General features: G+C 49.2%; 6 protein-coding genes across 21 annotated transcripts in view; 3 read left to right on the forward strand and 3 right to left on the reverse strand.

Moving 5' to 3' along the window:
* Positions 1–1,116, reverse strand: part of LOC309596403 (LON peptidase N-terminal domain and RING finger protein 1-like) — a 15,631-nt gene extending 14,515 nt beyond the window's left edge. Inside the window, exon 1 of the mRNA XM_082324581.1 lies at positions 615–1,116. Coding sequence (XP_082180707.1) covers positions 615–1,005 — 391 coding nt within the window. The 5' untranslated portion in view covers positions 1,006–1,116. The remainder of the gene's footprint in view (positions 1–614) is intronic.
* Positions 1,117–19,147: 18,031 nt separating this feature from the next.
* On the reverse strand, positions 19,148–29,759 carry FAM114A2 (family with sequence similarity 114 member A2). Of its 8 annotated transcripts, none has more exons than XM_082324329.1 (15): positions 29,370–29,434; positions 28,161–28,314; positions 27,809–28,020; positions 27,492–27,591; positions 26,924–27,019; positions 26,525–26,637; positions 25,475–25,609; positions 25,150–25,308; positions 24,401–24,524; positions 23,345–23,424; positions 22,508–22,636; positions 22,150–22,289; positions 21,285–21,357; positions 20,649–20,702; positions 19,148–19,350 (listed from the first exon to the last, which is right to left on the reverse strand). In XM_082324329.1, the coding sequence occupies exons 3-15, from the start codon at positions 28,016–28,018 to the stop codon at positions 19,249–19,251; spliced, it is 1,515 nt and encodes a 504-aa protein (XP_082180455.1). In that variant the 5' UTR covers positions 28,019–28,020; positions 28,161–28,314; positions 29,370–29,434; the 3' UTR covers positions 19,148–19,248. The 8 variants fall into 8 exon arrangements, with proteins under 8 accessions (XP_082180455.1, XP_082180457.1, XP_082180456.1 ...); XM_082324331.1 differs by having other exon boundaries at positions 29,335–29,385; XM_082324330.1 differs by having other exon boundaries at positions 29,290–29,379.
* Positions 29,441–39,927, forward strand: MFAP3 (microfibril associated protein 3). Of its 3 annotated transcripts, none has more exons than XM_082324334.1 (3): positions 29,441–29,496; positions 34,017–34,478; positions 35,880–39,927. In XM_082324334.1, the coding sequence occupies exons 2-3, from the start codon at positions 34,199–34,201 to the stop codon at positions 36,623–36,625; spliced, it is 1,026 nt and encodes a 341-aa protein (XP_082180460.1). In that variant the 5' UTR covers positions 29,441–29,496; positions 34,017–34,198; the 3' UTR covers positions 36,626–39,927. The 3 variants fall into 3 exon arrangements, with proteins under 3 accessions (XP_082180460.1, XP_082180462.1, XP_082180461.1); XM_082324336.1 differs by lacking the exon at positions 29,441–29,496 and adding an exon at positions 29,797–30,246; XM_082324335.1 differs by lacking the exon at positions 29,441–29,496 and adding an exon at positions 31,903–33,492.
* A 49,402-nt stretch (positions 39,928–89,329) lies between these two features.
* On the forward strand, positions 89,330–175,160 carry GALNT10 (polypeptide N-acetylgalactosaminyltransferase 10; the record flags this gene model as incomplete). The annotated part of the gene is made up of 12 exons (XM_082323857.1): positions 89,330–89,485; positions 132,457–132,559; positions 133,427–133,565; positions 137,732–137,898; positions 157,267–157,452; positions 159,155–159,338; positions 160,232–160,349; positions 168,897–169,004; positions 170,839–171,060; positions 171,798–171,914; positions 174,045–174,194; positions 174,959–175,160. The coding sequence occupies 12 exons, from the start codon at positions 89,330–89,332 to the stop codon at positions 175,124–175,126; spliced, it is 1,818 nt and encodes a 605-aa protein (XP_082179983.1). The 3' UTR covers positions 175,127–175,160.
* Positions 175,161–186,094: 10,934 nt separating this feature from the next.
* SAP30L (SAP30 like) lies at positions 186,095–200,353 on the forward strand. Of its 7 annotated transcripts, none has more exons than XR_014229448.1 (6): positions 186,095–186,469; positions 188,380–188,502; positions 190,164–190,262; positions 192,239–197,046; positions 197,813–197,926; positions 200,189–200,353. XR_014229448.1 is itself a non-coding variant. In XM_082323846.1 (5 exons), the coding sequence occupies exons 1-4, from the start codon at positions 186,284–186,286 to the stop codon at positions 192,365–192,367; spliced, it is 537 nt and encodes a 178-aa protein (XP_082179972.1). In that variant the 5' UTR covers positions 186,095–186,283; the 3' UTR covers positions 192,368–192,412; positions 195,422–197,348. The 7 variants fall into 7 exon arrangements, 3 of the variants coding, with proteins under 3 accessions (XP_082179972.1, XP_082179973.1, XP_082179971.1); XR_014229449.1 differs by lacking the exon at positions 200,189–200,353 and adding an exon at positions 198,729–199,076; XR_014229450.1 differs by lacking the exons at positions 197,813–197,926; positions 200,189–200,353 and having other exon boundaries at positions 192,239–196,327; positions 196,785–197,348.
* A 7,350-nt stretch (positions 200,354–207,703) lies between these two features.
* HAND1 (heart and neural crest derivatives expressed 1) lies at positions 207,704–208,902 on the reverse strand (the record flags this gene model as incomplete). The annotated part of the gene is made up of 2 exons (XM_082323864.1): positions 207,704–207,805; positions 208,396–208,902. The coding sequence occupies 2 exons, from the start codon at positions 208,900–208,902 to the stop codon at positions 207,704–207,706; spliced, it is 609 nt and encodes a 202-aa protein (XP_082179990.1).
* Positions 208,903–246,386: the final 37,484 nt, after the last annotated feature.

Genomic DNA, 246,386 nt, shown 5'->3' on the forward strand with positions numbered 1-246,386 from the left:
GACACACGACACCCTGCCCTGCGCCGTAGGGCTGGCGCAGGAGCTCGGCCAAGGCTGTGTCCTCGCCAGGCTCTGGGGGTAAGGACGTGTCTGTCCCAGACTGGAAAAGTCCCAACCACTTTACATAATAGTCACCCCCGGGCAGAGCTCTTCCTCTGACACTGAAATATTGCCGGACGGCAAGATCTAAGAAGCTGTTTGCAGCTCTTTCCCCTCCAGCCACTCGCTAATGCCAGAAGCATGTGGCCGAGAGGACACAGGCCCGCTCATCCCTTGCGGCTGGGATGAGCAGCGGGGCTTGCCCGGCCACCCGCCCCCTCCCCTCACCCCGGGACACCTGCGGACATGGGAGAAATGCCCAGCACCTGGATCCCCCCTCCCCATCCCCACCAGCCCTGCCTTTCCGACGCTTCCAGCTTCCCAGGTGTCCCAGCTCTGGACCGTGCGAGCTCGGAGGGCACCGCGGTGCTGGGACAAAGTGACCCACGTTGGTACCCACCTGCTCCGACAGCACAGCCTGCGCATCCTCATCTCAGCGGTAGGGCTGGCCCCTCGCACCCAGCATCCGCACCCCCAGCCTGCCTCGCCAGCCCCTCGGGCCCGGTGATGCTTACCCAGCTCGACCCCTTTCTGAGCCATCCTCAGCGCTTCCCGCGTGTCCCCACGGGTGAGACAGTCCCGGACACGGGCTGCCAGCCAGGCCAGCCGGCTCTCCAGCTCCACGCATTTCTCCAGGAGGCCGCAGAGCACCACGTTGCACCTCGCCGACCCGACGCCCAGCAGCTTCAGCCTCTCCTGGCAGAGGGGGCAGCGGGAGGGCACGGCCCCCCCGAGGCACGACTTGCAGAACGAGTGACCGCAGGACACGGTCACCGGCTCCCAGAGGAGGAGGAGGCAGGAGGGGCAGCGCAGCATGTCCAGGTCCCCGCTCCCGGGGCCGAGGGGCTGCCGGTCGGGGCTCCCCCCCCGGGGTGGGGAGGACGGGCTGGGGGGGCCGCGGCTCATCGCAGCAGTTGCAGCCGACGAGGGGGAGCTGCCCCTAGGGCCAGCGGTGCCCGCACAGCCCGGTCGCCGCCGGGTCCCCGCGCGTTGCCCCGCTCCGCCCGGTTCAGCCCATCCTCCCGGCGGCTCCCGCCCCGCCCGGCCCGGCCCGGCCCGGCGGAGGGCTGCGGCTCCCGGCACGGCGCGTCCCGCCGGGGCAGGACCCCCGCTCCCGCCCCGAGCCGTAGCCGGCGGGGGGCGCCGGGGCCGGGGCCGCGGGGGCCGCCATTGGCTGCCGCCGTCGCCGCGCTGCGCCGCCCCGCCCCGCCCCGGCCGCGTTTCGTAACGGAGCCGGCGGCACCGGGGGCGCCGCGGGGCGGGGGCGGGGCCGGGCGGGACGGGGGTGCCCCGGCGTGGGGTCGGCACGGGCCGCGGGGTGCTGGGGGCTCCGGTACCCATCCCCCGGAGCCGGGCCGCGGGGTGCTGGGGGCTCCGGTACCCATCCCCCGGAGCCGGGCCGCGGGGTGCTGGGGGCTCCGGTACCGATCCCCCGGAGCCGGGCCGCGGGGGTGCTGGGGGCTCCGGTACCGATCCCCCGGAGCCGGGCCGCGGGGTGCTGGGGGCTCCGGTGCCGATCCCCCGGAGCCGGGCCGCGGGGTGCTGGGGGCTCCGGTACCCATCCCCCGGAGCCGGGCCGCGGGGGTGCTGGGGGCTCCGGTACCCATCCCCCGGAGCCGGGCCGCGGGGTGCTGGGGGGCTGCGGAGCAGCCGGGGTGCGGGGTACAAGTGACTGCCGGGGGTACAGGAGCGCGGGGGTGCCGGAGGGCTCTCCAGAGCGGCTGGGGCGCAGGGTCCCCAGGGGGTCTGGGGCGCTCTGAAGCAGGAGTAGGGTGCAAAAGTGGTGGGGGGTGTTTTGGGGTGCCCCGGAGTAGGGCCAGGGCACTCTGGAGCCAGCCCATGGTGCGGGCTGCCTGGAGGATCTGGGGTGCTGCGGAGCAGGGCAGGGGCACAAGTCCTGGGGGGCACAGGGCGCTCCGGGAGGGAGCCAGGAGCGTGGGGTGCTCCAGAGCGGCTGGGGCACAGGATACCCGTGCTGCTTGGGGGGCTCAGGAGCAGCCCAGGGCGCAGGGTGCCTGAGCTAGCTGAGGCTCGCCAGGGCTCAGGAGTCTGGGGGACACCACAGGCCCCTTTGCAGACCCGACCATGCAGACCCGGCACGGCAGGATGTTTTGGGGGAAAGGGGTGTCCCTCCAGTGTAGATGGGAAACTGCATCTCCCCCAGATGCTCTGAACCAGTTCAGACCCTTTTTGGGGAAGGCCTCCTTCCCACTCACGGACCCCCAGGATGGGCTCTGTGTCCCAAGGGAGATGCATCCCCCCGCCACACAGCCATACAGTGAGGAGGCAGCAGCTCTTGCACAGCAGGTGCTGGGAAAAACAGCTGAAATCTGGCAGCCCTGGAGCTTAGTAGATCAGACTTTATATAAGGATGATGCACATTCCCCAAGGGCTCTTTTGTGTGGTCCCAAAAACAAACCAAACCCATGCATGCAGGGGAAGGGATGCTCAGGGAGGGAGCTCACCAGTAGGATGCGAGTGCTGGTGAAACCCATGCCCCACTAAGGGAGTGGCTGGCAGAGGTTTGGGCCGTGGAGCAGGTTTTGTTTCAAAATGTATTGTGATCACATTAAACAGCTCATGGAGTGGTTTTAAAAGCTCAGCAACTGAAGTATTTTATGTAGGCTTGGAAGGCTTTGCTGCTTGCTCCGTTATCTGTGGAAGTGGTCCTTTCAAGACTGGAGAAATCTCAGGCCCTGTTTAGCAGCACAGCCCCGAACACCTCCTGAGCGTGGCATTAGGGACAGCAGTCACCCCGGGAGTGTCGGGGGGCTGTCAGGGACTCTGCCCCACAGGGGACATTTTCCATGTTCCCCATCCACAGGATCAGTCTTTGGGTGCCCTCCCAGGGTAACCTGCCACATCACTTCCCCCATCGCCATTTCTCAAATGGTCGAGGCTCATTCACGCCAGACGCTTTCCTCTCATGATTTAGTTCTCGCCATGGCAAGTTTTTCCACCAAAACCTGGATACTCACTAGAACAAAAGATTGCACCAGGGAGTCCTCACCAGTCTTACCTCCAGATTACCCCTCAAGAAGGACGCGTTCATGGCTCCTGACCTGTGAAATGAGGGTGACTTTAGCTACCGTGGCCAGCTTTGCAGCGATGTGCTTCAAGAGTGCTCCCGTAACCTGTTTGTGCGGCTCAGCTTGGGAGCAGCAGCCTCCGCCACGGGGAGCCAGCGGCGGGTGAGGAGCATAGCATCTTTCATCGCCCCAGCCAGCTCCTCCGGCAGACACCGGGCTGTTTCCTGGGGCCTGTCGTGTTCTTTTCCTCACCTCCTGATTCACTCCACAACCATTCTCACATGTGTGGGCTCTCCAGTGCCTTGTAAGCGGCGAGGACATGCCGCTGCCTTTGCATAATGCAGTTAAAAATCAATCAAGCACGACACGCAAGTCCATTGGAAACCAGGCTTCATTAGCACCTGCGTAAGAACAATTTGTTTTCTTCTTTCCATCCAGAGCTGAGCTGGTTCTGAACTCCAAATGCTTTCTTTTGGCACTGGTGTATTTGCGCTGACTCAGTACATAACTGCAAGAAAAAAAATTTTAAAAAAGCTTTAAACGCTTAATGCTAACCATTCTGCTGGCCAGATGAGGACTTCACATTTTGCATAATGCAGAACAGATCACACTATGTTTAGGAACTATTTCCAAAGCACAATAGGATTTATTTTATAATTTTTTCTTTCACTTTAAAGGTAGGAAACAGCCCAGGGTCAGTGCAGGGTGAGGAATTCCAGGTGTTCCTGCAGGAGAAACCAGCTCCTCCGGCTCCCAGCCACAAGCACCGCTTGTGCTCCGGCTCGAGTACAGCCTCACTAATGTGGTCCAGGCTGCTGAGGGGCTGACATGAGGATCAGGGATTTCACACCTGCTATGTTTGCTCCTTTTTAGTGCATAAATATTTGTTGCAAACGTTGACATTTGATTTTGACACATTGGGGATTAAGGAGTGGCTCAGAGGTGACAGCACCTACCCAGTAGTGCCTTTTTTTTGTGCAGAGAGAAGAGACCTGTGCGCTCCTTAGGGCATCTTCAAAGGCACCAGAAGCACTTGCTAAACGGGAATATGCACCAGGAATGTCATGACCCCTTTTACATACAGCCATCCCCGCTCTGCCCACCAACCTCCTCGGGCACGGATGAGGCTGTCACCGTCAGACCTGAAAGTCCTGTTGCACAGAGGTAAAACTAGTTTCCCTGTTTCAAAAGCACGAGAAGGAGGAAAGTGTCGGCATCCCAGCTGAGCAGGAGGAGTGTTGCCATCAGCAAGGGCCATGCGGGGCTGATGTGGCACAGATGTGTACGAGCCAGTGCAGCCTGCACAGGATCAGGTCCCAGGTTGTTTTTTCCTGCTTGGGTGATCAAGCAAAGAGCCAGGGCCAAATCCAGCCTCAGCATCTGTGCAGTCCCACTCCTGCCCCCATGGTTTACAGCACTCTTTCAGCAGCGCTGTGCCTGGATCCCAGCTTGTCTGCAAGCCTTGAGAGTTGATCTAAGGAATTATTTTTACACCTCGCTACATGCAAATAATATGCGGGGATTTATTTGCATGATACCCCTCCCAGCCTGTCAACAAACACATCAGCTTCCTGGAATTTTTGCTTTCTTTGCGTCATATTTCTAGACACAGGACGTTTCTCCATTTGCCCCACGCGGTTCAAAGCCGGTCGTGGTAAGTGAAGCAAAAGGAAGTGGAAGCAGGTGGTGTGGGAGCCTCTTCGTCTGCAGTCACGGCCCGTCTTTCATAACAAGCACCTTTTCTTTCAGGTCTCTGTGCAATAACGGGAGCTGCTCCGTGCCTGGTTTTCCTTGGGCAGAGGCAAGGAGCGTGCCACACTGCACCTTGATGTTTGGTATTCGAGGTCTGCACTGTGCTGACTAGGTGTTGGGCAGGGAGCAATCATCTAAATGACATGGTATTGTTCCTGGGTCCTGAAACTCTGCTGCTTCAGAGCTCAGAGAGGCCCTGACTCTCCGCGTAAGGAGGATCAGCTGTAAACAGGGTTGGGGAATTAAAGAAAACTTTAATATTTTCCCTTCTGAGTCATACAGGCTTTGCCTGAGGCATCATCATTCCTCGAGAAATGAGTGGACTATCAAATGGATTGGCAGGACGCAGAGCTGCGATGTAACGCTATCTCATTGCTCTTGTAACTGGGCTTATGCCTGAACTCCTGGAAACTGGAGAGTCACAGGGGGAGAGCCCAGATCCAGATCTGGCTCATTTTACTCTTTTGCCAAACATCTTGCCAAAGAGGTTGGCAGAACATTATCACTCAGTCTTAGAAGCAAGTCCCGTATAAAATGCATGGAGATGTCTTTTTCCATGGGCGGTCATGTACAAGCCACATACTCCTGAGAAGGGAGTACAGCTAAAAGCAAGGTCAGAATTGTCCTCATTATCGGGGGGAAGCCCTAGGATGGGTGACAAGACTGTGGTCTGCAGTGCAGGGTGCTATAAGTTTGCCTTGATGCATTGCAGTTTTTTCATTGGTGTTTCAAGGGCAGCTGAGGATCCTCCATCCGTAGGAGACCCCATGGAGGGATGGCTCGTTTAGCACCATCTAATCCTAGGGTGCATAAGGGCATGGATAACATAACCAAGTGGTTAGAGGAGGAGGAAAAGCCATAAGGAACCCACTCTCTGAGGATGTGACTCCACCTTTACATTGCAGCAAGCTCCACCACTTCCAAGGAGGTTGGTGTCCACAGGGAGCTGCATCTTAGCAGGCCAGACCTGGAGGTCTTTGTCTTCTGGATGGGGAGAGCTGATTTGTAATCAGTCATTACTACAGGGTCAGACAAAAGCTACCGGCTTCACAAGCTGCTGTGTGTCCACGTGCCTGACCTGGGATGAGTGGCCAGGGGTGACGCCGTGGTGGCCCATCACTGCAGCTCAGGGACTCGCCAGGCTGCCCTGCCCGGCTCATTCACCAGCCCGTGTGGCCTTGGCTCCTTGCCCCAGCAAGAAGCGAGTACGTGCCGCCTCTCTCATTTCTTCCTTCTTTTACTTTTCCTGTTTAGCTCCCACCCGCCTGACACAGATGCCAGCACCCAGCGCTGCCTTTTCACTTTGCCAAAGGAGGCTGCAAGTGGGGGTGGGTGGGCTCTGCAGATGGCAGAGCCTGGTCTGCAGTGATGCCTCTATCCTGCCCTGGTCAGGTCAGGTCCAGGGTCCAGCTTGTCCCACTCATCCAGTGCCTTAATGGGTGACAGGAGGGTGCTAACTGGCGGGGGAGCCCAGCTCTCCTTCACCAGGGCACCAACTGGGAGCGAATCTGCTGGTGCCAGCAGCATTGTCTGGGGCATCGCAGTGTGATGACGCAGGGCGAGCGTGGGCAAGCTGCGAGGTCCTGCAGCTGAGCATCCCCTCCATGAATTCTCCTTCCCCAGTGGCCAAGAGCTGCTGGGTGAGTGCTCGCCCCAGCCGCACTGCCCGGGGAGCTCAGATCTTTTCCCCTCTCTCTGCTCTTAGTGTTGGCTCCTGTACAGATGTTTTTCCAAATGAGCTTTTGTGTGTAGCTTTCTCATCCTCTGCCCTGGTCTTTATTCCTTCAGCTCCAGCATCTCCACCACCACTAGCCTGATAATTCAAGTGTCCTTCTTCATGAGGACAAAAGAGCTCTTGCAAAGTCAGTGGCTCAAAGTCCAGCTAAGACCCGTGTCTGACCATGGAGGAGAACAAAGCCCCTTGAAGACGCAGGGAGCAATGCAGGGGGCTGCTCAGAGTCTTCCTGCAGCCCCCCTTCCCCACAGCCAGCCGGTGGGAAGCCCTAAACACAGGCCCTGGGCTGGATTTCAGGCGGGATGAGCAGGGCTGTGTCTCTACCACAATTATAAATAGCTGCCTGCGGGCTCCCTGGCTGGCTGCAGCGGCGGTGGCCTGGGCAGAGCTTTCTGCTCAGGGAGCAGATGAGTATTTCTGGCTGTGCCTTTTTTTTTTCCACAGGCTGTTTCGCCTCCACCTCTCGCTGCACTTTAGACGGCAGGTGAATCGGGTTTGGGGAAGTGAGTCATCGCCCCACCGCCAGCGCGCCCTTTCATAACGCGCGGACGTCACCGCTTTTAAAGAGATCAAGTTGTTAGTACTCGGTGGAAGCTCTGTCACCCAGAAACCTGTCCTGGTGGATCTGCTGGAGCACACTGCAGGTTTTCCTTCACAAGAAGCCTGGCACTGTTTCTGTGTGGATTTTAGGAATGTATTGCAGGGAGGTTTGGGGAGTAAAGAGCCTGCTCTGCTCTTCTGAAAGAGCAAATGTGGGAGTCCTAGAAGGGTTTGCAGGGGAGAGAAGGGTGCTGTGGAAGTTGTGTACCCTTAGAGTCATTTTTATGAAAATGAATCCCAAGCACTTCAGTGAATAAAGCTCTGCTATAACTTTTAGCTGCTAATTAACATAGCAAAAAGTCTTAATTTACAGATATTCAGAATGAGGGGACAAGTTGCAGAAGGACGCAGCCCAGAGAGAGAGGAGTGAGTGTGAGTGCTCTGCAGGGAGCAGGAGCAGAAGCAGGGATTTGACCTTCCAAAACACCCTTCACTTGCAAGACTCAAGTTGTTTTGGTTTTGCTCTTCTTGTTATTCAGCACAAAAATAGAAGAGTCGTTTCATAGGAAACCTCTGCCTGACGCTCTGCAGAGTTTAGCAGATCATAAGCAGGGCTGCGGGAATCAGCTTTTCTGGGAAAGTCAGGATTTCTAACTGTTTCCATTTTTTAGCAGAATGAAAAAGCAGCTTGAATGTTTCCATGAAGAAGGTCACCTGGGAACAGAGGAAAGATTTCTTTTTGATCTTTACCTTAGAGAGGCTTGTTTCCCTAACAGGACACTTTATATAATAAAGCCCCCACATGCAAGATGAAAAATTTAATCGCAAAATAAAGGTCCAACCTCACTGTTCTGAAATTGTTGGCAGTTATAGAAAAGTGCCTTCATTTGGAGGCATCTCTGCATGAAATGGTATGGAAATCAGTTCTTTCTCCATACCTAAGCTCTCTTGGCATCTCTGCTGCTCCGAGGCCGCGGACGGCCGCGTGCCGTGCGGGGTCCCTGCGGGTTCCCCCAGGGGCTGTGGGCAGGGGCAGCACAACCCCTCCTGCTCCCCAAGGACCAGCCAAGGTTATTATATAAAAAGGAGTAAATGGGTGTAAACAAGACTTGCTTAAGTAACTCCACGGCTGCCAGTTTCTCTTGCTGGTCTTCTTTTCCTACTCCACCCCTCCAGAGCCTGACGTGATGGGCGGTCGACATGGCTCTGTCCACGCTCCTCTCCCAGCCGGCTGAAGGCACATCAGCTCCAGGCAGCCCCTAGTTGAAACTTGCAGATACTTTGAGCAAATGAGGTGGTTAAACACCTCGATGAAGTCAGACCTGATGCCTAGCAGCACTTGGGAAGCGGCTGGCTGTCACGTCTGTGGGCAAGCGTCCATCTCGGCACACCGAGGTCGTGCTGGGAGATGCGTCCCACAGGACAGCCACTGTCTCCCTGCGGCTAAGGGTCCTCAGCATCCCCAGAAGCCAAATGTTCCACCTGCTTTTTGCCTCCTCCACTAAGTGTTTTTAAAGCCTTAATCCACTTGGCTGGCATAAATGCTGGTGCTATATGCCCATTCGCGTCGCCTGGCTGCAAGCCAGGGCTGAGATGCAATGAGGACTTAGGGACGCCAGCTAATTTGAAATGGTTTTCACCCCTGCAGCTTTCTGGGGAAATTTGACTGGTTCAAATCAAGGCAGCACAGGGGCGCAGAGGGGAGCGAGCTCCATGCAGGACAGAGAACATCTCGGCTGCTGGAGGAGACGCCTGGGTATTCACAGAGCTGGTCCCTGCGTGCGTTTTGCTTTTTACTCTTGTGCCACAGGGATCTGGCTGCACATGTTATATTTTCACAGAGCTTAGAGCAGTGGCCTGAAGCAGGGACTGTAAAACGCAAACAGCAAAACGTTGCCTGGCTCGGCGCTCCCCATCACCCAGCAGCGCAGGGCGTACCCACGCTGGCTCCGAGGATGTGAAGGTGCTGGGATTTGGGCACCGTGAGGACACGTTGGTGGGGTCAGCTGCAGACAGCCACTTGCAAGCTTCACCCACTTTAGGAGCTGGGGCACAAGGTGCAGAGGACAATTTTAGGGCTTTTAGCTTGTTCGGTGAGATATCTGCCATCAGCCGCAAAGCAGAATCTCACTCCACGGAGATGCAACACCTCTCTGCTCCAACTGAGCACCTACAGGCATGCTTGATCTCAGAAAACAGTCTGGCACAGCATGCTTGAAAAGTTTCCAACCTTTAACTTAAAAAGCAAAGGCAGGGCCTCCCCTTTTCATGTCCAGATACAGAGGATTTATTCCAAGAGATTCTCATCCCATGGGAATATGGCCTCAGGAGACTGTAAAATGCTGCAGCTCCATATACTGTTTGGAAGTAGGTTGTGTCTTGTGCAAGAGTCCTATGTACTTGCAGGGCGGGGAAAGTAAAATATGTAAAATAACCCCACACAGGATTATTTTACATTAAGGCACCCTTCTTCACGCAGCAATAAGGCAGGCAGACTCAGCCTTTCCCTGCTGAAGCCCAACCAGCACGTTGAAACCCAGTTTGGCTTTTGGGGTTGTTTGTTTTTCCCGTCTTCGTGTTTCCCCTTTAATCTTTGTGCTGGATAATTAAGACAACATTCCTCAGCATCTTTCCTGCTGTTTGTTGTGAGAGCTGGCTACATTTGTTCCATGAAAACAACATCTAAAGCCACGTTCTGTGGTTTCAAGTAAAAATCCTCCACTGTGTTGATTCTTAAACTTGATTTTGTCTGAAATCAGCATTACTCAGGAAAATACCCTTAAAAATAGACCGCTTAAGGAAAACAAATCAAGGCAGCGACGCAGCGGGGAGAGCTTGTGCTCAAGTTTGCATTGAAGTTTTTATTGACAGTGAGACTTTTGGGCTCAGCCTAATACCGCCAGCAGCAGCGGGGTGCTGGCACTGCTCTTAAGGGCACAACCCCCTCCTCCGAGGTCCCTTTTGGCCGGAGGGGACGGAGCCCGCAGCCGCCCGGGCCGCCCGGCTGCGCCCCCCGCACCGCCGCTGCGCTCCCTCCCCGGCCGCGCTGCGGGCCCTTACAAAACAGCCCCGCGGTTATGAAACCCGGGAACCCTCTGTCACACGTCCCATCCCCGGTAGATGGCGGTGCCAGCTCATTTTTCCCAAGTTTTTTCCCTTTTTTTTTTTTTTTTTTTTTTTTTCCGCTCCCCCCTGGCGCTGCGCCCGGTTCCAGCCCCAGGCGGGCTCCAGGCTGCGCACACGCTCAGCCCCCGGCGCTGGGGGCAGCGCTGCGGAAAGGGAGGTTTGGGAGGGCTTTTTTTCGCCTCTAACTGCTTTTTGTATGTTTTTGATAAATTTGAAATCACAGTCAGTTGTAACAGCTCAGCACAGCCCCAGGGGTCTGGAGTTGCCTTTTGCGCAGCCTGTCTCTGCTTTGGCTGCTCCATCCCATAGGAAGCAGCGCGGGGGGGACAGGGAGGAATTGGTACTACCTAATTTTGGGGGACTCTGCAGAACCAGGCAGCCAGAGCCCCTGGATTTCTCTCCAGACTCTTTCATGGTCTTGAACAAAATCTGCCTGTGCTCACCCAGATCCCGGCTCCCCACCTATCGCCTTTCCTTGGCTGTTCCCTTCTTGGGAGGGACAGATACTGGGTAGGCAGCGTGACTGGATGAATAAATAGCATTTCTCTTTGGAGCCCGCAAACACCTTTATTTGGCTAAAAGTGGCCCGGGCCCCCTCCAGCGCGTGCTGCCGTTTGCATCCCCACCTCCTTGGCGTGCCCAGGGCACGCGCTGCCGCTCCAGCATGGAAAGGCTAATCTTTGTCTTCCTTCTCATCGTCCTTGTCACTGCCGTGGTCCTGGGACAGGAACAGAAAGAAAAGGGACACCATGTGAGGGGAGTGCTGGGTTTGTTTTCCATCCTCCAGTACCTGCAAGTATTCAATAGCCCCCACAACCAGCACCCACTCAGGGGTCTGCAGGTGCAAATCCCTTGGGGCAGCCAGGCCCCAACACGGAGTGTTGGTGTGGTTACCTCCTCCGAGTCGCTGTCGGAGCTGCTGCTGCTCCTCCTGTCCTCTTCCCCATCTCCCTGCAGGGGTGAAGAGAGAAGGACAAGCGTCACCCGGGACCCTGACACCCCGTTTGCTGCTCGAGTTGGAGCCTCGAGTCAGAGAGATGTCTGGTCTTGCGGGTATCTCGAGCCAGGCTTTGCAGCGCTGGTGCTGCTGTGGCCCCCTGCGTGCCCGTGGCCCCGCAGACACCTCCAGAGCCACGAGCAAGGATTCGGTGATGTGTGCAGTGCAGACAGCATCGCTGTCCACAGCAGCGTCTCACCTGGGTTGAAATAGGAGGACAAGGAGGGAGAACTAACTAGGAATACTGGGAGTAAAGAGAGAGCTTCTCTCAATGGAAAAGCCACACACGCAGTGTGACTTCTAGGCTGTGGACAGCATAGCTCCATTTGCCAGGGGTTTGGGGTTGCCAGGGGTCAGACACAGCTTTCCTTCACAGCCAGGATGTAAATCATTTGGGGCCGGTGCTTTCTAACACCCTACAAACCCTGGCTGCCACCCGTACCTGCCTGTGCCAAGCATCCTTCTCCACAGGGCTCAGTGGGAACCCGGGAGCTCCACATCGTTCACGTCCCCGCGCCGTGCTTGCCTACAGCCCTGCTCCGTAGCTGCCTGCCTCCCCCTGGGACACCGATCCTCCTCGCAGGAGCTGGCCCCATCCCACCGCATGCTGGGCAGCGGGTGCTCAGGGTGCTGGGTGCCCCACAGGCACTGCGCAGCCAGTGGCACAGCTGGTCCAGGGGGTCCCCAGCATGGCCCCCAGCATCAGATGCTTTGGGAAGTGCTGGGCTCACCCTGAGCACCGCGCTGGGGACTTTTGGGTTAGAAACCCTCTGGCAGATGGTTCAGCAGCTGATCTGCAGAAAAATCCATCATCCCCCTACCTTTTCCTCCTTCTTCCTCTTCTTCTTGTCCTTCTCTTTTTCTCCCTCAGTCTTTTCCTTCTCCTCTTCTTCCTTCTCTTCTTTCTTCTCTTCTTCCTTCTCCTTTTCCTTCTCCTTCTCTTCTGTCTCCTTATCTTCCCGTCCAAACCCTACAACAGGGCACAGAGGGAGGGTCTTTGCCAGCGTGCAGCGTCCAGCACACACAAACCCAGCAGGTCCCCCTGGGTTCACACCAAACACTCACATTTCAGGATTGTCGACATTTCACCGCAGCCAAAGGGCTCTGGGGCACGAGACCGTCACACCTACAGCACAGAGAGGACCTGAAGGAGCAACTGAAGGGTGCAGTAAGGTAAGATTTTCAGGGATGAAAACACCTTCCTGGACCCCACCATTCGGTTTTTTCTTCTCCATGGGAGAAGAGGCCCTGTGCACTTCCAACCCCACAAAACAGCAGGGAAAGGGGTAAGGCAGTCTGTGGCCTCCGGAAAAAAAAAGGATCCGACCTTGTGCCCACCCAGGCAGCACCCACTGCCCTCCGCCCGGGGAAGCGTGATGGAGGCAGACAGAGAAACCTCAGGGCAAATGTGCAGAGAGATGCCTTAAACCCACCACGAGTAGGTACAAATTACAGAAATATTTAAAATTAAATGAGGGTGAATCAATAGAAAGCGAGCATTGGGGCTCCCAGGAATCCACAGCAGAAAGGAGAGCTCCCCCGGGGACAGGGCGATGGCAGGGAGGGAGATGGAGGCAGCAGGGAGCAGAAGAGAAGCAGAGAGCAACGGCAAGAAAACTCTGACTATTGATCAGGTGCCTGGAAGGTGACAGATGAAAAGAAAAGAAAGAAAACAGCTTACTTTAAAAATAGCAGACCGAACAAAGTCCATGAAATACCCCCGGCAGGTCAAACCCTCCCTCTCGTAGACAAATGGCAAAACAGGGCAGGGGGAAGGCAGCAGGGGCGAGGGATTGGGTCCCTCCTGCTTGCAGGGAAGAGCAGGGTCGCTGCCACAGCAGCTAATTAGGAAACAGTTTCTCTTCCAGCCACTGATGGAGGGAGGCAGGATATTAATGCTTTCTTTTCATGCTTTTTTGGCCACAAAATGACATCATCTGGTTGGTATTTGGGCTTTTAAAAGAGCTGGTTGCAGCCTCTGAGCCGATAACATTGATTTGTGTTTTCCAAACAGGTTTTAACGCCCCCAGGATGGTGCAGGGCAGCGGGGTTTGGGGCAGCAAGAGGGGAGAGGCAGGTTGGACGGGGAGGGCAGGAGTGCGGGAGGTGGCTGATAAAAGGAGTAATCAGTGCAAAGTTAAAATCTAATTAATAACGAACAGTAATCTAATTCATCTCCGTAATTAAGAAGTGGAACAACTAATTGAAAATAATTACTTTTTAATCTGAAATCATTAAAAATAATCAAATGTTAACAAAAGAAAAGGCAGCCCCTGGGAAGGTACAGGAGAAGGTCTAGCTGATGCCCTGACCCCAGGTCCTGTGCACCAAAGCTGCTCCGCAGCTCCCGCGGTGTGTGCCCAGCCCCAAATCCGCAGGCGATGCCCCTGCCTTGTGCCTTCACTGCCGGGGGGCGAGCAGGTAGGAAAGGCACAAGGTCCACGGAGGTGAACCTCAAGCCTTGCACTAGGAGATGGGCAACGAGACCAAAGCCCAGCAGCCAGGGCTGGGAAGGGGTAGTGCTGCCCCAACGCACGCTAAGAAATGCCACCGTGGGGGTTACAATGCTTGAATTCCCCACCGCACCGCTAACCCTGTCCCTGGGGACCAACCCAGCCGATTTCCAAGAGCTGGGGTGCGCTCCCCCACCCCGGGACTCTGCCGTGCTCCCGTCCGGGCGATGCCACCCATAGCTCTGTGCGTGGTGGCTCAGATGATGGCTGCCAACGCTCAGCTCTTTTTCCCATCCCAGACCAGCAGATCCAGTTCTGCCTGTTCCTTAGGAGCCTTGGCCACCCCACGTTTCAGGCAGGCAGGTCTCCCTGCCCCAGATGAGCTGGTTCCCTAAAGCCCAGGCAGGCAAACCAGCAAAACGCAGCGACCGGCTCTATAGTCCCCACTGACAAGCTGCAATTGTTCTCCGTGGCCGAGCAAAGCGCAAGGTGCACGTGGATCAGACCTCTGCCTAACGAAGCAGCCTGCGTATTCATACCCCACCAGGTGCGATAGCCCGGGTGGCCTTACCCCCCAGGCACAACGGGCTTACAGGTCACAGTGTTTGTGCCCGCTCCTGTCTCACCCAGGGGACTGAAGTCCTTCCCGCAAGGCTCAGGCACGATGCCCCATTCCCGTCCCCAAGACGGCACGGAATGCGAGCCATCCCAGGGATGCTCCTGCTGCACCCTCTGCCCTCCCGCTCTGCTTCTCCAGCCTGTAAAAGTGATAAGAGACTCTGTAAATCCCCTCCATGACATGAGGGAGACAGAAAAGCACCTTACCTGGAGCTGAAAAAGGCAAGTGGCCTCCTCGATGCCTGGCTGGCAGCTACCAGGGACCTGGGTATTTGAGTGTTGCGGTCTCCTCCCCAGTCCCACTTTCAGAGCAGAAAAACTGGCTCTGCCACCCGCCACAGGCAGCACATGACACTGGAAACATGACCAGTCCCATTTGTACCTGCAAGAGCCTCACAGACATTGCCTCCAGTGTGGGCAGGAGCAGAAAAACCTCCTGACCCTTCGCAAGCAAGCCAGGGCAGCTCTGGAGACTGCAGACATCCATGGGGACCAGCCACGGGACCAGGGAGGGCACTGGGGACTCACTCTGGGAATGTGCTATGGTCACGAGCCTGTCTGAAGTAGAGAAGAGGGGATTTGGGGGTGTCCTTAAAACCACGGTGGGAGGAACCTCCAGCAGGTCCTTGCTCCCCTCTTGGTGGGAGGTGTCGGGCTGCTCCAGGAGGTCCAGGCAAGGCTGGACCAGGCAAAGCTCAGCACTCCCAGCCTCCTCTGATGCTTGTCCTTGCTGCTGGCTTTCACTCCGACATATCATTAAGTAAATACCTGTCAGCAGAGAGCAGTTACCAGCAGGTCTAAACACTTGCATAATATGCTTCCCCTCTAATGCAATGCCCTCGTTTCTAATAGCACCAATAGGGGATAATAACAGTAACAATAATGTCAAGACGGCCTTGTGTACCTGAAAGCTAATTTGTTTTCTCCACCTAATAAAAGGTATTACTTCTCCCGCAAGATTTACCCCATTGAAAGCCTTCAACTCTACGACAAAGTTGTTCCTGAAGTCATTTTACTTTAATTTACAGTAATTGCAGCATGCGTGAAGCCCCCTCCCACCAAGTGAGACTAACCCTGGGTAACTCCAGTGCAGCTGCTTGCTCCCTGCATAAGTCACTCATCCCAAAAACCTGGCCATGTCTGCCCCGGGCCTCCTCCACCCGGGCCTGCACCAGTCCCAAATGCAGAGCCAGAGTCCCCTCGGCATGTTTAGATCAGAAATAAGGGGTGGGTTTTAACAGCAAGAGTGGATAAACCCTGGTGCAGCTCAGCAAAGCCAGCGGCAGAGTCCCTGTTGCTGCCAATTTTACGATCAATAGTGGCGGTGCTTTCTAGCAGAGATGTTTCAGGTCACGCACAAATCATTCAGGGAACTCCCGGCAACCGGCACTCGGTGTTGGGCTAAACGACGGCAGCAGTCCCGCCTGTCCCAGCGTGATGCAGCCACCAGGTCAGGTACGGTGCGGGAGCTCGGTGGAGATGTGCGCAGGGAGCACAGCGCGGGACCCTGGGACACATCCAGGGAGGCTGTTTGGTGTCGGGACCGGCTGGCATCCCACCCCGCTCCTCTGAGCAGCTCCCGCCTCCTTACGAGGCTCCTGCCCCACAAACACCACGCTGACCTTATTTTTAACCAGTGACCTCATTGCTCGCTCCCTGCCAGCCCTGAACAGGCTCTCAGTACTCTGATGCGAGGAACCTAAGCCTGCAGCATCCTCCAGTTAGAGCAGCCCAGGGGACAGCCCTGCCATCGCTCCCTGGACACGGGGACACAAAGCATCACCCCAGGGAACCGGCTCTCGGGGACTGTCCCGGCCACGGGGCCAGGCTGCAGCCACCAGCATCTTACAGCACCGGGGTGGCTGCCTCCCCCCAGCAGGACAGCGGAGGGTCCCAGCCCACGAACGGCGCGGGCTCTGCTCTCACCCTGCAGCGGGCACAAAGCTGCCCTTGAAGGAAGGAAAGCAACCTGCCAGCCGAAACACCAGCGCACGGCCACCTCCGCGCTGCTGTCAAAGTGCAGAGCTGCGTGGGACCGGCGAAACTCCCAGAAAACATTAATTAGCACAGTGCTGGGCACTTATGTCCTCCATTTCTGTGCCAAGGAGCCTTTGGCTACAGAAGACCAGTCTCTCTGCTTAAATCACATCGTCGTAGACCGCTGTTTATTTAGGATCCAGTGTGCACACCTGGGAAGGAAATGCCAGACCTCTCCTCCTCCTCCTGCCATTTCTCCCCTTCCTGCCTCTGAGTCAGGCCATTTAATTTGTGCTGCGGGTGACCTGGGACAGCTGTCCCCTTGCTCGGGGCCACCAGTGGCAACATAGCTGCTGCTTCTTCCAAATGAGGACAACTGCTCATCCCGCCCGTGTCAGAGGTTTTGCTGCTGCTGAACGTGCGTGTTTTAATAATGAACGACGAGCGCCTGGGAAGCTGGTTGGGCAAGGGCTGGGAGCAAGTCCCGAAGCCCATCGGGAGGACCAAGACTTTTTTAGGTTTTAAACCTTTCCACAGCAGCTGCCAGGAAGCAGCTTTTACAGCTGCAAGTAACAGAATCTCTCCCAAGGAAAGAAAATAATTGTGGGAGGCTTTTTCCCCTCCAAGTCACTGCCAGCATCTGAGCTAACTCTTATCTATTCTCAGCCACCTCTCACCTCCCCAAACGCTACCAGAAGTGCTCAAATTACTGCCAGCTCTCATTAGGTTCATGCACAAGGCAAGGCAGAGCAATAAGACCTCCAGACAGTTGGATGCTGAATTCTGATGAATCCTTTGGGTAGGAAGATTTCAGCAACTGTGGAACTGTTTTTGTTGGCAATCTATTGCAGTCCTTGCACTGGCACACAAGTGAAGCTGGTGCGCGTTTGATTATTGGCTCCTATAATAAAATCCAGGTGGGCATATGACCGAAAGAATTACTGTCTGCATCTTCAAAAAAAAAAAAAATCACCTCATTTCCTTTAATTATTAAACTACTCTACACTAAAGCACTGGGGGTCAGTAAAATTTATCTGCAAGAAAAGCAGCTGCTGCTTCATAAAACCCCGTTATCTTTATTTCTCCTGCCATTTCTGTAAATTTTGGCTTGCGGCAGGAGCAGAGCTGCCATTTTGCACGGCTGCAGGAACTGGGAACTCGGCTGTGGGAGCTCTCGCTCCCCGGCCTGGGTTCAGAGCCCTCTTTCCTATGAGACGGCCCCCGGCCATGAGAAAAGCTCCAGCTGCCCTGGCCCCAAGAGCAGCACCCAGCCCTGCCCTGCAAACCACACTCGGGCCGAGAAGAAAAAATCCACAGTTCTCTTCTCATTTCGTTTGTGCCCACTGCTATCTTGATAGCTTTTAACTGAAACGGTTGTCAAAACAAATCCTTTCTTTAATAATGCTATCAACCAAAAGAAGAAAAAAAATACAGTTTATTGTAGTGCAGATTTTTACCCCAGACACACTCCTTTCAAGTCTAGTGTTCTTTAAGATGCAAAAAAAGGCTCTCCCTTTAGAGATCTGATCAGTCTAACCACGACTAAGGCAAGGCTTTTTCCATATATATAAAATCAGAGGAGCGTTAGCCAAAAGGTATTCTAATAATAAAAACACTTCTCTGCTGCACAAGTAGAGCAGAGGAATGTTAAGCCTTCAGTACTGCGGAAATGTGCAAGACCTGCTAAAACCCCAAGGATTTTCAAAATGGGATTTGAGCATCATTGTTACCAACGAGCAAGTAGAGAGGCAGGTGTGACACTCGGTCGCCTCTGGTTAGCTATTCTGGACTTCTCAAAGTTCCATTTTAGCTGTGCATTTCTGCTCTTGTGATTCCAACAGAGGCTGCTCCCCCCAATAGGCAGGCTCAAAAGCTAGAAATTGCAAAAAAGAACAAAAGCAGGGAACTTTCACAGCACAAAGAAACAGATACCATACGCGGAGCGGCTTCTGAGACAAATGAGGACTCCTGCTAACAGAACCAAATTGCTTCCTCTCCCCCTACTTTAATATACCTTCCAAGAAGAAGGAGCATCGCATTATAGTGTTTTTACACAGAAACAGAAGAAAAGCAGTATCTGAGTTTGTGAACAGTCTGTGGCTGACATGTCAAGCTGCACTGAAAAAGGCGAGTCCTCCTGCTGAATTCTCTCATTAAATTGCCCAAACACGAATCAATCCCTTTTAGCCAGATCTCATTTATTGCTATAAAGAAAAGTGCCCGCATTCTTAGGGCCAGATCAGCATTTTCCCAGTTCGTGCTGAAGCAAGCACTCTGCAAGGGAATGAGAAACAGCACCCTAGTGAGAGTCCCCGTCCCACATCCCTGAGTCATTAACAGACATCTTCAGGAAGCTGGGGCTTCTCTTCAGCAACAACGGCTTGATAAGGAATCCCCTCTGCTCTGTTCTTTCCAGCCTAGGAACTGCAAGGTTCATAATCATAAATATTTGCCTTTGCTTGCACCTCCTATCCAATATTCACTTCAACACCAATGCAGAGCTATCAGGAACCTAATTATGTCTCTCTGACTTAAAAATCACACCATGGTTTTAGCTAACTCTTCAACTGGCCAGCTGCTACTCTTTTCTCCAGCATTGTCTTCACAGTCCAGAGAGCTTCTCCAAAGAGCTTGTTAACACATACAGCAGAGGGATTTCAGTGAAAAGATAGAGACAGTCCATGAAAACAGAGAAGCAATCTGCACTTTAAGTCTGTCACGTTGTCCACCAGCCTGGACTATGCTAATCACATTTCACAATGTGCTGTAAGAGCTGTCATTGCCAGGCTGCATTTAATCACCGTTCTTGCAGCAGCAGCGATCAGAGTTAATCTTTTTCCCTTTAATAACAGCCATTACATCATTCTCCAGCATGGAAACTACGAAGTGGGAAGGTCAAAAAGTTCTTAATTAGAAGGATTTTTATTGCTGCGATGGTTCCGTTCTAGCCTCAATAAGAGAGATCTGCAGTACAGGCAGCAAGAGCTGGAAGGCATCTTGGATATATGAAGCACTGTTTGAAGCCTATGAAAACAAAAAAATCAAAATACACACATGAATAATTATACTACTAATCAGCTTTACAAACCACATACTCATTTCAAACAGCACTGATTAATGCACATAAACAGAAACCTAGTGCTTGTCAGATTTTTAAGGCTTCACTCTAGAAATCAATTTAATATTAAGTTTTTGAGGGGCTTTATGCCACTAGGCAAAAAAGCAACTGCCTTAAAAAACACCAAACAAGATCAAGTGCAGTCCAAATGTAAGATACTGTTTCCGATAATAGATGAGAAGAATTGTATTTCAAAGTGAAGCACAAGCATGTTGTGGGAGGAAGGAAGAACACACCGACAGGAAACACCCGTTTCCTACCACACCTCAGAAGTTTATAAGCATTGAGAACCAACTTAACAGCTGGGAAGCATTGGGACTCTTGCATGCTAATTTATGAGCTTGTCTAAGGTTTGCCTTTGGACATTTAAATTCTAGAAATCCAGACTGCTGAATTTAATATGCGTCTTCTGACCCATCATAACTGTCAGCTGAGACCATGTAAGGCTCACTCTTCACTAAGTAACTCACCTCTTGTGCAAATCTACAGACATTTATTAACACTTTTAAGTTATTAGATGGTGTCCTGGTTTCGGCTGGGATAGAGTTGACTTTCTTCCTAGTAGCTGCTGTAACACTGTGTTTTGGATTTAGGATGAGAATAATATTGATAACACACTGATGTTTTAGTTGTTGCTGAGCAGTGCTTACACCAGTCAAGGATGTTTCAGCTTCTCATACTGCCCTGCCAGCGGGGAGGCTGGAGGTGCACAAGAAGCTGGGAGGGGGCACAGCCAGGCCAGCTGCCCCAAACTGGCCAAAGGGCTATGCCACACCGTATGGCGTCATGCTGAACAAAAAACTGGGGGGAGTTGGCTGGAGGGAGTGCAGCCACTGCTCAGCAACTGGCTGGGCATCAGTCAGTGGGTGGGAAGCAATTGCATTGTGCATCACTTGTTCTGTATACGCTTTTATCATTATTATTATTTTCCCTTCCTTTTCTGTCCTATTAAATTGTCTTTATCCCAACCCATGAGTTTTACCTTTTTTCTGATTCTCTCCCCCATCCCAGTGTGGGGGGAGTGAGCGAACGGCTGTGTGGTGTTCAGCTGCCTGCCAGCTTAAACCACGACAGACAGGTAAGCAGAATCTTAGACCACGGGTTAGAGAACTTGGCACGCATCAGGATAAAGAAGTGGGAAAAAAAAAGCAGCATATGTATTTTTTAAATATTAGCTTAAAGTTTTAACTTTAGCATAACTGACCTCCAAAAACACTCCAGTGATTAAGGGATTAAGCACATCTGCTTTCTCTTTGACCTGCAGAGATCAGACATATATTATCCTGATTGAAAATTCGATCACATTTCTTCAAGCAAGATAAAGCTAAATCCTCAGTAAGTTTAAAATCACCGTCGCTCCCTTGACTATAGGAAAGCTAAGTCACAAGCTGCAGAGGACCTGCCCGGTAGCATGCAAATAAGAACAAAGTAACCCGCCTATGCCCAACACAAGTCGTATACTAATACACACATTCCATCTTCAAATGAACTGTGGACAACTGGAGAATTTAGAGATAATGATATTATCTTCAATAACACCTGAGTGTTTTGGAAAATCTGCAACAGGATCGCAAACCTTATTTTCTTCCGTCTCCTAAGTACTGTCAGCACCAATCCCCACCCCCTCTCTGCGCCAGGCTGAATGCAGCCGGAGGCATTCAGAAGCTGAGCATACATTCAGCTGCCACAGTCTGGGGAACAGTGACCTAGAAGATCATTTCACAGGGCAAAAAACTGCATATCTAAGTGTGCAAACACAAAAAGCGCTCTGTGGTGAAGATCCCAAGGTTGTAATCAACTAACCACATCTCATTCCTAAGAACGATGGTGTAACTCTTACCCCCGCAGTCGTTAAGCACGTAGTAAACTCTTTAGAGAAAGTTGACAGTTCTTTACACAGCACAATTGTCATTCTGTGGAAGAGCAGGAAAACCATGTAGTAAATACAGTCTACAAGAATAACTTTTTTTTAGCATTCCTATAAAACACAAATATCTTGTTTCCTATGCATATAAAGCTAAATTAAACCAAAATTGATATAGAGCATATAAACAGTGTATTAAAATCCAGGAGTTCCCCAAATAAATCAGGGAGGGAAAAGATGGAAAAATAAATAATTAAAGCTGAAGATCTGAAACAGCATTCAGTGGACAGACACATCCATTCAAGAAGGAACAGTACTAACTTGCCTTTTTTTTTTTCCTCCTTACTGACAAGCATCATTTTCTGAATTAGAAAGTACTGCATATTTCATACACTTGCCAAGTATGTCCCGACATAAAAGAAAAATCTTGTGTTATGCATTATTGGCAAGGCCAATCTACTAATTAGTTGCAGTAATTTTACAATATCACGTACCAAACATCCTAAATGATTAACAGAGAGGTAATTAAGAATCACTTTTATACAACTGCTTTGTCATATTTTAAGTGTCTATCTACTATACTAGCACAAGCTTAGGGCAAACGTTCTTCTTGGCTACATAAAAGCTTTCAAGTAGGGTTTCCTCTTGTCAAGAAATGTCTTTAAGCTGGGAAGAAAAAAAAAAAAAGATAGCTGAATTCTGCTTGAAAATAGTTTGCAACTTTGAACACATATGCAGAATTCCAGAGCCCTGCATCCCACAGATTTGCAAAGAATTATTAGACAGTTTAATCAGTGTGTAAGTAATTATATGCTACACATTTATTAAGAGATGAACTTACTGTGAAAGGGACCTGGCTCTGTCCGTGGCTGTCACCTCTTGTTTCTGACCACGGAGAAACAAAGCTGCAGTTTTGTGAAACATTTCAATGGAGCATGCTGTCAGTTCAGCCAGACTTCTTATGGCAAACGCATGAATATCCTGCAAGAGTTAAAAAGATTCCCCATACCATACAAAAACTAGCAGCTTTTATTATTTAAAACAAGTGAATCACACAACGTACTATCACTACACTGCCCTTTCAGGCCTCCAAATCGCACAGAAATAGAAACTCATAAACTCTGGGAATCACAACTGTAACTCAGCAGCCAGATAAACGCTCTGCGGTCAGATATTCTCTTCCTTCATTACTCGGTTACCTCTACTGATTTTTTAGCATCATGGTCACCATCTCTGGACTCGATTTCTTGGTCTTCTTCACTCTCTTTCTCTTCTTGAGGAAGACTACTGTTGAATTGTGCTATCCATTCATGAGCAGATGTCCTCACCTGTGTGAAGATGTGCCGTAGTATTTAATGACTCGAGTGAAGCCCCCCTGCACACTACAAAACATGGAGTATTGGATCTCTCTAGAGGAAGGAAACAGCTACGACTCCTGAGCTAGTGAGAAGAACCAGGACAAATGATCCTAGTGCCTTCAGGGCTTTGCAGAGGGTTGGCTGCACTGATGTAGTTGAGGGCAGTCATTTCTCTAGCACCGGGTGCTGGACTTTACCAGCAAGACCACGACTAACAGAGGTGCTTTAAAAACATGTCTGCAGAATGCTGCTGCCACTTGGTGGATCTGAAGGGTAGTGAAATGAAGGCAAGAAAGGCAATTCTACCTCATACCAACTTCTGAAGATAGTAAAACCAGCTGCTTTGTACCAGGAGGGCTTCAGTTCATGACTGTAGGTTGATTTCACTATGGTAGCTGAAGGTTTACTGCTCCCGGCTATCTTTGCCACCCCTTATTACTGCCCAGTGACAGGGCAAAGACACGCTGGTGTCTACTGATTCAGAGCCAAAGATGCTACAGAACATGATTTTGCCCCATAAAGTCAAAGGAAAAGGCCCATCTCTTTTGCCTACCATTGTCAAAGGATCTAAAACACAGCTTGTTTTTATGCATTTGACATTTTCACAAGCAAAGCAGGACCGAGAAGCAGTTCCTGTGGGGAATCTCTCCAGCTTTTAGAAGATGGGAAATAACTCACCATGATCAGTTTGTCCGGCTTTGAGGAAACACGCAATTCTGAAAACAACTCTGTTACTTCTTTTGTGAACTCCTCATCTCCTAAAAGACAGGAAAGGCTAAAGAATCCACACAAAGGACAGATACAGGAATAAGCAGCACTTCAATGCACAACTAGTTCTGCACAAGTCTGTCAACTGTTTCCTGTATTTCTCTTTGAGTCATCACCTCAGGCAAGAACGCATCAAACCTGGTCTTTTTAAATACAATTTATAAGTTCTGAAAAGGTGGAGACACCAGTGCCAGAAAGTCAGCTTTTGCTTTCACAATTCTGGTTTTGTAGCTAAGGTAATTTTTTTTACAGGCGGCATTTCATAATGCACTAACTCGCACATCACCTTGGAGAGTCTGAAATATCACTTAAAGCCTATGGTTCTCCTATTTTATACAGCAGGGCAGATGTTAACAGTGGGGGGAAGGCTGTGAGATCCATCATGTGCAAATATAAAAGATACATTAAATGTTAAATGATAGCAAGTGCAGGTGTGTAAGCCCTCCCTGATGAGCCATTTAGGTAAAAGCAATGCAAGAAATTTACATTTAAATCTGTGTAATCCTCAAGAATCAGATGGTTCTTGTGTATGGAGGCACTTCTGAGTCTTTTGATCTGTGTGGCTAACTCTCATTTAAAAAATAAATAAAGCGCCTTTTTGCTCTCCCACAGGCTGGACAACTCTATTCGCAGCCTTTCCCTCATGGTCAGGGAAACCCAGCAGCTCTTTGAATTTGCATCTTGGCTCAAGGTCAGTTGTATGAACTGACCAGGAGTCAAGCAACTCCAATCCTGCTCTGGCAAGAAATCGTTCCTGCTACAGAATTCATGCACAGCAGCTTTCCAGAGAGAAAGGGTATTGCTACCTGTCATGCTCCTGGCCACAGGCTTTAGGATTAAGCATCCAGCTAAAGAATAACTTAACTTTGGCATCATGCCCATTGCTAGTGATCAGGGCTGGCTGGTTCTACACCGAGAATTTCGTTGAGAACCAGCTTCTCCTCCCAGAACCTGGGGCTCTCTTACCCTTCTTTTCTTCCTCTTCTTCTTCAAAGAATTCAGGTAAAGAAAATGCTTCTTTGAGTTGTTCCATTTCCTCCTTCAGTGTGTCCAGCTCTTCTCCAGAGAGGGCGTTTAGAACCAATTTCACCTAGTTAGGGGCAGCACAGCCAAAGAGAGAATCATAAATCCAACAAGAAAAAGAAACAGGATGAAAGATAAAGCACTGGTTTACATCACATCTAAACCCATCACAGACTATGTTAATGAGAACGTGGTATTTTCCTACATGAAGGAGGAAAGGGAAAAAGACCTATTTGTGAAGCCCCATTAGGTAATAATGGATTCTTAAGGAGTTACTCAAATTTCTTTCCTAAAATAAAGTGAATGACTTCCCAAATTGCATGCCGATCTGCCCCCCTCCCTGCCCGAAGACAGAGAGGACAATCTCTGCTGTGCTTACAACACCCTCCTCTTCTCCACACCAAGACAGCAAACAAGTGGGTATGAGGAGAGAGTAGCTTGTGAGAAGCTGTGGAAGAGATGCAGGAACCGAGGGTAGCTGGGTAAAGAGCATGGCTCTAGGAGCTGAGGACAGGGCATAACGCTCCCAAGGTAAACACCGGATCATAATGCAGGGGTCAAAGTAAAGCTGTGTAAGCATTTCGTAGCAAGTTCTGAGCACTTGATTTTACATGTATATACATATATTTCTAATCATTTTTTCCCTGCTCAGCTGAACTCAAAATAGAAGGCAAATTGCTCAAGGCCATTACCTTTGATTCACTCTCTCTGGAAAGAATCTCTAAGGCCTCCAGATGCGAAAGACCCTGAAACTCATCAAACAGTAACCCATAATGGGCTTTCTTCTCTGTAGCCATGGTAACCTCAGTAGCTGTCTGCTGCTCTTCTTTCTCCTTTGCCTCTCGTAAGACCTGAAAAAGAAAAGCAGAGGACTCGGGTCAGTGCCAGCAGATACAGAATACAGGAGGAAGAAGGTTTTTGGTTCAATAGTAAAAATGGTTGCTTAATGACAGGACTGCAAAAGAAGGGAGAAGAAATGAGAGAAACCAATGAGGAGCTGATACGGAACTGCCATACCTGAGATAACGTAGAGTTTCTGTTCATTAGGCCCTTTGTTTTTTTGAATCCAGGGTCTCCCTCAGCTATTACATCCATTGTCTTTTTCCCGATGAATTCCAAGGCATCCAGACCTCCACTAATAACACTTTTTCCCTAGGAATCAGATTTTGGAAATGGAATTGGGGGATTTGTATCAGCAATGTTATGCCAGACACTCACAAAAAAGCCAGACTGGTCCTCATCACCCTAAAATTCAACCCTAATCGCCACAAAGAAAGCAGAAAGACATGGAAAGAGCCACAACACACTATCATCCAACAGTTTAATATAGCACTCAGACACCTGCAGCAATCTGATGGGAAATGCATTTTTATTTTGTGAGCAAGCTGGTTCTCAGCACGTTAAAGTATTTAGTTCTCATCCTTCCAATCAGAAAACATGAGAGCTGTGGGTTTTGGTTGCTAACTCTTGTTCAAGCCTTAAAAGCAGAAGCAAGCTTTCCATCTGCGGCTTTTTCAGATTCACGGGCAAATTGACAAGACAGCAGATCACAAAAGCAGTTTCTAAGGGTAATGGGTTCCTTTGAAGTGCATTTCTCATGGTCACAGGAGCAAGCTGATTTCCAAGCAATTTGGGCTAGTTTCACAGAAGTTTTTGAAGAGGAGAATGGATTTCATCTCTAGACAGTTCTGTGCAAATCAGTGGAAATATTCCAGGAATGAGTCTGACCCTGCATTTACCTGAATACTGTAAAGGAAGGGAGCAGAGATAACAGAGTACAGAGGTGACATGCATGGGAATGCACGCACCACACAGTCCACCATTAGATTTTTTTTGTTATGCATCAACATTTAATACAGAACTATCAAAATTCAAGACAACTTACACATTAAGTGCCAGTTAGAAGCAAGGCACGGGATAAAGGTTGTCTGAAGGTTGAAACAGTTTCTCACCATTCATCCCACAAAAGTCAAAATTGAAAGTTTCCTCTTATGATGTTTCAGATGAAAGGCAAAAACCCCAGTGCTCTCTTAAACCCATTGTCTCCTGCATTCCCAACTCACTCACTGTGCTTTGGACAGCAGTAGAGATGGTTGATAAAACTCCAAGAGCCCCAGCAATAGGAAAGGAACTGCCATCATCAACTGCATCTGTGCTGCTAGCACCCGGATTCGCACTTCCTGCATTAGAAGGCAGAAAATTAACTTCCTCTCTCCCAAAAAAAGATCCTGTCAGCTGCAGAGCAGAGAAAATCAACAAACACCAAGTGTCAGCCAGGAGCAGGGTTAGAATTGGGATTATTTTCCTACGTACTTTTCAGAGCTAACAGAAGTAAGCAATTGAGTAGTATTTTAGCCCAGAGATATCTACCTCAATATGCAAGATGCAGAGTAAGGTGATGTTATTTTGGGGCTGATTACATTATGAGAAACGTTTCAGTGTTGTTCTTATGCAGTAAAAACTGACCTCTTGTAGCATCTCTAGTCTCTGAAGAGATTTCACTAGGACTGGGGATCCCAAGGGTTGTTTCTGCTTTTTCTATGACATTTGAAATACCTTGACCTAGAGAAGATAGCAGTATTACTTTAACCATGAGATACAACAGAAATCAGAACAGGAACGGGATTAGGGCTGCATATGGGTTTTTTATTGTTCTGGATTCCTCCTGTTCAAGGCAATTTACCCAGCACTAAAACCTTCTACTATCCAGCTTGCTCACCAATGTAATGAACTCAGGTTTCATCTCAGCTTTTAAATCAAGTTGTAAATACCAGCTGAATAGCAGTTTAAAATACCAGCTGAAAGCTATGCAAACACCTTAAAAACTTGAAAGTAATTTTGGCTGTGCATAGCTCCTTAATCTCACTGTACCTTTTCGTACAAGTTTTCCCCATCACTTGAACAATTCTTTTGACGTTTTTCCAATAATTGCTGCTACAACAGAAATTCCCTCCTCTAGAACCAAGCTCAAAAGCACTAGCTTGAGACACAAAGCACGGTTAGAATAGTTATTGAACACCAGAAAGAGCCTTACCTACAGTAGCTACAGTAGCAGACGCAGTTGACAGAAGAGATTTCCCCCAGCTTCCCCAGTACCCCCATCCTGTCTGAACAGCAGCAGGAGAATCTGAGACCTTTAATGAAGAAAAGCAGAAGAGAGCGATGCAGGTATTGTAGTGAGGAGAGGAACACAAGCAGTCTGTGACGTGTAACTTTTGTGCAGCTTTTTCTTTTCAGATAAACAGCAATGTGAATTTTCAGAACAGGAGTGGGGCTTATGCTCAGAATTCTTCTGTGCTCAAAGCCATGAAACGTGAAGTCACATTATTCAGAGCTAGCACAGGAACATACCTTGCGGGTTTCAGCTGTGGGCTTTTCTGTGGCAGCAGGCTGGCTTGGGGGTTTGGGTTCAGGTCTTTTCCGAGTCATAGGCACAGGCTCAAGCTCTTGCTCTCTCTCTTCATTGCTCTCAGTGCAGCCAAGTTCCTCTGCTTTCTGTTCATTTTCATCTTTGTAAGAGGTTTCTTCTTTCAGATTTTCACTGCTGTCTTTCTCAGACATGACTATGAACATCCATAGAAAGCAAAGCAGATAAAATAATTACTCTCTTGCACACTTTGACATTAGTTCAAAAGCATCGCATTTGTGTTTTAAATAACTAGACACAACTAAGACAGAAATCCCTTCATGTTACCACACATACCCGAATGAACAGATTATGTTTTTAAGCAAGCGTGTACACCAAGTTATGTCTGACTGGAAGAAATGTCACACTTGGAAGTTTAAAGTCCCACAGAAACACGTGGCTTTATCTAACTGACACACCCTCTCCGCAGGAAACAGACAGGTTGCTAACTCTGAAAAGCAAACGAAAAATACAAAAGGTCCTCAGATAATTAAATCCATAACTCGCTTCACAAAAAAAAGCGAAAACAAACTGCTGGAGATGGCTGTTTTGAAGGGTGTCAGATACGAATGGGGATAGCTGTCAGAAAGCCGGGCAGGCAGGGAGGCAGCAACTGGTTCGCTTCTGTACTTAGGTCCTGAGCTTCGCCAGGGTGTTAACACCACCCTGAATTTGAAACGTGCTCCAGCTGCCAGAGCAACCGGCCCTGACGTTGCACATCGAGGATGACGGTGCCCGTGAACAGGGCTGCGTGCTGCGGCCTGCTGCGGGGGCAGAGGTTTCTCTCTCCTCCTGGCTTCGCTGGCAGCACTTCCCCAGCTCTGGGGCAGTAAGCTGAAGGCAGCAGCAGCAGGCAGGGCCACGCCGAGCACACCACAGCCCCCCAGCATCACTGTGGGGTGAAGCTGGGTCCCCAGAGAGGCGGCCGCTGATGCAACCGGGGCAGCTGCCCCCGGCCACGGGATTTTGTTGGCTGTAAGCGAAGGGGTAGGACAGCACTAGGGAAGGGGCTGCTCCAGGTGACGGCTGGGGACCCCCACCCCATCTCCCCCCACAGCAGCTAGCAGGGCCCCGCAGCCACCCCGGCACCCCGGGGCCTGGCCGGCCGCGGTCGGCGCCCACCGGTAGCCGGGGCGCCCCGCCGGGCCCGTCCCCACCCGGGCCCCCCCCGTGCTCCCCAGCCCTGGGCGGCCTCCCTGTGCCTCCGCTTCCCCGGGAGACCCCCGGGCTCCCACAACCCCCATGCGGGGCTGCCTGACCCACAGGGGACCCGCAGGTTCCCTACAGCCCCGCCATGGGACCCCTGCCCCGTGAGGGGACCCCCGCTGCCCACAGCCCGCGCCGGTACCGCCTGCCCCACAGGGGACCCCCAAAGCCCCCCTCCCCGCCCCACAGAAGGCCCCTTCGAGCCCCCTGTGCCCCTGACCCTCCGAAGGCCCGCTCCGCCGCCCCGGTGCCGGTGCTGCCTCACCCGCCGGGCCGGGCCGCCCCGCCAGCTCCACGTACCCCCCACCGGGCGGACCGTAACCATCGAGGCGAGGCGCAGAGCGGCACCCGCCGGCTGACCCCGGAAGCGCGGCCCAGCCCGGAAGGGCGCGCAGGGAAGCGGGTCCGGGCGGCGGCAGCGGCGGAGGTGCGCGGCGGGCAGGGGCCGGGGCCGGGGGCGCGGGGTGGGCTGGGCCGGGCCGGGCCCCGCCACCCTCCTCCCGGTGAGAGCGGTGAACCGCTACTTCACTGCGTTACCGCGACGTCAGGTTTTAACTTGGCGACGTCGGAGTCGGGGGAAACGGCGCAGCGGCGCGCAGGCCCTCCGCGCCCACCCCGCTGCTGCGGGAGGAGCCGGGGCCCGTGCCCGTGCCTCACCTCGCTGTTTTGGCATGGAAGGGGTGGCGGGGGCGAGGGGGCGGTCTTCTGGCGTGACGTCGGGACCCTGTGACGTCAGGCCGCGTGACGTCAGGCCGGCGTGGCCCAGGTTGCCTCTGCTGCAATGTGGGGAGCGTGGATGTCCGTCGTGTTTCCCGCGGCCTCCAGCAGCCCAGCTTGAGCGGGGTTTTTCCACGAGCGAGCGTGGGCGCCTGCGGGGCCGGGGGTGGTGGGCGCAGGGTGTCCGTTCTGGGGAGGTCTGTGCCCGGTCGCTTTTAGCTGACAGAGGAAAAAAATCTTGTCATGTGCGGCTGATCCTGCGTCCTTCGTGAGCGACCCTGCGGGTGCCACGCGTCAGGCAGCCGCGGGACCGCGTCCACGGCCAAGCACCGCGTCCCGTCACGCAGCCGCGCGCGGGGGAGATCGGCGCGGCTCCCCTGGAGATTTGCTCCTCCGCGTTGGTTTTTGAGCCGTGGGTGCAGCCACTGCCCCGCGGAGCCTTGGCTGGTGCCGGCAGCGGGTGAGCCCTCCCGGCGGCCTCTCCCGTGCTGGGGACACGGCCACCTCCTGTCCAGACCATGCTGTCTATTTTCACAAACTCCCCAGGAGTTAATGTCTTCGGGGCTCTGCCAAATGCGGCTCCCAGGTTTAAAGAGGGTCAGAGGGGGCTCACGGGGTGGTCACAGCAGCCTTATTTCTGCAAGACATCGCACTGCGAGTAGGAAGGCGTGCTCTGTGCAAACGCGATCCATTTAGATCTATTTAGCGCGCGTTATTGCCAATTAGCTTTGTGTAGATGCTAAAATACGTTTCCACGTTGTGTGCCAGAAGTGGCAGTCAGTTAGGGCAGCCTGTGGTCTGTCAGGTGTGTCTCGGTTTTATTGCTTCGCTTTTCTCCAGGTATGAAATGATGTTATGAGCAGTGAATGTAAAGCCATATAACTTGCAACCTCTTGGGCCCCAATTTTGCAGTGCCTTGTAAATGTGTGTAATTTTAAGTACTATCAGTACTTCCATTGACCTCAGTGGGACTACTTATAGTGCTCTGAGTTAAACACACATACATTTTTTCAGGATAAGAGCCAAAGATGACTCACACGAGTGTATGCATCACGGAATTTTATCTTTCCACTGCTATTTGTTGTTACAACTTACAGTTTAATGAAGGTTAAATATGTTGAGCTTAACTTCAGGTTCAGTTCCAAAATAGCCGGTTTCTATTCTGCACATTTCATCTTGCTTGGGCTTAATGCTTTCTTGAAGAATTGTGGTGTTGGCACTGTTCATGCTTTATCCTTTTTGGATCCTTTATCAGCTCCAGCAGCTGTTTTGCATAAGTGTGATGGTTGAAAAATATGGATTTTGCAAATCATTTTATTTTTCCCAGCATTCAGCAGTGAGAGATCATTGTCTGCTTAGCAATAATGGCTTTTCCAAAAGCGAAATGTGGCAAACAATTTCTAATAAATCAGACCTCGAAGAGATTAATAGTAAAATTCAATGACCCATCACCAATGTTTTATACATTATGCAAGCTCAGTACAAATATAGTGGAAACTATATGCAATTACTGAAGATAATTATCTTATTCTTATGAGGGAAAATGTTGCTGAGTATTTCTTGTGTTAAATAATTGACTGAGGTTCCTAATGTCATTTTAGGAGGAGTGTCACAGGCACTTGGAAATCTAACAATTTAAATTTAATAATTTAAAATGACAATAACACAGGCAAAGTACAGGAGGTACTGGAGTTATTCCCTAATAAATCTAAAGCATTATTAGCTGGGAGGTTATTGTTTTGGAAGGCTGGAAGTTATTCTATGGATTTGATCCAGTAATGAAGAGGAGGGTTTGTCTTCACTGCAGGGCTGTCCTCAGTTGTAACTGCATCAAATGGTGTGAAGTCAAGGCCCGGTGCATGCAAAAGCCATTAAGTGCGGTGCCATTTTTGGGTGACGGAAGGCGGCGGGGTCGCGGAGGGATGCATGTTGAAGATCTGTGACCACAGCACCTCACTTGCTAGCGCAAGCTGTGACAGACTCTCAAATGGCAATTCCAGCAATCCAAACCTCAGCGGTCCACAAACTACTAACAGTCCACAGCCTGCCTTTAAGAAATGTGCACAAGGTTACCAAAATAAGCAGGTCCGTTGTCAGCAGCCTTCTGAAGGCTCTGAAACACACTGAAAATACTAAGGATATAAAAAAAAAGAAGGTTAAACCCACTCCTTCAAACAGAAGAATAGTTGTTGATCAGCAGCAACCTTAGTATCGGGTTTTTTTCAGACCTGTGCAGTTGATGTGGCTGGGATGCTCTTCTCCAGAGGCAGCAGGACTCAGTAACGCTTTCCCTAAAGTGTAACTGGTGGAAAACAGGAACAAAAGAGGCCTTGGTACTGTTTTTAACTGTTTAGCTGTGGGAAAGTAGCTTCTTCAGCCCAGTGGTATAATTGAGTTCTCAGCACTGGTCTCATCTTAAATGAACGGACAAGAGGCATGATAGAAAACAGAGTGGGGCCAATAAAAAAAAAAAAGGAGGCAGATGAAGGGATTGCTGTTTACAGAGAAACAAGTGGAGGGCCTGTTTTCCAGTTTCTCGTGGAGGATTCAGTGGATGAGTTGGTTAGTCAAGCTTGAAGGAGAGTTGGACACAGCTGTCTTCTTTGCCTTCTTTGTTAAACTGGTTTTGGCAATAGCCGCAACAGAAATGGGTCAGATAACACAGTTCTCATCAGACGTCAAGTCTGGAATCTGGTTTGACCTTCGACAAATTAACTTTAACTGAAAAAAAATCCTAGTCTGGGTAGTATTATCAGCAAATTTTCACGTTCTTGAATATGCTTAATTTTTCTCTGCTGAAAAGACAATTAGTACAAATCACCTGTATTTATTTGTATTACATTATTTTTCATAAGTGAATGGATTTCTTTCTGCTTTAGGCAGTGTTAACTGGTGATTCTGGAAGGATGAGAAGTGTCTGCATTATTTATTAAGAAAATGTATTCCTTTGTATTGTGATATTTATGAAATTCAACTCTACTAGCATGTGTTATTGGTAGAAGAAAAGATGATAAATTTGAAGTCACACAGTCAATGGGATGAAGTGAAATATTCTTTAAGATAGCATTTTGGCTTCTGTACTCTGTTACTTGTTTTTTTAGGGCTCTGGAGCAGTCTAGATGGAATCATAACTTCAGGGAATGCATATTTGATGAGAAATTTTCTTGAATCAGGCTTTCAAGAAAATTGATTACAGATTTTCTCTTATTGGTGTCATCTCATTTTGTGTTGGTTGTATTCTGGCTTTTAAAAAAGGAAAATCCGTGTGTGCAAAGACCATAAAATTAAAGGCTATATCCTAATGTCTTAAAATATCTTTTGTGCACATTAATTTGAAGAGTGTGAATTCTGTCACTAGACAAAACAACTTTTCAAATCGCTATGAAATATGGGGCAGCATTTGGGTAGAGAAGATGATAAACAAGATAGGACTGCTGAGATGTAGCAGCATAAAGTAAAAGATTTTCAACAGGAGCTTATTGTAAAACAAGACGAAAAGAGGCAGAGTTAGAAAATACAGCAGCAGCAGCAGCAAGAGAGATTGCAAAAAAGGAAGTATGTTTAGACATCGGTGTCCTGATATTCAGAAAGGGCCTTCCTCTCTGTGGCTGTAGATAACTGCCAAGAGAATTTTCCCAAAGCAAGAAACTATAAGCATATTTTGTAGTGTTTAGCCATCTAACACCGGGTGTGCCTCTAAAATCAAGTAAGTAGACGTATAAATGCTAAAAATCAGATGTGTGTGTGCTTTGGTTTTTCTCTAGATGCTAAATGAAAGACTGGCTTTAGAAAACTAGGGCTTAAAAGCACTTTGATATTGGTGGGGAGGGAGGCAGAAATTATATCCTCTTTCTTGCTTTGCTTCCGCTATTAGGAAAGCACTTTTTCTTGGTTAACAAATGCAGAATCCACTTTCTGACCCTAAAGATAGTCATGCATTTCAAGTAGTCTGAACGATTTGTTCTTTTTTTAAAACCTTTTTCCCCTTAATGATTATTGTTCCTGAGATTATTTATTTGGATGGGAAGATGAACATCTAGAGGATTGAAGGTTGTGCTAATGCCTTCTTACCCTCGTTTCATTACTGTGTTCTGAGCAAAGCTCTGATTTGGAACCTCTCAGCTGACAGTTTATGTTATGCTAATCGAAATCTGTTTACTGGAAATGAAATTTGAATCGCCGTAAGCTTGCTATCATTAATAAACTTAATTCTTTTTTTTTTTTTTCCAGTTGGATTTCCAGTTTCCACTTCTAATATTGATGGTCTTGAAAGTGCATTTGGATCCAAGACATTTTCTGTCACTGAACAAATCAAGAGCCTCCTCTCCTATCTCAGAGCACTACAGACAGCTTAATATCATATGACATCATTTCTCCAAATTAAATGAAAAAAGAATTTTCTCTAACTTTCCATGAAGCTCAGCTATTGCCTGTTAATCTTGACTGTTGGCGCTGATCTTTCAATTGGATTTACGCTGGAAAATGTAGCTTTTAATGGGACAGTTGCTTTTGGGTCTTTCAATACATCACTTCATACAGTGTCTCAAGCTTTAGTAAGTTCTCCAGCACACCATGATATCATAGCCAAAGAGGGGACCAGTATTTTAATTGAATGTAAACTGAACATCAGCCGGTATGAATATATTCTTTGGTATAACTCCAGAGGACACCTGCTTGAACAGAAAGATGAAGGTGAGCTTTCCTGCTGGTTTCTATCATTCAGTATTCCCCTTTTGTACAGTATCTGAAAACCTCTGGGACTTTGTCATCATTTTCTCTTCCTATCCTCCCGTTTTTACAGTTGGGAGATAAGGAGAGAGCAAGACAAAGCCCTTTGCCCTCTGGCATGTGGCATGTGAATTATACCTGACTTCTTCTGTCCTAGCCCATCCAGCCAGCTGTGGTGCCCCACAGAATCATTTCGTTCAAGAGGCACTGCAGTATTCAATACAGAAGAAATCAGTTTGCATCCTACCAGATACTAATGGATGTTTTTTATTTATTATTGCTCTGGTTTGTATTATATTTTTCCAAACACATGAATTAAACACAATTTTTTGCAGCTTGTGACCTTTTCCAGCTGGCAATCAGTGATTTAATTTTGTTACAGGATTTTTTAAAGCATGGGGTAACTTATTACATTTATTGTCTGGTTTATGCACCAGTGAGACCATGGAAACTAACGCAATTTGTAATGGCCAATGATGAAATACATGCTATTTAACCCTCTTGTACAGAGGGAGGATATATTTTCCTAGCCTTTGGCTCTTATAGTTCTGTCCCTGTAGTTTTTAATTTTCAAAAAATAATGTCTTTTAGAGATGCATGTGGTTTTCTCTACTCTATTAGTATTAATGAAGGTCATTGAGCTAATTGATAGGATCTTCTCGGAGGCCATCTTTCTGCCTTAAGTATTCAGTAACCTCTTTGTAGTTAGAATGCCATCTGGATATTAGTTCAAAGTAGCGTAATTAGAAGAATGAGTTATGAAAACAGTTTTCGCCCTAAGTTATAAACGCATAGGAAATACTGTATAAAGCCAGCTTCTTTTATTGATTTTTTTTTTTACATGGGTTTTGTGTATCAGCACTGCATGCTCAGCAGAAAACTGTGTCTCAGGAAAATCCTGTGTTCTTTTGCCAGCAGAGCCATTTACAGACTCTGATGTTTTTCATGGGTCACTTGACTTTTGACTCCGAACATATGGAAAATTAAACTTTATAGAGGACAGTCTTTCAACATAGTGTTACATAGCGGGTGAGGAGCACTAGTTAAGAATTAGGTTCCCTGTCAGAGCTAGCAGTCCAAAAGCACACAAGAAACTGCAGATGAGAGAAAGCAGTAGAACCAGAGCGGCGAGTGCACAAAATAATTTACCATTAAGCAGTACGATTGGTACCTGGTTTATGGCTTTCTGTATCAGAAGCATGAAAGGGAAATTTCCATCCTTGGTGTACTGTTTGTATTCTTATGCTAGAAATGGAGTGCCTACGTCCAAGTTCTGTCTCCTGTTGATGGAGCAAACAGCATGTGTCTAATTTACCCAGTGATTTTTTGTTTCACTAGCTCAGTTTATTTCTTTTGAATCTCCAGGTGGACGTTGGAGGATTGCTGATAATTCCCTTAACATCACAAAGGTCAACTTTGCTGACCGGGGGCGATACACGTGTGCAGCTGTTAATCGTAATGACACCTTGTATTACACAGTCACCCTGAGGGTTATCTTCACCTCAGGAGACATGAGTATCTACTACATGATTGTGTGCCTCGTTGCCTTTGCAATCACCCTCATTTTAAACATAACCCGTCTGTGCATGATGAGCAGTCACCTTCGCAAAACAGAGAAGGCTATCAATGAGTTCTTCAGGACGGAAGGGGCTGAGAAGCTTCAGAAGGCTTTTGAGATAGCCAAGCGTATCCCTATCATTACATCTGCCAAAACACTAGAGTTGGCCAAAGTCACTCAGTTTAAGACCATGGAGTTTGCTCGGTACATTGAAGAGCTCGCCAGAAGCATTCCCCTTCCACCGCTGATCCTTAACTGCAGGGCATTCATGGAGGAGATCTTTGAGGCTGTGCGAGTTGACGATCCCGATGAAGTCGGTGAGGAGGAAAAACAGACCCAAGCCTGCAGTACCCAAGCTGCGATATACCCCATCAACCCAGAGATCAAGCGCAGCGATTCACCAGCCGGGGATTCAGACGATGGGTCCATGAATGAGCAAGGTCAAGAGATAGCCGTTCAGGTGTCCATCCACCCGCAGTCAGAAGTGCAGAGCATTGACACTGTTTCTCATGACAGCTGCCAGTTTGCGCCTTCTGAGGAAGGCGCCTGCTGAGTCCAGCGATCCACTGTTGTGAAAAAATCACAGGTGACCCTAGGATACTGCAAGAAAGGGGTCTGCAAACAAGCTGCCTCAGTCCCATATGCACAAGTTTTCCAAATTGCAAAGTGCCAGAACTACTGAAATCTGTATTTTCTGTCAGTGTTGATCTAACGATTTCAAGTCTGTTAGAGAAGGCCATTTGGAGTATTGTGCAGTGGCTTTTCTTTTTAAAGCAAGCTTGCTATACTTAAAATATTTACGAAACAGGAATTCTTTGTCCTTGGCTCCTTGATCGCTTCTGATACTTCTGTCTTAGAAGTGGCCAAGCTGAGCAGTACAACTTGCAATAAGATCTTTTCCTTTGTGAACTCTTTCTTCCTTCACAAAGTGAGCCGGAATTCCTTTGAGTCAGTGTTGTTGTCCTGATGAATTGAGTTGTGTGCTCTTTTTAAATTGCCTCTTGGTGCGTGTAGCCCATCAGAACCATGGTGAGCTTGAACAAATCTGTTTTGTGTCGTGTGCTTCTATGTTGCTATCAAAATGTACTGTATTTAGGAAAAAGAATAGTACCAGGATCTGCTGCTGGATTAAATGAATTGTTGTAGTTTCAAAGCAGCTTAGAGAACAACCAGGGGGTCTCAGTTTTCCATGCATCTGCAGAAAACTTGTGCGTACTCCAGCAAATTGCTGTTAAAGAGCTTGTTGCTTAAACTTGGTGCTGATTGCCAAAGCGCCTTACCCTGGTTCTGTCTTACAGAGTGGAGCAGTGACAGCGCTGCTGGCGCTGTCTTTCTTTTGACTTTGCTGATTTCACTCACTATAGAAAATCCAAAGTTTTATATTGTATTTGACATTGTTGTGAGAAAAGAATGACAGTAATCACATAGTGGCATAATTTAAAAATGAATTCATCTACAGATCAAGTGTCTCAGGCACTTCTTTCTGAACAACGTTATAATAAAGAAGGTGAAAAGTAGCGACACTCACTTTGCTCTGGCTAGTACTTCTAGAAAGCAGTGGAAGAGAGAGTGGTTAGCGGAGGGGCTGGCTGAGCTGTTTGCCAGCCCCTGGTTACAGGAGCGGAGTAACTCGCTGAACGTGCCCCGTCTCATCCGCTGAAGAGGAGTGGCAGAAGGGAGAGGTGCAGGTGCTGACAGATGTACACACATAAGTACTCCACCAAGGATCTCCCACATGGCTTCCTCAGCTGTGGAGATCCAGCCTCGAGGAATCAGAGTGCAGACAAGGACGTAGTTTCTTCTTTCACTCTTTGGTGCTGATATTTTTTCTCCTTAACATTTGTAAGTTGTATCACTTAAATAGCATTTTATATCCTGTTGAGATTTAGTAGATGTAAGGCTTGTAAGCACTCCACAAATTAATTTCTTACAACTACTGGAAGCATATTGCCATATAATTTTAACAACTTGGCAACAGGAGCACCATTTAATTTCCCACAACTCTTTTTTCTTTCCTTATTATTACAGAAATGTCAGTTGAACAAGTGATTCTGGACGGCTGCTCAGGATTCTTAAGAGGATTTGACATTACATTTACATGAGTAGAGATGGAAAACAAGCAGGCACAGTGGTAATAACAGGGTGGGGCCGTCTGTTGCAATGCATGCTCGTAACAAAGGGTCTGAACAAATTATATTTATCGTATCATATCAGAAAATGGGAAACTGAAACATCTATTACCATTTTAAACTACCTTCTGGGGAAAGTTCTGCAGTCAGCCACCAGTAAATGCAGTCTAGTTGGCTTTGGCGTGTCAGATAAGAGTGGTGTTTGTCAGGAAGGAAGAAAATTGCCAGCCTTGGTTATAGTAGCATTCTCACCGGCTTGGTACCATTTTCAAGACTGTAGCAAATGTTATCTGCTTCAGGGGAATAAAGCCTGCTGTAGACACAATAGCTACTGCCCTCAGCAGTAACTTCTTCTTAGCTTCCATAGTTTGATGGCACTTTATGTCCAGATGAAAAGTTTGTATAGTTTTGTGTAACCTGTCTGGTTTCTTTTTGGAGTTATCAGTGTTAAAAGATACTCTTGTGGATAAACGCCTGGTTCGCTTAGAAGCCCTGCTAAGGTGCTGCTGGCTTCACTTCTGTACTACAATGAGTTCTGCAGGTTTGTTGCACAGGCACGAGTGGAGATTTGGGGGTTTGCACCATTTTGGATGTCCTAGTTGAACGAAGAGAAGGCCACAAGAGAGGATGATCTGTTTTAATCTCCTCTGTGCCACAGGCCGTCGGGGTTGTACCTGCACCTGCCTTTTTTCCCCATAAACAGCTCTCCATGCTTCTGTGAAACTGTTGCATTATATGCAGCAGTAGCAGCTTGGACATTTTGCCTCGAACTACGTACGCGATGTAGAGGTGCAGCTACAAAATCAAAGCTCCATTTCGCTGCTTCCTAAGAAGCAGTTATGCAGTTGTGACTGACAGATGTCTCATCAGAAGTGGCAACTTACAGGCAGCAGAATGACACTAGAGGTGTGTCAGATGGGTGTCAGGAGAACAGTTTCTGATTAATTCAATCTGTTCTTTGATTTTTGTACTTTACTTACATAGCTCTGAGTTCTTACTAAGCAGAGTTACTTGGTGTCTTCCTGTGCCCCATTGCTGGTGGAGAGGAAGGAAGGATCACACATAAAGGTCCTCAGAAATGCAGTTGCAGTGTCAATTGCTGGATAGTAAAGCTAAGAGTTTTGCTGAATTATTACAGTATTTTGCTCGCTAAATTAATTTCATTCCTGGGAAGGAGGCTGTTCTGTAAGGATTTCAGCATATCAGGAGTACTTATTAAATGTAGGAACTGATCCTACTCCCACTGAATTCAATTAGAGCAGATTTGAAGCTCTAGTGTATTTTACAAATGATATTACAGGATTTTTATGCATCTGAAAGCAAGGATGATGGTGATGTTATACTGTAAAGGTAATTTCCAGAGAACGAAACCTGACACTGGTTTCCAAACAACTTGTGAACTATTCTTGTTATCCCGAGTAGATGTGTGCACTTAAATTTGTTTGATGCGTCTCATTGAACATTAACATTGAAAGATGATGTAAACGTCAGTGTTTCTCTTTACTTTTTGTAGGACAAGGAGAGTCTACAGTGGATTCCTTGCTTTAAACTAAATTCTTTGACAATCACAAGGCTATTTTTCTCTTCTTTGTGACTTGGTTTTATTTTAAATAATGTTAAATCTACTTGTTATCCAAGAGTACCTAAAACTAACTTTGTAGTGTTTATTTGTATGACTTGGATTGTAATGTAACCGTTTAATGTAACCACATAGGATTTCATACTTTCATAAAATGATAGATTTGCAAAATAAATTAAAAACAAAAGCCTCGTTTTGTTGGAGTTTTCTCTTTTATCAGTAAGGGGTGCTGAGTAGCTGCCTATCCGAGGTTAAATAGCAGCTGGATTCAGCCAAGCAGAATGTTGTTAGCCAGCCTGACAAAGGCTGCTGGGATATTCAGTCATCTGATCGACCGCTCCTGCTATGACATCTTTGGGTCTGTCATTTTTTTAGGTCTCCCAGTCCCCAGCAGCGTCTGTAAGAATTGTTACCAGCTGCACAAACACGTGGTTACAGCCGTGAAGCGGTTTCAGGAAGGCCCGTGCATTCTCCTCGATTTCACTTCTGCAAGGGCGATGGTGAAGTGCAGTGACCTTCAGCCACAAACCTGTATTTTCTGTTCCTACCTTTTTCACGGGATTGTGTTATTCTATATTGTAATCACCTCTTTTTTTTTTTTAATCCTCCTCAAAATCCAGTATATTTGGACACAACTTGCCTCCTAAAAGGCAACACAGCACAAATGTGGAATATCTAAAGCCTTCAAGTGACAAAGTCTGTGTCGCTGTTTTTCCAGTGAGTTGCTGAGATGGCATAAAGAGATTTCCTCTCCTGCGCCAAGGGAAGGATGTGGGCTGCTCTCAGTCTGCATCCCTCGAGCTGGAGGAGATGTAGGTCTGCCTTTACCCTTGCTCTTTGCTAGCCAGCAGTTTATTAAATTACACGGGGAAGGAAAAACATCCCCTGGAGTGCTGTGCTAAGCATGCCGAGAGTGGGAAGGAGGGGGCCATCCCACCTCATTTTGGTGGCCAGGCTTGGGTTCCTGATCCCTTCGCAATCAATTCAGAGTATTAATTTTATTAATTTTTATTTTTATTATTGTTTGTCCTGTGCCAGGGGATGATCCCAAGCCCCTAAGCAAGGTGCTTACCTACCACCACTGGTTACACTGGGAAGCCGTATTTCCCATGTGAGCGTCTGATATTGCACGATAATGGATGTCTTCGTATGGGCACGTCGTGCAGCTCTGGGTGCCAGTCAGGAGCACAGAGTAAAAGTGCCCCTAATTAAGTTTAAACTGCAAATCCCCCCGCCCCAAACACCAACAATGCAGCTTGCTGAGAAACCCTCTGATACAGTCAGTGGGGCTGTGCAAGCGTGAATGAGAGCAGACTTCACCCACATGGTTTTTAAAGAATAGTCTCTGGTTGCCAGTCTCTCCACAAGGCAGATAATAGAATTAAAGCTGAATCTCAGGGATTTTCCCATGAGAATCAGCTGCTTAAAGGAAGAATTATTGGACCCATACTCCTCAGGCTAGGTCAACGTTCAGTCAGCATCTGCTTTCTATCTCCATGTTACGAGATACGCATGAATGATAACAGTTCAGTTTCTTAAAGCTCCTGTAACCTGACTCTTCATGATTCTATCCACAGCGAACAAATTCATCTCCATGAATTTAAAGCACTTTTGCATTTGGATAACAACAGCTCATTGAAAAAGGAGCTGCATTAAGGATGACTGTACTTTAATTTTAGGTGTGCTCCTTAAAAAATACAATTTTTCTTAATGTTGCAGCACTCCTGTCTCATGAGTCAAGTCTCCTGCCGCAGACACGCAGTGGAGACACCACCACGTCGTTCAACTCAGGCAAGTTCCAGCTTTATCGACTTCCATTCAGCCAGGTCATTTCACACCAGCTGGGTCTCTCTCCTCTTCATTTTTTTTATTGTATAGCAGCTCATTCAGATGCCTCCAAATACTGCCAGCTTTTTTGCATGTGGAAGGGAGAATTACACCATCGCTGCAGAAAAAAAAAATGTTTTGCTAGATGTTCAAATATCCAAAAAGCCCAAAAAGCTGGAAAGTTGCACTTTATCCCGGGTAAGACAGTGCCTGTTCTTTGGTCATGCCTGGCTGCCAATGATGGTAATAATACCGAGCAATTAGGCCTTTCATTTTCATTAGGCTAATTAATTGTTTGCACAGTGCCCTGAATATGGAATCATTTTCCTTTGGAAAGAATAAAAGGATTAGAATGGCTTCATCCCAAGATGCTCAGAACGTATTTTATTTATTTTATGGGAGAAAAATCCTCTCGCGCCCCAAATGCAAACCATATACTTGAGTGTTAATGCCTGCGCCGGGACGTTTCCATCAGCAGAGAGGCACACAGATTATACATATGTCCATCCATCTGCCTCCACGCTCCATATGGTACCCGGGGTTTCTGCTGCATGTCAATGAGTCCGCAAAGAGGCTGAAGTCGTCGTGGTGTGTGTGCTGCCGGGTTCCTATGGATGTCAGCCGTTGTCAGGCGCTGGGAGAGCGATGGAGGCAGCCCCTCGGAGATCAGCTGTCCACGGCACAGACGTGTGCCGAAGGCGGCACCGCTAGAATTACGAGCGCTGTGTTGCGATAGCACTCGGAGGGCAGAGCACTGGGGTGGATAAACGTACTGAAGACTGTCTCAAGAGGTTTATAGTTTAAATAAATCAAAGGCAAAGAAAACCTGGGCTAGGATTTCATGAAGAAGGGTACCCTGTGGATACAATATTGCAGAGGCTATTGCTAGCTCTGGGTGTTTTATGTTTGTCCTATTCAGCACCTCTTGGTGCTACCATATTATTAAATATATATTTCATATTAAATCGTCCCAAGTGTAATACAAGCTTGCAGAAAGCCGTTTCAGTGGAAAGTCAGGGGATATATTCAGCCTTAAGTTTAAGGGAGAGGCTGCCATCACACAAACTTCCAGTAAAGTAGTTGGAGGTAGCTAACCGGAGTTCCCCTTGCCTTTCCTTCTTGCTGCCTCTGCTGCAAGGCCTGTTATGGGCCATCTGCAAGACATGAAAGTGAAAATTGTGTCCTGTGCTACTTTCTCTTCCTCTAAATAAAGATCAGGGCACTGAGAACAGCCCTGGGTTCGAAGGGAGTCTGAGAGGCCACCCAGAACATGCTCGCAGCCGCAGATGTCCACCCCGTCTTAGAAACAGCCGCTGGCAGAGATGTCACATCTCCCAGGCAATCTTTTACCCTGCTAAACTATCCTGACTACTGGAAAGGTTTCTCTAATATCTGCCCCCAAGCATCTCTAAATTCATCACCCGTCACGTCCTTTCCATGCCTACTGCTGCTAGACCTGCAGCGCAGATCGGGGCCACCCCAAACAAGCAGGAAAGGAATTGGGTGCTGCCATAAGGCAGGGCCGTACTCGGCTTTATGTGCCTGCTGGGTCTGGTGAGGTCAATCTGTGTCCAGGCCAAGCCTGCAGAATTTAATTGAAAGTCGCACTCCTTTTGTTTATTTAATGCCTGGACGTCTGAGTGTTGCTTCTTGGGCTTTGGACCTTCCTGCTGTCTAACAGTGCTGGGTCATGCAAATGTCCCTGACATTAGTGCTGGCAGCCAACAGTTCCTGCCCCTGTTCACGTCAAATGAGTAAATCCAGTATTTTGGGTGCAGGATTCTTGCGATGGCTTCATATATGTATGTGGTAAGGGATGGAAAGCAGCTACTGCAAAGAACACAAGCATGTCCCACCATTGCCTCAAGAGCTTTTCAGCATTTCACTCACTTTCCCTCCTTGGTGCCTTCTCTTCACTTTCCTTCATGGTAAATATTCTGAGTATCTATCTCGCCTGGTCAATGGGACAATCCCAAGTTTTCATTTTCCTTTCATTTTTTTCTTTTGTCAGTATTTCTGAAGCTTAACTCTCCTAAATAATGGCTAGGGAGGCAGACAATGGACCAGAACAGACATGAAGGAGTTTGGACAACTGTCCTAAATTAGAGGATGGGTTTGCTTTGGAAATCCTATGTGCATCACACTCTGTTATAGAGAGTTGGCTTTAACAGCAAATCTCTTGCAGCAGGGTGTCACTTCACTTCCATACATTACTTGAAATGCTTTATTAATTTGATGACCTCGTGGGCTCTCGGAAAAAGCCATTTATCAGTGTTTTGAGGAAAGAGAACTCCTCTGAGCTAGAGGGACTGTTTTGTTGCTCAGATTTATTGCTTGGCTGACTTAATTCACCATTCGAACACGATGATTTTTAGCTGCTGGGCAGTGGCCCTTTCAATATTGAAACTAATTAGCTGCTAGAACTCTTCTTAGTAAGGCTGTTTTCTTACTCTTTTTTTCTTTTTAATCCACAGAAATAAAGCAAACATGATCCTTGAAACACAGGTTGCATGGATACGGTATCAACACAGACACAGCACCGTGCTGAACGACTTTGTGTTACAAAGCAAGCAAGGCTGCCGGCTGTCCCTGCTGTCGCCGTGACACTATGCAAAGGTAAGATGAGAAAAGAAACAACATCTGAAGACAGAAGAAAGGAGGGATACCAGAATCACGACAAAGCGAGAGCTCACAGAACAGCAAGAGAGGTCTCCAATGTACAGCTAGGGATCCACAGCCATCAGAGATCTGAGCTATGGACCTTGCTGGCAGGTCAAGGTCAATGCCTACGCGGCTGGGGAGTCCTTGCACCTCTCTCCCCTTCCTTCATCCCCGCCGCTGCTGTTTCAGCCTGTACTTCTGAAAGAACCGTGTACTTCATAGCTCGGATAGATCATAGGGACCGCAGTGCCTGCTGTCAGGACCTCGTCAAAACCTTGCGTGGGAGGAGAAGGAAGGGAAGGGGGGGTCGCTGGCTGCTGGGGCGCATCCAGCTGCAGGAAGTTAAGCTACTGGTTGTTATCGCATCAGGGAATTCTGCTCATCAAAATATTTTCTGGGAAAAGTTTATAACGTCAGCAATGTTTCATAGTCATGTCTACGGAAGGCATAAACAGGTCTAGAAGCTCAAGTGCAGATAAATTCAGTGTCTGTTGTACTCCTCCCTACAGTGTTTTTGTAAAGCACTGCTGCCCTGCTCCTTGCTCCGAGTCCATAGGTGCGAATGAAATATAAATCACAGCTGTTAACTGAAAGCAGGGAATCCCTCACTGGCTCCAGCGAGCTCCCCATCTGTCTTTGTTCCTGACAGTTTGATTACCTTTATCATCATCTTTAAATGCAGAGCTGCAAATACCATTAGTGGTCATAAAGAACGGCAATTCTTCCTGACATGCCTCAACCACAGCGTCCTCCTCGACTGGCAGCAAGGAGCACAGGCCAGCCGTCTTTTCCCCGAGAGTTTGGGCTGGGGGGAAGAAGACAATCCAGCCGATTGTCTTCTTCCCTGCATTTCATTTCAGATGTCTCCAGGATTTCCAGCCGCCTTCTGAAGCTTCACGGTCTAGTTGCTCATCCCTGGAGCACAGGGGTATAGAGGAGCAACCCTGGGTGTGTGATCAAGGCAATCTTATGCCACTCGACTTGCTCTGAACAAAGGGCAAGTGCAGAGGACCAGCTGCATCTGGGAGAGAAGAGACCTCTGCTTCCCATGGGTGCTGGTGGAGATCAGCTGGCCTGGGCCAACTAGGGGGAAGCTCCAAAAGGATCATGAGGTTTTCTGTCTGCTAGTTCACTAGGAGAAGTAAGAGGACAGTTGGTGAAGGTTTGTCATGGAGGGGCGTTATTCAACGAGAAAACATTGAATAGAGAAAACGTTGAATAAGAGAAAACAGAATTTGGTGGTTGGGAGAGTCCAAAATAGCATCTTGGGATATGTTGCACCCATCAGCTGCCCCACCTCCCAGCTCTCAGCCAGAGCATGTTCCAGCATCCCCTGGCCTGGGAAGGTGACCTTAGAGGCAGGACAGGACAGTCAGGGTGTGAGGGGGACAGTGCTGAGGGCTGAGCATGATCCTGAGGATGTATCATGCATGGGGCCAACGGGACAGGCCAATTCTCTTCTGTCCCCGACATTTCTCTGTGCGCCAGTGAAGCCACCCCTGGACAGAAGCACACATCTGGTCCACGTGTCTTAGCATTTGCCAGCCATCCCTGCTGATCTCGCCTTGCCTGCGAGCACCTGCACTTTGCTTCCCATCAAACTGTCCTTGAAGAGACGCAGCAAAGTGGAGGGCGTATCTTTGCTGCTGCTCTCATCTCGGCAGCCCAAGGCTTTCGGTTTGTTTAGCTGAAAGGGGGCCTGGGTCAAGGTTTTTACGTGCCAAGCTGAATCCAGACAGCAAGAACACACAGGTGAGCTCAGAGCCCGGATTTGGACTGGCAGTGGCACTGGCAGGAGGGGCAGTACCACGCCAGGGACCAGGGCAACTTGGCCAGAGAAGGGGGATGCTGGTGGTGGATGGGATGGGAACCCATGGGGTCCCGTTTGTGCAGCCCCAGCTGGTTGTTGGGTGGTGGGGGCACATCACAGCCAGCCAGCAGGCCCCGAGGCAGGGCCGGGAAGGAGCTCCTTGCCTGGAGCCCCACACAGGCCCCAAGGCGTCTCTGGTACCGCTAGAGGCAGCTCTTGTTTTGAGCATGGAGAAAGCAGCCGGGTGCTCACAGGCACCGAGCTGCAGCCCAGGGACTACGCTGCAGGCAGGAGGGATGGGGCTGCTCCTGCCTGCCCTGAGCAATGGCCCTTCCTCCACCGATGACCCGCAGCCCCTCGCCACAACCCACCCGAGGTCCGACAGCCCATTCACCAGTGGCTTTTCCCCATGGTGGCAAATACAATGTGTTAAAGCCTGGGTGGGCAAGGGGACTCCCAGCGCTGTGCCGGCCAACCTGAACCTGGGCAAGAAGGGGTTGTAGGGGGCACGGGAGGCTCAGGGGGCTGAAGCCGGCACCTGGGAGCAGCGATGGCTGAGGGAGGAGGCTGGAGCGAGAGCTATGTGTCCCCCTGTCCTGCCTGCACCCGGGCCACCGCCCCGGAGGGAGAGATTCCCTGCCACTGGCATCCTGCAGCAGGAGGGCGGGAGATAAAAGCCAGCGAGGAAACGATTTGGTTTGTCCTTCTTTCTCTGTAGATTAACAGATCCAGCTCTGACTGAGGGATTTAGTGATTACAGTGACATAATTGCATGGGGGAAACATTTCCTAGCAATTACTTGTGTCCGGCTTGGCTGGCTGGGTGTTTCCCTTCACACCGTGAATGGTGGGGACAGCCCTCGTGCGGCACGCTGCCCTGGCACTCAGGGACACAGCTGGCCCCAGGGAAGGGCAGTCACAGCCTGGGTGGCACACAGGGCTGCACCCGTGCTCCGGCCAGGCCTTCAGGACAAGCCCTGCCGGCTGGATGCTGCCTGCAGTTGTGCTCCTGCCTGCTGCGTGCCTTGGGGAGCCCTGGAGAGGCTGGATCCACTCGCCCACCCTCCACTTGGCGCAGGCAGCGCAGGCAGCCAGGCAAGCCCTCGGTAGCCGAGGAGGTCCTCGGCAGCCACCCGCCCCCCTCTGTCGCACTGGGGCTCAGCCTGGGTGATTTCCAGCATTGCTCTTTTCATTTCAGTGCAGCAGGAGAAGAGGCTTACGGTCGCCTTAAAGGAATAAACGACGCATAAAAATATTTGATCAATTAAGCCGAACGATTTGGCAAGCGCAGGCTCCCGCTGTACCCATCCTCCTCACAATTGCCTCATTATCCAGCCCTAAATCAAGCTGTCACGGCTTTTTTTGGCTTGGGGGGAGAAGAGGGAGCTGCTTTCCAGTGTTCACCTCCAAAACAGAAAACCTTCTCCCGGCGCGGGGAGCGGGGCAGTGAGTCACCAAGAGCATCCCCCCCGCCCGCCTTCCCCCGCCGCCCCCTCGCCGCTCGCTCCCGATCTGCCTGCGCTGCTGCTCCTCATTAATTTGATTGCGGAGCGGAGAGCAGAGACGTGATCGCAGCGGCCGGAGCAAGGGTTGCATTAGCCGGCATGGGCTGATGCGGAGGCTGGGGGGCTCCTTGCCGGCTCTGCCTGGGAACGGAGGTGCCTTTTTGGTGCCATCCCCACAGCCACTGGCTCGGTCACTCGCTGCTGTCCCAGGAAGGGGACACGTCTCATCAGCAGGGCAGGAAGGTCTGGAGGTGGCCCAGGGAGGGCGTCTCCACTCTCCTGAGGTGCCAAAATGAAGAGGGGTTGGATCCTGCTTGCTTCTGTCCATACCACATGTGACAAGTGGCTGGAGACCCTCCTCTTGCCTTAGCTGGGACAAGGGGCCCCTGGAGCCCCATACCGACGGACACACCTGCACTGTAGTATCAGATCGGCCTCTTTTCACTGGGAAACCACGAGGGAATTGCACCAAGAGGCTTTTGATATAAGCAGGTCCCGGAGGGACTCTGTGTGGGTGTGTGAGCCCCAGACACCAGGCATGGAGTCTTTCACTGTTCATTAGTCAAGACAGAAGCAAAATCTGTCTCTCTGGGAGCCTCAGTGTTTCACAGGCGCTGGGTAAATTGCCTGAGGACCTGTTTCTTGCATCCTTAGGATAACGGAGCATCCATTGCCCTGCATGCAGGGAATCCCCTCCCCAGGTGGAAGGGTTCACCCTCCCTTGGGAAGGGTCTCCCTCACCTTCTGTCCTGCCTCGGCTGTGCCCTGGATGCTGCGCCAGGTCTGTCTGACTCTCCAAAGACCAAGTCTGCTAAATGAATTTGGAGCCAGACCCATCGATTCACTCTGCTGGGAGAGTGAAACAGCTGCAGACTCATCTGTTCAAGGGAGCAGAGCCAGGCAGCCAGAGCATCCCTGCTACACTGGCCCCCTCTGCAGCAGAGACAGCCCAAACGAGACCCTTCCACCCAAGAAAACCTTCAATCCAAGAAGAAAAATAGGGGACTGTGTGGTATAAACACAGATCCTTGCATACAAAACTGCTCTGGCTGGAGTTAACCAAAAATGTGTGGTTTTCCTCCTGCCAGCACGGCCCCAGCAGGCAGGGCAGGGCAGGGATGCTGGCTCCGGCAGGCAGGCTGGGACCCTGCCCATCCTCGGGACCTGCTGCGCTGCTGGGGCCACCGACAGATCAGCTCGGCGCTGGGTAGCTGATGCCAGAGCGACAGCTCACATGGGTGGTGTGTTCAATCCACACTGTTTAGTTTCTGTGCCTTTTTAATACTGTCAAAACACGAGACGCTCCCGCTGCTTTCGCAGCCTTGCTAATTGGCTGCAAAGAGCAGATTGCTGTTCAAATTGCAGCTACTTTTGAACTTTGGACTTGCCTTTAAAATCCAATGCCTACTAGGTTCCCCCCGCCCTGCCTTCCAAACATGGCTTTGCTCCGGCTCGCAGAGCTGCTGAGCAGCACAAGCAGCAACCCGCTCCCGCAGCCCTCCTTGGAGGACTGAAGGCAGGTCGCACACCCCGCAGGGATCCCACAAGGGATTTTCTGCTCCTGTGCTGGTCGCCCTGGGCTCCCCCAGCCTCTGGGACCTCTGGAAACAGAGGACTGGCAAGCCCATGCCAACCCATCACCTGGAGCCTGCAAGTGAGACCCTCCCTGGGGAGCATCTCCTGGGCTGAACCTCCAGCAGATGCTGCGGCATCTCCAGTTCTTCCTGCACCATCCTCGTGCTCTGCCTTCTCCCCGCTCCAGTGGCTGTTTATTCCCCCTGCCAAGCCTCTTTGATCTCGTAGGTGCAGGATAACGCCCCGCGTTGGGTGCTGAGTGAAGCACCTGCATGAGTCACAGCCATAACTGCGCTCTCTGCCTCTCCTCCACCCACGCCCCAGCTCAGTCACCTCTGCAATTCGGGTTTTTTCAGTCTGTTTTCCAGCTCTGCCGAAGCCGGTAACAGTTTGAGCGGCACAGCGGGGCTGGAGCCTTCCTGACGGCACACGCCTGGTGGGCTCTGGTTTTCCTTAGATGAGGCCAAACGAGAGCTCTGGAAAAGCCTGACTGAATCCAGCAGCAGCCAGAGAAGGGCTGGTGAGCTGGGACATCTCCAAGCTCAAACTGCAATCTCCTCCAGGGAAACTGGGAAAATCACGTTACAAGACTGGCCCAGGCCCTTGGCAGAAGCGGAGCAAGGAGGAATGGGGCAGCTGGGCAAAACCCCCTGACCCCTCTCTGGTCACCCCCCAGCCCGTGCTAATGAAAACCCAGGCGATGTCCAGGTGTGCAATGCCGGGGGGACCCGTAAGCTGAAGGCCAGCAGGGAGGACAAGCCCACGGGGATGGTGCCTGCACTAACACACACACACAGCCATGAAGTGCTTGCCAAGACCCTGTTGCTCAGGAAAACAGCCTGAGGCTCGCAAGGAGCTACTTGCCAGAGCAGAAAGGGTTCATCTCCAGCACATCCTTCGCTCAACAGATGTGTTTCAGGTCCTGTTAAGCTGTGAAGAGACTGGCCAAGATTCCTTGATGGGTGCAGATGGGCTCGGCTCCATTAGCCATCATTAACTAGCCAAAATGCACTGACCGTCGTGAGCCACAAAACCAACCTGCTGCTGGGCAGGAGGCACGGCCGGAGGCAGCCGCAGCCGGATCCAGCGCTGGAGGCTGCTGGGCACAGGGGAGGAGAAGCTGGACTTGCATGAAAAATCATGGCGAAAGCACACTCAATGGGAGCAGTTGGAGCAACAATTCGGGGTTTCTACATTGCTTGATAATTTCAGATCACAGATGGAAATATCCAAGAGAAGCATCTCATAAATCACACAGTCTGTGGTTTTTCCCTTTTTCCCTGCTGTGTTATGATGGAAAATTGCAGCTGGTGTTTCCAAAAGCCATGAAATACCATGCAGGCCCTGGCAAGTTCACGTCCAGCTGAAGCAAACTCCACTCCAGCTTGCAGCTTGCCTTCAAAAAGGTCACCAAACCAAAGAGGTGCGTTTTGCTGAGTGTAATTTGCACCTTTCCCCAGCTCCTTTGGCTGCTCTGACGCCTTTCGCATCAGCGTTAATTCAGCGTTGTTCTCATGCCAGCCTTGCACCCCTTGAACACAACTGCAACCAGTGGATTTCTGATAGGAAATATGGAAAAGGGCGTGGGTAGGCAGCTGTGAGAGAAACAAAAAGGGATTCTTTTTATATGATTCTACAATAAAAAGAGAAAAGACAGGGACTTTGCTAAAAGTTACCATGCTGTACCCAGCAAGAGAAGATGCTTGGGCCCAGAAGATGATCTCTGCTGCTGCCTCCCTCCGTGGCTGGGCGAAAGCACGTCGAGCGCTGCGGCAAAGACACCTCACAGCACTTGGTGCCGTGGCTCTGCCTTCACAACCACATTCTCCGTCTGTGCTCACTCTCAGCAGCGCAGCAGTAAATCGTCACTGCTGTTTCCCCAATGCTGCCCCGGCTGCCCTCGCCCCCTCCCCGTGCCCAGGGGCTGCCCCACTTTACCCGCAGGGCTTGGGGCGAGCATCGTGCCATCGCCTGGGAGCAGCAGCATCTTCGTGCTGCAGCCCAGGACACGCTGGGGTCCAGGATGTGTCCCCCGCTTACCCTGGAGCTATGCTAATGGGTTCCTATTTTAATTACATGGAAGTCTAAACGTGCTGCAGGGTCTGGGTAATTCTGCACAGCACAGAGGAAGGTCTGTTCATCACCTGGCAGCTTATTTTTTTGCATAATAAAGGTAAAATGACACCAGGGACGTGTGTCTTTTACTGTCCGACGTCAGCCGCCTGCAGGTCCGGGGAGCCATGAGCGGGAGGGGAGGGGGAGGGAAGGCAGGCAAAATAAACAGATAAATCCCTGGAACATATGGCTTGTGCTTGGTATCTTTACGCATGAGGCACCCCACTTAATAAAAGTTTAGGATGGAAAAGCCAAATAAAATTGATAATCTGCTCAGGGAGGGTGATTCAGATGAAGTAAGCACATTACAAGGGGGTGACTGATTTACAGTTTTCTTCTATTTGCAGTTTTATGACTATTACAGTTATTCTTGTGAATATAATTCATTACCGTGCTATTATTCCCAGAAGTGAAAATCAAAGGTTTATCAGCCGACACCAGCAAGCATGAAATACTGCCCCAACGCGCAGCTCTACGCTGGAATCAAAGCCTCAAACCAACCGAGGAGGCAGGAGCCAAGCGCTCGCCCATCCCCAGGCCCCCTCCCAGGGTGCAGGCAGGGGCAGGCAGCTCAAAGCCAGCAGCATCTCCCAGCTGGGCAGGGAGGAGGCGATGAACCATACCGGCATCTGCACAGCCGGGATCTCATCCTCCAAAAGATGACAGGCACAGGAGTGGGAAAGTGAGGCCGGCCCGGTTATTTGGAAAAAAGTAATACAGGCGTGTGTGTCGGCGGGCAGCCCTGGGTCGGGCAGGCAGGGGAGAGCTATGGGAGCCGGGTACCAAAGTGGGGGTCAGGCACGTTGCCTCTGCCGGGGCCACGGCGCAACCCCAGGCGTGGGTTTGGGCACCGCGTCTCGCTGCGCTGCAGGTGCCGGTGGGGCAGGGTGATGGGCTCGAAACCAAGAGAGCGTGACCTGGAGCCAGAAAGAATGAGTTCAGGGGAGGGTTTTATTTTGACTAACAGCTATAGCTGGCAGAAATGAACCAAACCAGGGTTTTATCCATCCTAAAAAGCAATGAAGAGAGGACTGAAATGTACTTTATGTTGCTGCTCAGGGGGTACCTGATCCTATAGCCCATGTTTAACACAAAAGCCGTTGTTCCTGTGGCGAGGTTTCTCCGGTGGCAGCCGAAGCCCAGCCCCAGCCAGCGGCTGGTGCAGCTGGTGCAGCCCCACAGCACAGCCCTCCCTGGCTGCATCCTGAGGGCTTTCAGGCTTTGTCACTCCTGTGGGCCAGCCTCGGCTGTGAAAAACAAGACAAATCTCTTCCAGCCTCCTTTTGCTCCTCTTTTCAACAAGTTTTTGTCTGAAGAGCCACCCTTTGCTTTCCCCTGTTTGGCTCCACAATGGATCCTCATCGCAAAGGCTTCTTTGCAGCACTCCAGATACTCCTGCCGTCCTGCTCCAATGCTGATAGGTATCAGCTCTTGATTAAAAAAAAACTCCAGAAGACAATGGCAAAGAGAGCCCTGCACAGCACGGAGACCCTGCAATAACCCCTGTGAATGCGGAGAGGAGAGGAGAGGAGAGGAGAGGAGAGGAGAGGAGAGGAGAGGAGAGGAGAGGAGAGGAGAGGAGAGGAGAGGAGAGGGAGCCCAAGATCAGCACGTCTGGGCCAGACCATGGGCCCCTTCAGCCCAGCATCCAGACGCTGGTCCTGGCTATGAGTAGATGTGGTGGAGAGAGCAGGAGGGATCAGGCAACTTGAGGGCCACTTCCCTGGCGTCCACCCATCGAGGTCCCAGAGCTTGTCTTGGTGCTTAATAGCTCTTGATGGATTCTTTTTCTTCCTAGAATTTGTCTAATCACTTCCTGAAGCCTTGCAAAGTTTTGGCATTCGCAGTATCTTCTGGTAATAAGTCTCCAGCTGAAGGGCGCGCTGCGGGAGGAGGTTTGTGTGCTTTCAAAGCTTCGGTCCGTGGTGCTGGGATCTAAGTCATATATGAGAATGGAAATACAAACGCAGAGGCAAAGAGTTTACTCCTCATCACTACAAAGTGCCACAGTGGGAGCAGAGTCTCTGAAGTCTCAATCGCTTAAAAGGAAATAAAACTGTCACCAGCTGCATTGTCAGAGTCTGTCCTCAGCCCTCTGCTCTCTCCGGGGCCCTAGAAATGGCACATCCCAGAGCAGCTGAAAACAAGCCACCAGGACAAGCCATAATTGCTATTTAACAGCTTTAGATCAGGAAAAAAACCCCAAAACCCACACTTAAACAAATGTGCCCATTGCAGTGGAGCAAGCTGAGCCTCTGCCAGCATTCAAAGTGAAGCACATCAAGTGCTCTGTTGAGAAGGGGCAGTTCGGTGGAGCCAACAGCGGCGATAGGGAGATGTGCCTGAACTAGCAAAGGCTCAGCCTAATGACAGCCCCTCGGACTGGCAGTGCCAGCTCAGGCCACTCGTCCCCGTTCCACCGCCACGGCCAGGCGCCAGGCTGGGGCTGTCCTTGGCTTCCCCAGCACCGCCAGCACGGCAGCTTCCAGGCAGCGTTTCCTACAGCAAGCAGCTCCAACTGGACATGCGCAAAATAAATCCTATTAAACTGCAAATGGCATGAAGTAAACGCAAATCACCTGCAGCAATAACCATGTAGTTTCCCTGCCAGAGGCTGGAGACAGGGTGCAGTGGGGCCTTGAAAGTGCCCAGCGAGGACACAGCTCCAGACTGAGCTAATGGCACATGTGCGGCCGAGAGACTTTAGCATCACGGTTAATTGTGATGAGCAATAAAATTCCAGCTGGGGATGAAGGTCCCAGCGCCTGCCAATTAGTCCTGGCATCCTGAAGACAGACTGTAATGGGATTATTGAACCAGTCCTATTATGCACTAAAGGGTTCGGGGAACCTCGCCACCGTGCCGCTGCCGAGCTGATGAGAGCGATGTGCACACCAGCACATGCCGGGAAGGGCTGTGTGGGGAGCCGGGATCCAGGCTGGGATCCAGATGGGAACCAGGCACCCACCCACCCTTCCCACAAAAAATAAGCACTTTTCTCACTCCCTGGCTAAAGCACTCATCGTGCCAAAGGTGTTTGAGTCAACAAGCGAGTGGTAAAGCTGGGCAGTGACCAAGATTTTGCTGTTTAAGATAAAAATGGATTTGTTTTTTCTCCTAAAAGACAAATCCAAAGAAGCTGCATCAGCCCCAGCCGAGAGTATTTAAAAGGCAGCGCTGATGCAAGAAGCTGTTCACTTGGCCATATTACTATAATGGCAGGTATTTGCAATTCGGAGCTTTTTCCTTGGCAGCCCTGATGAGATTTTGTGTTTATAACACCGCAATTAAGGGCGGGAGGATGGGCTCAGCCTGCCAAAGGAGCCGCTGCTTTCTCCGGCTCATGGGTGACATTGGGAGCCGGCAAGTTGATCGCGGCAGACGATGGAGGGAGCATCCTGCAGACTCCTCATCTCAGCAGCTGCCGAAAATACGTGACCCTCTTGCTCTGCTTGCTGCAAACGCTGCTGGAAGGATCTCTCTTTGCTGGGGGAGCGACCAAAGCTGCTATTTAGATGACAGCAATGCTGGCAAACCCTGGCCATGGAAAGGTGCAGACATTTGTCTTGTGGATGCTGCACTCTCTCCTCTCCCATGCCTGCCAGGAGGGTGCCCATGGCAGTAGGCAGCTCAGAGGCAGGGACCATGCCCAGGTGTGTGCCCACACCACAGCCCGTGCGGTGCCATCCTGGCTCCTTCCTGGAGCTCTGAAGCCATTAATCATCCCCGAGAGCTGAGGTCCCTCAGCTGTCACACAGTGCCCATGGCCGCTGTCCCCCTTGGTGCCCATCACTCACTGCTTTTGGCTGCATGGCCAAAAAGTGGCTTCATTTACCTCAATAGGTGTTTATTTATCTCAGTAAAGTAATCTTGTGCTAACAAAGGTCATCTCCTGCTCATGGCTCACTCCAAAACTTCTCCCTCTCTGACACAAGGACCTGGACTTCGAAGGGCTCTCCCGACTCCTTGATGGAGGGACCTGGGAGCTTTCTGCTGGGGCTCCAGCCCCTCCGCTCGTCCCCGTCCCCCCTCGGCAGCGCTGCTCCGGTGGGACTCGGGGGTCAGGAGCCCCGGCAAGCCGAGGACAGTGCCTGTCTCAGGGGAGGACCGCAGCCACGGCAAGTTCGCAGGCAGATGACAGAATTGAATCAGATGCCGTTTATTAGGCAATAAAGGGGCAGACTAAACAGAAAACGAGTGAGGTGGGAGAGGGTGGCTTCTGGGCTGTGTCTGCAGGAAGCATTAGCAGGACGTGGTTTACGGGGATGAAAATCCATCTGATTATTAGGGCAACATTTAGTGCCCGTGGCTGCAGGAGAGGAAATGCTGTTGCTTTACCCTCTGCTCAGTGCTGTGCAGAGCCAGGACTCGTCGAGCCGTGCCCAAGGGCTGCAGCAACGTGGAGGAGCACAGCCGTCACGGCCGAGGCTGTGTCCCGGTCCAGGGAAAGGTCAGCAAAGGTCCTGCTGCCAGAGCAAGGCCACTCTGTCTGCACTGGGCTGCAGCCAGTTGTTCCCAACAAAGCATTAAGAGAGTCTGAATTTTATCTCCAGTCCACAAGGAGCTTTGCTTTTCTGCCTGGGAGCGTGGTGCAAGGTGCCTCGAGGTGAGGATTCATTTCACCTTTATCATCCTGGGCAGATGCCCCGAGGCTTCTGGGAGGGCTCAGCCAAGATGACGTGCACATCTCAGAGCCCAGGGAGGTGCAGGGAAATGCCCCGGGAGCCACCTGTGACCCACGACCTGCCCTGCTGTCCCCACGAGGCCAAGTGACATGGACAGCCCACAGCCATGCTCCAAACTGACTCTGAATCTATCATTTCCAGTGCATTAGTTTCTACTCATTATTGATCACCTTGTAACACGCTAGGACTGTGCCGCGCTCCACCAGCCATGAGTTATGGCCCATCAATATCTGGCCACAGTCAATGATGTGCCCTTAGGAGCCACCCTCCCGGAGAGGAGAGGAGAGGAGAGGAGAGGAGAGAGGAGAGGGCTCCCCACGCTCCCACTCTGCGTGCTGCAGCCCAGGGCAGCAGCCATCAGGTTGCAAACCCTAATGTGGCCATTCAAAGTACTTGCCTGTTCCTAACAGAGAGTAATATGCCAATCACAGAGGTAATCACTACAGCAAACTCTGCTATAGGTAGATCACAGCCCTTTGCTCCTGTGCTCCTAAGGTATTTGGGAGCCAGACAAGAGAGGAAGACCAGGGGATATCGGTTGTTTCTGTTTTTAAAGACTTTAGGGTCAGTAGCCAGGATTTATCCTGAGTTAGAGGTGAGCACCAGTGCAGTGTGTTCGGTTTGCTCGGGGCTGATTTCCCACCGGTGGGATCCAGACCCATGTGCCAGAGCCGCTTCTCAGCCCACGTTTGTGTCCCAGCACCTCTTCCCATGCCGGCATTACCCCGGCTGCGCAAGTGTCTGCTGGGAGACCCTGAGCTCTATCTAGAACAGGACTAAAAAGCACACAAGAACCTCTGGAGCTCCTTTTGTATATTGGTGCCACGACCTCCTCCCAAGGACATGTTTGAGTTATTTAATCTGCAAATTGTCCTGAAGTCCCCAAGGCAGGAGAAGGCTCCAGCCAGGCAGAGGCAGGAGCAGGAGTTTTGCTGGGAGCAGCGGCTGCAGGGCAGGGGCGTAGCGAGCTATGAGCAAGTGCCAGGCTGGTCATGATGAGCATCCGCATAAAACCCACTGCTCAGTTATCCCATGGGTGAAGCAGGGGCTTATGACATGTGGGAGCACCCTCCAGACCCCCCTTGGCACCAGGCAGCTGCCTCCAGCCCTGCTCACCCACCCCAGCGCCCTGCGGGGTCTCAGCAGCCTTTGCACCCGCTGCCTAATGAAACATGCAGGCAGCAAGGGGAGAGGAGGGAGGCTTGGTGCTGGAGGATCTCCCAAAAGCAAACAGTACTTTGATTTATTAAAAATTAGATGCTCAAGGGCTCAGCTCACACTTGGGACTCAGCTACAAGAGCCACACGCGTGCTGCAAGTGAGTGGGCACCCGCGGCAGGGGAACACGCCGTCAGGCCAGTCTCTGCAGATACTGGAGGTAGGAGAAATATCAGAGGGGCTTTGCTCCTCGTGTTGCAGGCCCCTCGGCAGCACTGCGGCATCGGCTGCTTTGGAGACGCTGGGAGGGAGGGAGCATTGATCTCTTCCATGCTGACAGTTGCTGTGACCAGTCGCAGCAATTAGAGCATCCCTGAGGAGGACGCGGAGCCGCGGCCACAGAGCCCTAACGACAGCGGCAGAGGCAAGACAGGAGGACTTGGTCCAGGTCATGGCAGGGATGTTGCACACTCACAGCTTCCTGCCCAGGGCATCTGAAGTGTGCTGGGGAGCAGCCTGCGCCGAGAGCCCCAGGGCTGTCACTTGTGTCCCACGGCACCATGATGGCTCCTCACCCCGAGGAGAGCACACCAGGGTGTCCCCAACCCGCTAACGGGGTCCCTGTGCCGGGGAGAGGGAGGGAGAGCTGGCGGCCTTCCCTGAGACAGGCAAGAGAGGAGTTGAGGCTGGGCTCAGGACAAGGGCAAGATCAAATTGCTCAAGCAAGCCGTGAGCAGCAGCGTTTCCCCCCACTGAATTCCCCCTCACCTGGCTTTGCCTTTCCTCTTACACTTTTTCCTACCCTGAAGGACTTTCTGCACACAGCAGGGAGCTTTTCCCAAAAGCCTCACCTTGAAATATTGTGGTTTCGATCCTCCCGACATGTCAAGACACCACCTCCCTGCCACCCCCTGCTAATTGCAAGATAAATCTGGAGTTGAAGAGGGATGACATGCGATGTTTGAGTGCACGAGGGAGCGAAGGGATGCCAAACGTGGACAGCCAGAACAGGGACGCCCCGTAAGACAAGGGGCTTGCACTGAGGTCCCCAGAAAGTATTGGGAATTGCAAAGTTTGCTGCACAGACCCACTGGTTTGAGAGGGGTGATGAGTTTCTTTACGTTACAAGAGCTGTCATACCTTCACAGGACCTGCCGCAAGCTGAGACACGAGGGAGAGGACAAGGAGGGCTGGCTCTCCTCGCTCTGGGACAAGGACGCCCCTGTAAAGCTGCTCCTCCTGGCAGGGCTCACACCCAGCTCAGCAGCTGGTCTGTCAACGGGTAAAACTGCTTTTGCCTCGAGCAGCTCCTCAGCTCTGGACACCTGAGCTCATCCTCCAAGGCAGCAGAAATCCTCCAGCATGGGACACCATGCTGATGGCTCAGCCGCATGCACCAGCTTCCTATAGGTTATATTAATAATCTTTGTTGTAGGTAATTTTTGTTTTTATGAGCTGCAGACTCAGAACTGCTAGTTTCTTGCCTTCGTCAAAAACCAGAGCAGCTCTACATATGCATTAAAAGCCAGCACACACGATTTATCTCAAACCAGCTGAACTTCTTGTTCTGGTATATTATCTGCCAGCAGCTGCCCTGGGAGGCATTACGTGGCATGTCTCCGCGCAGAGCCCCAGTCCATCAGAGCCTTGGTGGTTTAGATCATGTTTCCTCAATAAGACATAAGTTGTTGGGAAAAAAGAGCAAACACGCTGCAGAAATGACAGGGAGCCTGTGAGCACATATGGAGAAAAGGCAAAGCAAGTTTTGGGTTTCCCATCCACGCTCTCTTGAGTGTCCTATTAAATTTGCAAACCAACCAGAGGCAGAACGATCCAAAGCCCAGCTGTTCCACAGCCGTGCAGCGGGAATTGCTCTCGGCCCCATGCTGTAGTTTGTCAAACGACATTTTCATCTTTCGAGGCTCTTAATTAGCCCCTTCATCATTCGCCAAAACCCTCTTTGGTTTTGCAGCCTGCACGTTAGGATGGGGTGACCCTGGCTGCAGGATCGCAGTGTCCCGGATGATGCTGCCCTGTTCCCACAGGGCTGCTCCTGTTTCCTCTATAACCTCTATGGAAATACACAGCAGCACTTCCCTCCAGTCCCCCAATATTTTTTCCAAGTCATTTATTTCTAAGAAACTTAGAAACAGGCTTAAAACTCTTCCTTTTTGGCTCCATTACTATAAAGCACTGATGCTATAAACAAATGGCAACAGCCTCAGACCTCTGGACAGAGGCTTCTCCTTTGGGGGTGACCCCTCCCGAGCCAGGCTGCTCCCCCAAAAGAGCGTGGGGCACCCGTAGAGCTCCGGGGGGGCTCAGAGGGGGTTGCATTGTAACCACAGCCCCTGCCAGCCTGTGCAAGAGGGGGGACGGTGATGTCCCCTTCCCACTAATCTCCAAGCAGGGAGGGAAAGCGCAGGGATGAAGCAGGACCTAAAGTGTCGCGGGGTTCCTAAGCGACTCAGAGGAGTCGCAGCCAAACAGCAAAACAGCACTCCCTTTATTGATTTATTTATAGAGAATGAGATATTAATGCAAGACCTGTTGTTTGAACTGGTTTCTTCTCGCCGTGCCGAGAGAGAAGCGCTGCTGTGCCCGGGTGTGTGTGCGTGCGTGCGTGCAGGCGTGTGCAGAGTGCGAATCCCTGCCCGGTCCCCTCCTCGCTCCATCTGTTCCTTCGGATGATTCGCTTCGACTTCTCAACTTCTGTTTCCCTTTCCCCACCCTGAGCAGGGAGCGGCTGGCAATTAAAATATTAGCAGGGGGGAAACATTTCATAATGCACATGATTATTCCTTAGTCCAAGGAATTTTAATTAGCTGAAAATACAGAAGAAGTTTTGCAGGTCGGACCCTGCAGCCTGGCGGCGAGACCTCGCTGGCTGCCTTCTCCTGCCCACAACGTGCCTTGGATGGTCCGTTATTGCTCGGTCAGAGCTTGTGCCTCCAGATTTTCCTGCAGCTTTATTATTATTTTTATGCCTTGAGTTTTATAATATACAGGCTTTACAGCAGGGTGTTTTTTGTGATGTTTTTTTATCTTGGTTTTGGTTTTTGCTCAGTAGCATAACGAGATGATGGGATTTATGGGCCACTCTGGGTTTTCTGTTACAGCTTTTCTTAGCAAGATCATCACTTTTGTCACTACCCTTGCTGGCCTTTCTCTCTGGCTTTGGTGGTCCCCAAGAGACACAGCCCACATTAGTCTCCAGCTGGTGTTCGAGCAACCCAAGCAGTGATCACACAGGAGCTGTTGTAGCTAAATAAAAGTTTCAAGAACAGCAGGGTTTTAAAAGTCTTCTGAGAGATTTCTGCTGTCATCCATTAACACCAGCTCAGGCAAAGCCCTGCTTACAGGGGACAGCGGCAAAAAGCATCCTCGGTTGGAAGGCTAAGGACTAACACAGCAGTCTTGAATGACCGGTTGGGGACTGAGAAAGCAGCTGAGTGCTGCAGCAAAGCCAGGAGCTATAAACTGGCAAAGGGATAAAAAGAACTGGGGTGTTATTTCTTAATGATGCCAAACTCAGGACCCAGGTGGGGAAGGTGTGACCCAGCTCCAGTTATGCCCAAGCTGCTCTGGGAGGAGCTGCCCCATGGCCAAGGAAGCAAAGGCTCTGCCTTTGCCCCGTGAATTTGGGGCTGTGATTTTGGGGGCAGCGGCCGTGAAGGCTGAGGAATCCCCAGAGGCCAGCGGGGATGAACCCTCCTGCGGTTTGGTGATGAAGGGAGAGCAAAGAGCATCCTTCAGCTGAGATCGTGGTGAGAATTTGGGAAAACACCCGCCAGGCAGCCAGCAGCCTTTGCAGGCTGATTCCTGATCCAGCCCCATCTCAGAAGCAGGGCACTCAAAACACAGCATCGACCGTGTTTTATTTTAAGTGGGCTAATGAGATTCACTCGTTAAAAACCCCGTCAGCCTGCCCACCCACCCAGCAAGAGTGTGAGGATAAAGAGCCAGCAAAAATCATCTCCCCCTTGATTTTGTAGAGTTAACATTTGAGTCTTGTGATTTCCTTTAGCCGGAGCCCCAGAGCGGGCACTCAAGGGCCAGGGGATGCCAGCGCCACAGGCTTGCTCCTTCAGCATCTCTCAAGGAAGGACAAGGGCCAACAGCTGCCTTTTCACACCCTCATCTCTGACAATTTGCAGAGATGAGGACATTTCAATGCTTTTGCATACACTTTGCAAATATTGCCCCACATGTTTAGCCAAATACTGGATTTTTTCCCCTCAAGAGAAAAATCCCAGTTGCAATGTGGTCCACGACAGTGCTAAGACAAGGGCAGAGACTGGAGGTGTCCCTTACAAGGGTGCATTTCCTAGACCTGTGCTTTAGCTTAGCAATTACAAGATCATTATCCTGCAAGTCCTTCCCTGGAAAAGACTACAGAGGAATGACTGGGGGTTTTACACCGCTGGCACAGCCACCTGGCAGGCAGCGTGCGGGCACGGCCAAGCCCGTATAGGATGGGGCTGCTTTGCCCCAGCTCTGCTCTCTCCAGCGGCACGTCTCGCACCAACATCCCTCTCCTTGCCACTCAAAAAAAAATAAAGAAAGGAGGAATTTATAGAGGATCCAACTGCCTCAGCGTAGAAAGCCTTTCCCATAGCAGGAGCTCTCCTCCCCTCCTCCCTGCAGCAGTCGGGGCATGGCAGGGCTGAATCTGCCCTCTGGCAGGATGGGAAATTGCTCATTGGGCAGTGTAAATATTTCAGCAGCGTTATCTTCCATGTTTAAGTGCCTTGTCCACTCCCAAGGACTCATCGCTAATTCCCCAGGGTCCCATGCAGAAACAAAACCGATGCAAAACAATGCAGCCAAATTGTCGCCAGTCTTCAAGGAAAAGGCAAAAAAAAGTGAGCTTGTTCATGCTTTACGTTCATGCTTTTACATGCTTTAGCTTCACAGCTAGGCTGTGAATCGCTCGACTCTGCACGGAGCTGGGGCCAAGCTGGGGCAAACCGCAGCGAGCACAAGCCAGGATGAAGTGACCGGCTGAGCAGCACTTTGCTCCGAAGCCAGCTCTGGAGGCACGGCCGGGGTGGTGTGTTCAGACCCTTGATCTTTGCATCTCCAGAGAGCTGGACCTTTGTGGAGATTATAGACCCAGGTCCCTGGGCACGGTCACCATGACTCTCATGGCTATCCATCATCAGAAGCTGTCCAGGCTGGCAGCAGGGCAAAGCATTGCCCATGCACTGACCTCCAGGGCTTCCCAGTGGCCAACGGGCTGTTAGAAACCACTGCAGGGACACACATGGCCTTAGTGGGCTGGAGACACTTGCCCACAGCCCCTGGGCAAGGGTAAAACAAAAGAGCTCAGCCTGGAGCAGAGGAGGTTGAGGGGAGATGCTGGGATGTGCATCCCAGCTCCAAGGGCAGGGTAGGTGGAAGGGATTAAGAGCCAGGGAGACAAATATCGATCAGAAATGGCATTGGTAGAGCTGGTCCTGCCCCAGAGCTAAGAGGGGTGATCTCTAGTGATCCCTTCCTATGAAATCTGCCTGTGGAAAAGAAAAATAACTATACTCATCCAAGATTCACTGGCAACATATAACCTACATCAACAAGGCACTATCACCGCATTAGCAAAGCCTCCCTCCCCGGCATTGGAACCAGTTAGGCCAGCAAGACGTTATCCCATGATACTTGGGAACGAGATGAGAAATCTTGTATGGTTTCCCTGCAAGGGACAAAGCAAATAAGGCTGGTTTCTTTGGCAGAGCCACAATAAATGTCAGAGGAGGAGGGGGCCAGGCTTTGCCGGCACTGGGCGATGCGGGGCGGCAGTGGAGCCGTGGATGCTGATGGAGCGTGGCTGAGGCCGTCTCCTCCTCACGCTGGGCGTCTGCAGGACCCAGCTGCTGCAGGACCAGAGCCAGGCTGGGCTGGTGCAATGCAACCCAAACCCAATCTGTTAATCAGAGAGAAATGATATCAGCAAAATGACATTTCCAGCTTTAGCAGAGAGAGTGTACTCGACAGGAGGAGTTAGCAGAGAGATGAGATGCTCAAAGGGGTGCTTGCTATCAGCAATCAAAAAAAAAGGGGGCAACTAAAAGAAACAGGGGCAAGGACGTGGGATAAAAGCAGAGCTGCAGACACTGGTAAAAGAAATCTTTGGTGGAGGCACAGCTCAGCATTCGTCTTTCCCAAACTGCTGGTGGACTCAGGCTGACCTGGGCATCTCTATCCTTCGTCCCACAGGAGACTGATAGCAGCTCCAGGAGGAACAACGCCTGTCCTCAGCAGCCTGTGGTCAAAATAATAATAAAAAAAAGGAGGCAGAATGCAATCGAAGCCCAGGAGAGTGAGGTGAATTTAAAACCAGGTAGGAATTTCCCAGGAGACCAGTTTGCCGGCTGAAAATGCCACTCTCATAAAAATGAAAATTTTTCCTTTGGGAAAATTTCAAGATTGATGAAAAATTATGAGTTTCCTCTGGGAGAAGGGGCGGGAGAACCGGAGACATTCACCTAGTCCCATTTCTGCTTTCAGGGAGAAAACAAAATTAATGGGCACCGGTTGAGCAGTCACGCGTTGAGCTGAGAAACCCCACTGAGCTCTCCTAAAGCTTTTTCCACGCGCTCTGAATGTCTCCTCCCATGAAAAAAAAATCTAATATTACATTTTGCCCCAATTCAGGTCAAAAAATGGCTTCAAAATCACATTCTCGAGCATGGGATGGGAATTTCCAGCTGGCAGTGGCTACCTTGCATCAGCAAAACCTGTGCTCTCTGCAGCATGCTCTGCCCAGCCTGTCCCAGTGTCACCAGTTTAATTAGCTGCCATTCCCAGTGCCTGCAGCTCAGCTTAACCTCACATGAATAAACCCCGCTGTGCTGGCCAAGCTGGAATCCTGCTTGCACCAGTGAGAAATCAGTGCCTTTCTCCCCAATTTTTTACCCAAGACTTCATGCCTGGCAGAAATTAAAACTCAGAAGATGGCCCCAGGTGGATTCACACCTGCCTCAGCCACTCAATCTTGTCTTTTATCTAAGAAGGAAAATAGGAAAAAAGGGACCTATGGGAAATGAATCCTCCACTGAGCCTTGATGCGCGGCTTTCCAGGCTGCTGGTGTCTGGGAGTGGGATTAATGCCCATCATGGGCGCTCATGGGGGTGAAGAGCATCCTCACCAGACACAGGAGGGTGCAGAGAGGGGTGGCAAGGGCCACGTGGGGGTAGAAAACACCGAGATGGGCTGGGAAAAACGGGCTTTAGGCTCAAAAAGAGCAGGTTGTAACAAAGCTATAATGGGAAAAGTGATGGCAAGGAGGTGTCAGTTCTTCATCCTCTGCTGGTTAGGACAAGGTGGGATGGACTGAAACAGCAGCAAGAACATTTGGGGTTAGACATCAGGGAAACCTTTTAAGGACGGCAATGAAACGTGGGGTGGGTGGGTCGGGGAGAAGACAGACACGCTGTCAGCGTGAAGAACAGACCAGGTGTGTGTCTCTCTGAAGAGATGCAGGCAGAGCTGGTCCTGCCTGCATGCCAGGCTCTGGGCTAGACAAATTGCTGAGGTTTCTGCTGCTCCATTTTCCGCTGGTCCAGCCCAGGGCCTGCCCCTGCCTGTCTCCCCGGGGGGATCAGTTTACAGCCACTTTTTGTCACTTTACCACTGGTTTTCCCAAACAATAGCAGCACCCACCGAAGGCTTGGGCACCCAGGTGGGAGCCCATGGAGGGAACTGGATTTACTGAGCTGCAAACCTGCGCATCCCCATGTGAGCCGAGGGGGCTGGCAGCACACACAGCCGGATGCCGCGAGTGGGGACAAGGACATCGACTTGCAAATTTTGCATGGGCTCAGGCAGCAGAGGGGACTTCGAAAATACCTCAGAGAGTTTTGATGAAGCAAGGTTCTTTTTGTTTGGCTCCATCAACCAGATCAGGAATCTGCAACTGGTATCTCAAAGCACTAAAGTGATCCGTTTCCCTTTGGATACATGATCAGGGACTTCTCCAAAAATACAGTAGAAAATGGCCAGGATATTTTCTTCCAAGAAGAGGAGCAGCACCAGTGGGCAGGACTGCATCTACCAGGCTGACCTGCATTTCCCTGCACTCCACAACTGTGTCCTGCTCCTTCTCCCATGGCTCAGCCACCGCCTAAACCTGCTCCATCCATGCCAAAACCACCTCCCCACGGCAATGAGCAGCGGCGCGCTCAGGGACAGGGTTTCATCTCGCTCTCGGGGTAGAGGAGGGGAGCGGGAGGGATGTGCAGGAGGGAGTCACCCTGCCGCTACAGAGTTTACCAGCCTTTTATGGTGCCTGATTTTTGTCATCTGCAAAGCTATCAGCTGAAAACGTCAAATTAGTGCTGTTAGTCCACTGCACGGCTCTTATCTGTGTCTCTCAGGATGGAAGACACTTCAAGATGATTATTGTTCCCCACTGCTCCTGAAATGAAATCGGCCCTCCCGGAGTGCTAAAAGGGAACCGAGAAATTGTTTGCCTGAATTTGCATGAAAAGCCTTGGAGACGTAATGAAAGGGGGTGACAGGCCAGTGTCACCTTCTGCCAGCTAAACGACAGAAGAAAAATTTTCTTTTGCATTTCTGCTTCATTTTAAGGCCTTGATTCCCTCTTCTGCCCCTTTCCCCCACCTGCCCCCGAGCTCCCAAGCCCTGCGCATCCCCCCAACCTGTGACTGCCATGGGGACCACCTGCTTTGGATCCTGGATGATATTTTGGCTCCTGAGGAAGGATGGTCTATCCCTCTCAGAGACATGGACCCTATTCCCGGCACCACAACAGTGTCTGTGTGCCCAGGAACCAGCTCTCCCAGCTTTGCCCCAGGGGCAAAGTGCGGTCCCCCTGCTCTGGGACATCCCATCCCGCTGTAGCTTTTCCCCAGTTTAGGAAGTCCTGTACACTGGAATGGGGTGCAGTGACACAAATTCATGTCCCAGCCACACCATCATTGCAGCTTGATATTTTCCTTTTGATCCGCTCACTTGGCTGCAAGTAAGCAAGGCTAATGGGGTCTCACAGGACAGACGGACGGCTGTGTGCTTACCAGGCTCCTCCTGATTGCCAGGGGATCGTCAACCCAAACCTGCAACACCCTGTATGGGGCAGGAGCTTAATGACAGGGCTTTGCTAGTGAAAAACCCACAGCTTCAAGACAGGCACTGCTGGGGTTTGGCTGGGGAGAGGTTCCTTACTGGGCTGACTGCAACGCTTCGGCAGCCAGCTCCTGCAGTGCCCAAATGAGACTCCAAATCCAAGCCCTGCTTCACCCAAGCATGCCTGCGTGTGTGTGTGCTTCCCCGCGCTGGGCAGCAGGCAGGCTGTGCAGGCAGCTGGCTCGGGGCGAGCTGCAGCCAGCTTCCAGCAGTGAATTTGCTCATAAGTCGTATTTTGTGAAACTGCTAATTCCCACCAGCCTTGTGGTGTTTGCTGCCTTCCTCCAGCGCTGGTTATCCCCGGCTCATGACTTTCCTTCAGAAAGGGAGCACCTTTCTAGATTTCACGCTTGCGGAGAAGGCCTGGAAATCACGTCGCAAACAAGCCTAAAAGGTCAGAAACCTAAAGGCAAATACTGAAATCACAACAAATGGGATTAAAACATAGAAGCTCATGATCTGTTTCATTTGAGTCTGAGAGAGGAGACAAGATGCTCTGCCTCACTTCAGTGGAGCAGTGCTGGGCCACCTCCTCCCTGGCGACTGTGGATGCTGCTTTTGGAGAGTCCAGCCCCATCAGGTCCTCTGTTCCCAAAAAACTTCATCCCACGTGGGTCTTCCCTCTCCTGCCTCTCCAAAGGGCTGCTCAAGCACCAGCACAAGTGCTCTGCATGGGTGCAAATGCCTCCAGCTGGACGTACAGGGACCTTAACCCACTTTGTTTCTCTTTTAATCCATACACAAGGAAACATCCCAGAGGCAGGACCAGCTTCTGCTGGGATCACTTCCTCAGTCTCTACTTTTCTCCCTAAGCTGATTCCTGCATTTGTCCTTGCGCAGCATCTTCTGGTGCCAATTACCCAGCGCAGGGCTCACAGATCGCGGCCCATCTAATAAGAAAAGGCTGTTCCCCTGCGCCAATGCCGGTGATGAAGGGCAAGGGGAGGGAGAGCGAAAGGGTTAGTGAGCTGTGCAAGCACCCACTGTGTCAGAGAGGGAGGTTCAAAGAGGCAGTAACTCATTGCCTGGAGATTTCTTCCCCTCTCATTATCGGGGGGGGAGGCAGATGTAAGCCCCTGCTCAGCAGATGGGTGGAAACAGCCGTTTCAAAGATGGAGACTCCGGCAGCAAGCCCCGAAACCCACCCCGGGGCAATGCCGGGGGCGGAGGTGCTTCATGAGCAATTAGCTCCTGCTTGCCCGATCGGTCCCGCGGGACCCGCTCCCTTGCCACACCACCACGGCCTCAAAACTCACTTTCTTCTTGATCAGTAAATTGGTCCCAACCAGGCACAGCCTCGGGGCCGCTGGAGCCACTGTCACCCGGCTGAACCGAGCAGATGTCCTCGGGTTCACATGGCAAATGAAAAAAACCCAAGTTTTGGGCACTGTGGTTTAATTAGTGCAGCGGGAGATGGGGTTGGGAGATCAGCCCAGGTAACGAGCACAGGTGGGGAGGGATGCGTGTGTGATGCTCTGCCTGTTGCAATTCATTTTCTCTGTTTTAATGGCAGGCTCAGGGGAAGGCAGGAGAGCCAGGCACCGCTGCCAGCTGCAGCAGGGCTTTTGGGGGCAATGCGACAGTATGGCACATGGAGGATGCAAATCTGCCCTGCCACGGAGCTGTGTGCAGAGCGTTTAATCCCAACACCTCGCTGGCTGTGGCTCTGCGAGGGACCCAGCTGGGTCTGCCAGACCACAAACATTCCCATTTCCCCATCACCCTGTCCGGCTGGTATTTTGGCCTCAACCTCCACATTGGTTTGAGGAGCTCTGGAAGGGCTTTAGAGCACAGCAGCAGCCCCTCGGCCCGGAGGCACTTTTGCAGAGCTGGCCTATGGATGCGTTGTGGCAGCGAGAGGGATGGGTGAGCACTCGGATTGCAATGCGCCATTCCTGGGGAAGGAATTTCTGTCCACAGCGGGGCTCTGGGTGATGAAACACGATGGAGCAGCCAGCACGTGCTGGGGCATCCCTGTGGGAGGAAAGCCAATACGGGGCTCCCACCATGGGGATCCTGGGGGACAACGCCATGTCCATCACTCTCCCACACCCTGACACATCTGCCCCAGCTCCAGCAGAGCAGCACCAGCCCCTTTCCCAGCTGGACATCTCCTGTGTGCAACATGGGCAGCATCCGCAGCAGACACAAGATCCCACGGGGTGTTTCCTCCAGGTCTCTGCCTGCTTTTGACTCCCTGCAACAGCTTCTGCCTCCCCTCACGGGGACCAGGAGCCCACGGCCCATCTGTGCCGGCAGCATCCCGCCCCACGCAGGGTCTCAGGCAGGCTGCGGAGCATCTGCACGCGGGAGAAAATACAACCGGAGTCACACGAGTGTCTTCACGCTGCTGCTTGGAGAAACCGTGCTGACACATTCTCCCTCTTCCCTATTTTTCCCACCTCCAGCACCGCAGTGGGAGTTTTCTTGCTGCTTCACCTCCCACAGCCAAGCGAGGGTGGGATGTTGTGTAACGTGCGCCCTCAGGAAGGGAAACTGAGTCACGGCGTGGGGGGTCGGGGTCTGTCCCCCCGCTTTGCTGGAGGGGGACAAGGGAGGGCAGCGAGCGAGCCTGGCCCAGCCGGGGCTACGTGGCCAGAGGAGCCCCCTCCGAACCGAACCGGGGCTCGGGTGCAGCGGGGTGCCTCCCTGCAGCAGACCTCGTTGCCATGGCGGGGAATAAACCTGCCTGGAGCGAGAGAGAGGAGAATGTGTAAACAGCCATCGCATCCCTGGGAAGGCTCGTAAGCTGCGCCTGGCTGTAAGGGGAGAAAATCAGATCAAAAAATATATGGCTGGGAATTAGGAGGGAGCTTTCGGAGTCAAACAGAGGGACCAAAAAGCCTGGCTACAGAGTCAGAGAAGGAAACGATTAAAGCTCTCGTGGTTTGGTGGTGAAATGAAAGCTGCAATTACAACAGGAAAATGTAATTATAGCCAAGGAAGACTAGATAGAGGTCGTTATGTTATGGAAGCTGTGAAATGTTAAGAATGCAAAAAGCAAGATGAAAATGCCAGGGAAAAACTGTGCCTGGAAGGGCTAAGGGCAATAAGAAAGGAGTTTTTAAAATTATCTTTGTATTATTACAGACAAATGCTTAATAGAGATGGCAAAATTGCTAATGATGATACATAACAGGCAGAAACAGGCAGCAAATATTTCTGTTTGGTATTTGGAAATGAGCAGGCAGCTATATTTGTCTCACGTCGGGCTGCTGAAGCACTTTCTAGTTCATTAATGATGTGGTCTTATTAAATATCATCTGCCAGGAATAAACACTGGAGAAGCGGCAGGCCGGGGTGCCTCGGCTCCGTGCCCTGCCCGAGCCGCGATCACGGGTCCTGGAGTGAAGCCCAGAGCCGGGGATGCTGCAGGAGGTAAAGGGGGGGTAAAGGTGAGCTGGCTTGTGGAGAGGGGATGTGGGATAACCCAGATCAGTGCTGCTGGCTCAGCCTGGCTTTAATCCTAGGCAAAATAAAAGAGAAGCTGGTGTAAGATTCAATTAATAAAGAATTAAAGGATAGAAATCTAATTAATGCCAGTCCACATGTTTTATGGAAAACAATATCTTGTCAAACAAAGCTGATTCATTCCGTGATGGGGTGATGAGCCGGGTTAGCAGAGGTGACCATGCGCTGCACCAGCACACGCTTTGCGTGGCCCTGGCTCTGACCTGGAGGGTGTCCTGGTCCCCCAAAACTGATGCAATGCCTGTTAGCAAAGGGCACGTGGCCGGGATGAAATCTGGGCTACCAGCACCTCAGGGACCCTCGCCCTGCACAGCCCCGGCTCACCTGGGCTCCTGGCCCCGCTGGCAGCCTGGGGCTGTGGCATGAACACGGTGACACGCACAGGGACCGCTGCTCTGCCAGCCCGTAAGCTCTTAAGGGCTGGAGATTCCCGTGTTAACTGAGGCAGAAGAAGACCCTTGGCAGCTGCCTCAGCCGGCAGGAGGGACGCTTGCTGTCCCCCTTGACAATGTGTGAGCCAAAATGACCTCCGCTCGCCTCCTGCTCTTTGCATAGTCAGCCCACCAGCTTGTTTTCCCCTTCTTCTTTTCTTCATTATCCCCTTATTGCTTTCGCCTTGATTTCTTTTTTCCCCTTTGGTTTAATCAGTAGCTTCTTGGGGTCAGATTTTGGAGGCAAACTAAATACTGCAGGCGCCTGTCCCAGGGGAAGGGGCTGTGTGTGCATCAAGGCCAGAAGGATGCTTCCCCACACTTGCTGGGGTGCGCAGGAGGATTTTGGGGGCCAGAGGGGAGTGCTCCCTCTCTGCATGTGGAGCTGGGGTGCAAATGGGTGCTGTCTTCAGGGATGAGGGCTGTGACACTGGTGGCAGAGGATGTCTATCCGCGAGCAGCCGCTCTCCCTGACCCGCCAGCGCACACACAGCCAAATTACAGATGAGGCACAGCGAAGGGGACGGGCATCTGTGCCATGTCCAGTAGTGCCACACACATCTGGTAATCTGCCCAGAAAGGTAATCCTGTAGCTGGGCTGCTCCCTCACTCCCAGCACAGCGTGAAGGTGCACGGGGCGCTGGTGGGCACTGGGTGGGCATCGCTCCCACACCTCCTCCATGGGCAGGGGGTTTACCAGGAACTGCACATTTCTGGCATGCTGCACATCACTCCGCTTTCACTCCAGAGGAGGAATGATCCTTACAGGAAAATACAAAGATGTGCTACACCAGCTGGTCCCAATGCAGCTGGCGCGTCACCTTGAGGTGTAGCACCGGCAGGGGACTGCGAGAGCTGCTTGCAGGGCAGTGCAGGCTAGAAAAGTCCCTTTATCAATGGGAAGGGAATGGAGAGAATAGCTTCTGTTCAAGGCACGTGAGCGGAGGAAAAGAGAGAAACATCGCAGCGGTCCCAGCACATGTGGGAGCACCCTGGTGCCATGAGTCCGACCGGCTGCGAGCTCCTGCAAGGCCCCGTCCCCGCACGGCTGTCCCCTCCCTGGGGACCGTGTCCCCAGGTGGGGAGCACAGAGGTCCATCTGTGTTGGTTTTATCTGCGCTCCAAGGCTCAGCCCGTTTGAACCTCATTGCGATTCCACGTCCTTGTGGCGTCTCCTGACACTGGATCATTTACAATGCCCAGGAGGCAAATACAATGACTCATTATTATTAGTTAATGAAGCATCCAAGCACTAAACCCACAGTCTGCCGAACGGATAAAAAGCTCAGGCTGAATCCGATTTACAACGCATCTCGCTGGCTCCTCTGGCAGCGATGGAGCTGCCGCCGGCAGCCCCCCGGCCCCTTCCCCACCGCTGCGGATGCAGGCAGCAGCCAGGCACTGGCAGGGAGCGGGGCTGGGAGCATCCATCCCGCTGCCAGAGCTGGCAAGCGATGCTGGCTGTTCCCACTGAGTCACCTCGCAGACCAGAGACCACCAGTAAGGCACGGGTATCTCCCCTCTTGCAGTGTCATGGACTTGCACGGGCAAAGCCCTGACACAGCACTGGCTTCGAAGCCACTACCTTCAAAGCCACTGGCCCTGGGGCACGAAGAACCCTGCTCTGCATTTTGAGCCTGAACCAAGGGAGCCGGCAGCGGGATAGGGGCAGGGGGAGGCACAAAGGACACGGCGTGCCCTTGGCCAGCAGCACGGATAAAGCAGAATCTCCCAGGCTCCATCTCCCTTCCCAGAAGGATAAATATTTGATAACAAATTACTTTGAAGATAATCCACTTAATCCTTTGCCGTGTCTCCAGGTTTCACTGTAATTAAAGTGTGATTAATTTTCTAAAGAAAAGCTAAAACCCTATGCCTCTACTTGCCCCCTCTCCCCAGGCTGCAAGGGATGGGCTCAGCCCTGTGACAGAGAAGATGGGGTCCTGCCGAGCCCGCTGCCGGTGGCCGAGCAAAGCCCAGAATTGGACCCGCACACATCCTGCATGGCTCAAACCCCCAAGCTTGGAGCAAGGACGTGAAAGCCAGACATGCCTCAGGCACTCGGAGGGGCTGACACAGGCATGCAGCCCCCGTGACCTGCTTACCCAGATGTGTCCCTGGACCGGTGAGGGGCTTTTGATCCCTTGTCATCTCCCCCCAAATTCTTCCCCCAGACCCTCACCTCCCTTAGCCCTTGTCCCCTGCCCAGAGCATCTGATGTCCCACTGGTGTCCCAGTCTTAGGGCTGGGGTCTGCAGAGCTGATAGCATGCCCACCCCATGCTCTTCTGCATCTCCCAAGGGCTGGTGCAGCTCCATACTGGGAGTTTCAGACACTCAGCCCTTTAACCCCCACCTTCATAGAGGCAAAAATGTATTCTAGTGGTTTTGCTCGTGGTGGGGAGCTGTCGGTGCAGAGCCGGGGTGGGCCAGGGAGCGGTGCAGAGGGGAGGTGCGTGGGCTGTGCCCCACTGATGGAGCGGGATCACCTTTCCATTCCCCAAGTGCCAAAACCAGGGTTGATTCAGTTGATCAAAAATAGAGTGTGAGGGGAGGTGTGAAAGCCAGCAAAGAAAAAGGAAAAAGGGAGAAAAAGAAAGAAAACTCAACCAACCTGACTAAGGCAATCTGCATCCGCCTCTGCCTCCCCCGAGGTCCCGGAGCCTGGGGAGCGGGGACCCGGCTCGTGTCGGGGTATTTCAGAGCTGAGCGATGCCTCCAGGGAGCCGTGCTGACATCTCCCCAAAGGTCCCAGCCATGGCAGCGCTGGTCCCCACGGGGCTGGTGGCAGCTCTGACCCGGTGTCACACCTCGCAGTGCACCAGGAGGGGAGGCGAGGGGTGGGATGGGGGTGCTGGCAGCAGGTGACGCCGTTGGAAGTGGAGGGCAGGACCCTCCCTCTGCTCCTCACTTCCCAGCACGGCTGTAGGGGACTCAGACACTCGAAGACACCACGAGGTGCATCTCTCATTCCCAGCTGTGTCCCTTGTCCTGGAGCTGTTTGCAGCAAAACCAGGTTGGATTTTCCAGCATTTTGCTGGTCAGTGTTTTGCGGAGCGACCCAGGAAGCCCCAGCTTCCCTACGGACCATCGCTGCCCCAGATTCGGGCAGTGTCCCTGGGGCAGCACGGGCTGAGCTTGCCCCAGCCCCACGTGCGCTCTGTGGTCCTGCTGTCCTCTCCACCGGGGTGGAGCGGAGGAGAGGCCAAAGGCAGCCCTGGCTGCTGGCACTTAAATATTCCCCTTCCCTCGCAGCGGAGCAGCTTTCCCGGCCAACACTGGGAGGATGGACCTTGCTGCATGCAACTCTGACTCTTGGTCCTGCATGACCGGTGTCACCACCTTGCTGTCCCCAGGGAATTTTCCAGGAACGAGCCAATTCCTTTGCACCCAGGTTTTGAGGCTGGACACCCTGAAGAGTTCCCAGCTCCAGCACAGGCCAAGAGGAGACAGCCGAGCAGCCAGGGTGGTAAAGCCGCAGGGGGGTTTTGATGGGAGCTGCCCCTGTTTGGGGACATCACAGCACATTGCAGGCACAAAGCTACCTCCCTTGGTGCCAGGCAAGCTGAGCTGTCCGTGCCACCCAGGGGAACGTTAATTTGCTTTGCCCACATCTAACAAGGATGGGAATCCTGGGTAAAATTAACACCGTGCCTTCACTGCACCACTCCTGGCAAGGCTTTCCTTATTATCTGTCCCAGGATAGTTGTGTCTTCAGGTCAGCCCTGTTAAGAGAAGCTTTGGAGGTCGGGACCATTCATCGTAGAGTAAAACCCTGCTGAGTGCAGGGAGCGTGGGAGAGCGGCAAAGAGCCGCACTTATCAGATAGTTCAGCCCAGATTCAGTTCTAAGGATGCAGATGAAGCTGCATTATTCAGAATATCAGGTTTTGCTATTGAATCCCAATAGCTGGCCAGCACTTTTGAAGCATCAAACAGAGCAGGCACCTCGCTGCAAGTCGGGATGCTGCCCTGGAGCCAATTCTGCAGCAGGCACGTATGCACGGGCATGAAAGTTTGCTGAAGAGAGGGAGCCAGTTGGTGAAGGCTGCCAAATTGTCAATGAAAAAAGACTTATGCTGCTGAAGGATCAGTTATTCAACAGAGATGGCAGCTTCATTGCTGGGATGAATCAAAGAGCCACGTCTGCCCGTGGCGGGGGGACTCTCTGCCCGCGCCGCCGGCAGAGGCTGTGCAGCCGTCGGGGTACGTGCTGCTGGAAGCTGTCAGCGTGATGCTGTGCTCGAAGAGCAGGGAGTTTTTCCAATAAAATACCACTAGCTTTTGCATCATGAGGTCCGGGGTTTTCATTAAATTGTAATGTTAAGGAATAAAATTCAGCACATTCCTGGTTTTTCTCTTGCAGGTATCTTGCAGCACAGTGCAGTCTGCAAGGTAAGCGAGCTCTGCTCTGTGTACTTTGCTTTTGCTGTACCCCAGGGTAGCCCTGAGGAAGGAAAGCAACAGTTGCTTTCATAAACCTTCCTCCCTTCATCTTTCCTCCTCCTCTTCCCCCCACTGAATTCAGTTTCCCAGACAAAACCAGGCAAAGAAACTCCCGTGATGGTCACCGACCGAGCCCGCTCCCTTCACCTGGCTCCAGTAAGCAGCTGCATTTAGGAGCATCCTGATGGGCTTTCTGTATTTCTCCCCCCCCTTACAGCACCTGGATGAGCTGTACTGTGAAAGACCAGGGGAAAAGGGGCTGAAATCACCATCTGCCTCAAGCAGCACCTCCAAAAGCCGCTGGGCAGCGCAGGAACCCCAAAGGCCCTTCCCTGGCTCCGTGCCCTGGCCGGCAGTGACACGCAGGGGACAGGCTGAGCATCCCTGCTGTCCCCTGAGCCCCGGGATGCCCCCGAGGGCTGTGACCACACTGAGGCTGGTGGGGGTCCAGCCGGGACAATGCCAGCAGGCAAGGTTTTTATTTATTTCCCTTGAAAACATCTCCTTAACTGGCACTTAACATTATGCTTAAGTGACAACGAATTACACATTTTATTTAAGAGCAGGCACAAGGAACAGTGTAATTCCCTATAGACTAATGGTGCATTTCTCCTCACAGACAGCCAATTAAATATTTAATCAGCACAATAGCCGGTTAAGTATTGTATATGGGCATAAATACAACCCAATACATTTCCACGCCACATTAAGCTGAAGCTTGTAGGCACTTGTCTCCCCGGCATCAGGCATGACAGCTCGGTCAATGCATCCTTCGAAAGCAGATTCTATTTATTTTCTGTCGTATTAAGTAGGCATCATTTCTACCCTGTCCCAGCCAAGTATATTAACTGTTCAGCAGCACCATATGAATAATCTGCATCAAATTGTGGATTAGGGGAAGATTGCCTCCTTCCTGCTCAGCAGCTATCTGTGAGCTGACTGCAAATTTCCACGAATAATTTCTCTTTGGGTCGCATCCTGGAGCTGCAGCAGCGGCTGGAGGGCCATTGCTCCAGAATGCTTTAGAAGAGCTAGAAGATTCAGCAATTAAAGACACCAGCTAGAGAAAAAGGGGAAAGAAAAGAATTCTGCTTCTCCTCATTTAATGGAGAGTGCTGAGGTTAAAAAGACGTTAAAAATCAGGTTTTCAGACAGGGCATGCCACAGGGAGGGAGGGATGGGGCTTACGGCACCCTCCAGGGACGCACCGCAGCACTCAGCACGGGCTGTGGCTGGGGGTTTTCCCATGGGCAAGCGGAGCCGGCCCCAGAGAAGGGCAGCGCTGGATCCATGCGTGCAGGGCTGTGCCCAGTGCGGTGTACAGAGAGAGAAACATTCATCCCGTTTTCCAACCATCTAGGAGACGCATTCATTCCACGAGTGTCTTCTTTCGGGCTTGATTTCTATTCAGTTTTCTTTCAGTCTCCACTTCCCAAGCTCTCATCGGCTCAATTATAACTGTAAGAATAAATCTATTTACGGTGCATTGTTGCAAAATGAATCAATAAACCCGAAGCAAACACGAGGGCAAATCCTCAACCACTCGAGCAGGCGGCTTTGTGTCAGCTGCAGTGGGTGCTGCCTCCTGCACCCGCCCTGCGTTTCTCAGGTAAGTGGTGTTTGCAAACGCCAGGGTCCTTCCCGGTACTGAAAGTTAAGCATGATGGATTATTGACAGCTGATTTTCTTTTCTGACTTCTGAGCAACTTCAGATACGAGTCAAAACCCTCCTCTCAGTTCTGCAAGCCATGGTGACTGGTGCCAGTAAAGTAACGAGAGGAATATGAGCCCCTGCTTGCCGAGATAAGCTACTCTTGGAAAAGGGCTCTTTGCTTGACTTCAAGACAAGCACATAACACAGGGCATGCTTCGATACAGCACCTAAACACAGCAGAGACTGAGCAAGCACGGGATGTAGTGTTTGGACAGCACCTTCCCTGCTCAAGGCAATTCTAGGGCTTTGCGAAGCACTGAGCTAGCAGAACGCAGGTGGGGGAAGCCCGTGCCAACCCGCCCCGCGCTAGGATGGAGCTCCCAAACACCAGGGACCATTTAACTAGAGGGGCACCAGGGTAAAGCCTGCAAAATGTCGCTGTACAAAGGCTTTTCAAGGTTTGCAAGCCACCCTTTGGAGAGCTAGAGACTGTGAAAGCGTGGTGGTGTGCAGGGAAAGATCTAACTATGGGAGGGACACCAGGTTTTGGTTAATTTTATCTATCTTAGAATAGTTTCTATAGAAATCTGTTACATTGCGTAAAGGTTTTGGGAAAGCGAAGGCTGTGTGGCTCGCTGGAGACCAATGAGCAGACTGGGCACCCCAGCACCATCCTGGCCCCATGACCAGTGCTGATGGGCCTGGCTGGGCTGAGCAGGTTCACGCCTTCCCAGTGAGCTGTGGTGGCCAGCCGGGGCCGTGATAACGGGCTTCATGACCTCACAGTGCTTTAATCTAACATGTTATTGCATCCTCGGCCAGGCTATGAGCACGCTTGTGCCGATGATGTCATCTCGGTTGAAGCACAGTGAGGCTTTAAGCCCCATGAATGCCCTCAGTTATGTGCCTGTTGCCTTAATTACAACCTGAATTTCATCAAAGGTTAATTTGATCCTAGACATGGGGAGTGATAGAGCCAGGAATCTGCCTCCAAGTACCCCCAGCCACCCCCATCAGCTTCCTACTAATAAATCTCCTCCCATTAGGAAACCACAGGCAAGTGCTAAGGGTGATTTCCACTTTTCTCTCTCTGTTGCTCTTACTTCAACCCCTGCAACAGCTGCCAGGCGCCATAAATCACTGAGCACAATCCTGGAGCTGGGGATCACTGTCTTCTAAAACAAATATCTTCCAGATTTTGTAGTGCCTGATGTTGGTTACAAACTGTTGATTGTTGGGTTCTTCCTCCTCTCTTCCATTTATTTCCCAGCGCTGCGTCTCTGTTACTCCTTGTCTGCTATATATCTCCCATTTATTGTTATTTCTTTCCCCCCTTTGTTTTAATAACTCTTTTACTGTGGATTCTTGTAAAAACAGCTGCTCTAGCCAGTAAAAAAAATTAGAATATCTGGAAACAGATGCCCTGGCATTGCTTCAGCTGTAATCTGCTAGATTTATAATTCCTCTTCAGTTCAATATTGATTCAGAATAAAGCAACTCAAAACACACTGGCAGCTCACAGTTTTTTGTAGTCTTCTTCTATCTTTCTTATTCTTTGTCATGACATTTCTTTTCTTTTCATCCACAGAACTAAAATGTACGGAGGAACAAACCAATGCAAGCCAACGAGAGACACCCAGGTGCCTGCAGAGCAGAGGGTCTCTGTCTGGGGAAGCCCGAAGGAATGTTGCCAGGTGCTTTTTTATTGTTATAATTTCTTTCCTCTTGTCCAGCATTATCTACCTCCTCTCAGCATCCCCCCTTAAGTCACTCCCCTGTGTTTCAGGGACTTACAGAGTCCCCGGGGCTCACACGGGGCACGGTACCTGCTGTAGGATGCAGTTGTGGCCATCCCCCTCGGGTTCTGGGTGCAGGAGCCCCGGGGCCGGGCACCACAGCTCCTTCTCAGCCCGTCTGCTGCTGAATGGCTGCACAGGTGTTAGCAAGTCCCTTGACACCATGTAGAAATGGAAAAGATATAATTTCCCTTTGCTAAAGTGCCTCAAGAGCCCTCAAAGACAGGCAGAAGAAAGCTATTAGCACGCTTACTTCAGGTCTATAAAAAACAGCCTATTTAGGATGCATATATTAAATATACAGCTTATATTCCTACCGGCAAGCACAGGCACCAGAAGTCCCTGAAGCCTGCCTGTAAGTGGCTCAAGGGCCACACCATCCATCCACCAGCGTACAGATTTCTTCTGACTTACTCCGTGCCGATGAGACTGTACCTATGTGCAGAGCAGAAGGCTTGTTTGGAGCGTAAAAGAGGAATCTGCTCCTTTGAACATTTTCCCGCATGCCAGACAGTGCCATCTCTCTCTTACATCTCAGTTTCTCTCAGGGCTATTTAGTTTGAATGGTTGAGACTATTTATGCCTGACTCTTCCCTTCCAAGCCCAGTCCCCCCTTGCTTCCTCCTGACAAAGGCTCTGCCAGCCCTACAACCTGTGTCTTCCCGGCAGAGCTCTCATTTGGGTACCGTAAATTAGCCTATTGATTTCTTCTTCAGCAGGGGAGGTAGCCTGGGCTCTCTTTAGCTTGCAAAACCTCAGGTGGTCTCCAGTTACCACACCTCACCCAGATACGGTACCGTCCGTACTTTGCAAGCTCAGCGTAGCCCTTTGGGTTCCCCCTCGGGCTCCCCCCGGGTTCTCCCTGCCCCTCCGGCTGCGTTCACCTCCCAGGAGACGGGACCAGCTGAAGGGCAGCACACGAAGCCCAGCAGCCACATGTCTCTGTGCTTACCTAAAGCCAGGCACTAAGAGGCACAAATTTAGGAAGTAAAAGTAAAGGAACTGTCCTATGATCCAGTGAGAAACATCACTTCTAGCAGAGCTGCACTGCTGCAGGGCATTTCATTTGGGAAAACAAGCTCCAGCCCTCCCAACCAACAGCCAGGCTGGCTGTCTCAGTTGGGCAAGAAGTTCACCAATTCTCCTGGCTCTGCCATGTTTCAGCCTGGGGCTGGGAAACCCTCAAGTGATCATGTACATCGCTGCGCCTGGGATGGTGGAGATGCTCCTAGAGACACTCCCAAAGGCTCTACATCAGCAGAAAAGCTGCTCTCTGTGCTGTCTGCCCGTGCACTGGGGTGTCCTGTCCTCCCCAACACAGGACACCATGGCGGGGTGGGTGGTTTTTCAAGCAGGCAGGAGGGATGGGAAGGTGCATGGTTTTAGCAAGCTCAAAAGCCATCCTTGGCATGATGGTCCAACCTGGAATATGTGCTACTCAGGGGAAAATGTCACAGACAGGGGTGGCTTTCTGTACTGAGAGTCCCCGCAGTCCCCAGCTGGACGTCAGGCAGAGCCTGCTGTAACCAGGCAGCCGATGTCTCCCACTCTCTGCCCCGTTTGCAGCCCAGCAGAGCACACAGGAGATCCTGGAAAGCCATCAGAGAACAGCAAGAGTGAAATAACTGAGTTTTTCCCCTAAAGCACCTTGGGGGGCAGAGGTGGTTGTAGGTCTGGGGCTGCACCAGCACATCAGCCCATCGGTTGTGTGACACCGGGAATGACTCCTGGCTCTGTGCTCAGCTCTCAACAACAGCAGTGGGTTTTGCAGCTTCAGTGTATCACATTTTCTTTGCCATCCCCTCCTTCCCATAGGAACAGCTCCAGGATTGAGCCCATATGCGAGGTCTGAGGTCTGCCAGGCTCAGAGCTGGGGGGAGAGCTGGGGCCCGTCACCTGCCTGAGGTTTGTCACAGCGTCCTTGAAACCTGCTTGTGCAAAATGACTGGGGTTTAACAAATTGGCAGTCTCTGGGAGGAAAAAAAAATAATGTTCTGTTGAAGCATTTCCAACCAGCTCTGTGGTCACCGTATTTTTCTTTCAAGAACCGATGCGTTGGCAGAGAAGCACATCCCATGCGAGGTCCTCCAGGGTGGCCCCTCTCTCCTGCGTCTCTCCCTCCTCTCTGACTCATTTCCATCGTTATTCCCTGCTGCGGTCCGTCACCATTGCTCTGGCAGTTAGTTACTTCAACAGTCAGCATTTCCAGCAATGTGCAAGTGGGCAGCCTTTCCTACACGGTCCCTGATGCCGGTGGCAGGGACCGGCTCCATCCCAGCCCGGCGAGGGAAAGGGTCCCATGGGGACTGGGGCGGTGTGGGGAGGGCTCTCCCACCGCGGCAGCCGCCGTGCCAGGAGCTGGCAGACCCGCTGCCAACCGACCTGGTGTTGTCCTAATTTGGTTATTTGTCGGCTGCTTTCAGGGTGCTGGAGGACGATGTATTCAGCCAGGACACGCAATGGGCTCGTGACGGAGATTCATTAGGCTTGTTGCATACCCAGTTAGACACAGTTACGAGAGCAAGTGGCTCTGACACAGGTCTCTAGCAAGATTTGCAGTCGCGCTGCTCTTTCTCAGTCTGTCTTTATTTATTTCTGGGAGGGAAGAGGGAGCTGGACATGACAGTGGCTGGAGAAACAGCCCATGTAAGTCCATAGGATAGTCCACGTTGCTGTAATCCCTGTGTGAGGAGCAGGGACACATGATTTGCCAGCTGAGAGCAACTCTTCTCCGGTGCTGGACACATTTACTGTGTGTTCGTGAGGTCCTGCTTTGTCGATAGCGGGTAAAACACCCTCCACAAGAAGGAAGGGCAGATATCTCCAGCTCTGCGTCAGTGGGAGCAAGCAGTGCTGGGCTCTGCCAGGAGCTGGCGGGGACCCAGGGCAGCTCTCGAACCTTGATAAATCACAGCAATTCCTCTCCCCTTCTCGGACTGCCCAGCAGCAAAGCAAGATGCTGCTCTCTGAACTCTGGTTCACCCGGTTCCTCCCTCGCTCGCTCTCCCGGGCAAACCCACGCGTCAGCTCCAGGCTGAAATCTGGGACTCCCAGAACTGACCTTTTTTTTTCAAGTTTCCAACAAATTAAGCAAGCAAGCAAGCACCAGATCTGCAGCTGGGCATGCTGGGGCACAGCAGACCGTGAATGCCTCCCCTTTGCCTCTACTTTGGTAATAGGTAAAAAACCCCTGATACCACCCCTCCGACCCAGGCCCGCCGTGATGGTGACCACACAGCTCAGGCCAAGGGACTTTTGTGGCTGTTATTTCCCCTCTGCTGCCTCTCTGTGATACGGACAGGGCTCAGCCTCAGGTCTCCCTGGGAGGATGAATTTTCCTGACTCCTCTGAAGCTTTTAGGTGTGTTTCCCAGGAGGGAGAGTCTGGGGGAACCCCATGGGAAGTGCTTTGTCTTGCGGTGTTATATACTGCAAGATGACGCTTATTAGCACACTCGAAGAAGCTGCCAGTTATCTTTCATCCTGCTGTATCCTCTGGGAATAAGGCAGAAACCTCCGTACAGTGCCTTGCTCAATAGGCTCGAGTCTTAACCATGGTGTCCTTTGGGCTGCTGAATTACAAATTAACCATGGGGCTGCTCAATTACGAATCCTCGGCAATAGCCACAGCGATGTGATACGACAGCCATAGCCTGGGATGTCTCTAGTGTCTCATGTCGGCCCTGCAGACTCACCTTCTAAGCAAGACAGGTATGGGACACACGGAGTTTTGCTTCCCAGGCTTCCTCCAAAGGCAGCATCGTCCCTCCTCCCTTCAAACCCCAGCCCAACGCTGGGGCCTCCATGTCCTCCTCCCTGCAGAAGGAGCCTGGGGAGCGCAGGCAGATTGCCAGCACTGACAGCTTGTCACAACGAGTTTTCCTGATGGCTCCAGGTTAATCACCGCATGCCTGCAGCCACTTAAGGTTGTTCTTCGCTGCCCCAGGAGACCGGTGACCGGCTGGGCTGCCTCACAGGGCAGGAGGAGAGGAAGGAGGAGGAGGAGGGTGGGAGGGATGGACTGCAGACTGCAGGGGGAGGAGAAGAAAGGACCTTTGGGACCTTCAGGATGAGGGCAGCATTCTGCAGGCTGAGCTTCAGCTCTCGGAGTGCAAACGTCTGGCCCAAGCGAGGCACTGCAGCATCTTCTGTAGTCAAAGAAGGGAAAAACACCTCCAAAGGAGTGTTTGCCTGTTAGAAACGCCTGTCAGGACAGGGCCTTCTGGAGAGACGACTGCCTCTTCATTGACCTCTGGAAAGGCCATATGTACTTCCATATATTAGAGTTAAAGAATAATGGGATTTCAGTTGAACTACAAGCTTCAGCTGATGGGAGGGGAGCTGTACAATCCCTTACACAATGTCTCTGTGCGTCTCGGAGGTCAGAAGTGTTAGCAGACTCTGAAGCAATCAGTGATATTGACAGAAAGAACCCTGGGGACACGGCAGGAGAAAGGAAACGGCAGGGTATCCAAACCTCCAGCTTTATGCTATGATTTCATCTCTAAAAGATAAAAACCTGGGAAAATACACCAAGCGGCTGAGCAACTCCATCACTGACTGCAGCCACACAGCAGCCTGGAGCTGTGAAGCTCCTTGAAGATGCAGAGGGCAATTGTCTTTGAGACACAGCAGAAGTGCTGAGCTGACCTGGCACAACTCATCCCGTGGGCCTGAGCAGTGGCACAGAGCTCTCGGCTCTCCCGGTGCATCACCACGGGTCAGCACCGCAACGCCAGCGGGCGCCTGCCCTCCCAATCTCATCCTCTTGTCCCATCCCACATCACATCTGCCTGCTTTTCTGCTTCTCAAATGCTGTTTTTTCCACCCTTCTTTTTAGAGACGGAAAATGAAGGACAAAGGACCTGGTTTCCTTCTGGCTCTTGAACACAAGAGCCCTTGGAGAGGACCTATTTTAAGAAAGAAGAACCTTCCCCCTGCTGGAAAAGCGGTTCAGCAAGGGCAGGCTCAGCGCCGTGCCCTCCAGTTGGGTACTTGAGACACCTGCTAGCAGCCACTTCAGCCGCCAAATGCTCATCCGGCAGTGGCAGAAATCAAAGTCTGCAAGATGTGCTCCAGCAGGATTCATGGGGAAGGTGGGGAGATTTGTGTCCTGGGGAGAAGCCCCCACTGCACACCCCCTGCACTGGCTCACCGCTCGGGTGGCAGCAATGCCACCTTCTGCCAGGGGTGGGCACCCCATGGGCGATGGGCAAGGGCACCTGCTGGGTGGCTCGGACCCCCTCCAAGGCTAAACGTCTCATGCTTTCAATCCACGGGGCTGAAGAAGCAGGAGGTTCTGATGAGAAGGGCTGCCCAGGCTCCCCTCGCTGATGGCAGTCATTTTTTTGTCAGTATGAAAAATCCTGAAGTTGACTTTATGTCAGATGCAGAAGGCAGGGCAGGATCCCGCAGAGGCCATTCGGCACATCTTGCTCTGTGCTTAGCCTCAGGCTTGTGCTCCGGTGACATGTCTCACCTTTGAAAGCCCCGGCGTGTCCACTCCTGGTAGGTCATTCCCTGCCTTTTTGATTCTCCACTTGGGAAGGTGCTTCTTGACATCTGTTCTGAATTTGTTTCTCCTCTGTTTACATTTTGCCGCCCTTGCTCCTCTCCCTTTGTTGGGGCTGAGTGCAGTAACTCGAGATGATATTATCTGTATCACTTAAGTTTTAATGTACTTCACTTAAATTTTCTCATAACCAGCTTTACTTTTCCCTTTCTCCTGGCTATCTTCAGCACTACATATTTTAGTGCTGGGTTAAGCATCTTTATCCTTCTTTCCCCTTTCCATAAGGTTATCTTTTAATGGTGTAAGCAGAGTTTATCACACTTAGCGAATAACCTGTTAAAGGATAGTTGAGCACATAAGTGTTCTTGATCCACTGCAGATCCACCCCTAAGAAGACCTTAGACCAAAGCAATGCTCCTCATATCCCAGAGTGCATCCAGCAAGCTGCCAGAAGAGCAGACCTCTCCTCCAGGTTCAGCTCAATAATGCACAAACTACCCATGTTCATAGGAAAGCTGCAAACCTCCCGCAAAATCAGCTCTATGTTGCTCTCATATATGGAGAATCTGCTTTAAGTTCCTCCTTGCTAAAACCATGTGAGCCCATGGCGAGCACATTTGGAAAGCTGGTACCTCTTCCAAGCACTAACGGCTGCTACGGGAAACAGTCAGAAAAGTGAGGCTGAAGGCTAAGACGTTCAAAGCTGCCTTAATTATTAGAGCGTGAGCTTCCAAATCCCTCGAGAAGAGCAGAAAACATTGGCCTCAAAATTCACGGTGTGCTCAGAGAAGTGGGAGCCAGGGAGTTTTGGGGACATCTTGACTGCAGTCTGCCTGGCTGGCTCTGCCAGACTTGGAATCAGTCCGATTCATTGCAGCAGCTCTGAATTCAGAGCAGAGGGAGCAGACAAGGCTCATTGCCTATTCCAGCCAGAAAGACTGCAACAACAGTTGCGGTTTTCTTTTCTTTTTAAATAACGTTACTTGAGTAGATGGCCAGCAATAGACCCTCTGTCTCCTCATCCCCAAACCGAGCCCCGCTGATAATTAAGCACAAACTATCAGGGCTGCTTTGGGAAAACAGTGCTAGAACTAAAGCAGCCTGACGTGGTTTTGTGCAAGGCTTTGCCTGGAGAATCAGGATCCTTGCTGACCAGGAAAGCCCGGAGGGGAGAACTGGGACCCTTCAGTCACTACAAAGTGCAGCAAGGGCTTTTTATCCTCAACTACTAATGGTCCTGCTGGCTGGGCAGCCTGGCCCAGAGGTGGGCAAAGGATTCAAGCTACTCCTGGGGAAAAGCACATTCCCAGGCAAAGCAAATCTCTGGATATGTTGGTGCAACTGTTTGCAATGTGGAATGCATCAGGCTCACATCCCTCCTTGCTTCACGCTCTGTTCCAGTATTTATCCTCCCAGCAAGCCATCACCGCCTCGTCTCCAGGACTGTGCTTCAACTTAGACATCAGCAATTTCCCCTGCCACAGGCGATCAGTGAAATTACGCACCTGATTTAAGGCCAGAGAAGTTAAGAGAGTGCTACACTCCAGGAATCTCTTCCAACAGCTGGGTTGTTTTGCACCTCGCCAGGCCACAGACAGACCCAGCTTCTCCTTCCACTTTGCACCAGGTTGGAGGAGCAACCGCTGGCAATGGCATCGCTTTCCAAGCAAGACCCTGAGCGTCCTCCACCAGCATCCAGCTTCAGCTGCTTTCTCCTGCCCCACACTGCTGGGCTCTGTTTGTCCAAACTAAATGCAGGCAGATTTCCCTGTTGACCATGGGGATTTTGCTTGCTCAGGTGGATCGGCTGGGAATATCAGCATTTTTATTTTATTTATTTTTCTGCTAAAAGCTGTGCATAGGTTTGTCCTATGCAGATGAACCCCCAGGTCAGTCACGCCACAGATAACTCCCTACCTTGCTTCCCAGCCAGGGGACGAGGATTCATGGATGTTGGTGCTGTCTCTCCATCCCCGAGAGGGACGGGGAGAGGGCTGGATGCCCTCCTGCAGTGCCAGGGCTTGCAATTTCTTTTTAAAAGCATATAATCATCCTCACTTCTGTGGGCTATTCAAGCATTTGCATTGTTTCACAGCATCTCGAGTGCTGGCTGGAAGCAGCTCCAGGATTCAGGGGAGCCCATCAGGATCGCGGCGGGGGCCATGCTGGCAGGCACCCCCCCAGGGAGCAGCAGAGGAGGGCTGTGCTCCTGCCAACAGGTGAGTGGGTTCCCGGGCATTGCCTTTTATCGGGAAATAAAAAGGGGGGGAAACCCCCAACAAATCAGTTCTGTTTGCATGAGATTTGGGCTGGAAGGATGAAGAAAGGCCGTGGGAAAAAAAAAAGTCCTGTTGTGACACAGCCACAGCTGAGATTCATTCATTTTTAATTTTTTTTTTCTTTTCTCCTCCTGGTTAAAAACAAGATTTGCAGAAAAGAGAAAGCATCACCCAGTGTACAAACATCTATCCAAAAACCCACCCAAAGGATAAGTGGAGGAGTTGACTTTCCCTACGGGTGCAGCCGTCTGACACAGGGCACAGTGCGGACACAGAGACCCGGACTGGAGTTTCCCACTCCATCCCCCGTAGTGGCAACGTGTACCTGCAGCATCCGTGAACACGAGAAAAAAAACCCTAACAGGCTCTTGCGTGGTATTTTGGTCCCCATTTCCCCCTCGCTATTAGAGGCAGATATGCCATCCCTCTGGCAGTATTTTCTCCCTCTAACCCGTGCCATTAGCCTGGCAGAGCAGCTGGAGGCACAGAAAGCCAGGTCTTGTCTCACTCATGCCCGCTCAGCAGGAGAGAGGGGATCCCATAACCGTTCAGCTCTCTTGCAGGGATGCAGAGGACCCACTGCTTTCCGTTACCCACCCCCGTAGGATTCCCAAGGTCAGAATCCAGCCCTTCACATGAGTCCGTCCTTGCCCTGAGGAGCTGCAGCCAGAGGAGACCAGAAAGCAGGAGAGCACTAATTCCCTGTGTCTTCGCCATCTCGTTTCCATGCTGTCATGCCATCTGTGGGCTTTATCCCAGGAACTCCTGTCACATCCACTCCCGTTAGCATTTTGCAATGCTCTCTTGCCCTCTCCCAGCATCTGCTGACCAAGTCCCTCTGGGCACCCCTGCTCCTCATCCTTCATGCAAGGCTTCATCATGCCGCTACCCGCTTTTGCTGCCCTCTGCCCTGCAGCATCTCAACACACGAGCTGCAAACCGGGCAACCCAGCTCGCTAGCAAAGAGAGCTTCCAAACGGGGATTGAGCTGCCATTAATTTATCCTATATTTGTTTTGAAAAGATGCCTTGGGAAGGTACACCATTTCCCTTTCCAGTTAGAGGCTTAACAGCCACAGGCTTTCTTCTTTCTCAGAAACATAACTCCATGTTTATTTTGCATGTACCTAATTAATCCCTAAGGCATTGTATCCAACTGGCCAAAATCAGAGCTCCATCTCCACCAAAACACTTCAGGAGAAAGAGAAGAAGAAGAAATGCTGGACCTTTAACAGAAGAAACACATCTACTTATTTGGGACCGAGGCAGCTCATAGGGTATAAATGATTTTACTTGGTAACCCCAGCAGAAAATTCACTGTCTTAAAGTGGGAAGGGAAGACCTGGAGCATCCACTTCCAGCATGACCACTGAGGAGCAGCCAGACTTCAGTTCCTACAAGGCTCTTCAGAGGGTTTGATTGTTCAGGATGCTCTCAAATACAAAATACTGATCTACCCACAGCACCGGCCATATTCTGTTCCCAGTTAAAACTTGTGCAACTCTGCTGAAGTCAATTTATGAGGCAAACATTTAATTTAGCAAGCAGGCTCACAATCCTAAATTTAAACATATGTCAAGCCAGCTAGTAGCTTTGTTTTAATTAACTCTCAAACTTTGTGCCTGTCATTTCTTTATATAAATGAGGATGTTCTGCCAAGGGCAGACTGTAATCCTGTGTGCATACCTACAAAACCACCTGCTATTTCACAACCACTTTTCAAAGAGCTCTTGCAGAGGCAGGGGGATGTGGATGTTATTACAAGGGTCCATATGGCAGTACGATGGCACTGCAGTATTAAATCAGAGGTATTGTAGCTTTCCAGCCTAGATTCTCACAGTACCAGGTAACGTATATGTAGCTTTATTGTTGCACAATTTTAGTGGCTATGCATTATTCAACAGCGGCCAAAGTCTCTGCTCTGCCGGAGGTGATTCAGTGATGATAAAGGGAATACGTTTTGCTCTAAAGGCAGGAGCAAAGGGATTTTGTTGGTCAGTATCTTCTCCACCCACACAGGAACAATGGAAGCATTTACATTTCTAGTAAAGAAATCAGCTGGTGACAAATTCTCATCGATAATTAAAATGAAAGTACAATCTGCCTTAACATGTAGTTAGACTTAGGAACTGTAACCTGCTCTCTAAATTAAATGCTTTCATTGATAATTTGGGTCTCACAGCAGGCACTGAAATCTGCTGGAAGATGCCATCTAGTGGGTTATGGAAGTTTATTTAAGTTTAAATCCACTTGCTGGTGTGGGGCGAGGGTGGCAAGAACTGCAAATGCTGGGGTGTGTAATGGTTTTTGTAGACTTTGTTGTTGTTCTAGGAAATAAAAATTTCCCTGCAGGGGTTTACGTTGGAAGAGACCTAATATTTATTTTGCCGGTCCCCCCAGCAGGGCACTGGATTGTCACAGCTTTGCTGTTGACATCAGCCGAGCCGCACGGCTGTTCTGCTGGCAGAGCGTCTTCCTAATCACGAGGGCTGTTTGCTCTTCGTTTAAGAAACGAATCCACTCCTCAGTTTTGGAAAAGCTGTACTGCCGTCGTTTTCTTCTTAAAAAACCGCACCATCCCGTGCCTATAAATTATCTAGTTTATCGCATAGTTGAAGCCACTTAATTGGTACCCGAATGAACAGCATTCCTTTTTAACGGGAGCCATCCCTGGGGAATTGATTTGGAGCAATCCCGTGGGTGCATCAGGCCGGCCGACGGGCTGACGGCGTCTCCATCCCCGGAGCGCCGTGGACAGCAGCCTCGTCCCCAGCTGCCGTGTGCCCGTGGGGCGAGCTGCAGCCCTTTGGGGAGCACCCGCTCCCCTGTGGGGAGCCCAGCCCAAGCCCTGGGCCCCGCTTACCCCCGGGGGCCGATTCCTTCTCCCCATTCCCTCCCTCCGGTCTCCTCCGGTGCCGGCCCCATCCCAACGTGCTCCCCGCCTTCCAAACCGCTTATATTTTGTAGGGAGAACATCACCCATCACCCATCACCCATCACCCATCACCCATCACCCGGCGCCCGGCGCCCGGCGCCCGGCGCCCGCCCACCCCCAGCCCGGCCGCCCCCTGCCGCAGGGGCACCGCCGCCGGGCTGCTCATCGCGGGGCCTCCCCGGAGCGATTAACCGCCTCGGCTTCCCCCGCCGACGGCCGGTTGGGAGCCCGCGGCGCCCACCCAAGCACCCACCGGTGCCGTAATTAGAGACTCATTAAGGGAGAGTCGGGGGGGGGGGGGGGGGGGGGCGCGGGCTCGGCGGGGCGGGGCCGCCCCCCCCGGCGGCGGCGGTGGGCGGGGCCGCCGAGGCCACGCCTCCCCGCGCGCGGAGCAGAGCGGAAGTGCCGGAGTTGCCGCCCGCCGTTGCCGCCGCCGCGCGCGCGGGGGAAAGTTGTGCTCCCTCAGGGCGGCGGCGGGGGCGGCCGGGCCGGGCCGCGCTCCCTCCTCCCCCCGCTCTCCTCCGTCTCCTCGTCCCCGGCGGCGGCTCCGATGCGGCGGAAGCAGAAGCGGCTGCTGCAGGCGGTGGGGCTGGCGCTGGCCGCCCTCGTCTTCTTGCCCAACGTGGGGCTCTGGTCCCTCTACCGCGAACGGCAGCTGGAGGGCGGCGGGGCGGCCGGCGGGGAGGGGGCCGCCGCCGCCGCCGCCGTGGGGCCGCCGGGGGCAGCGGTCGGCGAAGCGCCGGTGAGTGGTGGCGGTGGGCGGATGGGGGGCACGGGGTGTGGGGGCTGAGCCGCCCCGTCGTGTGCGCGGCGGGGGAGGCGGGAGCCGGTGGGTGAGGGACGCGGGGCGGGGGCGGCTCCCGCGGGAGCAGCCGCCTTCGCTGAGGGCAGCAGGGTTCGCGTAGGGGACGGGTGCCTCCTCCTCCCGTGTCACCCGAGGGAAGCCCCGGCGGCGGGGCGAGGAGCGGCAGCCGCCCCGTTACAGAGGAGGGGGCGAGGGAGAGGAGTGCGGGGGGGGGGGCCCTGCCCCTGAGGAAGGGGCCGCTTTTCTCTAGCATATGGCTGGCTCGGAGGGGGAGCGCCAGTACTTTCTTGGCAGTTCACAGATGCGGGAACCGGAGGGTCTGCTTGCCTTTTTTGGCTGAGCTTGGTAAGGGAATAAAGCGAGGTCTTAGCTCCTTGCTCCAAGGAGTAAGGAAGAGAAGCTTGTCCCATCCTTGGAAAGGAAAGGACAGTAATTCTGTCTCCCAAGGGTGCGCCTTCTGTGCCATTTCTCTCCACCTGCCTTGGAAAGGTACAGGGAACGGACATCCATCAGTCACCTCCGGGTTCCCGCAGAGCTTAAGGCAAGGGCTAGCAGAAGGTACCAGGTGGAGCTTGAACATTATGGCTGTGCACAGATTCTCCTTTGGGAAAAGAGGAGTGGGTAACCCTTCCTGAGAGAGGCAGAGGATGCCTGCTGGATACGTGGCCTGACGGTATCGCAGCACATGACTGCATTCCTTTCTTGTCCCACTGGTGTAGTAGTAAATTTAACAGACAAACCCTTCTGCTTAGTGTGCGAGACAGGAAGGCTAGATCACCCAAATTAGACGTTTGGAAGCTCAGTTTAGCTGCGTTTACTTTTGGCTACGTAATTGCTTTATCCCCTTCTGGCTTTGGCTTTGTATCATTAAGAATGATTAGGACTTGAAAGCTTGAAATGTCACTGTGTAACTATCAGTTCAGCTGCCACTCTACAAGGCTCTGCTTGTTCAAAACCACTTAAAACTCTTAGTTATCTAAATCTTTCCCTCCTTGGAGACTTGCTGCTATGACTGCACCGTAAAGGTGGAGAAACCTACTGTGGCAATTTCTGTTCTGAGTGAGAGAAGGCTCTCAAAGACAGGTGTAGTCAAACTGAGGCTGAGCTTTTCCTTCCCAGAAGAAATGTTTGTTTGTTTTTTTTTCAAATTCAAGCATTTAGTGCAAGTCTAGGTATAACCATGGCCATATCCTTGTAATGTCCCATGGTGGCAGGGAAAGGGGTCAGCTGTTACCTGCCATAACACATAAATTTGTAGCAGATCCCCAAACCTGCACAGAAATCCCTTTAACATACACAGTGATCAATAAGTGCCTGGAGTTCCTGATGTTACTGCCTTATGCTTCCGTTTCTGTTGGATGCAGGGAATCTATTTTGCATGACTGATAAAAATCAAGCCCTGTAGCCCACTGCTCCATAGCTTCACATGGTATGGTGTTATGGCGAAATGAAGACCGTTGTAAAATCGTGTGTCTTCCAGAGGTTACGGGGAGAAAGCTGGTAATTATTCTTAGGAGGCTTCCAAGTTCCTTGTTGGAGGTAGCAATTAATTCTGGTTAAATCTATAAGGGGTGAAAAAACAGTGACAAGCTGACTTTTTATCTTTGGTCTTCCAAAATTGTCCTTGTACTGTGGGCTTTAGGTAGCTGTAAGTCAGGCAGTTCCTATGGTGCAGTACATCACTGATGATTTCTGTGTATGTTCAATGTTCTCGGTATTTAGATATCCCGTATTGCCCGTGTTGTACAGAACGTTGACTCCATTTTTCTTTATGTCTGTTTAAAGTATGGCAGCTGTCAGTAAATTGAGATCTGCTTTTGTTTTGATGGTGTGTTGGGCTAGGCAGGAAACGTCTTTGCAGCTTACAGGAGAATTCGCAATAAAACCTCTCTGCACTTGTGTAAATCAGAGTTACTGGGTTTTAGGCTGAAGGCTTCATCTTCCAGTCTAATTAACGTGGAGTTATGGGCTGCAGCGAGTCTGTGAGTGAAGATATACTTGTATATCTATTGCCTATTTTTTTGAAGGATTGGGCCCTGAAATGATAGCTCCTGTTACGCTGAGCAAAGAAAAACATACCCTGAAGGACAACTGGCTGTCTTGGTAAAAATAATTTCAGATGAAGCAGAATAAAGACAAACCAAATGTTTGGTTGGGTTTTTTTTACTGTTGTCATAGAGTTCTCTGCCAGCTGACTGCAGAGTTTTTTGGGCATCCTCAGATTCAGTGCTTACAGCCTCTCTTCCTTGGTCCTGACAAGTATTCATGGTTTTTGTACTTACTAATCAACTTCCAGCTTGTAAACGAATATGCTGTTTGTCTGCTTGCTCATGAAGCCCTTCGGAAGAGCTGATTTCTTAATACCAAAACTCTAGATGATAGGAGGCTATATCATAAAAAATTATATTCATAGCAGTCAGAAAAGATTTTGTTCTGTTTCTGGCTTTAATTTGCCTTTTTGTGCAGGCTAATCTTTGAACTGAGGACATTTCGGATGTGATACAGAATTGAGCTTTTCAATGAAATCTCTGTCCAGGCTCATTCTTTCTCTTTAAATGGTGTCTGCTGTTTCAGTCAGTAATTTTATCTTTCATAGTAACAGCAAAAGGGGGAAAAAGGTTTTAAGAAACAGCTGAATTAAAGCTATAAAGCCATTCCTAGAACATAGAGTTGTGATGTTAAAATTTTGAAGTTCAAAACAGGCTAGCAGTTTGTTCTGTTGTCTTATCTTGCGCTGCATGTTACCTTCAAAATGGCAATGTATCAGTGTAGGTGATTTTTGCCTTATTTGATCTTTCTAGTGCCTGAAACAAACGTGTCAGAAAATTAAGCAATCAGCAGCCATGTAAATATATTCTAGGAAAGATTATGCTAAATGCTTTCTGCAGAAGTGCCTAGGCAGCTAATTGCTTCTGTATTTACATGTTCAGGGGAAACATTATGGTGGCTGAAAATAATGTATTGCTTTAATAAGGTGGATTAGGTCTGTGTTCTTTCCTTATGCCTTTGGGTTTGTTCTTCTGCAGCTCTGTTGGGTGCTTCTTGCTCTGCAGAGAGGGGATGGCCTTAAGTCATCAAGGTCTTGGCCTCAAGGTCGTGCTGCAGATCTCTTTAGAAAAGCTGATGCATTGAGTTACTCTTCACTACACAGCTGCACGCTCAGAAGCGTCCGTTATCCGTGTGTATGTACAGTCGCTCGGCAGATGATATGAACTAGGAAGTCCTTTTTTCATGGTGCACTTAACAGGCTTGGGTGGTGTCGTGGCTTTAAATGGAGATGATGGTATTGAGGTACTGAAGTGTTTCTGGTGACAGCAAAAGTATTAGCTTAGTAACTGCTTCATCCATGTACCTTTTCTGCTCACCCGTATGTGTATATCAGTATGCTCATGTAATGCAGATGACTTGTGTGTCTTTTAATCTTCTTTTTTCTTAACAAGTGTTCAATAGGTAAAAACATATGATCTGTAGGTGTGGGAGTAGGAAAAAGAAGAGAACTGCAGCTATTCCTTTCGTCTTGTGAATCTCTGCTGTCTGCCTCAGAGGCTGTTGGACATCCTCAGCTGAAATGTTCAACCGATGTGTAGTCCTGCAGTACGTAAAACACAGATGAGTTAGTTTGTGGGCTAGTGGTTGATGCTTGGGCTAATGCAAGTATTTATGTGACTTCTGATGCTCTGCAGAGATACTACTCTGTAGCCGGCTGGAGATCCGCACTCTGCGTGATACCTGCTGTTATGGGAATGTGGCATTTGAACTCGGAGAGATACTGAGCTTGAAAGTCTCTTTCTTTGAATTGCTGGCTAAAAGCATTGTAGCAAATTAGCTGCCTTTCATTGCATGCATTTTTTATCTGATATGATGCATGCTTTATGGAGTCACCCTGTAGCTTGTTGTAGTAGTAATTTGTGCTCTATAAATTCACTCGCGAGCATGATGGAAGTATATAAATCACATAGGTGATTGTGTGGTGCCCTCTGCTGCCAGCCGGCTGAAGTGGGATGTAGGTAGCCTGCTGGTAGGTTGTGAATGAGAAACCAACTGCAAACTTGTGATTGAAAAATGGTTTGCGAGAATGGTCCTCTTGGAAAGTTTGGGGTCGTTAAGCTTAATTGCACTAAAGGCAAAGTTTAAGTTTCCAGCCAGTATTGCTGAAAATGTAGCTCTAATGATGAGCTGAGTGGGGAGCGATGCTGTGCTGCTTCCAGACTGCTGCTGCTCGTGTCCTCCTCAGCAGGGGAAGATGATCGGCTTTGCCATTCTGACCTGGGGGCAGCTATGAAGCTGTCAAGGACTGTCAGCTTCACATTGCGGATGGCGAAAGCTAATGAGGAAGCGGGTGGCTTGGCAGACTCTGTGCTGCCAAGGCCGGGGAGGGAAAGAAAGGGCTTGGGAAAAGTGAGAGGAAAACCTTTCTGCTCTCTGCCAGCCAGAGATAAATAGAAAAAACAACTTACCATGCTTCCTAGGCAGATTTCTTTGGCCCTTAGACTGGCTGTGCCCTCGACCTTGCTACTGCCATTGAATGCTGGGGCTGGGTTCCTTGCAGGCCTCTTAGAGACTGCCGTGTTGGCAGTCATATTTGCTAGTCACTCATCAGCTAATATAAAAGCAAACTTTGAAAAGCTTATTTTGGTAAGCATAGTGTGAGACAATTGACATCTAAGGACTGAAATGCAAGTGCTAGAGCTGAACAAGCCTGTTTTAATATGAGTGACTGGTTTCCAGTGTGGGCTGCTCTAAAGTTGATCACTTCAGTGCATTTGTGAAACAAGCAGGTTTTCCTGGACTAGGTAAGTGTAGACCGCACTTCTGATTAGCAAAGTGAGCTGAAGTGAACATGAAGTGGCTAAACCATCTCACAGCTGAGAAGTGCAAAGTAAAATTTGGAAAATATGTTTATTAAGAAACTGGAGCTTTCAGTGGTCATCACTCAGGGTTTCATTATTCCTTCTGGTGACCTTCGCTGTAACAGCAACACAGAGCTGAATGAACAAATGGGCTGTATTCTAGGTCTCCTATGCTGTGTGAAAATAAAAGGTTTATTATACGTGCTGTTCTTTAGGGGAGGTTATCTCTATCGTGGAGCAGGTGCTCCTCTTATTGGACAAGTGGTTCTGTGTTTCACCATTCAAACATGCTCCATATGCAGTTCTTAATAGCTGCAATGGTTACCTTTCTTCATGGAAGGAGGATTTCAGCAGGAAAACTTTTTGGCTCCTGGCATCTGGACTACTTTTTAGGTCACCAGTGAAAACCATAATCATACAGTGATCTCCAGAGGTGTGTGTTTTTTCTGTATGAATATGGATCAAATCATGAGAGACGGCAAGATCTAAGAGCAACTATAGTTACAAATTTCCTGGCAGATAACTGCCATGCATTTGACTAAGTGGACTGATAAACTAATGGAAAGTTTCTTACCACCAGTGAGCAGTGTTGGTGAAATTGGACAGAACAGTGCTATCAAACAGACTTTCAATTATATAGTATCATCTTCCACTCCCTGTTCAAATACAGTTACAGGCGTCACTATAAAAAGATAAAGAACTGCAGTTAACCTTCCTGTCGCTCTTGTATTAGCTTCCTTGTGGAGCCAACAGTAACCGTACTTATATTGGGTAAGAACAGATCCTGTCTAACTTTAAACTTTGAGATTGTTATCCAGGTGTAAAAGCAATCTGCACGCTGCTCCTGTTTCTTTGCAACCTTTTCCTACCCCAGGTGACCCAGGCAGGTAGCTTTCAGCTTCCTTTTGCAAGGTAAAGAGCTGATGGGGTGCGCTAGGAGTTTGTAGGAGGTATTCCGCTGTGGGCTTGAAATATCACTAGCAAAAAAAAAATGGCACTGCAGAAATTTGTTTTGATCCACTGTGAAAGCAGGCGTTTCAACCTGCTAGCTTGGTATCATGGTGACTTCAGCAGAGCTGTCGGCGTAGGCTTTTATGGAGCGCACCTTAGCTGGAGCGCACGGTGCTGAGTTTCATGGTACTTCAGGATGGTGTGAATGCTTATGTAAACAAAGCTGCTGCGATATTTACCGTCGGAGGACTCTGTCTCTCGCTATTGTCCCTCATTCTTCATGGTTTCCATCCTGTTAATTCTGTAGAGTAACCTCGAAGTTACGCTGCTTTAAATTGTTTGATAGTAGCACAAATAACGCACGATACTGTGTAGACACAGGGAGAGAGGTGGCTTCAGTGACTTTGTGCATATGAAATGTTTTAATAGTAATAGGTACTCTCAGGTTAAGTGACCTGAGTGTATGTGTAGATTTTCTTCTGGATCACCTTTACTAGAAAACTGGAAAGGAATTTTTCCATAGCTGAATGGATTAAAAACTGGCTATTCTGATGGGATACACTGCGATGGCAATGAGAAATTAATGATTAATTAATTATTTGAATCATTCATTTAAATGTTACTTAAATCGGACTGAAGTAGTTTGGGTTAAAGCTAAATAAGTACTTTTTGTTAACTTTGTATCTCTCTGTTCCTATTCTGGAATCAAATCGGGACCAGCCTTTCTGCCCTACCTTTGCACTTTGGCTTAACCTGAGCTCCTGTCCCTGGACAGAACGGTTTGGGTCAGTCCTAGTGCACTTTGGCCACCCATGTATTCCTTCTAGATAGAGCTTGGCCTGGGATTCCTCTGCTTCTAGAGAGAAGTATAAATACACTCTGACTTGACTTCAGGTCCCAGATTGTTTGCAAAACCGACAGCTGTTGGTGGGGATTTTTAGCAGTTAACAGAAAGTGTGAATCTGTTTATCAGATTTCACAGGCTCCTGAACAAATCCTGATGCCCGAGTCACTTTCGGGAGTATAACAGCGTGATGCTTTATTTCCAAATCCAGGGATAATAGCCCCCCCCTTTCTAACTTTAAATTTTTATGTTCTACTTTTGGACTGCCTTTCGTCTTGTTTGCAGTGAATAAACTTTGAAATTCTCCATTATCTCTTTAAGAGTCTACTTGTGGCTTTACCTGCAGATCTAGCATGCTGCTCATGACTTCTTACAACCCAGTGTTACTGGTCCTGCTTTATTCAACGTGAAGCACAGCCTCTCAGTGGTAATGGTATCTTTCCTATCAGTGTAACCCACACTCGTGGTATTTCCTGCATTTTGTGTTACCCTAGCTAGATGATGGATAGGTAACAAGAATGGGAGTGTTTATCTACACAGCTTTGTTAAGAATATAAGCAGTACTGGATATCAAATTATGGCTGACTTGTCAGACTGTGCCTCTTTTGTTAGATTTAAAGGGTCTGGCAAACGATTGGAGAAAGCTACAGATAAGTAAATCAATATGTAGCACAATAAGTTGCCAGACAGCCCCTCCTTTTCAAATGCCTGGGTAGAAGAGTAACTTCTGCTGTGTCTGAGATCTGCTGGCAGCTCTGCATCCAAAGTCCTGTGCACCCCCTAAAATAACAGAAATATGTCACTAGACATGTCTCCTTATTGTTCATAAACTTGATAAAGCTTTAAATCGCATCTTCAAAGAAGGGAGGCCTACCATTTCTTGGTTCTTAAGTTTGCTTTTCTGTCTAAATAATTAGCTCTTTTCTCTGCCCTTTTGCAGTTCCTCCATTTTCTCTAATCTTAGCTCCAGGGTTAAAAGAGAGCTCTCTAGAGCATATGCCTATAATTAAGGCTTTTTAACCACAGTTACAGTGGCGTATAAGCAGTGTGCCAGTGCTGCCGATACCCAGGGAAGAAACTTGCTTCAGTAGGAAAGCTGTTGATGTTGTTGTAACAGAACTCTGCTATCCTAGTCATGGAGTTCCCTCTGATGATGCTTCGTGCCTTCCCACTTTGATAAGTTATCTTTCTAAGGTTGACGACCATTAATGGCATATCTTCTGTAGCTCACAAGAATAAAAATATTTAATTTATTCTGCCTGTCACTTTCTTGGAAACACAGGCTGCCAGCTATTGCAAGTAGTGTCTCTCATGGGTACATTCAGAAAGCTCGAGGAAATGTCATCCAGCTCGTTTCTAAGGTCTGACTTCCTTGGGTCTTACTGCAACTCTGTCCAGGCATCTGAACTAGAACATAGCTTTCATTATCTGTACCGATGGCTGGTGGCGTTCAGCAGACTGACCTCTTTTGGAGGTCACGATACAAACACATGAACATATTGCCACCAACGCGAGTTGGGGATGAAATTCCTGACTTAGTCTAGGTGCTCTCGGAGATCTTACAACTACAGGGGACAAGAGCACACTTAGAGGCAACTACGAAATGGCAGCTGATGGCTTAAAATTTGCACCCTACAAACCTTGGTTTATATTACTATATCCTTTGCTTTTCTGTATTACTGAGTCAAACTGAAATGAAAAGCAGTTTAAACATATGTAGTGTTTAAAATGGAAACCCTATTTTAAGTGAGTTGGTGTAACTCCTGTGGGTATTATGATTCTTTCTTTGAAACAGAAATCAAAGGAAGGGGAAGCGGATGGAGTCAGTGAAGGCTTGACTGCGTAGCGCCGCCCAGCCTGGTGGAGAAGTTCACTCTTAATGTTTATTCGGTGACTGTGTCTTCCAGTCTCAACTCCTTATTAATTTTTCAGCTGTAATACTTTTTTTTTCTTTCCCAATTAGCACAACAAGTAGCAGAAAGCAGCTTCTAAAAACTGTCTTTCAAAATAGCGAATGCTGGCATCCTCCCCTGTTAAGCTGAGCATTGCCTCTCCAGCGAGGTAACTAATTTCTCTTCAAAGTCTCTCCCCTCAAGACTAATATGTATTTCTTGCGTGTATGTCGTGTGTCGGTGATGTAGCAGTGACCTGACATGTTTCCCTGATGTAGCTTTCAGATAGAGAACTTGGCCTGTTCTGTGTGGTTGCAGTTCACAAGGTGACTGCTGAAGTCAAACTTCCAAAAGGCATTTCAGAGTATTTTTTTAAATGCACAGAAACTGCAGCTGTTTACTGAAATAATGACCAACCAAGCGGTTAAATTTCAAACAAATGTTGAAGGGTGTTTTTCCAGGTACAAATATTTGTACTTGTGTCTTAAACTTGGATGTCTGTAAATGAACTTTGTCTTCCTGCTGTAGAGCTGTTGGGTTGTAAAGAGAAAGGATTTGCAGAATAACAGTAAATCAGTCTGTCTCCTGCAAGAACTTTCTGGATGAATGAAATCTATCCCCTTGTTTGACTCCGATCCCTTTCCAAAAATCTAATTAGAGTGATGTTTTGTCTTTCTTAGTCAAAGTCTTGTGATGTTTTAAGGATTTATCAGATCTTATCTGGAAACACTGTCAGCTGTCCCTCCTACATGCAGAGCTGCTTTGCTTCTGCCCTCTTGAGCAACTGTTTTTACAAGATTAAGTTGTTATGAAAAGTTCTGCTCTGCTTGATCTCTAAAGCCTGAAATCCTTTGCTTGCAGCGATGTGAGCAAGCTAAGGTGACTTTACCAAAGAAAGTCATCCTCTTCTCCATCTTTGCTTATGGTTATTTGGAAGATCTAACATTTAAAACCTCTAGTAGCCAGTCTTGTTTTTTTCTCAGTGGAAGGTCATGTAAGCTTGTCTTTGTATAAATTACCTTTACTTGTGTTCACGTTCATTTGGGAAGTCACTTTTACCTACTTCATGATACTAGCAACAAATCGATTTTTCTCCATGATGGAAAAGTAGGTTTTTTTTCTTTCTTGAGCTTACCTAACATTTCTCAGCCTTCAGATGAAGTCCAAAGAAGAAATTTTCACAGGGACTAGTAAGCATGAGCTGTTGCTTAATAAATAAAACAGGTGAAACAGAGTTTGAGTGTTCTTAATGTTTAGACCAAAGTTTTCAAAGATGTATTAGAGTGTGATGTTCCTTTGAAAAATAAGAGTCTTAGTGACTTTGATCTAGAGTGTGGTACAAAAATAACCATGTAACCAGGTCTGGCATCCCGCAACTTTTTTGGTTTTCTCTTTTTTTTTTTTATAGTATTATTTTTGAAAGATCGAGCAGCTCCTTCACTTCTGCTCAGACTGACTTTAATCTTAACTCTGCTTCCTTGAAAGTGGCTCTCTTCAGAGACTGTACTTTCAGCTCAGATAAGTAAAAGCAAAATATATTCTCTCACTAAAGAAAATCAGAACCCCAAGAGCTAGATAAATACAGACATAACTATGTTGTAAAGGGCTTCAGTTAGGAAAGTAAGTTATTTTCTGTAACATTACAGAAGGTCACTTAAATTTAGCCCAGCTGTCAGTTCATGTTAGCCACTATGTAACAGGATTATTCTGGATCTCAAAAAGAAGTGAACCCTGTGATTATCTTCTGTCTTCTCAGTGATCTTCCAGGTGGCCTGCTGCCAGGGTTTAGTGTGTGATAGCCAAGTAATAAGGAATAACCCTTTCTTTCCACTCCTGCATGTGTTAGTTTTGCTGATCCACCAAATACACTCTGGACTACCATTTCTCTTTGATTCTCAGGCTGCAGCTTACTGTATTGGAAGTATCTAAAACTCCTATTGATGTTTTGCTGTTGCATGCTGCCTAATTTTTTTTGTGACTGTTTTGGAATCTGATTCAAGGTACTAATTTAGCCTGGGGGGAAAAAAAAAAATCTACCTTGAAAAAAAACTAGCATCTGTTCCCAGGTCTTGTTCACAGCAGTGAAGAAGTTATATTGGTACAATTAAAGTGTTTGGAATGAGACTTCTCAAAATTATTTTGCTTGCCTGGTTCTGAGGGCATGGAAGTAAGCTGCAAAAACATCTGCAAAGTATAGGAAGATCTGGGATTGTGATACAGAAACTGGCAGAAGTGTATTTGGGTATACATACAGAGGACTATTCAAGTTATCACTGTTGCCATTTTCCTGCTATTGCTGCTGATTCTTTGAAAGTGTGGTTCTTTCCCCATTCTGCCCCAGATTGTTTCCCATCTTCAGACGCAGGTTGCGTGCTCCACGAATGGGGATGTTGAAGATTGGAAAAGTCTTAGCTGCAAGGTGCAAAGGTTCTGCTTGTGTTGTCCTTGATTTTTGATTGCTGTGTAGTATCTGCGTATAAAAGACAATAGGTTTTCTTTCACCATAGTTGCATATTTTCTGCAAGTGGGAACTTGGGCCAGCTGATTACAGAAGAAGAGTCCTTGGCAAAGCTATTACAAACTAACAAGAAAGCGTCTCGAACCTCAGTCTGTGCCAAGACCCTTTTCCTTGCATTTTAGCCAAAGCTGTTATCAGCATAGAATAATACTGGTTACCATGGGTGAAAGGCCTAAGCTCTGGAAACAAGTGATGTCTTGTGGCTTTCCAAGTGCTGATACTTTTATAATAAAAGGCTGCTCATAGTAGAAACGCATCTGAGAAGCTGTGAATTGATGCACGTGAGCAGAGAGCACTGGCATTGCCGATAAATTAGTTGGGAAGTGCCAGTCGTGTAAAAGAACTCAAATGTTGGCTTAACCCAAAAACGTTAAATGAAATATAAAACTACATATTTTCTCTCTGGATATTTGAAAACAATAACAAGCCATCTGAAAACTTATTTTTTAAAATTATTTCTAGAGGGTATGAGTTTTCAAGCCTAACGCAGTGAAGTCTATTTTTATAGTCCTTGAAAACAAAACCTGACAGACCGTATTTGCCAGCGCTTACATTGCTCTGGTGACAGTGCTTCTTTCTAAAGCACGCCAGAGGAAATGCTCGGTGCCGGAGCATATGTCAGTGATTAGTGGGACCAGCGCTGCAGGATGAAGTTGGAGAAATGTGGTTGTGTGTAGAAAAAGCTGAATGGACAGAACATGAGAAATGTAGTGGTTTATGGATTGGTTTTACAGTAGGAATGGAAAATAGTTATTTTTAGGGTTATCTGTATGTAACTGACGTGCTGTCTTCCCAATCAGTTGAGGTTTAACTGAGACAACCGGTGCCTTTCTCTGTATGTTTCCCTCAATTTCTTCTTCATTTAGAAAACTCTTTGCTCTTTGACACTATCACTGTTTATATAATACAAGTATTTGCATGCTTTGTTTATGCCAGAGTGAACTGAAAGCCCTAGGAAGTGAGAGACTTTGGCACCCAACTCTTTTTGTGGATTTAGGCCTAAGTGGATTTAAGGGCTCAGGGCAGAGATCCTCAGAAACCAGCCGATCCTCTCCAGACCTGACGTCCTGGGTCCAGAGTTCTTGCCAGTCAAGCCCCTGGGGTGCATGCTCACATTTTGTTTCTGAGTGGCTCCTGCCGCCTCCTTCTCCTTCCTGAAGCCCAGCTGCCGTCCGTGGCATTGACCACTCCTTGTCAAGGACGCTGAGTTCAGAGCACAGCTCTCAGACCTGAGTTGTGCACGAGCTCTGTGGGACTTGGGGTACTTGCATTCGAACCCCTGGGGAGGAGAGGAGAAGAGGACTCTGCCCTGCTGCCCTTCCACAAGGATCATTGATGGCTTTTACTCAAGAGTAGAAGTGCAGTAGCTACAGCGCTCAATTGACTTTGCCTCCCTGCTTTGACCGTGCAAAATAACCAATAACCCCTGCTCTGTGTTTGAGAGGAACAGTTCGGGCATCAACGCATGCAAACAGGTATGAGTGTTTTGATTCTTATGCAATATAGAGGCTGCCTTGTACATAAGGGCCATGTACCTAAGACCTGGAGAAATCAGAGGTCAGAAGCCTGTCTTAGCCAGTTGTTTTGAATTTGATCCTGAAGGTGCTTACAGACCTTACTTAAGGACACAGACCCCACTGTGGGAACAGTGAAGCTGGAAGCTGAGCTGCAAGATGCACAGCATTGCAATATCAAAGTTTCTTGTGGATTTAGCTCTGCAACATCATAGATATAGTCATCACTCAAGTGCTGTAAAAGATCTTCTCCTGCCTTACCCTATTCTTCATGTCTTGTCAGTTATGTTGGAGTACACCCAAAATTTTTCTATTCAATATAAATGGGAGTGAAATGAAAATGCCCTGCTCCCTTTATTACAATTGATGTCTGTATTTGAACTTTGCCAATATTTGTTTATGAAAACTGCTTGTTTTCCCCTCTGAAATCTTTGTCAGAGCAGCTCAATAGAACTCGGATTAAGGGAGTCAGAAGAGGTTAGAGAATCCCTGAAAACTAGAACAAGAATGTATTAGACTGCTGCATAGCATTACCCTGCTAGTACCAAAATTAGACTGCTACTTTTTGTAAAGTAGACATTTGGCTATTAATATTTAAAGAAATAACACAAGAAGCCAAGTTATTTCCAATTAAATCCAAGTTATGAAATAATTGTCTTGAGCTCACTACAGCTGTGACTTACCTGTCTTCTGCTTTTTTTGTGTAGAATTTTTCCTCACATTTAAGAGTTTTTAAAGCTATTTTAGGTCTGGTTTTTGCTAGCCTGTAAAGTTCTTGCTTTTGAGTAACTCTTGAGATAATTAGAAAAACAGAATTAAATTCTTTGGGCCCTTTAGGGAAAAGTGATGGCTTCATGAGGATTTATTTGTATTTCTGTAGCACGCAGGAGGCCCAGTCAGAAATCTGCAAGGAGAAAGTAAAACACCCAAAGGAAGACTGCTTCCCATAAAGTAACATCAACTGAAAGTATATTTATTTTCCTTCCCTAAAGTTGGTCTATAGAAAATGCCTTAAAAATTAGATTGTCTGCTGGTACTTGTACAAAAAAAGGCAGCTTCTCAGCAGTGCAGTAATTTGGTTTTATACTGTGTCACAAGTACTGCGCAGCTTTCTGAAAGAGACAGCTGGGTTTTCACTGATGACTGAATCTAGTGGTTAAAGATCTTGGGCATTTTGGACCAGGTTGGACCTGTTGGAGCGAGTCCAGAGGAGGCCACAAAGATGATGAGAGGGCTGGAGCACCTCTCCTATGAAGAGAGGCTGAGAGAGTTGGGGTTGTTCAGCCTGGAGAAGAGAAGGCTGCGGGGAGACCTTATAGCAGCCTTCAGTACCTGAAGGGGGCCTACAAGAAAGCTGGAGAGGGACTTTTTGCAAGGGCCTGTAGTGATAGGACAAGGGGTGATGGCTTTAAGCTGAAAGAGGGTAGATTTAGATTAGATAGAAGGAAGAAATTCTTCACTCTGAGGGTGGTGAGGCGCTGGCACAGGTTGCCCAGAGAAGCTGTGGCTGCCCCATCCCTGGAAGTGCTCAAGGCCAGGTTGGATGGGGCTTTGAGCAAGCTGGGCTAGGGGAAGGTGTCCCTGCCCATGGCAGGGGGGTTGGAACCAGGTGGTCTTTAAGGTCCCTCCCAACCCAAACCATTCTATGATTCTATGATTTTCAGTCTTCTGATGTGTCGTGTCTCTCTAGGTTTTGTAATTGCTTCATACTTGAACCTGCTGGCTCAGGCATGAGATTTCTGGATCCAGTTTCTTCTTCCTTAGCTCGTCAGAGCTGTGAAAGGATCTGACTTTGAAACCTCGGTTATTTTTAATCTCTTTTTAATTCCTTACAACTGTTAAAGGTCTAAACTTTTGAGAGGAGCACCAGCTTACCTCATTTGTGAGTCACACCTTCACAATACCAGGGTGTCTTTGGCAAAATGTTTTCAAGCTCATTGAAGTTGGATCCATTAGTAATGGGTTCACGTGGGCTTTTGGCTGCATCTCCAGGTACAGTCTGGTTTTTTTAGCAGAAATATACGTATATGGCTCTTTGCAAGGCTGCTATTTCTGGGTAACAAAGGAAAGGCAATGGCTCTGACTGGAAGATCGGCAGTGAGGCACGGTGTTCATCCCTCCTCTTCTGGTGGAAGCTTATGAAAAACTGTGTATCTTGCTCGTGAAGTGTCGTGATGCACTGTTAAAGTAAACTTGTGTGCAGACTCCAGCGATCTCCTCCGTTCAGGAGGTGGAAAAGAATACCAAAGAAAACTTTTCTTCCATCCTATTTATAAACCTTATCAGCTTAACATGAGTGAGCTTGGGCATGTGTTCAGTGCTGCTGGGTTATGCAGTTAGGAGTCTGTTCTGGCTTCCTAAATGAGAACAATGTGTAACATCACCATTCAGTGTGTTCTTGGTTCTGTGCTGTGTGCAGTCAGCAAAAAGGGTCAAGAATTAAATAAAGAGGAGATCGGTTCATGCACCTGGATCTTGTTTGAAATCAAAGAATACAAAGCTTCTAAAGCCTCTAAAAACTCTCAGCGGCTCCTCAAAAGAGGAAGCCAGTTGGCAGACAAGACCCTGAAAGCTACTTGGTTATAAAGTACTCTTAAAATTTAATGAAATATAATCCAACATTTTAATTGCATGTCTGGGCTTATGAATTTAATGTTGACTTTAGCAATTCTGCTTAGTACCTAAACTCTGTGTAACAATGAATCTCCTCCAAAAGATCTTATCTTAAGAAATACTAATACTTGGGAAAAGCAGGGAGGGAGGGGCAGCAGTTGCAAAGATATCCCCTGGTTTCTTGAAGCTCCTCAAGTTTTAAGGGTCTTTTGTGGTTCAACGAAATCTTGGCTTTAGCTTACATTATGAAAATTTTCTCCTTACTAGTCTGCAGAATGGCTTGGACAACCTACAACAAGTATGCAAGACATTACTGTGATCTGCAGCCAAAATGGTGGGAGCATTAAACAATGCTTTTTAGCAAGGGAGCTGCAGAACAGCTTCCCAAAGGGATTTATTGTAGCTCAACCAGTAGCCACAAATGCTGGCTTGTGTCACTGGAGAGCTGAAATGTTTGAGAAATGGCACCGTTTGCAGCAGGAGTTAGTCAAGAGTTACTTTAGGTACATCCCTGCCACGTAATGCTGCCCCATCACTTCAGTCAGTCCTGCAATATTACAGGTTTTTGCTTCTTTGCTGTTGGCTTCTGCTTACCAGCTCTGCCTTAGCTGAGAGATGAGAGTAAGAGAACACAAGGAATGCTGCTGAGCCTTTCATCCTCTGACTGCACACGAGATCTTTGTAATTCATCTGTTTGGGGTTGAAAGGGTAGGTGGGGGAGGTTGCGTTATGCCTTGGATAGTCAAACTGTTACACGTTTTTCTCTTACACCTTTGGTGTAAAGCTGTGTGCCCAGTCTGAAATGGGATGCTACTTTAGTGATTCTTGCTCTTCATGGTGGCTTACAATCAAGCCCAACGTAGGCCAGTAAGAACTGATGTAGCCCTTGGCAGTTGCATATCCACTGCCCGCAGGAGAGTCACCGACTGTGTCCCTTTCCAGCTCCATAGGCTGATGTGGGAATGAGACTGAATGCACTTCTCTGGAGCAGTGGGCATCAAGAAGAAGAGGAAGTAAACGTCCATTTTTTCATCTTGTCCTCAGACAACATCCTATCCCAAACCCAGCTGGCAGAATGGGCTGCATTGGGCAAAACGCTTGGCACTGACTGTAGCAAGGCTGGCGGTTTTGTAGTACTAGACAGCTGGCATCCCGTGGATCTGACACAGTGCTTGACATAACTATTAATCTATGTTAACGGGATTGCTTGAGTGGCCTTTGTTTTTCGTTGTGGAGTCAGCAAGGTGGATGCTTCAAGTCTGCAGGACTGAATATGCGCTCCCAAGGCACCCACCCAGCTCAAAGGTGGGAACCGCGCTCTGGCGCAGCGGGTTAATGTGCGGCTGGCACAGGGAGTGCTTGCACGAAAGCAGCAGTCTTGGAGGTGACGGATTGTGAGTTCTCTCTTGCTTTCACGTGTCAGAATAGCTCTGGTGTCTCTAGTGGTCTATGGCTTGAGATTGAAAGAAAGTGTCATGTAAACGCTTTTGTGTATGTATAACAGAAACTGTAAATGTTAAGGTGTTTTGGTATCTTGCAGTGTAATGCACTATCTAGAAACAGTGATGTCGGTTGGTTGGGCAGCTTTCAGAAAGAGAGAAAGGTGTCTCTGCTGTGGCTTTTGCTGCTCCATCTTTGAGTTTCTATTGCTAGAAGGAGACTTGCTGTACTTCGGAAAGGTTATAGTTGAGAGAAGTTACAAAACAGCACCCCAGCAGAGTGTAATCTCTTGGGAACTGCAGGTGCTTGGTAGACATTTCAAGGCATAAGCCTTCTCTAAAGAGTAAAGGAAAGTTCATTGGTATCCAGACAAAGACCCTTTGGCTGTCTGGACGTAGATGTTGCCTGCTGCTTGCCTGTGGGTGAGGAAGAGCTGTCTGAGCTGTGGATATAAGGTGCTATGCAACATATTTTAGTAGCACTTAAGCTCCCTTGACCTAATTCGCTTGCTTTTTACTGGAGCACTGATTAGCAGTGGCTTGCTAGTGTAAAAGTAAGCAGCAGTTAATTCTTGTAAGTCAAGTCCTGTATGACTGTGATTTGGGTAATGCCGTCTTTTTGGAAAAAACATGGCAAATGCCTTGAATAAATGTGATAAAGGGTAGGCAGGGGTGATCCTGGTGCCAAATACTGACACGACAAACAGGCAGATTGCGTGTTAGGACTGGAATGGTGCTGGCTACTTCTGACTGCTGCTTTCCTTCTCCAAGTCACGACTGGTCTCAGCTCTTAGCCACAGCAAGCTTCCTTGGAGGCCTTAACACATTCCACAGGATTCCAGATTGTTCTGAAAATGCTTTCTAAATGCTGTCTTAATTAAAGATTTCTTTAAGTCAGAATTAAGTTATTAAAATGTTCCAGGCATTTTCTAGAAGTCTTTGCAAGCTGACTGTACATTCCTTTCAGAGTTGATCTACTGCCTGTTATGGGTTACAAAGTAATATTGTGCTGCTTGTGGGTTACAGATAAGTTCAATAAATGTATGATTTTTTATTTTTTTTTTCCCCAGCAGTTTTCCTATTTGTGAACTGACGCTGCCATTGAGTCACTCTTTAGGGTTTTGCATTTGTGTAGTTGTGGTCCTTTAGCAGTAATGGAAAAAAATGTCTAGTGTTCCTGGGAGGGCACTTCCAAAATCCCTGGGTATGGCAGACTAGATAGCGCTGCATAAGACAAGAGACCAACAGCCATCTAAAATGCTTTTGTTTTGTTTTGCAGAACCTGTGACTGCTTCTAAAATACCGGGTGATCATACATGATAGGATTTGTACTTTACAGAAAAATTGCGTTGTGTGGAGCTGTTGGCAGCTCACACACCTGTGGTGCTACAAGTATTTAATACGCTGCTTAGGTGATTTGAAGATAACAAGTGCTTAAGAGATATGCCTTTAAAGACAAGTTGCACTGTCCCGGGCCTGTCCCTACCAAGATCTGTGAGAAGAGGTGGTTTTCTGCCATTAAAATAGTGATTGGAGCCTCAAACCTAAACCGTGTCATGACTTTTTTTAGATACGTGTACCAACATGGATTGAGTGCTTCTGTTGGACTGTGGTGGTGTTTTGGGTTTTTAATTAGGGTTTTAAGATTTTAAAGGCACACTCCAACTAGCTGTATTCTATGTATCTAACCGAAAAGGTTGTGTGTTGGAGGGAGGTGAATTTCTGTAACAGTAAAGCAGAGTTCTTAGCTTAAAAGATGTGTTTGTAAGAGAGCTCTGGATCTGCTCTCTTTCCAAATCCATGTTCTGCACAGATTATGTTCTTCCTTGCATTTTACAAGTAGTTCGGAGGAGCTAGTGGCTTCAGTAGAGTGGTCACCTTTTCCTGGTGACTGCAGTTAACTTCTGCAGAAGATGCTATTCAGTCTCCCCTTAACCAGCGTTAGGAAGACTTGGCTGCTGGTTTGAAGATGAAGTCAGCGCAGAGGTGTCTTTCTGAGCTTGCAGTCGGCCTTTGACATTTTGCTGCTCAGTTCTATAAAGTTGCAAAAGGTTTAAAGAAATAAAATCAGAACCTTGTCAGTTTAGGTTGCTTCTGCTGGGGCCCACAAGCAGCTGTGAAACTGTTTATCAAGTTGATGATCGGCTTGTGACTGGAAATTGCAAGAGCATGTCAGACTAGAACTCAGCCTGAAAACAAATGCATGGCTATAGAGAGCACTATTGTCATGTACATCATACCCCCCCCTTTTTTTTTTTACAATAAGTGAAATGTTAATTGTTTTCTATTTGCTTTGCAATCTTTTGATGTATCAAAAGCTGTGTAATTAACCTTATTAAAGGTTCTGCAGTGGGAATGGATGACTGTCTCCGTATTTGCTGTGCAATTACTGTTAAGTAACAGGAAAGCCCGCTAAGCGGTCAGTCAGCAAAAGCATTACTGGGAAACTACGTGGCTACTGAGCACTTAAAAGCTGAAGATGAATTTTGAAGTGTTTTGTGTTCTGAAGGAAGGATGGGAGGCAGTTCTTACAAACTTTGCACTGAGATCAGAGACTAAGCAGTGAAGGCAATAAGTGACTGCATTAATCTATGGGGTTGAGAAAAACATTTCTTTCCTAAGAGAACAAAGTATGACAGGGCTGTTTATCTCCCTTAAGTTTCCCAGGAGATGTGAACCCAAAATATGTTGTGCTCAGCCTCTTCTATCACCGTACTAGATAATTTCTTTATAAAATGTCTTACCCAGAGAGGTCAGTTTTCTAGCGCAAACCTTGCTCCTCTGTTTTTGAAAGCATTTTGCAGATTTGCCTTGTTTGAGAGAGGTGCTTCCTCCAGAGCAGCACGGGTAAAGAGAGGGGTAGAGCTGCCTGCATTGAAAAGGCAGGGCAGTGACATAGTTGTGTGACAGTTGCTTCTCTCTGACCCACAAAACAACATATATTGGGGTTGGTTGGGGAAGGTTTACACAGTTTTGGACTGCTTCACTGCAATTTGACACACAAGTTAATGTGTTCATTCAGAGGATTTCCACTTGCAGTATATCATTCTCCCAGTTCTCTCTGGATCTGGACGGTGGACTGTCCTCAGGCTCTTTGCTCACAGACCACGAGGTTGTACTGAACGTTTGCTATTTGTGTTGTTAGACACGCTTGCTTGTCTGTTGGGCAAGTTATTTCAGTTGGCTTCAACCTTTCCGTACAGGAATGCCTGTTTGGGCCATTGGAACAGCTGAAATAGCTGGTTTTCCAGAATGTTATGCTCGAGTTGTCTCTAAAGCCAAAGCCGTGGAAGGCTTTTTAATACTGTAATTTGGCATGAGCAAATGCAAAGTTAAGCAAAGCGTGCTGAGCTGGTGGCCATTGAAGGCTTGTATAGAAGCACTCCCTAAAGGAAGGGAGAGGCTTTCCAGAGGGTTGTGTTGTTATCAGCTGGTTGTGTGCACAGCAGTGCAACTTCCCCTGTGTCGTAGTGCTGGGAGTGAGTCCACAGCCCTGTAAGGCCCAGCTATACCTGTGGTGCAAGTTACCGTGCTTTTCTGTGTACCCCATATCTGTGCTTATTTATATAGCTCAAGAACCTTTGGAGCAGGAAAACACTATCACCTTATTTGAATGGTTTTCATTCAGAGGGAATGGAAGATGTGGGTCAAAACTGAGTTTCTGACTGGATTAAAATCCCTGCTCTCATTCACTTCATTTGAAGCAGTAAGCCACTGCTTATTTGAGATGGAGTTTAAATTTAAAAACCACAATGTAAGTTACTTGGGAAGGGATGTAATTTTGCGTACCCGTAATGGTGATAACTTGGATAAAACAATCACAGGAAACTTATTTCTGGGGGAGAAGTGAAGGGAGGTGTTCTGGGCATGGCACTTTTATGATAACTTCTGGAGCTTATGCCTCTTACCAGGAAGATTTTGGATGTTTGGTGCAATCAAAACCAGCTGGATTGTGGGAATTTGAAGGTTTTTTTTAAAAAGCCCAAGAAGTCCAATTAGTAGAATTCGATTCATAGGAGTTTAAAAATTAATGGTAAGTTACCTTATAAAATATAGATCACTTGAGACTAAACTAAGAGCAGGCATATGGTTTTGATTTTTTTTTTTTTTCCTTCAAACACTGGCACGGTACTGAGGCCAGACAACTTTATTTTCCTGATGCATTATAACCAGCTGCAGATGTTTTAGACATTATCGCTTCTAAACGGGCTTTGACAAATGTCTCCTGGAAGCCAGCAGCTCTAAATATTACATGCATTGTATTCTGAGGAAATGTTGAAAATAAAAGTTTTAGGAATTAAACATTCAGTGTCTTGATTCACAAGAAAATTTACTTTCTGCCCTTGTCAGGGGATTTGCTAGCTGAAAACATTCTTTTGCAAGACGTGCACAGGTGTTAGTCAGGACACAGAGACTGCAACAAATACTGCCCTGGATGGTTTTGCATGGTATGTTATTTACTGGCCCTCTATCGCTAATGCTGGAAGGTGGACACTTGCTTGAAAGGGTACTTCAACATATATCTAAATGCTGAACTGAAATTTGTAACAGGTATGCAACTTTTCAGCGTTGAGGCAAAAAAAAAATTGAAGGATGTATTTGAACATATGGAAATGTGTTTTGTGCACCAGGGACAATGGCAGGGCCCTCTACTACAGAAACTTCTGTGATATTTCAATTACTCTGTTCAGGATTAAAGTACAGGACTTTAAATAAAGATCTTTCCATGCTTTTTTTCTTTGCTGTATAGCTTTGAATTTTGCCCAGAAGGGCATCTTCATGTGTATACGGGGTACAAAATGTTGCTTGTATGTTCAAATGTATGGCTTTGGCGTGGAGAGGGACTGTATGATTATTGACTTGGGAATTGCATCACGTGTCCTTGACTTTCAAAATTCGGACAGCTTGGTTCATCACCACATAAACCATTCACTCATTTTTTCCATACCTTGAGAGACATTAGGAAAATTGCTGTGCTGTGCTGTAGACACCTCATTAAAATGTGCTTCAGTACGCAGCACCCCGAGTTCTCAGTCTGGTCAGCGCAGGAGGAGAGAAAGGAGGCGTCCTGAGAGGATGGGCTGAGTGCCTAAAGCCTGAATGCTCAGAACTGGGTAGTGGAAGTACCCCGAGGCAGGGATGTGCCAAAGAGGCAATGTGTCCGATAAGGATTGTTTGTGTGTTAGCAGTTCATCGAGTAATGGTGGTCCTAATTGTTTCAAGGAGTTGAGGGTTTTGCCGAAAATCTTTATAGAGAGTTTTAAAGGGAAATGGGGATTGCTTAGGTGTCATTAGTACCTTTTGTGCAAGGATTTTTTTGGTAAAAAGGTATTTCTGAACCAGGTAAGTACCTTTATATATAAAGGTTAAGGATGTATCTAATTTGTCCCAAACAGGGTAAGCAAAGGGAATCTCCTTGCCCACCTGTGTTACCCCTAGAGAGCCTTTCTCCAGCTTTGGGCCAGTTTAAATATAAGCCAGCTTGTGCTCGCTGAAATCCCTAGAGTCTGCCTGGCACTGGGGAGCAATTCCAGGAGAAGATTAGAGATGGCAAGCATCAGTGGGTAACTACTTGAGCAGAGACCTGCCTGCTTTGCTTGAAGGGACATGGCACATTGCCCTGCAGCGGGGAGCCAAATCAAGCAAATGCAAGTCTAATGATTTGGATTTTGCTACTTCACATTAGTGTTTAAAACTGCTTAGATATAATCCTCCTAGCAAATCTCTCCATGCTTTGAGATGGCGAACATTCACTGCTGCACACTGATTTTTAAGTATGAACTGGTTATACTGAATTCTTGTGCAGCTGAACAAAGGCTCTCACTGATGCCTGGCAAAGAGGAGAAGTTTTCATGTTTGGTTCTGTTTGTACAGGAGCATAAAATGGTTCTTTGTATCGATGGGCTATAACAAATGAAACATTCAGCCAAAAGTTTGGATTTGATACTTCCCAGTTGTGTGGTGACTCTGGAAAATGTGTATGTGAAATACTGGGGGGGGGGGGGGCGGGGATTCTGCTAAGTTGCTGTAGAGCTACTGGTTGCACATGTTTAGTTGGACATGTTTTCTTGTCTTACAAGTGTCTTATGACCTTTGGAAGAAGGGGCAGGCAACACAGAAGGACTACAAGGATGTTGTGAGGTTATGCAGGGTGCAAATTCGAAGGGCCAAAGCCCAGCTAGAACTCCAGTTGACTGGAGGTTAGCAAATGTGATGCCCATCTACAGGAAGGGTCGGAAGGAGGATCCGGGGAACTCCAGGCCTGTCAGCCTGACCTCAGTGCCAGGGAAGGTTATGGAGCAGATCATCCTGAGTGCCATCACACAGTACATGCGGGACAACTAGGTGATAAGGCCCAGTTAGCATGGATTTATGAAGGGCAGGTCCTGCTTGACTAACCTGATCTCCTTCTATGACAAGGTGGTCCACTTAGTGGATGAGGGAAAGGCTGTGGATGTTGCCTACCTGGACTTTAGTAAAGCCTTTGACGCCGTTTCCCGCAGCATTCTCCTGGAGAAACTGGCTGCTCATGGCTTGGACAGGCGTACTCTTTGCTGGGTAAAAAAACGGCTGGATGGCCAGGCCCAAAGAGCTGTGGTGAATGGAGTTAAATCCAGTTGGCGGCCGGTCACCAGTGGTGTTCCCCAGGGCTCAGTACTGGGGCCGGTTCTGTTTAATATCTGTATCAATGATCTGGACAAGGGGATCCAGTGCACCCTCAGTAAGTTTGCAGATGACACCAACTTGGGTGGAAGTGTTGATCTGCTGGAGGGTAGGAAGGCCCTACAGAGGGACCTGGCCAGGCTGGATCGATGGGCTCAGGTGAACTGTATGAGGTTCAACAAGGCTCAGTGCAGGGTCCTGCACTTGGGTCACAACAACCCCATGCAACGCTGCAGGCTGGGGGAGGAGTGGCTGGAGAGCTGCCTGGCAGAAAAGGACCTGGGGTGTTGGTTGACAGCCGCCTGAACATGAGCCAGCAGTGTGCTCAGGTGGCCAAGAAGGCCAATAGCATCCTGGCTTCTATCAGGAATAGTGTGGCCAGCAGGACCAGGGAGGTGATGGTCCCCCTGTGCTGGGCACTGGTGAGGCCACCCCTCGAGCGCTGTGCTCAGCGCTGGGCCCCGCACCCCAAGGCGGCCATGGAGGGGCTGGAGCGTGGCCAGAGCAGGGCAGCGAGGCTGGGGCAGGGGCTGGAGCACAAGGCTGGGGAGGAGCGGCTGGGGGAGCTGGGGGGGCTCAGCCTGGAGGAGAGGAGGCTGAGGGGAGCCCTCATCGCTCTCTGCAACGGCCTGACAGGAGGCTGGAGCCGGGGGGGGTCGGTCTCTTCTCCCCAGGAACAAGCGATGGGACGAGAGGGAACGGCCTCAAGCTGCGCCAGGGGAGGTTTAGGCTGGATATTAGGAAAAATTTCGTCACCAAAAGGGCAGTCAGGCCCTGGCCCAGGCTGCCCAGGGCAGTGGTTGAGTCCCCATCCTTGGAGGTATTTAAAAGCCGGGGAGATGTGGTGCTTAGGGACGTGGTTTAGTGGTGGGTTTGGCAATGCCAGGTTAATGGTTGGACTTGGTGATCTTAAAGGTCTTTTCCAAACTAAACGACTCTATGATTCTAAATTATTAAGAAAGTTTACATTGAAGATTGCTGTTCATAGTATGAATCTTTTCTAAGTGGTTGCTCACCTGAGCCACACAGTAGTGTTTTCCCCAGTCACCCAGGATGTTTCCCCTCCCTCTAGAGCTTGCTCTGTTTTCTTGCCATGACTTCATCAGAAAAATCTGAAAGGTAGTACGTGCCCCTCAGCTGCAGCTGTCTTAACGTACTTAATGCTCAGAGGTGCCTTCTCTGCACTGTGTATGGAGCCCAAAGTCCTCACATTTCTGATTAAAAGACAAGCCACAGTTCATTTTCCAAAACAGCAATCAAAAGCATGCAGTATTTTTATGCAGTGTTTGGAAGATTGATCTGAATACTCTGAAATCTGTAGTAGCTATGAACTTTGGCTTGCATCTTCTTGTAAGGAACAGAAAATGATCCTACCTTTAATGGAAACTAGCAGAAAGTTGGCTTCTATTTAACTTAAAGGAATTTGGGGTGGTTTCTCTTCCCTGTGGTCTAAGTGGAATGTCTTGGCTTGTCCGAAACAACCGCTGCTTTTTGAAAATGCATTTAAAGGGATTTTGGAGGTTCGAGTATTTGATTTTCCCACATCACCACCGCGTACTATAGTTTCTTCATACTTTCCCTTCTTGGATGAAATGTTTAGTTTACTGTAGTGAGAGCTGCTACGTAAATTGTTCCAGTCAGAATACTTCTTACTGAGGATGGAGGATTAAGTGATGAAGGCTTTTAACTACATGAGCATTGGGGTTTTTTGCATGCAGTGATCTTTCTGAAGCTTGCAAAGAAGATTGCTTAAATAGAACGGTGTTGCTGTGGAGTCGTTGTTTAATCGGGATCTTCTTTGGCTGTCACTGAGATTAAAATGTTCATATGGGCTTGATGTAGTTCTGAAAACTAAAGCAAGTGCCTGGTTAAAGTTTTATATAGGGAAGGTGGTTTAAATGGCAGCAACCAATTAAATTCAGCTGCCTGGAGATGTTAAAACTGGGTGTACTAAGCAGCCAAAAATGTGTTGAATTTCCCACCTACTAATAAGCATTTATTGATTCCTTTAAGGCTGGCACTGAGGTTTCCCTTCTGTTTTTACATAAGCAGCTTTCTACTTTGAAAGGTTTTTAGCCTCTTTGGTTCAATAAGCCTTGAAAGTTGGGGGAAAGTGGAGATTGATACATGTTCCTGTGTGTGGGAGTAAGAAAGTGTGAATTTGACTTTGTAAGTGGTAGAGATAGCAAGAAGAATAGTAAATTAATTGCCAAATATGCTCTCCTGCCTGATGAATAACGACCCAGTAACTGAACAGTGTGTGTTAAGGAGGGATTTGACACGAGTTGTCTCAGTGATAGAGGCAATTTGATGATCTTGCCCCAATTTTGCAGCTCGCTTCCCCCTCTGTTGTGCTGGTACAGCTCTGAATGGGGACCTACTGTAAACTAGATCGATGAGATGAGCTGGATTTGAAACAAGAAAAAAGCCTTTTAACCGAGCTTTGTTCCCAAAGATGATGAGTATAGAATAGCAGTGTAATTCAGCAAACTGTTCTTGCTGAGCTGTGTGGAGGAAAGAGACTGTTGGTCTCACCTGCTCAAAGAATTTGCAAGGATTGACTTCAGACCACGGACAAAAGTGTCAGGATTTATCAATCCAAGATTAGTTTTACTTGAAAGTACATAGCAGCCTTGATTTTGTTTTGTTACATGAGTTGGAAAGTAATTCCACTAAATTGCATGTAATAAGAACCTTACTTTTGGCAAGATTCACATCTCATCGTCACAGTAAGTGTTATGGTCCTTCCTCCTCCTAATGTAATTTGTGAAAATCCAGTCCTACGTAGGCTGCCTCTGAGCAGCTGTCCTAAATGGGATTACTGAAATGTTGACATTTATCTGAGCTTTTTACTTCTATAATTCATAATAGCCAACTGCTCTGGCTTATGCTTTTTAGGACGGTGAACTTGTCTTGCCTCTGCGCAGTGGTAAATTTATGGAAATGCATAAATATTTCCTAGTCTGGGAGTGTCATATGGACACTTAAATCTTGAAGTCTCTTTGCTTGTTACTTCAAGTTTCAAGAGATGTTCTTAGAAGTAAAAAGGACTAGTTCACTTAACGTGTGGCACCTAGAGTATTTTATAACATGAGGTATGGGAAAATAGGTCTAGTTGAAGGCATCTGTGAAATTATACTGAGAGAGAAGTAAAAGCTTGAGGAGAGGTGGAAGTATTTTGTTGCTCTATGCATGTTGAAGTGAATTTAGATGCATCTGAAAGACCACTCTATTGCTATGCAATACCAAGGCTGACTTTTAGTATGTGTTAGATATGAATTATGAAGTGATCTGAGTCCATATTCAGTGTGCATCTCTTAATAGCATAAAATTATTCAAAGTTGAGTTGTTTCCTAGCATTAAATGCCTGGCATATTTATGATTCTCTTGCCTTTCTAGCAAAGGTGGTAACTTTCATATGTAGCATTTTCCTTGCATTCTATATTGCCTTAAAATATGTAACTTGTCTCCCAGCAGTCTTGCATGTGCTGACATCCAAAACTAGAATTGTATGTATTTAATGGATTTAGTTTGGGATTCAGGCTAACATTCTTGGGCAAAAAAAAAGCTTGACGTGTAGCATCATGTTCCATGATCTCATGGGGAGAGATTGCTCACAGGTTTAGGTGTGGCTGACTTTTGGTTTGGGCTAAATAATCTGCCTACTTTTTACTGCTAGTTTTGGTAAACAGCATGGTGGTTTTTGTTTTTTCTTGAAGCTTGACAACCAGCCTTCCTCTTGCAGTTCCACTTTTACTTAAAAAGCAGTCTTTCTTACCACAGCCTTTATCTTCCATGCATCTTTTCCCTAAGAGTAGCACTACAGAGATGATGTTTTCCACAACAAGTTAATTGATTAAATGTTATGACAAATTACAGCTACTTGAAAGCAGTTGCTATTGTCTTTAATTTTACAGTGTCGAGTTACTCTGGTTTAAGTAAATGCCCAAACTCTCCATCTCCCTTTTGTAGAGGTCATTGTACGTGGCTCACCTGTAAACGTATCATCCCCGTGTGTCCTCTCCTTTATGGAGGGGAGAACAGATGTTGCTACCTATGGAAAGATGCTTCAGGCACTTGCTGCAGGAGATGGGCACCAGGCTGTCAAAGCAATCTTTATGGGCAGGTCGGTCTTTCACAAGGAGATGTGTTTACAGAGCATGAAATTAACATTTTTGCACAGAGGCAAATAATTGCTTACAATGGAGACTTTAGTAGCAGATTTGAAGCTTGAATGATTATTAGTAAGGTCAGATGGAGCACATAGTGATGTCCACCTCCTGAGCAAAGTCATTCAGAACTTTTTAGCCATTCGTTTATGCTGAAAGGTTTTAAGGTGTTCTAATGTTCATGCCTTGAGCTTGTCACTTTTGATAAGACCTTGTAATAGACTGTGTTGCTGTATCTGTTTATGTGGTATGGTTCCTTCAAAATCTTTCTTGAATGGAAAACTATTTTTTTGACTTGCAGAAATAGGGGAGGAAACACACACCCACCCCCCTTCCCATTATCTTAGCCTTGAATTATTATCTAGTAGTACTCTGGCAGGGTTTTTTAAGAGACTTTGCAGGAGGTGTCTGTGAAACAGGCCTTCGTCGCGAACAAAAGGGATCTCTGAAACCTTTCTGTGGCCAGGAGATGGGTCTAAAGGGCCACTAGGTCTCAGGTAGTGTTGGCTGTCCTGCGCTGCTCAGGTCAATGCTCTCACTCATCGGGTCAGGACTTTTTCTTGAGCAGCGATGAAAACCTGTTTCCAAAGAATAGGTATTGGCAAAATTAATCAGATTGATTCTTCACTTATGACACAGATCAAGTCTTGAACTTCAGTCTTCTATGGTAATAAGACCAGTTCATTATCACTAATTGCATCTCTTCATTCCCGATTTCCTCAGCCTGCTTACTCCCTCAAGGTGACTTCCCCACTCAATAGATGTGCGTGTCTGACAGAACGTTTAAAAACCACTGAGCTTGAAGTAGATGAACTTTTTGTAAAAGAAATTCTCTTCCATTGCAATTAACCACGTCACAGAACTTAGTAAGTCTGACTAATGCTAAATGTAAGCGTCCAGTCAAACTTCAAAGTGAAGGCAGCTTTTCCTCTCTGCACACCACAGTTGTAAATGGTGCTTAAGGCTTGGAGCGCTCCATTTTCAAAACGTCCATGCTTCAGGAAGAGAGAAATAAAAATGTAACCAACATCACAAAGGCTGTTCTGAAAACCTTTTTAAAGTCCTGCATGTTACATCCGTGATCTTCCCATTGCTTTTCTGTAGGACATGATTCTTCAGAGGCAGCGGGACTTCTTGCTTTGTTCACATTGTGCTGAACAGCCCTAACCATAACCCCGTTCAGTGGAGTTATCCTTGTCTGTCCTGAAAGCCAGTGAATGTGGCTCCTAAAAGGAACATGCAAGCATCTCCTGAATACTCCCCAGAACTGACCTTGTGTTCTGGGAACATCCAAAATCTAGGATACAGGATATGTCTCGCTCCCTGCTCTCATTAAGAGAAGGCTTTAAAATAGTTTAAGCTACTTCTATACAAGACTGAACAGAGATTCACCTTCAAAACTTTCACCCAAACAAGTGAAATGGAGTTCAGTGTTTCTGCGTACTTTGTGTAAGCTGTGCAATAGCGCTGTTTTGCCAGCACTGCTTTTGCCGTGAGGTGTCACACCATAAATTTTCAGAGGACACGAGAGAGAGCATGCATACAATGAATTACTCGGATGCTCTGTAGCAAGACCTGCTAATAGCCTACCCTCTTTGAAATAGCCCTAGCAGTGTGAACTTTTTTTTTTGCCTGTGTAATAAGACTTGGTAGAACAAACACCTAAGCAAATGTGAGGAGTTTGTATCGGTCATTCTCTGCTGTATCTTATGTACAGCCATGCGTTTTATTTCTTTATTGATTCTTCTTTTTTGTTGATGCTTAAACAGTATTATTTCAATATGAAGTGAGACTCATAAAAATACTAGATATAGCATGTTCGAGTCAAATTGGGTACTACTTTATTCTGGTACAACAAGCTACAAAACCTCTATTTCGGAGAATGTCCTGCCATACAGCAATTTTTCTGAGTCCTGTGGAGCTTCATTATAGCGAGGTCAGCCTATGCGCCATAGAGAAGAGAATTTATATTTTATCATAAGGCTAATTCTATGCTCTTGTAATGACCCTGAAGGACAGTAAATGCTCCAAATAATTCAGTTTCTTTGGAATATAGTTCTACTGTGCTATAGGAGCTAGAGTAGATGTAGGAAAATAGAAAATGTTGTGGTACATTTTAATGTGATTCCTACTGGATGCTTGTGAGACTCTTCAGCTCCCATAGCCCTCGCTTATTTTAAGCCTCCAGAAAGCAGACGGTGAAGATTTTTGGAATTCGATGTTTTCAGTCTACTCTCAAGGGAGAGACCTCCCTTAAGACCCTTGCGGTAAAATGAGACTCCTCAAAGTCAAATTGCCTCTTGGCCCTAGATGGAACATATTCATTTCTCATGTAGTTAAAAAGTCTCTTCCATAATTTCATGTGTTGTGCTTTTAATTTCATGTCTTTCCATTTTCTGCTTTGCAGCAGTGTGGAAAAGTGTGAGGACTATTTGTAATACTTGCCCTTCCTTTCTGCCCAGTCATCTCTGCCCTAGTCAGCACCCATTATTTTGCATTTTTCTGTGTATGATATTTCTGTAAATATCTCAGGATGAAACTTGCTTTTTTTTTTCCCCAAACAGTAGAAGACAGATTCATACAGTCGGTGATCTGTCATCACCCAGAAATGATGATAAAACAACTGCTGAACAGCTGTATAAGAAGTCACTCAAGTCTTGCGTTTATACAGTTAATACCTTCCTTACTCACCCTTTGAATTGTATCCCAAATTTTTTGATGTTTTTCTGTTGTCAGGACCACTTTTGAATTTTAATCCTGTTCTCCACTTAACTGGCAACATCAGCAGATTTAACAAGCACGCTTTTCATTCCAGTACTGAAATCAATAGATAATTTTACAGGGTCTAGAAAGATTCTGGCAAAGATTGTTTTGACATGACCTGAATGTTTGCATCAAAATGTGTAAGTTTTTATTAGATTTGAATGAATTCCAATTTGGATATTAGCAATAACAAGACTCGGGATATGCAGATTTGCGTCACTGAGTGATGCATCTCTTCTCTCTCCTGTCTGCCCAGTTGTTACCTCTCTCAGAGAGAAGCTGCTTGTTTCTTAGTTTTTAATCCTGACACTGCTGTAGTTAGTAGCAGTTTGTCACTCTTAAGGTGACACCTAAAAGTGATTTGTTGCCCTTTAGGCATGTGCAATGTTTTGGTATCTGCATTCCCAGCCCTGCTTTTCCTCAGTTCCCCAGAAGTATTTGTTGTCTTGCAGTTATTGGAAATCTCATCCGTCTTCCACAGGCACTCGGAGATAATGGCCCTGAGACTGTCAACCAGCTTCTGCCCTGACCCAACCAATTTATCTTACCAGTTTCTATTGTTTCCCTGTTGGACCCTAACCAGCCTTAGTGTGCACTCTTGCTACGCTGGCACTATGAGCATTCGGGTGGTTTTTTGCCATATTACAACTTGCAGCTGCCCATGTCAAGTGGTGATCGCTGCTAGAGAGCATCTCTAGGAGGGACCAGTGTACCTACGCAGGATCTAGCCTCTAGATTCAGCATTTCAGTGTAGATTACTTGATCCTTTCCTGGCCTTGGGTCGGCCTCGTCTCAGCCCAGGGTGGAGGCATGGGCAATTAAAAGCCTTGGGATGGCATAAAGATGTGTGATGTTCACAATTTCATGCTGTATTTGAAAGGGGTAGAGGCAGACCTCTTGAGGAGGTTGCTTAGGAGAGAAGTATTAAACCCGGGAAGTGTGATCAGATGGCACGTACGGTACGCACGAGTACTGCAGGGAGTTCTGCCAATGCTTTCCTTGCGGAGGGAGGAGTGGCAAAAGTGTGGTAGACGCTCTCTTGCTGGGTACGCGTACTTGGCACTTCAGCTTTTAACTGGTGAGAAGTCTCTATCCGTTATTGTAAACGCAATTTATTTTTAGGGTGCCCAGAACTTTCCATGGGATAACCTTCCCCATATGGTTCATGGTGGGGTTTTAGTCCTTAATCGTGTGATGTGCATGTTCTGCAAGTCATCTTTGCAACCCATCACTGGTGGCTTGGTTTCCTAGAAGAGGTTAAAGACTGAAGTTGGGATTTTTGTGCTTGGCTTTTTGTTCCCAGTGGAATAATGTGGCTTCCGCCTGGTCTCAAGGAGCGGCTCGTGCTTCCTGATGAGGAGAACTGCTTACAGGGTCATCGTAACGGTACAAGGGTCTTCTACAGCTATTGCCCAGCTGCTCCGCACTGCAGCGTGCAGCAGGACTCCTCCTCACCGTCGTGGGCAGTAATTCTGTGTGCTGCCTTCTGTACAAGGAGAATCTGGAGATGCAAACAAAGCACAAATACATCAAATGAACTGACAGCGTAAACAAGGGGAAACTGGAGGTAGCATGGCTCAAATGTTTTTGAGTAACTGGGTAATAGCAGTAAGTCTGATTCTGAGAGGAGTGTGATTAATCCTGGCATAGATCTGTGCACTTGCTGTTGCTGGCTGCAACGTACGACTTGTCTGAGCAGCAGCTAAATAACTTCTTGGGAAGAAGAGGCGTGTTAAATGTTGCTTTTTAGTGCTGATGTTTTCAGTTTAACATAACACTGTCAAGAAGCATCAAGTCTGCCAGGAAGTTGGTAGAGAATTTACTTTAAAATCCTTAAAATAGCTAAAAGGAAAATAGTGGTATTCTGTTGCTGAAAACCAGAAAAATATGATTTTGCTGCATTGCTGCTAACAAAAAGCTGTGCTGAGACCGATGGTAACAGTGCGACCCAGGAAGCAAAGCAAAAGGTAGGCTCCTTCAGAGCACCACCTGAAGTAATAGTAAATGTTTAATTGAAAACAATGATTTTTTTTTTTTTTCCTAAACCAAAGCTGTCAGGGTGATTGTTACGGGTACTGTTGGTTGCCCAGTGACTGGAAGACAAAGCGAGCAGCGTCAGCACTGAAGGTACGGAGTGAAGAGAGTGGAAACTAAAATAGAAAAATGCTTGTGATTCTCTTTGGAGTTAGCAGGAACTATTTTGTTCAAGTGATGTTTAATTATTACGTGAGCGTGGTATTGTTCCTGGTAGCAGGGGATAACTGGAGGGGAAGTACTCTGAAAATACCTGTAAGCCTCGTGATGCCTTAAGTTCTCCCTAGGATCCTGTTGGCCTGGGTCTTTATTCAGCAGGGGAGGTGCAGGGGGGTCCTGTGTCACCCAGCCACCCACATTTCCAGGAACAGTTTGTTGTTGAACTGCAACTGTGACCGGCTGAGCAAGACGAGCCGGCGCAGCGTGGCTGGGGATTATTTCCAGTACTAGCAGGTGAATGCTGCTGGTAGATGATTTGACATTCTCTCGTTTTTACGTCTGACTTTTCAGCAGATAACATCGTCGTTCTCCGTCAGATTGTGCCTCCTTTCAAATTTCTGAGAGGAGATATTTCTAAAATTTTATGTGTAACTCCTAAGGATGGATAAGGGCTCAAGAAGAAAGCTAAAATACAGACTTTTTTCCAGTATTTTTCAGAATTCATTAGGGAAAAAGCAATTTTTAAGCTTGCTCTGCAGCTTGCTATGGGAAGCACTCTGTCTGCTGACATAAAACACAAATCTCGGTACCTGGCACACAACTAAATGGGAATTATGGTTCTTATTCCAGTTCTTGAGTCATATCTGTCACATAGCTTTCATATGGATTGTATATAGTTTTCAGTAGCAGTAAATGTGGAGGGGTGTTTTACCTTTTGGAGCATTTCAGAATAGTGGTGTTATTAGCCTTTCTAAAGCCAGTATACTCCACATGCTGACAAATCTTTGCCCCTCACCAGGGCATCAAAGTTCTGTAATGTGCCCTTGAATAAGTTTGGCATCAGCCCAATTTCCATGAAGAAAGGTAAATACCTGATCTGTGCTGTCAGCTGTTCCAAAGACTGCTGTAGCTCTGCTTACGGATAATTCACGGTGCTCTGCCTGCTTTTCCAGGCAAAACCCAGATCACTTCTGTTGACTATTATGAACGATAACTTGTCACGCTTTCAGACTGCCCTGCTCGTCTTACCTCAGAAAACACGTTATAATGCAGGCTCTTGTCTTACTTGTGCTGTTCTCTATCACAAAGTGCAAGGCATCCTGGTAGTATAGTTTGCACATTGGAATGTCCCAAAATTGAGTGATTTCTTCTTGATTCTTCAGTATTACAGAAAATATTTAGACTCTGGGTGTCTAGAGGGTAGGTTTTGTCCTGTCCTCACTCCAAAGATTGTTGGAGCATTAGCAGTCATCTCCTATTTTCTACCAGCTTATACCAGGAGTTAAACCAGAGTTTCCCAACAGCCCAGTGCCCATCCAGGTAGATTCCATTTGATGAAAGGCATAAATTGTCATAGTTCTTTCATCATTCAAATATTTACAAATGCTGTAGTATTTTTTATAAACTGAACAAAGTCAAATTTGCAGTCACGTGTTTACCAGGTCCACCTATATGCAAGCACCGAGCTTAGTTGTAATCTTGTATTGGTTGTCTGAGCGCTGTGAATTTCCCTTCTGCGTAGTATTTCTGTGTTGAGGGTATATGGGATGTTCTTTGTGGTGTATCTTTAACGAGATTTCTGAATTTCTGCTAGTATGATATATGGTGCAATTGTCTGCTAGTATTCAAAATATTTGAAGTTGTGTTCAGCTGAACAATCATTGACTGGCTTAACATTCCTGTAATCTGATCAAGAGTTCATAGCTCGAGTACAGGGAATTCATGGAAATGATGGAATTAATAGGTTTTGTATCCTGCATTTTTATTAAATCTTAATGCAGATTATTCAAGTATTTCTGGATATGCAGCATAATCTGTAAATCTAACTGGTAAATCAAATTTCTGAAACAGTGCTCCAAAGTATGTCCTGATAGGAAACCACTGAAGCATGTGTGCTGTTTGCTGCTGTTAAGTGGATATATGCAGACATCTGGAGGGTTCTGCTTCATGTGTCCGTTTCTCAAATTGATCTCCAAACCAGCCTGTTCACTCTTCTTTCTGTGAATATCAGGCTTCTTTTATTTAAGACAGCTTCAGATAGCACTAAATGCTGTAGAAAAATATATATATCTCTGGATTTAATCCTCGTAGCTTCTGCCAGGAGTTGTGGCCAAAAAACAGTTCTTGGACACGCAATAAAATACAACATGTATGTTGGTTCCTTGGGAGAGCTCACCTAGTTTTAAGTTTCCAGAAAGCATGTAAGGCAGAAAGGGAAGGTGGGAGGGGTGGGAAGTCTTTAATCTCATTTGGAATGGCAGTTCAGAGATGACTTTTGTCTACATCTTCATACTTCACGTATTTGCTGTCAAAACCCCTCCTCGCTGTCGTACCGAGGCAGGGCGAGTAACGGGTTGTGTCTCCCATCTCGACTGGAGGGTAGCTCAGGGGGTGACATCGTGATTGGGAACTTTGTAATGTGTTGCTGTATGTTAAAGTAAGGTCAAAGAAATGTGCTTATTCCTTGAGGGGGAAAACGAGGAGGTTTCTGATGCAACTAAATGCCTGCAGGAGCTTATTCCACAGTTTTCAGCAGATCCTCGAGACATGCTACTATGTGGGAAATGGAGCATTTCTGTAGATGGGAAGGGCTGTAAGCATTTTAGTGAACAGAAAAGATAAGAAAGCTGTTGTAGGCAAATTAAAGCAACGAGTCCTGCTCTGAAGTCGAAAACTAGGCCAGCTGGGTTTCTGACAGCTGAAAGAAAAGCCCGAGACTGAAACCGCTGTGCTGTCACAAGGTGTGCTGAAACCCGGGCAAGACATCGCTGCTTGGCGCTCTGCGCTGACTTTGGAAAAGCACTGTGCATTTGAAGGCCTGGATTGAATTGGTCAAATAGTAAGTTTAGAACAGAAAACACTGCAAGAGCATAATATTATTTCTAAAGGTAAGTGAAGAACAAAGTGTAAAGTGTTTGGTAGAGATAGATGACTAAGCTGGATGTCATATCACTGTCCTCAGCTGATGTCGTTATACTTTAATCAGCTGATGAAGCAGGACTTTTTGCTAGATAAAATTTTGTTTGTGCTAAGGGATTTTCAGCAATTGAGGTTGAATAAAACTTGTTAACTGAAGGAATTTAAAAGGGGGGGGAGAAGTTTCAGTTCTAGCAAGTACTGTTCTTGCACATGATACAAAAAGCTTTCTGCGTTAAGAAGTACAGAGTCAGCTAAAACTGAGTAATGCTTAAGCAGTAGGCTGTCCTGTCCACCAAGGAGCTGCATGCCTGGCGTCCCGCAAGGAACATATTTCTTTAATAGCTCTGCAATCAGCTAGCGAGTGTCCCTGGGTATTCTGCAGAAAAGGCTCTGCTCTGGGTCTGTATGCACTGATCCGTTCAGCTGGTTCTGGTCCAGCTGTGGTTTAATTAGCTGACACGGGGTCCGGACTGATCCAGGAGTGCCCGCAGGATTTGCGGCTCTACTTTCTGAAGGAAGCAGGCAACTTATGTCCATACCCCAAACTGTGGCTTTCTCAAAGAAAAGCACAAAACTGAACATGTGGATTTCAGTGTTACTGGTGTTTCAGGTGGGAGAGAAGAGGGCGATGGCCAAATGGTAGCATCGTGGCATTGTGCAGGAAACTTTTAGGTCTGGTTTGAACCTGATGCTTGGATCTGAGGCGCAACACAGCTGTGAAAACGTGCTTGGCTTTTTTGTCTTTGAAAGCACTTAATTATTCCACATGATGTGCTGCCATTTAGTCCTGCATTGCCTTTTAATAGTTCCTGAAATGGTGAAGGTATGGATTATGTTAATGTAGCTTTTAAATTTTTGATGGCCTGAAATAGCTTCAAAAATTAACCTTTGAAAACACTTGGGTAGATCACTGCGACAGGCTTTTAGCAGCTTGCTTTTCCTAGTAGCATGCTCTCTCCTGTTCCAGTAAATGAAGAGATTTGACTGACCAAGGTTTTGCTCAGCTTCTTGACCTAGGACGAATGCCTCCAGCTGATGTTGGAGATATTTTTATTTTTCATTAGATCATCTGAAATGCTCAGCTGTTTTCATGCCAGTACAAAGGATGGATGCTGTTTGTGCTGCGTGGGTGTTGTACCAATTTGTTGTTCAACACATGCTAATAGATCTCTGACAAGCTAAAAAAGAGTTTTATTACTTTATGGTGCAGTAAGACTTGATATCAATTTATTTATGAAAGGGTTACCGACATTTAGCATGGATGGTCCCACGATCATTAAAACCTGGGCTTCTTGCTGCAGTGAGAGGGAGAATTCTTCCTGGTTTCTGCCAGACCTGGCTTCTCGCCCTTCTCCTGCCTTCTGAAACCCCTCATGTACTCCAGGTTTTGGAAGACTGAAGAGAAGCTGGCTCTAGATGTTTCTTATTTCTGCTTTGCTGCGGCACAGATCATGGCAACTAGGTTGTACCCAAAGTGCCTGCTCTTGAGTCTTCCACTGAGTCCACCTAATAAATAGAGGAATGGTTTCTGTTTGCTCTGTCTTTTCCTGTTGTTTTTCTGGATTGTTTCGTCATCTTCTGCACCTTAATGTAGGATATAAATGGAAGCCATGCTTGCTGAGATGCTGGGATTAACGAAGAGACCTAGGATGGAACAGATGCTCCCTTTTAACATTGTCTCCAAAGATCATAGCTTCTTGGGTCTGATCATAGCTCCTAGGTTAAAAAAAAAAAGTTTGAACAGGGTTTGAGACCTGTACAGCATTATGATTAGTGTATGCACTCCAGCAAATCTTTTTTTTCCTCATGTACAGAAAACTCTTGGCTTACATCTCCATCCACCCTTCTTTTATTCTGGCTGGAGCCAGGCACACTAAATAGTGATTAAACAAAAGATTAAAATTCCATTTTTGTGCATTTGGCGTTTGAATGCTGATCAATTGCTTTGGCGGCATGTTAAGTAACAGCATGGTAGACAACAGAAGGGGCTTATTTACAGCAATCTGTCTAAATCCATTTTCAATGTATTGCTTAATATGCCTTTCTACTTTAACTCATTTTCAGTTTTTAAAAAACGAAGGATGGAAAGAGGCAGGAGATTAGTTTAAGATATTGCTGGAGAAGTAATCACTCCTTAGTGGTCAACAACTTTCAATTCTTAAGGAAAAGAAAATGTGCTTGAGCTGAAATAGAACTTACGGGCTTGCTGTGGGAGTTAATGGATAAAATTCAATGTCTTGTGCACTTACATAGTTTGACTAGATGATCGTAATGAACCCTTCATGCTTTGAAATCTCCTTTTTACATTGCCGTTTACAACTGACCATTTCAAAAAAGAAGAGGCTTTTGCAGAATGAGAAGCTAAGGTAGAGCAAAACAGAAAATTGCAAAGGCTATAGCCTTGCTGATCTGTTTTATAGGGACAGAAATCCAGATCCGTAATGCCAATTTACCCTGACCATGCAGCATTGGTAACTGCAAGGTTCAAACAATGGTCACTGTATTCCACAGTTAAAATGCAGGTAAGGGGGGATGTGCTGGTGGGGTTTGGACAAAAATGTCATACCTCCTGCTGTGCAGTTAGAATTAATGAGAAATTAGGATAAAAGTGAAAATTGACATGAAATACAGCATTACGGGTAAGACATAGCTCCCTGTGAATGAGATGCTTGTTTAATAGTTAAAGCAAAAGTTAGTCCTGGGAAACTTGCTGTGTTTTGCAGATTGCTTAGATATCATAGTCTAGAGCGTCTGTTGAAGGGGTATCATCAAGCTATGTAATTTGCATAATTGAGTCAAATCCTATCCAGCATCCCTGAAGGAAACCACTAAAAAAAGCAACATTCTGGTCCCTGTATGCTGTGTCTGGATTTCTAGAGCTCAGACATCTTTTATAAAGAGAAAAAAAAAAGGGGGGGGGGGGGGGGCTGAACAAAAGGAGCTTGCAAAATAACATCAATGTCAGCAACTTGCCCATTTTCACAATGAGAGAGACTTTGAGCGCGTCTGTGCGCATCTTCCCTCTGCCCACGATGGTGTGCTGCCCGCAGCTTTACACACTGCTCCGCTAATAGCGATGACATGAGCATAAAAATTGCAGTCGAGGGGGGGAAGGCAATGCTTTATCGTTCACACTGACTTTTTTTGGTAGTCTGCTGAAACCAAGCTGGTCTTGAAAGTGTGATTCTTAACAAGAAATACGATGCTAATCAGGCTGCTGCAGCTACACCTTCCCTTCAGGGCTATGTGAATCGCAGGTGCTGGCAAGGTCACAGAGGCAAAGACACTGATATTCATTTTCTAGCACTGAAATTCACTTCAAAATTAATGTTCAGACATTGTTGACAGAACTTGTCAGTGACTCACAGCAGACTTTTCAGATACGGTGTTTTAGTAGCGACCTGCAAAACCAATGTAAGCGTTATATGTTTGCTTGCGAGGGATGCAGTTAGAAATATTCTAACCTCTTAACATTTACCCAAGTTGAATTAAATTTAATGGAGCATTTCTGGATTGGATTGACTAATGTAACTTCTCTGCCCAAGGCCAAAAAAGCTTCAGAATGCAGCATGTCTGTCATGACCATCTGCAGCTATGTCTACCCTTCAAGATTTTAAAAGCCACTTAAAGAGAGGTATGTCGATCCAACAGAGATTAATGTTGTGTTTATCTTGTGTGAATCACATTTGGCTTTAGTTGTACAGGGCAGTAACATCATGAGCACTGCAGGCAGAGGAACAGATAATGAGTCACCCTACACAGTCCTCATTCTACTTTGCTGGTGCTGACAGGAAAAAAAGTCGGTCCTTGTAAGTCTCCAAGACTGAGAGCTGTACAAAGCCTGTTCCTCAGGACTTAAGGATCGATAACTCTTATTCCGTGGGCCTCCAAAGTCCAACACTACAGTTTGGAAAGGTCTGAATAACTGATGCGTGTACGCCATAGTCTCCCCTCTTGCTTAATTCAAAGTTTACCAAATTACCGATGTTTTTCACTTGACATGTGTGGCCTTGACAGGGTTTGGCTTAGCCCAGCTCAAAGAAGTTTTCCTCTGTAAATTTATTTGGGACTGAGAGAAGTAATACATCTATCTACTAGACTTTCTGCTGTCCACCTGCCTGATTTGGGCTCTGTACATAATACAGTGGCAGTCTCTGTGATTTCTTCTTTTTTTCCTTTTTTTAACAGCGCTTGAGGATGGAGCGCTACTGCCTGCTTTCACTCAGTATCGCAGTGTTTAAGTTGCTTACGTCGGGTTGTTGCGTGCTCTGACGGTATTTAAATGCACGTTGCTGACCTTTCTGAAGAATGGCTTGAAGCTGTGCAGAAAATGTACTTCCCTGTTCACGTTATCCGATGTTGAGCATACAAACACAAGGGTAACTCCAGCCCAGAGCCTGGGCATGCTCACCCTGAGCAGGGATGGCTGGAACTGCTTTTTAATGGCTTTTAGGTCGCTGCTTGGCCTGATGAGCGTTGGCTGCTTTGGTGGTACAGCTTTGTAATGGCGTGAGATGCCCCTCCTGAAACAGCCGATAGCCCAGTGGTGTGGCTTCCCTCCGGAGGGTGCTGGAGGTGTTGGTGTGAATCCTTTGGGGTATACTTTGAACTTGTCTCCCATCTCCTGAGAGCTGTTGTGGAGGGCAGCTCAAGATCCATCCTGTTAGTGTATGTCAAGAGGAGAGCAATCCCCACAGGCACCTGCAGCAGTGGACGGGTATTTTCTAAGGGACGTTTTCAGAGTAGAGCTCAGAGGGAAAGGGGGTGCCTCTGCAATTCTAGTTTAAGTTGCCTGAGTCCCAATAAGAGGTGGGATTTAAAACACTCTTACCAGTGCCGTGTTAGGCAGCTTGGATGACTTTTTGCTGGTGGATCTCTTTTTTTTTTTTTTTTTTTTTTTTCCTTTTTCTTTTTTCCTCCTCTCTTTCTCCAGGCTGCCTCACTTCCCCTGGTCACGTCACAGGGGTTTGGCATAGGGTGCTGGGTTACCCCATGTGCACAGTGGGTGCTGTGAGGCTCAGAGTCATGCTGTGTGTTTCTCCTTTTAGATCAAGTCCCTGGACACTCTTACAGTGCTCTCCTCTTCAGCGGTGGGTGGGATTTCTAGAGTAACTATTGATAAGGGGTTTACAGCTGTTGAATCGCAGCAAATGCCAAAGGGATAGTGGCGTTGTAAACGATTCTCCTGGTGCGCTCATTCAGTCCAGAGTGCTATAAACGAGACAAAAGAGACTTAAAATATCGAGCTTTCAGACTTGCCAGTTGTTCCTGTGCCCAGTATGACACTTGTGCACAAGTCTAGTGCTCAAAGCTGGCAAAACTCTCCTGCCAAGGAGGTGCTCTGGTCTGCGAGAGCTTTCCAGGACTTTTCCTGGCAGAGTAGTATCCTGGAGAGGAAACTGGCCGGTGAGCAGGCCTGGCAAAGCAGGGACCTTGCAAAACAGAGGCAAAAATCTCAGAGAACAGTAGTGTGCTCTGTGGGTTATTTAGTGGAGATGATCAGGAGGGTGGCATGTTGTCTGAAAAATTAGAAACCACTGTGGTAGCCAGACAAGTAGATGTGCTGGATTGTTGCAGTAGCACAGGGTGGCTGCTTCATGGTGCTGAAAACTTGATCCATTTTACACCAAAAATAACCAAGCTGCTGCTTCTACTGTCTGTCTGTCACACAGCTGTCAGCCAGACCTGCTCACAGTAGCTGGCACGAGCTAGCAGAAGTCAGGGCAAGGGGTGATGGCTTTAAGCTGAAAGAGGGTAGATTTAGATTAGATAGAAGGAAGAAATTCTTCACTCTGAGGGTGGTGAGGCGCTGGCACAGGTTGCCCAGAGAAGCTGTGGCTGCCCCATCCCTGGAAGTGCTCAAGGCCAGGTTGGATGGGGCTTTGAGCAAGCTGGGCTAGGGGAAGGTGTCCCTGCCCATGGCAGGGGGGTTGGAACCAGGTGATCTTTAAGGTCCCTTCCAACCCAAACCATTCTATGATTGAAAGGACCTAGATGGATTTAAAATCTCTTATGTGGAGGGAAAAAAAAAGTTCTAGTAGTTCACAGGCCAGCTTTTAATCCAATTGAGCTCTATTACTTTTAGACCACTGGTTTATTACCCTTTGGCATGATAATACAAGCAGCACAACTCAAGGTTTTCACGCAGTTCCTTTGCTAGGGGTTACCCCCCATAACGGAGCAGGCGGAGCAGCGCATGTGCCTGCGTTCACCCGCTCTAGTTCACTTTGGCATCTTAGCTGAAACCTGTCTTCACTGATGGTTTTGTAAGCTAACGCACAGGGCTCCCTTCCTGCTGACTGGTGTGGAAGAGGGGTGATGCAAGGGGGATAATCTGCAAAACCTTCACAGCAAGGTTCACCAGAGCTCATCTATCAGGCTCCAGGGAGGTGAACTGCATCAGGCTGAAGTCTAGGGCCTTGGAATAACAAAGAAAATGTCCGAGTGTCCTATTTTCCCAAGACAAATCTAGGCATGAAAATGAAGAGTTTGTAATTTAACTAGTCAGGCAAATGATGCCTGTGTCCCAGATGCCAAAGATGCCTGATAACCCTGCAAGGTTACTATGCCAACCGTTGCTTTTTGGTGGGTGGGTGGTTTGATTGACCCATTAGTGAGACTTTAAACCTCTTGCCCTCCAAGGAGGGAAGCTTTTTTTCTTTCCTGGAAGTTCTAGCCTGTGGAGTTCTCTCTGCAGGTCATGAGGAATTCAAAGGAAAAAAAAACATCTAAGTTCTTTGTGTAACTACTTCTGCAGTAATGATGCTACAAATGATTGCATTTATACTCTACCAGCATATTACCACATAATTGAAAACTCATTCTCAGAGATGATGTTCTCTTCTTGACCATAAAACCTACTTAAATATATTTTTTATATATATTTGTATATTCCCCTTGGATTTTGGGGATGTCAGTATTTGAGATGTATCATGGTTTTCTTTCCACACACCATAGTCTTTTTGATCCTGAATTCACCCCGTCTTTCATTTGCTAACTTGTTCCGACAGCATCCATTGCTTTTGAATTTCAGGAACAACATCATGAAAAGAGGAGCTCTAATTGGGTTTAATGCAGGCTCATGCCTTGTGTAAAATTTGCTTTTACGTTGAGCAGCAAGAGTCTTAATAAATGACCTTTTAAATCTTATTTTTATTTTATTCAGGTATACTAGTGTGCTCATTAATAATGATCCTGAAATAGGTCCCCCATTACAGCTTTATTGTTAATTAAATAGGATGTGAGATGTATTGGATGTTTTCAAAATGAAAATGGGAGGTTTTAATAGATTCCCTGATTAAGAATACCGGTCTGCATACATGATGGTGCCCTGAAAAAAAATATCACTTAACAGCTATAGATAAGTACTATTCTGAGGCCAGCAAAACTTGCTTCCTCCCTCACCCCTTTCAGGGTAAAAACTACTCGCTTGTGATGGTCTTACCTTAAGGAAGATGTTCAATCTCCTCTTACAGGAAGGGGAGGCTGTTAAGGAAAGGTTTCACATGTTGTGTATTTAATATATCCAATCTTTTGTTTAAAAGGCATCATACGTGAGGCAAAAGAAAGACCCTTACTTTGGTGATGGACAAAGGAAAAAGGACTGGCATAACAAAGAAGCTATAAGGAGGGACTCTGAGCGTGTAGGTATGTAAGATTACTATTAAAATGTTTTAATACAGATTGTAATTTAGTTTGAATTTATTTGGTAGGCTGAGTGCAGAACAGCATGTTCAGCTTCAGGGTCAGGATGATGTTCTTGACATGACGCAACAGTTACTGTGTGTTAATCCCAGGTAAAGCCTTTCCCCCCCCCAACTCCACCATAACCATTTTGAGGTGAAAATATGTTGGTAACATCTTGGTATTTTTAGGATAGGTGCAGTATTGATTTTTAAAAAACTTACCAAAAAATGCGTGCCTGTACCTCTCCCAAAAATGGGAGATCCAGAAAGGAGGAAGAGGGATAAGAAAAACGTTATCGTTTATAACATTCATGCAAGTTTTATTCCATAGTTCTGCGTTTTGCCTTGCATCACATAAAAGGGCCCATTTTGAACGTCACAGCTTTACACTGGTGTGTCTGCAAGGGCTCTGGCTCCTCTGTGCAAGAGCTCAGGTTGTTAAATATACATACCCATCTGTGCTGAAAAAAGCAACAGTGATAAGGTATTCAAACCATATGTATTCTTCCTGCAGGGAAACAAAAAACATTCTATAGATCCTCCACAGCGTTGCCATAGCCTCTTCATCTGTTTCTGATGTTGGAAGGAAGACTTTTATCTTCTATGATTTGCACAGCTGAGTGGTTTGTAACAAAACTGCGTATCAGATAAAATTGTTAGGTTGACATGGTTGACCCAGTGCTGAATATGACATAGAGCACAAAACTAATGAAGGAATTTTCAAAGGGCTATAAGATGGCTGCTCTTCTTTTGATATATGGATTAGTTTCTGGACAGTTGTGCACCAATTAGTAGTAATGATGCGTGTTTACTTTCTGTCTGTCTATAGGAAATGGAGAACAGGGAAAACCTTACCCAATGACTGATGCAGAGCGAGTGGACCAGGCATACAGGGAAAATGGCTTTAATATCTTTGTGAGTGATAAAATTTCTCTGAATCGTTCCCTTCCAGACATCAGACATCCAAAGTGAGTATATAGTTTGCATTTCTACGAGTGAAAGTTTACAAGCCCTAAATTACCACATCTGCAGGAGTGTGCTCTTTTTTATTATGGACTCTTGTACCTTTGTTCATCAAATACAGTCCTTTCGCATCTGGGTCCTGCTGTCTCCTTAATAAAGGGCAGTGTATAGTAATTGCAACGGGATATAGAAGAGACCAAATCTGGGGGGAAAAAAAATTCCCTTTTGATTCCAAAAGACTTAAAATTACCAAAAACTTGCAGCCCTGTGCAGAAGAGATCTTGAACTTAACCCGGAGGTGGGTACTTCCTTCACCTCTCACAGCTTGACAGTTCAGTTCCTGAGCCTACTGATAGAGCCAGCGACTTTTAGCAACTAATAAGGTGAATCTCTTTCTTTCTGTAGTGGAAGCTGATGGGAATGTCTGACTCAGTTAACAAGTGCCCTAAGTGTAGTCAGGTGATGACTTTGTCACTAAACGCTCTGTCCAGTTCTTATGTTGGCCAGTAGCTGGAAACAACCATGAAATGCTCAGGAGCAGAGCAAGACTTGAGTAACTCCACCCAACTATGTATGACGAGTTTTATCAGAAATCCTTCCGATTTATGGATTAGCTTTAGACATCTTCTTCATAAAAACCTCATCAGGGTTTACGAGTAGAAACTAGTTCCAATTGAATGCTGACTTTTGAGTTCATCTATTTTTGGACATTATCCCTTAGGATGGTGTCAAACTGGATTTTGTGCAAGCCAGAAGGGGTTTTTCATTAGCAAAAGTGCTTCAGTTAGGACTTAACCCGTGTTTATACAAAGCTGAGAGGTTTTTAAATACTGTTTGTGCAGTTCTTGATCTGAAAGCATTGTTAGGCATTTGAATGGAAGCTTGTTTTGTGTAAAGCTGTTTTTATCACAATTTAGTGAATCTGAATTCAACATCTACTTTATTCATGAGATATAATTTCTAGAAATCGGGTTTTATAATTTGTTAGCTGCACATTTGAGAGATTACCTCTTCAGCTGTCACAGCAAACTAATCAAATACACTGGCTTGACACCCTTTCTCAATATATACTCATAAACCGGAGTAGTGAGTATAGCTCCATAAATATTTTACGCATGCAGCTGAAATGTTTAAACGTAGAGATAAATCAGGTAACTGAAGATGGTGGTTGATCAGCCCATACTCAAGTTCTAGGAAATACAGTTTGAGTTTGGTAACCTAAATTATACTTGGCGTCCATTTACAGGGGCTGCCATGGGCTCTGAGAATTTAAATATCAGACAATGCTAGTGTTGCCTCATCTGAGGATTTAATATATTACCTCGCATTCCCCATTGTTTCCCAAAGTTGCTGACTCCTCGTTGCTAATTCTGCTACTTAAACTTTTTTAAAATGTGAAACTTCTAACTGCAGTCCCCAGTTAAAATTAATAAGTGAAGTGTCTGGGTCACCAACAACTTAAGCTGTGATTAATGATGCCGCTGCAGCTGGTTTGCTTGTTGCTTGATGCATCCTTTCCCCCAGCGTAGTGAGTTATAATTGTGGAGGTCTCAAGGAGAGGATAAACAGCGTGTGTATAATGGATGCTAGGATTAGCTGAGCAGGGAGTGGGGTTACGTATAACGGAGATTTGCAGTAAAGGAATTCATGACTGAAAAGGTCTGTTGTGCATTCCCTGTGCCCATTAAAAAAGACATACTTGAAACGGTATGGTCTGTGTTATTTGGGAGGTTGATGAGGGCAATTTATAATGAAGTTAGGCTGAGACAAAGTCTATAAAGAGCATTCTAGAAAGAAGGGAGCTGTGTTTTAGAGCACTTACTTTACCTAGCCTTCTACATATGGTAAGAGATAATACAGACTTTGTCGTTTGGAGATGTGCCTGCAGACAGCGGGGCGTCTAAGGAGGTGAACTGGGGAAAAATGCGGCATCTCTCCTGTCCTGAGCTTTGGGGCCACAACTGGGATTCTCGCCAGCAGCTGGCCTGGGTGGGGAAGGACAAAGAAGCAGCCAATGTGTTTGCTCACTTCTGAGATGGTTTGTTTGGACCTTTGTATACCCAATAGTTTGTCACCTCTGCTTTTTGTTAATCGTGGGAATCAAGGGGCTGGGGGAGGGCATGTACCGGATCTACCCGGTGCACACATATAATTGTTTGTTTCAACAATCATGTCTTCCCCTGCTAACATTTCCTTTAAGTGCTTCTGGGTTTTTTAATATTAAATACTAATTTTGCAGGTTTTGTAAAGCAATTGTAGATGTGGTAGCTGGAGGGAAACAATTTCTCTCCATGGTTAATGGTTAAACTTAATAGCTAAAGTTTTCCACTCGTTAAAGCCAGTCAGAAAATGAGAATTCCAGTTTAAGAAGAGTTAGAAGAGATTCGGAGGCTCCTGTTTCACATTGGAGCGGAGTTATAGCTAGTAGCTATCTCGGAAGAAGGTTACGATTGCAATGCCAAGGGCTGGATGAAAGCAGTCCATGCAGCTTTATTTTGCATCTTGCATCTGTGCATTGCAGCTATAGCCTGCAAGCTCTTGGCAGCACCCCAAGGCAATTCATTAGACCCAGAATAAGCTACTGTCCTTTCACACAGGCACCAGAGTAACTTCCTGTAACCGCAGATTTATTGAGCTTGTATAACATAGGTGCATCCTTCTCCATTCCCTGGGAAAGGTACCAGGAAAAAGCTGCCACTGCCGGAGCTGCTTTCGTTCCCACCTGCCCTTCTGGGGAGAGCAGGGCGGGAGTTGCTGCGTGCATGCACGCACTGCATTGTGAAAGCCTCGCCGAGCGCCTGGCAGGAGAGGGTCTGCACATCGGCTCTGGTGCAGGCCGTGCGGGAGGTCCAGTCTTGTGGCAGGGCAGGGAGTGGAGTAGGACCTCCCTCCCCGGTAGTGGAAAGAGGGCAGCCTGCCCTGCTGGCAGCGTCATGAATATATTCTAAAAATCTCTATTCGCATAACCACCTCTGTTTTGCACTGGACACATGGGGTTCTAGGAACATAGTAGATTTTTTGTCCCCTAGTGAACAGCTACTGGGTACTTTTAACCTACAATTGTTCGCTGTATGGCCTTAGATGTTACCTGTTTAACAAGGTTCAAATTCCACTTAGGGCCACACCTGCAGGAAAATAAACACTGCACTTACTGCTACAGTTTGAATTTTCTTCATGAAGCTGCCTTCAAAACACCCCCGCAAGGCAAAAGAGCGTTACCCCTGTTTCAAAATTAAGATGATTAATGATTAATGCTGTGGGGAAATACCCCAAATTCAAGGGGTCCATATGGGGTCTCTGCAGACCTGACTCTCCAGCTTTATTCAAGTTTTGCAGTGCTTGTGTTCAAAGCGCAGCCTTCTTCACTTCTGTCTGCAGAACTGATCCCAGGTGTCAAACTAGACCTGCTGAAAAATGGGGAAGACAAGATTGATTGTTTAGAAAAGTATGATTTGAGTTATTGTCCATCATGACAAAGGAAGCCTTTGGTAGAGGTTGGAGGTTGATCTGTTACCGAGAGAGGTGGGTTTCTTTATTGAACAGTTTTTACCATGCAATTATCCTCTCTTCTGTATTATTCACAATGTCTTGAACTTCTGGGGCTGTTTAGGGAAGGTGCTGTCACACAAAATCCTTACTTCCTGCATATTTTGTTTAAAAAAATTTGGGTGACAGTTATACATGTGATTAGAGTGATTTGCGTCTCTGAAAACTGGGAATAAGTGAGCTAAACCAATGTACTGATAATGCCTAGAAGAGATACATTCAAGTTCTGAAACAACTTTGTAGAAATTCCTCTTCCTAGTGATCTTTGAGGTATAAGGACAGGAAAACAAGTATTTTAGACTTTTGTATCTTAAGCTATAACTGGAGTTTCCTTTAAAAGCAGCTTCAGCCCCTAATGGATCCCTCTGATGTTGTGTTACTAAGTGTCACTGGCCATTAACAGTCCCCACTTCATAGGGATTTTTTTTTTTTCCCCCCCAGACTAGATCAGGTCAACACTGGCTTGATAAGGCCTAAAAGTTGGCGGGGGGCGGGGGGGGGGGGGGTTCAGGCACTTTGCATCAATTTCAGGAGTGAAGAATGAACTAAGTTACTTGCTGGTAATTAACATGGAAGTGCTGGTGGGTTTTGGCACGGCCTTTTGACTTACTCTATCTGTATCCAGCTGCAAGAATAAGCTGTACCTGGAGAAGCTTCCCAACACTAGCGTGATAATACCATTCCACAACGAAGGATGGTCCTCTCTCCTCCGGACGGTGCACAGTGTCCTAAACCGCTCCCCTCCTGAGCTGATAGCAGAGATAGTGCTGGTGGATGACTTCAGCGACAGAGGTATGGCAATATGTATATAACATCTCCACCTATGCTTACCTACCGAAGGGGTCAATGAACTTGCAAATATGTGTATAATGACTTGAGGTTTTTTTACTTGGCAACAGCAGAGCTCACGTGAACCTTGCTCCAGTACATTTTAAAGGCCAAAAGTCTAGCAAAAACCTCACGTTCCATCTTCAGTTTGTGCTGGTTTAGCTGCTGACGGCATGGGCTGTCCTGCATTTTGGATAATGTGAATAAACAGGGAAGCTGGTTTTAATATTCTGCTAAGGGCCTGTGTAGCCCTCAACTTTTAACCCCAGGGTTAAATGTTCGACGCTTGGAATAAAAAAAAAAAAGGGGGGGGGGGGGAGTAGCTCACTCCTCACATTCTGCATTTTTTTTTCCTGGACACAGAAAATGGTAAAAGAAGCCTCGATAAAAGGTTTCCATCTTGGTCTGCCTATGATTTGGCTTACTTTTCTCCTGAATTTTGTGCTCCTGAAAAGTAAATCTGCAACATCCAAAACTTTGACTGCTCTCACTTGCTGACTTGCTTGCAACTGTGCTCCTTACTTTGTACTGTGTTGCCAGGAGTAGTCATTGGGGATTGGGTTTAAGTGCTACATGCAAAGGCACGTAGTCACTGGCGTAACACATCACCACAAATGGAACAACCACTTGTGATTGCAGCAACAATGTGTAGATGTAGTTGTTGAATTTACTTGTTCTGTAGCAGAAAGGCAAGGGATCTTTTTCTCTGAACCGTTTAAGTGCTACGTGGTATATAAATTAAACTAGAGTTTACTTTGTCTTGCAGTTCGCACCCTTGCTATGGTGGAAAAGGCAATCAAGTGAAGGAGGAATGAATGCCTCTATCACGTAGACATTGCATAGCTAGAAAGATCGCAGGGGAAGTTCTCTGAAGTAGCTGGTGTTCTCCTGTGTTGAAGAGGACATGGTGACTTCAAGGTGTTATGATCAGATCTAGCAACTCTATTTTCTCCTTTAAAATTACTAAAGCTATTTAGCTTTATCGGCTGCAGAGTTTGAGTCCTGCCACTGAAATTACTCAATTTGGGGGAAAAGAGCTCTCTACACAGATACTAAAGGATACGCCTCCAAAAATCTGACACGTAGGAAGCTCCTAAAATGAGCTTGGAAACAAGCTCGTGAGTATTTAATGTTCTGACCTATGCTGACTTTCAAGTAAGCACTATCCAACAGCTATAGTATTTGTTCTAAAGTATGTCTCTAATTAGTTTGCAAGCAAGGCATGCTGGTTTGAACAAATCAATGTTATATGAAATAAGTATTTCTTTAAAGGATTTTCAGATTAAGCTGGGGAGGGGAAAAAAAACCAACCACCCTCCCAACAAGGTCTCTTTATTGCTACTCAGTCTAGAAGCAAATTAGACAAGCTCATGCTGTAACCACAGCTGAATTGTACAAACAAGTTTCTTTTGAGAGAAGTGGAAGTAATGAAATCTGGTTTCCTGTGGATCCATTTTCCTTGTTCTCTCGATGTGCCTTTCTCACCAGGCGAAAGAGAGCACTTCTGGCTCTCGCACCCCTGCTCCTCGTCAGTCTGTACACGTGCCGTTTGTCCAGCTCGCTCTTTCTCTGATCATCCTGCCTCTGATAAGATGCAAGCTCTTCTCCATCAGTCATCCATCTTTCATACAAAGATTGCAAGAAGTAGCTGAGATTAATCCGTGTGCTGTATCTATTTATAGATGGATATAAAAGACTACTGGTGTTGGACAGTGAGCTAAATTGTCAAGGGAAGAGAACGACACACAGGCAAAGAGAGTGCTAATTTTTTTTTTCCTCATTAACCCAGTGTTTTCCTGCTAGCTCAGTTGATCTATGCATGTTGGGACAATTACTGGTTAGGATGAAACATTTTTTCCTTCACTGCTGTCAGCTCTGTATCTGCACTGTAGTGTTTCCTGCTGGCTGCTGCTCCTTTTCCAGCAGTCAGCATTCTTCCTTAACCACACTGGGCTTGGCTTCCACATCCCTCCCTGGGTTTAAATAGATCCTTAGTCTTCAGGAGGCTGTTAAGGCCTAAACATGTGATCTTGACGTGAAAGGCTGCTGGTTACAAATGTCTGGTTTTAATTTATCCATTGTATGTATTTAGAAAAAAAAAAAGAAAAAACCAACACATGCTAACCCAGTACCTGAGAACTGATAATTTAACACATCAAACTGAACTGCAGGAAGGAGTGAAGGTTCTAGGAAAACTTTCACTTCGCATGTTGTATGTTTGAAAAGGGCACATTCATGGATGTGGACTGTTAGGCCATTGCTCTGGTTATCTGTTTCTCATTATTAAATTGAGCAGGTGATAAAATCCCTGTGTCCGAGCTGATGATCATCACCGCTGTGCCACGGAACCAGCGAGCAGTAAAAAGAATGAGGAGAGATTTCTTGATTTGCTTTGAAAATCATAAATAATTAGTCCTCTGCATTTTCTGCAAGGTGGAATGCTGTGCTTCTGTTTCAAATGCTGGCCCCACAAATTTGTAATAGCATCTTTCTTCTAAAATTATAGAATCACTGTTGGATGTAGTGATAGTAGAGGCCACATTTGAGATCAGAGAGGCATAGTATGAACAGTAAATGTCAGCTTCTTCCCCAAAGTGATCAGTAAATAGTCATCATAAACTCCAGTGAAAAGCAAAAGATGAAAAGGATAATCGCTCAATAAAAATCTATTATTAATTTTTTTATCGAGAGGTTACCCTGACAAGATAAAATATCAGATATACTCTGCTGTACCTCATGATGGCCTTTTGCTTGAGGGTTGTCTAAACAGACCTCTAGCACTTTAATAACTCTTTAAAACTAACCTTCAAGAACTTGGCTTTCCCTGGCAAGGAGACTATATTCCTCTTGCCAGCATTTCTTGTGTACTGACCTGTGTTGGGGTCAAACGGCCCGGGCTTTGCCAAGCTGCCCTTGAGGTTCTGTTAGCGTTGCGCTCTTGTTTGGCTATCGCACTGGTTTCTGTAGGCGGTGATGTTAGTGCCAATCCGTCAGCGTCTTTCATCTCTCATACACGGGAATCTTTGCTTCACACGCAGTAAAGAGGACTTTGCTAAAAATAGAAATAGTACGGATGGAAACCTGGCTACTGCACGCATCAGTGTGTTTTCTGACAGGTGTTACTTTCATATGTTTTTCGTCTGTTTTTAAGCTTGGGAGTAAGGAATTTTTGGTGTGACTAGGAAGAGGGTTGAGAAGTTGGCTAACAAAGTGATAGGAGAGCGAAGACAGATTTCTGGGTTAGTTGGTGGCTGCTGTGGCCTGCAGCATACCTGAGAGGCAGCTGTGTTGCTTTGCATTATTGGAGCTCTCGGACAGATGAATCATCATCTGGAAGTGTCAACAGCCATTTATTTCTTAATTTGTTCAAGAGAGACAATTTTGTGACCTTTAACAATAACCATTTTTCAACCAAAAAAGGCTGTCCTGATGACAGCAAATCTTAACAGCGAGCAGCAAAAGCTTTATGAGTCGTGTTTTTGAAATGTTTCCTTTGCTTTGTATCTGAAAAATAGCAATGTGCTCGAACAACTTGCTGTCTGGAATTTTTTTTTTTGCGTGCCTGTAGTATAATGCAAATGATCAAAATCTAGCCTTACTTCAAACAAATTTAGTGCCGGATTCCACATCAGCCACAGTGCTCTGGGAAAGGCTGCCTGTCGGTGGGGTCGGTCTCACGCGGTACGGCGGTAGCATCCAGTTTGCCTTGAGCTGTGCTCCACGTTGTCACCTCCAGCAGCTGTGTTTGCTGACACTGGGATCTCTCTTTCTGCGGATTCCCTTGTTAGGTTGAGTTAAGCTTAAAAGAGGCTGCTTTCCAGCATGTGCCATTGGTCACAACAGAGTAAATATTGTGGGGCTATTTTCTACTTTCTCTAATAGTAGTCTCTAGTATCAACATAGCATTCCCAGGAAGACCATGATAGCTTATCCATTTTTCCCCACAGATGTAGTTGGGATGTCTGTGACATAAGGACTTTCTTCTCCTGACCGTAAGCATTTCAAAACAATTGTAGGGATTTAATGTGCAGAAGAACATAGGCTCTGTTGAAGAGGGAGGCACCCATTCAGCAGACTTGGAGAATAAGAATTAACCAGCCCGGTGTTGTGTGCCTCTTCCTGCGTGCTACTGAGAACTGCTAAGGACCCACGGGCTGACCTCCTCGGATTAACCTCAGCTATTTCAGGGTGGTCCAAAATAACGCCTACCCTTCTGGGTAAGCGGAAATCAGAATGCAATACATGTGAATTACGACTTTAGAATTCCTGATCATAAAAACGCTTAGCTGTGGCAGTCCTGTGTGGATTTGTGGCTTCACTTTTAATTTCTATAGCTATTCTTTAGTTCTGATCTCAGTTAAATTAAGCCTTTTCATATGCTGGCTTGCAGGGTACTAATTATATCCCTCTGAGCTTGTTGTTACCAGAATGGCCCTAAGTAAACTAAAATGCTTTTTTCATGTATATCAGTTTTCTCCTGGGGACTGTCAGATGTGAAATTTGTTTGCTTTTTGATTGTTTAATTACAATGCTGCTGAGTGGTAAGTGGGTTCCATTATATCATAGGAATGGGAGGAGGGGAAGAGAATTTGAAATGCGGGTCAGTTTGTAACACTGCAGGTTTTTGTATCGGCTCTGATGGCATTTTACTATTGATAGCAGGCAACGAATAACAGACAGGCAGTTCATGATTCTTCAGGGTCTGCTTCAGTCCCTAGACCTACAATCTGCGTTGATTGTGGTTGTGAGTTGCTGTGGTTGTGAGAAATCGAGCCCTTCATCTCTAGTGTCTGCCTTGTACGAAAGGGATTGTTGGTCTCCATCTAATTCTTGTAGCTTGTGGACACCTCTGCTGTATAAGCTGTCTCTAAATTTGCATGAACAAACATAAAGCCGTCCTCTGTCTCTCACTAGATAAATAAACAGCCTTAAGCCGAAGGAACAGAGGGCAGAGGATGGCACGTTTTCTCTTTGCAGGATGCTTGTCTAAATGTTCTTTGCTTTTCACTGATACACACTTGGTAGCTCTGTACAGCAGTGGAACATCAACTATATACTACTACCGGGTGAAAGGCAGAAGTCAAACTCTCCCTCTTCTGTCTGTTTCGGAGAAAGGATCTCTTTCAGGTTGAGGGTGGACTGGAACATGTACAGAATTGCAAATAGTTGAGGTTGGAAAGGATGTCTGGAGATCATTAAACCCAACCTCTCTGCTCAGCTACAGCAGGTTTCTCGAAATCTTATTCACTCAAGTTTTGAAAATCTCCAAGGATGGAGACTTCATAATGTCTCTGGGGAACCTGTTCTGCTGTTCAGTCACTCTTAGGGTGACTTAATTTAAAAAAAAAAAAAAAAAAAAAATAAAATTCTGATGTTTAAGCAGTATTTCCTGTGCTTCAATTTGTGCCCAAGGACTCCCAGGTCCTCTGCTGCAAAGCTCCTTTCCAGCTGCTGGGTCAGTACAGGTGCCTGGGGTTACCCCTCCCCAGGCGCAGGAATTTGCGTTTCCCTTTGCTGAACTTCACCAGGTTGCTGTTGGCCCGTTTCTCTCGCCTGTCAGAGTCCCTCGGAGCGGCACGCCAGCCGTGCCTCCCAGGCCTGTGTCACCTGCCCACCTTCTGAGGGTGCACGCAGTCCCATCATCCAGGTCTTGAATGAAGATGTGCAATGGTATTAGCCCCGATATTGGCCCCTGGGGCGCACAGCTAGCGACAGTCCCGGCCTCCAGCTTGGCTTTGTGCTGCTGATTACCACCCTTGGAGCCTACCTAGTTTTCTGTCCACCTCGCTGCTTATCTAGCCCAGATTTCATCAGTTTGCCCATAAGGATGTTACGGGGAGGCAGTGCTGAAAGTCAAGGTGCCTTTTATAGGTAAGAAAAACTTAAGAATGAGGGAATCCAAACGTATTAGAATAGTAGACCTAATAAACTGCACAAGGATCCTGCATGCCCCAGTGCCCTAGTTCCCTTGTCGAGTCACCAAAAGGTATAGCTATCTAGGGAACACTAATACCTCTAAAACTAATTTTTTGCATTTGTGTGTTCATCTGGAACAAGATGGCATCCTGTATTTTTCAGCCCTTCCTTTAATGTAAAGCATGGTAGGGTTTTTACCTTTTCACCCTTTGCAGCAATCAAAAATTTTATATTATTCAAGACATTGTAAACTTACTGTGTGCTAGACAGCTGTGACTTAATTGCTGAATGTCATTTAAAAGAAACATCGTGCCATGTACTCAGGGCTGGCTATGTGCAGAGAGGAAAATGTACATGCCACACAGGTGGTTCAGAAGCGCTTTGGGTATATCTTGTTTTATGGCTTAGCTTGACAGAAATCAGTGATCGTGGCTAAGTACTTAAATTTCATATAAAAGTCACGTTTCAGCATTCAATTTGCATATTGACTGACAGCCTGTTCTTACTCATTTTAAGACTACTTTTGTATAAATGACAGTGTTTTAGAACAAGTGTTGTCCCTTGTTGAAGAATGGGAACCGCAGCATCAGTCATCTCTAAAGCATGCGTTACATGCAAAGCACTGTGTTGATACAGTAATAATGTTGAATGTGGCAGCACTGAAAATACTGCAGTCTCCAAACATCAGGATTGTTCTGGAAGCGTTGACCCAGCTGGGCTGTCTGCCTTACAGCATTGTATGTCTGTACAGCGGCAATACATGAAGGCTTAACATCCTTCTTACAGTAACCAGTCAAAATCCACACCTGTGACTGGGAGGCAGTAACATTTTCAGCTGAAGTACTTGAATATATTTAACCCAATACGACAACGACGTTTGCAAAGTCAACCTTCTGGCTTTTAGATTGAACATGGTATATTTTAGGATGTGGTTATCTGAGAGGCATGCGTACTTGGCTATATTTGATTTCGAGGAGGAAATTTTATTATAAGCAAGGTGTATGGGAATCTCATTTTCCCTTGGGGGGTCATTAGGGAGGTTCCAGATTTCAGCTTCATCTTTCTTCCAAGACTACCCTGTTTCCTTGAGCCTTATTTTAATTCGGGCAAATCATATCTATTTAGGAGTCCTGAAAATATGTATTTGTTCGGCCACTTTTAAATTTTTCCTATTCTTTCCCCACATTCACTCATTTTTTTCTTAGTTTTATGTTTTCAGCAGGACTTTGCGCAATAAGAATTCGAGCGGCTTTTTGACGTTCGGGAGACAGCAAAGCACTGTGAGCCCGGACTCTGGCATGTGGCCGCTGCTCATCTTTGAAAGGCAGCAAGAGGCCTGTAGGCCTTTTAGTAAAGCAGCCCAAGGAGCGTTCCCCCAAGCAATGCCATCTCAGCCCTTGGTTTTGACCAACGTTTTCTCTTTCGCTTGCCCTCTCCCCTCGTGCAGGGCCAGTCATATTCCTTCGCTTTGCACCGTTGTGCAGTCTCCACACCATCCTGTAGCTTGCTCGGAAGTTCACTGGCAGGGGAGTCTCGGACCCCATCTGTTTACCGAGTGTCAGAGGGAGCTACAGCCAAATCCCTTTTTTCCCCTTTAAAGATAAATCCCTGTGACTTTTAAAATCTCTCTTTATATTGCAGTACGTGCAATTCTGGAGGTAGCCATATGGGATAATCTGAATGGAAAAACAAATGTGGGTAAGGCTACGTGGCTGAACCACACGCAGCATAATTTGGGGCCTGAAGGGCAGAAGGGACTCAGTAGTGTACTGAAGGGAGAAGGCAAGGGGTAACGAATGCGTCATTTGGTGCAGCATCAGGTATGTAGCAAGTAGAACTCTGTTCCATTAACCACATCTGCCAGGACTTAATTGAAAAAAGTCATGTTCTTCATATCTGAAATAGGAAAGGTTTAATACTTGAATTCTTTTTGATCTTTAAATGGAACAGTGAAGGATTTATGCAGCTAAAGAGATTATCTTTTCATCTTTAGGCACATGCATTGTAAAAGTAATTTTTTTTCTCTTAAATGCGCTAAAGTGCAGCTGGTTAGTACATCTCGGAATATGGAGTGACTGTGCTTAGGACAAAGTGGTGACAGTCTTTCTTACTGAATTTTGAATATGGTTGTTTTAAAGCTTTTTACCTTAACGTATTTAGAAAAAGAAAAAGCCAAACTATTCTCAGGCAACTATGCTTTTCCACGTTTTCTTAAATGTTGCTTTCAAGGTCTCCTGTAGAAGTTGCGGTAACTATTGTCTCAAACAACTGAATAAAAAAAAAATTATTTTTGTAAATTAAGTCACAGAATAAAGAGGTTTTTTCCTTGCTGTTAGAATTCATTGTGGTCTATCTCAGGTCTGTTTAGACTCTCACATAACAGCTTTGAAGTAACTGTCAGTGAGATCTCCTTTTGGGTGAGTGGGAGAAGGTTGGTTCTTATAGGTGGAGAGACTTGGAAGTCTGAGAAAACAAATATTCTCTTCACTTTCATTAGAATAAAATTCTCTGTCATGAAACATTCATTTTGGTATTGGTATCTCATTAAATCTCAGGCTCTTGATGATGCTCAGTTGGTGGGCCTGCTCATTTGTCTTCTGGTTTAACGCTACCAGATGCATAAAGTCACAGTGAGTTCTCAGGCTACGGTCAAGTTCTAAGACATTCACTATTAAAATGCTTCTGATGGCAGCCGATACCGATGTCATTTTTCCATGTAGAAAGTGACTTGACTTTGGTGAATATCACTGATGCTGGTCGTGGCACAAACATTAAAGCGAAACAGGGTTCGAAGTCATTGAAGTGGTTGTGACCCACAGCCTAGATGTGATGTTTGTCACCCAGACTCTGGTGTGACTGACAGGTAGCACAGCACAGCAGAGCATTTATACTGGTGTAGGAGGGAATTTGTGAACTCACCAATACTCTGTTCCGTAGTGAGCACCGAATGGAGTGGAGCAATAAAATAAAACCTTGTGCAGATGTCCAATTTTAGTTTATGAAAAGAGAGTAATTTGTTGTTCTCCATTTCTGGCCGAGGCTTGTGGAGGTGGGATACTTTAGATGACTGTTAGTGACAGAGCTTGCTTTGGATCCATAGTGAAATGTGGGTGGGATTCACTGTTTTCCTTTTTTTACTATTCATTTTTAATGTGTCTTTAAACACCATTTCTGTACTTGTGTATACCCTTCGTAAAGGGATATTGAAAACCTGCATTGTTCATTAAGCAATGGCTGGAGAGTATTAAAAATATATTCTCTAGTGTTTTAAGGGACCTGAGGGCCCATTGTAGTTGTTTTATTTCAGCTTTTTTTGTGACAGCCTAAAATAACTAACCAGTTTACTTCTCATCATCTTGTATTTATTACTTTAAGATCAGTTGCTATGGCTGAAGGATTCTTCTAGAAAGGAGATGAGGTGGCTTAAAAAGGTCCAGTTTACTGTGACCTCTTTCTAAGCTAATTATTGTGTAGTGAAGGATGTCTGGCAAGCTAAAGTTTAGAAAAAATAAATAATTGAGGAGCAGAGTTTCCATTACAGCTCATTAAATAAATCTAACTGCATTGCTTGCTACTAAGAAACCCTATGCGTGTAGCTTCTATTAGTGGAAGCTTGCAGGAAAACAGCTTTTATTTTATTCTCCTCACCTTGAAGTACATGTCCTCACCTGCTAGGAGTCAAAATCTAGATATCTGCCAGCTGCAGTGCAAATCAGTGTTTTAATGCTTTACAGCTGCTTCTCTATAGAAGTTAATTAGAAATGTGATTCAAATACCCTCTGCCAGTACTCATATATGATGTCTATTATTGGTAATTATAGTTTCTGCTATTTAGGCATGCATTTTGGGTGGTACTGACAAAAGAGCTGTCCTACATACGGACTTTGATAAAGGTGGAAACTTTTTCACTTTGAGAAAACTGGAAGGTAATGCTGCTGCAATTTAAAAATAACAGTGGATAATGTAAAACACATTCGTTTTCTATATAGTTTTAATAGCAGTGATACTTTCTCAGAAAAGAAATGCCATGCTCATTCTCTCAATATAGCATCTATTCATAAATGTCGTGAGGACCACCGTTGCCTGTTACCCATAAGCTAAGTATGTGTTGATGTCTCCATCACAACATGGTAGTTCACCATGCTGAATGGTGGAAGCCAAGGCTCAAGATTTAAAAGCAGGGTACCTTCATCAGCTATCAGTACTACGCTCTCCCCTCTGTTACCCAGCTAAAATGAATGTGTCAGGTGAGAATCACACTGTCCATGAGATGTTTTAGTTTTGGTGTCAGCACAGCAGTGAACAGTCCTGGATTTGTGCTTCTGCATTCAATAAATTTATTGACCTTTCGGGCAGATGTCAGTAACTTACTGTAATAGTTGCATTTCTTGCCAATAAAGTAAATAAGAGCATTGGGCACTGATGGCAAAGAGGTCTAGGAGAAAAAAGTGTGAGTTTGTAAAATATACTTCTGACAGGCCAGGGTTTGTTACTACAAGTCAAATGTGTCTGTATTTTTCCGCCGGCTGTATTGGTACTTTTCTCACTTGCCAAATACTTCATTTTCTGTTCTCTGACATACAGACTACAAGACAAACATGTTTTTGCTTTGTCATTCATGGTTATTAATGTATGAGCATTATTGTAGGAATGAAGGATTATCGGTTAGTTTTCCAATATTCCGTTTGGCTGCAACCCCAAAGCAAAAATTTCATAGGTCTGTGCTATTAATTTTAGGCTTCATAGTTGTTCTTCCTCACTTAGACGCTTGAGATGAAAGCCTTTGGGACTCCAAAGGGATGCATTCCTACCAAATCAAAGCAATTTTCAAGTGGGTTATATCTTGGACATAATGGTGTATTCCCTAACAAGACAAAAGTCCGGAGTAGAATTTTCTGTTAATTCTTGTGCTCTTTCTGGAATCTTTCCTTTTTTGTTGTTTTGCACAGAGCCAATACTTTCAGGCCAAGAAGTTCTTTGTACATGAATACTGCTGATAAAGGCAAAGCTGTATCTCTGAGGACTGGTTTGTTTTGGGTGGGTTTTTTTTATTTTTTTTGCCTTTTTTTCCCCAGCAAAATTCAGTGACTTTTAGGGCTTTAATCTCACAGCTTTGATATGTTCCAAAATGTTTCGGCGTGAAATGTCTTAACACTTCATCTGCCTACATCTCTCCAACTGATGGCAAGTTTTGTTCTTGCTGTCAGTCATAGGCTTGAGGTTCGCGTCACGATGTCCTATCCAGGACACCGCTATCAACAGTGAATGTGTACGGACGTGCTCACCAGACGCAGACGCAGGTAACCCCTCCAGCACAGCAGCTTGTTCTGACTCGGTCCCTGGGCACCCGCTCTCTTCTGAAGCCTGCGGGTTGCAGAAGAGTCGCGTTCAATTGGGTTTGTTCTGTCCTGTGAGCAAACTTCTGAAACGCTTTTGCACCCTTGCTTGTCTCTCCAGCGCTGAGAAAGCAGTTGATGATGTAGATTAAAGGCAATTAAAGACTAATCTGATCTCTCACAATTTTTAACTCTAGTACAGAAAGTGGAGTATAAATTTGCAGGATCCTGAACCGGTGTGTGGTGTGTATATTAGCCTCGGACTGCTGGAAGTGGTGATGCCATTGGTATGGTGGCTTGTCTTAATGTTTTTCAGTGTTTTCACCTCCCCACGCAGTGTTTATCAATTTAGTAGAAGTGTGTTAGCATTGAGCAGGAGTGCGGACGTTGCCTTGGTTAAACAACTGGATAATCAAAACCACTTATTTGGCCTTAAGATGAGGGCACTGATTCCCTGGGTTGAAGGCAGTATTTGGGCCAGTAATGCCCTTCCTGCTAGTCACCATGGCTACATCAAACTTGAGCTGAATATTAAGTGTGCTACAAGGAGCTCACTCCTGTTTCAGCTGCCACAAAGGCGACGTAGGCCAAAAACTGCAGCGATCTAGTTTGTATGTCAGCAAAACAGGCTCTCTGATGTTAAAAGCAATCAACAAGGAAATGACTGAGAGTCACAAAATCACCTCTTTAGATCAAATACAGTCAACTGAAGAGGGAAAAACCTAAGTGGGTGCTTTAATCTTGATACATATTTAATGAAATGGGAAGGGAGAAGAGTAAACTAGAATGACTGTTCCCCCTGGGAAAGATGGGTTATGGCATAGGAGGAAAAACTGATATTGTGGGTTGACCAGGGAGTCAGTACTGATGCATACACCACAGGCTGGCTTCGCTGCTCCTAATGAACAAAAGGTGCTTAAACCTTGCAGCATGAAGGAAGGATGAGTAAATGGATTTTTCTGGACTCCCTCAGGAAGGAACAGTTGGAATAGACTTCCTTTACAAATGAAACTTTCCTGAGAGCTTAAGAGGTTATGCTGTAGCTAAGATGATTATTCCCTGTGTATTTCCCTGCTTGGAAATGCAGCCTACTAAACTTTCCCTAGGGTCTGGGTGTATTTATATGCTAATGCCAGCAAATGTGAATTTTCTCATTTTAAGATTATACCTTTGTCTCTGTGTTCAGTACTAGTATCTCATGAAGCCATAGCTGAGCAGGGTTTGGATGTCTGCTGTCGGGTGGAGGAAGCTATGAGAAAGTTCCCTTTGCAAATTAAGGAAGGAATTGATGATACAGGCAAGGCAGCAGAATTTTATGCACTTGAGTTTATCGAAGCACACAGCCCAGGCTCACACAAGTGGTCTTTGCCCCGGCAGCTTGCAGTCTGGCTTATTTCTTAGGTCCCATACTTCCATTTTTATGCACTTTATTGTACCTAAAATGGAAGCTCGGTTTTGAAACATTTAGAAAAATAACAAAGTCAATAAGATTTCCAGAAACCTAATTCTTTTCATCTTTGTTATAATCTACACAGTTATGACTGCTGTATTAGCAGTGGGGTGGTACACTCGGCTATTGTCCCACGCACAGGAAACCCTTTTTTCCCTCCAGTTTTCATTGGTAAAGATGTGCTGAGACCCAGCACTGATGCAGAATGGGCACTGGAAACTGCCCCCCCCCCCTTTGAGTCTACCACAGAACTGTAATCAGTGAAGCAACAGATACTAATTTTCTCCCTTCCCCAGCCGCCTCTTCTTTGTAAGAAGATTCAGCTTGGAAGGCTGTGATCAGCTTAATCAGTTTCCTATTATTGGGACTGGTGTTCGTAGTACCATTTATTAAATCAGTTTATTATCCTCCCAACCAACTTCAGTGATCAGAGGGTGAAAACATTGGAAGAAAATTAAAACTAGTGTAAGTGCTGCCTGTTTGGATAACAGCACATTTTGCTATTTAAAAAGATTACTCATCTGCACCAAAACAGGGAGAGAAGTTAATTTCAATGATGTAGAGCTTTCTATTTCAGGGAGGCCTGGCTTGCACATTGTGATAGATCCAGGAGAAGTATAATTCATTCTTAAATTGTTAAACAGCGCGTTAGGGCCAAGTATCTAAGTAAAGATGAATGGATTCATTTGTAATCTTAAACAAGCATGTCTGCATGTGGGAGGGTAGGGACGGGAGGCTGGGATAACCTGTAAACAAATGCCAGATGAACAGTTGCGCTTCAGGTTTTGGTGGTTGGAAACTAGCCAAAATAACCTGCAGGGAAGGGAAACCAGCCCTGTCTGCTTAAAAGGGAATTCTGCAGATCCTCCAGCCCTCTCCTCCTGTGCCATGTGCCCTTCAGCAGGAGGGGGAAAGTTCCCGAATGTCCAGAGTGCAGTGGCTTTCCCATCTTCATAAGATCTTCAACCTTCTGTGTGTAAACCGAAGCAAAGCCCCTTGGCAGGAGGCAGGATACTGTAGGGCAGAGGGACCTTTGGTTTCACTGGTGGCACCTGAGTAACGCAGGAAGGCGTCTGTGAATGTTTCTGATTTCTGCAGTGCTGCTCGTTCTGGACTGGGTTGATGGTACTCATACGAGCAAAGGCACTAAAGTTGCAGATGTGCTGTACAGTGTAAAATTCAGAAACCAAAGCTGGTAGGGTGTAAAGTAACATATGAACCACGAAACGTTGCTCTAGGAGGACAGGGGAAATGTTTTCTTCCTAATTCTTTCTCTGGACATAAATCTGTATCATAGTTTCAAGTCCTGACTGGTGCTTAAAATGAGTTAATTTTTTTTCTATCCCAAGATCACAAATGTTGGTACTCCCTTCCCTGCCAAATACGGCAGAGATGTTATAGGGACATATATAAAAGACTTTATGCCAACCGTGTTATTGCCAAGCAAACTGTATTGAGTCCTAAAACCCTTACCCCATCCTCCTCTGCAGAGGGCAGTTTGAGTGAAAGTGCTTGCAGCTCCTTTGAGTTTCACATCTGTGAAAATAAAGATTTCATGGGATGGGACCAAAAAAATCTGCTATCTTTTCAGCCCTGGGATCAATTAATGACCCTGACAGCTCAAAAGCCTGAGCAATGACCACATTATTCAAAACGTTCAACTTGAATCCTTCAAAGTGCAGAAAGCAAATGTGTGTTGCGCACCCCTCGGTTGCAGCTGCCCACGATTCACTGCAGTCAGAGGCGGAGGTCATCTTCATCATCTGAGCTCTGGAGAGTCCCAAAGTGCCACCAGAACATGAGTCTGCTCTAAAGGAGCCCGGTGACTTCCTCAAAACAAGAAGCCCATCTTTGCATCTCAGGAGAGAATGACCTGAGGCATGAGGTCCATGTCTTTTAAGCAGCATCTCCTGCTTAAAAACAAAACGACCTCTCAAGTTCTCAGCAGGCCTGATGCAACTGCTTTTCTTAACTCACCCAACCTACTGGGAAGCAGCCTAGCACGTGCGTCCAGTTTGCCTAGTGAGGGAGGTACGCACCAGTCACGCGTACGGTGGGTTTTGTAGGTGTCTGTGGGGAAGGCAACAACCCCATACGCACTACCTCTAAGGGGGTGCTTCAGGTCTTGGTGTGTGATTCGGGGGAGGCAAAAGGACACAAACCAGGCCAGGCTTCATCTGTGAGCTGTGACTGCAGCGGCCTGCTGCTGCCTGCAAAACTGAGCTGTGTGAGCTGAAGGCAGTGGGGTTCCTTTGTACTGCAGAGCAGCTCTCGAGGGGAATAGCTGTTGAACGTAAAGCATGCAGGCAAGACGTTATTTTAAAACGTGTTAGAAACTTGAGAATTGCTGTACCGCTTCCATTGATTTCTGTGGGAAAATGACTTTAGTCGGAGCCAAATCAATTCAAAACAGGCTACAAACCTATTGATGGTTTTGTACAAGCCTCTGAAAACACGGCTGAGCCGATGGGATGTGAAAGAGATGGGGAGGATCCAGACACTGCTGAGTGGAGGGAGGCTGTCTGGTTTGCCGTGAGGGGATGCAGGGAGGTAACTTCTGCTTTGGCTTGAACAGTTGAATCCCATGGACCCTGCGACTGCAGTGCTATTTAAGCTGTTCTGGTCCTGCAGATCCATGTCCAAGTTGCCTTGTGTCTCGCATATTTGCCTCTTTAAGCTGTAAAAAAAAGTAGTCCTTGGGCTCAGCTGTCCTCCTCTGGCTTCTGCATGTTTGGTTTTGAAGTGGTAACGTTTTTTAGGTGCCTGTTCAAGTGGCAGGCGTGAGGTGGCTGGAGTGAAAACTCAGCTGGACGTAAGAAATCCCCATCTTGGAAAGTCCTCGCCATGCTACAAGTGGGCACCAGACTAACGGCATCTGAGGGCAGCTCTGCTTGGATGGTGAGGCCAGAAGGAAGAAGTGCAGTAAGACCACCACAGGAATTTGACCTAGGAAAAAAAGTCTTATTTTGGAAAGCTTTGAGACTTCAGCAGGCCTGCTAGTGAAGCTTCTCCTCTATCTTTGCACAGTTTTATTTACAGCTCAAAATAAAGCAAGCAGTAGTTCTTGACTGCTACTGTTAGTGTATATACTGTATATCAAGTTTATTGCAAAGTCTGTTAGCAAGCAACCAGCCCAGTTTTTAATCTGCAGATAATCTTACTCTCATTTATATGTTTGGGCTGTATTACTTTGCTCAGAGTAGTCGCGGCCGTTGGAATCCATCCAGTTCACCTAACAACTTTCATTAAAGAAAATTGCCCTTGTAATAAAAATTACTCAGTGTGACAAGATTCCATAATATATTTTTTAAAGCCTCATAAAATTTTGTAGCAGTTAATGCCACTTGTTTGTTTTTTTGAGATTTTCTTTTAAAAGCGAAAATTGACTTAATTGTGACAATATTTGTAATAGAGTGAAATAAATATTTTCTGTCTGGGTGTGTGGAGGCCAGGCTGGGGGGCAGGAATAGTGCAGGGATAAGGAAATAAGAAAACTTTGTCTTTGAAAAGTACATTTGGCTGTGTTTTGTACATTGTTTGTGAGATTGTTTGGAAGTCTGTGACTCTCTAGTAAGGGAAAGTAGATACAATAAAGTCTGCTCACTTGCAGTTCGTGATACGTAAGCCTTAACCTTACAAAACACAGCGAGCAAGCATGGATTTTTCTGCAGCAATTGGGAACAGCTTGTCCCTCCTGGCCACAAGGGCAGCACTTGGTGCGTGTGTCCCCTGCATCCGTGAGAATAGGCGGGTGCTGATGGGATACCTGCAGCTTCTCCTTGCTTCTTCCAGCCATCAGAGACATAAGAAATGTCTCGCACATCAGGAATCTTCTCACTAATGTGGCGTAGAGCAGCCTACTTGCTGCAAACATGAAATTCTTTGGTATTTTTTTACTATGGAAACGTAGTAAAGAAGTGCTAAAGAACCAAACCCAGCATTTGGGGATGGAATGGGAAGTTTGTGGATTGGAGTTCCTGCTGCCTCTTTGCAGAGTACTCGCCTGAGAAAACTCTGTGGCTCCTATGCCTTCTTTTCTTCTGTTACACTATAAAAATGGGGAAATCTCTCAGTTCTTAACTGCTTGTTCATTAATAGATATAAATCAACCTGTCTTCAGCTAGTCTGTAGCAGAGCAGCCATCATCATCACTACAAATATGGCCAAGTCCAGTGGTTTTTGTTCACTTGCTGGTGTGTGTCTTTCTGCGTGAGACCAGCGTTTCTTGGTAGCAGGCTCCGCTGCGCCGTGCTCATACCCCTGGGGGGATCGGTTTGGCTGCCTTCAGGTGTCACCACAGACGAAATTGCACAACAAACTGGGACTGTTCAGAAAGTATATGATGCCAAAATGTAAAATGACCAGCATACAGGTGGAAAACAAACCTCTGGGATCTTTCACCATCTTATTTTCTCATTTCTATCAAAATAAAGAGTTGTAGAAAGTCTATTTTCCTTTGTTTTGGAGCTTGAATTTTTAAGACTTTCCAGTGCTTTGTAGCTCTAGTTTAGATAATGTGAATATTGTGGGGTCTGCTCTTGCAAGTGCTACTGTGTCTGTGGCTACTGTTAGGGGAATCGGACCCAGGGCTTCTGTGTGATGGTTACCTCCTTCATTATAATGAGCCCTGGCAGCCACACTCATGTTTATCTTGCCTTGGGTGGGTTAACTGAGGTGTACCTCCTGGCTTGGGCTTAGCTGATTTATGCTTGAAGTGAGGATTGTTTTTTCTCTTTTCTGATGAACTAAACTTTTGTGATAAACTAACAATGGCAAGGGATGAGCTGTGATGTTAAAGAACAGTGGGGATGGCTTTTCTATTTTTTTTCCTTTTTTTTTTTTTTCTTTTTTTGGCTTTTTAAGTCTACCCACTGCTTCAGGAGGAAGGCAGCTGCACTAATAATGTATCTAGTCTCTATGGAAGGCCCTTATTTGAAAAATCTGTAATTGAGTGGACAAAATTTCTGGTTGCTTGAGAGGATCTATTCAGAAAAGATTTGAAAAGGATGAGGGAAAAGCGTGCTAGACAGCAAGATGTACTAAAGGCTCTATTGAGCAGGGAAACCTATGTAGATATTGTGGAACAATTAGACTTGTCAGGAAAAACATAAAATGCATTTGTGAGCAAAAAATCCTGGGGAATGTTAAAGCAAGCTTTGAAAAAGGCAAAGAGCTTGTTAGGAATACCTCAAAAGCAAAGAAGTTGGTTAAGGTGATCTTTGAAGGAAGGCAGGTGATGATTGCTTCAAAGAGAAGGTGTAGAACATGTGTTAGTCATAGGGGTTTTGCCCATTTTTTTCCTCCAGTAGCTAAAACCCTAAAGCCTAATTGCTGGGTCAGCACCATGTGGGAGACCTCATAACTTCGTTAAGTTTATTTGCCCCTTTGCTCTTTTTAGAGAGCTGTTCCAGTACCCGGCTTCCCTGGTGCCCTGTTCGGGGGCACTTTCACACCGTCTGCCTGTTCAGCCCTTACCTTTCATGCCTGCTTTGGAAGTCAAGGCAAATAAACGTGCGAGGTTATTTGTATTTGAATGATTGCCTCTATTCAAGTTTTGTTGTGTGAGATTTTAAGATCGGTTAATTGCTTAGATTTGACAAACTAGCTTTTGCCTAGCAAGACTTGTTTCCTTGATAGTCGCTGATGGCAGCGGATAGTATGGTGCATTAATGACCAGTCCCTGGCGCACTGTGGATGGGGTTTGCTGTCAAGTAAGTCAAAACTTCAAATGCCTAAAGATGAACCCATTAGTGATTAGGCCAGCGTCAGCTCTTAGCCTATTTTTAGGTTTTTCTTTGGTCCTTCACTCTTTGATGTAAAGACAGCTGTGTGCCCCTCACTCTTTATGTAGACCAAGCTTTTTATTTCCACATCTAAACAAGCTGTCCATTGTTTTGATCACTCAGTAATCTTTTTCTGCAGCTCTCTTGTTTGAATTCTTGCTAATCGTGGTGACTACAAGTGTCTGTGCTAATTCAGATGTGGCTCCAGTCCATATTCAGTAGCATAAATATTTCTATATTTAAATGCAAATATCTCCTCTGATAAGCATTTAACATAGCCATCCAAATATATACAGTGGCTAGGCCCGCCTTGCCGGCTTGGAGGGATGTCTGACTAGGCTTTTTGCTGTTTTTTATTTATGCATGAGTGGATGTTGTGTGTTTTGAAGAAACCAAACAGAACTTAAATGCATTGAGTGGAGTTTACTTCTGAAAGTAAATTGTCCTGTGTCTTTTCTAAGCTACATTGGTTTTCCACAAAAGCGTCCGAGAATCCTTGCTCTGATAAAGTTCTCTCAGAGGTCTGCCAGCTGCCTTTTTATTTTTTATTCATTTTCCTCTTTCTTTGTTGTATTCTTTCTCATCCTGCACTCCGCCATCTTCTCCTAGTTCCTCTTTTTTTTTTTAATTGCTTCTAAGGTGTTGGAACATAACTCAAAAGTCTGAGTTAAGCAGTTATGTTTAAACCCTGGATTTAAAAGGAATTATTATTTCTTCCTTTTTCCTGTTATTGCATTTGTTGACTGTTCAGGACATTACTTCCAAAGACATCTCCTTCTGGTAAAGCAGGAGCTGTATTTTTAAGAAATTAATTGTTACAGTCTTTAAATTTCTCATTTTCATACAGAACACCTGAAGAAACGCTTGGAAGATTATATGGCCCAGTTCCCAAATGTAAGAATCCTCCGAACCAAAAAGAGAGAAGGGCTGATAAGAACTCGAATGCTGGGGGCCTCTGTGGCTATAGGGGATGTCATCACCTTCTTGGATTCGCATTGCGAGGCCAACGTGAACTGGCTGCCACCTCTGTTAGGTAAGCGTGTGGTGCTGTACGTGCCTGGAGGCTGAACTGCTAAAGAGCTGGCAACAGTTGTTGGCGTTGAATTTGTTTTATTTCCACCTGCTACTTTCTCTTCGTGCTGTAAGTGGACAAAAGGAAGATTAAATGTCTTAAAAGGGAAAACAAACAAACCAAAAAAACAACCAACCACAAGACTCAGGTGAATTGTTGGCAACTTGTAGCCTTTAATACAATAATTTTTTTCTGTTCTAGAGTCCTGCACTGTACAATAACCCTATCATATGCTTTGCTTAATTAAAGAGCAGAGATCGTATTCTTCTGTTTCCTACTAAATGAAATGTTAAATAATTTACAGCTTAGAAGAGTAAACTATCACGTGGCCATTATACATGATAGTAAACTATCACATCATTACTCTTAGAAGAGTAAACTATCACAGGGCCATTCAGCAGCTTGCAGAGAGGAATGGCTTTATGATACAGAAAAGATCTTTATGTACAATTTTTAAGTAGCTTTTAGGGTTTTTTTTCTGCTATATAACTATATTTAACTTCATAGTCTGCAAGCCTGTGGAAAGTACTTCTTTTGAATGACAGCTACTGGTATGTACTTGTAGAAGACCATGTGCAGTCCTTTCCAAGGCAGTGCTTCTTCTTTAAGGAGGCATCAGTTCTACGATGTCAGTTCTTTTCAAGGATGACTAATTGAAAGGACAGTACCTTTCTGGTACCTGTGTGCCTCTGGCCAGTACCAAACTCCTTTACAACCCTATTGCAAGTGGCCTGTCAGAGCTCTGAGGTGTGACTTTGTCAAATAAACTGTGGCAACAATAGTCAAGTAGAGGTGTAGGAAGAACTGGTCGGATTTGTCAGCAGGATTGTTGGATGGTAATACTGTTGCTTTCACTGCAGTTTGTGTCTGGCGACGGTGTAAAGCATTTGCAGCTTCATAAGTCCCGGGGAGGGAGGACAGAATTAGCTGAAATGCCATTTAAATGAGAACATGTAGAGTATGCTTTAATTTTAAAGCATAGAAAGGAGTTCTGTTAGACGTGCATTGGAAGCTGAAACATCATTTGTCGCCTCTGCTCTGAAAGTTAACTTCCAACAAGAGACCGTCTCAGTAATAAAGTATTTAAGAAGTTCCAGATGTTTATGCAGGAATTAATCCTGTCTTGTATTATTTGGTTGGAAGAAAAGGTTGAGGGAGGAGGTACACTTGCATTTCTCGAGCCTGCTGAGAATAGTTATGCCATTAGTCTGAATCGCTTCCTGCCAGATTCTGGCATAGCAATTAAAGCTGCTGGTACAAGGGGTTATTGCCCTGGCTTTGAATCAGTGCAGAAAGGGTTCACATCCCAGTCACTTGCTAAAGTGAGGACTGCTCACTGCGTGCAAGACTGCCTGTTTTTAGCCTGGCTGTTTATGTATCTTTAGCGGTGTGGCTGTGTCTTTCTGTTCTGCTTCTGGGTGATGGTCACTGTAGCATGAGTGCCTGGTGCTTGTATCTCAATAGTTCTAGCTTGAAGGTTTCAATTATTGCAGAAATACCAGATAAATTGATATAAATTGGAGCATCTGCCTTATAAGAGAATGAACAGGAAGAAAGCTGTGTCGTTCTTGGACAACTTCATATTTTGATGCTCTTTTCTGTAATTTCGTGGTCAAAGGAACCAACCAGTGCAGGCTTTCTAACATGTTTCTCCAATCTTCAGATCGCATTGCCCGAAACCGCAAGACTATCGTTTGCCCTATGATTGATGTTATTGATCATGACCACTTTGGATATGAGACTCAGGCTGGAGACGCAATGCGAGGTGCATTTGACTGGGAGATGTATTACAAGAGGATCCCTATTCCTCCTGAGTTACAGAAACCTGATCCCAGTGATCCCTTTGAGTAAGTTACTGAAATGCAGTGTGCTAAGAGCTGGCTAACAAAGTAACGCCCTGTTACAGGGTTGGTTTACACCTCCATGTAGTAAAAGTCAGAAGCTGGTGTTAAGCTACTTGCTTTTTGGCAGCTGTTTGCTTTGTTGGTTTAAAAGAAATGCATTGTGTAGTAGCTGTGAACACTCTCCTTTTCATTGCTATTTTTTGCCACCCTAATTCCCACAGAAGTTAACATTTCATTTAAAACTGTAATGTGTAACATTTAATGTGGTCATTTATTACTGAGGTCTTTCAAACATAACTTAGTATCCCTAATGCTCTGCCAAAAACAACAAACCAATGGCGGCTTATATGTCATTCCCAGGTGGGGGAAGAAGAAAACCTAGCAGAATAATTACAGCAATTTTGATGATTGCAGTGCATTGCAGAAGTAAATCTGTGATCAAGTTATGTTCTGCTGTTGCTGTGCTTGCCAACACTGAGACAGTTCTGCTGTCCTTGATACTTCTGCAGTGTTCCAAAAAAACCCCAACAGAACCCTTTTTGAGGTCAAGCTCAATGACTTGATCGTACCACTGAGAGAGCACCAGGTGTGCAGCGTATGGGTCCCTCTGGGAGAGGTTGTATCCCGTCACGTAACGGTGAACTCTTCTGCCTGTTTGGAGGAGCGGCGTTGACTGGTTCTGAAGGGAGCCTAGTCTGGTCCTCCTCATTTGCAAGCGGGAAATTAGTAGATAATGCAAAAACAACTGTTTGATGCTCTGACAGGGCTACAAAGGCACCTGGAACACCAGCTGGTGAAAACAATATTTGTCAACTCTTGCTTTGTTTTTTAAATGTTTAGCTAGAGATCTGTATCTTTGAATGTGTTTGTAATATGGAGTCTGGTTTTTCCTTAAGGTCTCCTGTAATGGCTGGAGGACTGTTTGCAGTCGATAGAAAGTGGTTCTGGGAGCTGGGAGGGTATGATGCAGGTCTGGAGATATGGGGAGGAGAGCAGTATGAAATATCCTTTAAGGTGAGCTATGTTCTCTGGAAATTACTTTTGTTTTGAAAAGTAAGAATTGTTCTGAGGCGCAGAATGTGAATGATCTATCTTGTCCTTGCTTTTGTGTGTGACTAAAGGTGAAAGAGCTGGGAGTAGTAAGATAGTAGACAAAGAAACAGCGATGATGCGACCAGTCCTTTGTGAGGGCCAGTTTTGGAGCATGATTACTGGGGTGTCCCCCGTTCTGTGGTCGCAGCTTCAGACGCATGTGCTCTTCCCAGCAAGGGTGAGTCAGCTTGCCTGGAGCTCGCTCTGACTGTTAGGCTTCTTAGTACTCACCCTGGCAAGAAGATGAAATACTCTCCTTGAGGATTCAGGCAGCTCAGTGTTTGCCCAGTTAAGTACCTCAGTCCTGAGCCTGAGTTCCCAGAGATGAGAGTAACTTACTGTCTATAGTCAATCCATCTGACTCCTGGCTGCAAGGAACCGAGACTATTAATTACCCTGTAAGAAATCCTTGACAATTGGAATAATAACGCTGTTGCTGGCAATGACTTCAGGTCATTATCTGCCTGGCTTGGGGACAATTCTGTTGCTTACTGATTGACCAAGCTGTTCAGTTGAAGGCTTTAAAATAAGAGTTAGCCAGCTGACCAGAAATGCATGCTAATAGTAACGAGTCACTGTGACCCACGAAGACCGCTGGTACCTGTGTTATCTTGGAACGCGGCACTCTGAAATCCATTCTAGGAAACCCGCTGGAATGTCCCAGACCACCAAAGGCAGGTGGCTATTCTTCTCTTCAGTGGTGGGAATCTTTTCCACAGCCTTGAGCAAATCGAGTGAAGATTTCTACGTTGAACTCTGTTTGGGCCACCGTGTGGTTTCTGTTTCAGAGGTTGAATATATAATCTTATAGGTGTCTGAATGCCGCTGGGCTAAGCTAGTTGGCCTCAGCATGAGGCTAGAAGATGGTAGTGATGCTAACATAGTGCACAATTTAGCTTTGGCGTTAAAATTCCTCATCTCTGTCCCCGACAAACAAGTCATGGCTGTTCTCTCACAAAATAGATTTCTAATTCTTGATGCCGCTATGCAATTCAAGGGCATATCAACCTATATTCAGCAAGCCCTATTACCGTACGTACATACCGTCTACTACTGTACAGCAAACAGTGCAAGGAAAGACATTGTTTTCAAGACAATGTCTTTTCTTCCATTGTTTGCTCACAAAAACCCCTAAGTAATAAAGTCACATCGGAGTCCCTTGTCCTCCGTAACGGCAGCAGGAAGGGCGGGGGGCATCTCCGTAATGGAGATGCCATTACGGCGAGAGCCATTTATTCTTTGCGTTGCATGTAATGAAGTTGTGTAACAATGTCGTTCTCTGCAGGAGGGGCGGTGGCAGTATTCAGCCTCTGTTCCTTGGCTCTTTTTGAAAATGCTGGTTTCCACGAGTGATGACAGTGGCTGGGCAAGCCCTTTGTCTCGAATGCCACAGCAGACAGTCACACCGCTTGATCCGCAGGAAATAAGACTACTTCATTCATCTGTTTGCTTATCCTCTCTGAAACACACTGTGTTTTATTTCAGTCCAGAGATGGTAATTTATGGAGGGATAAATTTGCTTTAATTAATCTCTGCAAAGACCCCCTTTTTTCTTTCATTGTGCAACAGAAAAATGAAGTTTTAACTGAAAGAGGCTCAGTGTATTTTCAGAAATTAAGATAAATTGATACATTCATCTGTGGCTGATAGATTTAATAATTCTGCTGGAATTGCAAGAATAGAAGGCTTGTTCATAGAATTTATGAAGCTATGACATTTCCTGGCGAGCTTAGAGCTAAGTTTTTACCTTTAGAAGCAGACTGAGATTTTGTAGTTAAAGGAGCACTGTCAAATAATTTAAAGCTCTGGGTTTAAACGTGGGGTACCTGCTTTTACATTATTTATTGCCTGATGGGAATTCAGATTCTAAGTGTGCCAAATTTACAGCTCGGCTTTAACGAAGTATCCGTTCCTGTGCCTGGGAGTTGTGGTTGCAGGTACTCTTTTGTACTGCTGGTCTTTGATCCATCGCAGCAGATCTGGCCTTCTCGAGCCTCACCAGGAGCAGATTTCCCGCCCCCCCCCCCCCCCCCCCCCTTCAGTATATTCTTTTTTGGCCATGGATAGACTGTGCTTTACAGTTTTTTGCCTTTACTTTAAAATCCAGGGCTGTGTTGCTGAGAGACTGGAAATAAACAAGTTTATTTAGGAGCCTCTTGCCTTTCTGTTTTGAGATCATATGTGTTTCTGTCATCAGCTGGCTCTGCTTCCTTCTGAGAAGAAACTTTCAGGCTGAAGGCAAGCCAACAGAGAAACCACCAGTGTTTAGCACCTCAGAAAACATTTAGCCGGAGGATGGATCAAACTCTGTTAATAGAAGCCTTGCTCCTTGGATGAAATGTGTATACCAAACATCACTAGAAAACATAGCATGGTGGGGGGACAAAAAAATTTAGGAACTTTAAATTAGAAACAAACTTTCTAACCCTAACTGCTGGTTTGCAGTTTTCTGGGTCTTCTCAATCCCTTAAAACAGAAATTTCTAGATTAGAAATGAAGGAGTTGATCTATCCATTCCATATTCAAGCAGAAAACACGCACCTCTTCCTTCTCTTGACCTGTGTATATCCAGAACAGCTCAGTGCCTATAACCCAGTATTTGTACAGGTCAAGCGTCTTCCTATTTCAGGTCATCATCAGACGCAACAGCAAGATTGCAGTCTTGAATTTTAGTTGCTGGCATTACACCTGCTCAGATGAGCCTCATTTTCTCATGAACCTGGTTTGCAGAATGCTCCAGGCAAACTGCTCTGTGGGGTGAGAGCTGTTCTCCTCCGTCTCGGTGGATTACCAGATGCTGACCTTTGAGTACGTTCTTGTGTTTCGGAGAAAGGGAAACAAGCATGCTCAGCTGTTTCTGTGCGGCACGTGTTCCCTTTCCTTTCTGCTGCCCTGACTCTACAGCCCTAGTTTCTCTGTTCAGTGGACTTTCTCGAAGGCTCTTTTTTTGCTTTTTGGGAGTCACTTCTATACCTCTCTGCTTTATAGTTTTTCCTAGTCCTTTGTATCTTTCTGCAATGCTTGAAAGTTCAATTCAAGTATTCGAAATTGAATACTTCACCCAAAGTGACAATGTGTCTTTCCTCTTCTGAACACAACTTAATAGCTCTGATTTTCTGAATGCTCCTGCATTCTCAACAAATACCTACATTCTGCTGCCTACATAACCACTTCATTTTCTTAGAGATTGATGTGTTTCGTTCGGAGTGGTATATATGAAGCATTTAAACTGTTCCTTTCTGCAAATGCTACTTTGTACAGCACTTATCTACACTCAGTTTTATTTTTATTTCATGTTGCCTCTTTTCCAGTATTTTTGTGGCTTCTCTTCTGTTTGGCTTATGTAATCTTCAGTAAACTGCTTCACGCCTCTCTTCCATAAATACATAGTCTCTGTTTTTTTGGGTATGGGGAAACAGAAGAGGAAAAAGTGATGTCTCTGACTTGTATAGGCATAAATATACTTTGTACCTCGGACCCTGAGTGAGGTGGTTCTCAGTCCTTTAATTGCAGATTGTACTCCAGGAGCAAAGAAGGAGAATCTGGAATGTCCCTCACTAGGTGATAGATCGTGTAAGTTTTAGAAATATTTGTCTTGTAATTTAGAGATTTTAAAGCCTTCATAACATTCAAAGGGCTTGGTGCGAGCAAGCCATATGGACAGTAGCCCTGAAAAGAACAACGAAGGGGAGACAAAAGAGATGGGCAGTACTCATGGTCTTCTCTCCTTGCTTCAGCAATAGGGAACATCCACTGCACTTATTCTGGTGATCATAGATCCTTTTCCCAAAGCATCAACAGGGATTGCTTCTCCTGATTTCCATAGCATAAAACATGTTGCGTGTTTTCCAACACATCCGAGTGCTCCATAGCTTCTGTTCGCGAATCGAATGCATGCATCTCCTTTGCCCCGTGTCAGCAGCACATTTCTGATTCACGCTTTGCCACTGGCCTCCTGGCAGGTGCGTAGTTAGGGCGCAGCTGCCAAGGGATCCCTACTGACAGCATTTCTAGTTGTATTGCTGAAGTTAGTGCTGATTGTGAGCCTCCGCTGCTTATTCCAGGCACATACTCACACCACTTTCCAGCAGCTCACGTTTGCCCACACTGAAACAGGCCGGGCATTCTGCTGCTTTTTTTTGTGTAGGTTTTTTTTAAGCCAGCACATGCTGCTTAATTCTAATGCTCTCAGCTGCACTACAGGGTGGCTTCTTTCTCCCTTCCTAGCTGGTGATGCAGAGATCAGTTTCAGACCATTGAATTGAATTTTTGGCCTCTGTTCACCCTATGCGCTTGGTTCAGGTTCCAGAACGGCGTCCTACCAAGCAGCAGTAGGAAAATGGACCCCCCCACACTCTGAAACGTGATTATTGGGAAGTGCTATCGTTACTGTAAAATGCTCCAGATGGTGGGGAGGGGCCATGCTGGGGTACGTTGTGTGAGAGAAGGCATTGTGCAAACACACAGATCCCAGCGCCTTTTGAGCTACCTTAATCTTTTATAGAGCAGTAAGTCCCAGCTGCAACAGCAGCTGATGCTTACAATGCAGAGGATTATGATTTTCCTGAATTACTGGTTGCCCTTGCTTTCATCCTCTCACCTATCTTGTTATGCAGAGATCCCCCTTGACTTATCCACTGTGTCCTTTTCTTCCCACCTTTCAGTGTGTGCTCTGACAACCAGCCGGCTTCTCTCCGCTGGTCCATCCCATGGTCTTTAGTTCTGCTGTGGCTTGCAGAAGCAGCTCTCTTTTCAAGGCTTGACTCTTTCCTTTGTGGCTTTTTCCTCTCTTGGGAAGCATTGGCTCATCGTGGTACAGTCTTTGGAAACCGTAAACCTTGTATACGCAGATAATTTGTGTTCGCACACCAACTGGAGTATTGTATTGTGTGTTTGAGAGGAGAGGTTCAGCTGTCTTACGTGACATTGTTTTCTGAAATAGCAGAAAGGGAATTGGATCAGCATAACATTCCCATGTAGAGAATAAGTGGCATATTACCTTGTGCTTTCAGAGCACACTAGCTGAGTCAAAGGCTCTCAAGTCAGTTTATGAATATGGAGTTACAGCTTTCCAGGCCACTGAGAAGATGGAAGTAACATCACCAGTGGTGTTATTTTACTTCTCTTGTATATGGTTTTATTATTAGGGTGAGATTGTGGCCTTAGAAAAATCTGTTGCAGTATGCCCGCTGACCTTAGCATAGCCAGGTTTTCTCTTAATTCCAGCAGATCTGTCAGCTGCTAGATTCCTAGCTCAAAATGTAGATTGGTAAAATTCTGCCTGAGGAGGAGGAGAAATCTCTTGTTCTCTCGTAATGAGATCTGATTAGATCGTTGCATAAAGCGCTGCCTGCCTGACCATCTTTAATTCTTGTTCTTACGGCATTCTAGTAAATAGCTGATTGAAATTAAGCGTTTCGAGTTCAGGCTCTGATGTTGACTGCCGTGTCAGCCAGGGAGATGAGGCACCACCTCACCCTTCTGCAAAACAACCTGAAGGAGCTGGCTCCCCGGCCGAAGGAGAGCGCAGTGAGGGGCAGTCAGCGTCACCGTGAAGGCACAAGGTGCTGCCCCACAGAACAGCGCTGTGTTTTTAGCAGTGGAAGTTCTGGCGTGTCATGCCTGTGAACTGTACCCTAGTTTAAAAACAACCGAACATCGCTAACTGACTGGAAGCGTTCTCTCAGCTAGCACGCAGCTATTTTGGGTTTGCTTCACTTGCAGTTATTCTTTGACAGACCCGTGGATGTGATTCCCCTGACCTTTAACTCTAGCTCTCTAATGCTTTTGTTAGCTGTGTTTTACCAATGCATGTCACGCTCCTTCCCTCTCCCCCTTCTTCCAGTTTTATAGATAAGGACTGGTAATTGTCTTTATGGAGGTTGTAATGAGTTCTGTCACCACACAAAGCAGCTCACTAATAAAATAAATCAAAGCAGCAATGAATGAATGGAAAGCATGCTTTTAAAATTAGATTTGTACTGCAAGTGCCACACTGTCACTTGCAGCATGAGACAATGTTAAAAAGGCACTGAGTTGGCAAAGTGCTTTGAAAGGGTCACTGAGCTCTGCTAGCAGAATTAGGAAGCTTTCCATTGCCTCCATGCAGCACTGGTAATTGCAGCGTCATTTGGGAGTAAATATTTTAAAGCATGATTAGGAAAAGAGCACGTAAAACTGATCACTAGTTGTTACTTGTTCAGTAACTCAGTTAAGTAGCTTTTCTTATCATTACATGTGTTTATGCAATGTTGTCTTCTGTGCCTGCAGTCTTGTACCAGCTTGGAGCTCTCGGCCCAGCGTATCACCGGTTCTGTCTAGCTTCCCATAGCCCCCGCCTCTCCAACGTACCGTTCGGTAGATAAGTGCTGTCTGTATGATGGCTTCCCAAGATCTGCAGTGCAAGGACAGCGCTCTCCTCTCTAGCTGCATACTGACTGCAGGGGTCCATTTCTCACGTTAGGTAGGGAAGTCGTGTTGATGTGTATTCACGGTGGCCTGACCGAAAGCCTTTCCTTAGAGATCAAGGGCAGGTAAGGCCTCCTGTGGGCAGGCAGCAAAGATAACAAGCTGCTGTTTTCATTCAGGCTTTTGTTACACTAAAATGCAGCTGCTTGCGAATCGACAGGGCTTTCGTGGTGCAGCGGGCAGTGCGCAGGGCGAGAGTGCGGGTTGTTGAGGGGGGTGTGTGTGTCTGTGCAACTGGGCTCTAGGCTTCCTCAGCTGTTCATGCAGTTTTTTATGGCTCCCAGATCTGTTGCAGCTCTTACAGCCTTGCACAAACTATTTCTGTCGTAGAAACACAAAACATCCTCAAATTCTTGTTTTCTCAGTCTACCTGTTAATTTCCTAGCAGAGAAATCACACCGTGGCCCTCTGCAGCAAAAAGCACAGCAGCTACAGAATAAAAAGCATTTCTAATTCCACTAGAAACTTCACAGAAGCTGAGTGCTAGTTTCTTTTTTTCATCTTCATCTCTTCTGTAGCAGCCTCTCAAGACACAGCAGGGACAAAAGGAATGAAATTCTGTAGAAGGAGTGTTTGTCAACTTTCTTCTCGTCTCTCTCACCATAACGACGTGTAATTAAGTACCTTGAACTTTAAAAGTTGCCTGTGAAAAATATTCCTCTAACTGAGAGCAAGCAACCTCCATTAAGTTATACGCAGTCAGCAAATGACTGTAATTATTAGGGCCAGCAGACAGAGCTGAAACTCCAGAGGACTTTAGTGTCAGAGCTAATAATTATGCAGCAGCCTTGGCCAAATATTTCTCTTCCAAGCTAAGTATTTAATATTGTCACTGTAGAATATTAATGGAATTGCCTGCTATGTGTGAAGCTGTTGACTAAGCTCATTGTACAGTGAACTGCGGTGGCTCAAATTAGCCACAGTGAATGGAGAGATCAAGAACACTGCACCAGCCTGCAGCACCAGCTGACCTTCTTAAATACTGCTGCCTTCGGGGCATTAACGTAAGATCTGGGGACACAATGAAGGGCAAGACAGTGTTGTGCTTCAAGAATTCAGAAAGTCATTTGTTTTGCATACTGAAGGATACTTCTTCTTTAAGTATCGATTAGATATCTCTGGGAAGCACATATGAATATATTTCTTAAACCTAATAAAGTAGATTGGCTGGTTCAGAAAAAAAATCTCCTTTGGTTTCACGTGGACAAAGTGATTACATCCATGCTATAAATAAGGAATAGAAGAAAGTTGTTGCAGAGTGTTGGCGCAGAGTGAAATCTTTCCAGATGGGGAAAGAAACTTCTGGGCCTAATCTAGACATTAACCCGGCACCAAGGTAGTCGTCTTCAAGTAGCAGTGTGTTCCAGTGACTTTCTGAGGGCTTTTTTAAAGCTAATTATGTTTTCAGCAGGCAGGGATTTCTACTTAATTGTAAGGCTGCAAAAGCAATGAGTGCATGTCAGCAATGAAACCATGTGAGAGCAGTGATAACCACGGGGAAAAGTAGCAGTTTTGTCTGGTTTCTGGCACTTGAACGGGCTCGTGAATTCCCTGGAGTGTTTTGCGTAACCCATGACCTGTACTGCAGAGCTGCCCTCCCTTTTACAGCAACATTACACACCCTGCACCCAGGTCTTACATGGCAGTCCAGTTTAGCTACTGTGCTTACTATTGATGTAATAACCTGTAGCGATGTAAAGTGTGCTGTGTGCTGCTCTCTGGGTGCTTGGATTTTTTTTTTTCTGCAAGAATGCAAAATTGAACTGTTCAGCCATTGGGCTTGGTAGCACTTGTGCTAAATCAAGGCTTGCCGCATGGCTCTAAGCGGATAGTTATAGGATTTGAGACTAAGTCAAGGAGGGGAGGGTATTTCGGAGAGAGTGTACTTTAAAGTAAAATGTCTGGGTTAAGCTTTTTCATGACTTGAAAGTCTTTCTTTTCTTTCTTCTTCATTTTTTTCCATATAACCAAGAGTGAATCTGTATCTCTGCTGTTCCACAGGTATGGATGTGTGGGGGTCGCATGGAGGACATCCCTTGCTCTAGAGTTGGTCATATCTACAGAAAATATGTTCCATACAAGGTTCCAACAGGAGTCAGCCTGGCGAGAGTAAGTGGCAATGGCATTCCCCATGACAGATGTCTGACTGAAATGTGACCGTGCTGTTGTCTCCTCTCACCCCACGATGGGAGGCAAATGTAGGCTTTGTAGTCCAGAAATTGTACTTGTTCAGTCGTCAAATGGGGCAGTTTTGCAGCGGTGGATGTGTAGCACAAAGAGAAGAGAGCCTAGGGGAGCTGCAGACTCGTGTGCGGACAGCTGCCGTGCTCCAGACGTCAGCCATTGCTAGGTGTTGGGAAGGGACTTTGCGATCAGGCGCTGGCTATGGAATCGCCAATAAAAGCAAGATATGGCTTTATTTGTATAATCCTTCAGTCGTTTTATAGCTGTGCTCTCCAAGAGCAGCAGGCTTCAATGTGGTGATTGTGTTTTGGTGATTGAAAGACCTCTCAACTTCAAGCATCACAGACGGCTGAATGGGCAAGCTGTAATTTTCCACGATGGAACGTTCTGTGCCATCTTATTTCTTAATCTAGTGTGGCCCAAAGAGGAAAGAGCTGTTGCCTATCATGCACTAGCTTTCTCCAGTTAATTTCCAAATTGAGAAGGGATTGTATTGCCCTCTGGTGGGGGAAAAAAAATCAGAGGAGCAGGAAGGCTGCAAAACTAAAAAACACAAAAAAGTATCCTGCTGTTCTGCAGTCTTATGGCTTGCACAGTGTTAAAATGTTTCCCAGTTTAATAGCATCGCCCTAGTTATAGATTTGGATTTATTACTCAGCCCAGCAATGACCTGTCAGAGCGATAGAGTGCTCTCCTGTCTGTGCCATCTCTTCAGGAAGGAGCTATATTTCTTTTGATTCAGTATTTGGCTCTTGCATACTCCCGCAGTGCTGGAAGGAGATGGCGGACAGGTGTAGGAAAGGCTGTTTCTTGGCATCTAAGGTCGTACAGTCACCTTGAGATGAACACCTGCTCTTGTTGTGGATAGGCTGCATTTGGGGCAGGGTCAGCACGCTGCTCCTTCTTAACGTCCTAATGTTTTTGGTAATAAATGGCAAGGTGGGCAGTGCTGCTGGGTCACTGAAGTCATGACTGCGCGTGGCGCGTCACTGTGTGGCACCAAGAACGTACCTGACGTTGCCAGAGAACAGTCCAAGGTCCAACAGCCTCTTGAGTGTGTTGTGGCAAGCAGCAGGGTCGGTATCTCGAGAGGGCGGTGTTCGTTGCTGTCTTGGAATTACACAGTGCATTAAGCTTTACAGCGATACGTGACATATACTGCTGCCAGCAAGTAAAGCCTTTGCTTCTATTCTGAAGCATCATCACCTGAAAGTTCCATATTCCTGCGGTATCTCAGTTTCTCTTAAACAGCTTTTTACCCAAGAAAATGGGAAAATAGTGGTAAGAAAGAATATTGTGAACTGAAGCTTTCCAGAAGGGAGTACTGCAAATCCCGTTCCTAGGTGGATATAAAAGATGCAATAAGAAGGATTTCAGAAAGCAGCTTTTTGTCAGGGACCTTTGAATGTCCAGTGGTATTTACCAGCATCATTTTCTGACTAGCTTCTTTACAGAAAAAAAGGAAAAAAAACCCGACTTTTGATTAATGTTGTTTTTCTTAGCCACAAGGAACTAGATATAATGGCCAAGTGCCAGGATTCTGTTTTGACCTCAGCTGAAAATATCTTTCTAAAAGTCCCTTGGAACGAGAGAATAATAAAAATAATCTTCGTCCTGAAGCTGGAGAGAAAGAGTGGATGTGAATGAAAATCCTTTCTGAGCAAAAACAGGAGAGCTGTTCTGAATGCTAATGTCGGTAGCTTGTGCAGAGTGTTCTCAGTTTCCCTCTCATTTTCACACGCGGCTGTTACCCACACAGAACTTGAAGCGGGTGGCTGAGGTGTGGATGGACGAATATGCAGAGTACATATACCAGCGCAGACCAGAGTACCGGCATCTCTCTGCAGGGGACGTCGCAGCTCAGAAGGAACTTCGCAACAACCTCAACTGCAAAAGCTTCAAGTGGTTCATGAACGAGGTCGCGTGGGACTTGCCAAAGTTTTACCCACCGGTGGAGCCTCCAGCAGCTGCTTGGGGAGAGGCAAGTTTGTGCTCTGAAATCTGCAGCGGGCAAACAGGCTGTGGTTTGGTTTTTTAAAGTTGCCTTACCCGTGTGCTCCAGTACCGGTTTGCTGTGAGTAAGGTGGCAAGCGAGTGTTTAAGGGTCCTGCTTGATATGTTTCAAAGACCAGAACTCCTCTACCATTACATTGGCCTGATCAAAGAAGGCAGTTAGGTGCTGTTTCTATTAGTGCTCAGCTACAAAGAGAATAGAGGCTTGGCTTGTTCTGCGTGTTGCGTATTTAGTAGAAGGCAGAACATGCCAACAGGGAGGACTAGAGAGAGGCGGCAGCTGAGCAATAGTAGGAATCTTGTATTTCCAAAGGGCTACACAGCTGTGTTGAGCTACTCTGCTCCTTAGCTTTCCCATCTGAAAGCCAGGAAAACCATCCCTGTTTTCGAAAGTCAGCTGTGTTCTGGGAAAAGAATCACCCCAGGAGTGAAGTCGTGGGTTGGTACACACGACAGCATAGGGCTCTGCAGGCCTGCAGCTAATGGGGTTTGCTGTGTCCTGGGGTTATTGTACAGCTGGCGATGGGTCCCGTTTTGAGTTCCTGGGCTTTCTTCCAGCTGTTACCTGCCAGCTCAGAGATGTAGTTAAGTGAGGAATCTTAAAACTGTCTTCATACAAATACTGCCACTATTTGAGGCAATTTAAGTCTTCTTTCCTATCACTTGGTAAGAGTAGGAGATTCAGTGACTAATTTACTATTTCAGATACGCAACATAGGAACTGGACTGTGTGTGGATACTAAGCATGGAGCCCTGGGATCCCCACTGAGGCTGGAAAACTGCGTGAAGGACAGAGGAGAGGCAGCATGGAACAACGTGCAGGTAACAATCCCTCTGATAAATCAACAGCCTCTAAATAAATTCGTGGAGGAAGAAGTTATAAGAACAAATGTTTGAGAAGGAAGGCGATTGCAGAACTCTGAAGGGTGAATAGAGGGTGCTGCACACCCCAAGGCTCACGTGCTCATTATACTTGACGGGCTTGTAGCAGGATGTGGCTTGTGCTTGTGGTGGGTTTGGAGCCTGACAGACTTTGTGCAGAGCTTTTACCTCTGCTTTGAAGTCCTCAGAGTGAACAAAAGAAAGCACAAGAAAACAATATGCCAAAATAATAAAAGAAACCAGTAACAAGGCAGCTGTAATATGTAACAAAGTGAATATTAACTTCAACGGTTGTGCTGAAAGAAGTGATAGAGGAGCATCATGCATATTAATGAACCTGCAGGAGCATTCAATAACTGCTTACTATCATCCTTCTGACAGGAGGCAAATGCATTATAAACACCCAACCGTTGCTGGAGAGAGATGAAACCGGCCAGGCTATAGATTCACCCTCTCAACATATAAGGTGCCAGAAACGACAGCTTTATTGTAACAGAAGGGAAGGAAATATTAGTTTGTCTAAACTGTAGCAGCTGAGCTGAGAAAAGATCAAGAAAACAATGCCTCTATTACGGAGCCATGCATAACTCTTCAGGGGAATGGCTTCAGTAGTAGGAGACAGAGGGCTGTTGCATATCAATTTTGATGCATGAAAACTAGAAACAAAACCAATTTACTCGGGCACAGTCCAAGACTAAGCTTCTGTTGTGTCAGGAGGATCTTGAACAATTAGTGTTGGCTTATGTTTAGGAGGAGAATGTGTTTTGAATTTCTGTGTAGCATTGAGCCTAAATGATTGTGGTAATTTCTCCCCCAAGAGAGGTTTAAAAGAGAGACAGAAACGAAAGTAGCTTCTTTGTGCAAAAGTTTTTGGCCACGCTGCTTCAAATAGTAGCACCCTGCTCACTACTGGTCTTTCTTACTGCCCCATGAGATGGCTCTGAAGAGAGGACCATTCCTCCAGCTGGCTCCAAAAGGAGCCCCCAGAACAGCCCTTCCCCTCGGGGACTGAGAGAGAGGTGTGCTGGCTAGTAGCCCTGCAGAACCACCTTGGCTAGTGCTGGTCACAGAGGAGACTTGCACCCTTGCCAGAGATGCTGTCCTTGTCAAAGCCGAAAGCAAAAGCTTAACAGCAGTGCCTGTCTTTAAATAAGGTTATCTTTTGTGGGATTCAGTCCTACGATGCTTGAAACATGTCATAAGCCAAGCCACTATCATCAGGCTGAAGCTGCAGCTTGACCATGCCACTGTCTCAAGCCCTGGCCAAAAGCAAATGCCACAGGGGCAGAGCATGCGTGTGGTGGCACTTCCCCGACTGTTCTCCTATGGCCCAGTCCCTGTGGCTCAGGGATTTCCAGGCCACGTGTGCTGGCATCCAGCAACTTTCATCAAGGCCGCAGCATTGCCGGGCATGGATAGGTTGTGCCTAGTTACTAGAGCGAAAACCTTTTCTCTTCTTTTCTGTAGAATCCCTCCTTTCATTTCACCCAAAAGTGCTGAGAGATCATGGCAGGGTCAGTAGAAGAGAGCACCAGGAAGCCTTACCCCAGTGATCGCCCTTCTGCCCCTCCGGTGGGGTGGGGTGGGCGGCTGCGGGCCTCCTGGGCTCTTGTCCCAGGACAAGGGGACAGACTCTTCTCAAGGTGACTGCAGGCTGCCTGCGCAGATGCGGGTATTTACTGCCAGCTTTAACTCGGAGCTCCTGTAGCTCTCTGCCTTTTTTGCTAGCTGTGAAGTGCTGTAATTGGTCAGCTGCTCACTTAATCCGTGATGTATGTCTGCATTGCAGAGACATTCAAGGCTGCTATTAGTACCCAAGCTAACTAGCATGGCTGTTTGCAGCAGCACAGTCTCATTTAGCATGCTGTGTGGCAGTCCGCGGGGTAGCTGTTACAGACTCCTCTAGTCAGCAGTCCCTGTCCCCAGAGGTGGGAGCAGTTTTCCTCTAGAAGATACCGTCTTTTCCCCGAAGCCGTCCCCACCCCGTGGGCAAAGAAGGGAACATGGTTCTGCTGGTGAAAGCACCGTGCCCAGTCCCAGCCATCCTGAGGGTCCTGTTTGTCCTGGCAGGTGTTCACGTTCAGCTGGAGAGAAGACATCCGTCCTGGGGATCCTCAGCATACCAAGAAGTTTTGTTTTGATGCCATTTCCCACAGCAGCCCTGTGACCCTCTATGACTGTCATGGAATGAAGGGGAACCAGCTCTGGAGATACCGGAAAGTGAGTGTGTGTGTACGCGGGTATGCGTATTCTCATTTAAGGTGTCAAATTGCCTGTAGGCGCTTCAGTTTCCTTAAAATGTGACCACTCGTGTTTTATTCCTTCTCTTCATGTAGCTGCGATAAGAGAATCTGCAGACAGTCTGTTGTCATTGTGCCATTAATTGCCCTTGATTAGAAAGAGGTGACTCCCCTGTTCCACTGGTTAGAAGTGGTGAGGACCACTTCTCCAGGGCTCGCTAAGCAGAAGGACGCTCTCCTTGCAGTCCTGTCCACAGCTGGCAGCGAGACGATGCAACGCCCTTGCAAAACCTGTTTGCAGAGAGGTGTGCTGTGTTTAGTGGTTTGTTCGGAATAGTAGATGATCATGCCAAAAGTAGGTAAGGATTTATTCATCCTCCTACTAAGCAACCTTTTGTGGCCAACAGGTAAGTGAATTCTTGACTGAGCGCCCTATCCTAGTCCTCGCCACCTGCACGCACCGTGCGTGCGGTGCCTGCCGCAGGATGTGAGCCTGTGGGCTGGAGAGCCTGGCTTCAGGCATAGCTTCAGAGCTTCCCAGCGCAGACGGGAGGGCTGGGCTGGATACTCTCGCAAGGGGTGGGAATGGACCCTGGCACTTGCCAAGCAGTTAAGTGTGGAACAACTTCAGGTACATCCGAGTGACAAAACAGCTTGCCTTGGTTTTTAAGACTTCTTTCTGCTGGTTTTGAAACAGCTTCGCGTCTCTGCACAGCAACCTCACGTCAAATTTCTCTTCTCCAGGACAAGACCCTCTACCATCCAGTAAGCAGCAGCTGTATGGACTGCAGTGAGAGTGACCGAAAGATCTTTATGAATAGCTGCAATCCTTCATCTCCAACGCAGCAGTGGATATTTGAACATACAAACTCAACCGTCTTGGAAAAATTTAACAGAAATCTTGATCTTTAAGAGACTGAGAAAATATATATATTTTACAATTATAGTTTTTACTGGGGAGGGTTACAAAAAATTTTTTTAAGAATACTTTTTTTTAAACAGTTAATGAAGGTAAAAGGGAGAATCTCAGGAGAAGGTTAACTAGCAGGCCAGTCTTTATTGTGAAGATGCTGCATCCTTCTCTTCTGGGGATGGTGAAATTTTAAAGGCTTTGCCAGAGCCACTTCTGTGCTGAGACTGAACAGAAACTCTGTTTTTAGAGGAGTCTGAATGTGATTCAAACTGCTTGCCTTTTTTTTTTTTTTTTTTTTGCTTTGTTTTGCTTTGTTTTATTTCCCACCTGGGTCTGGTGTTAAATGATTTTGTTATCTGGGACCCTGCAGGACTTTTTGTAGCTGCTATAGTACCCACTGAAGCGTTCCCAAATAGGTGTTTTATCTTCCAAAGTCAATCTAAGTAAAATCTTGAACACAAGATTTAATCCTCCGACATCATAGAAATCAGGAAAAAAAAAAAAGGCCATCAAAACGTAAAATGAAAGGAATTTTTTTTTTGCCCTGAACCAAAATATATTTCAAACAGGTTGAGTATTATTACTTTCCAAACCATAGCTCTGATAAAGGAATGAGCTCTAGTGGAAGTGCAGCCAAGTGTTGGGAATATCGCTGTAGTTATTAGCAATGAGGAATCTGGGTTTCTGCTCCATTCACTTTGCAGTCAGTTTGTCACTCACTGTTGAATCTTCAAGGTGAAAGATTAGCAGAGGGTTTGTAAGGAAGCACAGTTCTTACAAGTGGAGATTTTTGCTAAGAGCCTTTGGGTATCAGGTTCCAAATTTGCCTCTTATTCAGATCTTTTTAGCACGGACACATCTAGGGTTTCTCAGAGTTAAATCTACTACAAGAAGGCAACTTCCATTTTTCCTTTAGAGATTTGAGGGCTAACTTAATTTACAGTTGGTGTGAGCAGATTAATTCAGGATAATTAAGTCAGGGCTGAGATTAGCCATTGGTCTTTATTCATTTGTTCTTCAGTCTGTAGTTTCTTGCAGTCATGAGTTCTGTGCTCAGTAGTGTTCTAGCCTTGTGGGAATGTGCTATTAATCTCTCCTCCTTTCCCAACATCCACAGCACTGTACAGTTTACTGTGACTGGAAACCTGTTTGCTTAAGCAGAGATGTGGGACTGATGGGCCAATGTCACTCGTAGCCTGTCCCTTGTGTAGTCAGTTAGCAGTGCAGGGTATCGCCCTTCTGCTTTGGGTGCAGGATCTGCCAGACACTGAACCAGAATTGTCTCATCCCAGGAGCTGGGAAAAAGTACTGACGCTAAAGGATGAATGGAGGACCATAGGTTTCAAGTCTACCTGAAGCAAGTGTTTAAAAAAAACCCATGCTGGTTTAAAATTAAGTTGTTGCAAAAACAGATTTCATGGTTCAGCCCACTTAGTCTTATACCGAAGGCAGCAGTGGCATTTTCTAGTGAAAGCTGTGAATGACGGTGCAGTTAACCTTTTGCAAAGATGCTGCGTAAATCAATAAAACTAGCCCTTTTCCAGTAATCGCCCGGCTCCGCGGTTTGTCCAGCTGAGGAGGCAGTGTGCAGCCAGCTCTGAAAGGCTGGAACGCTCAGGGTAGGAGCGGGGCACCCCTCCGGGACTCGTGGTAAGCACGGTGAATGGACTGCTCCTCCTTGGAGGGGCAGGGAAGCTCTGCTCTGGGGTATTTTCTCTCCTGTAAAGGCAAGGAGATTTTTGCCTTGTGTCAAGAAACAAGCAGGCTGGCTCCCTCTGCAGAGCTCCAGAAGGAAGAAGCCCTTTCTGATGTTGCCAATTGTAGGATCATTGCCCATGTTTCAGATGTCCGTGAGGCTGTGTAGTGCTGTGTCCGTCAGCTGGGAGCAGACTAGGATACAACTAGCTGCCTCTCAAGCTCTCAAGTCTGATGTATTGACTCTGAAACTAAACATCATTTCCACCTCTCTCATCCTCGCAGCTGAGGCCATGTCTGACCTGTTCTGCCAACTTACCTGTGCAGTCACAAAGCAAGGGAAACGCGGGCGCTGCGTCGCAGCTGGGACCGGGCTTGCCAAAGGTGTTGGTGTCTAACGTTTTGGGAGTGAAGAAAGAAAAAAAGCCCTCGGCTTTCCTTGTGACAGTTTTGCAGCAGTATTGCTGTGGAAGCGAGACCAGTGTCAAACAGAGTTGACATCTTATGTTCTCGGTAACTACAATATGTCCGTCATTAGGATCCCTTTTCATTTCTATGGGAGACAGAGCCACTTTCCAGTGCTTTGTGTCTGACTGTTGCTTTCCTTAAGTTATTAATGCTCTCATTAGTCTCGTAGTGCTGACTGTGGATCGCTAGATGGCCTGCCTCGATGTCTTTATGAATGTTTTAATACCTGTGGAACAAGAAGCTGCTTGTCCATGAACAGTGCTAGATTTTTATAATTGGGACACAATCAGCAACTGATATAAATGGACTGTTAGGTCATTCCGCTTGCAGCTTGCAACTTTGTGTGTCTTAGTTTTCTAATGAGAGGGTTAGCTTCTGTTTCTAAAATGCATGGCTTGCTTCGTACTTGGGCTCACCTTGTGAAGAGAGCCCTAGCTGCTTGGCTTGCTGGACGCTTGCTTCAGAGAGAACTGCAGTAACGAACAGGTCTTTTACCACTTAATGATCTTAATTTGGAGAGAAAGGACAGCTCTTAGTAGTATGCACCAAAAGATTAGGTAATTGTTGAGGCAATTCCTGTTTGACAACCAACCACCAGTACATGGGAACTGGAGCTTTAGTGTGAGTGGTCCTACGGGGCCCTTCTCAGCACGGTTGATCCGATCTGTTTTCCGAAGTTTGGGATCTGAGTGTGATAAGTGCCCCACAAATCCTGTACGCTTCTCACTGGCTCACTGGGCTTTGAGCTATTAATTTATTTACATCAATTATACTTTTCAATACCCTAGAGGCTTTGCTGACTAATGAGAAGACTTAATATAGCCAACCATCCACTGATTGAGAACTAGAAGCTGTATTTCATCATCTACATCTTTAATTGAGCCTTTGCTGGGCAATCTGGTTAATTATTCCAATTACTTTTGGTTATTTGTAACAAAAATTGCTAAAGCATGAATACATAAGCAAATCTTCACATCTGCATGCAAGTCAAGACTGGAGATTAAACACCAGTGATTATCTAATGCAAAATAAACGTTTTCATATTTTTTTCCCCCAAAATATTCAAACAACCCTTCTCTCCAAGGCTGCATAAATTCTGCTGCTTTTAAGTATCAGAATCCCAGACAACAGGGGGATCCCTGGATGTATGCTATGTCGCGTAATAATACCTTGATTTGCTCTTGAATCTCTTGTTGATTTATACTGGTGCTAATCTCTAAGGGCCTACAAACAGAGTAGTAGGTTTGGGGCTCTTACGTCTGCAAGATGTCTTTTTTCATGCCTGGGAAATTAATTTTCTTTTCCACACCATAATAGAAGAATGTGTGGGCCTTACTGAAAGGGGAATACAGCGTCGTTAAAATAAAGATGTGCCTTTTTAAATGTAAATGTACAGCAAATGCTTAAACTTGAACCATTTCCTAGTGCCTTGCTGGACAAGAGAGAAGAGGGGAAGGGGTTGGGAGATAAGGATGTCAGAGAAAGCTTGACTCCTGCAGATTTTGTGTTTGTGTGTGTGTTTTGAAATGTCTGACTTCAAGTGCAAAATTTGTGTGAACAACACTAATTCGGAAGCTCCTGGGTTTCCTCTGTTAAATCGATACCATTAATGACTCTGGGGGATTTGTCACTCCTAATAGGAAGACTCGGAAAGGACGGCAGCGTCCTCTTGGCGCACTGTAGCGACTAAAGCTTGACCGGAGGATGTCTTGGTGAGCTGTTGGATGTTTCACCTCGTGGTGAAGGCTCATGCATTTCACCGGCATGCAAGATCCTGCATTTTATTTTCTAAGTGTCCAAATCAGGAATCACAAATAGTCCCCAAGGGATATAAAATCTGTAGCAGAGGTGTCTTTCAGAAAGTTGATGCCTTCCATCACTGGGAAGATTTTTAAAGGATGCGTTCAAATCCCTAATACAGAAGTAGCAAGAAAGCAATTTCTCAGCTTAACTTTCTTCCTGGTTTGTTTTACAGTAGTCTGTGCACAGGGCTTTGCTTTCCTTTACTGGAGAGGTCCAGTCAGCAAACTTTCCTCCTCCCTGCTGCCCTGAGACATCAACGTACCAAAAGTCAAACGGGCACCACCAGCATTGCAAGAACACAGTGCTCTCGTAGCTGCTGTAGGGTCGTTATAGAAGCTGTGCTGGCTTGCGTCACCGAGGGGAGCGGAGGGAGGTCTCCAAAAAGTCATACTGAGCAATCGCGTAACTGCTGGGTAAAAAGGGAGAAGCTTTGATTTTAAATTGTCCTTCGAGATAACGGGCAGACACTTGAACGGGTTTGACTGGAGAGAACAGCCAGCCTCTAGCAGTCAGCCTGTCACGCTTTCAATCGAAAGAGCCCTGGTAAAGTTGTGTCTGAAACAGTCTGGCTCTGCAAGCACGAGGGATTCAAGTGTACCTTGCATCCCACATCTGCTCCCAGCTCCCGTGGTTCCTGTTCCTACTCACCTGCTCTTCTGACCGCTTGCAACAAAGGAGCTTGGTGGTGCCTAAGTCGGTCCTTATCTGGCAAGCGGCAATCTGGGTTTCCATTTTAACAATCATTTAGCATGGAAAGCTTCCTAAATAGTCAGCAAACCAGCGCCAAAATGGTGAGTAGCTTTAGAATAATGTCAGAGTCTGTGGGGGTAGGATTAAAAGGTCTTTCACGGGATACGTAGCCAAAGGGGAGCTGGGCTGGGAGTCGGGAGCACTGGGTCCGCTACCAGTGGCCTGGTACTTGATCTTAAGCAAGGAAAGTCTGCGTGCTGCCATTTCCCAGCCTGTGTAAGATTTAGCTTTAAGTGCTTTATTTGCTGACCTAATGAGAGTTGAGTCCGTATTTTAAAACAAGCTGCAAGTCCTCACCTGGTTCGAGTGGAGGGGAGAGATGCAATGCGTAGGGAATGGGAAAGCTGAGCTCTGAAATTTCCATCAGCATTCAACACACAGTTGTCAATTCATTTCATATTCCTCATTAACCAGAGTGATTTGTTCACAATATAAATTTAAAGTGTAACTGAAATAAACTCACCGCCTGCTCCGATTGCTCCTTTGTAGTGTCACGCTTTAACTTGAGGATCTGCGTATGAAACTAGGCAACGACAGATTATGGAAATCCTGATAAAAACCCTATGTCTGTTTTTTGACTCTGCCTCTGCTAGCTGGGTGTGCTCCTTCAGTCACTGCATTTGAGCTTTCTTGATGCTTCTGTATGACCCAAAAGGCTTCAGTGATTCCAGCAGATGTGAAGGATTTGGGAGTTTTATATAAAGCCACTGGATCTATGTGGTCTTAAATCTACTAGTTCAACTCTAGGGAAAAAAGTCCTAATCCCGATCAGTGAGCACGCAAATGTGAACTTCAGCCACAAAACAAGATAAAAACTGATCAAGCTAATAGGTGAAAACGTTAGCCCTTATGATAACAATAACAAATAGCTTTAGCCTCTAGGGTGGAGAAGGGAATTGGTTTCAAAATGCATTCTCCAGGATCTCGGTGATAAGGTCTAAGTTTGTCTGTTCCTTGTACTGCATGCATTTTGTCTGTAAAACTGGATGGTGCCTCTTGAATCAGTGTATATTTATTTCTGTGCATATTAGGACCAACAGCCTAATATCTGGGGGTGGTAAAGGACTTGTAGCACTTTAATGTAGTAGCTTTCATAAATTGGGAATCATTGATAGAATGCCTAGTGTTTTTAAAGTTGAATGGACTTCCTTTTATAATATATTTAAAATAAATTTTTAATGTGTTTTCTGAAACTGTGTATGCAGAAATGACTGTCCCTGCCTGTTTTGCTCCAGTGATTGATTTCCCTTCTCTCTGCTTCTTACGAGAATGAGTTTAGTTACCCAGGTCTGGCCTTTCCTCAGCGGAGGCTTCCTGCCGTGTCACGCGCTGCTCTCCTCCAGCCCCTTTGGGAAACGGCCTCCCCAGCTGCCCTTTGAGGTGCTGGGTGTAAATTGTAGCGTTTGCTGTCTTTATCCACAAGCAGCCGACGTGCTCACGCCTGCGTTGGCCGTCGGTGGTGGGTTCAGGCCGCTGGGGGCCGCAGAGGTGCCTGCGGGCAGGAGCTGTGGACTCCCGTCCGCCCCTCACAGCTGCTCCCAGCCAGCTCTGAAAGCAATGGGGACGACCCGCCGTGCCCCAAAATTCCAGCCCGTCAGGGGACCCTGCAGCACTTCACCTCAGAGGAGTTTAACGAAGAGCGGCAGCCACGAGGGGAGGAGACGCGTGAGGAGAAATGTAAGGAGATGGTGGACAAAGCTGGAGGAGATGTGGAGGGAGACGGGTCCGTGCCCAGGGGTGCAATCCTGGCAGGACCGTGGCCGTGGGGATGGCTTGTGCCGAGGTAGGACACCCCCGAGGGATAGTGGCCGTGGACAGTCCTTGTGGGTAGGGCACACTGGGAAGCACAGAGGAGCGGAGAAAGCCCAGCACGGAGAAGTGAAGACAAACGTTTACAGGCTTGACCCTGACCTGCACCACCCGTCACCTCGCGGAACGTGTTGGGAGAGACTGCGTGTGAGCAGTGGCAAAGGGGAGGTGAAACCGGGAACGGTGGAGGACAGGCCTTGGGATGAAACTTAGCCAAAGGAAGGAGGAGGAAAGGTGTTTACTTCAGTGTGCGTTTTCTTTTTTCTCAGTACCCAAAGCAGTGATTAGAAGTTTGTGTTAATTGGCAACTAAGTAAAATTCCCCAGGTTGCTACTGTTGCGGATGAGGCAGCGTTGGCGCATCACCTGCGGCAGTGGCTGCGGCCGGCTTTGCCCAGGGAGGCGTGGGTGCAGTTGGCTGCTGCTCCGTGGGTGCTTCAGAAGGGGGGCTGGGGTGGGACTCCCGGGCGCTCTTGTCCCCCTGACCAAACCCCGCGGCGCTCTCGTGCGTGGATGGTGACCCTCGGCAGTCCTCCGTGGAGCAGGGGCCTTGCTGTCCTCTCAAGAACAGAGCCTTGCGGGTGAGGCCCTTCGAGAGGTGACACCCGGGCAGCAGCCACCACGGCTGGGACACTTCCCTCCCGGAACCGGCCGCGTGTTCAAAGCAACACAAAAAGCTTTTCTCAAGGGCAGTTTGTGTGTTACTGCTGAGATACGTGGCCGCGAGAATAAAAAAAATCACCCAAGCCCATACATGCATCTTGTCTGAACCTGTTCCCGTGGTTTGAGGGAGCTCGGCATCGCACAGCTCGTGCCCAGCTGAGGGCAGGATGAAGCTGTCGCTCTCCTTTCTCTGCGTGTCTGCCCTGCGAGCAACCGCCGGGAGATCCATCCTACGCCTTGGTTTCCAGGGAGAGTTTTAACCGCTCGCTGCCCTTCTTGTGTTCTGGTCTTCGGGCGGGGAGAGCAGCCTTTCAGCCCAAGGCAAGGTGGGTTTATAGGTGTTGCTGATGGCCCTATCCCATGTTCCCATTTAGGACCCTCAGCACTTTCTACTGTCACCACTTCATTTCTTTCTTCCGTGGCCTTCCCAAGACTCCTTTTTACTTAACTCCATGGGGTGAAAAACAGTGAAATAAATGGAGGGGAGACAAATAATAGCATGTGTGAAAATCAGCATGTGTGAAGGAATGGAAAGGCTCTTTCTTGGGGGACCAGCAGGTACCTGCAAGGCACGCTCCTCAGGGAGGACTGTGCCGTGGTTCTTGGCCACGGGAACATCTCCCAGGGGGAGCATGTGCCAAAAGCTGTGACAGTTTAAGCATTTTAGCAGGTTCGATACGTGCCACCCGAGACGAACGCTGAGGAGAGTGGGAGTCTGGCGGAAGGCGCTAGGGCAGAGTCTCCACTGGCCCCCAAGGTACGGAAAATGGAAATGGTCTGATTCCTGACTGGAGGTGTAAACAAATTAAAAAGGGCTTCTTCCCAGGACACTTTGGCAGCACAGACCTTTTGGAGAGTAGCACTTCTGTCCCAAGAACCCCGAACGGCTCCATTAAAACACTAAGTTCCAGGTGACAGCTACATCGCAGACTTCTCTTCAGAGGGTAGTGCTGCTCCGGCTGAGATTTAAAGGCCTGTGCAGGTTCCCCTAATTTGATTAGAGGGCTGGCTTGGATGGGCAGGCTATTACCGCTTCAAAGGCACTAAAGCTGCCTGGGTGCTGATGGGTTTATGAAACATTGTTTCTCACTTCATTGCAGCTCCCACAAAGAATTATTAGATCGGGTTAGTGATAGTTACCTAATAAAGAATGTCTCTATGAGGCAGTTTATTTCATAGCAAGCTAGTTCCGGACTAGCAGACTATGAAATCTTGAGGTTCCCATGAGGATAAATATGCTGAAATAAACTGCAATTATATGAACACCTTTATGCACCTTTTTTTTTTTTTTTTTAAACTGAAAAAAGGTGTCATTGCGTGAGCCTGAGCTGGAGGTACTTAGCGTTGAATTAGCAAACAGACAGTGACAAAAGCAGGGATTTATTTTTTTTCCTCTTAGGAGGCATTGCAAAACAACTTAAAATCTTTTCATTTGCGTGGGACAAAAGTTTGCAGCCAAAGATGAAACACAATTCGATGGTAAGTACCAACCTGTTCTGGCACTGAGGGTGCCTGTTTCTCCAGCCGCTCCCAGCTCCCCATAGGGAGCACCGGCAGAATCTCCTCCTCACGGGAACAGGACGAAGTCCTGCCTGTTACGATCATGTTCCCTTCTATCTGCTTGCTTGCTGCTGTTATCATCTGTCCCTACAGTCTGTGCTTTCAGCTTCCCGAATGTCCTTCTGCAAGATTTCCTCAGCCTGCCGTTTGGTTTTTGTTTGTAATGTTAAGATAAACCTAGACAGCTTGCTATCGGGAGCTCCGAGATCACTGTCAGCCTTCTGGTGCTTTCCCTTTCCCAAAACCAAGGGAATATCTGTATGGTTTTTGCCGGGAGGGTATTACTCCAGGCAGGCGGATCCCAGGCAGTTTGGCCAGGGGCTTTTATAAGCGGCAGCATCTTGCTTTTTTAAATCTCTTTGCTCTTCGCTAACTGCTTGTTGGTCTGCGGGTAAAGTCATTTGTTTCCACCGCCTTCCCGTCGGAGCAGCTGGCTTCTGGGAGCCGTGTCCCCGGGAGAGCGCACTGTGGTTCTCCAGTAGTCACGCGGGCAAACAGGAATTAGCGATTCCCTGAGTGCAGCAGCAATAAAAACTAAGACGAGAGGAGGAAGAGCGTGAAGTCCTTGCCCTCCAGATTTATTCTGAGACATGTTTGGTATTGCAAGGACTGCCTGGAACGTATTTTAGCGTTTCTCGGTCTTCTTGTGGGGAGCAGGCAGAACAGGCTGCAAGACGCCTGTGTCAGTGTTACCGTGCAGCAGGCTGATCTGATAACCGAGGGCTTGGAGGAGTCTCTTGCAAAGGTACTTTGTGTGTGTGATTCAGCACGGTTCATCCCGTGCTAACACACATCGTTCCACGTCTGGGATTTCAGACTTTGAAGTAATTTTAGTCTATAGAACCTTTTTTCTGTTTGTGCAAAAAGTCTTTTCTTCAGGAAGATGAAATCCTTTTCCATTTACAGCTGCCCACGCGCCTTTGACAATAGCGTATGCTGTCTGGTGTTACAGAGGTGACAGCATTTCCAGAAGTAATATCTTTTCTCTACAGATCAGTAGGAATTTCTTTCTTTTTTTTCCTCCCCCCCCCTCCCGCCCCAAATTTTACCCTTCTTTTTTTTTTTTTTCTGAAGATGAAAGGAATGCAAAGTCAGATTGCTTTGGGAAACACTTCTCCAGGTCCAATCTTTTCACTATCCCTGCCTTGTAATTAGTAAAAAATCCGTCTTCTTTAATAATATTTCAGCCAGGAGCTCCTACCCGCACGCCATCAGGAGCCTTACGTGCTGATGTAGCCAAGGACAGGCATTTGCGGAGCGTGTCGCCATGAGTTATGTGCAAGGGACGGGGCGAGAGCCGCCGGTTGGGGCTGGCCCTTTGCTTGCTTTCGCGCTGGTACTGGAGCGATGCTGGTTCAGCTTTGGGCGGTTGGAGAGACCCGGCTTCGGAGCCCGTGGTCCGGAGGCTGAGGCGGGCGAGTGCCGCGGCCGGAGGCTTGTGTTTGGCTATGCCCTGGGGGCAAAGGAAGCCCCCAAGGCCGGCGGGGCCGGGGACGCTCCCCGCCGCCTCCCCGAGGGACGAGGCCGGGCACCCGCTCCGGCAGCGCCCGCCCGGGGCCGAGGGAGGCGCCGCGTTTCCTCAGAGCTCCTCACGGGAGGAGAGCGGCCGCCCTGCGGGGCGGCTGAGGGGCAGCCGAGGGGCGGCTGAGGAGCGGCGGGGGCGGCTGAGGGGCAGCCGAGGGGCGGCTGAGGAGCGGCGGGGGGGATGAGGGGCAGCCGAGGGGCGGCTGAGGAGCGGCGGGGGGGATGAGGGGAAGCCGGGGCGGCCGAGGGGCGGCTGAGGAGAAGCCGAGGGGCGGCCGGGCCTCGCCGCTCCCCGCCACGGTCGCGGAGGGAACGGACACTGCGGTGCCCTGGCAACGGCGCGCGGCCCCCCCGCCCCGCGCCGCGCCGCGCTCGCGCGCCTCTCTCCCGGCGACCTTCCGGCTGCCGTGCGAACGCGGAGGCGGGCCGGGGCCGGGTGGTGGAGACAGACTGGCGGCGCCTCCCACCAATAGACGCGCGGAGCGGCGGCGGGGCGCCCCGCCCCGCGAGCCGCGCTGCCCAACCAGCGCCCCGTCTGCTAGGCGGGGGGCGGGACTTCCGCTGCCGGGGAGGCGGTTTTGTGTGTGTGTGAGCGGTGCGAGCGGGGTCCCGGCTCCCCCGCGGGCGGCGGCGCTTGGGGGGCCCGGCCCGGCCTCCGCGGCCACCGCTGAGGGGCGGCGGCGGGCGGCCCTCCCGCCCTCCCGGCGGCGCGGCTCGGCCCCTTCCGCCGGCGCTGAGGGGGGTCCCCCCTTGAGGGGGCCCCTGCAAGAGTGGGGGGGCCCCCGCGGGAGCGGCGGGGTCCCCCCGAGGGCCCGGCGGCGGCGGCTGTGGCTGTTTCCCCGGTTCTCGGCTCCCCGGGCGGGGTGAGGGGCGGGCAGGTGGGCGATGAATGGTTTCAGCACCGAGGAGGACAGCCGGGATGGGCCTCCCGCCGCCCCCTTTTACGGCCAGAGCTGCTGCCTCATCGACGACGGGGACCGCTGCGTGCGCCCCGCCGGCAACGCGTCCTTCAGCAAGAGGATCCAGAAGAGCATCTCGCAGAAGAAGCTGAAGCTGGACATCGATAAAAGTGTGAGTTGCGGCCTCCGCCGGTCCTGCCCGCCGAGCCCCGCTCCCTCCCCAGCCCCCGAGGGGCCGGCCCGGTCGCGCCGTGCCGTCCGCAGCCCGGCACCGCACTGCGGGCCCTCCCTGGGAGGCCGCGCTCCGTGCGCCTCGGGCGGCGGAAAGTTGCTCGTCCGCCCGGCAACTTGAGCTTTGCCACGGCCCTGGGGGGTTCCCTGAACCCCTGCAAGCTGTGGGGAGGCGGGGTGCGAGGTGCCGTGGTTTGTGTTGCAGACCCGGCTGCTCTGGACCCCGCTTTCCCATCTTCAGCGTTACTACGCCAGGGTAGGAGAAGAACGCGCCTGGGTAAAGATACGGCTTCCCCTCACGGCACTGATTATGTCGTGAGGCTTAATGAAGCAGCACTAAAACCGTGTTTGGGAGGAAAGCTCTGCTGCGGTGGGGAGCCGATGATGTTCAGGGGGAGCAAAGGAGCCGTCTTTGCTTCGGAGGCAATAGTGCTATCTTAATTTCAGTTTTGTATTGAAAACCCCTGACGCTGCTAGGTGAAATCAACAACATGGGTTACTATTTCAGTTAGACATCGCTGACGTTACTTTTTTTAATTGGTAAGAATTCGTGTTCTAGTGAAACAGATTACTTGAAAACGAACTCTTGCATCTAACTCGAAAGGCGAGGTGTGCAGCCTCTTCAGCAGGGCACTTGCACGCTTGTTCGCTGGTCGGCACTAAACAGCCCAATTTGCTGCTGACCGCTTAAAAACATGAAGTGACAGCTGTCAGCTCAAGATAGAAACGGGTCGTTTGCCGAGTAACGAAATAGGTAGAGCAGAGCAGCCCGTCAAGATTACAGAAGGAGTTTCTCAGAAGTGACTCAGTTAACAGAATTCTGCTCTGTGTGCTTTTCTTACCTGACCTTTAAAGATTAAAACCATTAAAAACAAAAAAATTTGAAGTTTTGAGTCAGTCTGTTTGGCAGCTTCCTCAGTTGGTTAGATCCCTTTTGCACAGCCGAAATACATCGTGTCACGGGAAGAGAGTGACTCAATTTGAAATATAATCTTATTCTTAAAAACCAGAGTATTTCTCCTGGTTGTAATCCTCAGCAGACTTGTCTAGTGGTGTAGTCATTTCTTTCGTTTTAGAAATAGTTCTTTGTTGACGGATGTAAGGCTTTAGAAATAAAAAGAGGAAATCAGACTAGCGAACTGAAAACGAAGGGAAAGTACGAAGCGGGCTGCATAAAGTGATTTTGAATGTAGGGTGTTTGTGTCATCTGAAGACGTTTTTGCCTTACAGGTACCAAATAATTTTGATCGTTTGTGGTCCTTTGTTGTATATATGCTAGTTCTAGTGAGATAATACCTGTTAAAAAGAGGTTTCCATGGCAGGATAAGCTATAGGAAAGAGATTTTTGCTTTTGGTTTGCTTGTTTTAATTGAGGTAATTGGCCAACTTTTTATTTGATCTAGATTTTGAAACACTTGTATTAATAATCTCATGTACTATTTAAACCAGAAAGCTTACAAGAGTGGAACAGAATGATGTTTTTCTTGGGAGTTACCTGGTAGTAAGTCCTGAAGCAAATGCACTTCCTCCAGACAATTACTTATTTTTTTCCTGACACGTGATTGCAACCATAAAAAAGAAATACATTATCTGCAGAGATTCAGGTTCAGCTGGAGCTCTTAAGTCCTTTATTTTCCTTGACTTTAGTCTTTGCAATGTAAATGATCTCTGACTCAAGAGTGCGATATCAGTCCTGGAGTTTAAGATTAGAAATTCCTTAATGTCCTGAGGCAGGCAGCCATGCCAGTCGTGAGGGATGCACCCTCTGATACTGGTGTCTGAGTGGCTGCTGGTGAATGCTGTTTCTGCAGTACCTGTTTTGATTGCCTTTTCACCACTTCTCCTTCTTAGGTGAGACATCTGTACATTTGTGATTTTCACAAGAACTTCATTCAAAGTGTCCGAAACAAAAGAAAGAGGAAGACAAGTGATGATGGAGGCGACTCTCCTGAGCATGAAACGGATGTCCCGGAGGTTAGTAGGTGCCAAGTGGGTTTACCAATTTTGAGCATGTTGAATTTTGACTTGGATGTTTTCATGTATCGGGAAATACTTAAATTTTAAATTGTAACTCCACTGAAACTGCTATGGAGTTACTCTCATTTTTCAGGAAGACTTTTTTCTGATGTGTAACATCCTAGTTTTCTTCTTCATCCCTGTATGAGTTCTTTGCTTATGTAAAGTTTTCTATAAAAAGAGGTGTGATAAGGTAACTGCACAGCTTCATGTATGTACTGCTTCCAAACAGAGAGCTGTTAAAACAGTATTTGATACTAATTCTTTTATTAGTTATTTTCAGTGATGACTGAGGCCCTGATATCGTTCTTTTGTCACCTAGCCTGCATTGTTTTGCAAATACGCTAGGTCAGTTTCTCTGTGTTTGGGTATATAATATCCAGGGATATTAAGCTTCTCCAGACCTTCGCATGTATGGTAGTTTTGGCACTATTTAAAACTGCCTTCAAATAACTCGTAACATCTTTTTATTTTCAGGAAATAGGCCTGGGTTGTTTTGTTTTGGTGGGGTTTTTTTGGTTTTTTTGGTTTTTTTTTTTTCCTTCTGTTCTACAGAACTCTAGAATAATCTCTTCTCTGTGCCATTGTGTTCTGTATTTGCTTTGGTGATGTTTCTGGTACTGTTGACGCTGCAAAAAGTTGTGCAGAGGTGATGTTTGTGGAGGAGCTGAGCTCTGGCCACATCAGCAGAGCCCTCTGCTGGAGATACCACCCGTATTGGCAAAAAGCATTTTATTTCTGAAAAAAAGCCACCAAGAATCGTTTTGCCAGCAGAGCTGTGTCTTGACTGCAAAGCTGTGTGGAGGTGTTGAAAGAGTAGCCAATTTTTTGTTTGTTTTTTTTAAGGATATCTGACCTTTTGTTGTAGCTGTTTGTGTTTCCACTCTACGAGGTTCTCCATCAAAACTTTCCTTTGCAGGCTTTACGTTAGTTGCCAGGATGATTGGGGAAGACCCAGCTGGCATCTAAAAATGTTAGTGCTGTAGAGCATGCAGGGTATTTGGTGGTTAAAAACTGAGGGATGCACATCACCTAACCGAACAGGGAGCTCTGCAGCGTGTCAGTTTTAACGTCATTTTCTTCTTGGTTTTCAGCAGAGATTCCTTTTGTCTTTGAAACATGGCATTTCCCACATGATCTTCATCTTCCTTCCTGTAACCTCCCCCACCACCGCCCTTGCTTTTGAACTGTGCGCTTCCCATTTAAGTATTTGAATTTCATTTCTTCTCTGTACTCTGTTTTATGTCACAAGCCATTTGTTCAGTCCCTGCTAAATTGATATTTCATGTGTGAGTTTTTCAAACCTTATGGGAACAAAAGGTTCCCCTTTGCTTGGAGGTTGCAGAGGTGTAATTGAGAGCAGAAATTGGCCAGCAATTCTGTTGACAGCATGTGAACCAGAACAAAATTTTGTATTTCCCTGAGGCTATTTTGGTCCTTTAGCATTAACAAATACAAAATATACTTAGATTTGTCAGTAAGGCAAGTCGATGTGGTTCTGAATGCAGGCGAGGAGCAGTCCTGTTAAGGAAGAAATAGTTGGTTTTAGATAAAACTACATTTCTGCCTAATAGAAGCTAAAGGTAGTGCTCATGCCGCCTTCTCTGCATCACTTTCAGGTTGACTTGTTCCAGCTCCAAGTGAACACTCTGCGACGTTACAAGAGACATTATAAGTTGCAGACTAGGCCTGGACTCAACAAGGCTCAGCTAGCCGAAGTAAGTGACGACAGAGGTAGTATCACCTCTGTTATTAAAAAACCTCTTTATCTCCTCTGCTGAAGCGCACGTTTCTCGGACGCTGATACCTGTAGTGACTCTGATACCTGTAGTGACTCTCTCGCTAGTATGTACCGCGTGCTCTGCGAAAGGTTTCAGGGGAGGACGCCAACAGAAAGCTGCATGCTTTCTTTCACCTGAGACAGTCATGGAATACAGGGAAGCTGGCTCTTGAAAGCATGTTTTAGTAACTTGCTTTTCTCTGCTTCCTTTCCCTCCTTGTTCATAGTCACAATCACCTTTAGGGAACAGAAACAACCTGGTTTCCAGTGGCTTAGGTGTTAACTGAAGATGGCTGTTGTACTGAAGTCACCTTAAGACCTTAACCGCCCCGTTAGTTTTTCTTTCCTCACAGACACTTGAACTGGTTGGAATTGCTTCTTATTAAAGGCAAAATCACTGACCATGACTTCAGATTCCTTTTTTCCCCTCCCTTGTCCTGCTGCCTCATGATTCGGTGTTCAGTCAATAAAAGGCTCTTTCCTTAAGGGCCTCTCTACTGCTGCTTTCTCGCCATATGGGGTACTTGTTAAGAAAACTCTCTGTAACTCTTTGTTATTTGGGCTAGTTGTGCTTGGTGTGCATCTGCTCTGCTCACTTTCCTGACTTGATCTGAAGGCATTCTGTGGGAAGAGTCTTCTCTAAACTTGAAAAAAACTGTAGCAGTTACTGAATGGTAACAAGGTTGTTTTTGTAAGCTGAGGCTTTCACAACTGCCTGCCCAAAACTGTCTGGTTTGCTTTTGCTTTAAAGAACAACAATCGGCAGACCAAAAAAGACAGCAAGATACTGTCTTGCTCTCTTTCAAAGTCAACTAGGGAATGAATACACAGAATATAGAGAATGTATAGTGTAGTGCATGTAGGAGTAAGGTGAGCGAAGCAGGGTGGGTGTATGTCCTCATTAGTAGTTCTGATTTGTCATGTTCTAACTAACCAGTTCATAGTCTCTCAGCTACCTCCTGCCGTGAAGGACTACTTAGGCAGTTTACCATGAATGTGCCCAGGAGGAAAAAAAAAAAAAAAAAACAAACTACTATGCAAGCGGAAAATAAAGGGAGCCTAACTTAAAGTTGTCACACACTTCCCAGATTTCCTGTGAAGTCTGAGCAGCTTTGACCCTACGCTGGATCCTCGTCCAGCTCCCATGCTTGAATCACTGCTGCCTGAGGCTCTTAGACTCCTGCTGCTACCCCACCGTAAGGAAAACTCAAACTTCCATAAATCTTCTTGGAGTGACTTATTGCTCAGCCTGCATCAACATCCAGTTCTGGAGCTGTGTTGGGTACCAAAAAAGAGCTTCTTCCATATGAGGAGCAGATCTCATCCAGCTCCAACATGTTTTCTACATTCATTTTCTGAGGAAAAAGCAGCTAATGGTTCAGGGCTTATGCTAGTGTCAGAGAGGGGTAGCCCTAACCAAATCCTAACCCTCCCATTGCAAATCCCCTGGTGTTCCTTCCAGTGAAAACTTATCCAGTGCGTTTTCCTTTGGACTCTAAAACTTTGCTACATCTGATTCACACAGCAAAGCGTTTCAGTATTTCTGACACTCTCCTTTAAAATACTGAGATGCAGGGAAAACCTGCTCTCCAAATAATCTCGGCATGAAATGCCGCTTAGGAGAGGCTATGCTGCTTTGGCAGGAGGACATTCTGGCTTCCAAATTCCGCTTGTAGGTTGGCCGCAAATACTGCTGACATAGCAGGACTATGCCCTGTTCGTATGCACATTCCAGCTGTAAAGAGAGAGAGAGGTAAATGAGGACTGACAGTTTGAATTGGTGCATGTTTGACTAAAAGTATATTACGCTCAGTGGCCGTAAAATCGTTTTTGGAAAGTGAAGAGAAACCCTGTTCTGATTATTTCTACTTTTTAATTTCAGAATTTCTGTCTCTTTACATGTTGTCCTTCTAGACTGTCAGTCGTCACTTCAGGAATATTCCCGTGAATGAGAAAGAGACGCTTGCGTATTTCATCTATATGGTGAAGAACAACAAGAGCAGGCTGGACCAGAAATCAGAAGGTAGCAAGCAACTAGAATGAAGATTAACAAGACTTGGAATAAGAGAGACCTTGAAGGAACAGATGGTATTGTGAATTTTAGGTATATAAAAACTGCTGAAGTATATTGTAAATTTTTTTTTTTAAATGCAGTAAGTCTGGATGACAGAAAAAAAAATACAGACATTCTTATCAGGAGTATTTGAAAACATGTGCCCAGCATGTTTCTGAAGACTTCTTCCCCTCATTTCAAAGTCACATTGGAATAAAGAAATGAGGATAATGGGGAAACCAAGTAAACCTGTAGGACTGTGGAGTTTGTCAACTCGGTGTTTTAAACCATTTCTGGAAATCTGCTTCTCAGTGCAATTCAGATCACAGATGGCGTTTTTTCACTGAATTCAGAGTGCATCACAGAACACCATGCAGTTTGTCTTGGCGCAGGACTGGAATAGCGGCAGAGATAAAATTCATGATTGAGGTGCATGGGTCAGAAGTTTGTCTGAAGCTTGCTCCCCACCTACACGTGCTCTGTCTTGCCTTGAGTCAGTGCTTCAAGTCCCAGACTTCTACAAATGCTCCAGCTCACCAAATCTACTCCAGTGAACACTACTTGACGAGTCTGAAATCGATTTATTTTTTTTTTTACCGTTTTTCCTCCAACCCCCTTCTGACATGGATGCCAAACAGCTCTCTGCAATCTCTTTTTCTAATTTCTTTTATTTAAGAACTTACTAATTAATTGTCTGTAAGCATTTAGAAACAACTGCGTTTCCTCAGAGTGTGGTATTAAGGCAAATACAGCTTATTTGCTGGGTTTGATCATGTTGGTAGAAATGCTCGTTTAATTCACTTACGTGTATTTCCCTTGTATTCAAGGCTCAGTGATGGTAGGTGAAACAATGGCTTAAGACATCTCTCAATCTCGGTGTCAGATCAGGTATCAATCACAAGCGATGTGAATTTTATACTGAAGCTAGTCTTTAGCAGGTGCCACCAAACTGCTGGGTGGATTAGTGGGCTCGGCAGTCTCTGTTCAGTACAAAGCAGGCTTATGCTAACGGGTGTAGCAGTGTAACCGGGGTAGTGAACTGGCTGGAGCATGATGCGTTTCGCGTGTCTTTGCAACGGGCAGCAGTATGGAAGCACTTGCCTTTTGTGAGCGTTACGTGTGCTTTCCGAAGAGCTGTGTGAGCGGAAGGTGGCCTGCTGGCGCTCTTTAACTGGGCGCTGTAGGAGGAGATGCTCTGATTTTGTTACTTAAAGCCAAGGTGTCCTTACAAGTAACGCTGGTTATTTTGGCAAAAGGAGCTTATAAAAGTGTTGGTCGTGACTGACTGTTCTCCAGTGACCTCAAATTCTATTCAAGGGGATCTCATGATTTAAAGCACCGCTCTGTTTCTTTTCTGTCCTAACCAATGTCTCCATTCTGTTACAAGATGCCAAGACTCCACGTAGAGAGTATGTTCTCAACAAGCCTTAATCAACGAACCGAACAGTAGAAAACTTTGGCTAGCATTTTGTCAATGGCAGGTTTTAATATTCCAAAACTGGATGAAGCTTTGTTGAAGAGCTAAACACACAGATCGCGATCCCAGCTTAGTATTGCATCATGTTTCGTAAGGCGTGAAGAGTTCACGTAGTGAAGCTCTTGTTGAAGTTCTCCCAGGGCCTCTTTAAAAATCAAGTCACAGTTTAAAGCAAGCTGTTCACATCAGCTTCAAAGTGTTTGCTAATACTCCAAAAACATGTTCAACAAGCTTCAACATGTCTAAGTCCTGTGTCATAGGCAGAAATACTCTGTTATGGTACACGTCCCATTTGTGAAGTTTTGGGGAGTGTGATTGTTTCAGCATTTCCTTGTTCAATTCGGTATGGATTTTAAGAAATCAGCCAGGAGAGAGGTTCAAGGAATGAGGAGAGAATGTCTTGCGTCGGTATTTCATGAATGTTTAAAAATTTCCCAATTATGCTGGTCCTTTCCTTATTGAAAGGATGGAGTAATTCCCACATCAGTCAATGTGACCTGGCTTCTCTCATTCAGGACAGATAGCTAAAAGGGTACGTTCTCTGACTGCATGTTAATCTTCGAAGTGCTCGTGTAATCAGAGGGTATTACCGAGGGAAAACGAGTTTCTGAGTTGAGAGGGTTATGCCTCATTGTAACTTCTAGACCAAAACTGTAAAAATGTAGTTTGTTTGGGGTTTCCTTTTTTGTTGTTGTATTTTGTTTTGTTTTATTTCTAAGAGTAAATAAATCTGTTGGGGTGTTTTAGCAGCCAGCAGCAAAATGATTCTTTTCGAGGAAATATGGTGGCAGGTTCCATCTGTTCAGGTGTATTCACTGGAATGCTTTTGTGCAGAGGTGGTATCCAGGAAAGTTTCTTGGGTTTTTTTGGTTTGGTTTTTTTTTTTTTTTCCTGAAAATAGGCAATTGATGTGAAATGTGATCCTTGTTGGTTTCACTCTTAAAGCAATTATACTTTTTTGAAAGAATTCTTAGTGAAGTGTGATGATGAAGAGATGTTTACCAGCCATTAGCAGTTGTTTATAAGGTGGAAAGCTTGGAGGCAAGACACCAAAGAAACAGAAGAATCTTTGGCTGTCAGACCCCATGGCCTTATAAACCCTTGCAAATGCCTTATTACCTTGTTCTCAACTTAGCTAGAGCAAAACGCCTTGAGCAAAAGAAAGCCGATGTCTTGTTGGAAGGGTTAGCCGCTTTATGGCTCCCATGCTATAAACTGAAATCACACGTCAATTCAGTAGCAATATCCATGTTCAGGGTGCCTGTGATTCTTGAAAAGCATTTAGTGTCTAATAACCAGAAAACGCAACAATGCAATTGTCGTTCTGTATAATACCATTCTGTGTATTTGATTCCTTATGCTGCATGCCAATTAAAAAAAGACTTTCCAACTTTTTGTTTTAAACTTCAAAGTACATGTGTTTGAACCTCACACTTGTGAAGCCATGAGGTGGGATGTTTTCTCAGCACTTTTAGATGGGAATTGTTGGAAAGGTGGAAGACACAAATCGCTTTGGCTGGTATAATAAGATTTTTTTTTTTTTCTTTTTACATTTTGCTTTTCACAGATGGGCCTTAAATTCTGTCTAGCTTTGAACCATGGAGCACAAGCCTTGGGGGCATGGAGGATGACCAGATGTCATCTACCATTTATAATAGTGGAAGCTTATTTCTTACAAGCCTGCATAGGTGACATTCACCCTGAGGCAGAGGAATCCCCTTTGAAGCCCTCCAGCCATTATATAGCCTAATTCAGTTACATAGCCTAATTCAGTTCTCACTGAAGAGTTGCATTAACTTCATTAGGCTTCTGAATAGATCCAAAGCCATTAGTATGAAATCCAAATAATGCGGAAACATCTCTTCCAGGGTTAACTTCATCCTATATGCTGACCCTCTGCTCACTTTAAGGAAAGAAGAAGGAATCATTGCTGGTAGTTATTGGCTTGAGCTCAACTAAAGGGAGTTGGAAGCGTGCGAAGACTTGAGTCGGTAGCAATCTGATGGCTGAAAAGTGCAAATATATCCAAGGAGGCTGTGTTAAGAATGCAGTTTTTTCTGAAATTTCTGCATCACAAAGAATATCGTATGTCAACCTGAAGTAAACAATTGCATTAAAAGCTAATGCTTCTTTTGCCAGGCACTTTAGATGCTCAGCCTGAGAAAAGCGGATCAGGCAGGTTTGTACCACTCGTCCCCAGTACTCTGGTGCCCCAGTTCTCCTTAGAAATGTGGCCGTAAAGGACTAGATAGCCTGGAGTGCAGGACACGACCAAAACATATCAAGTCTGGCATTTAAAGTTAGTCTGAAGTGCAAGCTGGCTTCAGAGAGGCTTTGAAATCAAGAGCCAAAATAATCCACAGTAAGAGCGAGTTTTCAAGCGGGTCATGATGGCACGGAGAAGATGAAACAGGACATGGCCCACAGAGAGACTGAACAAAACACACTTCCACAGTTAGCAACGTGGAGGAAGGTTTGTTCTGTGTTAGCTCTTGTAATGGATGTTTTATGAGAGGGGAAGGAGGGGGGAGCTGTGCACTTTACGTCTTTTGGTTGAGCCAAATGTAAATACCAATGGGAGATCTTCAGCAGTAACTGCAGTTGGGGGGGAGAGAAATGGTCTGCTGAGGGGACTGTTTATTTAAATTTGCAGATCCTTACGCTTCCCCAGAGCACTAGAGTCACTTTGCCTCTACAGTTTAAAAGAGCGGGTAATACAAGCTGGCCGCCTGTACGAAAGGAGTCCTTGTACTGCCCAGAGTATTGACTGAAGAGTCCCAACAGTGAAGGAATGTTACTGATGCCTCACTCCTCTTGTCGCTGATGCCCTTTAGCCATCTCTAGCTTACCGAGTTAGGGAGTTTTCGTTTTCCACTTTCAAAGTGCAAACGAACTGTTACGATGTAAGATGCTCCTTGCACTTTTCACAGCTATCCCTGGTCTCGCCTTTTTGACTTGCCTGTGAACGCGTCTGTTTGGAATGAATTAAATGGTTGAAGAAAGCGTGGGGAGAGGAGGGGGGCTCCTGCCTTAAACCTGAACTTCCCTTGCGAGCAACGCTGGAGGCCGTCCTGTGGATCGGCGGGCTCCCGGAGCCTCGGACCTAGCTGAGCCCTGACGGGGCCGCGTTTGCTCCCGTCCCAGCCGCAGCTCTCTGCCCCGCAGCTGCAGCGCAGGGGAGGGGAATAGCAGGTAACTTGCAGAATGGCTTGGAGTCTTAGCGGGCTTACTGGGAGAGAAAAACTGTGTTCCCTCTTCTGTTTCTGGCCTCCATGTATTGTGCTGATCTTATGCCAAATGTTTTGGACACCTTGTATTTTTAACTGTGTAATATAGCTGTGTATTGTTAAAGCAACTTAGTAACTTATAGCAAAAACTGTAGAACTCATTTCTCTGAGGTGTAGGAGATGTCCTGCTTCCACTGTGTATGAGACTTTAACTCTGTACTGTCTGACAAAGATAAAATGATGAATTTCACTTTAATAAATGATCTATCTAGCCACAAGGCCTACATTCCCTTCTCTTTGCCTTTCTGCCCTTAGCACTGTTGCCTCCCGAGCCAGCGGAGTTTTGCTTTGCATGGATGTTTTGTGCCAGGCTTCTCTGGTTCACTGTCGCTTCCCACCCACCTCCCCAGGGCTGAAAACACTGCGGACAGGGAGGGGAGAATGGCACTGCTGACTGGGGTATGTCAAGCCTGAAGCAGAAAGCTCAGGTGGTGGATATTTTGTGACAAACCTGCGTGGGTTGCATGGATGCAAATCGTGGAGTCTTTGGAATGCCACAAAAAGAAGACCTCCCAAGAAGGATGGGTGGTGGTGTGGAGCCACGTGACCTTGCATTTTGGAGAGTGTTGGGCTTTTCTATGACGGGGGATATTTTTCCCCCCTCTGTGATGAGCATGTCAATCAAGTGCAGCATCTCATTTAATTCATGTTTCTTAATTAATCTTCTTTAGGTCTAGTTCAACCCTGCGCTTCTGCTTCCTTCTCACGTACACCCTTGGCTACGTTTCATGCGTGACTTCTAGCTCCTGTTGTCCAGAGTCAAAGCTGCATGCCCAGCTGACAAGGTGGGTGCTCCTCCAGAGCAATGCTGACCTGTAGCATCCCAATGTTCGATCAGTTAAGCTACAAGATCCTTTTCTGTGTAGTGCTTTGTTTCATTTCTTTTTCTCCTATTGCTCTCCCTCCTGACTGTCAGCCTTATAGGCAAAGATGCCTCACTTTTGTGCTGCAGTGAGGAAGCGAGTGATGCCAGAAACTGGAGCTTGAATACTTGCTCCCCTGAACCCTGTCGTGGCATTTCCTAAGGCTCTGCTGGCACTGTCTGAGGCATGCTTTAGCCTCGATTTTTAACCAGAAAGAGGTTGCAGTGTAGCTTTTCGGACACTTGGGCTCTCACAGAGGAGGATGATAGGATGTTGAGAGCTTTACAGTCAAAATACATGACCTGAATTTATCACTGTCAAATGAAATTGCACTGTTGACGTGCAGTGAAAATTTGCACAGATAATTCCCGCTGAAACAATCCCACAACATCTTCTGTGTCCTTATTCCTTGGTGCTGTCCTACAGCCAACTAACCCGTCTGCTTATCATCGTTCAATTCATGGCAAGGGATAAGATGCCCTCTGGGAGGAGGGTGGCAGGTTGCGTTGCCGCTTTTGGTGACTTCCAGCCGCGCAGAACGTGCCCGTTCGCACTGCCAGTGACGCGCGCAGGAGACGCCGGGTCCGCCCTGCCCGGCACCCCGGGGTATTCGCTTTCAGTAGCAAGGGAGCGGGGACTGCAGGGAAGAAACCTTAGAGAGCTGAATGCGTTGATGCTTTACTAAGCTGTGAGAAACGATCAATGATCAGGAGTTCTGTTTCAGCCTAATATTCTCGTAGCTAAAGACTGACCTCGATGTATCGGAGAGCTGGGGGAGACTGAGCTGGCACATCAGAAACAGATCCCGATGTCCTCAGTGCCTGTGTTTGTGGCCGTGTCTGGAGGCCTTTGCAACGGTCCGGGATCTTTTTGTGCGAGGCAGCGTGCGGCCGTGCTACCAGAGCATTGTCCCTGTCTCCGGTAGCTCTCAGTGGAAGAAGGCAAGACGAGAGGTGACACAGGCGGGCACCACGAAACAAGGAGTGAGGGTGGATCGCTTCGCAGGCCATCACCTGTGTGTTGTCAAGCTTTTTTTGGGAGGTATCAGGGAAAGGTCTTCAGGTGAGGACAAGGGCAGCACACCCCAGCGGAAGGGGAAAAGCTGTGTCACAGGCATTCCCAAATCGGTGAGCGTGGGCTCTTCTGCCAGCCCAGGGAGGTGGCCTCCTGCCCGGGGAGGAAAGGCAGAAGGGCCGAAGGAGGACAGCTGTAAGCAGCAACCTGTTGCACAGGTGCCGTCTTTAGCATGAGGGGGTGTAATGCAAACTCCGGTGATACAAATAAACTCTGCCGGTTAATCTGTTATTCGTATAGGCTAATGAGTAATGCTGCATAATCTCATGTTTGCTCCCTGCCAAGAAACCCACAGAAGATTTCAAGATCAAAACCAAGATCTGCTCAGTCTTGCTAACGTATTCGCACCGAGAAACTAAGCAACCAGCAGATCGATCTGATGGGCCTAAAACTGCACGTCCCTCCCTCCGCTGCCTGCTGCCGTGCGAGGGCAGTGTGAGCTCAGTAACCCGGGTGGTGGGTGCTCTGCAGCTGCACCTCTCAGCCCGGGGCAGCTGGCGGGGGGACCAGAGCCATCTTCCCACCCCAAAGATGCCTCCTCGGCAGGAGCTGGCCGTACTTGTCAGATACCGGAAGCAGGATTATGCTGTAGCGGGATGTGGAGATCATAAAAATGGTTTGTTTGGGTTTTTTTGGGTTTTTTTTTTTTCCTAGTTGGACATTGAAATTGAACACGTCCGATTCTCTGCGTGAGCCGTCCTGCGGCCTCCTCGCAACGTTGATGGAAACCAGGCTTCGGTTCTCTGCTCCCCAGCAGAAAGGGCAGCACAGAGGACTGGGGAAAAATGCGAGCGTGGATTTAATGGTTTTATGTTTTAGAGATGTGGCTGAGCAGGCTGAGTGTGCAGGGGAGAGCCTTAGGGCTTGCTTTTCTTTTTTCTTTTTCTTTTTTTTTTTTTTTTTTTTATTTCCCCTGTATCCAATAAGAGATGACTGCACGGCTCTGCCAGCACTCAGTCTCACTTTGCCAGGAGCTGGAGCTGATTTCCCATCTCTTATCCTTTCAGGCAGTGTTGGCTTCTTCCCTAAGTACCTCAAAGCCCCCTAATGTGCTTTTACTTAATGGTTTGGGGAACTTTCTCCAAGATCTGTTCCCTTTACGTGTTGCAGGAAGCACTCCGTGATCGCTGCGGCATCCTCAGCAGGCAGCACCAAGGTGCCTGTGGGGAAGAGGGAAGCGTCAGGGAGCTGAGACGGCTCCGCTGCTTCTCCTCCCACATGTATGGACTGCCAGGGGCCAGGGAGCACAACGATGGGCACCGCATTAGCAAGCTCACTAACCCAGCTTGTGGTCGCTAAGCAGAGAGGAGGCTCTGAGTCCAAGAGGTGTGTGAGCATCGCCCGTGTCTCTTCCTGGTCTTGACGCCTGTGCGGGCAAGTCCGTCTTTAGAAAAGGGTGGGTTGTATCCAGTGGTCCTGGAGCCAGCTCGTTTGTAGCTCAGTTTGGCGTCTGGGTTTTCGCCAGCTCCTGCGCCTGTTGAGCAGACGGCAGGCCGGCAGCCATGGCCTGGCAGGCAGCCCTGAGCAATCTGATCTCCTCTTTGGTGGCTTGCCGTCCAAACTGCAGGCCCTTCGTTGGGCTGGGGTGGGAAAGGCAGGCGCCGCATCCAGCCCCTCTGCACGGAGATGTGGGGGACATAGCCCAGCACCTTCCCCGCTCTGCCCGGCCGCAGAAGGCAACCAGGATCCCTGTCGGTGTCCCAAAATAGGACTGCTCAGCTCCTCCCTGTCCAGCCTGCCCTGGAAGGATCCCTGTACCCTGCAGGTTGATGTTTTCATTGTTCCACGCCTACCTTCCCAACAGAACCAGGTTGTTTATTTTTTTCCTGGAATTTCCACTGGGTTACTGATCATAAACCCTGACCCTCACGTAAAAAGCAGAGCCCTTGGTGCACTGCTGCTGGCCTCGACTCACCTCAGACCCTCTGTGTCTCTACTTCCCTGGGGATAAAAAGCAGGTTGAAGGCTCTTCATTGGCGCACTGGGTACAGACAGGGCTTTTCTTATTAGACTAGCACAGACTACAGTGTCAGGGAGCTGCTGTCCCTTATCAGGTTATTGCTTGTCCTCCTCCCTTCTCTCCTTTCCCTGATCCTGTTTTCTCCACTCCTCATCTGCTTCAAGTCCTTCATGCTCTCCCCAAAGCAGGCCAACAACGGTATCACCACAAGGGCCTTCCCACCCCTTTAAGCCACGTTCCTAGAAATAGGAGCCTAAAAGGGCGTTGGGTGTGGAATTGCGTGGGTTTAGCCCTAAGCAGTTGGATTGATTCCTGGACGTTTTGTAGGGTGAGTTGTTGGACACAGCAGCCCAGGCTTGAGTTTGAGTCAAGCTGATGAGCTTCGTTGCAAAGCCTGTCCTTCCACAATCCATCAGATGCAGGATTAAAATAGTGGAAGCTGAACAGCGAAGGTGAGCAGAGGAGGGAGTTTCGGGGTTGACGCAAGCTTTGTGCACTAGCTCAGACCCGTAACTCCTTCCAGCTTCTCAGTTTGGGAAGGAGCTCCCGGCCGAGGCAATTAAACCAGCCTGCTCTGGCCCCCACGTCCCCCCCGGCTGCTCCTGCGGGTCAGTTACAGGCCATGAGAATTTTGTCAAGGTAGCTGCAGTCTAAGGAAAAAAAAAAAAAATATCCCTTTTCCTCTCAATTCCTCAGCTTTCAGCCGCTAGTGACGCCATAAATTCCCCTACTTCTCTGGTTACTGTAATGTCTTTCAGGGTGGTCAGGACCTGAATTCCTTATGCAAAAGAACAAGCAGGGAAAAAGGAAACTTTGCAAGCAAGGACCTTCCCCGTCTCAGGGATCCGTCGCAAGGAATCGGCAAGGCTCCAAGCGCGCGTGCTCTTGCCTTGCAGTCCCTGGGCTCAAGCCTCTTGGGTAACTGCCTGTCTCGCTCTCCTCTCGCCAGTAAATGTCCTCCTACCAGCCTGCGCTTCCCGCTGGTGCTCCAGCAGGTCCGTCTGGCTCCTTGGCCCCTCTGATCTGCAGGCTCCTGGAGCCGCAGCAGCTCCAGGTTTGCTATTGCACTTTAGCTTTGGAGTAACCAGGAGAGACAGAGCTTGTCCAGCATTGCACAGCTATGGAGATGGCATGGAATCCTGCTGAGCAAAGTGCCCGGCTGGTTTTACCCACTGCCCTGAGCTGTACGGCACTGATCCTCCACCAGATAGCCCTGGCTCCCAGCCAGCTTCCATTCTGGTCCTTAAATCCAGCTGCTGCATGGGACACAAGTGGGCTGCTGGGCCACCCCACACCATCCAGCTTCACCTGAGGGCCGTGGGAGAAGATCAGTGGGAAATTGGCAGCAAAGTGTCATCGCTGCCAGAGAAGATGCTTGCTAATGGGATTGCTCCACCACTGAGCAGGACAAGGATGGGTCATTCTGCAGAGTGCCATGGTGAGCACCTTTGCTAACCCCACACCAAGCACGTGAGTCTTGTGAGAGGGTAAATACTCGCTTCTCCCAACACCCTGCACTGGGGAAAGGGCGTTCATGGAGCGGAGCAACAAAGGTTGGCTTTGGAGAGGTAGGGGCATGGGGTGGACGGTGGGGTTGTCCGTTGTTTGAAGGATGGTCTTGGGAAGGTTGGCCCAGGGTGCAGTGCTCTTGGTCTTCTCCCAGCACAGGCAGCTGCATGGAGAAATACATCCTGGGCAGAGCTCAGTGCTAGCAGACCCAAGCAGGGACAGCCATGGGGGTGAAAACCCAGAGAGTTTGGATTTGTTTTAAAAAAATAAAATAAAAGAAAGAAAAACAAGTTGGAGCCTTCATCTGCCTTGTGGCTCCAGAGTCTTCCCGTGCTTGGATGTCATTTCTACAGCGATGGATTGGAAATGCATCTTCTCTTTCAACAGGTCTCAGAATCACATGACTCCAGAAGCATGGAGATTTGAGGAAGAACTGTTGCATGTCATGAACTTTGCAGCTGAGGGGGCCTCTGTTGGACAGAAAAACTTCCCACCTGAGCAACACTCCCAGGAGACAGTCTGACTTGGGAGCCAGCAACTGGGCTGAGAGGCTCCAAGTGTTGGGAGAGGATCAAAAAGCTCCCCTGGCAGTAAATCTTTCACCTGCCATGTTACTCACTGGGGCTTGTGGCCATTCCTCCGAGGTCGGCCCTGGGTCAGGATTTCTCCTGTCTCTTTGGCCCCCAAACCTGGAGATTTTTGTCTTATCTTTGACGCCATCTTGACACCGAAAACAAATTATGGCCCAATTACCCTTACTGAGCGGGGCTGGGGCTACCTTAAATGGCCAGAACTATCAGGAGCTTCCTTAAGAGTGGGTAATTAGAGTGGGGTGTGGGGAGGGGGCAAGGACTGGGGGGACCCCTGGCATGGGGCTGCCCTTGCCCCCTGGTTGGCATGGCAAGAGGGGATGCACCACCCAGCCCCATCCCATCCCACTGCCCCTGGCCCAGCCGTGCTGCACCCCTGGGCTCTGGAGAGGCCAGAGCAGAGATGGGGCTCCCTGCTGCTCCCCGCTAGCGCGGTGTCCGGGGGTTCCCCCCTGCCCCATGCCTCCCCCAGCCCTGTGTCACCGGCTGGGGCCAGGCCAGAGAGGCCCCGTGACGGGAGGCAGCAGCCCTGGCCCTGGCCGTGACCTTCGGGATGACCTTGAGCCAGTCCCTGCCGGGGCTGGGGACCGGCTGTGCCCCTCATCCCGAGCAGGGACCCTTCCGTGCTCACCCCAAGGAAACAGCAAACAGCAGCGTCATGGCCAAACCGCTGTAACAATTGACCTGAAACTTAAAAAATGTCTTTTTCTTCCCCTCTTCCAGTGACATTAAAACGCACTCTCCTCTGCTGCGTGCCTGGGCATTTCTCGCCCAGGGTTGTGCTCGCCGCCTGAAACCAGCAGCCGTTTTGGGAGCCGACATCTGCGGAGCCGGGTCCCAGCCCGCAGCCTGGACCGCGCTCAGCCGGGGGCTGCTGCCCGCGGCTCTCTGCCCGGGGACGGCGGTGTCGGGTGCGGACGGAGCCGGGTCCCTTCCAGGATCCAGCCCAGGGAGTGGGGAAGCGAAGCTCTGCAGAAATATCGAACGCTCCCCCGGCCTTGCTCCAGGTACCCTCGCACTCCTGGGTGAGCGGGTGGCTGGGTGTTTCTTTCCCTTTTTTTTCTTTTTTTTTTTTTTTTTTTTTGTCAGATTGGTATTTTATTTGGCTCCATACTGTCTACCGAGCTGTCCAGTGTAACCCTTCCCTTGCTGCTTCTGAGATAAGAATAGGCTCCCCCGAGATCAGATAAACAGGCCCATAAATACCTACAACAACAACAAGCAGGGTCTGGGCTTGGCAGGAAGGGAGGAAAAAAAAAAAAAAGGCGAAAAAGGAGCCATTTCTTTGCACGCCAAACCCCAGGGGTGCAGAGCTGGGGTGGGAAGCGCCCGACAGCCCCTCTGCCCCCAGCGCTTGCCCCCTTGGCCAGGCGGGGGGCGAGGGCCGGGCAGGGCAGGCGGCCGGGTCCCCTCCGCCGTCCCTGGTGGCTGGATTCCAGCAGCAGGGGACACGGCACGTCTGAAGTTGCCCCAGGGCCAAGCGATCCCTGCGTGCGTGTGCTTCTGTCCAGGCAACTGCAGACTCAAGCCTGCGTGCCGGGAGCCTGCTGCTTCCCAACGGCATCAAGTTCACAGCAGGGTCGAGCCGTAGGTGTGTGCAGGGCCAAATCCCCTGGCCGATGAGCTTGGCTCTCAGATGGCCAAAAATTCAAAGCTGGCGGCCAAACCGTTCTTCTTCCACCCAGGTTTGGCGCAGCCGGCACCGGGAGCCCCGCCGCTGCCTGCCGGAGGCTGCCGGGACGCCTCTCCCAGCCGCTCACGTTTGCTGCCTGAGGAAGAGAGGCTGCCCCTGTGCAGGGCTCCCGCTCTCCCTACAGCTCCTCTCCCTTGGGGGTGACCCCATCCTAGGCTGGAGCCAGTGCTGAGCTCAGCATCGACACCCTTTCCCAGCCCCGGCGCAGCAGAGCCGCCGGTGCGGTGTCGAGGTGGGGACAGAGCTCGCTGCTTGCCAATACACCCCTTCCAAAGCGTGCGTTTTGGGGAGCGGTGAAGCCCCGGGGTGCAGAAAACGTTTAGTGCTTTTTTTTCACCCACCCTCCCACAAAACACTGAGCCAGTCTCGCAGGAAAATCCCCGTGCTGGGCAGGGAAGCTCTCTGCAGATGTGGAAACGGAGCGTTTTCACTTGCAAAATCACGAAGGAGCAAGGGAGGCTGGCACTGGGGACGCCTTTCCCAGAAGTTTGCAGCCAGCAGGTACCACCGCCAGAAACTGTGGTACGGAAAGCAACAATCCTGCGGCTGCAGGCAGAGCATCGCCCCGGCCGTGAGCGTGCCTCCTTCCCAGGAGCAAAGCTGGAAACCCGTAAGAAAAAGATCACCAGAGGTTTTTGGACGGGTAGGGGAGGGTCCCCAGGCTGCAAACGATGTCCCAGATGCCCCCGCCTTAGGCTGCAGAGCAAGCCCAGGTCCCCGTTTAACCCTTTCTCTCATCCGATGCCGAGGGGCAGCCCCGGCTGGTGCCGCATGGATACGGGGATACGGGCTGGCACGCATAAACAGGATTGGGGCTGGACACATTTATGGGGCGCTGGATTGAGGTGTTAGTGATGGCTTGGGAGCTTTTCCGTAAAAACCCAGCCCTTTAAGGGATTGTGAAACTTAGCCATAAAATATGATATTTCGGGCTGATTTTCTATACATTTTTTTATTCTTTTTTTTCCTTAAATGTGCTTGGGTTTAGAAATGCCCTGTTCTAGCTTCACTTATGGGCCCGGTGCCGTGCTCAACTTTTTATAGCCTGAACAAAACAGCACCAGTGCGGGCATTGCGCTGCTCGGGCAGTCAGTTTTCATCTCAGCCTCGTTCAAAGAGCTCAGAAAGCAGATCTGGGGCTGGGAAGGCAGCCGCGCAGCGGCTCCGGAGCGAGGGAAGGCTGATTCACGCAGCCTGATCGTTCTGCGAGATTTAATTACGCCGGCCGTACCCCCCGACGTTTGTGTGTCCATCTGTCTGTATCTGTACACACGCACGAAGTGGTTGTAAACCCCCAGCTGCTTCCCCACGGGTGAGCTGGTGTGGTTTTGGTGTGTGCGGCTGCACATGCACAGATTGATCGACGTGTCAGCGATTTACAGATGTTGCATCATTATTTCTATACCTTTAGTTGCAAGCAAAGGCTTGGTTTAAAATAGAAAATTTAATGTTCCCAGCCGAGCCCTCGTTAACCCTACAATAACGTACGACTCTTCCCCATCTCGGTTTTCCTTTCCCCGGCTGAGCATTAGGGTTTATCCTGGCGTCTCCGGGAACGGCGGCGTGGCCAGGCTGGGAATGCAGGATCGGGCCCTGAGCCCGTGCACGCACATCTTGGAAGCCACCCTTCAGTAACAGAGCCGTGTGTGCACAGAATGAAGGATTCGGCTTTAATTATTAAGGATTATTAAGGATTTATGCCTGAGAGGTGGCAGAGATGACTTCGGGCTGCGTGAGCGTTGGTGTGTCAGGCTGGTGGCATCCGTCGTGTTCGGACGGTGAGGAGGGGATGTTGCTCCCTCCAAAATGTGGCCAAAGCAGCGCCTAAGAGGGGATCCCCTCTGAGAAAATGCTGCCGGTGCCAGAGCCGTGCAGGGAGCTGCCTGGGCAGGGCAGGGGAGCCGAGCCCCGGTTCTCTGCGTGGTGGCAATAAAAATGGGGGCTCCCCAGCTCTACGGTGCTTGTGCCATCCAGCTGCTGCGAAGGCCCGATCCTGCCATCCTTCCCCAAGCCGAATACGCGGCCGGTCCCTCTGGCAGGTCTGCGGGGTCGGGAGGGAAGGGGTTGTGGGGCAGGGGCAGAGTTGGTGCCCTGGGGCAGGGTGCGGGGGCATTCGCAGAGCCCTGCCAGCTCCTGGGGCGAGCGAGCACGGCATAAAGAAGTCCCAAAGGATCCCACGCAGCTGCCCGAGCCCCACGGGAGGGAATTCCCTGGCGTGGATCGGCCCCACAGCAGGGCACTGACTTAAGGGGAGTCCTTAACCCCGCAGCACCCCTCGCCCCTGCGGGCAGGAGGGCAGGGGGCCCGGCCGCAGCAGCGCGATCTCAGGAGCAGGGGAAGGCGGAGGGGTCGGACCCGAGGCTGTTTGCGTAAAGTTTAAATTTTATTTAATTTTTTTTTTTTAATTATTCAGTTTTAAATACGTAGTGTGGCGCGCCCGGTCCCTCGGGAAGTGGTCATGCAGATCTGAGGTAGAAAACCCGGCACAGGAGTGTTCCCAAATGCACTTCTAGGTAGTTTCACCGCAGCCACACGTCGGTCAGGCAGCGGACGGGGATGGGGGGCTCGTATTTACAACAGCAAACGAATTAAACCGTTTCAGCCCGGCCCGGGAGGGCAGGAGCCGCCGATCGCTGCTGCCAACGGGAAGGAGCAACGAGGAGCAAACGGGGAAGGGGCGAGGGGGGGAGATGGCCCCCGACGGGGCGGGCAGGATCGGGCCCTTCGCTTGTCTCCCGCGGAGCATCCGTCTCGGCGGGGGGAGCCGGGCCGGGTACCCGCACCCTGAGCCGGGGGGGGCTCCGGGGGCCGGGCCGGGCTCTCTCCGACATTGCACATGGAGGGGCGAGCGGGGAGCGCCGTCGGGGCAGCCCTCAGGGGTTCAGTTCCAGAGCCCAGACCTGCTGGGGCCAACCCGTCCGGCCCTTCAGCTTCTTTTCGCCGTGACCCAAAGGTTGCGAATAAACCTCGGGCTGCTGCGGGAGAGGAGACGGGGAAAGGGGGGGAGAAAGCAGCGGTCAGGAGCGGAGCCGAGGGCCCGGCCCGGCCGCCCGCACCTTGCGCCCGCCCCGGGGCTGCAGCCCAGCCGAGGGGCTTTTATCGGCCCGGGGATAAAGAGGGGTTTTTGGGGTGTCCCCCCCTCACCCCGCCCGCTGCAGCAGGGGGAGAAGCGGCCGCCCTTGCTCCCAAACGCACCCGCTCCCGCTCGTCCCGGGAAAGCGGCCGGGAGCGGGGAAGGAGGAACCGGCGGGAGGCTCCGCCGCCGCCGGCCCCGGGGTTTGTCCCGGGCGTTTATCCCGGGGGTTTGTCCCGGGGGTTTATCCCGGGGAAAAGCGCCCGGGAGCCCACCCGGCCCGTCGGGAGCCATCCGAGCAAGTCGGGGCGGGCTTTTCTCCGCCGAGGTGCCCCCCCACGGGTGTTTCTTTTTTATTTTTAGGCTGGAAAAAAAAAAAGGCTCCAGCGGGGTCGGGAAGGTTTGGGGTTTTTTTCCCCCCAGCCCCGGGGCTTTCCCCGCCCGCTCCCGGCCCGGGGCGAGGGGGCAGCGGGGTCCCGGCCCGCCTCTTACCGTCTCCCGTTTCCTCTTGTTCTCCCTGCCGTCGGCCTTCTTGAGCTCGGCTTTGAAGCCCTCGGTGTCCCCGGGCTGGCTGTCCTTGGCCAGCACCTCCATCAGGTAGGCGATGTAGCTGGTGGCCAGGCGCAGGGTCTTGATTTTGGAGAGCTTGGTGTCGGCGGGCACGTTGGGGATGCACTCGCGGAGCTCGGCGAAAGCGCTGTTGATGCTCTCCGTCCTCCGTCGTTCTTTCTTGGGTCCCCCGACCCCTTTTCGCCGGCCCAGGCGACCGCTGAGAGCCTCCAGCCGCCCCTGGCCGCCCGGGCCGTACTCGGCGGGGCCGTAGTTAGGGCTCTGCCCGGCGAGCTCGGGGGTCACCTCGGCCGGGTTGAGCACCCAGCCGGGGAAATAGGCGCGTTCCTGGTGGCACCGTGCCGCCGGCCCGAAGAGAAAAGGGTCGTGCAGCATGTGGTGGTGATGGTGGTGGTGGTGGTGGTGCTGGTAGCCCCCGACCAGGTTCATGGTCCGCCCCGCTGGCCCCGGGGGCCGCGCTCAGCAGCGCTCCATGGCCGCGGCCGGCCGGGAAGGGCTCCCCGCCGGGCGGGCGCGGCGGCGGCGGCGGCGGGGGGGGAGAAGCGCGGCTCCGGCTCCGATGGTGGTGGCTGGCCTTGGGGTTTGGGTCGGTGCGGTTGGGGTTCGGGGTTTTGGGTTTGTTGGTCCGTTTGTTGTTTTGTTGTTTTTTGGTTTGTTTTTTTTTTTTTTTTAACCCCTTCTGGAGCCTCCCAACCCTGCCTTTATATAGGGCCGGGGCCCCCCCCCGCCGCGGAGCCAATGGGCAGGGGAGGATGCTCGGGGGCCCCGGGGGGAGCGGGGCGGCGGAGGGGGCGTGCGCCGCGCTGTTGACTCGGTTTATTTGGGCTGGCACCTCCGCTGCTGGCTCCTTGCTTGCAGGGAGAAGGGGGCGAGGAGTGACCCGAGGGGGGAACCCCAGCTCCCGGCGCGGGGGTGTCCGAGCCCCCCCGGAGCCCCGCCGCGCCCGGCGGGGGACGGGAGGCGGCAGCGGGTGGGGGGGAGCCGCGGGTGCCCGGACCCCCGACGGCCGGGCCGGGTGGGCGCTGCGGGGCCGCGGTGACCCGGGGGCTTTTCTGCTTCCCAAGAGCCGGAGTCCCCGGCAGGGGGACTCCCCACGCGTGGAAGGCTCGGCCCCGTGGGAGGCGGCGGGGCAGCGCGGGGTGCTCGGGGCCTGAGCGGCCCCCGCCGAGGGCGGTGGGCGATGAGGGAGAGGAGAAGGCGAAGGCGCTGGAGGAAGGCTGGGCTGGGAGCCCCCGGCCCGGGCATGGCGGGGGCGGCCGTGACGGCGGGGTGGGCTGCCTGCACACGGGGCACGTTGCCCACGCATGCTCGGTGCCCACGCGTGCGTTGCACAAATGCACGCTGCATGCGGATGTGCGCTGCGCGCCTTCAGGCACGCTGCACGCGTGTACAGCGCGCACCCGCGTTGCGCAAGTGTACGTTGCACACGCGTGTGGTTACACCACGCACGTATGCTGCTCACACAAACACACCAGACGTTGCCTACGCCCACCAACACATAGCGATGCTGCATACGCCGCACACCTATCTGTGCTTTACACACACTACAGATACGTTACACACATGCACTTAACTGCACCCATATATATTTCATACACGCACCAGCAGCACACATACGCTACACACACAATGCCGCCATATATATTACGTACACACATACTGTGCATGCGCACATACACATTGCATGCGTGGCATATAGACACACGTGTATGCTGCACATCCATGCACAGACCCTGCACACACATACATAAATGTATAAAAATGATACTATCCACACACACAAACGTATTTACGATAGGGCGGTGGGGACCCGCCCTGCGTTTCCCCGTCCCAGCCTGGCTGCGGAAGGGCTGGGGGGGTCCCGCTGGAGCTGGGGTCTTGTGCTGCACCGCAGCCCCCAAACCCCAGCCCAGCGTGGGGCCCTGCAGTGGACAGCATGTCCCGCTCGCCTCTGCACCCACGGGAGACAGATCCCCAGGGCGACGGCTCTCAGACCCCGCGCTTCGCCCCCAGCCCGGCGGGGCGACGTTGGGGCCGACCCCTGCTCTTGCTCCAGTTACTCCCAGCGAGGACAGGCGGGCACGGCGGTGGCGATCACGGCGCGGCGGGGCAGGAAGGGGCTTTGGGCCCAAGGTATGTTAGCGATTAACGGCGCTTTCCAGCGATTCATCTTGCAGTGGAGGGTGGAAACGTTGGAGGGTTGTTTGCAGGCGCTTGTATTAATCATCCAGGCTAACACACCATTAACGTCCTCCTGCATTTTAAAGATGACAAATTTTATTTGACTTCTCTCAATCACGGTTCCCGGGCGGATTCGGGAGCCACTTAAATGCCTCGGATTTTCCATCGTTAGTTGTTACAAGGCGAGTTGCAAAGGCAGGAGGCCGGGGGGGCCGGGGCAGGGTGCAAGCGGGTCTCCAGTTCTGCCGGGCCCCGGCGGCCGGGGGGGCACGGCCGTACCGGATCTGCCCCGCTTCGCTCCCCCCAGCTTTGTTCTTAGAAGCTGCAAAGCCCCCCCTTCCCCACCCCCTTTAAACCAGCGTCCTGCAAACATTTGCTAGTGATTACCCACCCTCCCGTTAGAGTCAGGCCTTGGGTAGGGCGTCGTGTCCCTGATTTCCTCCAAAACGGCAGTGGCTGGGTGGGATCCCTGAGCCTGGCTTGGAGCTGTCGGGGGCCAGTGCCCGCCTGGGAGAGGGGCAGGGGTCCCGCTTCATGCCGTGCCGCCCCGCCATGCCGGCACAGCATCCCCTGCAGTGCCCTGCTCCCCCTGACCCACCAGCCTGGCTCTTCACCGAGCCTCTCCTCAACCCTGTAAAAGCCCTGATCCAGCAAACCTCCAGGCTGGGGTCTGTGCCACCCAACCCCATCCCCAGAAAACACCCCCCCCCAAAAAAAACCCTTCCATTCCTATAGCCCTGCGTTGCACAGGCCACTCACAGCCACGTCCAGCTCGGAGCCGTCGCCTCGAGCCGTGCACCAGAGCCACCTCCAGCCTCCGGCCGCCGAGCCAGGTAAGCCCAGCCCAAGCCCGGGCGTTATCTTGCTTTATCCCCCCCGCCGGCGGTTCCTGGACCCTGCGCACTTTGGAAGTGCTCAGCTGAGCAAATAGTGGGACCAGCGGGTTGATTTTCCTTTGGAAAATCGTTCTAATCTTTCGTGTTTTAATAAAATAATAAAACCAGAGCCCTTTTCATGCCGACACCTTCTAAATCAAACCAGACTGCCTTTGTCATGGCGTCCAAATTTAGCACTTTTCAAACTTTTGGTGAGTTTCTTTAATTTCATGTCTCCCCGCTCACAGAGGGGGGAAACGCCGAGCGTTTCGGATTAGGCGATTTATGGCTGGCATGGCAGGAGGAACCATGTTTTTCTCCACCTGTTTTCCTTCAAATCCTTCCCAGAGAAAGATTTCCTGCCCTCACGGCCGGGCGATGGCGAGGGGGGCCGGTGCCGCGTGTCGGGGGGTGAGGTTATCCCGGCTCTCCGCAGCACCCCAACCTCAGCAGGAGCCACCCAGCTCTGCACCCATCCCCTGCCCTGGACGGGGGCTGCGGTTTTGGCCCCGGCCCTGCGGCCGCCTCCTTATCAGCGCCCGGCGAGCAGCAGCCCGGGGTGTCCTGTGACTTTGACGCCAGCTCTGCTCCCCCCCCTCCGGCTCCCTTATCTAAATAGGAGCGTAAATCAGGGTCTTGGCAGATGCCCTGGCAGGACAGGGACTCCATAAAAAGGGGCTCTGCTCCAGCTCTGTTTACATTGCAGCCCCGTAAAATATTCCCCTTGTCTTCCCTGCTAGCGTCTCCCTGCAGCATCCCGGCACCCTCCTGCTCCCGCATCCCTCCCGCCCCGGGCTCCGCCGCAGCCCCGGGGTGCAGCCGGGAAGGTCCCCAAAACCCTGCAGCCCCCCGCCGTGTCCCCCCATCAGGTTGTGCCCCGAGGTACCTCCGCACCCAGCCGCTGCCTCCGATCCCCCCCTCCGACAGCCGCCGCAGGCGCAGAGCGGGGCTGAGCCAGCTCCCCCGGGCAGCTGGGTTGTGTCTAAAGGTGCCCCTGGGTATTTATAGCACTCGCCCAAAATAATGCAATAATAATCACTCAGCACCTTCCTAACAGTTCTGCTCCTGGAGGCCTGGGGGAACGGTTGCAAAAAGCCTTGGGAAACTGAGGCACGAGCAGAGTCTGCTTCAAGGAGAGGTGCGTGGGGCTGGCTGCATGCGTGCCGCTGCTCTGGCGGGATTATTTTCCTCCCGGTGATGTGAGGAGGGAGAGAACCTGCAGAAGTGAAGGAAATCAAGTCAGTTTGATCAGGGGTCATGGCCAAGGCTGGGCTACGAGCGCCACAGCTGCAAAAGCCCACTCAGGGCATCCCTCCTCCCCAGAAGGGTTTGCCACGCGTGTCTTGCTGCTCCCGCACGGGTCTTGCAGGGGCCGGGGGAGCGGCGGGGCGCAGGGGACACTGCCCACGTCCCCCGAACTACGTCGCTGGGCTGCTTGATCCGTCACACACACAACCCAGGAGGGGTGCAGGCTGTGGAAACCCCACCGAGGGAGCAGGAGTTGGGGGTGAGCTGGGCACTCGCTGTGGCGGTGGCTGTGCTGAGCCGAGCTGGGATGCTCCCGTTCTCAGCAGCAATCCGCGGCGTCTTCTCTGTACACACACCTCCCGCGCCGTCCCTCCAGCGACATAAAGGATGACTGCAACCATTGCCTCTCAAGAAATACAATCTATTTATGGCCAAGCAGCCACTGCCCTGTCTGGATAAATCAAAAGGAAAACAAAGCTTTATGGAAAAAAGATTATTAAATTTTCCATGTGCTCCTGAAGGGATGCGCCAGGCACTCGCTGTTTATTTTTTTCCTCTCTCCTTGCTTGTACTGTAAATGACATTGTGTTTACAAAAGTTTTTATGTCATCAGAGCAAAGTCACAGCTCAGCTTCCTCTCCTGTGTATTTTATGTAGATGGATGTGTCTGCGAGGAACATTCAAACTAAACAGAGCGCTCGTTTATAGGAAAATGTATTTATTTGAAAAATCGTAACTCACAATTTCGGCAAAACCGGGCTCCACATTTATTGCCGCTAATGGGGTGTGGCGGCCATAAATTAACCTGGAAAATTGCTGCGGCCGTATCAACAACGGCTCATTGTGCTGACGGAGCAGAGCGGAGCAGCCGCTCCCCAAAGACGGCTCATGTCAATTTGCAATTAGGTTTGGATGCAAACAATAGGCAAAGGGAAGGTAACGGCAGCCTCGCAGCTCGCCGCTGGAACCGGCCCCAGAATCATTACTCCAAGCTGGCCTGGGTGCCCTGAGTTTTACTTAAAACAGTGCTGTTCCCCCATCTGATGGCCGCAGAAATCAGGGGAAGGAGGGTCTACCTGCCATAAAGGGGATTTCTGTTTGTACTTCATTACCCGCCATGGACACGCAATTGGAGATGATTGATGGAAAAAACAAGTCCGTGAGCTCCGACAGGCAGCCCAGGTGACCCACGTGCAGGGAGAGCGGGTCTGCTTGCTCCCCAGTTGACCTCTCTTAATCCAGAAGAAACTTTTGCACTGAAGCCACAGTGATGCTTCTGCCCTAAATCCTCTTCTTTTCCCACTCAAATTCCCTGCTGAGACCAACGCTGTCCCCCAAAGCCCTGGGGCCGGGTGCTGACCCTGGGGCAGGAGGTGCCACCATCATCCCCCTGTCCCCGATCCCCTGGCTTGGGGCAGGGTTTGGGTGCTGACCCACGGTGTCACCTCTCCGCTCGCGGGGAGAAGCGGAGAAGAGCTCGCGGCTGATGCAGGTCCCTGACGAAAACCAGTGCCTTCCCCTCCTCCGTCCACTTTCCACTCCTGAAGCAAATTTACAAGGGCTCTAAAATGTCCCGCTCCAGGGCACGAGCCAACTGCTAATGGCGGGGGATTGGGAAAGACATTTCCTCCGCGCGAGAAGGATTGCATAAGCGCTTATTAAGGCAGCTCCTGGCGTCTTCGTCTAAAGCATCTGGTTTGGGGCACGGCTGGAGACAAACTGCTGGATCCGGATGGGGTAGAGCTGGGCTCTCTGCTGCCAACTTTCCCCTTATCCGGACGTGGGTGCAGGTTTGGGTCATCTCGTACACGCCGGTGGAGAAAAGGGAGGTGAGCCACGACATGAGATGTGTCTTTTCTCCCTCTCCCTCTGCTCTCCATCTTGTCCTGGCATTGCCGTGGCGGCGACTTGCCTTCACGCCTTTTGCTCCGTTGGCTCTCGCTTTGTGATGTTCGGCCGGAGGAGGCACGGTTTGAGCTCGGGGCTCTTCCTACCCCAGATACCCTGGGTACCACGATGCCCCATGTGCACGAGGGATTTCCCCGGTCCCTGGTCGCACCGCCATCCCACCTTCCTTGAAAGAGGGGCTTCCCTCCTGTCCCGTCGGCACCGCGCCTTGCGCAGGGACTGACCCGGCTCGTTGGTCAGGCACTGGGTGCTCCTCCTGTCTTGCACCGTGTTTGTGTGACATTGCAGGTAAAAGGGGTCCTCTGTGCTTGGCTTTGCGGTGGGAGGATGCTGGTGACAGCAGCATGGGCCACCGAAACAGGGTGGGAAGCTCTAACGGGGCTCTGCTGTGCCGCAGGCTCAGCGCGGTGCGCTGGCACTGGGGAGCAGCCGGAGCCAGGGAGCAGCGTCCAGCCCACGTTTCCCTGTGGTGAGACCAATTCCCAGTATCCATACATCCCACCCTCCTCCCTGTGCAGATCCACCTGGGATTTTTAATTCATTTTTTCTATAAGTTTTTCAGGGCAATTCCAGTTCTTGCGCATTGCCTCGTGCCGGGTCCGGGCTATGCCAGTGCTGCCAGGTTAGGAGGATAAGGACAATTTGTGGTACCTTATTCTTCTGGTTATCCTCAGCTCTCCCAAAATCCCATGGGTCCTCTCCTCCAGGTGCAGGAGTTACTGGGTGAGCAGAGGGGCTGGTTTTCCCCCGGTTCCCCACCGCATCCCGCGAGGTCCGTGCAGCCGCCACGTCAGGTTACGGCAAGAGCTGCAAGACGGATTTTTCAGGATTGGGTTCGTTTTCTGCAGATTGGGATGGTTTTAAAAATTAACAAACGTCTGTTAAGACTTTTTTTGCAACTGAAAATTATTTGGGAGCTGGGTGTTTTAAATCATTTTAGTGCTTTTTTCCGCCCTTTTTTCCCCCTTTTTATAAATGGGAGGTGGCAGAAGCAGGAGTGCAGCCGGCATCAGAGCAGGGCTGCAAATATTTTCCTTTTTAGGATACAATTTTTGAGGTGAGAACATGGAAGGGAGCTGGGGGGTCAGTTATTTGTGTTGTTTCCTTGGGTTTTGCTTTACGGCCCCCCCAAAAAAACAGGGAGAAGAAGGGGGAGTCTGGAGATCCGTAAGGCAGCTGTTTCTTTAGTTAACATTTTCACAGGCAAAGTGGCTGCCGGCCGCAGGCCGTATCCAGCTCTCTGCCTCGTCGCACCAGCTTTTATAAGCACAGCCCGTGCACGACCGTGTTGTACTGGGGGACGGCGTGGGCTGGGAGGGGTGGTTGGGCCGCCCGGCTCTTTGCCGGGAGCCGCCGCCGTGCCGGCGCTGGCCCGTCCGCCGGCTCTGGAATGTGCTCCCGAAATACACCATCGCAATCGCGTCGCAGAGCCGCCAGCCCCACGGCGCGCGGGGGGACACCCCGGTACCTGCCACCCTCCGCTCTGTCCTTTGATCCAGCAGCAAAGCGCTCCGAGTGCGGGTGATTTGGGGCGAGAAAACATCTTTTTGATGAAATCTTCAAAGCTGACCCATCCTGCTCCCCAACATGCCGGCAGCCCCGGTTTTTGGGTTCAGGGTGGCACTTTGCCAGCCCTTCGCCTCCCCCAGGCTCGTTATCCCCCACCCCGAGCTGGGACACGGCACCCGCCGCAGCTGTGCCGATGCCTCCAGGGCACCCCTGGGTGCAGGGGGACGGCGGGGATGTTTCGGGGGGAAAGGCCCCGATGTGGCGGGTGTTCGTGTCAGCACGGTCTGTGGTGCCGCATTGCTTTCGGGGGTCACAGGGTGGGGACATGTTGCGAAAAGTGAATCCAGATCTGCAGAGAATAACGGCTTTATTTATTGTATGTCAATATGTGACTCCTCCTAACATGCTCTGGAGAAAAAAAAACTGTTTGAAATGGAGCTTATTGGAAGGAAAAAAATTTCTCCCATAAAAATGCTGATCCCTCCCCAATTCTCAAAACTGAAACAAAATAGTTTGCTTTGAGCTGAAGACATTTCTGCTCTTGGTTCTGTGTTTTCCAAGAAGAGCAGTGAACATGAAGGAAAAACAAGCCTTCCTCATTAAAACGCGCTTAAGCGAAATTCCAGTTTTCTCTTAAACTTTGCGTGGAAACATTTGGAGCAGCTTCTGCCCTTTGAGAAACCATTAAAATAAAAATACAAATAAAAAAAAAACAACCCAAAATAGCCATTTCTGCAGTAAGCATCTCGTTTGGACAAAAGAAAGAGGTTTGTTTTACACCATAAACCCAAAAGCTCCCGGGGAAGCGCGGTGAAACCCGCCCGCCGGCGCTGGTGCCGGAGCAGCTCCGGGGATGTTTTGCAGGAGCTGGCCAAAGCCGGCGGGCACTGGCCAGGCGAGGGCCACCACCGGCATTTCACCGCCGTTTGTCCTGGCCGCTGGAGTATCTCCGACTTCAGCACGGTGGATTTTCCATCCGGAGGAAGGCTTGCAGGGGGTGAGTTTTGGCAAGGAAAGGTTTCGGACCAGCATTTGGCCCTGCTTTGAGCTTGCCCCAGCGTTCCTGTGGCCTCACCAAAGGGCCCATCCCATGCAGGAGCCGAGGAAACTCACCCCAGGACAAATGAAATCCCTTCCCCAGTGAGGTGTCAAGGCCCTTCATAAAGTCCTTTTTTTTTTTCACTGACTCCATGTTACACCTAAAGCACAGAAAAAAAAATCCCAGTAATTCCTAAGCCAGCAATATACACACCAGCAATCCTGATATGATATTTTTGTGTATATATATATATAAATAAAAATATATATTTGTATACATAAATACATTTAAAAATATATATATGGGAGGTGTGTGTATATATATGGTGCTGCTTTTTCTGCTAGTGGCACCAAACTGCCATTTAAGCACAAGTATTTCTATCCCAGTGTCTTTGCCCATGAATTTTTGACATGCAGCTGCCCCCCTTAAGCAGAAAGCCCAGCCCAGTGAGACCCTGCCGAGGCGCCCAGCCCGACGCCCGTGCAACTGGGCAAAAATTATTACTAACGCATTTGCGAGAACTTGCCAGTTTTTAAGGGGAACTGGGATCCTTCGGGACGGGCGCTCCTCCTCACCGCAGCTCTCCAGGAGGAAGCCGTCTCAGCCTCATCGGCGCTGCGTGTTGCCGAAATCCCAGGGCAGAGGGTCTCTGCAGCGAGCGCCCGGTGCCGCATCCCCGCCGCCCCGAGGGCCGGTGCACCCCCCTTTCCTCGGGAGGGGATGGGGGGGCGAAGGGGGCACGCCACTGTGAAACCACAGTTTTGGAGGCTGGTTGTTGTTTTCTTGAGCCGAAACGACAAGAAACATCATGTCTAAAGATGACAGGCTTAATTTGCAGTGTCATTAACCAGAGCCGAAACCCTAGATGGGCTGGGTCTCCTGTGTGCAGCGTGCTTGCTTCCCGTGCTGCAGCTGATCTTTCCCTGATTCTGCCAGATAAAGGCCGTTGTGGGTGCATTTCCCTCGCTCAGACCTTGTTTTTCTTCGTATGGTTGTTATTATTTAGCACAAGGGACAAGGAAGGCGTTTTTCCTCCTCTCTCGCACACGCACCCCTAGCAGGTAAGCGTACCCCTGTAACACACCAGCTCCCCAGCACGCTTGTGCTCCCCCAGGTATTTGCAGGGGGTTCAAATAAGCACAAAGTATGACCCTCGGGTAGCCTCCCTTCTTGCCAGGAGGAAAACTTTCCAAAAAAATTTCCAAGCTGGCCACAGCCTTGAGATCTCATGGAAATAAGCCCCATGATCCGACGCAGGGGGCGATCAGGCTGGTGCGAGCTGCAGGTGGGCAGTGGGACTGGGAAGACCCACAAAAGCCCTGTAACCACCCATCTCTTGGTCCCAGCTGTGGTTACAAACCACATTCCCAGTTAAAAGCAGCTGCTGAGACCCAGACGAGCTGGATGTGGCGAGCAGTCCCTGGTTGGGTGAGTTTGGCCACCCACTGGCTCCACTGGGCTTACGGACCCCGGCACTTGAACACAAAGTGCTTTTTTAAATGAATGTGGTTGCTCTGGGCTCTCAGCAGCCCTTGCCTTGGTGAGTGGAGAGCTGGAGGCAAAGGGGCTCACGCGAAGCTTGCTGGCAAGCGAGCGGCGGAGCTGCGTGCCGCCTGCCTGTGCCACGCAAGCCGGCAGGGTCAGAGCACGGTAGGAAAAAATACCGCAATAGGCAAAGCATCTCCCATTTGCCCCTAAGCTCCGGCTCTTCCTGTGCTGATAACGAGCCCAGTAAATCTCCCTACAGCAGCAAGACATTTTTTCCCCCTCTCCTGCCCTCGCAGCGGTGTTTCAGTGGAGGGAGCTGGCTGCGGGGGCTGCGACGGGGCTGCCCTCCTCACCTCTCTGCAGGGAAATACCCCAAAGCAGTGCAGCCCCCCGAGCATCCTGGCAGGCTCCAGCAGCCCCTGAGCCCTGCCCTGCGGTGCGGGAAGGCAGCTGGGTGCAGGCAGGAGCTGTGTCCTCTCTAATCATCCCCCCGGAGCCCTGTGGCCGAACCACTTGCTGGTATCTGGGGCCATGGCGGCCGGTGCTGGGCTGACTCAGGCGAGATGCAGACTGATACAGCCCCTCCGCCCGGCACCGGCAGGGATGCAGGGCAAGAGTAGGGGAGGAAAACCTGGAGTATATGTGTCCAAAGCTTCCCTCACCTTAGTGCTTCGGCTGAAATGGGGAGCTTGCTCAGTGAGTAGGGTCCCATCGGTAGGCTGGTGCTCAGCCCTGGGCTGTGCAAACTCGAGTCACCTGCTGAGATGTGGCTCATGGCTTGTGGCTGGATGCACGGCACTGACCTGGGAGGGCTTGAGCCTGCTCAAACCCAGGCAGGATGCAACGTCGCTGCTCTGAAAAAGCAGCTTTGTGCGTGCTCGATGGCAGGATGGGGTTTTCTCAATTTGGGAGTCGTGGTGGAACCTCGCAGGAGGTCTTCCCATGCAGGAGATGGCCACAACACTGCCTCCCAACTGCTCTCTCATGGGTGATAAAGAGCCAGGACCCCTTTTTTGTCCCACCACGCTGCTGTCCCTTCCCCGCAGCCAGGCCCCTGCCACCGAATCATCCCACGATAAATGCTGCTGTGCCACGGCTGGGCTGCTGCCCTGTTGGGGACCTTCCTCCCTCCCGCACCAGCAAACGCTCTTGGTTTTCCTCATCCTCTCCCGAATCCCTCATAAATTTCCCATTGCCGGCTCCTCCAGCGCCATGTTCCCATTAAACCTTGCAGGCTGATTGCATCTGTCAGTGTCACCGTCTGGGGCTGGAATGTGTCACCCTGCTCCAGAGGAGTCATTTATTTAGCTGTAGTAGAGCATTTCAGGACAAAGTGCTGGGTTAGATCACAGTGGGACAGTTTTCCTGCGGTGGCGAGCGCCAATCCATCTTGCGCAGCAGGAGGAAAGCACTGCTGCTGGATTCTTTCCTATTTATTTTTCCTAAACAGAGGGCTGAGGAGTGCGAGAGTCGCCTACCGGCAGGATCCTGCACTTTGCTGGAGCGTCCTAAGGAAAGGAAGTTTGCTTTAAAAAATTCTCCAAAACCCGTGAGTCTGGAGCAGACATTTTTTACCACCCTCCCTGTCGTATCTCACTGCTTCTGTGAGGACTCTCAGGGTGCAGGTGGCGGAGGTGGCCCTGCTGCTGGGTGTGCTTCAGGGCCCCTGCTGTGTGGTGGCAAGGGCTGGGGCTTGTAGGGTCTGGGATGTCCGCGGTAGTGGAGGAAGCACATAAAACCGTGTCCCAGCACGGCCCCGTGTCCCCGCAGGCAGCGCGGGCAGGGAAGCACTGGTGGTGACAGTGCGGTGACAGCAGGGAGCATCCAGCCATGACGTGCCCCTGCCCACACCGCACGCAGCAGGTCCCTAATGCTGAGGAGGGGCCTCTCTTGTAGGTATTAGATGCGGTAATCGGGCATTCAGGGTTAAAACATAAAATGAAATTAGGTGCCTGCACTCATTACCCATGTAATTGTGCAGCTGCACGTGGGAACCCTGGGTGCTGAAAAATCCTCTGTCCTGACCATGGCATCCCCCATCCCTGCCTGGCAGGACATCATCCCCATAACGACAGGGATGTGTGTTTGCAGGGGACAGAGCAACAGAGATGAGGAGCCAAAGGGACGACGGATCACCGCAAGGACAGACACCCTTCTGCACCGGCTGCGCAGCAGGAGCGAGTCATCCTCGGCGCAGCGATGAAGGACTCAGCTGCCTTCCTTTGGGATACGTGCCCTTGGGTGGTACTGCGCCACTGGTAACAGGTTTCCCGTTGTTTTTTCCCAGCTACCTGTCCTGGTGTCCTCCGGGGGGGCTCAGATGAGCTGGGAAGCGCCTCTCCTTGGGGTGCTGCCCGGTGACCTGCATATGGTAGGGGTGGAAGAGACAGTCAGTCTGTATTGCTTTGTTTATAAGAACATATTTGCAGTGATTGATGTCCGAGCTGGGGAAGCATGCTTGCAAGTGAGACTTTAAAACATGAATCAAACAATGTTTGGAATACGTACGCTGCTCTGTCAAACATTTCTCGACATTTGGAGTCTGCAGAGCCTGCGTGTCCAGAGGTACCAGTGCCTGCGCGGAGGTGTCTGGAGGGAAAGCGCCCGCCCCGCTGCAAGGGCGAGCATGGGCATCCTTCAGCCTCGGCATCCTTCAGCCCTGGCATCACCTCTCCACACCGAGAGGCTGCTGGGGACGGGTTGGGGTTTGCGCCTGTGGCTGCTCCGTCAAGGGGTGCATGCGGAGGTGTCCCGTTAAGCTCCGTCCATCACGGGACATTCCTTTACGCGACGCTCCTTACTGCCAAATCGTCCCCCAGGGCTGCCGAGGAATGAAAGCGGCCCTCGAGGACAGAGTTAGTTTTCAGGCTTCCTTCCCCTCCAGATAACCCGATTGCCCGTGGAGAGAAGAAAGGTCTGGAAAGGGCGGGCCGTATCCAGATGTTCACCAAGTGCATTAAGACCCTCAGCCAGAGGAACACATGCTTCAGGTTAAGCCCCTGAGCAGTCCCAGCTGCAGCAGCATTAATGAAGTCTTCAGTTAATCACTTGCTGAATGCTCTCCCTGATAAGGGCCGGGGTGGTTTATAGGGGGCAGGGAATCTTCTCGGGGTTTCTCTTTGCATGTCCTGCTCGGAAAGTCCTGCGTGGGCACCCCTTCGTGCTGGCATCACCGCTGCTGTGCCACCTCCTTCGCCCATGGAGCCATGTGGGTTTCCCGGTTAAGAGAGCTGCCCGCACCCATCATGCAGGGGTTGTGGATCTGGCCTTGCATTTTCTGGAGCTTTGCTTTCTCCTCCGTTTGTAGGGATGTTACCGCCTCCCATCACCCATGGGGTGGGGCTGGATGTGGCTCATCTCAGCAGAACCAGCTGTCCTATCCCACCTTCTCCAGGTCCCCAGGGGACACCTTGTCCTCCCAGCCCCGAGCTGGCCCTGGGCCACCACCAGAGAGGATCCAGCTCCACCAGCTGAGTTGGGTGATGCCCTCAGCCTCCAGGACGCGCATGCATGACCCGATAGCACCAGGTGACGTGCCACGCTCGGAGGAGCATCCTCGCCCCAGCGAGCTGTACTGGTGAGCAGACACCTGGGGTGACGCCAAACCAGCCCTTCCTCGGAAGGGGATCGGTCAGGGAAAAAACTCAGGGGTGCGGGTGCCAGCTGGCGGCCGTTCACTGGCTATAAATGATGTTTCCACCCCCAGACTGGGTGAGGGCGTTTGGGACTGAGAGGGACACCAGAAACTAGGCATCCCTCCAGGACAGGCAGACCTTCCTCCTCTGGGCTCTCTGCCTGCTGCTGCCCGTGGGGACAGCAGGTCTGCCTGTCTCGTTCCTCCACCCAGCCGTTATTTATTTATTTTTCCCAGGAACCCCAAGAAAACCATTAGAAAGATATTTTTCAATCAATGAAAACCAGAAGGACCACTGTTCCTCCACCCAAGCGCACCACCCTTGTGCGAAGTCTCTTTACCCGTGTGCATGGAAAACGCATCCCGTGAGCAGATCCCTTTCTCTCGTGGGTCCGCTTTCGTTGCCTTTTAGGATGAGGGAGATTTATTCACTCCGCGGGTATTTTTAAAAGGTATTTTCTTTATAGCTGGGCTTCTCCCACTTAGGCGAGATTAGGAGATCGTATTTCATGACTTCTCGTGGATCCCTTTCCTGAAGCTCTAATGAACTATGGATGAGTGACCGCGGTAATCCAGTCTGTGCAGGAGCTCATTAAAGTCGCTGAGTCCATTATAATAACTAGCTACATCTGATCAGATTACTTCTTTAAATCGCTGAATCCACTGGCATACGAGAGCCTGCTCTTATCCCAGCGTGGGCAGCAGGAGCTTTGCTCTGGGCTCGGGGAGTGCCGAGCTCTCGCCTTGGGTGCCGCTAATGAGGCACAATTTGATTAACTCATATTGCAGAAAGGCCACGGGATTTCCCTTCGCTGCTTTGCTTGGCCGACCCCAGCCAGAGCAGGCAGCCTCGCGTCCCGCTGCAGGCGAGTGACTGGTACAAAGAAATGATCCGGCCGTTTCCCAGTTATAAATACAGATTTTGGGAGAGGGCTGGCAAGCGGCTGCCCGGGGCCACATCCAGCCCAAGTCCGTGTGAAGAGCGTTGGAGCAGCTGAACTGGGAAGCTGGCAATTCCAGCTCTGCATCCTGCGAAGAGCAGCCTGTAGCGGCTCCCTGCCGCCCTTCCCTGCAGCTGCCTGGCACCAGCCCACCCCGTCCCACGCTTGCCGCTCCGTCGAGCCCGTGGCCCCCACCGTGGCATCGTGCCCACCCTGCGCTGGCCGTGCTCACGGCCCCAGAGCTGCAGGATGGAGCCCAGCCCAGCACCTCGGAAAAACGGGCTGCAGCCCCGCCGGCAGCGGGGTCTGCCCTCCCGCCCCGCACCGAGGTGGTCGTCCTGACCCCTGCCCGCATCCCCTCCTTATTGAAAGCAGAAGCAGGCAGCCCTGCAATTATCCAGAAGTAGGGGGGGAAGCCAGATCTATCTGCAAACACACAGGCAGAAATGTTTCTTTGTCTTGGGAAGTGTCAGTGCAAGAAATTCCCTTTGAGGATAGGTTTGTGTTTGCAAGACTTCAAACCCTTCATCTGGACAATAACAGCTTCTGTCTAAGGGAATCAGGCCCGTAAGGTACTGGCCAAGCCTGGAGTATTAGATGTTAGGACAGTAATTAGGGCTCTGGTGCTGATAAGGGTGCAGAACTCAGCCACCTTCTGCTCTGCTCATGCCAGAGGAGTGAGTGTGCATCACGCCCGGCTGTTTGCAGGGCTCCCGACGGCGCAGAGGCACCAGGGGATATAAACAACCCACGGTCTGGCCTGGCCAGGGCTCTCCATCGCTGCCACGCCGGCTAATGCTGGCAGGGCGAGCGGTGGGGCAGCCGCTGTGCCTGGAGCCTGGCTCGGCACCGCACCCCATGCTCGGCAAAAGGGGGTTGCGCTCAGCAGTCGTGGCAAACGGGTCCCCACTGGCAGTGTAACACCAAACCTGATTTAGTACGGGGCAAAAAAAATGATTTTTTCTCATCTTAGCCATCCATGCCATGCCAAACCCCAGCGGCCCCCGCTCAGCCGTGGGTTTGCCATAGGATACCAGCTCCTCCCAGCGCGTGGGTCCCTGATGTGCAGGCATACCCAAGCACATTCAGGACCAAAAAAAGCTGGGTCTTGGGCTTTACAGCTGCCAGCCCTGTAAAAACCGAGGGTCTGCCTTTGCTGCCTTCCTAGTCCCCTGGCAGGGAGCCCCAGGGCTGGCAAAGGGGCTCGTGCCAGCGCCGCGCAGCCCCAGGCTGCAGAAGAGGAGGTTGATGCACAGGTCTGCAGGCAAAGGAAGGCCGCCGGGGACTTCTGATCATCTCATTAACTCACGAGAACGGCAGAAAATAATTGCTCGTGGTTCAATGCAGTCCATCTGTGTGGGATTTTCTCAATAATAAGTGCATACGGCCTGGTTTTAATGTTTTTCAGTGTTTTTTAAAGTGAAACATTTCCTAGCGCCGAAGCCCGGGCAGAAATCAGTTCCAGCCCTGGGGGCAGCGAGGGGATTTAGAGGCACAAGTCTCAGGTTGACTTTTTAACAGGGTTCGTACAAACTATCCTGCCTGTAACGCTCGTGTAATTGATGCTTTTGAATACTCCAAGGAGGCCAAGGTCCTCTGAGGCTTTGAAAGTATGTTTTACAGTATTTTCTGATGTGATATATAAAAAAATCCTAATCGTGAGTCAGGCAAGCAAAGCTCCTGAGACTGACTTGAAATTATTTACACGCACACACACCCCTTTTTAAGTGATCGCATTTAAAGCTTTCCAAAACGTATTTTTTTTTTAACAAAAGCTGATTTTTCACACAGTCACAGGACTCTGGCAGTTTTGGTGTAAAACCTGCCCCACTGCCGGGAGGGCAGGACGGGCCGGCCGGCCGAGGCTGGGCTGTGCCTTCCCGCAGAAGGCTTCAAAGCAGGAGCTGATTTCTCTTATTTCCCTGCAAGATGCGGTTTGAGACTTAACTCTGGCCAAGCAGCAAGTGACTGTGGGGAGTTTTGGTCATCGGGATGGATGAAGCGATGGGCTTGGTCCTTTCCAGACCCCGATTTTCCCAGTCTGTGAAAGGCAAGCAGGTAACTGGAGCAATTTCCCCGGGATAAGGGAACTTCACGGGCATCTTACACACACACACACACACACACACACACTCGTTAAAGCCGGCGCTATTAAAGTGACGCTCTGGTCCCTGCCAAAAATCTGTCCTAATAATTTTTCCATGTGCTGAAACGCCGGGCATTTATTGCGGCTTTGCTCCGCTGCCTTCCCCCCGAAGAAAGTGTGGGGGGCTGAGCACCCTGCCCGCCCCATGGCTCGGCCCCGTCACCAGCAGCCCCAGCCCCTATCCTGTCTGGTAACTGGGAAGGGAGTGAGAAATAACCCTCCTCATCCCTTATCAGGTTTGTACGCTTAATCCCTCTGTTAAGTGGCACGGAGTTAACTGGCTCCCTTTCCAGGGGCATCGCTCGGGCGGGAGCGATGCACCCCGCGAGGGTCGTGGTGGCCTCCCCGGGCCCCTCCATGCCTGGACCGCGGTGTGAGGCTGCCGAAGCCCCGGCAGCAGCCGGCCCCAGCCATCTCGTCCTGGCTCTTCTGCTCAGGGCTGCCTCCATGAGACAAAGCAGACCCCGTCCCCCCTGCCCTCCCCGTCCTCCGCATCCCAGGGCTCCTGCAGGCATAGCAGCACCCACCCAAGGACCCCCCCCAACGGCGTGGGTTCGGTGGCACGGCCAGGAGCTATTTTGGGGAGTGGGTTTTTCTGGGCCACCGTTGGAAAGCTTGAACGGCACAGGAGGCTGAATCTGGCCTGAAGCATTTCAAATATGCCTCGCCGTGGGCTGGAGCGCCGAGCCTGCCTTAAGTGGGCAAGGGATTTAGTAATCGCAGCCTCCCATTGTCCCGCCAAGGGCACAGGAGCCTGGCTCTGGCCGCCACAAAATACTTGCTGGAGGCTGAGTATTGCACAATTTTCCACCTACACCTGAAGCCTGCGGTGGAAAACTCGGGCTGAGCCTGAGCTGCTGCACCTGCCCCAGCTGTGGTTCACATGGTGGGGGGCTTGGGGGTTTTTCCAGGGGTTATTGGTTATTTGGATGACAATGTTCAGGGGCAAACTATTGTGATTAGTGATACTCTAAGAGAGAGAAGCAGGGAATGGAAAAATTGGATTTTGGGGAAGCCGGCGCGGTGCCGCTGCCCGTGCTGGGTGTCCCTGCAGCACCCCGGGGGGTCTCCCAGCACGGCGGGGAAGCAGCCGGTGTCTCCCTGAGCCCTGCGTTTTGGGAGCTGCCACCAAAACCAAGAGCTCCCCTTTCCCACACGCTTACTGAATGGTTTGGGTTTCCCCAAAAAAAAGCTGTCCCCAAAAATATATCATGGAAAAATGTGGAGATTTTGGTGCAGGAAAGCTACCAAGAAGCTTCATTTAAAGGTTGCAACGTGCTTTAGGTGACCCAAATCATTCTCCTTCGGTTTGGTTTTGGAGGAGACATTTTCCAGCTTTTAACCATTTTTTGCTTAACCCCTTCAAATCACAGAAAGTAAACTCAGGGTGGAGAGGAAACATCTCCCAGACCAGAAAAAGCAAGTTATGTTTTTAAATGGGACTTGGCCTTTCTCAGCCCGCACCCCAGGCATCCCTCCGGCCTCGCCAGAGCTGTTCAGAGTTTGATTGGAATTTACAAATAATTTTGTTTACCACCAAATTTACACTTTTTATAGTGAATATATAGTTCTCCAACTATTTTTTTTGGTTGCTGATGGGTGAGGCCAGTTTGGGCCATGGAAATGAAAGGGTGGCAGTGGGTTTTTTCCCTGCATGGCTTTGCCAAGGCGGGGGGACTCCATGAGCAGCGGTGTGTCCCAGCGCAGCCCGGCCGGCACCCGCAGTGGGGACACACACTGGGAGCAGGGTGATCCATCCCGGAAAGGGGGTGACATGCTGGAAATGGGTGACATATGCTGGGAAAGGTGTGATGCATGCCAGGAAGGGGTGACGCACTGGGAATGGGGTGACATACACTGGGAAGGAGGGGACACACACCAGGATGGCGGTGGCACACATGCTGGGAAGAGTGTGACACGTGCCAGGAACAGGTGACACTTGCTGGGAAGGGGGTGACAGACATCAAGAAGGGAGTGACAGACATTGAGAAGGGGGTGACCTAGTGGGAAGGGGGTGGCAGACATCAAGAAGGGAGTGACAGACATTGAGAAGGGGGTGACCTAGTGGGACGGGGGTGGCACATGCCAGGAAAGGGGTGACCCCACCAGGAGAGCAGGGCAGGACCACGTGTCCCAGCCCAGCAGCTGCAGACAGCACGGGGCAGCCAGGACAGCATGGGTGTGCAGTAGCATGGCCAGATCCTGCAGTTTTGGGCCACCTCGGCCACCACACGCGTGTGCCCGCGTGTGGGACAGCCCCAACGCGGAGCGATGCACCGCGGAGCCGCTGCTTCCCTCTGCCTGGCAGCAATACCCGCCACTGGTGCTCGAGCTGTGGCTAATGTCCTTTCACCGTGTATTATACAAATAATATAAATAACTCGTCCTCGGACTTCAAACATGCCACTTCAGATGTATGGTGGGAGATTACAGAGTTTGTTAAAGCTCAGGTCTTCAATCATCCGGGCAGCTTCGAAGCTGCTCACTAAAATACAGATCAATGCTTCAATTTTATGGGAGGCCTGTCCCATGTGACCAGACTCAAATCCCTTATTTTATGGCTTGCTTATACATTCCTGGTGAAAAACGGTTTACATTTTGGGTCCCAGGAGCTCTCCTAAATCAGCTGCCAGGTTTTTGCAGCTGGTAGTAAAGGGAAGCGCTGTCATCGGGCTGCCCGGAGGTGAACAAACGAGCCGCCAGGCACGGGACTGACGGCTCGCCCCGAGCCATGCGCTGGCTCCCCGGCTGCTACTGCGGCAAGGACATTACTCCGGTGAGGGGACACCGGCTGCGGCACCCTGGGCACCCCACAGCAGCACCGGCCCCACGGCAGCATCTCCCGCTGGGAGACCCCAAAGCTTCGGGGCTTCGGAGACACGCGGATGAAAGGGTTAAGCCGGGCTGGCCGGCTGGAGAGGAGAGGGATGCTAATTCCCCGGCTCTGGCTGCTGCTAATTATTTGCTGATTCAGCTGCCGAGCTGAGCCCAGCCCCAAAGCGGGGCCTTGGCCCATGCCTGCGATCAGCACTGGGGATGCTCAGGGCTCAGCGTCAGCTGTGTTCTCTCGAGAGGGAGAGCCGAGCGCCGTGCCCAAGCCCCAGCTGCCTTTCTGCCTTGAGAGCGGCAGTGTGTCGCAAGCAGCTTTTGCAGGGAAACTGAGGCACGGGTTATCCCTGGGCAGAGCCGAAGGAGTCGTGGTTTTATCCTCTCTCATCTTCCCGCAGCACTTCACCCCTTCTCTTCACCGGCGAGCGTGAGAAATGGGGCCGAGGCACTGCGAGGGCTCGGTCCCCTCAGAGGACCCCGAGCCCCGGCGAGGACCAGAGCTGCCACTTGCCGCGATGGCACGGGGACCTGCGGGGACGTGCTGCGGGGGCAAGGCTCGGCAGCGCACGCCCACCTTTGCCGACTGCATCACCTCCCCTCCTTTAATGAGCACAACGAGCTTCCAGCATTTCCCAGCAGCAAAGTCCCCTGAGGTTACCTCTAACAAAGTCCCCTCCAAAGTCCATAAACCCCCTGTTGTCGGCTGCCACCTCGCCTGGGCAGCTTCGGCGTTGAGTTATGGCCGGGCTGCTTAGCTCTTGCCGGTGAAGCAGAGCGCGCGGTCGGTAGCAGGTGACGGCCATAACTGCTGCCTGTACAAACACCTCCGCGCCCCGGCTCCTTCCCGACGGTGCCGTGACAGAAAGCAGCTGCTTTGCTGGAGAAGGGACCTTCGAGCTGTAGGCAGCGGAGGTGGAAGGAGCCCGAAGGATGAAGGCGGTTGTGCTGCTGATGGGGTGATGAACCCAAGCGAACCCGAAGCGATGGTTGGATGTGCTGTTGTGGGGTGGGAGGATGGCTGAGCCCATGGGACACACAGCTTTTCCCTCCCATTTCTTCCCACTGAGGATGCTGGCAAGGAAGCAGAAAGCCGCACAGGGAGGTGCTTCCCAACGCAGGTGTCGTACGGTACCTAAATCTGTGATGGGGTGGTTGGAGGAGAGGGGTCTGAAATCCAGCTGGGCTGAGCTCCTCCAGCTCCTGCCCAAGTGATACCCAGGCAGCACCCTGAGAAAACCCAGATCCTCTCGCTGAGGCACCCAAAACAAGATAAAACCAGCCCTCGGCTCCTGACCCCGCGGTGCCGAGGTGCTGGTCTCCCGCTCTGGGCATGGCCGGGCAGGGTTCCCTGTCCCCGCCTCTGGCGATGGCCAGGGCAAGGCTTCAGTAAAATGCCAGGCGCTCTTACCCCACCCTTATTAAACAAAGCTGAATTTCCATCTTGAGAAAAGCAGAGCGCATCCTCCCGCCTCCAGCTACTTAGGGAATGGTTGGGATTTTTTTCCCTGTTGCAAATGGGTAGCTTCATAAAGAAAAAAAAAAAAAAGGCCATATTCATCTTGCTTTGAAAATGCTGTAAATAAATCAATTCACTCCCAGGGATAAGCTCTGCCTTCTCTTTGCGGTTGACTCCTGCCAGTGCTAATTGGAGCCAATAGGCACATCATGAGGGGAGCAACCCCCTTTACAGGCAACACTTCAGCCTGGCGAGCATGTTTACAGCCTTATTTCAAAGCCTTAAGGAGGAGGGATCTATCATAAACCCTGGCAGCTTTCGCTGAGCAAATAGTGCTGCTAGAATATTTAAAAACCCAGCGTTTGGGTGGAAAAATATAGAAAACACATGTGTTTCCATGTGAGCTCTGCTGCTGCTCAGAGCTGGATTTGTGGCAATGCGGGGCGGGCGGAGAGCTCAGCCTCCAGCCTCCAGCCCTGCCGGGGACGAGGTCCCGAGGTGACGAAGAGCCATCCCCAGCAGGGATGGGGGACCAGGGCCCGAGGGCACCTATAGGTCTGAGTGGCCCCGAGGACCTCCTGGGACCCCCACCCTGCCCATGGCGGGGGGACCCATGTAAGCTCAGCGCAGGGCTCAAGGAGACATTTTCCCTATACTGTGCTTCTCCTAAAATGAGCCCTCCAACTTTTGGGGTGCTTGAAGACAGTGATTTAGAAGAAAATCACCTTTCCCAGTCAATGAAAGAGTTTGGTGTTGGTTTGGTTTTTTAAAGAAAGAAATACCTTGGGGAAACTATAGAAGTTAGTAAAGATGTTTTCAGGATTACTTTTATCTGAAGAAAATAAAGAGAGATTTCCTGCATTAAAGGTTTATAGGAAAAGTGCTGTGCATGGGTTGGTGAACGGGTGAAGGAGCTGCGAAGGGGTATGGGATGGGGTGACCACGGGCCCTCGGGCTGGAGGAGCAGCAGGACCGGCCGCAGCCGATGCTCCCCGATGCTGGACACTGCATCTCTTGCTGCGGTGCCGTCTGCTCAGCACAACCACCTCATCTCTAACACACGGGGATAAACTACGTGCAAATAATCAGCAATACATCACGTCTCCCTTGCACAGACCCCCCTGATGGTGCCCGTTGCCAACCCTGCCACACACAGTAGCTAGCGGTGCTTTCCCAGCCTCCGCAGGGTTAGGACCTCTCTGTCCCGGCAGGGTAGGGAGCAGGAGGCTGGCAGGACTCCAGTGGGGACACGGCGCTGCCACAAGCCTTCCCCCAAAGATGAATGGCTGCCAGTTTTCTTAATCCAGCTGCTTTGGAGAAATTGTTTGTTCTCATCCTGTTTGAAACAGCTTCAAAGTGGCTCCAGTCTAGACTGTGCCAAGATAAATTACAAACGCAAAGCGCTGATATAAACCATAGGGGAAGGAGTCATTTGCTCTAATGTAATTAAAACAAGATATCATAATGTATGTAAGTATGTATATGTGCAGGCACGCTCTCTCCTGGCAGGGCAGCAGGAAAGGAACAAGATGCTGCCAGGCTGCTGCCAGGCTGCTGCCAGCAAAACCTGAGCCATCTCCACTGGGGTGGGGGCTTCTGCCCCCTTTAAAGAGGGGTTGAGCAGGGAGGCCACGCCCCCAGCACCCACCAGCCAATCAGGCTGTGGCAGGCAGCTTTGACATCACCACCTCTGGTATAAAAGGTGAAGGGGGTGAGCTCTGCTGTGGATGGGTGGTGGTTGCTCCATGGTGGTGGTTGCTCCTGTCTATGATCTTGCTGCATGGTGGTTGCTCCCATCCATGATCCTGGTGCATGGTGGTTGGTGCCCATATGTGGGACTGGTGTGCAGTGTCATTGCTGGAAGCAAAGGGGAGGACTCTGGAAGGGCAGCAGTGTGGCAAGGGAGTCCCAAGCCATAGTCATGGTAGGAAGAGAAAGGCAGAAGAAGGCCTTCCCCAATGCAAAAGATGAAGTAGGGAATGTGGGTCTTCCAACATCAGGATGCCTTCCATCAAAGTGCACCTGATGGAATCCTTCCTCCATGCTTCCCCTGGGGGCAGCTGAGGAAAAGGGCTTTTTCTCCACAAAAGGTACAGGGTGAAATGAATGCTTCTTCCTTCACCTGGAATTGGTCTGGTTTGTGATGAACTAAGTAAAAAAATAAGCAATCCTTCCACTTTTAGTTCAGTTAAATGCAACTCAGGTGAAATAGATGGGGAACCCTTTACCCCTTAAGTCTCCTCTCATTTACTAAAAATGAGGAGGGAGGAGAGAAAGGGAACAGAATGAACAAGCTGTGCGTTTGGGTTTGCACTGCCCACCCCCTCTCAAATTTTGGGGGAAGGAAATTAAATCAAATTAAGATAACCATTCTAATTTTCAGTCATTTTGTTGGCAAATAAATAAGAGTCCTTGATGAATAATGCTTATATAAATTTAAGAGACTTTTAAAAAAGTTAATGATCATTAATTTTTCAACATGACTTGGCTTACAGACAAAGCTCAATGAAACGGAATCCTCTAAAGAGAAAAAGAGGCAATTACCAGCAAAGGTGTGTGTCATTTTGTCTCAATAGCATTATTACACTTGAAAATTGAGATGTGTATGTACAGCTGGAAGTTAATATGTGTACAAACATATGTGTATGTATACGTTTGTGAGTGCATATATGTTGCTATACATCATCCCGCCCATACCGCACTCCTGCTCTCCCCAAGGCCAGCGCTGTGCTGCAGCCTGGCTGTAACCTCCCTCGGATCTCCTCTCTGGGTTGCTCTCCTTGCAGCTTGCAGCAGTAGATCATCCAAACGCCATCTCAGGTGTGAGATGCTTTCACCTCTGCCTTAACCGCAACACGATTCTTTTTCCAGTTAGCCCTGAAATGTCTTTTCCCTTCCTGCTGCCCAGATGCTGTCCCCGAAGGCGCGGTGGCAGTGCCGATGGGGTGACAGCAACCCTACAGCCGTGATGCCCAGATGTGACGTCTGATGGACACGTGTGGAGTTTCAGCTCATGCCACAAGAGGCCTCATGGATTTCATTGGGATCATCAGAGGAATAAAATCCTGGTTAATGCGAGCAGAGGTAATGCTTGTGGGACCTCTCCGAGGCAGGTGGGGCGCGGTTGTGTCTGGGCTCTTACTTTCCTCAGGAACAGCCCTAAATCTTCTGCCTGACAGCCCGCAAGCCGGTCTCCAAAGCTACTTTATGCCTGGTGAGACGGTTGCATGTGAAAAGCAAATGGTCCTCATCGCTTCTGGCAAATCACTCAATATATTTTATGGGATGCTTTGGGGGCTCACAGGTGCAGAGAGCCCACGGCCACAGGGCACAACCCCACCTGGGGCTGAGCTGATGCTTTTATCGGGTTGTGCCCATCACAGTACAGGGCAACCTGCTTTGCTCCTTGCCTGCATCCCATTTACATCCCACAGGAGACCTTCTCGGATCCACAGCTCTGCATGGGCAAACGGTGGTCCCGGCACCGTGTCCTGCCCACGTCCCCACCCCGGGCTGCCCCCAGCCTCCCAGCACCCACCCGGGCTCTGTGGCCACATAAATTTCAGCTCGGCACTTTGAAGTCCCCAAGGAGGAGAGTTGGTTTTGTTTGCAGCGTGGCTTATCACCGTGATGCCTCCTGCCTGTCTCTTGCCGCACGGCCCCGGCCTGCCGTCCGTGCAGCCCCACTGCCAGGGACCGCCGGGCTGCCAGCGCCGGCTGATAAGGATGATGGATGGGGAGGAGGCTGGCTCCACCACGGCCCAGCCGCTTCCTGGGAGCCGGAGCTGGCCCAGGGCTCCCTGAGCCTGGAGGAATGCGTGTCCGAGGGATGGAGAGCCGGCACGGGATGCGAGCAGCTCCCTGCTCTGCTGAGCCCTCCACCAGCCCCGACAGTGGGTGTTGGTGCCACGTGTGGGTACCCCCACATCAGCCAGGGTCCTTTCCGTATCCCCTCTAGCCCATGGAGCAGGGTGGGCAGTGCAAACCCAAACCCACAGCCTGGCAGGGGGGCGGTGGTGGGGAGATGTCCCCCACCCTGCTCCATCACCTCCAGGGTGGCTCTGCAGCCCACCCTGGTCCCCTCTGTGGGATGAGGGCAGTGGGTGGCTTTGGCAGGGGATGGATGGGGACAGCCACTGCACGGCCGGGCTGGCACCACACCTATTAGCAGCAGCCTGATGGCATGGGGCAACCTGTGAGCAGATGGTCCTCGTTTGTCGTGCCAGGGAGGTGCTTTTGTTTAAATTAGGCTTCCTGGGGCTGGAGCGGGGCTGAGCAAGCTCTGCACACTGAGGTAGGGCGTGATGGCTCCAGCATCGAGAGGTCCTACCCTGGATTTAGGGCATCCCAGCTGGGAAACGATGCTACATCACATCCCTTCATATCTGGGTCTCCTCAACCTTCGGGGAACCTCTTTGCAGGGATTTTCAGAGCTGAGTCGCTGCTAATATACCTGGAGCAACTCCCTCCGTGGGTCGGCTCTTGTTCCTGACTCAAAGCAAGCCAAGGGAAACATTTTCGTGCAGCTACCGCAAGGACCACGTTGTAGTTTCTTTGCAATGCCATTCTTGCTTCTTTCCCTTAGCACGATTTTTCTTTGCCTCCATTTGACCTAAACCTCCCTCCCTTTTATATTTCTTTCCCATTCCCTTTCTCCCAACCTGCACCATGGAGGACTAAATGCCTCTGCTCCCAGGTTCGAGCTGCAGAAATCAGCCAGCCCAAATCCCCTTCCCCTGGCAGGAGTCTGGATTCAGTCCCCTCTAACAGGCAGGATAACGAAGAGCCCAGAGCGCGGAGATTACCACTAGCCCGTGTCCCCAAAGCATCGCCCACTGAGCCGTGCCAAATGCAAACCTGGGATAAAACGCACTAATTGCAGCGCCTCAGTCAGGCAATGGAAAAATCGGATGCCTTTCCACGCCAGCCTCATTACAAGGCTTTCTTAAATGGAGGTTGTGCTTGTAATTAAATAGCCATATCTTGGCTCCCAAAGACAGGAGGAAAAGGCAATTTGAAAATGTATTAAAACAGGGGGTTTGGCAATTCTCCTGGATTTAGAACAATTCATGGATTTAAATCGTTCCATTTCAAATATGTGTGCTTGCTTTCAATGGAATTAAATAAAGATGTGCAAGATGGAGGGAAGGCTGCACTTTCCTGGATGCTTTTCCCTCCCTGGCTATCAGGGGAAGGGGTAACACTGGGCTCCGAGAATTTGGTAGCAGCGTGTTTTCTGGGCTGATCTGTGCGGCTGACACTGTGGCTGACTCAGCTGATGAGGATAGGAAAGCAAGAAGTCCTAGTAATGCCAAATTTTCCAACGTTTTTCAGCCTGGCTTCTGGTTTTACGCGTACCTCCTGCACTCCCTACCGTGCTCCTGCCACCGGTGGGCCCGGCTCCCCGAGCATGAGCCGTGACTGTCGGGGGACGGACAGGCTCCTCGTCTCCAGCTGCCTTTTCTGCAGGGATGCTACATTAAAAATAACAGTCTAAAGGTTGATAACAAAGGACTCCTTGGGCACTGTGCCTTTATACACACCCTCTGATTTGGTGTGAAACATTGGTAATATCATCATTATACAAGTTTTCACATCTACGGGGAGAAACGCATCAAATATTTGAGAACCACATGAAAATCTAACACCTCTTTTACTCCAAGAAAAGGAAAACTAAACCCTTAATTGCTCTTTAGACAGCAGCTCTCATGCTGGGAAGGTTTATCTCCGTGATAGCAGTCAAAGCTCCTCACTTGACCGTGGATAGCTGCTGGAGAGAAAGGGTCCAGCAGCACCCCAAAAAGATGTCCCCTCTTTTCGGTAGCTCCAGGAGAGAGCAACCCCTTTGCAGCGCACTTGCACACCTTTGCCTGCTCGTGCATTTATTAGCCACTTATTTTAAGCCCAAGTAACAGAAAAATCCTCTCCCTGCTCCCTCTGGCATCATGTGTGCATGTGTGTCAGTGGGCAGCTGAGAGGCGAATGGGAGATGAACTATATGAGATGACTTACTCGGGTAGCAGGGAGGATGGAGGAGTAGTTTGAATCCAGCCCAAATCCTGAGCTCTGTGGGCTTGACATAAGCATTTAAGCCTTTGGTTGGGATCTGGTGATAGAAGAGGGCTGGAAAGCACATTTCTTTTGTGGTTAAAGGTCCTTTTGTCGGTCCATAAATCCAGAGGGAGGTCTGTTTATTCTGTTTACTGCAGTTACCTAACCTGTGAGCCTCCGTGTAAATCATGGCAAGCCATGATTTAGAGAGGAGCTGGCCTCCCTGTGGCGTGCGCACCGTGTCCCTGCCCAGACCCCCACGCAGGCAGCGTGCTCCTCCAGAAGCCGGCAGATAAGAGCAATAAAAGCCGCAGCTCGCTCGCCAGGACCAGTACCGCTTCTTTTTTTTTGGCATGATCACGCGTTGCTGCTAATGGATGGAAAGAGGAACCCGAGCCCCAATTTTTTTTTCTCTTTCCTTATTTTTGGGAAGGAGAAGGCATTTCCCAGGGCTCCCTGGCTGCAATGTCCCATTTCCACCCCGTCGCCCCGGGGATGTCTGAGCGCTGCTGTCTGATGGTGCTTGGCCAGACGAGGAGGTGGCCAGGCTGATAACCCCCCCGCGGGTGCCCGGTGTGGGCAGCTGGTCACCCAGCCTTCCTCACCTGAGAGGTGCTGACTCCCTGGAGCCGAAATCGGCTGCCAGATAAGGGAGTGACTCCCAGATAACGGCGCCAGCTGCTCCGTATGAGCCCCCCGGGGAAAACCGCCTGTGTTATCTGTCGGCAGAGCATGGGGAGCGAGAGGAAGAGGAGGGTTCAGGCAACTGAAGGGAAAAAAAAATCACCTTTGCAACCTCAGCCCTGGCACACCAGGCTTGGATGCGCAGGTTTGGCGATAGGGGAGGGATGATGCAAAGCTGGAGGACAGCAGCCGGAGAGCCAGCTCACCCTGGGGGGAGTGAGCCCCCAGGCCAGGGGGTCCCCGCTTCCCGCAGCCCAGGCTCCGTCCTCCAGGGTCCCTTCAGCTCTTCCTCCACTTCCTCCCGCCCGCCTCCATTAAGCAGCCGCAGGATTCCCTTGGCCTTCTCCATTAGGATGTCGCTGCCAGTTTTGATGTTAACCATTGCGCTCCCCCGAGCCCCCCCCATTTCCAGGCTGGAGCGGCACGGGGGGGGATCAGCCTGGGTCCTCGCTGTTTAGTCTACCGATCAGATTGGTGACGAGGAGTCTAGCAGCTGGCAGAAAGCAGTTTCATAATTGCTCAGAAGCCGGCTTCGAGCTGTTTGCCCAGTGGATCTTTCTTTCTTTAAATCCTAGAGCAGGGGGAAGGGCAGGATGATCGGCAGGGAGATGAGTGAAAAATGTTATATCCCTGGCGTTGAAGTCCGGGCAGCTGGAGACGGCTCTCTGCTGACCTCAGATGTGGAGAGATTTGGGGTGTCACTCACTGGGAAAAGTAAAGTCAAGAGGCAACTGGGCAAAGCACAGCATCCTCCAGGCAGGTCGGGTTGGCTCACTCCACCTTCGGGTTGGAGCACCCTTGGCTGAAAGGCTGGACAGGCAGCGTGTGGCTCTGGGCATGCAGACGTGCATGCAGATGTGCATGCAGATGTGCGTATGCATTTGGTGGCCCCTTGCCAGGAGGGTGAGGGTCCATGGACCCCCCAGCCTGGAGCCTGTGGGCAGCTTGGTCCCTCCAGCCCCAGGCACAATGCAGCGTGATGTCCTGCCTTGACTTAAGGGCTTGAAGGGTTGAGGAGCCCATGCCCCACATCCAGCAACGAATGAACCTCGTTTGCTGGAAACCAGAGCCATGTTTCTGAGCCAAAGAGATGGCAGAGTGCTTTGCTGCACGTGGCATCATTAAGACGCGCACTGGGGCCAGCGAGTGCCAAAGGGCGAGCCTCGATGGCCAAACCTCACTCGAAGCCTGCGAGTCATCTGCCTGGCTTCAACTCAAGTGTGCACTCGAGTGTGTAGGCAAAGCAAGTGACCTAGGGTGGTCTTCAAGGCAATGGGGTTCCTCCTTCAAACACGGATCAAAGGGAGCCCTGCGGGACTCGGGACTGCTCGCTCGGGGCGGGATGCAGACAGCTCGAGGAGTCAGCGCAGGGGCAGGGATGGTGAAGGGGACAGCCCAACCTGGCCAAAGAGATGGGGTTTTTCTACAGAAAGCTGGAGACAGAGGGGGATATGATAAGAGCCTCCCAAGACCTACGAGACAACAGTGATCAATGGGTCTCGGGGTCTGCTGGAGCTGGGCCAAGATGTAATCAACTTAATTTGCAACGAGAAAGCTCAAAGGTTAGCTATTAAGACAAACGATTCAGGCACTGTAGGAGGACAGTCAAGCCTGGGCCACGTTATGTGAAGAGTATTTTAAAACTGAGCTGGACGAGGCCGTGTGGGGAGCAGTCAGGTGCAGGCGTGGGGCTTGGAAGGACTTTAATCCCCTGAGCTCAGTGGCCAGGCAGGGGACAGGCAATGGTGCCACAAGCCAAGGACATCCCTGTCCTGCATCCCCAGCCATCCCCTTTCCAGCAGCTCCGTCTGTTTCCAACTTGGCTGGACAGGCTTAACCCAACCCACCCAGCCCTCCGTCACAGCACAGCCTGGACCGTTCAACGTCCCCTCGGCAGCTCCTGCCCTGCGGTGGGACAGGGACCGGCGAGACTCCCCAAGACCTCCCTCGCCCCGCGGCACCACTCCAGAGGTGGCATTTCTAAGCCCAACAGAGGGAAGCTCAGAGGCTTTTAGACACTTACAAGCTATTTTACAGGAATTTTCTAAGCCTTGTTTTGGGCTGGTGCCTTTTGGCATTTTAAAGAGAAAAATTATGAGGAGGCTGAGGCTTATTAAAATCCAAAACTCGACCACTCCTGCAAAAACAACCTTGCTTGTTCCAGGCTGGCTTTTATGGCTGTTATACGTGTGTGATAAAAACTGGCTGAGGCTAGCAGCAGAGTGGTGTGGCTATTGCCATATCCCAAACCGCATGTTCACGGGTGTGTTAGTGATTTGCTGAAGCACTCTGACTTTGGAAAGGTTTCATTCAAACAGAGAGGGTGGGGAGCGGTGCTCTTTTGGGGTTTCGATGGCTCCTTTCACATGAAGTTAGATCTCTGGTTAAATAAGCAGAATTAATCAAGATTAGTAAAAAGAAAAGCACTTTCCTCCCTTTTTGGAGAGTGGCTCTGAGGCTGCAAGGAGCATGCATGCTCTGCAGCTACCGGCTGCTGCAGGAAAACTCCTAAATCCTGTATCTCCCCAAGCCCACGCTCCTGCCCGCATCCTTTTGGTTGGTGCCTGCTGTCTGCTGGTGACTAAGGAGGTTTATCTGCAGGGCTTTGCAATCAAAGGGCTGCGATAGGCAGGGTAGGATTAACCCCAGAAGGGGAGGAAAATCCCTCGCCGGCCTCCTGCCCCATACATCAAACACAGCGGTCCCGCGGCTAATCTGCAGCGCAGCCCGGCAGTTAATCACGGAGGAGCCCGACCCTTTGAGACGGAGGAGACCTGAGATCTGGCTCCTCCAGCCCCCGGCCGGGCTGGCACGGGACCCTCCATGCACCCCCCTGGCCTGGCCCAGCCTCGCGGCTCCCGCTGATGCCCATCACCCTCCTCTGGGCTCCTCTCCTGAGCTCTCCCACACCAGACCCCGTTGGGGCTGGGGGTCCATTTGGCATTGCTGGTCGTGCAAAGGGAGCCTGACGGGACGTTTCGTCCCGTGGCTGTGTGACAGATTGGGGACGAGGTGTCGCACACGGCCACTCCGGCTGCCGAGCCTCCCACCCCTCCCGGGCGCGGGCAGCTCCAGCCCCTCGGCTGCCCACCGAGCCCTCCCGCAGCCCCGGCCCGGCCTTGGCCCCACCACTTCGGGGATCAGGTGCACGGCGGCCCGGGGACCAGGCGGGTCGGCAGCTCCATCTGTTGACAGGCAAATACAGCAGCCAGCACCAGCGGTGGGCTGGGAGAGCTGCTGGGTGCAGCGCCGGGCAGGGCAGTGCAATGCGGGACAGGACGGTGCAGCGCTGGGGTGCAGTGCGGTGCGGTGCGGTGCGGTGCGGTGCAATCCAATGCAGGGCAGGACAGTAATCATAGAATCATAGAATGGTTTGGGTTGGGAGGGACCTTAAAGATCACCTGGTTCCAACCCCCCTGCCATGGGCAGGGACACCTTCCCCTAGCCCAGCTTGCTCAAAGCCCCATCCAACCTGGCCTTGAGCACTTCCAGGGATGGGGCAGCCACAGCTTCTCTGGGCAACCTGTGCCAGCGCCTCACCACCCTCAGAGTGAAGAATTTCTTCCTTCTATCTAATCTAAATCTACCCTCTTTCAGCTTAAAGCCATCACCCCTTGTCCTATCACTACACGTCCTTGCAAAAAGTCCCTCTCCAGCTTTCTTGTAGGCCCCCTTCAGGTACTGAAGGCTCTCTATATATGCTATATAGGTACTATATAGTACTATAGGGTCTCCCCGCAGCCTTCTCTTCTCCAGGCTGAACAACCCCAACTCTCTCAGCCTCTCTTCACAGGAGAGGTGCTCCAGCCCTCTGATCATCTTTGTGGCCTCCTCTGGACTCGCTCCAACAGGTCCATGTCCATGTAACACAGGGGTGCAGTGCAGGGCAGTGTGGTGCTGGGGCACTGCAGTGCAGCGCAGTGCAGTGCAATGCAAGGCCAGGCAAGGCAATGCAGGGCAGTGCAGTGCAGGGGTGCAGTGCAGGGCAGTGCAGTGCTGTGCAGGGGTACAGTCTCCCCTGGGACCGGAGCGCTTCCCCAGGGTTGCAGCAATTTTTAGGAGCCAACTGGAGCAGAAGCCATGGTGGTGAAGACCGAGGTGGGGTGACCCAGCTTCCTGCAGGAGGTGCCAGGGACAGTGGTGGGAGCGGGGCCCTGCGGGGCTCGGAGGGGATGGGCTTTGGGGACAGCCCTGGCACGCACCCCTTAGCTCCCCGGCTGGAAGTGGGGACATGGAGAGGGGGTTGGAAGGGAGACTGCCACAGCCCCTCACCCTTCGATCGAGGTGGCTTGTGAGGCCACCCTGGGACCTGCCCTTTGGCCTCCTCTGCCTCACTTTGTGTCCCCATACGTGGCTTCCCCCCATACGGTTTCCATCCCATGGGCTAAAGCTTACTGCTGCTGATCCTTTTGAAGCTTTCCCCAATTACCATGAGAGGCAGCAGCCTGCAGCACAAACCCCACAACCCAGCGTGTTTATGAACTTGCCACCTGTACGGTTCCCCCCTTCATTTTGGACCAACCTGCACGTCCTGCACCCCAGCCCAGCCCTTTCCCCCCAGTGCCCAGTGCTGGATCACGGCCGCTGCAGGCTGCCAGCAACGCGACGTGCTGGGGACAGCCCTTCCCTGGGCAATGCCACCATCTGCAAATGGCACTGTGCCACACAGATCCCCCAAGAAAATTTATCCCCACCAGGACTTCAGAGGGGAGTGACAGTGGCCCTGGGAGCTGGATGGACTTGTTGACAAAAGTGCGCAGAGCTAACGCCCTGGTGCCTCGCTGAACACAACAACCAAGAGCGGCTACAACATCCGTCTGGCAGGTGAGTGGTCCCTGAACAAGCAGAGTAGTTTGATATTTGGAGAAAAGCTCAGGGGAGTTTTTATGGGGCAAGATCCTGGTTTTGCAGCTGTAAGAGTTTCCTTAGGGAGGAGATGGCCATCCCTGCCCTGTCCATGAGCTGTCCCACAGGAGGCAGCCAAGCACGAATGCTCCAGGCTGAGCTCTTGTAATCCACAGCCATCCCCCAGTTTAGAGGGAAGCACCCCCGGGACCTGCATGGCAGCCGGGAGGGGAGTAGCCAAGCCAGTACTGGGGATTTGGGCTGCCAAACTGGCAGCTGCCGGCTGCGCATGTTTTCAGGCAGCTGCTTGGTGACAGCCAAACCCCTGGAGAGCCGGCGAATCCCCCGCCTCCCTTGGTGCATCATCCTGGCAGCTCATCCTTGCCGGTCATCGCAAGGACCAGCACTGGAGCGAGAGCGCTGTGTCAGGCAGGATGCAAACAGCTCCCAGGGCACAGGCAGCGCAGGCAGGCTGGCAGCACAGGCAGAGCAGGCAGGCTGGCAGCAAGTGCATCTTGCATGTACATCCCTGCTCGGCCGGCGGCGGGAAGGCAGGACCCCCGGGGAGGGCTCTGCTTTCCTTCCGTGGTGCCCCACTGATCAGCACGCATCCGCGGAGGAGTGCCAGACCTGTACGTGATGGGAGCTGAAGGCCCAGCGGGCAAGCCCAGCCTGTCTGTGGCTCCAGCTTGAATCCCTGCTTATCTGCAGTGGGAAAAACTCAAAGGAGCAATGCGGGAGGCACGCATTGCCCGCGCTGCAGGGACCTCGCAACCGCTGGTGACCGTCACCCACCGGCAGTTTGGCCAGCAGCATCCCTGGGCAGGGGGTGACCCGGCATCAGCCGCGGGGCCCAGCCAGGAGAGCTGGATTGGGCCAAGCCCCGAGCAGAGCCACTGGCCACAGTCCACATGTGCCACCCGCTGGACACTTGGCGTAAACGACTGGAAGCCATCAGATCCCACGGCAAAAACCTCCAGGCCTGGCTGCTGTTGGTGGGAAAGGCAGATGTTTGGCACCCCTGGGACTCACCCCCTGCCATGGCAGGACCCAAAGGGGCACCGGGGCTCAGAGACGGACCCCTGGACAAGGGGTGCCATGGGGTGACTTAACCATGCCGCCCCGCAGCCCTGCCAGCCCTTGGCACATCCTCCCAGCCTGGCTCTTGCTGGTTTGGAGGGAGTTGGCTCTCCCGTCCCTGAGGAGCACAGGGCACCGCAGGGAGCAGCGGGGTTTAGGAACCTTTCCATTAATTTCTCTCCAAATTTGCAAAAAGCATGAAACCTCTGGGCTTTTTCACTGTCAGGTTTCTGCCAGCCCATCTGTCCAGGGTGTAGCTGGGGTTGGTGGCAGCTGGGGTAGCTGTGGAGCTGAGATTTGGGGAAACGGGGGGAAGGAATCGGCTCTCACTGGCCCCGAGAGCAGAGGACACAGAAACAAAAAATTGCCTCTTTTGGGAACGCATGGAAAATGGGATTTTATATACATTTATTGCACATATAGATCTTTGCATCTACATGTACACAAAGGCTATCGCTCTTGCAGAAGCGTCGCTGTTTCGCCTGGCACCGGCGCTGCGGGATGCCGGCTCTGGGAGCTGAGATGCTATCTCGGGGACTAGCTGGCAGTCCCAGCCAGAGCCAGGGCGTATCAACCCGTACTGCGCTGAGGACACTTTGCAAACATCCCGACGTGTTCCTCAGATTTATTTCTGGGCCAAAGCCAGGCAGGAGGAGGCTTTCTGCAGGCAGCTGCCTGCTGGCACGTCTTTCCCCGCTCCGGGCTAGCTGCTTTTCAAGCAAACCCTTTGTCCCCACAGGTCAAACGCCTCCTTTTTGAAAGAGGGAAAGGGCTGGTTTTAATGTTTTTAGGTGAAAGGGAGATCCCCCAGCTGAGAAAATCCGTGTTCTGGGCGGTGTTTGGTCCCCGCCGGCCCCGGGCTCGCCGGGCGGCAGATGGCAGCAAAGCCGGGCTCAGGCTGCGCCTCCGCTCCCCGGGGCTCTCCCGCTCCCAGGCTTCGCCTGGAAGAAGCCAGCAGCAGCATTTCCTTCCAAACTGATTTTCCTTGCAGGGCGAGGGACTGTTTCCCTGGCTCTGCCGTGCCCTGGCTCCTTTCCAGTAGGAAAAGGGAAGCACACTGGCAAATTCAGGCCGGCTCTGGGCTACTCCCTGTCCCCAGCCATCCCAAAGCCACCACCGTGACCTTGCCAGGGCTCTGTGGGGCACAGTGACAGTCCAAACATCTCTCTCCCTGCCCCATCCTGGGGGTCTTATCCCTCCTAGGAAGGATATACAATTCCCACTGCATCGGCTGGTGGTTTCTGATCCCTCTCAAGAAAAAGCCCTTGGGGCCGGGGAGAGGGGGAAAGAGCCCTCCCCCCAAATACTCTCTGGGAAAATAGAAAAAAAGCAAAGCACAAGGCTGTGAGAGCTGTAAACAGGTTTTCAGTGGGTTTTCCATAGCACCTGCCCTGATGGCTGGGAGCACAGCCAGAGCCCACCGGGGTGCACGGCTGGCCAAGGCAGCCAAAGCTCTCCCTTGGCACCCAGCACCAGGGCGATGCCGGGATGGGGCCGAGGACACCACCTCCTCGGGACGCTCTTGGGGTGCCTGTTTATGGGGGTGGGTGATTTTGTTGAGTCACAGGTCGGGGCTGGCAAGCGCCCAACACTGCATCACCAGCCGGACAGAGGCTCGGGGCTTTGCCACCCTCAAAGAAACAGTGGGGGAAAAAACCGTAACCCCTTGCAGGGAGCTGGGACCATCTTCTCCAGCCCACCGGATTCCTCTAACAACCTCCTTGGTTAAAAAAAAATAAAAATTAGAGAGATAGCAACATCTGCTTTGCGAATGCGGAGCCCTTGCTGGTGGAGCAGCTTGTGCCAGCAGGGCAGGCACAGGGGCGGACTGAGCTGTCCCCAGAGGCATGGTGGGGGCCGCAAAGCTGGGGCCAGGTCCTGCTTCGTTGCTGTGTGATTTTAGGAAGCCCAAGCCTGGCCACAGGGGCACATGAAGGATGCTGCAAGCAAGTAGCAGGTCTCTGAGCCTGCAAGTGCCTCTGAATGGGAGAGCAGTTAGTTGGGACCAGCCAGGGATGCTGGTGGTCCAGGATCTGCAGCTCCCGGTGCTGAGCCATCCCCAAACATCTCTCCTTTACTCCCTGGCTCTCCTTTCCCTGGAAGCAGGGATGGGAGGATTTCTCCTACAGCCCAGCCCAGGGCGAGGGAGGGAGCACCAGCACCAGCATTGCCAGTTACCGAAGGACCGGCCATGAAGGGAAGCCCACCATGGCTGCACGATTGCTTGGGCTGCACCAGCACCTGCCACGGTGGGAAATTCTCCCTGTCAGAGGCAGCCCCCCCCCTCCCTTGCCAGCTCTGCCTCCTGGGGCACCGAGTTATCTCTGGCGCTGGGGTCCTGGGTGCCTGTCACCCCACCCAGCCTGGCTCGCCAGAGATGCAGTTAAGAGCTGGGGCTGCCCTCTCCTGATTACACACGTGGGTGCTGAAGCTTTTATCGTGGGCAAAGCCCTGCTGGCTCACTCAGTCCCTTTGGCCGCTCCCGAGAGCCCTGTGCTCAGCGGCCGGCTGTGCTATCTCGCTTCTTCACGCGAACTGCACGACTTGCAGCCTGCCTATCTGAAAAGCAACACGGAGCAGGACAGGGTGCCTGGCCTCTACCCAAGGGAAAGTGCCATTTGCCGCTACCTGGGGAACTGGTTCTTCCAGGGAAGGACGGATCCTGATTGCTCTGGTGCTGGTGTTGCGACCCCCTGAACACCAGCAGCTGCTCCTGGGACAGGTCCAACCCAGGAGCCGGCTCCAAGCCCTGTCCTGCCCCAGGGAATGGGATGAAGGGGCAGGATTGCCCTCCAGCAGCCAGCAGACCTTCAAGATGGGATGAAAAGGGTTATGCAGTGTGTTAGAAAATGTTTAAAGGAGAGCATCCGACCTCACTGCAATTTCCCTGGGGGTTTTCCTGGTGCTTGGGCTATCACACAACCAAGTAGGACACTAGAGGGGTTGCATGGAGAACAGCTTCACTAGGCAAAGCATCCAAAACAGCAGCACTTGGGGGAAGCTCCAGGGGAGCATCTTCCACTGACCTGGGAAAGGACGGTGCCATCCCAAATAGTCCCCAAAGAGTGGCTGGGGCCCCTGCATCAGTCACCGGATCCCCTGCTTGGAAAGGGGACAACATGGAAGTGTTTGGTCCCCCAGGGAGCACGGGAGAGACTGGAGAGCCCTGGGAGGAGGCGTCTGTGTTTGGAGATCAAGCAGACAACGTGCCCAGGTGTCCCACGGTTAGAATGAGCACCGGTGGCTCGATGCTCCAGCCTCCGCCAACATTATCGGCAATCATAACGTGCTGTCACCACGTGCATAAAGGCAGGAGGTGCCTTAATGAGGCTCACTAAAGTAAATTATTAAATTAACAGCTAAGGGAGTACAGCTGCAGAAACAACCAGGGCTGGCGCAGGAATTGCAGCACCGTGCGGAGCAGGACGGCTCGTGCCTCCCGGAGGGAGCGTGTCGGGCAAAACCGCCTCGGGACCCGCTGGGAAGAGGAACGAGAGAGCTGGCGATCTGGCAGGCACAGGAGGGGAGGGGTGTCTGTGCAGGGACTGCTGCTGCTGCCCTGGCTTTTCCCCGCTCTGGTGGCCCCGTCACACCAGGCAGGAGAGAAAGTCGAAAGCAGCCTCTACCGTGGCTTTTGTCCTTCTCTCACGTTGTACTGGGAAGGTCTCGTGCCCCACCAGCGTTAACTGTCCCTGGCTGCTCTGCGGGCTCCGGCTGCTGTCCTGCTCCAGGCTCTGGGCCACCATCATGTGCTTCTCCCTGCTCAGATAAACTGCGGGGATGTTTTGGTTTGGCACGAGCTTTGGTTTTGCATCTTTAGGAGAGGAATTACAAAATACTAAGATAAGGCTGCAGACTGGAAGCAAGCTCAAAAAACCCTGTTTCAAGTGTAAAGAGGTCTCTCCTGCCTGGCAGATTTGTGGGGTGATCTTGGTTTAGGACATAAATTGCTGCCGAGGGTTTCTGGAGAGCTGGAAAGCCCTCAGCACCGCCTTGGGC

This window comes from Platalea leucorodia, assembly GCF_965183815.1.
Source record: "Platalea leucorodia genome assembly, chromosome: 11".
Taxonomy (NCBI): Eukaryota; Metazoa; Chordata; class Aves; order Pelecaniformes; family Threskiornithidae; genus Platalea; species Platalea leucorodia.

Excerpts from the sequence above, each read along its gene's own strand:
- FAM114A2 (XM_082324326.1), bottom strand. The coding sequence starts at position 29,394 with ATGGTTACGGTCCGCCCGGTGGGGG. Across the intron at positions 24,525-25,149 it reads CCAGAGAGAGTGAATCAAAG|GTGAAATTGGTTCTAAACGC; the intron begins GTAATGGCCTTG and ends GCCCCTAACTAG. Across the intron at positions 22,290-22,507 it reads ATGCTAAAAAATCAGTAGAG|GATATTCATGCGTTTGCCAT; the intron begins GTAACCGAGTAA and ends TAACTCTTGCAG.
- SAP30L (XM_082323845.1), top strand. The coding sequence starts at position 186,284 with ATGAATGGTTTCAGCACCGAGGAGGACAGCCGGGATGGGCCTCCCGCC. Across the intron at positions 188,503-190,163 it reads ATGAAACGGATGTCCCGGAG|GTTGACTTGTTCCAGCTCCA; the intron begins GTTAGTAGGTGC and ends CATCACTTTCAG. Across the intron at positions 190,263-192,238 it reads ACAAGGCTCAGCTAGCCGAA|ACTGTCAGTCGTCACTTCAG; the intron begins GTAAGTGACGAC and ends TTGTCCTTCTAG.
- MFAP3 (XM_082324334.1), top strand. The coding sequence starts at position 34,199 with ATGAAGCTCAGCTATTGCCTGTTAATCTTGACTGTTGGCGCTGATCTT. Across the intron at positions 34,479-35,879 it reads GCTTGAACAGAAAGATGAAG|GTGGACGTTGGAGGATTGCT; the intron begins GTGAGCTTTCCT and ends TTGAATCTCCAG.